The 284,748-nt window shown below is 43.9% G+C and overlaps 16 protein-coding genes and 1 long non-coding RNA gene across 25 annotated transcripts in view; 12 read left to right on the top strand and 5 right to left on the bottom strand.

Moving 5' to 3' along the window:
• kcnj2a (potassium inwardly rectifying channel subfamily J member 2a) overlaps positions 1–4,061 on the top strand; it is a 4,946-nt gene extending 885 nt beyond the window's left edge. Inside the window, exon 2 of the mRNA XM_084567845.1 lies at positions 1,055–4,061. Coding sequence (XP_084423971.1) covers positions 1,278–2,561 — 1,284 coding nt within the window. The 5' untranslated portion in view covers positions 1,055–1,277 and the 3' untranslated portion in view covers positions 2,562–4,061. The remainder of the gene's footprint in view (positions 1–1,054) is intronic.
• A 52,765-nt stretch (positions 4,062–56,826) lies between these two features.
• On the bottom strand, positions 56,827–82,847 carry map2k6 (mitogen-activated protein kinase kinase 6). The gene is made up of 12 exons (XM_084567854.1): positions 82,307–82,847; positions 68,777–68,840; positions 67,998–68,046; positions 67,525–67,638; positions 66,424–66,543; positions 64,530–64,646; positions 64,403–64,454; positions 62,465–62,592; positions 61,034–61,111; positions 59,765–59,904; positions 58,231–58,276; positions 56,827–57,259 (listed from the first exon to the last, which is right to left on the bottom strand). Exons 1-12 carry the CDS (start codon positions 82,395–82,397, stop codon positions 57,182–57,184), a joined length of 1,077 nt encoding a protein of 358 aa, XP_084423980.1. The 5' UTR covers positions 82,398–82,847; the 3' UTR covers positions 56,827–57,181.
• Positions 82,848–84,989: 2,142 nt separating this feature from the next.
• On the bottom strand, positions 84,990–88,391 carry btbd17a (BTB (POZ) domain containing 17a; the record flags this gene model as incomplete). Its single annotated transcript, XM_084568236.1, has 3 exons — positions 88,220–88,391; positions 87,010–87,310; positions 84,990–86,064 (listed from the first exon to the last, which is right to left on the bottom strand). The coding sequence occupies exons 1-3, from the start codon at positions 88,296–88,298 to the stop codon at positions 84,990–84,992; spliced, it is 1,455 nt and encodes a 484-aa protein (XP_084424362.1). The 5' UTR covers positions 88,299–88,391.
• Positions 88,392–101,508: 13,117 nt separating this feature from the next.
• Positions 101,509–105,165, top strand: gpr142 (G protein-coupled receptor 142; the record flags this gene model as incomplete). Its single annotated transcript, XM_084568172.1, has 2 exons — positions 101,509–101,647; positions 103,868–105,165. 2 exons carry the CDS (start codon positions 101,509–101,511, stop codon positions 104,824–104,826), a joined length of 1,098 nt encoding a protein of 365 aa, XP_084424298.1. The 3' UTR covers positions 104,827–105,165.
• Positions 105,166–113,624: 8,459 nt separating this feature from the next.
• On the top strand, positions 113,625–126,269 carry gprc5c (G protein-coupled receptor, class C, group 5, member C). The gene is made up of 5 exons (XM_084567401.1): positions 113,625–113,811; positions 116,582–117,598; positions 122,025–122,125; positions 123,642–123,736; positions 125,438–126,269. The coding sequence occupies exons 2-4, from the start codon at positions 116,608–116,610 to the stop codon at positions 123,714–123,716; spliced, it is 1,167 nt and encodes a 388-aa protein (XP_084423527.1). The 5' UTR covers positions 113,625–113,811; positions 116,582–116,607; the 3' UTR covers positions 123,717–123,736; positions 125,438–126,269.
• Positions 126,270–138,896: 12,627 nt separating this feature from the next.
• oxld1 (oxidoreductase-like domain containing 1) lies at positions 138,897–141,229 on the top strand. The gene is made up of 2 exons (XM_084567921.1): positions 138,897–139,247; positions 140,101–141,229. The coding sequence occupies exons 1-2, from the start codon at positions 139,197–139,199 to the stop codon at positions 140,488–140,490; spliced, it is 441 nt and encodes a 146-aa protein (XP_084424047.1). The 5' UTR covers positions 138,897–139,196; the 3' UTR covers positions 140,491–141,229.
• A 4,205-nt stretch (positions 141,230–145,434) lies between these two features.
• On the top strand, positions 145,435–148,544 carry pde6gb (phosphodiesterase 6G, cGMP-specific, rod, gamma, paralog b). The gene is made up of 4 exons (XM_084567844.1): positions 145,435–145,780; positions 146,694–146,906; positions 146,989–147,029; positions 147,123–148,544. Exons 2-4 carry the CDS (start codon positions 146,761–146,763, stop codon positions 147,197–147,199), a joined length of 264 nt encoding a protein of 87 aa, XP_084423970.1. The 5' UTR covers positions 145,435–145,780; positions 146,694–146,760; the 3' UTR covers positions 147,200–148,544.
• Positions 148,545–149,096: 552 nt separating this feature from the next.
• LOC311504636 (uncharacterized protein) lies at positions 149,097–153,101 on the bottom strand. The gene is made up of 2 exons (XM_084567842.1): positions 152,976–153,101; positions 149,097–150,657 (listed from the first exon to the last, which is right to left on the bottom strand). Exons 1-2 carry the CDS (start codon positions 152,977–152,979, stop codon positions 149,282–149,284), a joined length of 1,380 nt encoding a protein of 459 aa, XP_084423968.1. The 5' UTR covers positions 152,980–153,101; the 3' UTR covers positions 149,097–149,281.
• Positions 153,102–154,065: 964 nt separating this feature from the next.
• LOC311503902 (zinc finger BED domain-containing protein 4-like) lies at positions 154,066–158,137 on the bottom strand. 2 transcript variants are annotated; one of them, XM_084566813.1, is made up of 3 exons: positions 158,106–158,137; positions 154,680–156,690; positions 154,066–154,589 (listed from the first exon to the last, which is right to left on the bottom strand). In XM_084566813.1, exons 1-3 carry the CDS (start codon positions 158,107–158,109, stop codon positions 154,298–154,300), a joined length of 2,307 nt encoding a protein of 768 aa, XP_084422939.1. In that variant the 5' UTR covers positions 158,110–158,137; the 3' UTR covers positions 154,066–154,297. The 2 variants fall into 2 exon arrangements, with proteins under 2 accessions (XP_084422939.1, XP_084422938.1); XM_084566812.1 differs by lacking the exon at positions 158,106–158,137 and having other exon boundaries at positions 154,680–156,720.
• A 959-nt stretch (positions 158,138–159,096) lies between these two features.
• nploc4 (NPL4 homolog, ubiquitin recognition factor) lies at positions 159,097–174,818 on the top strand. Its single transcript, XM_084566962.1, has 17 exons — positions 159,097–159,263; positions 160,000–160,080; positions 161,755–161,864; positions 164,453–164,707; positions 164,794–164,842; positions 164,922–165,016; positions 165,105–165,228; positions 166,406–166,585; positions 166,689–166,775; positions 167,580–167,651; positions 167,743–167,869; positions 170,243–170,403; positions 170,495–170,566; positions 170,661–170,753; positions 170,969–171,085; positions 171,261–171,363; positions 172,248–174,818. The coding sequence occupies exons 1-17, from the start codon at positions 159,249–159,251 to the stop codon at positions 172,406–172,408; spliced, it is 1,902 nt and encodes a 633-aa protein (XP_084423088.1). The 5' UTR covers positions 159,097–159,248; the 3' UTR covers positions 172,409–174,818.
• Positions 174,819–176,199: 1,381 nt separating this feature from the next.
• LOC311504053 (uncharacterized protein) lies at positions 176,200–179,388 on the top strand. The gene is made up of 3 exons (XM_084567006.1): positions 176,200–176,455; positions 178,285–178,414; positions 178,816–179,388. Exons 1-3 carry the CDS (start codon positions 176,350–176,352, stop codon positions 179,063–179,065), a joined length of 486 nt encoding a protein of 161 aa, XP_084423132.1. The 5' UTR covers positions 176,200–176,349; the 3' UTR covers positions 179,066–179,388.
• Positions 179,389–180,241: 853 nt separating this feature from the next.
• rnf213b (ring finger protein 213b) lies at positions 180,242–217,586 on the top strand. 4 transcript variants are annotated; one of them, XM_084567635.1, is made up of 65 exons: positions 180,242–180,302; positions 181,297–181,448; positions 181,537–182,198; positions 182,286–182,444; positions 182,534–182,703; positions 182,792–183,063; positions 183,149–183,396; positions 184,457–184,663; positions 184,746–184,959; positions 185,042–185,097; positions 185,184–185,349; positions 185,432–185,581; positions 186,864–186,962; positions 187,079–187,207; positions 187,508–187,673; positions 187,761–187,928; positions 188,017–188,166; positions 188,246–188,871; positions 189,110–189,269; positions 189,347–189,564; positions 189,652–189,795; positions 189,880–190,032; positions 190,166–191,423; positions 191,927–192,111; positions 192,190–192,342; positions 192,589–196,359; positions 196,446–196,582; positions 196,843–196,941; positions 197,020–197,132; positions 197,230–197,343; positions 197,973–198,022; positions 198,110–198,266; positions 198,358–198,493; positions 198,685–198,873; positions 199,494–199,627; positions 199,713–199,888; positions 202,268–202,471; positions 202,565–202,752; positions 202,843–202,963; positions 203,228–203,328; positions 203,503–203,682; positions 203,805–203,950; positions 204,037–204,136; positions 204,757–204,868; positions 204,974–205,172; positions 205,259–205,446; positions 206,602–206,724; positions 207,373–207,474; positions 207,735–207,977; positions 208,628–208,712; positions 208,784–208,818; positions 208,907–209,010; positions 209,101–209,245; positions 209,695–209,851; positions 209,950–210,044; positions 210,129–210,368; positions 211,944–212,076; positions 212,171–212,254; positions 212,731–212,914; positions 213,408–213,609; positions 214,108–214,185; positions 215,248–215,445; positions 216,094–216,183; positions 216,616–216,794; positions 217,273–217,586. In XM_084567635.1, the coding sequence occupies exons 2-65, from the start codon at positions 181,347–181,349 to the stop codon at positions 217,409–217,411; spliced, it is 15,246 nt and encodes a 5,081-aa protein (XP_084423761.1). In that variant the 5' UTR covers positions 180,242–180,302; positions 181,297–181,346; the 3' UTR covers positions 217,412–217,586. The 4 variants fall into 4 exon arrangements, with proteins under 4 accessions (XP_084423761.1, XP_084423760.1, XP_084423759.1 ...); XM_084567634.1 differs by having other exon boundaries at positions 197,970–198,022; XM_084567633.1 differs by having other exon boundaries at positions 187,508–187,928.
• A 274-nt stretch (positions 217,587–217,860) lies between these two features.
• On the top strand, positions 217,861–234,232 carry cep131 (centrosomal protein 131). 3 transcript variants are annotated; one of them, XM_084567638.1, is made up of 30 exons: positions 217,861–218,006; positions 218,719–218,919; positions 219,056–219,150; positions 220,895–221,006; positions 221,445–221,572; positions 221,954–222,058; positions 222,310–222,480; positions 222,569–222,686; positions 222,801–222,917; positions 223,377–223,569; positions 223,693–223,787; positions 224,017–224,145; positions 224,267–224,459; positions 224,547–224,641; positions 224,752–224,931; positions 225,192–225,383; positions 225,475–225,612; positions 225,722–225,847; positions 226,002–226,118; positions 226,295–226,324; positions 226,705–226,807; positions 227,170–227,371; positions 227,714–227,821; positions 227,997–228,114; positions 228,727–228,801; positions 229,656–229,798; positions 231,390–231,567; positions 231,707–231,903; positions 233,128–233,188; positions 233,751–234,232. In XM_084567638.1, exons 2-30 carry the CDS (start codon positions 218,731–218,733, stop codon positions 233,820–233,822), a joined length of 3,780 nt encoding a protein of 1,259 aa, XP_084423764.1. In that variant the 5' UTR covers positions 217,861–218,006; positions 218,719–218,730; the 3' UTR covers positions 233,823–234,232. The 3 variants fall into 3 exon arrangements, with proteins under 3 accessions (XP_084423764.1, XP_084423763.1, XP_084423762.1); XM_084567637.1 differs by lacking the exon at positions 226,295–226,324 and having other exon boundaries at positions 224,017–224,130; XM_084567636.1 differs by lacking the exon at positions 226,295–226,324.
• Positions 234,233–238,892: 4,660 nt separating this feature from the next.
• On the top strand, positions 238,893–250,572 carry st6galnac (ST6 (alpha-N-acetyl-neuraminyl-2,3-beta-galactosyl-1,3)-N-acetylgalactosaminide alpha-2,6-sialyltransferase). Of its 3 annotated transcripts, none has more exons than XM_084567641.1 (10): positions 238,893–239,583; positions 240,433–240,771; positions 243,515–243,836; positions 246,614–246,779; positions 247,262–247,436; positions 247,553–247,691; positions 247,775–247,878; positions 248,040–248,123; positions 248,553–248,652; positions 248,944–250,572. In XM_084567641.1, exons 2-10 carry the CDS (start codon positions 240,623–240,625, stop codon positions 249,112–249,114), a joined length of 1,410 nt encoding a protein of 469 aa, XP_084423767.1. In that variant the 5' UTR covers positions 238,893–239,583; positions 240,433–240,622; the 3' UTR covers positions 249,115–250,572. The 3 variants fall into 3 exon arrangements, with proteins under 3 accessions (XP_084423767.1, XP_084423765.1, XP_084423766.1); XM_084567639.1 differs by having other exon boundaries at positions 238,893–239,587; XM_084567640.1 differs by having other exon boundaries at positions 238,893–240,066.
• Positions 250,573–252,952: 2,380 nt separating this feature from the next.
• LOC311504253 (uncharacterized protein) lies at positions 252,953–260,659 on the top strand. Its single transcript, XM_084567272.1, has 7 exons — positions 252,953–253,070; positions 253,966–255,584; positions 257,268–257,351; positions 257,483–257,609; positions 257,652–257,789; positions 258,168–258,243; positions 258,331–260,659. Exons 1-7 carry the CDS (start codon positions 253,016–253,018, stop codon positions 259,400–259,402), a joined length of 3,171 nt encoding a protein of 1,056 aa, XP_084423398.1. The 5' UTR covers positions 252,953–253,015; the 3' UTR covers positions 259,403–260,659.
• LOC311504365 (parvalbumin-like EF-hand-containing protein) lies at positions 260,450–261,451 on the bottom strand (the record flags this gene model as incomplete). The annotated part of the gene is made up of 4 exons (XM_084567398.1): positions 260,450–260,493; positions 260,751–260,866; positions 260,977–261,112; positions 261,346–261,451. The coding sequence occupies 4 exons, from the start codon at positions 261,449–261,451 to the stop codon at positions 260,450–260,452; spliced, it is 402 nt and encodes a 133-aa protein (XP_084423524.1).
• Positions 260,750–268,249, top strand: LOC311504366. The gene is made up of 3 exons (XR_014699622.1): positions 260,750–260,868; positions 262,815–262,847; positions 264,790–268,249. It is a non-coding gene; the product is annotated as an uncharacterized lncRNA (long non-coding RNA).
• The last annotated feature ends 16,499 nt before the right edge of the window (positions 268,250–284,748 follow it).

The following is a 284,748-nucleotide window of genomic DNA, read 5'->3' as shown; positions in this document are numbered from 1 at the left end:
TCTAAACACATTGCACGTGAAATGACAAAGTCCTGCAGACGAATTGCATCAGCCGACATCAACGCTCTGCATGTGTGAAACTACACGGTGACTCATATCCACAGGCCGTTGTGTTTTCAAGTGTGGAGAGCTTTCTAGTTTTTCGCCACGAGCCCCGTCCCCGTCTTTAACCCTCAAAGCACAACAGCAGAACGCCGTGGGTCTGCAGCAGGTTGCTAGGACAGCCAAAACTAATGAGAGGTGTTCTGGATGTGCAGGGAGAAGCCTCCCGGGGCGGCCATTATTGCGAGCAGGAGACGAAGTCCCCCGGGGGCCCTGTGAGAGTCAACAAGCTTTGCATCTCTTCTGTGCATCCAACACTTTCCCCTGAAGGTTCTTTAACCGATTAAGACACATGACATCTTCTGTGACCTGTGTTTGTTCTGCACAGATAAAAGCTGACACAAACATCACAGACTCAGAAAACTCAATAAGGTCTTTGTCATCTTGCAGCTAAAATATTTAATTAAGTTTCTGTGATTTTCCTGCATCTTCAAAACTGCCTTTTCACTCTTTGCTGTGTATTATTTAAAAAGACGACAGCGGGGGAAAATGATCTGCACGTCTAATCTTTCTCAGTGTAAACTGTTTACATAATCCATCGGTAGGACAGAACCGGCTACGCATGAGATCCCATAGAAACGCTGCAACGGGCAATCCGTCGAGGAGCGATCAGGTCGGCGCGGCGCGGCCAAGAAAAACAAGTCGATGGGACCTGAGTGTAATTACTGCGCGGCCTCTCTCAGTGAAGGTTGAAATGTTAGCGCGGGGTTAAATATCACTGTTGTTGTTTGTCATAACTGGATGAAATATTGTTGGCACGGGGACACGGGCTCCTCTGACTCAGGGGTAGAAAGTTCTTGGAGGTTTTTCTCAGGCTGCACGCATGTCTGACTTTACAGCGAGAAAGTCATCGGTTCTGACAAGATATTTTATGTTGAGGCGATAAATCATTTTGGATTTACGTTCTAGTTTCTCTAACAGACATTTTCTGTCTCTGTTTTCTTCCGAGCAGATGACGTTGATGAGGTCCAGTCGCCCGATGAAAGAGGAGTGACCGCTTCATCCTCCTCTTGTTTCACTCCATCTAGGGGCCAGCGAGGCCCGCCTCGTTTTGTCACCATTTCCTCTCCGAGCTGGTCCCCAGAAGTGTTTCAAAACTGTTTCTCCAACGCTTCTTCCAGAAACTCAGACTGTTTTCCAAAGCAGAAGCAGCACAGCCCTCCCAGACTGAGGTGATGGGAAGCGTGCGAGCCAGCCGCTACAGCATTGTGTCATCAGAGGAGGACGGCATGAAGCTCGCCACCATGGCAGTGCCCAACGGCTACGGCAGCGGCAAAGGCAAAGTGCACACGAGGCACCAGCCGCAGAGCAGGTTCGTGAAGAAGGACGGCCACTGCAACGTGCAGTTCATCAACGTGAGCGAGAAGGGTCAGCGGTACCTGGCCGACATCTTCACCACGTGCGTGGACATCCGCTGGAGGTGGATGTTCCTCATCTTCTGCCTGGCCTTCCTCCTCTCGTGGCTGTTCTTCGGCTGCATCTTCTGGCTGGTGGCCATCTTTCACGGGGACTTGGAAAGCACCAGCCAGAAGTGCGTCTCCAACGTGAGCAGCTTCACCGCCGCCTTCCTGTTCTCCATCGAGACTCAAACTACCATCGGCTACGGCTACAGATACGTGACGGACGAGTGCCCGGTAGCCGTCTTCATGGTGGTTTTCCAGAGCATCATAGGCTGCATCATCGACGCCTTCATCATCGGCGCCGTCATGGCCAAAATGGCAAAACCCAAGAAAAGGAACGAGACTCTGATTTTCAGCCACAACGCCACGGTGGCCATGAGGGACAACAAGCTCTGCCTGATGTGGCGCGTGGGCAATTTGAGGAAGAGCCACCTGGTGGAGGCGCACGTTCGGGCTCAGCTTCTCAAATCCAGAACGACGGCTGAGGGGGAGTACATCCCCCTAGACCAGATGGACATAGACGTGGGCTTTGACAGCGGCGTCGACCGCATCTTCCTGGTCTCCCCGATCACCATCGTCCACGAGATCGACGAGGACAGCCCCTTCTACGACATGAGCAAGCAGGACCTGGAGAGCTCCGACTTTGAGATCGTGGTCATCCTGGAGGGGATGGTGGAGGCGACGGCGATGACCACGCAGTGCCGCAGCTCCTACGTCGCCGGCGAGGTCCTGTGGGGCCACCGCTTCGAGCCCGTGCTCTTCGAGGAGAAGAACTACTACAAGGTGGACTACTCCCGCTTCCACAAGACGTACGAGGTGCCGAGCACTCCCCTGTGCAGCGCTCGGGACCTCGCAGAGAAAAAGTACATCCTCTCCAACTCCAACTCCTTCTGCTACGAGAACGAGATGGCGCTGGAGAACAAGGAGGACACGGACGAGGGGAATGGGGGCAGCGTGGGGCCCGACGGCACGCAGACGGACAACATCTCAGAGACCGAACACAGCCAGGCGACGGTGCCCCTCGAGCCCCGGCCTCTGAGACGAGAGTCCGAGATATGACTGTCCACGCCTCGCACGAGAGCGTTTCTAAAAACAAAAACCACCTCTCTGCTCGGGAAGGCTCGAGACGCCGAGCCCGGGCCTCGGACAGAGGACAAGCCGAACGGTACTGCTGCTGCTGCGGCGGCAAGAGTCTGTCTGAACTCTGACCGCACACAGCACGACAAAACACAGCACTATGAAGCATGTGCATATTGCAGAATGAATTCTCCACAAAGTCCCTCGTGAATGTGTGCTCAGTGTCTGGTGACTGCAAAGACGAAGTAGGTCGTCGCCGTCACGATGACTTTAAACCTGCAGGCATGTCTCCGTCTCTCTGTCCAGCAAGAATCTTTCTTTTTTTTTTAATGCTGCTAGAAAATAGTGGAAGTTACACAAAAGAAAAAACAAAAAAAAACAAAGAAGCCTGTTTAACTTTGAGCAGAGCACCACAGAGTAAAGGAAGCGGATGTCTGGAACAAAGAAGGTACAAGTATTTGTTCATGAGCTGGCCTCATCGCAGACACGTCTGACAGTGAAAGTTTCTTTATGCAATAAACAGTTCTCTGCAGTAGTTCATCTAACAGACTGGTCAGAGCTGGACAGACTGATAGAAACATGCCTGCCCCTCAGATCAGAGCAGGGTCAGACGGAAAAGCCTTTAATTTAAACTGAGACCTGAGGAGGGAAATCTGAATGTTCTTAAAAAAAAAAGTGCTGCTACGATGTCGCTTCTTCTTCTTCTTCTTCTTCTTCTTCTTTTTACAGTTGATAAAAAAATGCCAAAGAGTATTATTATTATTATTATTATCATGTGTTTCCTTAAATAAAATAAAAACAACTCCTGATTAGATTTGGTACAGAGGAGTAGAGCGTCTAGGGAGTTTTAATACGGTTTGTTTTTCCAGAACGTGTGTACAGTTTTAATTTTTATGTTTTAAATTTTTTTTTTTCTCTCGAGCCACTTCATCAAAACCTTCATCTTGGACAATCAAACACACGAGGACGTATAAATTAATAAGTTAACGACATGTTCTGTAGTGTTTGCTGAACTAAAAACAATTAAAGGGCCAATGATGTCCAGACGGCTCCCGTCTGAGGCGTCGTCTCGAATCAAAGAGTTGATTTGTTTTATTAAAAATACGACTCGTGCTGCCGTCGTCGTTATCAACACTACTTGAGTTTTCATTCTCTCTCACTTTACTTGAGAATGTAAGACTTGAAGAAAGACAGAAAGACAGAAAGCCTCGTTCAAAGCCAGACGTACTGTAACCGCGGCCCGTGAAGGTGTACTGCACATCAGTTTAAATTTATATCCTTTTATTATTATTGTGTTTTTGTTTGTTTTTTGTTAAAAGAGACGGAAGCCGCTCGGCTCCATAGAAACTACACGTGTAAATACCTCCCTCCCTGCTGCAGTTATTTTGTATCAGTCTTCCAAATGTACTGCAAAACCACAGAATGTACAGAGTTTTTGTGTTTTTTGTATTAATATTATTATTGTTATTATTGTACATGATATTATATTGTTCTTTTTTCAATAAAATGTCCGTGGACAATCAGAACCCCGGCCCGCGTCGCTTCAAGATCATTTCTAGCAGTCGATCGGATTAGATGAGACGTGGCCAGTTTATTAGGTACACTAGTGAATGCATTCTGATATAACGTCATGACTTGGGGCGGTGATACGTATTGTAGAACAAGCTGTAATGAAAATCTGCTCAAACTTATTTTACAATTTCTGTTCAAATTTCACTATTGTTTTGGACAGTGACTGTATATTTCATGTTATGTTTCTTAATCTGGTGCGACCTCAGATTATCAACTTCAGACTAAACAAAAACATATTAAAGGTTAAACTGTGGTACTGATTCTATAGGGTTAATGTCACAGACTGGCCAGTTTATTAGGTACACTGGTGAACGCATTCAAATATAACGTCATGACTTAGGGAGGTGATACGTATTGTAGAACAAGCTGTAATGTCTCTCTCACTCACTGGGAGCAAAGAAAGGTACTCTACTATTCAGGAAATACAATTTAAATGTACACTCAGTGGCCAGTTTATTAGGTACACTAGTAGAATGCATTCTAATATAACAGTCCTGCACTAAATCTTATCTTCATGAAGGTTCTGGTTTCTACTGTGTTTTTGTTTGTTTTAATTTAATCCACAGACTCCTTCCTACAAATTGATCCTCCAGTTGAACCATCTCCTGAAGGAGGATTTAAAGCAGGACTGTTCTACTAGAATACGTTCATTTTCACTAGCGTACCTAATGTTTTGGACAGTGACTGTATATTTCATGTTATGCCTCTCAATCTGGTGCGACCTCAGATGATCAACTTCAGACTAAACAAAAACATATTAAAGGTTAAGCTGTGGTACTGATTTTATAGGGTTAATGTCAGATTGATGCAGACTAAACACTCACTGGCCAGTTTATTAGGTACACTGGTGAACGCATTCTAGTATAACGTCATGACCAGGGCAGGAATTTCACGAGGGCCACGGCCTTGTGCCCTTGATGCCCCGCCCGCTCTGCACTAGTCTGCCTCTTTCCTGTTAACACAGCTTTGACGCCTGCGTCTTTTGAGAAAAAAAAAAGCGTGTTTTGATGACGTTCATCATCAGTGGTGGGTTTGATTCGAGCCTGGCATGAACCGCTCAGACGGGCTATAATGACAGTTTGACACCAATCTATCTAGACTTCATCAACCCCCACCCCACCCACCGCACTAACGTTTAGCTATGTGGCTAATGCGTGGTTAGCGTTAGCCTAAAATGCGGCTCAGGAAAGGATGGACTGCACTGTTTTGCTGTTAAACTTCCTTATTTGTTTTGAATAAACGATATAGACGAACCTAAAATACGTTTTGCCGAAGGGGTCGTTTTCTTTTTTCCGGCTAGTTAAACATTAGGGCTACTGCCATAGCTTCTGCTAGCTGACCGTTGGCGTTTTTTTTCTGCTGGCCTGGCAATTGCAGATATATCGCGCTTCAATCCAAAAATAGCGTTTAAAAAGGCAACTGTGGACTTGTAGAGTTGTTTTTTTTTTTTTTGAGAAGAAGTTTCACAACTCATCCGAGTAGCTTCTTTAGTTCTAAGGGACTGGTGGGAAGTCTGAGGTTTAGGAACTTATACTGAAACTATTGTTTGTGTAAACGACCATAAACCGGCTCAGTTTGAATGTTGTCTTTACAAACATACAGACTCTATTTTTAAGGATCTTAAAGAGTTATTTTTATTGATTACATTATGATACTGACTACTCACAGTTTGTGTTACACTGTAAATCCTTGTTTTTACATGAACATAAATTAAAAAACTGCATTGAAATGTCTTCTACAAAGCAGTAGATGTAGGGGAGACACTTGAGATCTGACACCAGAATATTGTCATCAGGATCAGTTTTAATAGAATTACAGTAGCCATATTACCTAATAATACAAACATGTTCATTTCCAGTCATTTGTGCTATGTGCGTGTATGTTTCAGCTGCTGTTGGCGTAACTGACTAATATCTGGGGCCACAGACCAGGAAATAGACTGGACCATCAAAAGATGGTTCCATCTCTCTCCAGGTAGAGATGGTGGCAGACTGAAGAGGATGAAGAGAAAGCAGGAAATGGACAGCACCATATCTTAAACTCGTGCTGAGAGTAGGGAGAATCCAGTTTATCCAGTTTATGGACATTTGTAAAATCATAAATGTACAGTTTTTAAATATGTTAAATGTGCAGGTGTGTGCACTGTGTTGACATGACTAAAAAAAATAAACATTTGCTTATAATACTGTACTTGTTTTTTTAATATATATATTTATATATATCTGAATAAATATGGCACATAAATGAAGTGGCTGAGTTAAGGCTGACATCAGGAACCACTTCTGAAAATAGTTTGGCCCACCTTAGGGCCAGATTAGGGCCAGCTCTGGTTGCAGCTCTGGTTGCAGTTTGGCTGAGTGGTGGCCCTTATGTGGCACACATGTTGGATGCCGGATGTGGGCCACATAAGGGCCGCAGTTCATTCATGCATGTGGGCCAAGTGCAAGTGGGTTGTGTGGGCCACCACTGGGCCAGACCAGTTTTGCTATGGGGGGAGATTTTATCTCAGTGGGTTTTTTCTGGTTAAATAAAAAATGAAGACAGGTAGGCTAACACCGGTGGCTGGCTACGTTACCGTTTACAGTCAAACATTTTGATGCACTGTAGTCTGTAGTAAAATCTGTGCAGTAGTTTTTTGAGGACAGTCTGAAGATGCTCTTGCACATTTTGTGTCAATTGAGCAAAAATTGTGGGTGGAGATTGGTTTAATAAGTTTTATAGTTTTTGAAGTGAGTGATGGACTCACTCACTTCAACTTCAACTAATGTTTTGGACAGTGACTGTATATTTCATGTCATGCCTCTTAATCTGGTGCGACCTCAGATTATCAACTTCAGACTAAATAAAAACATATTAAAGATTAAGCTGTGGTTCTGATTTTATAGGGTTAATGTCACAGATTGACATAGACTAAACACTCACTGGCCAGTTTATTAGGTACACTAGTGAATTCATTGTAATGTAACTAAATCTTCTCTTCATGAAGGTTCTGGCGTTCACTGTTTCAGATAACAGAGAGATGTTGTCATGACTTGGGGAGATGAGACATATTGTTGAACAAGCTTTAATTTAATATTGAACTGACACGTGTTCCTATTATTTTGACATAGTCAGTGGACTAAATAACAGAAACACTTTTAACTAAATCGGGGTGAATCTCCACCTTTATGACTCTGTTTCAACATCAACCGAACATTAGAACAAGTCATGAATTTAGACTAGAATGCATTCACTAGTGTTCCTAATGAAGTGGCAAGTTTACATTGTAGTTATATGTACATCTAGTGACAGGTACAGTTATGGAACATTTTACTATTTTATGCTCTTACTCCACAACATTTATCTCATAATATATTTATTTTAAAGCTCTTAAATATAAAATAAATGATTTATTAACAGTTAGAGATTAACTACATGATTTATATTAAAGTATCTGTTGGTGTGTTAATCCATTAATGATCCAATCAGGAGTTTTAATGTAGAAATCTTTACTTTTATTTAAATAAAGTACATTATCAGTGATTATTTCAGGCCTTTACCTGAGTAAATACTTTAACACACGTCTTTAATCAGTTTCATATTTAATGATGTCTGTTTAAAGTTGTGTTTGAAAGGAAACTCTCTGCACCACTATGATTTCAGCTATGAGTTATTTATAATTTAATTGTATAGTTTACCAAGTGAGCATTTTAATTTGTCAGCATTAGAGACAAAAGAACAAACAAATCATGATTTAATTCAATGAGTTCTTTACTTTTACTTAACAAGATTACAGTATAATATCAGTGATTATTCTTTATGCGACAAGAATGGACAAAGAAAGGACAGAGTTGACTTTGTTATTCCAGGAAGTCCTTTGTTTTCTTAAGACAGAGACGTTAAAGTAGAGTTTTTATGTTTAATAAAACCAGAACTGTGTAAAACCGTCACGAGGTTCAAGAAAATGTCTCAAAACCTAAAGAATATTTCTATTTTTAAATGTATATAAAGCATTTGGTGGATGCAGAATAATAAATACAATAATAACAATAAACTTTAGCTTTGTTCTGCACGTTTTCAGGCCAACGTGATGATTTATTCTACGTGTTTTATGTTTAAAGAAAAGCTGAAATGTTCTGTTACTACTCAGACAGACTTCAGATTTCTAGCAGGACGTGTCCAGTAATAAACGTCCACTATGTCCCAGGTCAGCCCTTGTTATTCTTACTACGGCTCTTTCTGGGTTTGTTGCGGGAAGCAGCGGCAGCAGCAGCAGCAGCAGCAGCAGCAGCAGCAGCAGCGTGGTCGTGTTGGAGGGATGTTGGTGACGCAGTCGAGGCGGCAGCGAGCTGAGACACTAACCAGCTGCCTCGTCCTCTGGCGCAGGACGGATTAACACCTTCTCTCTCCTCCTGTGCTCTCACAGGCTTCTCCCTGTCTTCCATCACGTCCCGTCCTCTGTCTCTGGTCTTTATATAAAACATGGTCCATAAACGAGGCTCGTGCAGGACAGGAACAACACAGCTCATAGAATAATGAATCAATCAGAGCCGGAATAATCGACTCTGCTGAACTTTCCGGCCTCTTTCAGCTCAGGGTGTTTAGCCACACTAGCAGCGTTAGCTCTCAGAGTCTAGGTCACGTATGTCCAAGTTGTCACGGAGACACTGTCCAGACTTTGAGGTGAGTTTTATTCCTCTGACGCCACCGAGGCTGTCATTTCTGGTTTTGAGTTCATGTCTTAAGACGAGACGAGACGAGACGAGACGGGACGGGACGGGTCAAGTCTTGGTCATCTTCTTCTATTGAAACAATTTAGGCTTGGAGATAACAAAACTATTCTTCTCTTCCTTTCATCTGCTTCTTCTTCTTCTCTTTTATCTGCTTCTTCTTCTCTTTTATCTGCATCTGCTTCTTCTTCTTCTCTTCCTTTTATGTGCTTCTGCTTCTTCTTCTTCTTCTCTTCCTTTTATCTGCTTCTTCTTCTTCTTCTCCTCTTGTTATCTTCTTGTTCCTGTCCTCCTCCTTCTTCTTCTTCTTCTTGTCTTCTATTTCCAGTAGATGCGCTGCTCCTCATCAGTAAACTTCTACAGCGGCTGATGTCCTTATGTGAACACGTGTATCTGATCACATCATTCGATTTAGTCTCCATGGAAACGGTTCATCATAGTGTGTTCAGGAGGATCATCAGTTGTTTGTTTCCAGGTGTTGGACTGAGAGTAGAAGCAAAGTGAGGTGGACGCCATCTTCAACCAGCTGAAGCTCCGCCCCGTGATCCAAACACTTCAAACACGTCAGAGGAATAAAACTCACCTCAAAGTCTGGACAGTGTCTCCGTGACAACCTGGACATAGGTGACCTAGACTCAGAGAGCTAACGCTGCTAGTGTGGCTAAACACCCTGAGCTGAAAGAGGCCGGAAAGTTCAGCAGAGTCGATTATTCCGGCTCTGATTGATTCATTATTCTATGAACTGTGTTGTTCCTGTCCTGCACGAGTCCCTAAAACTACATTTAGACTGGACAGCGTTATAAACGATGATTTATATAAAGACCAGAGACAGAGAGGAGGGGACGTGATGGAAGACAGGGAGAAGCCTGGTATTCAATAACACGCAGCATCATGTTCAAAGCCGACTGAGCTCTGACTCCACCCGCTCTTATTAGCGTTGGTCTTCTTCAGCGGTGCAGCCGAGGAATTTTCCAATGAGCTGGACGCACATTTATTTCTTTATTTAAAACGTGCGTGTCTGTGCAGTTAAATAACAGAGCCGACGGAGCTGTACATGCATGTCCCCCCGTCTCTGCTCTCTAAGAACGGTTCAGATGTTTCTTTAGGGGGATTTATTCTGCAGCAAGAGACGTTAAGATGTGCCTTATAAACATACTGTTTATATATAAACAGATGGAATAAAGGGGTCAAACTAGAGGGCTGCAGCTGGCAAAACTTTCCACAACGGGACACGACACCAGGCCCGACCCACAACTAACTATCTGAGGGCTAAAACCTGTTAAGACTTGGTTTTGGTTAAAGGTTACAACAGGTTATAGTTAATATTTGTTTAAGGGGGACAATTCATTCATTTATTCGTTTTTTGTAACGGCTTGTCCTCTGGAGGGTCGTGGATCACCAGAGGATCCATCCACGATCTATAACTGCTTATTCCCTGTCCCAGCTGGAACTAGAACCTAGAACCTTCTCTCTACAAGGTTTAAAGGATGAGGGGAATAAGTAACGTCAAGTTCTTGTGTTTGTGTTTCATTCATCAAACATAAAGCGGTTACAGCATCTGACCCTCAAACTCGTTCAAATGGGAAATGAGAGAAAATGAGTCAGGATCCGAGCTCAGTTACACAACACATGTCGCAGCGCGGCGTCAAAATGAAAAATATACGTCAAGTGGATTATTTGGAAAGCTACCGATGGAAAGAATTCACCTTATTTGTTTATTTCTTTGTGAAGAAAAGAGCTTGGCAGCGGCTGGTCCCTGCAGGGCGTCGCTGGTGGGAAAGCAAGGAGCGACTTTCCGGTCACACCATTTCATATTGCATTTATTTATTAGAATATTAATTTAAAGTTGCGACCAGGAAAGGCACATTGAGGTTACTTCCTGTTCGAGTGGAAGAATAGCGGCTCATTGTTGAGCGCTGTGTGGCAGCTCGTACAGCTCTAGGTGAAGTTTCTATTGTGCGGCTCTGCTCGCTGCCTGTTTATGAAAACAATAAGACTGTGTATCAGGGAGTAAACATCCAAAGGTAAATGTTAGGCCTGTTTCATTATTCCTGAGTAAACGCCTGAGATATCAAGTATCCCAACAGTTTTTCTTTCTTTTTTTAATCACTTATTTATTTGTGTTTTATACGTCACGCTGCACAGCTCACCGGGTAAAAAGCTGCGGCGCTGCAACACAAACACAGCGTGAGCTCCTGGACTATGACCGGAACCCGCGGCTTTTTATCGAAGCTTCTGGGAACCTGGTGTTCAAACGGACTCAGCTCTCGTCCAGACCTGTGATCCTCGCTGTGTTTTGTCTCGGGCCGAAGCAGAGTCTTCCTGCTTCACACGGACCCCCGCCAGGTCAGATGAAACCATCCCCACGCAAAGGTAAGGTGGACGCCTCGGGGCGGACCAGAGGTCACCGTGCAGAGATGGGAATACAACGGCAGACGAGTTACGAAGCTTCAGACGGAGTGGACTTGGTGTTCATGGTGGCAGTTCCTGCACCTGATTCACTAACAATGAAAGTCAGATGCAAAAAAAACTAAGCTGGGACAAAAATAAATCAACCAGATGTGGAGGTGTCTGGTGTGATCAGTTAATAAACATGTAAACTCTTGGTTTCTCTCTAGTTACTGGAATAAATCCATTCTCTCCAAGAACGTCTGTTCCACGTGGAGTAAGAACATCAGGGGAGGAGTTTCAAGTGAGGTAGAAAAACAAGACGAACCAAGCTGGGGTCCGTGTGGACAGAGACGATGGAGACGTGGAGACATCTTGGTCGTCTTCCAAGACTCTACACATTCAGGACTGGAGTCAAAGATTCTCCATTTTCCTCCACTGTGTTCTTCTTCATCTCCTCATTCTTCTCGTCCTTTTATCAAATAACACAAAGGCACCTTCAGTTTCTTGAAGACGTTTCATCCAAGGTCTAAATAGGATCATCTGTGAGTGTCCATCAGAAACTAAGTCTGTTAACGACCTCCAGATACTCACCTGTAGCTGTAGGAATCTGTTTTGAACTTGTCTCCAATGACTGGTTCTCTAATGGACCATGAATGTCCAGAGACTCCAGTCTCAAGGAGAACAAACTTCTTGCAAAGTGACGTCATTTTTTTCTTGCTGCTTGTTCTCGACACATCAACCGGGCAGAACTTTTTTCTTGTCTGGTGTCCGACAGCTATCCTGTGATTGGTCAGACATTGGAAGTAGTGGTGGTAGTAGTAGTAGCGTGGTAAATGCGGAAAAGTGGAAATGCGAGCAGCCACTCTGTTACCTCTCAGATGGTAATCTCTCATGCTGAAAGAACGGTGTGATCCAACGGACATGGTCGACATCCAAAAATGATAAGAAAAGCGTCTCTCGTCGTCCGTCTCCCGCATCTCCCACAATGCAGTGGGAGGGGCCTGTGAGGACTTCTTCGGAGTTTCTCGTGAAGTATAAATGACCTGACCAAAAGGAACTTTGTTCTTGTTCTCATAGCACCAGGAGCGAGAACTAATTTCTCATTTCTCGTGGAATATGGAACAAGCTTCAAGGAGTGAATGAAACTTCTTAGAGACAGATGTTCACATGACGGCCCCCAGGTAAAACTCACCCTTCAGAGCGGTGCTATAGTTTCTGTTGCATAAAAGTTTTTAAAATTCATGTTGAATCATTTCAAACAGCTAACATTAGAGGTACGATTAGTGGATTAGTACTACGCAGTCGATAGCGGTGAATCCACGCAGGCCTGCAGAGAGGAATTTTCCACGTACTCGCCCGCCCAACGCCTCGCCACTTTGCTCTGAAGTCCTGCCAGCTGCGTTCGACCCGTCTCCGATGCCAAACGCCGTCAACGTAAGAGACAAAACCCGTCGTGTCATAATCGTTTTCTCCTGCTCTGCATTCGCTGGAGTTTTATTCTCATCGCTGACATTTCTAGCAGCAAACAACTCGATGTCTTTTAGAGGCCGCTGCCGAGTGGCTGGCATTCTGCAGAGATCTGTTTGCATTGGTGGCATTATTTGGCAAAACCCAGAGCAGTGGGGGGCGGGGGAGGGGGGGTTACAGCCGGTGCTTTGTCTCTGGTCGGTCAAAGCCAATGTCAAAGGGAAGGGAAGAGCGTGAGTCCCCGTGTCCTGATTTCTCCTCACACTAAACTCTTTTCCACTTTCAGACAGTTTAAACAGAAGGGAAGAGGTTAGTAAACAACATGCTGTCACATCCTGAATAATTCATCAGCCTTCCTGATCATTTTCTGCCTCGTTTACTGTCCCTCTTTGAAGGCAAAAATAGATCTCGGTGTGCTGCTGACCAGATGAATCATATCCCAAAAGAGGTGCCTCCATTTCCTGCATCTGTTCGTTCTGAGGCAGCGTCGAGAACTTCACACTTCACACCAAAACCACAACAGGCAGCGCGACAGCCTCAGCTCCTGAATGGCCCAAATTTAAATCATGCAAACTAATAAAACAGATTTTTGCAGAAGCTTGATTTTTCTGGACCAAAAACTTTCCAACCAGAAGAAGAAGTTCCAAGACTTTTGGAGCATCTCCGCCGCCCAGATTAACTCAAGTAAACGTCAGATTAACTTTTGCTCAAATGTTGTTGTTTTTTTCAAAATTTCAACCCGTTTTTTTACATAAAAGAGAAACGAGAAAAAAGGGCGTCATAAATAATCTTCAACTCTTCAAATCTTCAACTGTTTAACAGAAACCACATCCTTCATCCTACTAGTTACAACCTGAACACATGTTAAGCATAATTTAGGGTTCATTCTGGTTAGAGGCGATCCCCTAGGAGGTTGTGCCTGCGTCCGTCGTGACAGGATTAGACCCACGTTTGACCCACAATAGACAGCCCAACCTTGACCTTTCTGGGGCCGTTGGGGAACAGGAGGGAGGTTAACGGGACACTGGGGGGGGGGTGGAGGGGTAATGTTAGCAGCAACCTGAGCCTGGCAGGGGGGCTTTATTCTATGACAGATGGGTTGCCTTCATATTTAGCTCAGAGCGCCGTGCAGGACAGATTAGTCTCTTCACGCATGCTGACAGACGAGGACAATACACGGAACGTATCAAGATGTAAAGTCGGCTGGGAGTTGTGATGAATCCCAGAAGATCTGACGTATTCTAGAGGTCTAGGTTGGATGTACCTCTTGTTTTATTACAGTAGATCCACTGCAAGTGGATTTGCAAAGTCTGCAGGGAAGCAGGAAGAGAACAGGACTAGACAGAGCGTGATGCATTAACTTCAGCTGTCGGTAATGAATTAATTCAAGCGTAAGAGCCATAAAATCCTCAATGATTCAGCGGTGACAACAGAAAAATCCTTGAAACCTTCCACAGCTCAGTCATATTAACGGTCACTGCGGTGGGGGCTGCAACAGAGTCCTCGTCTGGGACCGTTTGTTTTCAAATCCAGTTTGGAAAGATGGAAGATTTAACAGCAACATGCACACAAGATAGGTTTCATGCATAGACAGTATAAAGATGGACGGTGTGACTGCTTCTCATAAGCAAGTAGAGCTCCCCCTGGCGGCTGGCTGTAGTAAAGATCGTAAGCTCCACCCCCTCCATGTTAGTGGGTGAGACTAAAACACTAAAACACACGTCAAATACGATTTTTTAAAAGATTGTTTCTGTCATTTTAGGTAGTTAATATAATGTTGATGCAAGTTCAAGTGGCAATTTTTCGTTTTGTTTTAGTTATTTGACGCTATAGAAACAGGATGTGAGACTCCCGTGGGGCCGTGAGAGTTATAAAAACAAATTTTTAAAAATAAGTACAGTGTATAATCCAACATTTCCTTGTAACTGGTGGAGGTAGAGCAGAGCATAGTACTAATTAAATGAAGACGCGTCTGCTGTGGCAAACTCCGTGTCAGACAAATTAGTTTTTATGCATCAGAAACATAACTTAGAAGAAGAAGCAATGCAAACGTTGCCTTCGGTTGCCTCAGTTTTGGATGTGGAAGGTGCTTGCTCAGGCTTTGGTTTTTTGATTTATGCAGGACTTCTTAACTTTTTTTGGTTTTTCCTCATCTCCTACGCCGACTTGATCACTCTGACTAGGTTCTGAAGCAAAAGCAGTTCGACTTATTGTTATCTAGAACGTTCAGAAGGAGTGGCGTCCAATCTCATACCAGGATCGTCTCCCTTTGTTTCACCTGGGGGAGGAATGCGGCATCGTGGTCCCACAATAACGGTTTCCAGGTCAAAGCGCCACCGTTTGTTCAACAAATTCCAGCTGTGATCCTCCTATTCTCTGCCGATCAAACGCCCATCAGGATGTCAGGTTGGCAAAAGAGCCAAAGAATGCGAGAGATGTGATGCAGCCGGAGTCGTTGGGCCTTTTGTGGCGGATCACAACAGCGTGATCAATGCGCGGTACGGGTTAATAAACTCGGATCTCTGAAAACCACACAAACACAAACACACATGCTCTGTAACAGCCAATTAGGAAGCATTCCCGTCATCATCACCATCATCATTATGAGGCCGAATCGTTTCGTTAATTCAATCTGGCCTCACTTGTTCTTTTTATAGAGCATGACACAGACACAGTGAGCGAGCAACAAATCAAATCAGAGAAGCAGAATCTCCCTCACAGGTCTGCAACACAACAACAACAACAGCAACAACATGCAGGTACGAAAGTGTGCAGCAAACGGCAAAGTCCCACTGGGTCACCTCATTTTACTTCTTAGTCCGACATCTACTGCACCCTAAGGGATTTTAAAGGGAGTCACCATGTCTTTTGTTGTCCTGTATGTAGCTCAGTGCATCCATCGTGACCTGGAGGAACCTGTGTAGGTGCTGCTACAACTCCTTTAAAGAGATAAAAGGAAATGTAAATCCTAAAGGTGCAGGAGAAATCTGTTTAACTACAACTTGCTTAACATTTTATATTTTTATACTTCATCATCATTTGTATTTTATAATTTAAATGTTTTCATGCTGATGTGTTCTTTCTCCTACTGGATGCTGAATTTCCTAGGGAATCAATAATGTTTCTATTGGTTCTTCTGGTGGTGCTTCTTCTTCTGGTTGTGGTTCTTATTCTGGTGTTTCTTACTCTGGTGTTTCTTCTTCTGGTGCTTCTTCTTCCTCTTGTGGTTCTTCTTCTTCTGGTGGTTCTTCTTCTTCTGGTGGTTCTTCTTCTTCTGGTGGTGGCTCTTATTCTGGTGTTTCTTCTTCTTCTTCTGATGTTTCTTCTTCTGGTGCTTCTTCTTCTAGTGATTCTTCTTCCGGTGCTTCTTCTTCTGCTCACGCTGCTTCTTTGGCTTCTTCTGCTTCAGAAGTTCTGATGCTACAGTGATGTGGATTTGGTTTATGGCAGACTTAAAACAAATTACTACAGAACATCAGAGTTGGCTCCTGATTATCAATCCTGATAATCCTGATAATTTAAAAAAAAAATGCCTGGAACTGTGTTGATACTGATCAGGACTTCCCTAGCTGTGAAAGTTATGGACAGTTGTTTCATCACTTGAAAAACACAATGGCCAAATCACAGTTTTGTTTTTTTTTGTTTTTTTATCAACATGGCCACCATGTTGATTCAGGGAGACCATACTCCTGAACGCATCAAGGCAAGACGTCTATTCTCAATTAGAATAGTCACAACTCGTTATATTATCAACCAGTTTTCCAGCTGTGTGGTTCATTACGAATACCATTTCTGTATCAATAATACGGTACACTGACGGTACACCTCCTACAGGAGGTATATCTAAGGTCATTCATGGACCACTGGGAGGGCTTGTGAGTAAAAGAGCTTCCCTGTCTTTTCTCTGTGCTCCTCCTAAATATGGACACTGCCTGTATCCTGTGCAGCAGCTGCTGGCAGCTAAATCATATTGTGTAATGTTTGATGGCTGCAGATCTACTGAAGTCTGGAGTTAGAAGAGGCCTTGGCACAGGCAGCTGTGGCACCGACTGGAACGTGGCTGTTGATCATAGCTTGATGGTTGATGTCAAACACAATAGCAGCTCTGACAGCTCTCAACCTGCTGGGTCCTCTGCGAGGGCTTCATTCCTGACTGTCAGCGGAGTGTATGTTGGACGCAGAGTGGGTTTTATTTTAGTTCCTCCAGCCATCAGTTGCTAGCTACTATGGCTGCACTCAACAGAGTAATGGTTGAGGTTTCTGAATGTGGTAATAGTGCTTAGGCTAACATAACCGCTCTAGAGTACAATGCAAAGAAAGCTTGTCTGCAACATTAAAGGTACTTCTAATAAAGTGTTGAAGAGGAGCTGGCTAAACTGACAGCGTCTTTACAACCCTGACATTTTGGATTGCGACGTCTGAGGTTCTGAGGGGTCAAAAACTGATAATTAAATCTGTTATAAAAACATAATGTCAGTGAATTTTAACCATTTACCTTTTGGATATAAAATGTCATCATTTTATCCTTTTGGTGTTGAGTTAGGCCATCGTGACCTTTGATCTTTGACCACCAAGTTTTAAACCTCCTCCTCCACAAGACCCTCTCCCACGTGGACACTGGTAAGGGAAACTATGTGAGAGTGCTGTTTGTTGACTACAGCTCAGCATTCAATACCATAGTCCCCTCCAGACTGGCTGCTAAGCTGCATGACCTGGGCCTGGACTCCTCCCTGTGCAGGTGGATCTACAGCATCCTGACCGGCAGGCCACAGGTGGTCCGAGTGGGTCACCACACTTCAGCCCCCCTGACTCTCAACACTGGATCCCCCCAGGGCTGTGTGCTCAGCCCTCTGCTGTACTCGCTGTACACACATGACTGCGAGGCCACTTCAGACTCCAACATCATCATTAAGTTTGCTGACGACACCGCTGATGTAGGACTAATCTCCCACAACGACGAGACAGCCTACAGGAGGGAGGTGTCCCACCTGGAGGACTGGTGCAGGGAGAACCACCTCCTGCTGAACGTCAGCAAAACAAAGGAACTGATAGTGGACTTCAGCAGGAAACAGCAGAGGGTCTTCCATCCACTCACTATCTGTGGCTCTGAGGTGGAAAGAGTGGACACTTTCAGATACCTGGGAGTGACCATCTCACAGGACCTGTCATGGACTCACCATCTGAACACCATCGTGAAGAAGGCCAGACAGCGTCTCTACCTCCTCAGACGCCTCAGAGACTTTAAGCTCCCTCTCAAGGTGCTCAGAAACTTTTACACCTGCACCATCGAGAGCATCTTGTGTGGGAGCATCACCACCTGGATGGGAAATTGTACCAGGCAGGACTTCCTGGCCCTCAAGAGGGTCGTCCATTCAGCAGAGCGGACCATCAGAACCCCCCTCCCCAACCTGCAGGACATCTACACCAAACGTTGCAGGTTAAGGGCCACAAAGATCCTGAAACAGTCCAGTCACCCCGGACACTCTCTCTTCTCTCTACTGCCATCAGGCCGGCGTTTCCGATGCCTGAGGACAAAGACTGAGAGGCTGAAGAAGAGTTTCTATCCCCATGCCATCCGCCTGCTCAACTCTGAGCCTTAAATGGACTTAAAATATCACTGCACTTTATTCATGTAGCTGCTAAATATTTAATATTTAATACTGTAAATTATGTACATATACAACTACCCCCCCACCTCCCAAGTTTACCAGTCTATATTTTTATTCAGTCGATATTTTTATTTTTATTCTCACTTTTTTTATTTAATTTTTTTTATATTCTATTTCTCTATCGGTGTACATTACACTTATATCGCTTACCTTGTGTGCAACTACTGTTTACTGTAGTAACTACTGTTTACTGTAGTACTTATATATTTTTTTACTACTGGCTGCAGGTACAACAGTACATTTCACTGTGCATTGTACTATGTATAACTGTGCATGTGACAAATAAAACCTATCTATCTATCTATCTATCTATCTGATTGAACGTTTGTGTCAAATATGTAGATATTTCATCAAGGTCAAGCTAATCCAGCCGACCCTGCGCTGTGTCTGGCAGTATGTTCACAGTTTATCTGATGCCATTTTGGATGGCGACGTTGGTGGCACTGAGAGATCAAAAACAGATACTATAATTGAACCTGCTCCAAAAACTTCAATGACGCACAAATGTTTCTGTGGTGGTAAGTAAACATGAGGTCATATTTATTTTTAAGCATTTAAACATTTAGGACAATGAATCCAGACTTGGTGTAGAAACTCCTTAAGGCTTGTTGACAAGTGATATATTTGAGGATGATCCTGATTGGCACAGCCGTAACTCCACTCAGATATGACTCAGTTGTTATCCAACGTCTTTGACCAGGAGGCCGGAGCGTCGAGCTGTCAGACTTTCCACGAGGCTCGGAGTCGCATCACACCGTCACATGCCAGCCGGCTGCCTCGTATCATCACGTTTCACGCTTTTACACCAGCTCCATCTTCACGCTGTGGTTTCAGTAATGAGATGGATTACTGTTGTATCCTCCCACAATCTACCGACTGTTTACTCAAGGTTTTACAGCTGATAGGTGACTCTTCCTCTTCTGGGAGGGGGGGTCAAGGGCAGGGCGAGGTGTTTCACTGTGACCAGAGGATGCATCCGTCATGGTGTCTAGTTAACGTCACGGTAACGGCCTTACTTCAATCCTTTGCTGAGCTAAAAATATGTTTTTACAAGATCTAGGTTATGATGAGTCTGCAGAGTTACAAGCTCAGCTCATCTAGTTCTTATGGGTTTAACCCCAAAGGAGAAGGGGCGGCTTTTCGCTTCGCGTGCTGCTGTTTAAGATTTAAATTGCTATTATGGGAACAAAAATGCAACAAGCTCAAGTGTATCGTCAGGCACTGGGATATTGCCAGATCCCAGGGGTTTAGTTGTGAATCTCTTGTGTTTTGTGTGTCAAAGAATGCGTGCAGTTGCGTTCTTTGACTTTACAATGGTACAATAATACATAGACACAGTATACAGTGCTGCTTAAACATTTTTTCGCCCTTCAGAATTTTCTACATTTCTCCAAAGAAATGACTCATCAACAGAATTTCACACAAGTCCTGAAAGTAGACAAAGTGAATCCAATCAAACACATGAAACAGAAATTTTATACCTGTGCATTTATTTATTCTGTGATTTACAGAAGTAAATGAAGCCTTGTTTCCAGTATCTGCTGTGACCTCCTTGTCACTAAATGTTTCTGGTAACTGCTGATCAGTGGTCTACAGCAGCTTGGAGGAATTTTAGCCCATTCCTCAGAACAGAACCACTTCAGCTCTGAGATGTTGGTGGGTTTCCTCACATCAACTGCTTGCTTCAGGTCCTTCCACAACATTTCTATTGGATTAAGGTCAGGACTTTGACTTGGCCGTTCCTAAACATTCATCTTGTTCTTCTTTAACCGTTCTTTTGTAGAACCACTTGTGTTCTTGGTTCTCGTTGTCTTGCTGCATGACCCAGTTTCTCTTCACATTCAGCTCATGGACAGATGTCCTGACATTTTCTTTTAGCGTTCACTGGTAGAATTCAGAATTCATTGGTCCATCAATGATGACAAGCCGTCCTGGTCCAGATGCAGCAGAACAGGCCCAAACCAGGACATTAGCACCCCCATGTTTGATGGAGGGATGAGGTTCTGATGCTGGAATGATGCAGTGTTGTTTCATCTCATTTAAACCAAACTATTCTACTTTGGTCTCATCTGTCCACTAAACATTGTCCCAGTAGTCTTCTGTCTGGTCCAGAGCTTTGTTGTAAATTGATTCCCTTTGACTTTTAGACATACGGTCAGAACAAACAAAGCTATAGGAACATGAACGTTATTATTTTTTGACATATTACAGTTTAAATGATGAGTTGGATGTGCTGTGATAATCACTAGCTGCAGCGCTAGACTCTAAAACGTGTCATTGTGTGGAAGTTTAATTAAAAACGAGCTTTCCTGTGACAACAAATCATGCGTTAGAAGTACAATCACCGCTACAGCAGGTGAGCTAAGTCAACAATTAGCATTGACAGCAATAACTCTGGGGTTACGTGTACAGTGCTGTTCATTTTAATTTAGTCAGGAGGGCTGATGGCTTCGTTAGCATGGTGATTTTATCGCACAGGATGCAAGATACACAAAGACATTGTCAATGATTAAATGGACACCACAGAAGCTCGGGACAAGGCTGCATCGCCGTGTGCGCCAGATATCTGCAGACAAACAGAGACGGGGATTACCTATTCAGAGTGAGGGAGGGGGGGGTTATTCAATGGTCGGTGCGGTTAATCGGGGACTGGGGCAGTGAGGAGAGAAAACAACAGCTGTGGGCAGGAAAGTATTGTTTTACAGAGTGAGCCTTTCACTGGCAGAAGTCTGGCAAACACTTCACATTTCTCACCTTTTTCTGAGAGCAGCAGCATCCGGGATACATCTCTCTGACCTAAAAACTTTACAGTTAGGACGAACCATCCAACCGGACATGGTCAAATGGGTCTTTAAAGGGCCACTTCACCCAAACATGCACTTAATTACAAAGAGTTCAAACACCGATTTCCATGAGCTCCAGAAAACCTTGGATGTTGTCGTAATCGCTAAAGCCAGACCAACTTCCACACCCACAAATGTTTTGGCAGAGAGTAACTTCACCCAAAAATACACTCGGCCCGTGACGTACGCAGCTCTAGACATCGTTTTGGAAATATATTTGTGCACAACTCAGCATCGACACTAGCCTGGAAGCCGGAATGACTTCCACCGGACCACCAATGATTTGTGGCAGAAAGTTTGGTCTGGAGTCTCTCCACTCAGACAAAGATCTGCTAGGCCAATCAAATCGTTTGGGCGGGGCTTAATATGGACGTGGTGATGGACAGAAGCGTAATAGTGACGCAGTTATACATGTGATCTGAGCGCTGTGGAGGTGAATTTGATAAATAGCTCTGATTGGTTGAAGGGTTCGAATTAACTAGCCCTCTTAAGAAGTTGGTGCATCTTCAGATTTTTAGCACCAACTTTTTTGCGTGACCTTGCAACTGATTAATCATTAAGTTGAAATCTCAAAATCTAATTAGATAAAACTAAATTTATGAAATTCTCTTCTTCCAAACTGAGAGAACAAATAAAACATGTTGTTAAGTTCGTGTAATAGCTGCTCGGGATCACTGCAGCAAACCTTGCAGTGAGTTTGCACAGAGCACATCATGCGTTTTCTTTTTTTCCTTTATGTCCATACACCAGAGATGTGGCTCCCTCCCCACAGCGCCCAGTTGTTGCCATGGGCACACTCAGCCTGGAGTGGGAGGATGCTGACAACCGACGACATCAGCTCTGAGTTTACACCCCAGAGAGAAAGCCAGACGACCAAGGAGCAGATAAAAGCAGTCGGGTTGAAAAGGAGCACAATCAAAGAATTCATACGGCAAAAATACCTGGCTGCTTCGTGAGCTGAGCGGCTGTAAATTGTGTGGTCGACCGTTGGGTTTGGACGCTGCAGTTTGACGCAAGCTGTCAAAAAGATTTAGCTTCCACAAGGCGTAAATAGTTAGAGTGACTCTTTGTTTCATATTAAAAGAATGTAGAGGACAGAAATGAGCTGTACAAACCTTGATTCTCAGCCTCATCGCTGTGCCAGGACTGGCCCGCTGCCTGACGGGATTATGTCATCACAGCTGATTTCCTCTGATCAACGCTGCAGATCAAAAGATCTCTCCAGCATTTCACCAAAGGGCTTAAAATTTATGACTTTCTGGGGTTTATTTGGATTCATTTTCTCCAGAAAAAAACAAATCTTGGTGAACAGGCCTTCTTCCTATGCCAATTTTTGTTCAAGAGAAATGGTAAATTAGTCATTTAAAGCCAAAAATACCAAACATTTGACTGTTCAAGTCTCTCAGGTGGAAGGACTCATCAGGTTTTTCTGGTTTATACGATAATAAAGTGGAAAACTTTGGTTCTGAAGTGTTGGTTTCCGAGTCTAGTAACACTCCATCTGGATTTCATTATGAGGCTTGTTTCAACCAATCAGAGCCATTTTGTTTTCAACTAATTCAGCTCCACAGTGCCGTTACTCTTCTGGCCATCACTACAGTAAGTCCCACCCCAACAATCTGATTTGCTCTTCACAACCATCAGGTAAACATTTTACTAGCATGACATTAGCATGCTAACAATTAAAATGCTAACTACAGTGAATATAGCAGTTTACGGGAGGGGGAAGTTGATCTGGCTTCCAGGCTAATGTACTGTAGTTTACTTTCATGTATGGTTGCAGACACACTGATCAGCCATAACATTATGACCACCTTCTTAATATTGTGTGGGTGATCAGAGAATGGACATGGGCTTTCTGAGGGTGTCCTGTGATGTCTGATCAACAGGATGTTGTTAGTGGGGGGGTCTTTGACAGGAGGGGCCTCTGTGGATCATCCCACAGTTACTTGATCAGTTTGGGATCTAGTGAATCTGGAGGCCAGGTCAACACCTTGTGCTGTTCTTCATGTTTTTTTTTTTTTAGTTTTTCCTGAAGTGTTTTTGTGTGTGTGTCTGTGTCAGGCTGCATCCTGCTGGGGATGGCTGCTGCCATCAAGGAGTGTCATTGCTATGGGGTGGGGGTGCCTGGTCTGGTCTAGGTGGGTGCTACATGTCTAAGTAACATCCACACCAATGAATGCCAGGTCCAGAAGTTTCCCAGCAGAACACTGAACTGTCACAAGATGGTTTAAATGTTATTTACTTCTCCTGCCAGTGGTTTTAATGTTATGGCTGATCAATGCATGTCAAAGCCTAATAAAACCAACGCATATGTCAAAGGCTGAGTGTATTTTGGATGAAGTGACCCTCAGAGCAGTTTCCTAACAGAGAGACTCCACACCTTCTTTTTTGCCACAGAAAAATTGTGGGAGTTGAAGTCGGTTTGGTTTCCAGGTTAAAGATTTCCAAGACATCCAAGGAGTTTCTGGAGTTTATTGTTGTCTGATTTTCTAATAATTTTCTGTTGTGTAAACCCAAACATTTAATCATCAGAAAAAAACTCCAACTACCTCCCTTCACTCACAGTTTTTCAGCTCAGTTAACGATTACATCTTTTGACCACAAATGGCCGTTTCTCTTCAAATCCGCAATCTGTTAATTTATACAACTCAGCGTAGCTCATTGTGCTCTCTCTCTTGTCAATAATCTTAATAATAGCTTAAGTGGTCAAGCTTCCACTGTTCTTGGCCTAATTTAGTCCTGACAGCACCACGGCAACCGACAAAGAGCCTTTATGTACTGAGTCACTGTCAAAGAGAAGCTTCTTTAAAGCCTCAGTAGCCATTAATTCGTTTGAATCCTTTGAAAGAAATTGGGTCACGCTAACTGTTTTATAATAATTTTTATTTTATTTTTTTACCAGCAAACATTTTTGTTACTTTCACAATAAATCTGGCATAATTATAGCCAAGGCGTTTAATCAGTGTTGCACGTGATGAAACAGATCCTTTAAAATAAATTAAAGTTTGAGATTTGGGTTTAAATGATTCCTTTGAAAATTAACTCAGAACTGAACTAAAGTCTCTGATGTTTCATCAGTCGTCCATCCACCCCAACCTCCACCTGAGTGGACTTGAGGCTCTTTAACAACACATACTGGTGTTAAAGGTTCTGATAATGAAGTTTTCTTTTTAATATTTTAAACAATAACTTGTTATTGCAAACATCAAATAGGTTTTACATATTACTAATAAAAATGCTAATATTTTATTTTTTCTTTCAGGAAGTGCATTTTCTAAGCCTCCCGTTTATACAGCTGCTTGTTTTAAAGTCACGATATTAATTAACATTTCTTAATTCGTCTTAATGCAAGAGAAAATTATTTATGCAAATGTAACAGTATGTTTAGCAGCTTTTATTTTTATTTTATTATATTGATTCTTAAATTTGATTTAAAAAGACAGATTTTTTTATAGAATAGAGACAACAACACTTCTTCTCTTTCTAACATTATTATCGTTAAACAGCAGTGGGCCCAGTGTGGAGCCTTGTGGCACACCCGCTGAATCCGCACTGAAATATGATGTTTTGGTGTTTGTTATGACATTTACCACAAACGTTGTCATTCTCACACAAATGATTGACAAGTTAAAATCTTATTTTTGAGTCTGAACTTTACACAAACACGTCTGCTCAAATTACTTCAGGAGAAATGTTGCTGAACGGCAGCAATTTTCAAACATGGGCACAACTATGAAGAAGCTAATAATTGCTTTGTGAATTAGAAGATTATAACGTAGCATCCAAAAAGTATTTTTGCACATGAAAACGGAGAAATGCAGAATCTGAACTCTGTCCACTTAATGCATTTCTAATATCAATCATGTGCAAAATTGTTCAAAAATCAACAAGCTCCTCCACTTTATACATATTTTACCTCACATTTTGAATACCAACATGACAGAAACTCCTAAAATAAAGTGTTACATAACAGGTAAACACAGAGTTGGCTTTATACAATCCCAGTCTTTTTATCTATTTATCTTATAAATGTATCTTGGGTGAATTAGAGGTTTAATCACACCTATTTTCCAAGTAGTAGGTGATTAACCTCCTCTCTGCACGGTTGAAAGAAACCTGATGTTTATGACAGCAGCCTTCAAGTTTGGTTAATGCCAGGAACTTTTCCTGCCGGAGGACAACAGGTTTCAGGGACCCTGCTGTCCCCTCGGATCAAATGGGCTGTGCATACAACGGTGATCGGGATGTCCATGTACACCTCCGCTAAACCATTCACCATAACAGGCCAGGGGTGATTAATGCTGACAAGCCCTGGCTTTTTATGGATGCTAATGGAGCCATGTGTGTTTGCCCCCGTCACCCGGACCGATGCCCCTGCTGTTGCCTCGACCTGAGTCCTTAGTCACAGAGTCGTCGTCTTGCAGCTCTCGCCTCTCCATGGAAACCAGGGGAGTGTGGATCAGGTAAACACATCTTCAGCATTCTTGTTAGGTTTTAACCACATTCTCTCTGCTTTGCTGTACTTTCCTCCAGAGTGGATGATGCACCGTTTGAGCGGATTAAAACATATCAGAATGCACCGCTAAGATCCAGCCATGAAGCACAGGATGTATGAGGTTAATGCCATTTCAGGCAAACTAGAGTCCAAAATTCTTGCTGCTTGTGGTTTGCTGCTTTGCTTGCTCAAAAAACACAAACCACAAATTTTGTAAGTCAGTGTCATCATGCTACAACGTCCAATACTTCCTTAAACAATGCAGAACAGAGTGAAGCTTTATTTGAGGAAATACTGTCATTGAACGTTACTGTAAATATTTTCTCAATGTTGACTGTTATGTAATGAAAGTCAATTTGACAGGATGCATGCATTGCAGTAGTACTCTAGTAGTATTTCAGGACTGACATGTCACGGTAGTAAGGACATCATCTTTAGTGAAGTATTTCTACACACATGATGAAACGCTGGTAGTTTGCTGCAATGACCCACAGGATTCCTCACATGTCTTGTAGGAGGCGGCCATGTTGTTATTGTCATGTGATTGGCGACATGATGCTTAAAGAGGCATGGCACAGCAGAGCCAATCAGGGAGCTGTAGCAGTGAAAAGACAAAATATCTTTGGAGACGTGAAGTTTGGCTCATCTCAACTTTCAGGGGAAGACCAATGGGAGCAACAGATACGACAGTAGATTGACGTGATGCAGACACAGAGTTCCCTCAACATTTTACCTGAAGGAAACGCAGATTTCTTGTTTGAATCGTGTAATTATTTAATTTCGCTTTTCCCTAACCAATCGAGTAGCCACCCTGTGTGCTTCCTGCTCATGAAGAAACATAGCTTGGCATAGCTTAGAGTCAAAATTGTCTCTATGTCTTAAAAGATTATTAATGAACACATATTTTGTTTGTTTAGTAGCAAAAATTCCATATAAAAGAAACTATTTGTTGATTTTTAACGTTTAAAAGTACAGAAAGACCTTTCAAACCATTAAAGGTAAGAAGCAGATATCAATCTTTGGTCGGATCATAACCTACGTGGAGGGAAAATGGTTGGACCAAACTTCAGTCTTTGGGTGATATCAAGTCTCTTTATTTAATTTAGTCTCAGGTTGATTAATCCAAATGATCAAATTAAAGGAGGAAGGATAGCGTGGAGGTTTGTCTCAACATCTAATCAGGATGGCGGGTATTAGGAGGGGCCCACGATGCATCCTGAGATAAGGAAGGGAAGAGAGGGGAGCTCAGTCATCAATATCTGTGTTTTTCCAGGAGACACCATCAGAGATAACTTCGTGGGTACAAATGACGCCCGGTGACTGGCTCAGAGTTACGTTGTGAAATGAAACTGGTTTCTGTACTTTGTGTCCTTGTTATGAAAGATGACAAAGAAACGGTTGCTTAAAAACAAACTTCCTGCAGCAGCTGTTTCATAACCTGCTCTTTAATAATTAATCATTACTCAGGAAAACATCACAAATCCACTGTTAACGGCTGAAGAAGTGAAGAAAACCTCTAGGAAAGTGTATAATAAGCCAATTTACGTTTTGGCTCATATCTTGAGAACCGTGTGCCCTGGAAACAAAATTCTTTCTCCCTCTGATTCCTTACATAACCTTGGTTCTAATGGACTAGGCCACTCCCATTTCTGCCTGCCATGTTTTTCCGCCATTTTGAAAAAACTCAAACTCAAAGCAAAATAAACTCCTCCTAGCCCGTTCATCAAATTCTCACCGAAATTTGACAGTAATCATCTGCGGATGACTCCTTACAAGCCCATCAAGCTTTGTGCAAAAAACGGTCTATAGGGGGCGCAACTGGTGATGTGTAAATATTTGAGTTCTATCTCCTAGTCAGTTGGCAGACCCAGCTTTCCCCTAGTCACACTTGACCTTTAGCCTGCTTTAGCCTATGACTCCCTCTAGTGGCAGACTGAGGCAATGGCATCGGTAGAAGACTGCGTATAAGCCCACCAAATTTCGTTGCTTCTGACCCGCCAGACTCTCATTCACTTTTCAGCAAAAGGATTCCTTAGCAGACACTTTGCCTTCTTTCAGGCCGTGTCCGACCCACTTATGCCTCTGCATCCCGGACGACTTCGCCAAGGCATGGACCCCTTTATGATCGCTTGCGATCATCTGGTTATTATTATTATTATTATTATTATTAAAAATACAGTAGTTATCTAGATTAGTAGATACTTTCCAACCTTTGCTGGTGTGCTCAGCATTTTCACTTTCTTGGTTTAATGTGCTACTATGCTAACGTTTACAGATAAACACTAAAAACCAGGTACAGGTGAGGCTAAAGTGAATGACATTAATACATTAATTAAAGACATAAGAAAAAAAATGGTTCCAACATGTTGATTCATTGATTACAGAAAGAATTCAGACTCTAACCTGATGATCAATCAATAGTTTTAAATATTCTTCAAGCCATACTTTCAACTTTTGCTGGTTACATTTTATTAAATGTGATGATTTTAGCCAATATGTTTAGCCAGTTCAATAGTGTGCTACTATGCTAACACTTGCAGATTAACACTGAAGAACCAAGTACAGCTGAAGCAAAAAATAATAACTGATAATTAAATCTGCAGAAATGTACATACTAATTTGGTAATTGTAGTTTAATACATGTTCTTATTTTTCAAGCAATATTTTCAAACATTCGCCAGATGTGATTATCATTATATTACTGATTATTTTTGTCAATTCTGATTATAAACACATCAAATTAACTTTTAAATTGCATCTTTTACTATAAACTAAATCAGAAAACCCAGAAAGAAACAATCAAAAATATGTCTAGAAAATAATTTGAGATTCTTTCCACTAATCAGCTTCCAAATATGACAAACATGTGATTAAATATGAGATCAGAGCAGGTTAAATATGAGGAGGAAAAATGAGAACTGCTCAACCATCCACCAGTGACTAAAGTGACTAATAAATACCTCCACAAATGTTGAGTGCTAAATCCCAAAGCCACATGGTAGAAATAATCTCATCTGCTTTTGTTCCTTGTGGTGTTTTTGGAGATTAGCCAGCGGGCCTCTATCAGCGCTTCCACACAGACCTGTTGTACTTTTCCACTCGTCCCTCGGATCAGAGGGTAACCTGGGATACACACTCCAGAAACCACATTACCCTGCGGACGCTTAGAAGCAAGAGCCGATGCTAAAATATATCACATGTTGCACATATTCAGAGAGCAGAACGGACCTCAGGTTTAAAATAAAAGTAAAAATCATGTAAAATAAACTAAAACAGTATAAGCAAAAAGTTTACAAAATTAGCATATGAACTAAATATATATTAAAATTTCCTACGGGATTAATAAAGCATCTATCTACTCAGTAAGCCGGATAAAAACTAGCCTCCAACATACTAACTGGCTAATGGAAGTATAAATGGGCAAATTAGCCAGAGTCATTAGTACCAGGCTGCAAACATGTTTATTTCTACTAAAGATGCATGAACCCTCCAGGTTTCCTGAAGAGACGTTTTGAAGCTCAGTGTGATATTTCAGGTCGTCGCCATCTTGTCTGACTCTGCCTAACTTACGGCTAATTTATATCAAAGACGTGAAACTGGGGGAAAAATAATGTGCCACAAACTTCTGGAACCAATGACAACATTAGTTTAATTTCAAATAAAATTGTTTTGAAGCTCAAATATCTCTAAATTAATGGATATTTAATCGGTAATGATACCAGAATTATTAATGAGTAAATGTGCTCAGTGTTCCGTGCACATTTTACTGATTTTTTTCTATTTTTTTAATTAATATAACCAATATTTATTTCATTCCAGAGGAAAGGAAGGTGATTTGTTCTGCTTTTATCTGTGTGGTGTACTACTATTCAGGTTCAGTATTCCTAAATTACTGGAACCACACTTTATGTATAGAAATGAGTCTATATAAGGCAGGGGTGTCAAACTCATTTTAGCTAGGTGGGGGGGCACATACAGCCCAGTTTGATCTCTAGTAAGATGACAGCACATATTTTCCCCCCAGTTTCACGTCTTTGATATAAATTAGCCGTGAGTTAGGCGGAGTCAGACAAGATGGTGACGACCTGAAATATCACACGGAGCTTCAAAAACATTCTTCAGGAAACCTGGAGGGTTTGTGCATCTTTAGTGGAAATAAACATGTTTGCAGCCTGGTACTAATGACTTCATTCTTACATTAGCCAGTTGTAAATAGCATGTTGGAGGCTAGTTTTTATCCGGCTAACTGAGTGAACAGCCTGCAGACCTGAGGGCTGCAGAGAATGTTGAGATTTTTAAAAGCAAACTCAAGACCTTCCTTTCCAGTCTGGCTTTTAATTGAATCCTAACTATTTATTTATTGACTATTTAAAACTTTGATCTCTTTTATTGTTTTGGTAGTTGGCATTTTTATTCTGTTATTAACGTAATTTTATCACTTTCTCTCTTGTTTGCCTCTGGTGTTTAATCTCAGCGTTACCACACTTCTTGCTCTTGTTTTAATTAATATTTGGGGAGCTGTTGAGTAGTGGCTGGTTAGAGGTGCAGCCCAGGTTCGTTTCCCGTCGTGTCCATGGCTGAGGTGCCCTGAGCATCTAACCCCCAAATTGCTCCCTGGGTGCAGTCCTTAGAGGCTGCAGCCCACTGCTCCAACTGTACACACTACTGTGAACAAAAGCATTAAGGGATGGCAGTTATTTTCATTAAAACTCTGATTGCCGCCTTCTGTGTAATTTCCTGATCTAAGGTTTTTTCAGACAGACCCTGTGATCGGCATCGACCGATAGCGTTTTTTTTTTTGATTAAACGATTGGTGCTTTGCTGCAGATACCCTGATGGGAGCAGCCTCTAGCATGTGGGAAAGTTAAAGTTCTTCTGGTTTACGCAGCAGATTTAAAACAGGATTAGCTTCAGGGGATCAGCGGGGGGCTGAATCGTTGTCTCCCAGTAGTTCACCTGTATCACTCTCAGCTTTTGCTGGATTTCTGCTCGGTCATGGAAACAGGAGCGCGACCGGGACAATTACAGGAAAACTGGTGGGGTGGAGGGGGTGGAGGGGGCACGCAGCCTCGCTAACCTCCACATAGAAACGCCTCTATTACCAGAGGATGAAACCCTTATTTTCAGAGCCCTCTTTGATGGGGTGTCGGGTTGCAGTGCAGTTGTCCTGCCCTTCCTCCTCCTCCTCCTCCTCCTCCTGCAACAGCAGCGGCCCAAATGCTCCCAGCTCTTCTGGAATCCGTGGATGTCACTGGAAACGGGTCAGCCGAGTCTAAAAGCGGACGCAGGCCCTCCAACAGTTATTGTCCCCCGTCCGTCACACCCTTTTTCCCCCCCTCCCACACGCACACACACACACAGCTGTTTCACACGAGGAAAATGACAGCTGGCTGCGGGGAACGTCCACATTACCGAGGTCAGGGTGGCGAGGAAGCACAGTGCACTGTGGGAAATCCCAGGGCGGGAGGTTCTGGAAGCCGACAGTGGCCTGAAGCGCCTGTCAGATATTTAAACATTAAAGATGAACGATTTTTGTTTCCCTTTCGATTTCTGGCTTCTCGACACAGTTCTGGACAATTTGGTTGCACTGCAGCGTCTAGAACAGGGGTGTCAAACGTACGGCTCGGGGGGGGGGGGCAAAACCGGCCCTCCAGAGGGGTTCAGTCTGGTCCCACGGGATGAATTTGATTACAATTATTATTCTTAAGAAATTTAGCTGAGAATAAAATGTCTAAAAAGAAAGTTCATGAAATGCATTTGTTTTTGATTGCACAATAAAAACGGGAAAAATTTTTGGATCTGTCGTTGTTTATAGGTTATTATTCTATCATGTTACTGGCTCAGCCCCCTTGGGATCTAATTGGGTTGTACGTGACCCCCTTAACTAAAATGAGTTTGACCCACTGGTCTGGGATGTCGTGCATATTTCAAGTTCTTAACAATAATATCATCTTCCTGTCTTTGTTTAATCAGATTTTAAGACGTTATTTTCATTCCATTCTAAGATCCACATGTTTCGATTAAAACACAAATTAAAAGCATGTATAAAGTGATTTGGGTGGGAGAATGAGATTTTTGCAACCCCTTGATGAGAACTGCACCAAAAGTTTTTAGAAATACCACAAAGCACATACATTCTACAAAGGTTTTAGTAAAAACAGAGCCGGGCCCACTCTCTATTTAAACATTTGGAGAACTGAAGAACCCAAAGTGTTCCGCATTGTTTTATTTTTTTTTTTTTAAATCTTGAACAGGAATCTGGCTGCAAAATACTACTAATTCCACCACAAGAGGCAATGTACACACAATTCAACCTTTGGACATTTTATTTTCCTTGTATATCATCGTATTCTACTATTGTGCACATTATAGAATCCATAAAAATATTGCCTCTGTACGCAGTTGTGTGTTCATAACATTGGGCTGCAATTAATGATTATATTTAAGTGTTTAGTCTGGCCACAGTTCATGAGACATAACACAAACTCACTCTACCGACCGGAGCAGCAACTAAAAATGACATAAATAAGACAAAAGCAGCGATGAAAGTGACTCTTTTTTCCTGCCGCCCCTTTAACCTTGTCTGGCTCTGGACGTTATCCTTTACTTTTAGTTGCTCTCACCCTCCACGGGGGCCTTGGATATTTCCACTGTGGACAGCTGTGATCTAAATATACAGCGGGACTTCCTAACTTCAGGAAAAAGATAGAAGGAAGGGCCGGAGTCAGATCCTCCTGCAAGTTTCCTGTAAGAGCGTCTCTCAGCGAGCAAAGAAAAACACGCGGTAAACACAGCGGCGAGGTGCAGACCAGGGGGGTATTCCAGAAAGCAGGTTTAACAAACACTGAGATAAAACTTAACCTCTGGGTTGTCTGAACCTGAGGCGACTAAACCCGAGCTGTCGGTTCCAAAACACCGGTTAGCAATCAGTTCAATCAACCCCGGATTGTTTAACCCAGAGTTGTGCGCGATCACGGCGAAGTTATAAAGGCATCATCTATTGAGAGTCGAAACCATGAGTAAAAATGGCAAAGCGCAGAGCAGCCTATTTTTCTGAAGCGGAGCAGCAAGTTCTGCTCGAGGCGTACGAGGAGGAAAGAGCGATAATCACGAAAAAAGCAATACTTGCGCGTCTGCCAAGGAACGAGATCTTGCTTGGCAGAGAATTGCCGACCGCGTAAATGCGTAAGTTTAGTAGGATATAGCACACTAATGTGTCAGAAGCACAATAATTCAGTAGATATTAGGCTACATATTAACTGCTTTGTATGAGACTTTCTTATACTATAGACTACCTTGTCATATATTGTATTATTTTTAATTAGGTGTAACCCGACCGCCCTCAAGAGAACGTGGCCGCAGGTCAAAACAAAATATAAAAACATTGTCCAAGTTGGTAAGATATATCTGGGTGCATCATCTTAGACATCACTTATCCAGTATTATATTCTTGAATTGCCATATTGCAACAAGTTACGTTCATTTCAAAGCCAATAGGAAGAAAGCAGAGGAGAGGAAGACCAGTTCTGGGCCAGCGGTGCCCCCCCCCCCCGTGGAGGAGTTGGCGATCAGTATCAATGGAGGGCGTCCGATGATGGAGGGGATGATCCTGGGGGCACGTCATCGTAGCCTTCAACCTCCCAGGAGGAGCAAAATGAACAAGTGCAATGTATTTACCCTAATAGGCCCACGCCTAAATCACTTATGTCTAATTTGTGTAGCCTTGCATGTTCGAAAATGACCAATTTATAGCCAATATAACCGTTCATATAAATAATAGGAGGATGAAGAGACATTATCAGCAGTCACGGAGGAATCAAATTAAAGATCGAGGTAAAGAAATGGGCTGTGCAGAGACTAGAGCATAGTTGCTTCATGTTTTCTGTCAGTGCATGAGAACACTGGATCAGAACATTTGCTCTATAATGAAGTGTTTTCTCTTTTCAGGCCATGAAACACGCAATGGGCAAATAAATGTGTGAAACAGTCTTACGTGCATTTATTTTATTTTTTTGGTTGAAGTGATTGTGACAGATTTCATCACGCATTCTTTGACCATCTCTGATGTCAAGTTGCTGAATGTGTTCCTATCTGCTCCTCAATAGCAGGAACTAATTCATTGCGCAACGTTGCAATGTTGTGCAATAGGCTATCGCACGCGCAACAATTACGATGAGCGAATCCACGATGCGTAACGTTCGAAATGTGGGGATGGAGAATGTTGTTTAAATAAATTAAAGATTCCGCAGAAAAACAGTAGTGCTCTGGCAAAAACTCATCAGGAAAAGAAAGGATATTAAGTCGTGGTCTTATACCCTCTCACGGTGAATAGCCCGAATGATTTGTGCTTCAATGTCAATTGGATCTTCCTCAAAAGGAAACGTCATTGTGTGACAAGTGTGGAAACAGCGGTCTGGCTGAACGTGCACTTAAATACCCGAACATAACCTGAACAAAACCTACCCCTACCAGGTTAAGTTCAGAGCCTATGTTACCATAGTTACTTACATAGCCTGATCATTTTTGAGCGTTCTGGAACCGAAATCCCAGGTTTACCGCTAACTCTGGGTTTACATACCCAGAGTTAGCGGTAAACCTGCTTTCTGGAATACCCCCCTGGAGGTCAGGCAGGTTTGTTTTCGTGTTTGATTGGAAATCCTCCGGTTTTGATCTGCAAGGCGTGTTCGACACGCCGAGCTGCTGCAGAGTCACAGAGGACAAACATATGCGGCGCGTATGTGTGTTCATGTTATAGAAGCTGAATCGACTGCTTCAGAGCTGCAGCTCAAATAGATTGTCAACTTCCAGAAGTTTCTGCAGGGATCATATTATCGAATTTTAATTAATATATCTGGAGGCAAAATGTTTGTTCACACATAAAAAATACTGATATCATGATGAGTCACCAGTTTGAATTCTGTTTTTTTTTTTTTTTTTAAACCCTCAAAAATACCTAAATAAAAACACTTACTTAAGATTATTACTTTTGCAGATTATTTTTCAATGTTTTAATATTAAATTTAGTGTTTTTATCAGGGACACAGTCACTTACTCATTTCACCGCTGCTGTATTTTTCCCTGAAACACTTGAACATCCTGGAAATACGCTGCTCTCTACTTGAGACCTGTTCAATTACTGATATTTTTTTTAATTATATTTTTTAAATGAATTAGTGGACTACTGTCTCCTGTCTCCACGGGTTCTTTTTATTATTGTACTTTATAGTTTGCTGTATGTGATCCTGTATTCTGCACACTGGTTCAGCTTCACAATTTATTAGACTAATTTATACAGACTATTTGCACCATTACTAATAGTGCAGAGTATTTTATTTTCATTACTGCAATATTGTATGTTTTAAGGTATCTTATTTGCATGCACCTTTTAATATAAAAACTTCAAAGGACTGAAGTTGTTCTGTGTAAAAGCTGCAGCACTGACCTCCGACTCTTGGAGCCCTGGTTCTCAGGCCTAAGAGCACATTCAATCAGATGCTGCAGATAAACTCCATTGTGTCGTGCGGGGACCTTGCAGCGCTGGAGACCTTGCGATAAAGGTCGACTTTCCCTGTGAGCCGGCCGCCGTTCACGGGTCTGCAGCGCTGCAGGGCCGCCACCGCCGCGGACCGTGGGAGAGCTGATGCAGGCCGGCGTCCGGCCTGAGCCGAGCGGCCGGCTGCTTGTAAACAGCTCCTCCACTGTGTCACACCGACTCCAGCAGCAGCTGGTTCCGCCTATTGTTCCCCGCTCCCAGAGAAAGCGTCACAGGCCGCACGGCGACACCTCTCAAGGGTGTCCCCACAGCGACCCGGAGCGCCTCTTTCACACTATTCATCTCAATCTGTCAGGAAAGAGGAGGCTGAAACACACAAGAGGTGGTGCACTCATCTGGTGTCCTGCAGGTAGAAACGCTGCCAGAGCAAACCAGCCCTCAGTCAGAGGTTGAGGGTTTAAACACAGACTTTATGAAACCAACACCAGGACAATTAGTTAATTAATATGTTTATTTCATTATTTAGCCTCAGCTTTATTTCCTGTGTTGATCGTTAAGGTCACCTTTTGTACACGTTTACCTCATCACAGCATCAGGATGGTTTATGTTTGTTGTTTTTAAACAGACGTACTCTCGTTTATTTTAACACAGTGAGACATGTACTAGAAATAAGAGAAGAATAAGGAGGAGGTGGTGAAGAACAAGAAGGAGGAGGAGGAGGAGGAGGAGGAGGAGGCGTGGTGAAGAAGAACAAGAAGGTGAAGAAGAAGATGAAGGAGAGGGTGGTGAAGAAGAAGAAAAAAAGAAGAAGGAGGAGGAGGAGGCGTGGTGAAGAAGGAGAAGGAGAAGAAGATGATGAAGGAGAAGATGAAGGAGAGGGTGGTAAAGAAGAAGAAGGTGGAGAAGAATAAGAAGGAGAAGAAGAAGATGGAGAATAAGATAAAGGAGAAGGTGAAGAAGAAGAAGGTGAAGAAGAAGGTGAAGAAGATGATGAAGGAGAAGAAGATAAAGGAGAGGGCGGTGAAGAAGAAGAAGAAAAAGGACGGGGTGGCGAAGAAGGTGAAGAAGGAGAAGGTGAAGAAGATGATGAAGGACAAGGTGAAGGAGATGGTGATGAAGAAGGTGGAGAAGATGAAGAAGAATAAGAAGGAGAAGAAGAAGATGGAGAATAAGATAAAGGAGAAGGTGAAGGAGGAGGAGACTAAGAGGATAAAAGGAGGTGTAGAGTAAGAAGGACTAAAACAAGAACAAAAATGAGGAGGAGAACAAGAATGAGAAAAATAAGGAGAATAATGAAATAAAAAGAGGAGAAGAAGAATAAAGAGAAGGAGGGGAAAAATAAGAAAGAGGAGAATAAAGAGATAAAAGGAGGAGAAAAAGATGGAGGAGGAAGAGAAAATAAAAGGAAGGAGAGGAGGAGAATGAGAGTAGGGCTGATCCTGTTTTTCTTCCTCCATGTTTCTGTCCCTACTGGAAACCCCTCAACCTGATGATGATTAGTAAAGGTTACCATGGTTACCACCACCTCCACCTCCACCTCCACCTCTACTCCTCATCCATCCATCACAGGCCGTCTGGTCTGATTCAGGAGGTTTTTATTGTGATTCGGTCCAAACACATTTTACTGACTCAGCAGCTTCCAGCTCCTCATGATCCCTCCAGCGACTGACGGGACATCCTCTTTTATTTACCAACCAGCGACTGACGGGACATCCTCTCTTATTTACCAACCAGCGACTGACGGGACATCCTCTCTTATTTACCAACCAGCGACTGACGGGACATCCTCTCTGATTTACCAACCAGCGACTGACGGGACATCCTCTCTGATTTACCAACCAGCGACTGACGGGACATCCTCTCTTATTTACCAACCAGCGACTGACGGGACATCCTCTCTGATTTACCAACCAGTGACTGACGGGACATCCTCTCTTATTTACCAACCAGTGACTGACGGGACATCCTCTCTGATTTACCAACCAGCGACTGACGGGACATCCTCTCTGATTTACCAACCAGTGACTAACGTGACCTTTTCTAAATATTCACCAACGACTAATAACGCACGACACCCTGCACGTGTCTGTGGAAAACACTGATGCGTAATGAGAGGTGCAAATATTTCACTATTCCCATCTGAGGTCTTTAATGGGATTCAGGAAGGAAACAGCTCCAGTAACCCAAGCCTGGCTATCTCTGGCACGTTTTAAGAAGGACTATTTTAGAGTCGACCCTTTGACTAACAATATATACCTGTCACGAAGCCGGCAACAGCTGCCTGGCCGCAGAGCTTACACAAACAAGCAGAGGTCAGCTATGAATCATGGGAGTTAAGAGGGCTGCTGGCGGCTTTCTGGGAAGCTGCAGATGAATGAAACGACTTCTTCTTCTGATTTAAACGGAGTAAGAAGAGAGTTGACGTCTGTCAGTCGTCTGTGGGAGAATTACCACAGAGGAAGAACGTTGACGTGACCTGAGGAGAGTCCAGCTGTAGCTCAGCAACGACTCTTCAGAGCTGAGAATAAAATGATGCTTCAGATGCAACACAAACATCACGTCCCTCAGACTGAGACCATCAGTCTTAAAGAGTCCAGCTGTTTCCTGCTCCGTTCATTTCTACAGGATATAAAACATTCACGGGTTTAGAATAAAGAACGGATGATGTCGACTGTTGATGTTGCTGGTTTGTCTCTAGTTGTTGGAATAAATCCATCCTCTCTGAACACGTCTGCTCCACGTGGAGTAAAGACATCAGGTGAGGAGGAGGAGGAGGAGGAGGAGGGACAGAGAAGATGAACCAAGATGGAGTCCATGTGGACAGAGACGATGGAGAAGTGGAGACAACTTGGTCGTCTCCTAAGACTCTACACATACAGGACTGGAGGAGGACATGGAGGAGGAGGACATGGAGGAGAAACACTATCCTTGTTCTCCATTCCTCCTTTTTATTCTTATTTTCCTCCTCCTCCTTCTTCTTCTTCTTCTTCTTCTTCTTCTTCACCAACTTCTTCTTCACCAGCTTCTTCTTCACCAGCTTCTTCTTCTTCTCCTTCACCACCTTCTTCACCTTCTTCTTCTTCACCTCCTTCACCTTCTTCTTGTTCTTGTTCTTCACCTCCTTCACCTTCTTCTTCTTCTTCTTCTTCTTCACCTCCTTCACCTTCTTCTTCTTCTTCACCTCCTTCACCTTCTTCACCTTCTTCTTCATCACCTTCACGTTCTTGTTCTTCACCTTTTTGTATTTTTTCTTCTTCTTCACCTCCTTCACCTTCTTCTTGTTCTTCTTCATCTCCTTCTTCTTCTTCTTCTTTTTCTTCTTCTTGATCTTCTTCTCCTCCTCCTTCTTCTTGTTGTTCTTCACCTCCTCCTCGTTCTTCACCTTCACCTTCTCCTTCTTCTTCACTTCCTCCTCTTCCACCTCCTTCTTGATCATGTTGATCTTCTTTTTCTACTTCTTGATCTTCTTCTTCTTCTTCTTCTTCTTCACCTCCTCACCATCAGAACCTCTTCTTCAATAAACTTCTACAGTGATTGATGCTTTGATGTGAACACATTTACCTGAGCACATCATTTTATCTGGTCTCCATGGAAACGCAGCGGTGATTAAATCAGGTGTCCGTCCTTCACAGTTTAACGCTGAAACAAATAATTCCATATAAAAACAATTCTGATGAATTTGACGTGATGCAGTCCGCCTGATTTAGAGGTGATTAATGTTTTTAGTCGGTAAATTATCCAACAAGTGGAAACAGTCACATTTTACCAGAACCCACGTCTTTAAATGTTTTGTCAGACGAACAGATGCCGGACTGTTCAACACGGAGGAATGTGTCCAGCGCTTGATAAATTATGTTAATTTATTTTTTTAAAGTAATCGTCTCAGAGAAAAAAAACGAAAAAAAGAATAGGTTCCATCCAAGTCAGAGAAACTGATCTTTGCCAGCTGTGCAAATGTTTGCCTGTTTGCACGAACTCTGAATTCTAATTGTCAGTTTATATTAACATCTTTCAGTCACAGTTTTGGGCCCTAATCACCTCATAACTAGATTTATTTATCTAAAGTCTAAGTAAGGGGCATTAAAAGAACTATTCTGAAGTAAAATATGAATTATAAACTCAAGAAACCCACAATTTGGGTCTCTTTAATGCAGCTGATTTGAATGAACCTCTGTGACGTGAAAACCAGCCGTCTGCGGTGGATTGAAACCATCAGTCATGATTAAACGTGCCTCTCCTCAGCTGCTATTTGCAGGGATGCAGATAAAGACACCGAGACAGATGCAGCGACCCTGGCGGATGGTGATCAGTAAATCTAAATTTACCCCCTTCTGATTTAACGAGGGGAAACACGCCGCAATCAAGGAACACGATCGGCTTTTCAGACGGAAACAATCCGACGAGTCAAAGAAGCGGGAGGAGGGAGGAAAAATACCAGATCTGTTGTCTGTTTTTATCCAGTCAGACACTTTGATGTTTCAATTCTACCCCGAGACTCGTCGTGGAGCGCAGCCTTAAATTACCCAGAGGAAGAGTGAGTGGAAAGAGAGGATGGCGGGAGACACACGATACAATGGGAGCACGGTGGGGAGAAACCGAGAGAGGCTGCCAACATTGACGACTGCCTTCCTTCCCATCTTCGGGCACTCTGCACAGTTTACACAACGAGAATCAAATCTTAGCTCTGCTTGTTTAAGTTCTCTGGCTGGTTTTAGTAGTTTGGTCAAATACACTTTTCTGATAGAATTACTTAGGGATGTCCCAATCAAGATTTTTTTTGTCCTTGCGCGATCCTAAATGTCCTAGAGTTGGTCTCCTAGCTTCCTAAAGTCTGTCCTTGTCTTCCTTGTCTTCTCCTAGAGTGGACTGGATTCAGTCCAGTAAATCTTTCAGTCAAAGTTAATGTAGTGTGGAGAGGGTAGCTGGTACCTTGTGTTCTCTACTCCAGAAATGTTCTGGTCATCCAACGCTGCCATAAACTCCCTAACCCTCTCTGGAAGATGTTTCTCCTTGACGCTGTCTCCAGGAAACTTTTCTCTTCTTTTAAACGTTCAGTGTTTAACCTGCACCGCGGATTCTGTTTAGTCATTTTACTGTTTGTAGTATTGAATGATGATCAACTATTACCACTTCAGTTTTTGGCAACATTGACGCCCACCATTAAAACAGAAGAAGAAGGAGAAGACATTTTGATGCTACAGGGGCGTGGTTTTGATCTGCAAAATAAATAACTACAACAGATCAGACTTGGCTGAAGCCTGATGCCAATCCGATCATTTTAAAAATGCCTGGATCGGCCCAGATACTGATTGAGACATCCCCAAAAATTACTGTACTGAACGCTTCAGTGTTCTCAGTGTCTAGTTAGTCCATTAGTTTGAACATTTACAGTAAAAACAGCCATTAAGGCCATAAAAGTCTCCCCTACAAAAAGCAATAATTAAAAAGAAAGAAATATAGAACCAGTAGATTGAAAACAAGGTGCACGAGTCATTCATTCATTCATTCATTATCTGTAAATGCTTGTCCTGCAAAGGGTCGCGGGGTGTGCTGGAGCCTATCCCAGCTGTCATTGGTCTAGAGGTGGGGTCCACCCTGGACAGGTCTCCAGTCTATCACAGGGCTAACACAGAGAGACACTCACACCTACGGCCAATTTAGAATCACCAATGAACCTAACCAGCATGTCTTTGGACGGTGGGAGGAAGCTGGAGAACCTGGAGAGAACCCACGCAGACACAGGGAGAACAGGTGCTGGAGTAATCAGCTAAATAAGCTCATGGAAAGGCTCCTCCAGAAATAAACTGTGCAGTTTTAATCACATGTTAATCATCGCGTATTTGTGAATATTGTATGATCTGCAGGCTCCAATTTAACAAGCTTATAGTGCTAGAGGCCCATGCTGCTGGGGGACTTCCCATCATGCAATGAGCACCTGTCCTCTACGTACTTCTCTCTCGCCATCCATGCATTCAAGTGCTACCAACTGTACAGCGTTCCCTCTGGGTTCTGTGAAGCGTCCCGAGACCATTTGTATCACTACTGACGCCATCTGTGAACAAATCACCTGGAAATCTTTAAAGTTGTGAATATTTTATGTTACATGTTGTTTGTATACAAGGTTTGATTTTGTAAAATAAAAAGCTGGTCCTGTCCCATGTTTGACCCATGCCATCATGCTTCTATATCCAGTCTCTGCCCTTGTAAGGGATTTTAGCACGAGACCAACTCTATAAGTTGTTTACGTTTTAAAGCCTGAGGATGCTACTGGATGCTCCTGACCCACTTCATGGGTCGTTCTGTGTGACCTCCATCTTGTCGCTTGGAGGCCCCTCAGATGCCTTGTTGTTCCCGGGTAGAGTTTCTCATTCAAAACATAGCACGGCCGCATTGTGTCGAATTGTTGGAGGGGCGGAGTTAATCCTCGGTTCCTCCGGCGGCGGCCCTGAACCCTCGCCACGCCTCGTCAGCAGGGCTCAGCGGACGTATCGGGTTGGTCACACATGGCGGTCTGTAAATCGACAGCGTGAAGGTCAGCGCTGATGGAGGCTGTTTACCTGTGACGCAGGCTTGAAGCAGCAGAAATATGTCAGTAGTCCATGTGAGGAAACCCACCAACATCTCAGAACTGAAGTGGTTCTGTTCTGAGGAATGGGCTAAAATTCCTCCAAGCTGCTGTAGACCACTGATCAGCAGTTACCAGAAACATTTAGTTACAAGGAGGTCACAGCAGATACTGGAAACAAGGAAGCACTGACTTTTCCACAGATATGTACAAATCTACCTTGAGTAATTGTGTAAAGAAATCCGCTGATGTTTTGAGTCATTTTAAAAACGTGCCAGAAGCTCCATCAGATCTGAAAGCTGATTAAAAAGCTTTAAAAGCTTTAAAAAGACAGAAGAGCTGGACAAAAGCAAAGAGACGTGAAAGATGAGAAACTAGAGGGAGAAGATACTGTGAGGAACTACAACAAATCTCTGGAAGGAACAACATTAGTTTTAAATGATTTGAAAATATCTCTAAATTAACTGATACTGAATCAGAATCAAATCGATTCGCTCATGTTTAATTATTCCTCTTTTATATTCTGTCTGCAATTATAATGTATATACAGTTTATATTAGCCCATATTTCCATATATTTGCTTATTATTGTTTTTGGTATTATTGCATATAATTGTGCTGCTTTTAATTCAGAGTATTTTAATAGTTTTTCTAATAGTAGACCTTTTAGAGGTTTGGACTGTGGTCATTTAATTTGATCAATTAATCCAATAATTAACTGACTGATTCTTTATCAACTTTATATAGAAAATAATTTATCATTAGTTAGCAGTAACGTGTAAACCTTAGACACATTCATGCTTTAAGTTACGAGTAGTTCCTCCATCACAAGCAACAACTCACACCAAACACTACAATCTGGGCAAAATACACAAACATAAATATATTCATGCTTCTAGTATAAAGCATTAAAATAAATCAGGTGGGACGAGCTCGGCCAAAATGAGGAACTAATGAATAATCAAGTTATTGTTCAGATGAAACCGGCTTCTTAAACACACAAACTGAACACTGACAAAAGCTAAAACATCACCATGTTTAGCATTAGCATTAGCATTAGCAGCAGCATCTTACCTGGTAGAAGTGAAGCAGCTGTTGAAATATCCACAAAAAAATATCAACAGACGGGCGACACCGTCCTCAACAGCAACAGGAAGCTCCAAACGCCATCAATTCCTCCTTAAACATACCTGATAAACTGCTAGCTTCTTGTTTAAAGGCTACATGGCATTAAGCAGGCCTACCTGAGGGGGCGGGGCCAGTGGGCGGGGCCAGTGGGCTGTTTAAATTGCCCACCTGACTCCAAAGGGTGCGTTGGATTTGTGCAGCAGCGAATGCAAAACTCCAGTTTCCTCGGTTTACAACTAACTCATCGTTTTTTTTAAATATGGTTATTAGTTTAAACATTTGCCTGAATAAAAAAATGTTTTCAACAGTTTATAATATTTTAAAAATCTAAACAAACAGTCCAAAATGAATATTCAGTTTATCTGCAGAATCTCTGAGCTTGACCTCGTCCAGAATGTGAGGGAACCCTGAGGTAAATCAAATCATTGTTGATCTCTGTGGAGGAGATTGAGGAAATACTAAATGTTGTGGTGATGTTGTTTCCTTTAATTGTTCCACATCATGACTGTGTTCAGCTCACGTTGGACAATCTAGGATTTAATGTCTTCTGCTTGATTTCAGCAGTAAAGCAGCACGAGGTGGAGGTGGAGTGAGGTGACCTGAGGTTTAAGTTGCTGTTATTTACATGTGTGTGAACAAGTGAGACAGAGTGATGGGGGGGTGGGGGGGCAGAGCAGAGGGTGGACCTGGTATCTGGTATGTGTTGTGTTCAGGGTGGTAGATGACACCAGAGGTGAGAGCGCCACTAGATTCCTAATAACAGCTGAGCCTGTCAGAGCCAATCGGCCAAACAAAAGCCAGAGGGGTTTCAAGCTTTCAAGGGACGGTGCACATGTTTGGCACCGGGGCGCATCACGTAGGCCCCGACAGAGGCAACTACACCCACACCGGGCCACACGGGTGGGGACAGGCAAGAATGGACATGCCGAGGACAGTATAGACATATCATGTTAATAGATGGATACCTGCTAGAAAGCGTCTCTTTGTAGAGTTTTTACTTCATTTACTGGTTGTTTTTAGGCAGCTTTTTATCATTGTGTCTCTTTGTATTTGGTTTGTGTCTCTTTGTAGTCTGTTTGTGTCTCTTTGTATTTGGTTTGTGTCTCTTTGTATTTGGTTTGTGTCTCTTTGTAGTCTGTTTGTGTCTCTTTGTAGTTGGTTTGTCTCTTTGTAGACAGTTTGTGTCTCTTTGTAGTTGGTTTGTGTCTCTTTGTAGTCTGTTTGTGTCTCTTTGTATTTGGTTTGTGTCTCTTTGTAGTCTGTTTGTGTCTCTTTGTAGTTGGTTTGTGTCTCTTTGTAGTCTGTTTGTGTCTCTTTGTATTTGGTTTGTGTCTCTTTGTAGTCTGTTTGTGTCTCTTTGTAGTTGGTTTGTCTCTTTGTAGACAGTTTGTGTCTCTTTGTAGTCTGTTTGTGTCTCTTTGTAGTTGGTTTGTGTCTCTTTGTAGATAGTTTGTGTCTCTTTGTAGTCAGTTTGTGTCAGGACAACACAGAGACGCAGAGTGACTATAGAGATGTTCATGTGAGGCTGTGCTGCCATACGTCATGAATCTCTTGACGTCCTGTGAATACGTCCACAGTGTCTGATTAATTTATTTATTGTGTGTCCGCTGAGAGACGTTCTTTAAAGTTTAATCTTTCAGGTCCTGAGCTGAACGCTGCACCATCTGATGAGATTCATTCAGCAGCAGCACAGATCCAGGAGGATAACACCCTGCTCTTATTATCTCCATTCTGATGAGCCTCGTCAGATCAGTGTCGGCTTCAGGTACGTCGCTGGGGCCGGCGGTGAGCCAGGTACCAGGCTTTGTCAACTCCTGCTGCATCACAGACTTGACTCAGCTGATTTCATAATGTGCAGGGTTTTAATAAGCAGCTCCTCTGTGGAATGAAAAACACGAACGCACCTCTGCAGGAGCTCAGCGTATCTTCCTGTGGGCGCCGTGTAGTTTCCACCTGTGTGTTCACATGTCGAGAGCTTTAAGACGTCGGTTCCACTCCGCCTCCCCCCCCGCGCTTGTTTTGCGGCGTCGCGGGCAGCAGCAGGAAGCATTTGTTGTGCACAGGATGAACGCACCGCTCCCACTCGGCTAATAACTTTAACACTTCTTCTTCCCCTTGGCCGCACACAAACGGGACTTCCTCTCTGGCAGTCACTTCCTGTGTGGTTGGCAGGCACGAGGTACACTCTGAGCGTGTGTGGTCAGACCTGGTCTTATGCAAGCCCAGTCTCTCCAGGGACAAGGAAGTCCTGTTTGGCTTTTTCCATCTGAAATTTAGAGATTTTAAACACGAGGTCAGCAATGAATCAACAATGTATTATCACTGAGCAGATTCTAAGACACAAAGAATCACCTCAACTGTGTTTGTTAGAATTGTTAGACTTGTATTAGGAAGTTTGTGGCCTAACAGTTATATCAAATGATGATATTTGACGACTTTTCCTTGCAGATTATACGGTTAAATTTAGTGAATGTGCATCTGTTTTGATCAATGTAACATCAAAAGGACACAAAGTGACAATAGAGAGACACAAAGAGACACAACGTGTGACTACAAAGAGACATAAAGTGAGATGGTGCGTTCACTGCCCTCTGATCCGTCCTAATAATCTGAATAACATCCTGTAGCGTGCGCAGGTTAGAGGTCGTGAAGAAGAACATACGTGAGGTTTCTCCTAAAGTGAGTGAAGTTGCAAGGTTTTTACAAAATCCGGTTTTAAAGCTCACCTTTAACTGGAATTCAGAGCTCTGCATCGAACAAGACCTGGATCACGTATCGCTGTGACAGGTTTCCTTTCAAACGACTTCGTGTTTTAAACTTCCACTTAATCACTGCTTTTACTTTTAATATAAAACCTAAAGGAAGGAAGAAGGGAACACGTCTGCAGCAGGAAGCGTGAGTCACAGCGCTGCCATATTCGGGGATTTTTATTATTATTTTTTTTTTTTATTTTAGGGGCTTCCCTCTCTTTCAGAACTTCCCAAAAGAGAAACAACGTTTCACAGTCAGCAGTTATATTTCATGATTAGAGGAGGCCGGTGACGTGTTATCAGCCGGATCCGATAAGCTCCACCAGATTTGAATAAAAAGGATGAATGAATGTGTCAGCGGGGAAATGACTTCAATGCAGTCGAGGGGAGGGAGGAGGAAGCGTCCCTCCCCCCAGTCTCACCCAGGCCGTCCTCACCCCAGCCTCACTCTGACTGATTCATCTCTCTCCCAGTTTCTTCCGAGAGAAGCAGGAAAAGCAGCATAAACACTTCTGGGATGGGGGGGGGGGGGGGGCGGGGGGCTGCAGGATGTTGTTTGAGTTTAAGATCCTGTTTTCCCAAGCTGCTACGCTAACGCAGGTGCACAAGCTGACGTCGCTGGCATCGTCCCTTTGTGATCACTTTGTGTCTCTTTGTGTTGACTTTATCACTTTCTGTCTTTGTAGTCTCATTGTGTGTCTTTGTAGTCGTTCTGTGTCTCTTTGTGGTTGTTTTGTCACATTTTGTGTCTCTTGACCAGATCAGCGATGCCAAATCTAGACATCCATCGGCCCGTCAGGTTGCAGGGCTTGAGGCCTGAATTCTCACAGAGGAAAGAAATCAAAGGTTGACCTGAGGCTTCGCTGAGTCGCATTCAGAGTCTGAGGCTCGGTCACGGCCGACCGGACCTGACAGGATATAACGGCTGTTTTCTTTTATTTATTTTATTCTTACATAGAAGCATAAACATTTAATGAACTTTAAAATATTTTCCCTAGAGTCTCAGAGCTGAACCCAAACCTCATATCCCCCCGTCCTGAAGAAAAAAAAAAAAAGCTGAGGGGCTGTGTTTCATTATAAATCATTTTTTAAGTGCTCAGAAGAGTTTCCATGACATCATGAGCTGTTGGTATGGGAAGCTGGTCGCTTATAGCCAGAAATTCAAACCAGGGCAGCAGCAGCAGCAGCAGAGTGGTCCTGATGAACGCTGTATGAGGGTTCTGAAGAGTTTTGAAAGTGGCGTTTTATTTCATTCAGGTTGGTTTAAGGATTGAAGTCTTAAGCGAGCAGATGCAGTTTATATAAGTAGTATATATGTAGTGCCCCCTACTGGGCCCTCGCAGACTGGACTGGGACGGCCCAAAGACTGTATAAAAAAGTGGACGCCATGACAGCTCCTTTAGAGTGAAGCCAAAGCATGTGGAGCTCCCCCTGGTGGCTGGCTGCAGTATAGGTCATATACCCCCCCACCCCCATGTTAGTGGATGGGACTTGGGCCGAACTAAAACACAATCTGTCGTTTTAGGTAGTTGATATAATGGTGACGAGGGTTCAAGAGTCCATTTATCTACTGGAAAGGAAGTCAGAGCAGCAGGAATGCTTGTTCGGTTAACTGGTGATTCTAAACTGGTTGTAGGTGTTTCTGACTGACAACAAGTACAGCGTGTACTCCACCTCCCCTGTTACACTTCTGTGCATCACCACATAAAGCCCCGCCCACATGTTCTGATTGGTCCAGGAGATCTGTGCAGGATCACAATCAGTTCCCAACAGAGAGACTCCAGAGTTGGTTTGGTTTCCAGGTTAGCCCTGAAGTGTTTGGTGGGTGACATTCGGTTTGTGTACTTCCAGTTTTGCAAACTTACGTTGTCGTACAGAAACTCTAGCTCTTTAGTTCCACCAGAAATGTTTTGTCAGAGCACTCATTCGCTAGCATGTTATAGCTAGCATACTATAGCTAGCATGTCCATCTTCAGCATGAATCTGTAAATGTTGTGTGGAGTCACAGAGAGAAAACTGTTTGTGTATTGCTGTTAAAACTGAGCAGTGAAACTGGAAACCATCAGGGGGTGTTAAAGACGGACTCTGGCACCTCTCGGACTCTGACCCTGATTTACAGAGAGGCGGGTAAACAGTAAACATAAACGTGTCACATGTCGGAGTCTGTTTGACTTTCTACGAACGGCGGATGAGGTTTTCTCCAAACTGAAGGCTGAACTCTGACCCGTCGGCTCCGAGAGATGGTCGTAAAAGGAAGGAAGACGTTGTGTTGTGTCACTAAAAATACCAAACTTTAAAGGGATGTGCGTCGCAGGTAGTTTGCTTTGTTGCGGGACTCCTCGTCCAATCAGCTCCCTCCGCTCGGCCTCTCTGTTTGTCAGGGTGTGCAGGAGATTCAGTGTTTTTACTTTATTTTATTTTTTGCAGCCCATATCCTGGTACTGTACATACAGGGAAGTTCATCGAGTCCGTTTCCCAGACCTCGCAGCAGCAAAACGCAACATGACTCCTCTCTGGCCTCCGAAGGGGAGTTTACCTCCAGAACACATCAGTCAAAGGCCGAGGTGGTAAAGAGAAAGAAGATCTAATGAGTGGAAACGTAGATCGAATCTTCACACAGCTCCATTTAATGAAGGGTTCTTTAGTGGTTGATGTCAACAACAAACAAAACTGACTTTTAAAAGCATTGAAATGAGTGAGTGAAATCAAAGATACGTCCGTTCTCTTGATTTATAAATCAAAGTTCGCAGAATAAAGAAAGTGTTGCACTGGGTTGGTGGTCCGTGCATTGTGGTGGTATTTTTAATTAATGGTATTTTTCAAGTTTGCTTTTTTGATTTTTTTAAAAATGTAGTCTATAACGGTTCTTCTTCACTGTCGTCCTCTTCTTCACGTACAAAAACTTCCGGTTTAATATGAATCAAATAACGACTGTTTTCTCTTTTAGTTCTCTTTCGGTTTTCTTTTCTCATATATTACAGGACGAGAGGTGAATGGTCAGCACATTTCTTAGTTTGCTTTTAAAACCAGTAACGTTATTTATTATTAATTTAAAATAATAATAATAATTATTATTATTATTATTCTGTCTAGTCTAAAATGAAAAAGAGAATTTTTTCTTTCTTCTAGCCTGATATGGGGAAGATCCACATTGGTGTTCTGTGGTGTCCACTTTCAAAACTCCTGCATGCAGCGTCATAGACTTTATGTGACAGTTCCTGAAAACTGAAGCCCAATATGGCGGAAACAGGCGCAGCCATCTTGCTCTGGTGACGTCATTTGGAGTCAGTCTGGTTTCAGATGTACGAGGAGGTGTTGACATGTTGTCCATCTTTACATTCAGCCTACAGTTAGCATCGTTACCTGAAAAGAAAAGATGGGTGAACCCTCCGTGACGTCAAGCGAAGGTTTCCTTTAGAGTAGATCTGAAGTCGTCTCCATCTTGGCTCCTGAGTCCAAATAACTCAAAAATGGTCAAAGAGGTGGAGCGGAAGTGGAGCTGAGGCGAAAGACAGCTAGCAACCTGCGAGGACACCCACCTGTCACTCAAACCAATTATTTATATCTTTAAGACTTTTTGTAGTCATTTTGTCTTTGCAGCTGTTCTGTCTCTCTTTGTGGTTGTTTTGTCACATTTTGTGTCTTTGTTGCCATTTTGTGTCTCTTTGTGGTTGTTTTGTCACATTTTGTGTCTCTCTGTAGTCATTTTGTGTGTCTTTGTGGTTGTTTTGTCACATTTTGTGTCTTTGTAGCCATTTTGTGTCTCTTTGTAGTCATTTTGTGTCTCTTTGCGGTTGTTTTGTCACATTTTGTGTCTTCTGATCAGATCAACGATGCCAAAACCAGATATCCATCGGCCCGTCAGGTTGCAGGGCTTGAGGCTTGAACTCTCACAGAGGAAATAAATCAAAGGTTGACCTGAGGCTTTCCTGAGTTGCATTTAGAGTCTGAAGCTTTTTTTTTTTTCTTACAAAGAATCACAAACATTTAACAACTTTAAAATATTTTCCCTTGAGTCTCAGAGCTGAACCCGAACCTCATGTCCGACATTTGAAACCAGACTGACTCCAAATGACGTCACCAGAGCAAGATGGCTGCACCTGTTTCTGCCACATTGGGCTTCACTTTTCAGGAACTGTCACAAACAGTCTATGATGCTAAAGAAATTCCCCACGTACAGTTGTCATGGTTGGAGAAATTCACTGTTTAATTAAAGCGGATTAAATTAAAAATTTTTTTTAATTTTTTTAATTTTTATTGACTCACTTTTGGAGCTAGCATCTAGTGGCCATTAGAGGAACTGCAATTTTTGGCTTCACTTTCCAGCGCTGTGATTTTCTTAGCAAACAAACATGTCAGTCAAAGCATTTCTGTTAAAACAAATTTCAGCTCAAACACATTTTCTGAAGCAACAGAGAAGACTCAAGAGCGTGTTGTGTAAAAATACCTCTTTTTTTTATTGAATTTCCGTCATTACAATTGCACACAATCAGTTTTGAGCAATCTAAAATATTCATAGAAATTCATTGAGCTCTAAATGAACAGTCATCAGTCTTTAGCAGAGGCTTTAAGATAACGTGTAAATATGCTGAGAACTTCACTTCCCATGGGGCACGGTGCTGTAGCCATGGTAACCCTCCCCACGGAGAAAACAACAAAACAAAAACAAAAAAAACAAAAAAAACACCCACAACCGTCAGCGACGTGAAAAAGGCCCTCTTCCACGTACAGTAGCATCTCTGGATTACTCTGAATAAAACAAACACACACATCTGACCAAGAGCAACACAACACGGCAACATCAGGCGTCACGTACAGCTGTGCACCAGCGGTTTACCACCTGCCACAGAGAAACACAAAGCTTCACAAGTCGTGTTGTAGCGTTCGATAAAACGACAGATTTACACTGAATCGTCTGCAAAGGGCCGGGGGAATCCTTTCTGACTGCTTTAATTCATCTGCTGACACATTTTCGAGAAGGAAGGTGAGCAAAATTTCCTTCCAACCCTTCCCGACCTTCAACCTCAACAACAATAATAATAAATGTGCTTCCGGTAAAAGCCGGTGGTCTACATCATCCAGAATACGTGCCTGTTGCCGGGTGCTCAGATAAACTCAAGAGGTTAAGAGAGGAGTTTGTGATGGGATGTGAGAATAATCACCCACTAAGGACAGTTTCCACTCGGACGTCCTGCCCCGACGTTTACTCAGCAGGTGATATACACGCCACAAATAGACAAGGCGAGGCAGGAATACACACATGCAAGCAGACATACGTGAGACGACGACAAAAAAAACTAAGAAAAAGTACTTTTCATGATGCAGATTTCTGAGCATGTATCTGCCGTCACGTCCCAAGAGAGGAACAGCGGGGTAAAGATAGCGCTGCCGTCTGTCCTGAACGCTGACTGGGAAATACAAACATGTGACCCCGACTAGACTCTTTTCTGCTGAAAACTGAGCATGACTCAACTGTGACCAGAAATGTCAGAAGCAGTGGAGTTACCAGGTACTTAAAGTGTTAATTCCGGTCTGCTTTAAACCTTTTAACGTGTCTCTTGTGTCTCTAGGGGCCACGCTAACTTTACCTCGGTTGTAGAGATTCAGAGAAATGAGAAAAGGATCGTAAAAAGTTTAGAAAATCAAACCCACGTGTGTAAACAAACTCAGGACAATTAGCTAGCATTCTCGGATGTGTAGATCTCAAATGAAGTGAACATAACGGCCGTTAGCACTCAAAAGTAATTTTAAACAATTCATGGTGAAATCAGTTTTGTGTTGTTGTTTTTTTTGCAAAGCTGCAGGAAGCTAAATTTTTTTTTAGGATGCTGTTTGGTTGAAGAGCACAAGCTAGTCCTTAAATTTGCCCCTAAACATTCACACTAAGTGCCAGCGTCTTTCCAGGTTAGATGCATTTAGACGAGTCGGACGAATCTGACGTAAAAAGCTGCTGTTGATTAAACATTATAAAAGAGAAAGATCGATTCAGCATCTTTAAACTATTTAAATCAGTCTAAACTGTAGCTGTAACTTAAATCTGTAAAAGGAAACATGGACAAAGCGACAGTTTGATTCGAGTCGACTGGTTCTACTTTTTTAAAGGCACGCTGTGGAGTTTTTGACCACTAGTAGCGCTGTTGAGTCATCTTCTTTTAGTTTTACATGATTCCTTTGATTAATGTGCACAAACACAGAGCGAAGTGAAGATGTAGACTTCCTTTTAACTGCTGTTAGTGAAACTGAACACAATAAAAACAACAAATCCCGGCTATGATTTGACAATTTTCAGCATCACAGTTTTTATTTATGCTATAAGTCAGAACCTTTGATCTCCGAACCGTCTCGTTAAAGTTGAAACGACAACCACACAGACTGCAGCCTTTCATAGACTAAATGTTTCCTTACAGTAACACGCTCAATGGTGAATATGTGATATGACTCCCCGGTACAGTGCAAAACATCACAGCAACATGCAGTGTCGGCGGGTCCACTACAGGAACCGAAACAGTGTTTAAGCATCATTCACAACGACGGAGAAGTGTTTAAATGAATCGTCAGGCACTTTAAAAAAAAAAAAAAAAACACTACACACTCTACACCTAACCCGCTGATATCAGTTCATGCATGAGAGGATGAATCAAAGACCCCATTCAGACCTCACATTAACATCTGACCTGGGTTAATCCAATCACACCTGTCCACCTGTGTTCACACCTGGTCTTGATTAAAATGTGTCTCCACATGCGTCCCCAGCCAGCACTTCAGATCTGATCTGTTTGTCTGTCTGTAAATAAGCAGCGCAATCATGTGGTCAGAAGGATATTGTACCAGAGGAAAGGAAACTAGGAAAGAAGGGAGGAAGGAAGGAGGGATGGAAGGCAGGAAGGAAAGGGAAGGAAGAAGGGAGGGAGGGAGGGAAATAGGGCGGGAAATAAAGATGGAAGGAAGGAAGTGATCATTCCTAATAGTGATTGAATGAATGAGTTAAACTCCTCTTCCTCAGATCAGCCCTGTTGAGTAGGTGGTCTTTAATGTGACCCAGGACTCATTGTGTGTTCACACTACCAAAGGAAGGAGGTCACATGTGTCCCAGACCACCTCCACATGTGGACTGACACCAGATCAGTGTTCACACCTGGACCTGTTTAACCTGGACACTAGAGACCAGATCAGTGTTCACACCTGGACCTGTTTAACCTGGACACTAGAGACCAGATCAGTGTTCACACCTGGACCTGTTTAACCTGGACACTAGAGACCAGATCAGTGTTCACACCTGGACCTGTTTAACCTGGACTCTAGAGACCAGATCAGTGTTCACACCTGGACCTGTTTAACCTGGACTCTAGAGACCAGATCAGTGTTCACACCTGGACACTTGCAATCAGATTCTCCAGGTTGGATGTTAACACAAGGTGTGAATGAGTCCAAAACACTCCCCAACCCCCCGAGCCTGGCTCCCTTCGTCACATTTGATAAATTAGTGACAAAAAGTGTAGGTCTTGCTGATTACATCACGCTCTATATCACAATTAGAGTTCTCAGAAGCGTACTTCAACCTTTGGTACAGAGATGTACTGATGAGCCTTAATGTCCTCACCAACCCTTCACTACAAAGACAGAGTTGGCACAGTGGTAAAATGTGATGTAAGAATACAACATCCACCGCATGTCATCTGCTGCGGTGAAACCCTTCGTAACCCTTGATGACAGTTTAGTACAGAACACAAACAGAGGAGGAAGCTTCGCGGGCCGGGCGTTAGGAGGCGTTATCTAAGCCAAAGGCTGCAGGGGGGGCCACGGGGGGCGGCAGGTGACGCGGTGAAGGGTGAAAGGAAAGTTGTTAATCTGCCACAAAACAGGAAACTTCTTGATTAAATGACTGTTCTGGTCTGAGGGCGGCGGGGTTTGTGTTTTGAAAAGCGGCAATACGTCAACGTCTGAATGTTACAAGAGAATGAAAAGTCTGTTAAAGGTTCAATCTGTCTGTTTATTAGGGCGACGTTTACTGGAGGTTTGAAGCCACAAAACACTAATGAACCAAGGTTGAGTAGAGTCTTGATTTTCTGCAGCAGGTCTCAGGTCTGTACTTTTATAGATTCAATACTAGATTAGACCCAAACATGTTCTCACAGGTGAGAAGAAGAACATTTTTGTCACTAGTTATTAGCTATATGTTTTGAATATTCTCTCTCCAGTTGCTTGTTAATTGATCGTTGATTAGTATTTGCGTTCTTGTAACAGGTCTAATTAGTTTCATGTAGTTTGTAGTGAAAGTGTGAGGATGAACCCTAACTCTAACCCAACAAAGAACCTCCGGCAACAAAGGTCAATAGTGGCGTCACTGTCTGGACAAATAAGTTGCACATGAAAGCACCACAGAGACTACAGGCAACGACCAGCAGGTACATACGCTCTGCTCCAGTAGGTGACAGCAGTTTGTATGCATCATTCAAAAAAGGAAACGGGAAGAGCTACTGTTAGCGGGGGGGGGGGGAGCTCGTTGTACAGAGCTGGCCTCTCCTAAATCATGCTGATCAGTTGAACGACACTTTATTCGTTCTAGATCAACATGTTTGTTAACGATGTCCCGACACTGGAAAAGAGTCGACCTTCGGCTTGGTGTTTCGTGGCCCTTGGGTTGGAAGTTAAACAGAATTAACTGGCCGCACATTCAACACATTCATTCATTCATTTTCACAGAGAGACAGACAACCATTCACACTCACACCTACGGCCAATTTAGAATCACCAATGAACCTAACCAGCATGTCTTTGGACGGTGGGAGGAAGCTGGAGAACCTGGAGAGAACCCACGCAGACACAGGGAGAACAGGCAAACTCCACACAGTTAGGAACCAGTCGGCCCATGGATTAGAACCCAGAACCTTCTGTGTTGCTCCGCATATCACAAGCCTTAGTATATTAATATGTTGTGATTTTGTTGTATTGGTTCACTGCTTTGAATCAAAGCTGCTACCATGATGCAACTAGCAGATGAACGTGAATACATTTTCCTTCAGGGTGTTGAGGAGACCAATATGTGAGTTCTGCTGCCCCCAAGTGGCCAAAACAAATGTCTCCAAGTTTAAACAATTTGAGCCTTTAAGTGACTTTTAACTCGACCTCAACAAAACCTGACTGACGTCTGTCAACGCAGCAAGAAAATATTTGAAGGCAAGAGGAGGATGAGGATGAAATAAAACCGTTTCAAGTTTCCTATTGTGACATTAGAGTCATTCTTGCATAACAAACCAAAAGCGTAAGCTGGGCCTCAACACTACCTGCCACCACGAGAGAGGACAAAAAAAAAAAAACGACTGAGACGAGAAGAAAAACACAAAGAGATGAGAGCAGACAGGAAGTGGAGCGGCGATGCCATGCAGCGCGTGAAGAGGGAGGGAGCTGATCCCTGCATCATCCTTATTACAGCACATTACGTTCCTTTTCTATATAGAGGCACATAGAAGGCAAGGTACAGTTTAAAAGCATTTACGTGTCTGAGCCAAGAAGAACACGACAAACACACAAACACACGAGAGAAAAGTCTCTTAATGGATCGGTCAAGTTTCCAGAGGGAAAACAGCAGTCGTAATAAATAAGAGAAACTGCGGCAAATATGTCTGGAGGGGGGAGGGGGGTAAAACCTGGACCTGAATAATAACAACAATAATTAATATAATATTAATAAGAATAGTAATAATATCCAGTTCTTCTCGTGTTGAACGTGGAGTGAAGAGGGTTGTGATTGGCTCAGTACAGACGACAAGGAGGAAATGGGCAATCTTCTCCCGCAACAAATGTCAACACACAAACACACGTCACTTAAAAATGGCGGTCGGCACGGCTGCATGCGAATCACACTTTAGTCTCTTTCCTGTGAGCAAACTCGCTCCTCTGAATGATGAGCGTTTGCACTGGCAGGACGGCGAGCTGCAACGTAAATCAGGCAACTAGCGAGGATACGACAACGTTTGGGTTTCTCTGAGCTCAGACTGTCAGACAGAACGATTCTCAGCCTCAAGAGTCTGACGGGAAAAAGTGTGTTTGACTTTCACAAGAGAAAATGATTCATGAGCTGCATGAAGACTGGAGGTTGCTTCATCAACAGAAGGTGGCGCCAAATTCTCCAGCTGATGCCATAAAAAAAACAAAAAAAAAACGCTGCAGACGTAGAAGAAGAAGAAGAAGTCAAATCCATTAACTGTGTGTGAAGATGTAAAGATGGCATCCATAAGTTTCCTGAAGCTCAGTGTGGTGTCTCCTTGTCTAACTCCAGCTAACTCATAGGTAATTTAAAGAAAGAGGCGGAGCTTGAGCTTGCAACTTGATGTAACTCAAAGAAGCCACGCCCTTAATTATTGTTAGCTTTGATACAATGAGTTAAAAAAAAATGGAGGATTTAGCTCTAGAGGCCAAAACTGTTTTTGTACCAGGCTGTAAACATGTTTATTTCTGCTGTAAAGTTGAACATATTAATGTCGCTTATAGCGCTTTTGGAGCTAGCAGACATTAGCGTGAACGCCTTTGTATAAGGTAGAAAACAGTTTCTGCGTGAATCGAGGAAATCAAGTGAGTCCGACCCGTTTTTTTTTTGTTTTTTTTCTTTTTTCAGATCTGAACACAATGTGCAGATGCATGTGTTCGATCTGAAGACACGGTTGCAGCTCCAACCACCTGAAATGCCAATAAATTCAGAGCGCCACTTCAGGGACAACGAGACTGTAGTGGATTCAAACTGCACCACGAACCGAGGAGCCCTCCGAACACACACTTCATGCACCTGCACACACACACACACACACACACACACAGGCAGCCACGAGCCCAAAACCTGTAGTAGACCTGTAATCAGGGGAAAGCAGTTGAAGTGCAGTACCTATTCGCGGCCACTAGGAGCACTGAAGTCAACCACGGGACCCCACAGAGCTGCTCCTCGCCGCCACGGAGCCGCTTAAATCCAGAAACATATTCTGTACATGCAGTCAATTAATAATCTGATGCAACACTTGCTTTGAGTATGCAAACATTTAGATTATACACAGATAGCATTATATCATTCATCTTCTTTTTATATATATATATATATATATATATATATATTTATATATATTTATATATTTTGCACCTCTTTTCACTTCGGCAAAAAAATATATCAAAAAAAAAATAAAAAAAAAGAAAAGCTCGACTCACTGTCTAACAAAGTAGTAGGTGGTGCACCGAGGTGGAGCAGATCTAATCGGAGAGGGACTTTTTTTTTTTTTGCATACAGACATCTTTCAGTGATTCCAGGTTAGTCCTCCACCGCCGCCGCCGCCGCCGCCGACGTGGACGTGGAGGACAGGTGGAGGGATTAACTCCTCGCTCTGCTTCGTCCGCTGCTCCTCCGTCCGTCTGCCTCTGGAGGGAGGAGGGTGATAGGCGAGGTGGTGGTGGGGAGGTGGGGGCTGTGGTTGGTGCTTGCTTGACGTTTGTTGGGACTTTTTCTTTCCTCCTCCCTCCTGCGCAGCCGTGGAGCTCAGTCCCCCAGGATGACTTTCACAAAGCTAGCCACATCGGTTTCTTTGGCCTCGTGGGAGGTGAAGAAGGGATGTTGCTGAGGAGGAAACAGAGTCAGAAATACTTTGAACATCAGTCCAACAACTCTGCTTTACCTGCTGTACGTGACCTCACTTGCCAAAACATTAGGTACACTAGTGAAAGGGAAGGTGTTCTAATAGAACAGTCCTGCTCTGATGTTGAGTTGATGCTGAAGCAGAGTCAGAAAGGTGGTGATTCACCTGGAGGATCATTTTTAGAGGATGGACTGAATTAAAGGTCTTTCATCTTAGCCCTCTGACTACAACGTCAAAATATTAGGGACACGTGCCAGTTCAATTGTTCTACAAGATGAAAACACAGTTGAATCAACGTCTCTCTGAGTTGTTTTACACCAGAACCTTCATGAAGATTAAGATTCAGTGCAGGACTCTTATATTAGAATGTATTCACTAGTGTACCTAATGAACTGGCAGCTGGGTGTATATTTATTCGCTTCTATAATTTAAATAATAATAATATATTTTGAATTTGAGATGTCAGAGTCCAGGACCTGCAGAGGGTTCCTCCACCCTTCCTACATCGAAGCGGGACGACTACAAACACGACACGGATGTTCATTCGTTCATTCATTCATTCATTCATTCATTCATTTATTCATTCGCTTGTCCTGTGAAGGGTCAGGGTGGGGGGGCTGGAGCCTATCCAAGCTGTCCTGGGCCGAGAGGCGGGGTCCACCCTGGACAGGTCTCCAGTCTATCACAGAGCTACCACACGGATGTTTTTACTTTTATTTAGCTTCTTCTAAACGTCTCCTCTGGTCAGTTCAGTCTCTCTGTTTTCATCCAATGAAACCGTGGCCTGGTCTACTCAGATGTGAGGTGGGGGTGTGGGGGGGGGGGGGTAACGTTAGTCTGAGTGCGCCCTCCGGTGTCTGATTCACAGCATTACAAGGTGCCTGCAGGTGATTCATGTTTCCACAGCAGGACTGCAACAACAACACGACGGCGGCGGTAGGAAGACACTCACCATGAGTTCTGTGTACGTTGGCCGCTCTTTGGAAACTTTCTTTAAGCTGCAGGAGCAAAGAGAGAAAACAAAACCCACAAATGTAAGTCAGCACTGGAACCACGGCGAGCACTGACCTTGACTCACACGTCAGAAACACGTCTGTGATTCGGTTTAGTTTCTCAGGAACGAGATCACAGGAAGTTAAATTCAAATAAATAAATAAAAAAAAATAAAAAAAGGCAGCCGAGCATCATGAGTCAGAGACACAGACAAAGCACTCACGTCAGAGCATCTGCCAGTAAAAGAGAGCTACGAATATATTCAGAATAGAGGACACGCATCAAGAATACGTCAGGTTAGAGAGGGAAAATAATTTAATGAATGAATAGAAAACATCTGAAAACGCTGACAACCGTTCCAGGAGAATTTTTCAGCCTTGACTAGTCCTGCAGAAGGAGGAGTGTCCGTAAACATCTATTTAACCCTGTGAAGCCTGACGCATGAAATAATGAAGAATAATTAAAAATAACTGAATAAAAATAATAATTATGTTTTAAAGCTATTTTAATAATAATTACTTTTAATAATAGTATTAATAAATAAATAAATACTACAATTTATATGAAATTACAAAGCTTACAGGACGTTTAAGTAAAAATAGTTTGATAACCATTTCAAATTTTTAATTTTTATAACAAAAACTCATATTTCAGACTTTTTGTTGGTTTGGTTTTATTTTTTAACTCCGAACAGGATCATTTTTATGACCAAGTTATTTTACCTACTGATTCCTACTGTTTCTGTCCTTGTTCAGACAAAGATGGACCGTTTGACTACTGTCTGTGTGTCTGAATTTCTTCTCTTAACTGGTAAATATAGATTATATATTAAATATATTATAGGTTTTGATTATGTCATTTAATTGCATCAGTAACTTTTGAGGAGGACAAAAGACAAAAATGACCAAAAATCACATGTAAATATCTAAAAATTCAACTAATATAGAATAATTAATTCATAATTTAAATCGTCATTTTAGTCTGTTAAATAATTAAAATTTAATTTATTTTAATTAGAACAAAAAGTCATTGCGTCAGGTATAATACAGGACAGCGACGACTGACGTAAAAAAGTGATTTTTTTTAAATCAAACAGCAACAAGAATATAAATAATAATCTTAACCTTTTCAAAAATTAGCATTAACATTGATATGGGAAAAAAAACTAGAAAGTTCGTGAAGCCATTGTGGAAATGGCTGCCAAAAGCTTCTGACTGCAGAGCCTGGATAAATCCACCAGGGGGCAGATGACGGGCTTTAAATCATCCAGAACAGGTTGTTTTAGGGAAGTATTGATTATATGAGTTAGTTAAAACAGTTTGAAGCTTCAGTTCAAACCTGGATAAATAATTTACAGCTAAAAACCAGGAAGTCATTTTCAAAAAATAAAGTTTCCATGAAATTAGTTTTAACAAGTAAAACAACGCGACGCTAAGCCGTAGCGTCACGCCACGTGTTCCGATATATTCCATCCTGCAGACGACCAGACGTACCACTGAGAGGTGAAGTCCACAAACTCTGGGGAGAACTGGTCGGCAGGAAGCTGGGGCGAAGGTTCTTCCACCACCTGCTTCAGCTGCTGGAAGGGCGTCCCCCACGAGTCGTACGGGAAGCGCAGGATGGCGAGCTCGATCTGAGGGAAGAAGAAGAGAGACGGTCGACAAGAAGCCAGACGTCACAACATCAACTGAGTCTGGAAACGTTCAGGTTTGAATCTAAGTTGGTTCTCACAACTACTGGAAATGTAAGAGAAGAAGAAGAAGAAGGTGGAGGAGGAAAAAAGGAGGAGAAAGAGGAAGAGAAAAAGATGTATTAAGAAGACAAAGGAGTAAAAGATGGAGGATGAGGAAAAGGAGTACGAGAAGAAGCACGAGGAGAAAGTAGGAGAGATGAAGAGGGGAAAAAAAGACAAAGAAGAAAAAATGAGAAACAGGAGGAGGAAGAGGAGGATGAGAAGGATGAGGATAATGTGGGAGGAATTAAGAGGATGAAAAGAAGAAGAGAGAAGAGGAGGAGGAGGGAAGAAGTAGGAGAAAAGTGAGGAGGACAAGAAGGAGGATGAGGAAAAAAGAGAACGAGGAGGATGAGAAGAAGGGGGTGGACAAAAATGAGCAAGAGAGAATGATGTTGAAGTAGAAGAAGAAGAAGAAGAAGAGGAAGGAGGGGAGAATAACTGAGAAAAAGAAGGAAGAGGCGGATAAGAAGAAGCAGGAGGAGAAAACAAGATGGATGAAGAAGATGAAGAATAAGGAGGGAAGAAGGAGGATGAGGAGAAGAGGATGGTGAACAGAGGAGAAGAAGGACAGGAAGCTGAAGAAAAAGGATGGAAATAAGGAGAAGACAACAGAGTATAAAGAGTAGAAGAAGAAGGAAACATTCCCCCCAGACGTCTACATCTGATCCATCAGTCTGATCTGAGTCAGGATCTGACATTAGGAAGTTTTATTCTGATTACTTGAACTGGAGCATAGGTTTAATCATTGTTGACGTATTTTCTCTTTCCTCAGGTGTCTCCTACCGTCCTCTGACACTAATCAACCTGAACTCATCCACTGACTCAGACTCTCATCAAACATGAACGACGGAGACGATGGAGACGATGGAGGTCAAACTCTGAATCCTCTCTGGTCTGAACCGGAAAACTATGAATATTTAACAAGTCTCTGTCTGGAGACGCTTTCCTTTTCAGTTTCACCCTCCAGATATTTTCCATTTATTGTGCGATGATGGATTTTTAAATGGTTAAGTCTGGGCCCACTTACCATGGTGATTCCTAAACTCCAGATGTCTGACTTGACGTTGTAGCCTTTCTGGTTGGTCTCAGGGTTGATCCTCTCCGGCTGTGGGACAGAACATTCAGAGGACGAGGTTGTCAAGGACGACCAGATCGCTCAGCTGTCATCTTAAAGTTGTTGTACACACAGAGCGCACTCACCTGGCCCTAAGAGCCACTCGACCAATCAGCAGCCGAGCGGTTAAAAAGTAGCCGGCTCATTAAGTGTGCGGCTAATAAAACGGCTTTTAGTGCTCAGAGCTCGGTCATTTCCTACCTTGATATCTTGTTCTAGAGTTTATTATTAATTCTTTACATTATTTAGAGACACAAAAATAAAACTTTCTATTGTAATCTAAATTGGCAGAGCTACTGTTAGCTAGGAGGTTAAAAAGAGCTACTGTTAGCTAGGAGGTTAAAAAGAGCTACTGTTAGCTAGGAGGCTAGGAAGCTATTGGGAATTATTATTAACTGGGAAGTTAGGAAGCTAGGAAGATTTACTATTATCTGGAAGGCTGGGAGGTGCTACTATTAGCTGGGAGGCTAGAAAGTACTACTATTAGCTGGGAGGCTAGGAGGTGCTACTATTAGCTGGGAGGCTAGGAAGCTAGGAGGTGCTACTATTAGCTGTGAGGCTAGGAAGAGCTACTATTAGCTGTGAGGCTAGAAGGTGCTACTATTAGCTGGGAGGCTAGGAGGAGCTACTATTAGCTGGGAGGCTAGGAGGTGCTACTATTAGCTGGGAGGCTAGGAAGCTAGGAGGTGCTACTATTAGCTGGGAGGTTAGGAGGAGCTACTATTAGCTGGGAGGCTAGGAGGAGCTACTATTAGCTGGGAGGCTAGGAGGTGCTACTATTAGCTGGGAGGCTAGGAAGCTAGGAGGTGCTACTATTAGCTGGGAGGTTAGGAGGTGCTACTATTAGCTGGGAGGCTAGGAGGAGCTACTATTAGCTGGGAGGCTAGGAGGAGCTACTATTAGCTGGGAGGCTAGGAGGAGCTACTATTAGCTGTGAGGCTAGAAGGTGCTACTATTAGCTGTGAGGCTAGGAGGAGCTACTATTAGCTGTGAGGCTAGAAGGTGCTACTATTAGCTGTGAGGCTAGGAGGAGCTACTATTAGCTGTGAGGCTAGGAGGAGCTACTATTAGCTGTGAGGCTAGGAGGAGCTACAAACCCTTGTACAGAGCTAGCCTCTTATTGTATAACACATATATATAGGTCTCAGGTGAATGTGTCAGTCGATTTGATTCTTTACAGTATTAAAACTTTTACAGCGTAATCTAAAGCAGTGTTTACAGCAGGAGCTCTGACTTTGTTTTAAATTCAGTTTCATTTCTGTAGATTCAATAGACTTAATAAGCTTCATCTTCAAATATTAACAGATTCCACTTATCAGAAACCAAGGTTTAAACTCAGCTCACCGCCATGTAAGGTTTGCAGCCGGCGTCCATGGTCTTAGCCACGGAGTCGACCAGGTATCCGCTGATGCCGAAGTCGCACATCTTGACCTGACCCTGAGTGTTGATCAGCACGTTGGAGGGCTTCACATCTGGAGAGGAGACGCAGGAAAGAGGAGTGAATTCAGAGAGAGGTCGGTCGGTTGGTGCTGCGGTCGACGGCAGTGATTTCTGTAACGGCTACACCAGACTCTGGCTACACCAGACTCTGACTCAGCAGGACTAGAGCCGTGGTCACCGAGGTTTGACACAGGAAGTCAAATAAATCACCAACACCTGGTTTCAGCTGATCTTCATGTACAGAGAATAAATAACGTTTCAACTGATCTGGTTCATCCTCTCTGATCACGTCTGCTCCACCTGGAGTAAAGACATCAGGTGAGGAGGAGGAGGAGGAGGAGGAGGAGGAGGAGGAGGGACATAGAAAGTAGATGAACCAAGATGGAGTCCATGTGGACAGAGACGATGGAGACGTGGAGACATCTTGGTTGTCTTCTCTAGACATTCAGGACTGGAGGAGGACATGGAGATGGAATCATCATCTTCCTCCTTCTACATGTCCTCCTCATTGTTATTCTCCTCCTCCTCTTCATCCTTTCTTCTTCTTCTCCTCATCTACCACCATCTTATTTTGCCAATCCTATCTCCTCTTTCTCCTCCTTTACTTTCTTCTTCTCCGCCTTTTTCACTCACCCCTCTATATTCTTATTCTCCACCCCATTTGTCTCCTCCTCCTCTTTTTCATCCTCCTCCTTTCTTATTTGGCTTGTCCTCTCATATCCTCCTTCTCTTCATCCCTTTGTTCACCTTCATATTTTGCTCATCCTCCTATCTCCTCCTTCTTCATATTTTATTTCTTCTTCTCCTCCTCTTCCTCCATCTCATTTTGCCAATCCTGTCTGCTCCTCTTTCTACTTCTTTTTCTTCTCCTCCTCCTTCTTTCACCTGTCCTCCTATATCCTCCACCTTCTCTTCATCCATCTCCTTCTCCCCTCTTTATTCCTCATCTTTCCCCAGCTTATTTTACTCGTCCCCCTCTGTCTTCTCTTCCTCCTCCTTTTCTTCTCCTCTTCATCCTCCACCTTCATATTTTGCTTATCCTCCTACTGCCACCTTCTTCTTCCCCTGTTCTTTTATCTCCTCCTCTTCCTCCTCTTCATGCCTTTCTTCTTGTTCTCCCCCTTCACTTTCATATTTTGCTCCTCCATTCTCCTCCTACCTCCTCCTTCTTCACCCTTTTCTTCTCCTCATGTTCCTCCATCATATGTTGCCAATCCTTTCATCTTCTCTTCCTCCACCTTAGTTTAGTTGTCCCATCACCTCCGTCTCCTTTTCTTCCTCCTCCTCTGTCCTCACCCGTCACCTTGTTGTCCTCCTTCTCTTCATCCTCCTCCTCTTTATTCATATTCTCCTCATCTTCCTCCTTCTTATTTTGCTTGCTCTTATCTCTTCCTTCTCCTTTCTGCCTCTTTTTCTTCTCCTCCTCCTTTCTCCTGTTCTTTCTTATTTTGCTTGTCCTCCTATATCCTCCTTCTTCTCCACCTTCTCTTCGTCCATCTCCTTCTCCCCCGTCTTATTCTCCTCCTCATCTTTCCCCAGCTTATTTTGCCAGTCCCCCAATCTCCTCCTCCCCCTCCTTCTTTTTCTTCTCCTCTTCATCCTCCACATTCACATTTTGCTTGTCCTCCTATCTCCACCTTCTTCTTCCCTTTTTCTTTCTCCTCCTCCTCCTCCTTCTTCTCCTCATTGATTAAAGACACACTGATCCATGTAAACTCATCGTCCTCCACCAGAGAACAGATCCACTCTCCTCAGTGATTCAGCGTTAATGTCTCTTCAGTCAGATCTGGAGGAAGCAGCTCTGACACCGAGGCGTTAATGGGTTTCCACTCAGGCTCTTACCTCTGTGGATGACTTGCAGATTGCTGTGCAGATGCTCCAGAGCTTTTACTATCTGCAACAACAAAGAGCATCAGTCAGACCTGACCTGTCGTCAAGACGACACAGGAAGCGTAGCCGGCCAACCCACCGACACGGCGATCTTTCCCAGGATGTCCTCAGGGATGGTCAGGCCCTTCTCGATCACCTGCTTGTAGAACTTGTCCAGGGACGTGTCCATCAGCTCCATGCAGATCCAGACGTCGCCCTGGCAACGAGACAAGAGCAGGGCAAACATGAAATAAAAATAAATAAAAACAGCAGGAAGAACTAAGCAGCCGGACGGATTCCAAACAGACAGGAAGTGTTTTTCAGTCGCGGCGAGGAAATCCTGAACATCCACTCACGGCTGCAGGAAGTTTTTTTGTTTCTGGAAGTCTCCAGAGGTGTTTCTCCTCACGCATTTCTTATCGGTGCTTCTGACTCTGATATTATAACGACTATATTATAAAGTCTGATTACTTTCATCACATTTTCATTTATTATTATTTTGTGCTACAGTTCTCAGAATCGATTCATTCAACTTTGTGGACATGATGTAAACAAGTAGAATCTGGTTTGGACTGACGAGGGTTTTTTTAAGGCTCTTCATGTTCTCACAGAAGAAGCTTGTCTGATGAACTTTCAGTCTATGAGCTTAAAAAACGTCTCGAGATGCAGCTTTAGTTTTTTTTAAGAACCAGGATTCTGATTAGAAGCATTTTAAATGGTTCTGTTTCCTGAATATATGTTGTTGTTTTTTGGCCACTGTCCTCTATTTATTATGTCTTCGATAACTTTTATTGATTATTAATTTCACACCAGCTGTGTTTGAGCTGTTTTACCTGAGTTTTTAGGTCCAATTTATTTATTTACATTTAACTCTTTCCATTTCTTACACATATATTTTTATAAATGCACCTTAAACTGCTCAAACTTTGCTTCACTGCAACCATCGCTTCATTTTTCCTCATTTAATATTTATTTCCCTTTGCACTGCTCTCTTCATGCAGACAATCATTTATGAAGAACTGCACGATTATAATCACAGCGTTAAGTGCATTAACGTACATATCGTTAATGCACATTAATGCACGTTAATGCTGGGATTATGAAGCTCGGCCCGACCCGTAGTTACAGCAAACAGAAAAAGAAACAGGTCTTTTGTTCTGTCTGATGATTCTTTTGACTCTTCTTTAAAGTTATTTACATTCACTGTGGATATTCATTAATACACAGGATTAGATGTTACAATCCCTTGTGCCAGAATCACATTCAGAGGCCCTGTCCAACTGAGAAACCCTAATAAACCTACAGTCATGTGATATGATGATTAACCTACAATCTAAATGAACTAAGTAAATGCTGCTGGCTTGTATGGCCCGCTCAGCAGCAGACGCTAACTCAAACCTTGTGAAATATAAGCCAACCAAATGCCGCTGGCTAGCTTAGCCTACAATCTAAATAAACTAACCTAACGCTGCTGGCTTGTAGGCCCACAGAGCAGCAGAGGATAATTCAAACATTGTGAAACATAAGCTAACCTAACGCTGCTGGCTTGTATGGCCTGCTCAGCAGCTAACCATAGCTACCAAGCAACATGAAGACATCAGGAACCTGGCCTAAACAACAGCAGTATGCAGCATGTCATTGGGGTTTTCAAGTGGGCACCTCCCTTGAAAGGGAATATGAACTAGATTATGTCTTGTTGGCCAATCACACAGCTGATACAGAGATCCGTCCTCTTCCTCCTCCTCACCAATGTCAGACCAGGCTGGACAGTTTAGATGCAACACAGTTTTAGAGCATGCATTTGTCATTGCAATAATACTAACATTTGCATAAAACATGCAGGTTTGACGTCTCCAGCGTGTGATTAATCGTTTATTTACCACAGACAATCATGCAGTTAATCCCAATTAGATGTTTTAACCCCAGTGAGTACACCACCACCACCACCACCACCACCACCAACCACTACTGAGTGAGTGTTAACGTGCAGCTACCTCTCTGAATAACGCTCCGTAGAAGGTGACGGTGTAGAAACAGTCCACCGTCCTCATGGAGATGTCCAGGTCCATCAGCAGCCTCTTCTGCTCCTGAGTGTTGACTGTGGCCCGAATCCGCTGAGAGGAAGAAAAAGACAACACCATCATCTTCAACTCTGTTTCCTCCTCATGCTTGATCTTTCAGAGGTTAATTAACCTCCATTTAAAGCTTTATCTTGTCTGAGTATCGCTACTGATTTACTGAATAGATTCATTCAGAAAAATAACTTAAAAACTTAAACTACTGTCCTCATTGGTTCCAGAGGTTCGTGGCGTCTCCTCCATCTTCTCCCTCTGGTTTCCTCATCTTTTAACGTGTCTTTGATTTCGTCCAATCTCTTCTCTGTCTTTTTAAATCCTGACACTGCTCTCAGAGTTTATTGGATTGTTGGCAAGACTCAGCTAATGACAGTAAAAGCTGATTTTCATGCAGATACAGACATTTTTATGAGTCTGATTATGTAGTTTTATTTTTATTTTGTGTTACCGTCGCCTTATTTTTCACATGCAGGTTCAGTAGAATCTGGTTTGGACTGATGATCTTTTGTGTTTTCAAGGCTCTTTAAGGTCTTTAAGGAAAACTTTTACAGATGCAGCTTCAGTTGTTTATTTTTTTCTTGCTCAAAGCCGTAAAGGCTTTTTAAAATCACCTGTTTGTTGATGTGAATTCAATTCGAAATAATTCTGCAAACAAATCTGGTTGGGTCTGACGAAGGATCAAGGTTGGCAATGCTTAAAGAAATATTTTTCAACCAGGAGGTATTCTTAAGGTCTTGTCAGATACGTTTCCGGTCTATGATTCAGCTTCTCCGTCATCTCTTTGGTTCAGAAACCTTCTGTGATGCAGCTTTTTGTTTTTATGCTTGTAACCGTAAAGATAATAGACGTAAACACAGCTCCTGTTGTGTTCTGGATCTTCCACACACATGGATTTGTAACGAGAGGATGCATTAAACAGCGTAAACGATACGGGGTGTGCCACGTCAAGACTCATTTGAATCGGCGGATCTGTTTTTTTAAACCCAGCCCTACTCACTGCTGAATCATCACTTCACTCACCTTCACAGCCATGATCAGACCGCTGGGGACGTGCCTCATCTTGTCCACCACGCCGTACGCTCCGCGGCCGAGCTCGCACATCTGCTCCAGGTCATCGGCCTTCACCTCGAAATTCTGCACAACAAGGAGACGCCACTCGTGAATCTCTGCGCACAGCTGCCCTGCAGAGTTTTTAACATTACTCTCTTTGACTTGAGGAACCAACTGGAGCAGAGAGAGATCAGGCGCCTCTGCCAATGGAAAATTCCGCTTATTTGATGAGTTTAAAATAAATATTTTTACGGCCTGAAGGGCAATAAAAAGCGTTCCAGTCTCCTCACAATCAGAAGTGTTCAATTCGGCTGTAATGTTCAGCCGGGCGTACGCAGCCTTTATGAAGCCAACCTGCACACGCCCATCAAATCACACACAAATAAATAAATGGATAAATAAATAATAGAGCTGAGGAAAAAAAATGTAAAGAATGAAATCACCTTCTCTCCGACTGTTACACTAGCTTTTGAATCCAAATCTCTGGGGGGTCTGAAACACACAAAGAAGTTTTATTACATACAAACAGATTAAAGAGGATAAAAACTATTACTGTGAACCAGATGTGGTAAAAGACACAGAGCAATTTAAATAATTATCTTTTTATCCGCATGCATAATTAAAAATAGATTAACTTCCCATTAGTGACGTGCAAATACGATCTGACATTATTCTTATAAAATAAAAAATATTTGATATAAAATACAGAAAACATAAATAATATTATATTTATTTAAAAGAATTAATAAAAAATTGAATATTAAAACTAATTTTAAAAATCAATGAATAGATTATTAATTAATTTAAAAAATGAAAAGGAGACAAAATATATGCGATAACATTACTATAACTATACATATATATATATAATTATATTTAATTATTATTATATTATAAATATAATTTATATAAATATTAAATCAATTCTAATAAAATAAGAAAATAATTGAAATAACTAAAATAAATACAAACTAATAGAATAATTAAAAGCAATAAAATGATATATAAACAAATGATAATGCGTAAGGTTTTAAGAGCACTGAGACCTGAATGTGAGTGAGGGCTCAGGTACGATGATATTACTGAGAACAAACTTCCTCCTCGTGTCCCCATGGTATAATTTCACATATTCACCATTCAGTTTAAATTTGGTTTAACGATCAGTAAAATAAAATGATGTATCAGCTCAGATAATGTGAGAGCATGAGAAAAATAAACTTACACGGCGGCGGGAGTGGGCTGCTCAAACACCTCCTTGGAGAGCTTGAGCACCGGCTTCCTCCTACCTGAAAACGACAAACATTTATGTTGATTAACTTTCTGATATAATTATGATTTAACAGTTCAGGGATTATTCTCTCTTCTGATAATGACACTTTGACTTGATAGAAAACTTGATAATTCAACACAAAATGGTCTAGGTGGAAACAAGCCCTATGGAAATGTATAAAGAAATATAATGCCTTGATTGTCTATTAAACTTAAAAAATAGACAATCAAGATAAAAAAAAAAAAAATCAGATATAATGGCCGCAGCCACTGAAAGCAGATTTTATACTCAGCTGACAACAAATCAAATGATTTGTAAAGGATCAGTAACTTAATTGGCTATTATTAAATGATTTATCTGTAAATAACTCCGAATCGTCTGCAGAACCCACAATCTTCAGATCTCCAGCTTTACCCCCTAAAAATCTGAAAAGAAGCTGGAACCACAGACATTTTTGGTTTAATCCATTATGTGTCGGAGCTCTCTGTATCTGTCCAAACTTGTGCAATAGTGAAGTGAAGCGAAGTGAAGCAGCAGACTGATGAGACTCCAGAGGACGGTTTCACTGGCGGCAAAGAATACCACAAGATGAAAGCATACTCAGCTTCTTAAGATAGCTCAGGATGAGAGATCAGTTGATCGTCCTGCACAACCTTTTACTGTTTTTACTTTAAGCAACAGCAGAGCGTACGATTACAGGACCGCAGAGGGTATCTGTAACATCGGTCAAACGTTCAAGGTGGCTAATGTGCGCTGGATAACTCACTGCAGATATCCTTCAGATTAAATTGTTAAAATCCTGACTATCTGCAGCCATCAGACGCTGTAAAACTCCCACTGATGCAAAATGACTCAAACATCCTGCAGCCATCGCTCCTTGGCTGTTCCTGCCAGCGTCAGGTCACAGAAAAACGATGCTTGACGTTTTCTTGTTTCCGTCTGAGCTGCGGCTTCATCTCCTCACTGATACTCACGGTTTGGATCCAGTGAGTGACTCCAGATCCTGAGTGAATGTAACAGAGAGCGACAAGTAGAAGAGGAAGACGAGGTCTGGCAGCCCAGGTGTGCTCGCCCAGGTGTGCTACACTGACGGTTTAACAGCCGGACGCCTCGTTAATGTCAGAGAGGTCTGCAGGTAACTGGCTCAAACCTCCACAGACTGGATGGACCCAGTCAGTCTGCACATGGACGCTTAAAAACGTGAGCCTCACAAAACACTGTGACTGCCTACATTAAGCTTCTGCTTTAGTGAAAAAATATATTTAAAATTGATGACACTGCAACTTTGCACAGATAAATAAAGAAAAAACTACAAAGGTAAATGATAAAAAGACAACTAACTACAAAACATAGGTCAAATAAACACATCTAACTACAAACTCAGAGACAGGTAGCTAACTGCACATATAACTAAACAGATAAAGTCAAAGAAAGATCAGTAGCGCTAAGAGGCAGCTAACTACACAGCTACAGTCAAAAAAAAAAAGGCAGCTAACAGACGGCTAACTATGGAGTTACAGTCAAAGAACAACAGCTAACAGTTAACAGAAAGCTAACTGCTACCTGTGGAGTTCAAGTCAGACAAAGACAGCTAACTGCACAGCTAACAGAAAGCTAACTGTGCAGCTAACAGACAGCTAACTGCACAGCTAACAGAAAGCTAACTGTGCAGCTAACAGACAGCTAACTGCACAGCTAACAGAAAGCTAACTGTACAGTTGTGTCAAAGAAAGTCAGCTAACAATACAGCTAAAAGAAGTCAAAGAAAGACAGCTACCGACACAGCTAAGTAAGAAGCTAAGGTCAAAGGCCGCTGATTGCACAGCTAACAGCTAACAAGACAGCCATTGTCACAACTACAAATTCAAAAAAAGACAGCTAACTACACAGCTAACGGACAGCTAACTGTACAGTTGTGTCAAAGACAGACAGCTAACAGACAGCTACCTGTGAAGTTAAAGTCAAAGAAAGACAGCTAACAATACAGCTAACAGGCAGCTAACTACACAGGTACAGTCAAAAAAAAAAAAAAAAGGCAGTTAACAGACGGCTAACTATGGAGTTACAGTTAAAGAACAACAGCTAACAGTTAACAGAAAGCTAACTGCACCATTGTGTCCAGAGCTAACAGCTACCTGTGAAGTTCAAGTCAAAGAAAGACAGCTAACTGCACAGCTAACAGAAAGCTAACTGTACAGTTGCGCCAAAGAAAGTCAGCTAACAATACAGCTAACAGGCAGCTACCTGTGAAGTTAAAGTCAAAGAAAGACAGCTACCGACACAGCTAAGTAAGAAGCTATGGTCAAAGGCCGCTGATTGCACAGCTAACAGCTAACAAGACAGCCATTGTCACAACTACAAATTCAAAAAAAGACAGCTAACTACACAGCTAACGGACAGCTATTTGCACAGGCTAAAGTCAAAAGAAAACAGCTAACTACAAAATAGGAGAAATGCAGCTAACAGGCAGCTAAAGTCATAAAATCAAGGGAAAGCTAGCTGCTAAGATAGCAGCACCTAACCTTCGCTAAAACAAAAGCTAATTTAAGTTAGCTAGTCGGCGCATGTAAATGAATAATGTGCATTTTAATAAGCTTTCATTCCAGGTTGTTAATCCACACAGTTAAACAAGGCAACGGAATAAAAAGTGCTAATCTACTGCTAGCAGCTAGTTTAGCAAATCTCAGTTAATGACCTTTACATCATATAGAGCTGTATTTAACTGTAAATGAGTGTGTTGTTGATTTATTGTGATTATTTACTAGTTTCTTGATTTTATGGCTAATATATATTATTAATAATAACATTTTATACACTACTACTTGTAGTATTTATGTGGTGTCTTATTCTTTTTTAATCACTTGTGTGTTTTGTCCTTTGGACTGTGTGCTTGCTGCACTGCAATTTTCCAAACTGTGAGATAAATAAAAGATTATCTTATCTTATCAATTGCAAAAATAAATATAATGTCACTAATAACAGCGGTGACGTTTGTTGGTTAATGACATTATGAAGACCTGGCTGATATGGAGTGAATCTGCTCTGTTGTAGTTTTTCCAGCACATGCAGGTGAGGTGTAGCTGCAGGAGGACGAGCAGCCATGTTGGATCTGTATCAGCTTGTTTACTATCCAGTGGAAACATGTGTGACGCTGTGAGCAGCTGATGCATGCTTTGCCGTAACATTTAAGGTAACCACGGCGTCCACACCCTCCGATGACATAACGTGCTATTAAAAGAATAACCCAAGGTGTGTCCCTTCAAGAGACGTGGAGCAGCGCCAGGGGAATAACTAGAATTTTTTACATTGCTCTCAGAGGAGAATGTACAAACAGAACCGGACGGATCTGTGATTCAGAAACCTTTCCTGAAGGCTGATCACATGCGCACACACACACACACACACAAACACCGGCGTGTCCTGGTTTGTCCAAACAGCGCAGGGTGTGACGCTGCTCTGCTATGCGTCCCTCCACTAGTGGCCTCTTGCTGCCGGGCCTCCTGGTCTCCACTTTCCAAAGCAGCTTTGTTGCACTAAAATGTCACTTTGAGCCCCTCCTACATGCATTTACACAGACAACAATAGTAACTGGAAACCAGCACCGTGCTAACAACTCACACTGGAAACCACAAAACACTCAGAGAAGCAACACCTGCACAGAGTCTGCACGCTGCTTCATCCAAGCTGCTTTAATAGTGGACGGTGCTTTTTTTTTTATTAACGTGGAGGCTGACTCACGGCATCCGTGGTTATTTTGGAAACCACTTCATTCTTGTCCTGGAATTGTAGGAAATGTTTTAAATGAGTCAAAACCTAGTAATAGATCAGCTCAGAGGTGCATGTGGTTAGACACCCACTTGCCAGTTTATTAGGTACACTGGTGCATGCATTTTAATGCAGCAGTCCTGCACAAAACACATTCTGGTGTTCAGCATTAGTTTCAAATTCAAGCGTGTTTTCATTGCCGAGGCTGTGTTCCTAATATTTTGGCAACTCCATTTTAGTCAGTGGGCTTGGCTAAACAGCAGAAACACTCATGTATTTAATGAAAACAGTTTTAAAAAGGATCTCTGGATGATTTCTTGTCTTCACAGTAATCGTGAGTCTAATCATTTATATCTGCAGCTTATCTGCATGAAATGATCCATCCCTATCACTTTAACATCGGCCCTGCTCTGTGCACAGCTAACTGCTAACAGTCAGCATTCAACAAGAGGACAAATGTATTTAGGGAAGCTAGCATGATCTGGTAAAAAAAAAAATATTCAGTAGTAGCGGGAACGCAGAAACCAAAACACAGCTGCTAACCTGCCACAATCACTCAGAGAGAAAACCTCCAGCTCCTGCTGTTACAGCAACTGTGAGCAAAAACAAACAGTGAGGGCTGAGAGGACGTGGATCACTTCATCCCAACGAGCAGACACGGTTTAATCAGGTCTTGGACGAGATTTGTAATTAATATATTTAGGAAATAAAAGTGCCAAAAGAAATAAAATGTAAAACTGACAGGAGGAGGAAAATATGCAAAACAAGAAACAGAAGGAAATATTAAGCCTTCAAAGACTCAAGACATCATTAAGCTGATTATTCCACAGTCTGAGGGCGCAAAAAAATCATTGATGTTATTCTGATTAAGTCCATTTATAGTGCTTTAATAAAAGTGATCAAAATAACCTAAAACTAAAATGTAATATAACACGAAGCATGAATGGGTAGCATGAAAACAAGCAGCAAAAAAAAACAAACATGCACAAGTTTGTTCCACTGGAAGAAGAGATGACCCGAATCTACGTTAGAACGAATTTCCTAGAAGCAGTGAAAGTCTCCAACCTGCTCCAGCTGAACTTTAGAGATTTGGTTTGACTTCAAGTTTACACGAGGAATGACCAGAGAAACCATGTTGACTGAATTAGTGTTCTCTGATTGAAGAGTTTTTTTAAAAGTTTTTAAAAGACATGCTCAAAAGCTGACACAAAGGAATTAGATATGATGCAGACATTTTTTAAATGATCGGTATCTGGATTCAGTCAAGTCTAATCTTTCGTAGTCATTTAGTTTAGGTCTGGCACAAACCAAAACCACATCCCTGTACCATCGAAATTTCTTCTTCTTCTGTTTTAGTTGTGGTCGGCTAGCGTCAGAAGAACCAGAATCCTGTGACAAACCATGTCTGCTGAGTCAGACGTTAGTCAGTAACTAGTGTAATGTGGATGTGTGGTGAGGTGGTAGTAGTTGATCATCTAAACAGAATCCATGGAGTCCACTCAGTCAAAGGCTGCACCCAAACAACAAACACTGAACGTTTAAAAGAAGAGAAAAGTTTCCTGGAGACAGCGTCAAGGAGAAACATCTTCCAGAGAGGGTTAGGGAGTTTATGGCAGCGTTGGACGACCAGAACATTTCTGGAGTAGAGAACACAAGGTACCAGCTACCCTCTCCACACTACATTAACTTTGACTGAAAGATTTATTGGACTGAATCCAGTCCACTCTAGGAGAAGACAAGGAAGACAAGGACAGACTTTAGGAAGCTACAGGAGACCAACTCTAGGACATTTAGGATCAGAAAGGGACTCAATATTAAAAGATCGAGAATCACTTGATTGTCACGGGAGGACTTTCTTCAACTTGCTTTTTTTGTATGTTTAAATTAAAATTAAATGAATAAAGTAATATAATAATAAATTTAATATTCTCTCATTAGAAATCTACAGAGACAGGTTTCGCATGTCTAGTCTGGCAAGATTTCTAACGCATGGTGAGATTCATCCACTTGCGATGGTGATCCAACTCTGAGAGTCCTAAAAGCCAATTGGATTTTAAGTATGACGACAGAGAAGAGCGGCACAAATGCAACGACACGTGAAAGATGAGAAACTAGAGGGAAAGGATGGAGGAGACGCCACAAATCTCAGGAACCAACAACTACAGTTTAGAAATCAGTAGCGACCCCAGTCCGTTCACTGCATTTAACCCGTGACCTCCGATTCAACCTCTGTGGCTGAACTAACAACAAGTTCCACATGTAGAGCAGGACTCTTCTTCACGCTCGTATGCATTAACCAGACCTGGAAGTTTGTCAGATGATTGACCTCAAACAATGTCAGAACAAAAGCCACACTGTGCGATCACAGCGAAGCGACAGCGGCCTTTTTCCTCCTCCTGCTGACTGACCGAGCAACGCTTCTGCCTCCAAGCTGCTCTGAGATCATGAGACAAGAGGCGGCATGCTCCTCAAAGATTCATTCTCCAAACCTCTGCACACCTGCCCCAACACAAGATTCGACTGTAAAAAAAAAAAAAAAAAAAAAGGCTGCATGTACGAGATACGCAGCGGATCCAAACCTGAAACGACAAGAAGAGAGGAGCCAAAGAAGCTGAGAGGAGGTGGTGGGGGTCGGAGGGGCACGGGATTATGTAATCTCCATGGCTGGAAGGAATAAGCATGAGCTCTGCTTTGTATAATAATGTGAGGCAATGATAGAGGAAGTGTTCAGGCAGCGCCAGAAAATGTCACCATGACCAGCTCCTAGTTCACAAATAAAGCGATTCACTCGTCGTCCGTCTTTTTGTACCCGACAGTTGTTCTCTAGTGGACGTTTCAGGATCTGGTTGCCTAGGTAACCCTCTTGTATATGAGTGACACAAACTAAAAAATATTGCTAGTGTAGGAATGGAGGTTGAAAACGCTGTCGCTCCATCTGGGTTCACGTGACTCTAGTCTGGAAGCCAGACCGACTTCCCCTCCTACAATCTTTTTGTGGTGGAACATTGTCCTGGAGTGTCTCCGTTGGGAACGGACTCTGCTCCTGCACAGATCTGCCGGGCCAATCAGATTATTTGGGTGGGGCTTCATGTGATGATGGACAGAAGAGTAACATTAAGACAACCCATTAATATGTCGCCAAAAAGTCATGATCAGTTGCCCTAGCTTTGCACGACACTAGCCTGGAAGTCAGACTTACTTTGAAGCCTACGAATTTACTGCAACGGAAAGTTGGTCCAGAGTCTTTCCTACTGTTGACAAGAAAGACCAAAAACCAGCAACTAAATGTGGGGATTGATAATTACATAAAACAGCTGGATACTGGAGACCAAGTTTCCTCGCCTACAATATTTTGTGGAGTCTCTCCATTGGGAACCAATTCTCAAATCACATCATTGAACAAGAATGCATTAATCGCTTAACGTCTCACACTTCATGGCTCTGATTGGTTGTAGGACTATCCAGTTTCTATACCAGTCCGCTCCACGTCTTTGACCAGCTTTGAATTAACTGGGAGTTAGATGAAGTCAGGCACTGCCAAGGCTGACACACATTAAGCTTCAGAACTTCTTTGGGAACCATATGGGTACGGAAGGGTTGTACATCTTTAAATGTACAATCATTGGTTAAATTATAACATTATGTGCAGCAGATTTTGTTCTATAGATAAAAGTCTTCATGTTAAAATCCATAAATTCATATTTTTCTGGTTTGAAGTATCGCAGCTGAACAAATTCCTGAAATTCCACAACTGCATAGACTCAATATTTTCCTAAGGGCCATGAACAAATCAGGAGGTGACCGGTCTTTCAAGTTCATCTGCTTCATTTTATGGCATATTGAAACCGGTTGGTATTTCTGAGGTTTTGGTGCCAGCTACCAGATTTCTAATCAATGCAACTGCAAGTTGGAAGTGTAAAGAACACACACATGTATAGTACTACACTCTGCTTCAAGTAGATCAGGAAACATGGCGTGTAATCTAAAAATACCCCGACTGTCTCCAGATTACGTTGCATAACTCTACTGCACGATTCCTTCTTTAATTCTTGCCGAGCTCAGAATCAAACTTGCACAATGTGGTAGGGCAGCGTGGGTTAATTCAAAGCAGCCGTACATATAATTCCCAGTGATTTGCAGCACATGAGCTTTCAAGCATGCGGTGAGATGCCAGAGGGAGGCCACGGGAGACCGGGCGCCTGTGCCGGGACACTCCTTGTTCCCAGCGAAACCAGTAGAGAGAACAAGGAAGGTGAGTTTACTGACTGTGATTACAGTTTCCTCAAGTGAGAACAGAACAGCTGAGGGACACAATGCTGCCAGTTTCTGCCACACCCAGTACGAATGTGCAATCTGCCTCGTCATGCATGCACGTCAGTTAGGAGTGATAAAAGAGAAAATAAATGCTGACAGGAAGGTTTGCAGGGAAGTCAGCGTTGCAGAACGAGAGAGTGCAAGCAGAAAGGCTCGGTGTGGGAGGGCAGGCGGTGGCCGGCCTGCGGGATAATGAGCCCGGATGACGGGGAACGCGCCGTGCCAGCTGCTAACCCACACATGCACTCCGGCTGGAATTCCAACAATCCCAAGAGTTCCTCAGTGGAATTCCACAGAGCCAGAGGAAGACAGATCAATCAGAGAGAGAGGGAGGCAGCCAACCGCAAACAGTGACACAAGGAAGGACAAGGAGAGACAGGAGAGGGGAGGGAGGAAGGGCAGTAACGGGTGCTGGTAGGAGAGAGGCATTTGAAAATAACTCCAGCCAGAGTCCTCGGCTGTTTGCCCCCTCTGAGTGAGATACTCCACACTTCCAAAGATGGCAGGTCCTTTAGGTGACAGCTGTTGGACGCTCCTTTGGGAACCATGCCGTCACCAGCTCACGCTACACTTCCTGTGCAGGGTGTCGTCTTCAGGTTGTCCCACCATGACTGCACAGGCTCAACACAGGCTGTACCTGAAGGCCTGGACGAAACCCGGGGCGGCAGGTCCTGCACAGTCATCAGCTTTGTTTCATAACATGTGCAAACTGGTTGGTTTGCAGAAAATGAGAGCTAATGTGAACGTCAGCATGAATGCTCAACAGATTCCTGAGAATGTTGCATTACCTCAACCTCAACTCATACAGTAATATTCTGACCTCTACATATATAGTTGTTTGCCTTTATTTTAACTGGAGACAGTATACAACTCATTAAAACACAATCAACACCTCCCTGGAAGAAAGACACATTTCAAATGTGATCTGACAACACATCTCAGAGTCAGAACCGGTTTTCAGCGTCCCTAAGACTGTGTTTGTTGTCCATCTTGCAGAAGCACAACTGATATACTGGTAGGTGACAAGAACATGCAGAAGTTATGCACGGCCCAAACTTGAAGTCCTGGCGCAGCTTCAGGTCGCCTCAGAGAATGAATGCTACTGAACAAATTCCAGAGACCACGAGTGAACAGACTTAGTATGTTCCTCAAGGCCTTGCAAGTTAATCTGCTTCAGTTCATTCAAACCAACATGTTTGAATATGGTTCAGACCTCACATGAGCATTCGTCCCAGGCACTCTGATCACAAGTGTCCAGGTTAAACAGGTCCAGGTGTGAACACTGATCTGGTCTCTAGAGTCCAGGTTAAACAGGTCCAGGTGTGAACACTGATCTGGTCTCTAGAGTCCAGGTTAAACAGGTCCAGGTGTGAACACTGATCTGGTTTCTAGAGTCCAGGTTAAACAGGTCCAGGTGTGAACACTGATCTGGTCTCAGTCCACATGTGGAGGTGGTCTGGGACACATGTGACCTCCTTCCTTTGGTAGTGTGAACACACAATGAGTCCTGGGTTTCCAACATCTGGATCATGTCTCCAAGTCAACAAGCAGCTGTTGATGGTTCTGATCCAGCGGTAGGTAGAGATCCATTAGAGACAGCAGCTGGTACAATATTCTACTGACCACATGATGGCGCTGAAGAGATCAGATCTCAAGTGCTGGCTGGGGACGCATGTGGAGACACATTTCTATTAAGACCAGGTGTCAATACAGGGACTTAAAGATGGATGGCTGCGTTCGTTCCAACATCTCCCCAGAGTCCCTGGACTAAAGACATATTTCCACAGTAGTCCGACAACACATCTTGGAGTAAGAACGTTTTCTGAAACCATAACCCATCACTAAATCTCAATTGATTTGCTGACAGGTGATGAGAACATTCAGAAACGAGCCAAACTCTAAATCACGTTGCTGCTTTACAGACAGTAGATAGTTTCCTCAAGTCAATGTCATGCTGCGTTACATAAATTCAGACGTCATTTTCAACCTTGTGCTCTTCATCACTTTATCGTAAAACAGCCAACAAACATTTCTGCAGCAATCCTGACTCGACTCAGACCTGACGAACGTCATAATGCACAAGGTTAATCCTCAAGTGAGAAAAAAGGCGTTGAGAGAGTTTCGTAGCCTTCAACTAAAAAAGACTGAGTCACTGACGCACAATGAAATGAAGATTCAAAGACTCAAAGAGTTTCAGTGTCATGTCCACAGCGTAGCAACATATTTCCCAGTACAATAAAATTCTTCTTTTGCCTTCCCCCTAAATGCCTAACAATATAAAAAATCTAATATAAAGTTATATTTATATATTTAAATATCCAAAAAAAGGTTTATAAAAGTCAGCTGGAGTTTTCTGAGAAGACGTTTCACCACTCATTCGAGTAGCTTCTTCAGTTCTAGGGGACTGGTGGGAAGTTGAGGTTTAAATAGGAACTCCTCCTGAAACTTGCTCGCTGTTATATATTTAAACAATGCAGACACACATCATAAAAACAAACAGATATAGACATCTGTGTCAAGTTTTAGACAACATCTGCTTCCACAGATGTAGGAGATTCAGACGCTGTGAAGATGTGTGATGATTTGCTGCTGTTCTCTATTTAACATTGTTTTTATTTGACTGTCCTTGATTTTTAAGGCACTTTGAGCAAATAAATAATAACATTTCTCCATTTTCTGACTTTCTATTAATTAAACAAAGAGATTAGTTTGTCTTGTAGATAATTGTAGATAAGAATCTTGCAGATTTTCTGTATTTCTGTGTTTAATTGGGCGTTGAGATGTTTTGTTGATTCTTCCTACACTCTCAACCCAAGATAAATCACCGTTTTCCTTTCCCATTGCTGCTAAGGTGCTAATTGGAGCTGGTGATGGGTTATTTTATTCAACACAAGTTGAAAACAATCGCCTGGAGAGAAAAAAAAAGGTGTAAAAACTGCTGAATGCTGGGTAATGTCAGCACCATCAGACTCCTCTTATACAATTAGAGCAGCTTGAAAATTCAAGCAGGAGAGAAAAAATTTAAAAAAAGCTGCCAGTGCAATAATCACTTTCCTGCGTCTCCATCTAAACGTGGAGCGTTGACGAATAATTAAATGATTTTTAAGCCGACGTTCAGTCACCCGTCCTCCTGCTGCTGCTGCTAATGCTCAGTGTTTGACAGAGATGACGTGAAGGCAACAGGACCACGTTTCAGCGTCAATCTTCATCCATTTTTCAGACAACCTCTAAATTTAGCTGCACTGGTGGGTAAAAACATGCAACACATCCACAGAGCACATTAAGATCCAGTCCCAATACATGCATCCACCATCATCCACTATCCTGCATTGCAAGGCTGCTGTGTTACTGTGCAACACCACCCCCCACCCCTCTCCTTCACCCTCATCCTCATCACATCTCAGCAGCGAAATCTGGAAACCTGCTGCCATCGCGACCACGAGACGAGACCTGGATTTATGTCTCTCTCTCTCTCTCTCGTTTCCAGCACCACGCTCTCACAGGAACATCTCGCTGCTCTCAGTGCAGCAACGCCGGGTTAAAAAGGAATGATTTGTTGTCTGGATGTAGACTATCATCTGAACAATGCTCTCAACAACTCCGCTGGGTTTTTGCGGGCCAACAATCAGCTCGTCCAGACTGCAAATTTAGTATCTGTGCAGCTGGGAGGGCCGCTGTAACGCTGCTGTCAGCCACCGCAGCCGACCGGCACTCAGGGAGGACTCTCACCAGGCTTCTGGGCCAAATGAGAGTCGAAGGAAACCAGCAGCATGAAGCAGCACAAAGATCTGGTGCTTATTTTTAGCTTACTCCAACAGATTTCCTTAAAAAATTCAAAGATAAGAGGCTGCTGCAGACAGCTCAGCAGTGACCTGGTTCCTCTGAGGATGGAAGCTTCCAGGGTTCAGGTCTAATCTGAGCTTTGTCTCTAAAATAATGTGTGAGAGTGTTTCCAGCTTGTTCCTAAATCTGGATCATGTCTCCAAGTCAACAAGCAGCTGTTCATGGTTCTGAAACAGCGGTAGGTGGAGATCCATTAGAGACAGCAGCTGTTATTTATGAAGTTGCACAAACGCTCGATGCTTATTTTTAAGCTTAGTCCAACTGAGTTCCTTAAAAAAAAATCCACAGACATAAACTGATTTGCGCAATCTGCGTTTGAACCTCAACATTTTCTTCTCCAATCACAAGATTCAGTCGCTCTAAACTACAAATAAATGTGCAAAGTTAAAGTACATATTAGGCCTTTTATTTAACATCATTACAGCTGCAACTGAGTGCAGATTTCTCCTTTATATATATATATATATCATAAAGCAGATCTACTGAGGGTCGGTGCTCTCACAGCTGCAGATGAGCAGATTCAGCCTTAAGGTGGCCGACGTGAAGTCACAAACTTAACCGACTCTTCTTCTGTGTTCAGTTTTCTGCAGAAAACAACGTCAGTGGACGACAACAGAAACCCACTTCTGCTCAGGAAAGTCCCAAAGCGACTCATTCATGTAGCAAGCAAATCAAAACCTACTCATCGGAAGGTGAAGCTCCTGTTTTGTGTAGGTGGACACTTGACTGCAGCAGATAAACAGGCTCTCTGCTACCTGCTCACCTCCTCTCTGTGCGTGCTATGTGTGTTATGCATGTTGTGCAATGAACCAGCCTCACTTTGGACTTCTTGGAAAAGACAGAGCAGGGGAGGAAAAAGGCCCGAGCTGCTTTTCGCTGCAGCTGTTTTTCCCCTGCACGGCTGCGTTCACTGGTGATCTTAAAGAGCTGCAGGGAGTCGCTGCACTGCTCGGCCTGCTGCTGCTGCTGCTGCTGCGGCTGCTGCTGCAGGGTGGTAAAGTCGGGGTCAAAGGTGAGAAGCTGCACATCAGTGGACACCCAGAGGTTTGACACACGGGAGCAGCAGCTGACACAATCTGCTGCTGCTCCTGAACGCACCACCACCTTAAAGCTATTATTAGCTTTTCATTTTCTCCCCGTTCAGCAGAAACAAACCTGCAGCCAGTGAACACTCTTTGACAGCTGCAGCCGTGAACGCGTTCACCATTTACCTTGAGCCGCGTGCACGGGGGCCCGTGCATCAACTGAGTTGCAGAGTTTCTAATAAAGAGTTGCAGTGTCCTTGTCTATCTCGTGACTGTTAAAAGGCGCCCCTGTGCTCGCCATCCGCGCTAATAGCGAGAGAGAGAGGGCGCACACGCAGCATCGTCTTACCAGGAACTGTGCAAAGGGGAAGATCTTCAAACAGGAAATGCAACTGACCCTCCTAAAGCCGTCTAACTTTAAAATGCACCGGCCGTGCTCGAGCTGCAGCGGTGCATGGTGCAAACCGTGCAGCCGTGATTGCACGTCGGTGTTTTTTTTGTTTTTTTTTGCACGGATCGGGGTTCGTGTTCTTACCTCCCTTCGGCTGAGACATTTCCCCTTTGCTTTGATGAGGGGGAGGGGAAGCACAAAAGACTTTGCCTTCTTTCTCGCTCCCTCCCTCCATCGCCCTCGCCGTGGAGCGTCAAGCGGCTCGCTCTTGCAAAACAAAGATGCAAAATACAAGCCTCGATCCTCATGCACTTGGAGCCGTTTCGGGTCCGCGGCGTGCGTGTCCGTGCACAGAGCTCCGGTCCGGATGCACGAGCCCCGCAGGCGTCGGGAAAACGGGTAATTTCTGCAATCGCGCTGCAAAGAATCCTCCGCAGCACTTACATGATGGGCCAAAGGCTGGCAGCTGAAAGCTCCTAACTTGGATCAGTGTGAGCCCTGCGAGAGAGAACGTTCTTCCTGCTTGGGGCGCAGAGCACTATGGGAAGTGTAGTCCCGCAGGCACCGCGGCGTTTAGCTGCAGCTTAAAGCTGCTGCTGCTGCTGCTGCACGTTTATAAAGAGAAGAAAAGAAATGCTGCGTTTATCTGACAGATGTATTTATTCAAAACATTAAATCACCCCCGAAGTATTGTTTGATTCATTCTTATAAACTAGAAAATAGAACAGAAATACCAACAATTAATTTATTGTCCATTTATCAAGACATTTAGAAATAAAAAAAAGTCTTTATATCTTTATATTTATATCATCATATGCATGAGTCAGCGAAATTGCAAGGCATCCGTCACAGCAGTGTGTTTAACAAGAATAAAACACATTAAAATAAAAAATAGAAATACTCTAATACATGCACTCACAAACAGTCCCATTCCCAGCCCGAGCAAGACCATAATAAATATTAAATATACTGCACCAGAATTTTAAATTTAAGTTTACCCAATTAATCTGTGTGTCTAAATAAAAAGATGAACGGTTGTTGTTTTTTTTTTTCAAATGTGAAATACCTCATTCATCATAGTTTATTATCCCTAATTCTTAGTGAAGATTGAGCCCTGTGGGTTTAAGCCTTTGGAATATATATGAATGAATAAATGGACCTGTTCATTTTCGACATTTGTTCATAAAAATTACTCAAAGAATCAGCGGATTTTCAGACAAGTCAACAAAGATAGAACCCAAACAAACAAATGAAAGAGAAATATTAGACGTGTGTGTTTGTTTATTTAGTAAAATGAGCCAATATTACATATCAGAGAGGTGAACCTTGAGGATTCCAGGTTCATGTCCAGCTCCTCTAAAGTGAAGCCAAAGCAAGTAGAGCTCCCCCTGGTGTCTGGCTGCAGTATAGGTCATATAAGCTCCACCCCCTCCATGTTAGTGGGCGGGACTTGGGCCAAACTAAAACACTATAATACATGTCAACGTATTTTTTTAAAGGATAGTTTCTGTCATTTTAGGTAGTTAATATAATGTTGATGAATGTTCAAGTGTCAGTTTTTTTGGATAAGTTTTGTTTTAGTTATTTGACGCTATAGAAACAGGATGTGACATAATGGTGACCATGTTTAATATATTATACATAATACTAAGATTTGTTTGCAAAAGCATTTTGGAAATGGCTGCCAAAAGCCTGTAATTGGCTGCAGAGCACAGATTAATCAACCAGGGGGAAGTATTAATTATGTGGTGCACAGGTCTCATAAACTCATGGATCAAATATATTTGAAATTTGTAAATTAATTTTTGTGTGCGATGGTGAAACAAAAACAGAACAATATGCAGTTTTCTTAAAAATCTTTATTATCAGGTTGATTAATGAGGCAACGAAAGGTAACAACATCGATCACGTCACTGAACTAACTAACTGAGGAGCGTACAAATACAGGCTTTTAAATAAATGAAAGTAAAAGAAGAATGTAAAAAGTTCAGAGGGACAAACACTTGGTGCCCAGTGAGCACTGATTTGATGAAACACTGATCGAACCTGAACGTCAGCCTACAACCAATCAGATCAGTGTTGACTGGGTGATGAGTGACAGCTGTGACCTCTTGAGTGTAAACGGGTTAAATAGCACCAATATTAAAGAATGAAACAGGAGCAGAACCTCGAGAATAAAGAACGAGGCGGGTGATGTTCTGCTTTTTTCTCACTGTCGACGATGAAGATGAAAACCAGCGACGTGTTAATTTTCTAAAACAGTTGAACATTGTTGATTTTGAGCCTGGAAGTCAGATCAACTGCGTCTAATTTCTAGTTTGTGGTGGAAAGTTTATCTGGAGTCTGTCCATTGGGAACTGATTCTGCTCCTGCAAAGATCTGCCGGGCCAATCAGATTGTTTGGGGGCGGGGCTTAATGTGGCGATGGACAGAAGAGTCGTCATACACGACAAATTAAATCAGTTTACAACAAAATGTCTCTGATTGACTGGAGGACTGTCCAATTACGTGCAGAAGTTCTGCAGGTTTTTCGTGCTACTACTCCACACTTTTTAGCAACTGTTGCTCAAAATTTGTTGAGGACTATTTTCAGAGGTGAAATAATCCACCTTGGGATTCGTTGACAGTGAGAAAAATTCAGAGCAGAACCACACATTCCCTCTAAGAGACGTTTCTTCAGGGTTTTACATGAGTCAGGCTCTGGTTGTTAGTTGCCCAATGAGAACAGCAGCTGTTTGAGACCAGCGTCACACCGAGGAGGATTCAGACCCACGTCCCCACCTGGGACACGAGTGAGGGTTGGTGCGTGCAGCGAGGTGAGGTCAGGTCAGTTCTTGGCGGTTATGAGGGTTTGGTACAGAGGCTTCACCACAATATGGAGGAAGAGGGAGCTGTCGATGAGGTACTCAGACGTTCGGCGGTACAGGTCGGCTTCCTCCAGGAAGTTCCCGTTCTCCTCCGTGCTCTGGTGGAAGTTGTAGACGTGCTTCACCACCAGCCTCCCCCGCTGCTGGGTCATCACCAGCACCGTCTTCTGGAAGTTCACCCCGGCGAAGTCGGCACTGGACGTGGCGGGTGTGATGATGATGCGGGGGCGCCCCCCTTCCACGCGGGTCGGCTGCATGGCGCCCGTCTCCGTGTACATCGGCCTCATGCTGAGGGGTAACCAGCGGGGGGAGAACAGGGCGTTCCACGTCACCCGCTTGCTGGCGTCGTGGCTGCTGGGTCCCAGCTGCGTCTGGAAGCTGGTGCTGCGGTCGTCCCGCGTCGGGTTGTTGATGATCCAGGGCGCCCCCCACGCCAGGGACAGGTAGTTCCTGGGCACGAAGAGGCTGCAGTTCACGTCGAAATGTTTGGCCATCTGCAGCGGCGAGGCCGAGTGGAACTGGTACGACATGTAGAGCAGGTCACGTACCGACTCCTGGTAGCGAGCCAGGACTGAGGACTGGGTCTGCAGGCGGAACAGCTCCCGTGGAGGCATCATGGCGTAACGCACGGCTCTCAGAGCGTTCTCCGCCGTCAAACCGTCAGGCTCGTTCTGGATAATCCACGCCTCCAGCCCCGCGAAGAGCTCCATCTCACTCTGCAAGACGAGATCCGAGCGCTGCAGCAGGGACATGAGCAGCTGGCTGCTGATGGTCACCCACTCTTTGCTCTGCAGCACCGACGACAAGTTCCAGGACAGGTACTGAAGACAGCTGTCCCTCAGAGTCACGTCCCCGGCCTGCAGGGCGTACTCGTACCAGCCCGCCACGTGGCCTGAAGGGGAGTCCCTGGCCAGATTCTGGGTCATGTACTGGGTGATGCCCTGCTGGAGAACCAGCACCTGGTACTTGGTGGCCAGCTTGTGTAGAGGTGTAGCCTGGTCCAGACGCAGAGAAATCTCTCCACAGTAAAGATACCTGCACGGAGAGGAGAAGTTGGAAAAAAGTCACTTCCTGTGAAACAACAACAAACATCTCAGCCTGAAGCCATTTTCAGGTCCTGGTCCTGGCTCCTTTTGTGTCTGGATTAGGGTCAGTACCTCTTAGCTTCACATCCTGACAAATCTACTAAAAACCTTCTGGAGCTTCGGCCCAGGTTTGGACTCATCAATGACAAAGAGCTGCAGCAACTTTAGACATTTGGAAACGTTTGGGAAATTAAAGCTCCTGGAGACTTTGGTGGAAACACACCTTCTGTCTTAATGAACGAGGCCCAGTTTAGGTTTTGATGGACCTCTTACTGCAGCTGCAACTCAGCAGTTCGAGCATTTACTCTGTGACTAAGACGATGACGAGCTAAAACTATAAAGAAATGTTAACGAGATGAGATTAGAGACCTGTGTCTACACATTAGGTCTCTTCTAAGTACTTTAAAAGTTACTGTTTAGCTCTACATGAAGTTATTGCCTTCTGACTTTTACTGACACGTATTTAAACAGTGAACAGTAGAGTGGATGATGGATTAGCATTTAGCGTTGAGCTAAAACTGTCCATAAATGTAGTTCGTGGAATGAATCCTTCCTCTTTTCTCTGTAACGTCTGATCCAACCTCATAAATGATCAAGGGCAGCACAGCAGCTGAGATCTGCTAAGAGATCAGTGTTGATACCTGAAGATAGAAGCTTCATTAAACTATTAATGTTGTCAGTGTCAGTTTAACTAAATGTAATAATTAAAAGTTGACTAAAATGTGACTAAATCAAAAATGGCCGTCAACATTAACGCCTGTAGTTTCTCTCTGACGTGGAGATGCAGTTGCAGGGTTCACCCCTCTAGAGGGCGATGTGGCTGTTGCTGTGGGCTCTGGGGTTTATTTCCCCCTGACACTGGGGGCAGATCAGATCAGATCAGCTCTGGTCTCACCTGACGAACTTGTCAAACACAGCAGCGCAGTCGGAGCTCTCCCTCAGGACCACGGTGCTGCTGTTACGGCTCAGCAGCAACTCCTCGAACACGGGGCTCTGCAGGGAGAGCACCAGGGAGTGAGCCTGGATCACCTTCACCTCGTCGGCGCTGGGCGTCTCCACCCGCAGAGACACGTCGCTGGCGTTGCCCTGAACCAGCAGGGCCTCCAGACGCTGCACCAGGACCAGGGAGTGGCTGATGGCGTCCACATCTCCGCTGCCTCCTCCTCCTCCATCCTGGGCCCCGTCCACTTTCACGCCTGGTTCGAGGCAGCAGGGAGATAGAGATGTGTGTTCATACTGTAAATGCAGCTCAATGAATTAAAACAGTGTCATGTGAGTGTGCACTGGGGCAGATAGTGGGGCAGTATCATCCAGATCCATGGCATTGATCAGTCCAGCTGCAGCGTCTGGATAATGAGGGATTGTGGGTCATGTTTAATTAAAGCTTTGTCTCGGCCGGGGCACCTCCTCCTCGCCTCCACCCCTCCTCCACCAGACTGTACGGTTTCTGTAGCTGCTGGGATGTGAGCCCTGATTCATATGAGCAGAAGTCTGCTTCCTCTTTCGGATTCTCACTAAATATATGACACTTCCTTCCCCCCACCCACTCAGGACGCGAACAGAGCGCAGCGGGAACTTTTGCTTTTACTTAAATCAGAGTCAATCAAACTATACAGAAAATAAAAAGAACGTGAAATCTATTTTTTTGTTGCACGTTTGCAGATTTTCAGTCTAGGTCGACTTTTAAATGAAGATTTCCTAGGGAGAGTACACAAATTATTTGTACTTAAATAATCCATGAACTCCTGTCTGTGCTTAGAAAGAAACTGAAGTCATTCACAGGATAAAATCTCAATAAGCTTCTATGAAAAGACATGGCGACTTAAATCTGCAAAAAGCTTTGATAGGAATCATCGTATAGACATAAATAATTAAACACATTTCAAGTAAATAGGTTGAACTGAAACAGAAGGACTTGACCTTGACCTTTCAGTCAAGAAAAAGGGCAAAACTCTCCTTTTTTGTACCTTCCTCTCGTATTAATAATTTCCACACAGTCTCTAATCGTATTAACTCACTCACACCACATCAAATACAACATTTCCTCTCGCTTCGACTCAAGATCATCCGGCGTAGTGATCTGTTATCTGTGATCTTTATCTTACCTGCAGCAGCGGCGTGCAGACGAAGGCAGACGGCCACGAGCAGCACCCCTGCCCGGACACGAGCGACCTGTTTCACCATCTTCTCTCGGAGCCTGTCCTCTCTGTCTCTGGACCTCTTGCTTCCTGCCTTCCGTCCCAGTCGGCTGTGGAGGACGTAGGGGGGCTCAGGGTCTGAATGTGGGACACGTCTGACCCACCGCCATCGATCGGTGGGTGGAAACAAGCCAGGGTCGTTTCCACGTCAACCGCTTTGATCACGACTTTCCTATCCTTGGGTATATCGGCGCGACATTGATCCGATGGGTGGGGGGGGGGGCTCAGACAGCTGAGACGGGAGGGGGATGGACGGCAGCTGGATCTGATCCCAGGCCTGCAGGAGAGATAAAGTTGACACAGGTCATTGTGTCAACTTAAACATTTAGTTACAAGGAGGTCACAGCAGATACTGGAAACAAGGAGGCACTGACTTTTACACCACACAGACATGAACTAATTATTAATTTTCTTGAATAAACAAATACAAAAGTATAATATTTTTGTTTCATTTGTTTGACTGGGTTCTCTTTGTCTACTTTTGAGTCATTTTTATGAAGAAATGTAGAAAATTCTGACAAATACTCAACTAAGCAGAACTGTATCTGCATCAACGCCTTCTGAAACTAACTTAAACTACTGACACAGTTTTCTTTTCATGCTTCACATAATATGAGTTTCCTGACGTCTAATAACCTCCGGTATAGTTTATTGTTTGAGTTTCTGTCATCACTCCTGATCTCTTCAGACCGGGTTCAGTTATGTGTGTCAGTGTGTTCACCCAGTTCAGACTCGAGTCGCGTGACACAAGGACACAAACAATTAATACGGAGCTTCAGGCTACGGCAGCTTCATCAGGACGGAGAGTACGTTGAACGAGTTCAGTGAGAAACCATCAGTGACTCTGGAATACACTCAGTAATGAACTCAAACCAAAACTTATCTTCATGTTTATTTTCATGTTTATTCTTGTGTTTACCATTTGTTTAATTCATATGATTATTTTTTACTGTATGTTTACCTGAAGTCTGAAAGTAGCATTGTGCTGTTTCATTTATAGCTGAATTTTTTATATTTTTATAATCACCGCGTGCCCTTTTTAGTTTAAAATCTAGATTTCTTAAATATCTGAAGCTGTCTGATAAATGTAGAGGAGAAAAAAAAAGTACCTTTACCTCTAGCGGAGTAGAAAGATGTTTTTTTTTTAGTCCATTCTCCATATTTCCAGGACACACAGAAGAATTGAAAAGCCGTTTCTTTCTTTCTCACTTTAAAACAAACACTCTAGAAAAATTAAATATATAAAATCAAACTTTGTACAACAGTGCAACATGGGAGCAGCTTGTTGAGTTGTGCATGGACAGTAGTGCAAATGATACATTAAGGACAGGACAATAGACAATTAGGAGAATAATACAGTCACATAAAGTACCTATAAACTGTACTTAAGTACAACACTTGACTGAAAGTACTTTTCCACCACGACCTTCAGAGTCTGCCTGTACTGACCTGTTGTCTCCACTAGAGGTCAGACTGGCTGCAGCTCCAGGATCCCTGAGGACTGATGAGCTTCACGGAGACCGGACCAGGACTTTATCAGGACAGTCTGATATGTTGTAGTGTAGAAACCGACACAGTGTGAAAATTAACGATTAATTTACTATAATCTGTCCTGCACCTTACTGAACCATATTGCACAACTGTTGCTGCTACTTAATTGCTGTATGTCCTGAAAATATAGAGAATTCACATTAAATCTTGAATCTTGAAAATGATAACGATATGAGCCTGGACTCCTCTAGAGCCTTGAAGGTGTGGCGCTGTGGTATCCGTCTCCAAGACGTCAGCAGCAGATCCTTTAAGAGGCGGAGGCCTCCATCGATCGGAACAGATTCTGGACTGTACTGAGATCTGGTTGAATCTGGAGGCCAAGTCAACACCTTGAACTCCAACCATTCCTGAAGCAGGGAGCATCATCCTGCTGAAAGAGGCCATCAGGGCATCCTGTCTCCATGAAAGGATGGACATGGTCTGCAGCGATGCAAGTGCTATGAGTCAAAGGAACATCCACATGAATAGAACTTGTCTTCTACCTATAATACATCCTGGTGCCATGTGTTCCCCGAGTAAATGACCAGAACCACCTTCTCCCATGTCTGCTTGGTCCAGTTCTGATGATCAACCAGGGTCAGCATGGACACCGTGATGGAGGAAACACAAGGACAACAGAACAAGATTTATTGCCATTATTGATCCGTAGATTACGTCCTGTCGTCTTTCATAACGTCTCATGTGAACATCACAAAATGATGCTCAGTGACTTAAACTGAAGAGGACTCTCTTATCATTGGCGTTTATTCATTAACTGCATCATTCTCAGTTTGTTTCTGTGATTTTTCTTGTGAGAGCCAACGAGGTGCAAGTACCACTAGATGTTCTACGTCCATGTTTATTGGGATTTGCACCATTTACAATAAAAAATCATAAATATAAATTATTTGTGCTGCCTTACAGTCATTATTTGTAATATTCTTGAGCCTGACCGTCTGCATGGATGCGTTTAGATCTGACTGTGTAATCACATGAACTTAAATAATGATTCTGCCCTTAAATTCTTTGTTTGCTTTGCTTCTAAATGTCAAATGCAGGTCTTTATTAAATAACTAAAGCAGCATCGGTGCCAGATAAGAGTCACTGCTTTCTTATGAACAAATAACACAGAGATGGAATATCAGCTGGGGTTGGACAAAGACTTACTGCTTCAATAGAGCAGCTCTGTGATGTGGTTTAACATATTTATTACACACATGAAGCAGGAAAAAAATAATAATAGTGAAATATAAATAGATTTGGAGCAGGATTGTTCTGAGCATGAAGTCAGGCTGTGTCTGAGTGGAGATAAGATGGCGTTTATCTGGAGAGCTGCTCATGTTACAGACGCTCGGAGTCTTGTTGCCTGAAAACTGCACAGAGCGACAGTTTGGAAAGCTGAGGTTAGAGGAGGCGTCCAGGCTGAGGTGACCCGTGAGACAAGCTCAGCCTCAGCATCGGTTTAATCTCTCCAGCTCCGTTAGCGGTGCTCGCTATTTCTTCCTTTTTGTCCTTCAGCAGCTGCATATGTTTTGTTGTTTTGTGTTTTTTCCAGGTGGTGCATGTGTGCAGATTAAGGCTGACTGTAAATCTGAACTGCCAATAGACTCTGCAGGCGTGAAATTAGCTCCGTGAGTTTATGCAACCTCTGCAGAGGAGATGTTTGAGATATTTGGGACCGACCAAAACGAGAAGCATCTAAGACATTTTTTAAGTTGCAAAAGAACTCCATATCTATCAAGGAGCATTATCAGTAACTGAATAAATAATAATATGATTAACCAGATGTTATTTTTTTTCTTGTAATTACGCAAATAATGCCTCAGCTCCACTCACACTCCACATTGATTTAGGCGTCAAATTGACTACGAATCAATACGTCAACTAGCGCCGTAGCCTGACGTGCACCTCCCCACAAGAGCTGTGATTGGTCCGCTTGGTAGTAGTATGTCTGCGCTTTAGTATTTGCTGCTTCTCCATCTCTGCAGATTTGCGCCAGTGTAGGCTACGTACGTAGGTTACAGCTACATCTATGTCCCGCAGTACCTTCAAGGAGCCTCTAGGAGGAATCAGTCACAGCCAAGATGGAGACGACTGGAGACGCCACACTGAGCTTCAAAACGTCTGGAAACATCCATCCATCTTCATTTGCAGTCTGAGCTTCATTAACTCAGCCAACTGGTTAGCCCTGCATGCTACCATTAGCACTTTGTATAACATTAAAAAGAAAAATATTTAGCTAATGCTATGCTAACTATTGTCCTTGGACGTAATGATGCTTTGAAGCAGGTAACTGGTTAGCTGGACTAGCATTAGCTTGTACTGTAGCCCTGTCAGCTAATATAAAACATTTAGCTAATGCTATGCTAACTATTGTCTTTGGATATAATGATGCTTTGAAGCAGGTAACTGGTTAGCTGGACTAGCATTAGCTTGTACTGTAACCCTGTCAGCTAATATAAAACATTTAGCTAATGCTTTGCTAACTATTGTCCTTGGACGTAATGATGCTTTGAAGCAGGTAACTGGTTAGCTGGAATAGCATTAGCTCGTACTGTAACCCTGTCGGCTAATATAAAACATTTAGCTAATGCTATGCTAACTATTGTCTTTGGACATAACACTTCTTTACATCTGATAACCAGGAATACCAGCTAGCATGTTTGGAAACTCTAGAGCAGGAAGTATCTCGCTAACGACATGCTAACATTGCCATAGCCAGACGTACGTTTATTTAAAAGACTTTTAGATTTTTTTATGGAACATCATGAAAGTAAAATATTTTGTCAGAACAGAACATTTCTTGGTTTCGTAGGTTGATTCTTGTCCATAAAAGGATAATTTGATGTCTGCTGATCCACCATAAAGCAGAAATGTATCCCCACTGCGCCGTTGAGTCGTGTCTGTGCATAACAATCAGCTGCAAAGTTCATTATTTGCTTGACTCACCTCCTGCTGCAGAGCACGGTCAGAGGTCCAACACTGTATGTCAGATAAACACTCAATGAGATGCAGCTGCATGGTGAGGGCGGCCATATTGGGCCAAAGCGAGCTCACATACGGATCAGGTTCGCATGTGGTTTGTCAACACATTTAAGATGAATTAGTTCTTCCGATCAGTTCGTTTAACGCTCTGCTTGCTTTGGAGCTTCGCTATCGTTCAGAGATTTGAAGTTGCGAGACGTTGATTAATCTAAATTAAACTCATATTTGTCTTGTTCAAAACAACCGGGCGGCTTCCAGGTCTGCTAATTCCTCTGATATCCTCACTCATAATTGAGTTAGTTTGACCTGATGTTAAGAATACATGTATGAAGTTAGAAAGCTGCTACTGCTGGGTGTCATCGTTAGCTCTCCTGTGATGAAGGCAGCATCACTCCCATTAATAAATGCTGAGCGTCTAATATCTGCTTTTTTTAGAACCTTTCAAGAAGCTTTTAAATCAATCTTAATCTAAACCTGTTTATTTATTATTACATTACCAAAATCTAAGATAATTCTACAATAAAAGCCAAACATCCATTCTCTAGAGACTCTTAAATACACAGCTCAGAGTCTCATCAGTCCAAGGTCAACACAAACGTTCAAGCTTAAGATTCTGAGACCAAAGCGTCTCTCAGCAACAGTTATTAGCCTGCATCCTAACTTTATACAACACATTAATATTTGTTATCCATGCTAGCAGTGTAGCTCCAAGCTAATGTCGGGCTGCTAAATGTTCTACTCGATGAATTGGCAGCAGATTTTGTAAAGACATTCATGACTCCCAGACAATTAATCCTACTGACTTAGTGATCCTTTGACTTTTCTTGGATCACCAGCAACTAGTGAATAGAGTCTGATTGTTGATCCAAAGTTTGGTTCAGATACTCATGTCCTATGACTTTGTAGCACTTATTTCCTCACGGCCAGAAGGTTCTGGGTTCTAATCCATGTGTGTAGTCTGCATGTTCTCCCTGTGTCTGCGTGGGTTCTCTCCAGGTTCTCCAGCTTCCTCCCACCGTCCAAAGACATGCTGGTTAGGTTCATTGGTGATTCTAAATTGGCCGTAGGTGTTGTATAAATAATTGTTTTACTTGGTGAGAATCTGAAAGAAACCAAAGAGACCAAACTGTCTTTATGAGTTTTAGTCTTCGCACAAAGAGGGTGAGTGCAACAAGTTCCCTTTTATAGTATAGAGTGCATGAGTTTCGACAGGGATGAATCAAAGCGGTTAATTCCAGTTCTGTGGTTGGACATAGACGGTGCAGGCGCCTTTAAAACACTGAACAGAGACCACTTATAAAACAAAAAAATAATCTATAATAAATTTGTCCCAAACATTTTTATTAATGAATAAATACAAAACTATCTCCTTTTATCTTTGGGTTCAGTGCTAATTAGCAAACATTAGCATGCTACCGTGGTCGCAGAACACTATAAGACGAGCTAGCTGCAAGTTAGCCTTGCTCATATCAGCATTTAAGCCAAATACAGAACACTGGACTAAATGACTGCGTTAATAAAAGTTGCTCCTCATTAGCCCTTACCCTGCTGACAAACTCCCTGTGGAACATGGTGTAATTATTTATATCTGTATCATAGCTAAAACTAGAGATTAATTAGAGAAGAAGGGAGCGTCTACGTAGATGGACGACGCATCTCCAACTAGAACTACACGTTGCCATATTTTACTGGAACCAGCCACCAGGGGGCGATGCTGATATTTTTGCTTCGTTCGTGTCGTCCGTCATGATTTACGTCGTGTCTACAGCTACAGGATAAAATTTTTTTCTAATAAAGTATTTGAAAATAATCCTGCAATTTGGGAAACTGACATTTTTTCTACTGATATTGATGAACACATCACACGTTAGTCTGACAGCTTTAAATGTTTTTATTGTCACGTTTCCAATTCCAAAAAAAAGTCCCCATTAGATCCCATTTTGTGTTCCCGTGCCGTTTTCCTTCATTTTTTCCCTCTGATCTGTTTCCTCCCTCGTTTACAGACCCCTCCCTCACCCTCTTTTTTTTTTTTTTTTTACTCCTCTCAGCCTCCTTTCTCCCCTCTCCCCTCTGTTCATTCGTTGCAGTGATGTCCCGTCTGCCTGGACTCCACTTCTTCTCCTCCTCCTCGTCTCCTCAGCGGGTGTCCAGCAGGGACTCTGTCGGAGCCTCCGGGGCCGGCGGCCGGGCGGCGGAGCGGCTGTGACGCAGGTGGAGAGTCGCTCTGCAAACTGGATGAGAAGGTAAGACTGAGACCCACCATACAAGGACAAACAAAGAAAACTCTCCGTGCTCTGTTTCTGAACACGTTAACGGGTGAAATGTTTCTGCTTCTCGTGCAATCAGGGCTGATACACATCACTGATGCTGGATCAGGATCTCATTATAAAAGTTATTTAAGGAAGCAGGTCTGGATTGTCTCATGTCCTAATGTTTCACAATTGACTTTGTGATGACCTGAAGTGTTTTCTTGTTATTCCACTCCTCCTGAATTTTCTAAGGGACGGGCATTTGTCTTCATCATTTCTGTAATTTCTTCTGCCAGAATGCACTTCTGGAGTCAGTCTTCCTAACTACTCCGACCATGGGTCAAGATTTTGGCCTCAGGGATAAACTCTGAACAGCAGCTCCTCTCACGAGCTGCAGGATGAAGAGATTTTGTTCCACTGTTGCCTGTCAGCTTCAGACTTTCCGGGAATCCTCTCACTTTCCTCATAAACATCAAAACGCCTCCGTCTTGCCGTCACATGAAACCATAATATGTTTGCTGTGCAGCTACGCCTGGTAGCACCTCTTTGTCTCTCAGAGCTGTTGTTTCAGGTGCACCGTGGCTTGATGAATAATTAAGCAGAGCGCAGATAATGTTCATTTCAGCTTCCTGGGCACTGTAACCCCTGCAGAGCTGCATCCTACAGCCTCCAGCTGCATGTGGACCCTGGGAAAACTGTCCACAAAAACAAACAAGAAAGGTCTTAATCAGAAACATGCCTCTGATCTGCAGCGACTCTGCTGCCTCGTCATCACATCAATATGTCTCATTTCCCCTGGGTAGCAGCATAACTGCCTCAGAGATGGATTTAATAAAACCCCCCTGAGGTGAGAACAGCTTCATTTTCAGCTCAAGGTCTGAAGATTTGAGCGACTGTACGGGGGATGTCTCAGGTGGAGAGAAGAAGAAGTCTTGGGGATTTAAGACGTTCATCTTGCTGTAAAAGATGTCCCAGGACATTGATTGTCCAGAGTAATTACTGGTCCCTTGTGGCATGTTTTGCCGGCAACCTCACGACCGTCTCGTTCGTAACGATCATCTTTCTCTCTGCTGGTCCTGAGCGAGAACAGATGAGGACACAGATAGTGTGAGTAGATGAGTAGAGTTGACCTTGCAGGTCTACAGGAAACACTTTACCTTGGTTTTATTTAGCGCTGATGCACAACTTCAACCGTCACAGTTTTCTATTTTATTCATTCATTGCAGTAATAGATTTAAGAATATAAAATAAACCTGTTGCAATTCTAAAAGTATATTTTCCATCTTAAATGTGGATAAAATGGAAATAAATAAATTGAAATTACACAGATGAGATTAAGGTGTCTGAAGGGAATTTTAATCCAGATGAATCCAGAATACAGACACAAATACACTGACATGTTAGGTCTTTGTTTTAGCAAAGATGCAAGAAATTAGCCTGGAAGCTAGAGCAACTTCATCACCTGCAGATTTATTTATGGCAGAAAGTTGTTGTGGAGTCTCTCTGTTGGGAACTGATTCTGCTCCTGCAAAGATCTGATGGACCAATCAGATCGTTTAATGTGGTGATGGACAGAAGAGGAGCGGTAGTCATATACGTCATCTGAGCGCTGTGGAGTTTAATTAGTTTACAGATAAATGTCTCTGATTGGTTGAAGGATGATCCAGTTGATGCAGAGGTATTTTTTATCTCGATAAGAACTGAGTCTGGCTATGTCAGGCTAACAAAACAATCTCATATTTGCTGTTTTTCTTCTGTTAACCAGTTTTATTAAATTAAATCCATATTTGTTTTGGACGGTCCAGATAACAGAAGCAAAGAGTTGAGGGCATGAATGTACCCGCCTGCCTGCCTCCCACGGGAGCTGAGCACCTATTAATACTGAATAGGACATCCTATCTGTGCACGCGGGATCTTGTTCCACAACAAGGATTGGAACATGAGAATGTTTTTATTGATAACAAAAAGGTAGTTGAAAAGTTGACTCACTTCATCCTGCAGACGTCAAAGCTCTCATGAAGGATGAGGATTTCAGAATTTGTGAAAGTTCATTCTGGAGCTTTGAAGCAGCCTTGACACCTGATCTACTCAGCAGCTTTGGATCGTAACCTCTAGATTATAAATCCTTATCTGCAGGTTTTCCTACTTGTCAGATGATTTTGTGAGCGTTTTATTTGTATTAAACACAATGTTTAGGCCAACATCGAGAAAAGGTCGTTGCAGTTCAGTGGAAAATCTGCAGAGGAAGCTTATGAGCTTTGATCCAAAGCTTGGAGAAAACCAACCATCCATCCATTTTTGTAAACTTATCTGACATCAGGTTGTCGTAACTAATCAGGGAACTCCAGACGTCTCTTCTCTCAGCAACACATTCCATCACTTCCTTGCAGGCCAGATGAGATATGTCGTCCCACTGGTCGAAGTAATGAGTGAGAAGTTTCATTGATTGAAACATCCCATCATTCTTTTAAAACATGGTGTGTGAAGCAGCTTTTAAAGTCTGCGGAGCTTTAGAAACTTAAAAAGAACCTTCAGTTTCTTGCAAAGTTTCTCCAGATTAGTCCCTGATATTAAACCTTTTCCAGGTGGAAATACGCCTGGTTCTTTATTTGTGCCGATAATTCAGGAAATGCTCCTCCTCAGTCAGAAGTTGTTGTCACGAATTGCCCTCTGGACAAATATCAGTATCTTTCTACATGAGAGAAATTGTGAAGACAGGCATGAGTAAGCAGCAGTAATTGTCATACTGACCTGCTCCTTCACTACACAGTTAATTACACCGTTGATCGAGATGATTGCTTTTCAATCCAGGTCTTTCTGCTAGTTTATTGTGCTTAGGTTTGAATTAAAGCATCCAAGCACTCAGCTATTCGATGCTTGTCAATTTTACGATCACATTCCTGCTCCAGGCCATAAAAAGTGCCAGTCATATAGTACACATGCACGACCCTGCCGCATAAATAGCCTTTACAATGGCAGTAATTAAATATGACCAACTGCCGGTGGTGGTGATTGCAGCGCTCACATCATCAGGGCACTTCTGTGAATAGAGTGATCGTGGCTCCATGATGATGTTTACGTTGGCTGAGCTTCTGCAAATGGTTCGTCACTGAAAGCTGCAGAGATAACAGGACCCAAATATGGCCTCATGGATGAGTGGAGTAAATTAGGAGAGCAGGCAGACGAGGAAAAACAGGATAGATGTCATCCAGGTGAAAAGGTTAAATTAGGGAGACAGGAGCATAATGGCTGATGTGTGGAGGCTGGAGGTTAACGGGGTCGTTGCTGTTCGTCCATCTGTTGTTGTGAAGCTGCAGTTTAATCGACTGAATCCAAACTCAGCGGATTTACAGAATTTTTGCTTCCGCTGTTTATTTCAAATACAGTTTATGCAGCAACGTAAAGCGGCTCATCGTCTGCAAATGATGATCGGTAATCAGATCTGACTGATAAACAGATGCATGTTATACATCGGTCTATAATTCTTCTCTGATGTCATGCAGATTTTCCTGCAGCTACATAAACAACATCATTTGGATAAATATATTAATCTGATCCTTTAGGCAATTTGGACTCTGCAACAGTTATTGACAGCCGTTTTGATAATTGTTTAAATAAATTTTAGAGAAACTTCACAGTTAAAGATTATCTGGTTGCAGCTTCTCAAATGTAAGAATTTGCTGCTTTTCATCATCTGACACCACTTTTCAGTTTAAAGAGAACTAAACAAGACGTTTGCAGATATAAAATTAGCTTATAGGAAATTCTAATGTAGATTTTTTGTGTGTGTAGCACCATGTTTCCCTCCTTCATAACGTCCTCTGCCAAACATAACCGTAACTTAAATCTGTTTCTGTGTTACTCGCTGCAACATTAAATCACATGAAAAGACCAAGAAACAACAATGCATCACTCTGTCTCTCAGCGCTGTCTGACAACACGACGGTCCATGGCTCTCAGCCCATACGCCGCTGCGTCCAACTCAAGTCGTAAATCTTCAAACGAAAACATATATTTTTCCTGTAAATTTCTTTTACAAAACAACTGAAGTTTTAGTCAAACAGGAGCTTCTTCTGTCGGGGACTATTTTGTACAGCGGATTAATCCACACATGCCGCTCTAGTGAGGGAAATAAACTCCAGTGTGTGTTGATGGTGATAAAGGAGCAGCGTGGTGTACTGATGTGGAATAAATAATGTTTCTGATGCACTGAATACTTGTTAGTAGTATCATCTCAATTAATGCACGCATTGCTTTCTGGATTATTCTAAGCATGCAGCTTTGTTACCCTTAGCAAAACGTAGTATACTTGAAGTTCATTTTATTTAGTATACGTGAGTATAAGCATAAGTATAGTAAGTATACTACAGACCATGTACTTGTAGTGTACTAGAAAGTACACTAATTTAATACTTCTTCCGGCTAAATTGGAATGTTTAAAGTATACTTTAAGTATACTTTTCTAAACTAAAATGTGGACTAGAAGTATACCTAGTACACTAGTAGTATATAGATTAGTGGACTTGTTGTATACTTGAAAGTACTTTTGTAAACTTAAAATGACGTTATAAAGTATACTTAAAGTATACTTTTATAAACTTAAAACTGTTACAATTTAGTCCGAAGAAGTATTAAATTAGTATACTTTCTGGTACACTACAAGTACATGGTCTGTAGTATACTTGCTATACGTATACTTATACTCAAGCATACTTAATAAAATGAACTTCAAGTATACTACTTTTTGCTAAGGATATACTTGTTCTTGTTGTATATTAAGTTGTGCAATGTTGTTTTAGGGCGTTGGAGGATTGAGATTGTGTATAAAATTATTTTATTATCAGCTCTAGCACTTTATTCACGTAACATTTCACATTCAGTAGTGATATATGGCCCCTTTAGTCCTTTTGGTTTCATTTCATTGTTTATAGTTGTAACCCGCACATCATCCACAGCCCGGAGAGTCTTGAGAAGGCCACCAAACAAGAAATCAAAATAACAGTTGCATCAGTTATGTTTTCAGATTCACTCTTTCAGTCCACACTAACTAAAAAAATAAATCACTTCTGATTATTATGACCAAATGCTCAGTTCAACTGCAACAGTGGCGTCTCAGAAAAGAGGAGGTCAAGGTGGCTGGATGGGTGAACAAAACATTGGCCCTTAACACAAGAGATTTCCTATTTCAAACCAAAAGTCATCGTTTCTTTTAAATATTACACTTTCAGGTCCTTCATTTTCACCCAAACTCCAAAGATATTTCCCTAAACTTAACCAATCTGTTTTTGTCTCTTCTAAACAGCCTCTGTGCTTCTGCATTAGATCTACGCCATAGCCTGATATGCGGCCTCCGCAAAAACTACACAACAGACCACAACAGCTATGAAATTTATTCGCTCGTCTCTCGGCAGCCGGACGAGTTTAGAATATTCTCCATCCTTCTTCCTCCTACAAACCGTCCACTGAGATGTCCTCTGTCTTTTCTTGTTGCAGTGGTTTCAGTCAAAGTAACAGTTTTTTTTTTGCTATAGTTTGAAATGTAAATGTTTACACCAGCGTAGGACACTCTGCAGTAGGCTCTGTATAGATCTGTAGCAGAGGTATAAACCTGAGTTTTAGCAGCAACCTCAACTTTGAGTCCTGAAAACATCTCTCTGATGCTTGCTTTAACGCCTTTATCTCTACAACCCTTAACCTAAACAAACATCCCCAAATTCTCTCGGTAACGAATTCTCAACAAATACGACACAAACCGAACAACCGTAGATGCTTGGATCCTAAAGGTTTGGGAGAATTTTGACACAAGTTTCTATGGCCCTGTTCAGACCTCACATCAACATCTGATCTCACCTGTCCAGCTTTAAGTTCCTGTGTTCACACCTGGTATTAAAACGATTCTCCACATTCGTCCCCAGCCGGCACTTGAGATCTGATCTCAGTTTTTCTGTACGTAAATAACCACCGACTCATTTGTCTCAAAGTAAAATATACTTAACTCCACGTGGCTCCATATACATCAACATGATCACCTTAATAACTAACAACACAAGGCAAGTGGTCTTTAATGTGACCCAGGACTCATTGTGTGTTCACACTACCAACGGAAGGAGGTCACATGTGTCCCAGACCACCTCCAAATGTGGACTGACACCAGATCAGTCCTGTATCTTAAGGTGGACAGCGAAAAACAGCAAGAGCTTCATCCACCGAATCACAATAGATCACAGAGGCCTCCTCATTGTCACGCTCAGTGCACTTTAAAAATAGTGGTTGGTTTTATTTTGATAACAGATGGTTCAGGTACAAGGACATTCAGTGTGGAAAGGTTTAGGTTAGTTCAGAGTGTAAATATTTGAGACCACATCGAAAAAGTAAACTGGATATATGTTTTCTCTTCATTCTTCTTTCATTTTTATGCTCCAGGTGAAGGTCATGATCAGCTGGACCAATGTGACAGCGTCCGGCCACGAGGAGCTGGGCCTGACACCTGAGGAGCTGCAGAAATCCAAATGTGTCCTGGGCTTCATCCCGGTCATCTACTACAGCATCCTGCTCTGCGTGGGAGTACCAGGTACACTGAACCGGTCCACATTCAGTACACGAACTGCTTACCTGATAGACGGCCCAAAGTTTCTCCACACTAAAAATGTTTTTTTGTGGCTGCATAAAGTTGTTCTGCAGTCTCTCCGTTGATTCTGCTCCTGCAAAGATCTGCCAGCCAATCAGAAAGTGTGGGCGGGGCTTAATGTGGTGATGGACAGAAGAGTAACAGTAGTCATCTGATTTAGTTTCAATGTCTCTGATTGGTTGCAGGTTTAGGGTTAGGGTTTCTCTGTATAAATCAAGACGTTACCAGACTCATACTCTGATAAGAACTGAGTCTGACTGCGCCAGGCTAAGGATGAGGCTGTTCAGAATATCAACAATTTGCTCAGAAATATCAATATAAATTGAAATACAATGACTAAATTACAACATATTAACTCAACATCCTCCTCCACCACTTTGGAAAATATCAACAAACTCATCACGAGTCACCGTAAGCCTGAATTTGTTTACAACAACGTGGCTCTGATTGGTTGAAGGACTAATTAACTGATGCAGAGCTATTTTTTCTCCCCGTTGGTTGAAACATGTCTCATAATGAAATCTAAATGGCATGTTACTAGACTCATGTTCTAATAAGAAGTGAGTCTGGATACTGCAGGCGAGGGAACTGAATAAGTCTGAAGAAATCAATAGAGAAGTGAGTTAGAGGTACATTACTAGTGCTTCAATGGACCAGCGAGTTAATATGCTGCCGCTGATGCATCCCTCACAGCTTATGATAATCACTTTGTCTGAGTGTATGAGGATTCATCCATCATCTTCCCGTCTTCCTCTCTGCATCACATTTAACACCTCACCAGTCCAGGACGTGGAAAAGACTTAATGTGCTGCAGTGTTGTCATTACTCTGCTTCTCTCTGTGACAACTTGGTATTGATCCGGCAGAGATTTAGACGTAGTGGTGGTCAAAACAAGCTAATGCATCACCGCAGCGTTCAGATGACCTCTGGGTCGCGTCACGTAATTGCCCCCTAAGGGAAATAAATGTAAAGGCCACAAGGCCAGAGTCAACAGCTGTATGCGTGATGGGGTCGGAGATGTAAGTACAGTGGAAATATCTCAGTGCAGACGAGATGTCTGAAATGAAACAGAAACAGAGGAGGTTGTGTGTTAGATGTGTTGCACGGAGACAAATAAAATCAATGGTGTGTAACTTATACTTCTGTGGATCCAGTGTTCTTATATAAAGGAAGAGAACAGAAAGTACAGAAACAGTAGACCGATGAAAACGATTTTGACTTTAAGCCAAACATGTACGCTCACTTGTCAGTTCAACACGAGTCAGTGCATTTTAATACAACAGGCCTGAAGTAAACCCTGTCTTCATGAAGGTTCTGGTGTTCAGCTTTAGTTTCAAATAACTGAGAGAGATGTTGATTCAACTGTGTTTTACTATGTTGTACCGACACATGTTCCTATTATTTTGACAGCCCCATTGCAGTCAGTGAGTCACTCCCAATCTAGTTCAACAGCACCACAAACTACACCCTCCAAAATAATCATCCAGGTGAATCACCACCTTTCTGACGCTGTTTCTACATCAACTGAATATTAAAGCGGTCATAACGGAGGATTTTTTGTAGGACTGTTATATTAAAATATTTCAGTATCCAGGAGCATCGTTACACAGAGACAGGAGGAATTACAGTCAGCAAAAAGGGTAGTGAGGTGGAATGTATTAGGTATTTATAAAACATATATAGGAGTTTCTGTGTTAGACTGTATTGGTTTCACTAGCGTACCTAATAAACTGGCAAGTGGGTGTATAGTTTATGCACCTTTACTGTGTGATATAAAAAAACAGGGCTCTAATATTATAATGCATTAATTTTCATTAGTGTACCTAATAAACTGGCAAGGGAGCGTAAATAAGATATGTTTTAAAATATGTGTTCTTGTGTTACTTACGTTGTGAGGACCTGACTCTGTGTGGGGACAAATGAGTCCTCGTTATTTAAATGTATTTTTTAAGGTCATTCCTTTCACTGACAGTCATGAAAGGTGATTTAATGCAGGATTGTTATATTAAAATCTATTTCACTAGCGTACCTAATGAACAGGCTTGTGAGTATATGTCAAAATAACTTAAATGAACCCTAAAACATCTTGCTAATGCTAATGCTGCATCTCTGTTTGGATTCTTTAGTTTAAATCAGCTAAGTCTGCTTCTTTGTTTCTGTCAGTGAACATCCTCACCGCCGTGGCCTTGTCCAGACTGGCGTGCCGCACCAAGAAGGCTCTATACTACTACCTTCTGGCCGTGACGGGCTCCGACATCCTCTCCCAGCTCTTCATCATCTTCGTCGGCTTCCTGCTGGAGACGGCGGTTTTCCACCGCGATGTCCCCACGCTCCTGCTGCACTCAGTCAGCGCCGCCGAGTTCGCCGCCAACCACGCCTCCATCTGGTCCACGGTCCCGCTCACCGTGGACCGCTACGTAGCGCTGTGCCACCCCCTCCTCCACCGGCAGATCAGCTACCCGGCGCGAGCCAGGCGGATCATCGCGGTGGTGCTGTCGCTGTCGCTCGTGTCGGGCGTTCCTTTCTTCTGGTGGTCCGACATGTGGAGGAACAGCCACCCGCCCACGGCGCTGGACACCGTCCTCATATGGACCCACGTGACCATCATCTACTTCCTGCCATGTAGCATCTTCTTAGTGCTGAACTCTTTGATTATCCACACGCTGAGGATGAGGAAGAGGCAGCAGTGCAGCCAGGAGGAGCGAGGGCCGAAGTCGGCTCCTCCGCGGCGGCTGGGGAAAACCACGGCCATGCTGCTGGCCATCACCTCCGTGTTCTCTGTCCTGTGGGCCCCCAGAACTGTCGTTGTCATCTACCACCTGTACGTGTCCTCCGTTCACCGGGACTGGCGCGTCCACCTGGCCTACGACCTGTCCAACATGCTGGCCATGCTCAACACGGCTGTCAACTTCTTCCTCTACTGTTTTGTCAGTAAACCGTTCCGCAGCGCCGTGAGGGACGTCGTGCTGCTCAGAGGGGGGCCCCTGTACCCTCGCCGCGCTCTGCCCCAACAACTGGCCCCTGCCAACGCCTCCATCTCCTCTCTGTACAGTGGGAACCACAAGCGCTCGCAGCGGGAGACCACCCCCTTGTCACCTCGCCGGGCCCGAAAGCCCTCGTGACCCCTTCTTCTCTGTCCAGAAGGCGCCGTCATCCCATGGTCCCGTGGCACTTCTGGCCCCAGAGACGCGCAGTGTGTTCCAGCTATGACCATGGACAGCGGCCAGTCCGCCCCGGAGCTCTCTCCAAGGGCCTGAAATAAACTTCACTCACAAGAAGTATGTTTTATTTTGTTTTTTGTCTCGTAACATGTGATCTGCTGTTATTTGTCCGTGTAAATCAGATAAGACAGCGGCATATTTATTTTTCTGGAGAAGAATGTGACAAAATAAAAGAAGGTATTTTATTCTTTTCCATAAATGGCAAAAATGTGACAGGATCTTTTTTTGAGATTTGATATAGTGTTTGTTTTCATTGTGATTGATTGTAGTTAGATCCACAGTGGGTGCACAGATGGAGATACAGCAAGAGGATTAGTTGCATGCTACTAATTAATTAAGTAATTAATTAATCTACCCTGTTCTTTCTGTGAAGTCTGGTGGCGTTGTGTTCACTCTAGAAGCAGCAAACAGGGAGGAAGAAGAGTCTGAATTTGTAATTGCTGCATTTTCAGCAGTAGTGTAAAGATGCTGAAGGCCTGAAAGGACAGTCCACCCCGCTGAGCAAAGCCAGTCGAGCAAAGAAATCGTACTTCGTTTCTACGGCGCGCTCCCAGGCACCGAAACCCTCAGCTGCTAAGGTCATTGTTTATTTTTCACGAAATGCAACTCGATGGAGCCTTAAATGAAAGCTCGCTGTTAAAGCGGCGGGAGTGAAGACCCCGCTCTTCAAACAGAACCCTCCGCTGTATCGCCAACCAGCGCGGCCTCAGCTCTGGCTAAACAAACCCCAGATTAGCCGGATGGTCTGCACAAACACACACACACAACACAAGACTCAGACGGAGGTACACACTCTCACGCATGCACGGACATGAGCACGAACACAGCCGTCAGCTAGTACATTTCCACTGAGGCCTGAACCGGTGAAATTAAAATTTACTGCACCAGCCGCAACTGCACTTAAACTCACTCGCTGCTAATGCACATATACGTGTGATTTCAGATTTTAGATTCACTGGAAAAAGTGAGCCTTGCTGTCAGTGTGATGTTTCAGGCATGTTCTGTTAAGAAAGACGGACATTGAGTTATTATCTTTCTGTTAAATGCACTGACATCTATAGTTTAAATAATCCTACAGCCTCATCTGATGAAGTTGAGACACAGAACTGGCATCCAACAACCAAATATGATTTAATTTTCTGTGCCGTCAACCACAAAATATGAACAGATGATGTATATTATTGCATCTGTCAGGTTGTTCTTATTTATAATCAGCTCTTAACCTTTAATTTGCTTTGATGCTTCAAAACTCTGAGTAAGATTTATTTGATTATATAAGTTTTAAAAGGTTTTGCAATTTATCAAAGTCAAAGAAAAGCCAGTGCCTGGTTTAACTACGCTTAAAACGGAGGATGCGTTTCAAAACAGGTTCAGTTATAATAGTAATAATGCTGTCTCCGATCCATAGAACACATTTTGGTTTCACTTCAACAAACGATTCTTAGCTGTGTTTAAGATTATTAGGAAAAAAGAATCACAGAGAATGGAGTCAACTGTGTTTTTATTATATCTGTTCTGAAGCTAAACTAAATGTAATGGCGTGGTTTGCCTTTAACGTCTGAAAACGTTCAGTTTTGTTTGGTTATGGAGTCCTTCACAAACATAATATTTGAAACATCTTCAGGAAAAGTAAAAAAAAAAGTTTCCTTTGTTTTTGTCGTGTGGCCAAATCATGTGATTGAGAACGTATAAGGCAGTGGTTCCCAAAGTGAGGGGCGCGCCCCCTAGGGGGGTTGCAGAGCCATTGCAGGGGGGGCGCAGGGCGCGGATCGTATTAGAGGGTGACAATTTTTCAGGACTCCCGCGAGTCACAGTATTCCCGTGGGAGTCCCGCGGTACGGGAGTCAATTTCACTGTTGGTAACGTGATAAGGACGGGATAAAGCAAATAATGAACGGGAGCAGGCGGGACCGGGATGGAGCCGGAGATTAAATTAAAAAATGACGCTGCAATGCGGTGATTGCGCCCAACTTTAGACAACAACATAGGGAGCGGGACGGGATTTAGGAGTCTTTCTCTTGGGATTTTGCGGGACAGGATTTTTGGGGGCAGTCACGTGATCGGGACATGACGAGAGTATTTTTTTGGGCTCGGGATGGGATGGGAGCGATGAGATGCACAAGTTTTTGACGGCTCCCACGCAAACGCAAACCTGTTACACTGAACATATTACACAGTAAAGTTTACTTTTATTTGTTCAAAAAAGTTTTTTTGAAGATTATCTTATGTACCAAAGGGGGTCCCCAGCAGAAAACGTTTGGGAACCACTGGTATAAGGAAATAACCGACAATCTTTTATTTTTTTTGTTCCTGAAAAAAAAAAGAAAAAAGGAGACCAGGTGTGACCCTCAGTTTCAAGAGTATAAGTTGAGGGCTTTGTACGTCCTCCATCCATCCCAACATCCTCCTGCCTACATTAATACGATTCACAAATGGGACTCTTCAGTATTTAAAAACAAAACTTATGAACTTAACTCACCAGATTGGTGTTATGTACATAAATGTAACTAGCGTGAAGGAAAGTTGAAATAGCAAAGTTTGCAACTTGCTGGTAAAAAAAAGTTGCACATTTAGTATTTAAATTGATCCTAATCCTGATTGTTTTTTGTTTTGTTTTCAGGAGCTAAAAGATGAATGAATATTAGCAATTGTGACTATTTTTTCTAACATGTCATGTCTTTTAGCTCGTTCCATAAAAATAGCTTTAATATTTGAGATGAGTGGAATGCTTTGTACACGCTCCATCCACCCCAACATCCTCCTGCTGACTCACTAATAAATTTCACTAATGTGGGAATTCATTATTTCAAAACAAAGTGTAGAAAAATTGGTTGAGTGTGAAAAAGTGGTGCATTTATCATCTAAACAGACTGTCTTTTTTATATTTTTTGTATATTTGAAACATGTTTAACAAAAAACAAAAACATGTCATGTCTGATAGCTTGTTCCACAAAAGAAACGTCACTGTATATACATCTTTATCTACATTTACTCCCCCTGGCCACCCAGTCATGTTTAAAGTTTCCAGTACAAGCCACCTGCCTGCCGTTCTTCCTCAGCCCTCGTTGTGTTTGTGGTCACAGTTTGAGACGCCGAGTTAGTTCTCTCTCACGAGTCCCCGTGTCCTTCTGCTCATGTCGGGCCCCCGAGGTCGGGCCCTCGCTGAGTTCTGAGAGCTCGTACGCAGCCGTTTCTTTGAAGATGTCTCCTGCTGCCTGACAATAACAGAGGGGGTTGAGAGAGTGTGAAGAGGTGGCGACTTTACTCTGGAGAGGATGGCGGGAGACGGGGACATGAATGAAAGCCATGATTTGATGCTGAGATGTCAGAGCAGGCTTGTGTGGATGGGGGTATTGGGCGGTGAGGAGGGGGTGAGGACATGATCAGATAAACCACACGTCCTCCGTCTGCCTCCCACCTGTCCTTTGTGCCTGTTCAAACACCTGGTCATGTCCCCTGACTCGGCTCCTACTCAGCACTTCCTGTTGCTCAGCAGGTGTCGCAAGGCATCACATGAATAAGTCCTGTCAGATGCACTTAGATCGGAAGCTTAAACTTGATGGACGGTGACTTGAAATCCTCCAGATTTACTTAAGATATTTCAGAGATGGCTTCAAAGTTGCATTTTTAATTGCTAATAGTAGTCTCCGTTGGGAATTGACTATGCTGTTGCAAAGACCCAATAGAATCGTTTGGACAAGGTTTTATGTGGTGAAAACAAAACAGCTGCTGTCGAAGAATCTCTGCTCTGATTCTGATAAGAGCTGAGTCTGGTAGTAGCTGCTATATCAGCATAACTAAAGTTACTGATAAAAGTGAGGTGAACCTGTGATTAATGTGTAATGACTGTTCTCCTGCATGTCGACCTGTTGTTGTTTACATTGTTCAAACATTGTTTTTACATTATCTGTTGTCAATTTAAATGTATCTGTAACACCAAGAAGAGGTTTATATGAAGAACTAATAAATGTTTAACACAGCACTAAAGCGGTTTCTTCTATATTATCAGTCTGGGAACTTTATCTATAAATAAAGTTCAGAGCAGAGATGTTTGGGCTGATGATGGTCAGCAGATGAATGACCTCTGTGAACACATTCAAGGGAAGTGGATTCAGATTTTACATAAATGAACCTCCTGAGCTACCTCCAAAGACAGGACCAAGTGTGCAGGAATTACCTTGGGTGTTCAAATAATCAAACAGCTGTTAAAAGAACCCAAAATGTAACTACTTTAAATACATAGTTTTATTTGAATGGAAAAGTTAAGACTATATGTTGCAGGTAAGGTTCAGGTTTATGGAATCTTCTGGACAGATTTCTTAAAGGACCACTGTGTTGAATTAAGTGCCACCTACTGGTTAGATTGGATACTGCAACTGTTATGCAGCTCGGCTGGCCTTGCAGTAATGAAATAAAAACTTCATTATTTATTTCTGTAATTCTGTCGTCAGTCACCACTTTATGCTGTAGCCCCCTTGAGCCAGGTTGCAACACAACTGACTGAAAATTGCTCCTGAGCTTAAAACTTTCCCAGTGTGTCCTAGCTTCCTACCCTCACAGCTAGTGATGGTCCTGAAGGAGTCTCATCGTTGTATTGAAACACTGAGCCAAAGTATGGTTTGGTCACGTGACTAGCGACGTATGAACCACTTTACTGCTTCATTCGTCATCGAAACTCTGTCACTGGCTTTATTATTTCACTTTAAACCATATAACGATGAAGTGTAGTCAGAATGTGCATGACAACTCAAATCCCATACAAGCATGAACCAATAAATGACACGTCTCGATTGCATTATATTTTATTGTCCTCTAGATGTCCTAATCGAGCACTGTCTCATTGAAGCCTCGAGTAATGAACCATTTTTTGAATCAAAGTGTCGAAGCTTCAACAAAACCTCGACTGACTGTCATTACACACAGACATTAATAGCTCTTCCATATCCTCTCTTTAGACTGTGTGTCTTTTTCTTACATTTCAAGTGTGATTTTCTATTGAACTATAAACTCCAGAGATTAATTTGTCCTCGTACAAAACAAACTCTGCCAGTGTCTCTCTGGAGGATTTGGGTCAATGCGATAGATGAAAGGGTCAATACTAAAACCAACAAGACCACCACAGGTGAGATAGTGTGAGATGAGTTCAGGAATGAGATGCCGAGGAAGGGGATTAGAGGTCATGTGTTTCTGATCTATAACTGGAAGTAAACCATTGAGGGCCAGACGGATGGAAGTGAAGAGAGAGGAACTCATCTGGTGTAAGAGCCGTCAGGTTCCAGGGCCAGGTGGAGGACTTAATTACAGAGAATGTAAAGCTAAGAGCTCGACCTGCCATCGCTGAGGGCCAGATGGAGGAGCTGAGAAGAGAGAATGAAAGTCCAAACAGAGAGGCTGTCTGCTCTGTGGAGATGAGCTGGTGACCTTGATGAGGCAAATGAAGCAGGAAAAAGCAGCTCTTGAGCAACAAGTGTGAATCTCAGCGTCGACTGGTCATTTAATCATTGACTGAAACCTCTCAGACACAAAATCTACCTGTATGTCAGCACTTACGACCTGGATTCAAGAGAGTGGATTACTACATCACATCCACTAGCGTTTATTTATACAGCTACATCATAACCACACTGTTTACAGAGAAAATTTCAGGCGTTTTACTCTCCAGTTGCCTTGTTTCTACAGTAGCTTCATTTGTAGATATTAATATTAATATGAAAACACGCTGAGATATGGTTAAAATGATAACAATAAAATGATAATAATATATATAAATAATAAGTATAAAAACATCAAAATGAAATACTCTAGATGTATTTTAGTATTTTATGCCCATTTAGCCAAAATGTGCCTCAAATTTTAATTCAACTTTAAACTTTAAAATTTAAAATTTAAAATTTTACTTAAGGATTTAGACTGGAATGTGTTGGTACAGCGCCACCTGTTGCCACTTGAAGCTGCATACTATCTATATTTACATTGGGCCATATGTATGGGAATTATTTGACTGTAAAAGAAATAAATAATATTTTTCAAGTGGGTGGAAATATTTTATTTAGAGAAAACTGTGTCAAAATGATTAAAAAAGGTACAGCTGTTAGAGGCCTCATGGGGGCGCTGTTGGTTAGAGATGAAAATAAAAGATTTGTTCTGTACTTCACTGTGGGCAGACCTTTCAACGTATTGTCACTCACATTGAGTATGTGATGCAATAATTGTAGTAAACCGTGTGGAGAATCTATCTGTATTAATTTTTTATTGGCACATAAAGGTTCCTGTACAGACAGCCCGTATAATGTTTAAACATAACATTAATCTTTATTTATTAATTGCTTGCAAATCTACACACATATATAATCTAATTTTTTATCTTTTTTATCTTTTTCTCTCAACCTGTCACTGAAATCAAAAATTTCAATTTCCTTAACGTGCTGTGTTAGTGACATTTTTATCTCATATCTGTAACATCTGTAATTGACTTGCGACAGTAACTCAAGATTTCCAGTTGTTATCTCATCATCTTGACCATGATGTATGTACCCTGTTGCGTTTAAGTACCAGTCAGGAAACATGATGCTTCATTATGTGTCAGTTTGTGGAGAAGTGATTGGTTAAACATGATGAGGATGAGTGAAATCCATTGATGCAGATTGGAGATGAGTTTGCTGCCCCCTTTGGGCCAACAGAAGTATTGGAGCAAACATGATTTAATTACTTTTTCTTATTCTAATTCACTGCTTTGGTTTACTGTGACATGTCATAGTGTCAGAAAATTTATCACATTACAGTTTAAGTATTTTAATGTTTAATTTGTATTATTTTATAAAATAAAAGTGACACAAATTCCTGAGGAAGTTCGACATGTCGCCTAAGATCCTCTGCAACTTCTACAGCTGCATCATTCAGAGCATCTTGACCAGCTACATCACCGTGTGGTATGGCAGCATTACAGCCATGGCCTGAAAACACCTGCAGAGAGTGATGAAGACTGCTGAGAGGATCACCAGGACTCCACTGAACCTCTCTGCATCTACAAGCATAGAGTCCATCACTAAGGACCCCACCCACCCCCAACACAGACTGTTCACTCTCCTACCCTCAGGACGGAGGTACGGGAGTGTGAAATATAGGACCTGAAGACTGAAGAAGTCCTTCTTCCCCACTGCCTTCAGACTCCTCAACAGCTGACAGGAGTCTAGAATCATGTCATATAATGCACTGTTCACTTTTCAGCTCTTGTTTACATTTTTCAGTTCATTGTTTACACATCGATATTTGCACTAGTTATCTTATATATTTATAATATATGTATCTCTATATTCTATTTCTAAGATTTTTTTAATATTAGTCATTTGGGTGGACGGCAAAAGAAGAATTTCATTATACAGGGAAACATGTTTCTACACTGTGCACATCACAGTAAACTCTTTGAGTCTTGAATCTTGAAATGAAATATTCCTCACTAAGCAAACACCTTGTCTCACCATCACAGTGGTAATTTTATCATTTAATTTTACGTTTATGTATTTATGCATTTTTTCTAAATTTTTTATATTGAGGATGTGAACACCTCCTACACAGAGGTGTTACTGTCATCTGTGACCTGCTGCTGGATTCAACACTTCTACCACCAGATGTCTCTACACACCACACATGTCTAAATAGTTTGTTTGTGCTTTAACCAGTCAACTTAAAGTATATTAAATTAATAATATCCAGTAGATAAAATAAATGTAGGGTCTAATGTATTTAACACATGATTAGAGCAGTGTAGGGTGCAGCTACATGAAATGTGTTTATAATATTGTAATCCTGTTTATGGTTGCAGCATTTTTTAGCAGACAGAGCATTGAAGGTCTCTATTAAAGTTATAGCCATCGCCACTAATGGAAATTTACAAATTTACAAGGGTTTAATATTTCTTTACAAAAACAGAAATAATGCTAAATAAAATCAAATAATTGAATGATATGGGTAACAAAATTATTTAACAGTGTAAGAAATTTGGTTTAAAAAACAATTCATGCATCTCTCTTTGTGGTTAATAAATACACTCACTTGCCAGTTTATTAGGTACACTAGTGAATGCATTCTAATGAAACCGTCCTGCACTAAGTCTTATCTTCATGAAGGTTCTGGTATTCAGCGTTAGTATCAGATAAGTAAGAGAGCTGATGACTCAACTGGCTTTACATTTTGGGATTTTATTATTGTAGTCAGTGGGCTAGGCTAAATAACATAAACACTTTTAATTAAATCCAACTTAACAGCGCCACAAACTACATCCTCCACAATGACAGTCATGAAGGAGGCTTTAGATCAGAACGCATCCACTAGTGTACCTAATAAACTGGCCAGTGGGTGTTTGTTTCATGCACCTTTCCTGGATGGACAGTTATGCTAGAATGCATTCATTTTCGCTAGTGTACCTAAAAAACTGGCCAGTGATGGCGAATAAAGCGTGTTTTAAAGTGGGCGTGTCCTTGTAACTCTTACGTTGTGGGGACCTGCCTCTGTTTTGGGGACAAAGACGAGTCCCCGTTATTTAAATGTGATGTTTACGGACATGTTCAGGGTTTATACTCATTCCTCCCGGAAGTGTGTGTGCGTGTTTGTGTTTGTGTGTGTGTGTGAAAGAGAGAGTGAGTGAAAGAGAGAGAGAGAGAGAGAGCATCACAGCGGTCACATCGTGGTGAACTAAGCTCCAGAAAGGATCGTTAGAGTTTTATTCTCCGCTGCGTTTGAAGCTCCTGGTGCGGGATCAGTGTGCGGGATCAGTGTGAAGGCTTACGTCTCTCCGTCTACGGGACTCGTTTTTGTCCACCTGAGCGGTGCGTTCTCAGGTGAAGATCCTCGAGCCGCTCCCAGGTGAAGTCTCCTCACCACCATCAGGTACTTCAACACCTCACCTTAATGCACATGGTTACTTCACGTCCTAGCGCTTTGCTGTGTAATTTAGAGTTCTAAAGCAGATTTATGGATGTTTTTTGTTTTGTTTTTCTGTCTGACGGACAAACCAAGCTTTATTTATGGAAGCCCATTTGTGCCAGTAAAAAATTACAGAAGTTACTCACAACACACAATAAAAATCAACAAAAAGCAATATTAATGCTTTTTAAAGCACTATTTTGAGAAAGGAATTAAATATTTTGAACCATCATTTCATCATTATGCCTTGTTGTCTTAGAACATGTCAAAATGTTAAACCAATGAGTCAAAACTTTGACCTAAAATTCTGTCATTGTGTAAATGTATTAACCGAAATAGTTTGAATTATTGTGGTATAATAATGACTTTTGGGGGGGTTAAGGTGACAATATTGTCTTTGAGTGTTAAAATTCACTTTTTATGTCAAAATTTCAACTTTTTATCTCCATGTGTTAATGTTTTAAACTAAAAGTTTGGCTAATTGCATCACAGTAATGACTCATAAAGCAGTTCAGGGATTGTTAAGATGAAGTTTTGATTTGGAGGGTTAAAATTCACATTTCTTTTTCACACAACTTTTTTCCTCATTGATTTGATGTACTGAGGGAATGATTTAAGTTATTGTGTCATAATAATGTCTTTTATCCCAACGTTTGGTTTGTAAAGCGTCAATTTTTTTATTTGAGGGTTAAAATTCACAGTTTTTTATTTCAAAAGTTTTAATGTTTTAAGCTAAAAACTTTGGGTTATTGTGTCTCAATAATGATATATAAAAGATTTTAGGGATTGTTGAGATGACAGTTTTGACTTTAAGGGTTACAAGTCACACTTTTAACTTAAATCTGTTATATCTATGTTCTATCTTATTGTTTCATTGGTTTATTATGCCATAAATTTGACTCTTTGTGTTAAAATTCTGCCTTTATAGTTCAACTTTCTTTTGACCCGACATTTATGAATTTCATGTTATTATGTCACAGGCTGGACAATTTGGACTTTGGATCAAGTCAAATGTTTGAATTACATCATAACTTTTACTTGTTGATTCAACATTTGACATTCATATTAATATGAACCACATTTTTGTCATTATTTTGTTCTTTACTGGTAGAAAAGGCTCGAACAGATCTGTTGTTTGAAACAGTGATACAGGACAAATAAAATAACACAATTTGTGTTATGACTGCATGATTTTTCAAACTAAAAGCCTAATCTGACACTTTTCTGAGAGTTTTTGGGAAGTTAGAACTACATTTGCAGCCTGCAGATGGGCCTGTGTTTTGTACAGAAGCTAGAAAATAATAATGCTGAAGAAATAATCATGAAAACATTATTGATCTGTTGATATGAACAACTCAGTGGCAGGCTAAACAGGGAGGGTCAGGGCAAAAATGTGCTGCCACTGACCTCAGAGTCGAGGACCTTATGGAGCGTCCCCCTTCAGAGTGAGGATTTGTTGAGTTTTATTGTCATTTTACTGATTTCTTTTGGTTTTAAAAACATTTTTTAAGAGTTGGAGGTTATTTCTGCACAACTTTGGCTGAGAAAAAGTTTGGTTTTCACCAAAACTTCACCTTCACTTCAGCTCAGAGTCCTTGGTCTAATCTTGATTTGTTTCAGGTTCATTAGTAGTGGAGTATGTAAGATATTTGGAAAAGCCTGAGTGAGACTTTTTTTTATTATACTGGAATGAAAATCAACCTTGTGTTTCTATCTTGAGCATTCAGAAACCGCCATCATTGGTCTTCTCTATGGCAACGGCTGTAAAAGAAACACAAGACATCTTGAAATGAATGCTGAAGGAGCTTTTAGTGATTAGCAGTCACACCCTAAGATGAAAGCAAACATGTTTGTGAAGGTTTTCCGTCATCCAGGTCGTGGTTTAGCCAGAAAACAAAAGCTGGAAAAAAGATAACTGGACTTGTAGAATTTCTTGAAGACGTTTCATCCAAGTAGCTTCTGAGATCTGATGACGATACTTGTATGTAACATCTTCAAGAAACTCTACAAGTCCAGTTGTCCTTGTTTTTTTTGTTAGTGTAGTTTCTTTTGTTTTTAGCTTTTTATTTTGTATAGACATATTAGAGAAGCTGAAAAGGACGGCCTCTTTGTTCCAGAAAGATCTGTGTGGTGATTGAGTAACAGAGTTCAGAAAGACTGAGCGTCCGCCAGCACACGTCTATTGATTTGTCTCTGAGACTGTCCTCAGTTCGGTGTAATTGGATCTAATGGGGACAAAGAGAAACAGTCAGTCACAGCAGAAAGACAAGACTGGGCTGTGGAGATGATTGTTCTCAAAGCAGATTTTATATTGTTCAGTTAAAAAAAAATATATGTTTTAAAGGTTGTGATTTGCCTGAGAACTTTAGGTTTGAAGCACTCTTACCTCATTGATCTGTGAATCATAATGTACAGAAACAGTATTTGTTGACAGATCTTGTTAATGATTAACATCAGAGTTGGGAAAAAGAGGAGTGTTTGACATTCCTCTGGTATTTTTGGTAGTTGAATGCAGTTTTCTGCGTCGTTCTTTCTATTACTGTACATGCTTCAAAAGTAATCATTACATGTATTTTTGTCTGTGTGTGTGTAGACTCATGCAAGTGCAATATTTGCTCGATTGGGTGTAGGCCATATTATTCTGATGCAGCCTTGGTGACGTATTTTGAGTCTTTGTTAATATCTGCCCACATCAGATTGTTCTCATACGCTCTCTGTTTGTCTGTGTGAACAGGTGCTGCCAGAGTCCCAGGACAACTCATGGCTGCCAACGGGACCCCTCAGGGCTGCGGCCCTCAAGTGGACTCTCTCTATTACAATCTGTGTGACCTCAGCACTGTGTGGGGCGTTGTGGTGGAGGCCTTTGCGGCGGCTGGCATCGTCATCTCCTTCGTACTCCTCATCTCACTACTGGCCAGCATACCCTTCATCAAAGACAAGAAGCACAAGAGTTCGATTGGGCTCCATGTCGGCTTCCTGGTCTTCACCACCGGCCTCTTTTGCCTGACGTTCGCCTTCATCGTGGGCAAGGATTTCTCCACCTGCGCCTCGCGACGGTTTCTCTTTGGGGTGCTGTTCGGTGGCTGCTTCGCCTGCCTCCTGATGCAGAGCGTGAGGCTGAACATCCTGTCCCGGCAGATGAGTGGGCCCAGCGCTTGGGCCTTGTGTCTGGGGGCGGTGGGGTTGTGGCTTGTGGAGGTGGTCATCAACACAGAGTGGCTGATCATTACGATTGTGCGCTTCCCTCTAGGGCCACTAAACGCCACGGCTGAGACTAGCAGGGCCACAGCTACGCCCTGCAACATCGCCAACCTGGACTTTGTCATGGCGCTGATCTACGTCATGACCCTGATCCTGGCTGTGGTGGTGGCGAGCCTGTCCATCATGGCTGGCAAAGACTCGCAGTGGAAGAAGCACGGCGCCTTCATCCTCTTGACAAGCTTCTTCTCTGTGTGCATTTGGGTGGCGTGGATTGTCATGTATGTGTACGGGAATGTGCGGACCGGTGGGCCGACATGGGATGACCCCACATTGGCCATCGCTCTGGTGGCAAACGCCTGGGTGTTCATCATCATGTACACCATTCCTGAAATCTGCTCTTTGACCACCGCTGCCTCCGAGAGCCAGCCGGACTTTGACGACGACCTGTACCCGAGCGGAGGAGTCGGCTATGAGACGATCTTGAAGGAACAGAGTGCCCAGAACATGTACGTGGAAAACAAGGCTTTCTCCATGGACGAGCCGAGCCAAGGTATGTGACCGATATCTTCTCTGATTTGAATTAATGCTTGAAACAAGCCCTTGAAAAAGTTTGTAGGTTCAAGTATAATGATAGATTCCAGTGTAGGTACTGTTTGGGCTCAGTCTGGAAGGAAGAGGTGTTAGTGACTCCCTTTTAAAGTCTGGTATTTTCTGAGTCAGTGAGTTAGAACATGCTATGTAAACTATGTGCCACGGTTTCTTGATGGAGTTTTGCCACCTATCTAGTATTCTTTAGCGTGTAATGCTAATCATGTCCGTCACCTATTCAAAATGATTGTTTCTTGATAACATATTTCAGGTATTCTTTGCATAAAAATCTTTTCCACAATTGCAGGACTAGAACTAGAATGTCGGATAAACTTTACTTAAGTTGTTTGTTTTCGTCATTTGTTTTTAAAGCATAGCTTAAAGAATCCAGCCAGAATTTTATTATTTGACAGATAGATCTGCGCATAAGTCATAGTTTCCTACATTCTTCATTGTTAAAAGAGTCACAGTTTGCCGCTTTTATGGCGTTGAACCGTTTAGGCTTTTGTACTTCACGGCACTTTCCCATGGGGAGATGAAGCATTGCAACTATACGGTCAATGATTGCAACAACGAATGCCTCTCATAAGGTGTGTCCAGTCAATTCACTTGGCTGCCGATGGGGGAAATTGCTCCGGAAAACAGCTGAGGGATGTCCACGTGTTTTTCAAAATTCTCTATGCATTAGAGGATGTTATTCAAATTAGCCCGGGTTGTATCTTTTTCCAGCAGTGCACAAAATAAGGAAACCCAGGTTAATTTGAATAACATCCTCTAGTGCAGGTGAGTATCGGGTCATTAACCAACCAAAATTGTAGCTGTGTAGTTGTAGATGCGCACCACCCACAGTTGTTCCAATACAAAAACCTAAGCTCCTTATACTATCCAAGTCTGGTTCTAAAATGTGTAATAGACTGACAACCAGATGAGAGACGCTCAATAAAAGTAATCTGGACGACTGAGGCTCCAAATGGTTTCTAGAGGATCTGTCAACATTTATGGTAAAGAAAATTCAACAAAACACCTTCATAAACCTTTAAACCACCACAGCATAGTCCACTTTATCACTGGTGAGCCATATGTTCTGTTATAAATGGTTAAAAATACACTGAACATAAAAGGAACTAGAGGTTGGGAAATTGATTGATTGATGTTAGTTATTACCCTCTATGAAAGCTATAAAACATCTGAAAGCTACCTTTCCGCAGCAGTGATGATAATTTCCCATCCATCATTTCCTCTGATATGACTTGGACATTACGCAAAGCTCCATATTCTCCTTTGGCCAGAAGCAATTTCACTCCCACTGTTTCTTCTAAAGCAAATATTTGCCCCAGGTCGACATATTTGAAGGGTTTATTTGTGAGCAAACTGAAAATAGAAAGGGGTGAAGTACATTTACTTAGCATTTAGTCACACAGATACCTCCCTGATATGAAAAGACTAATACACCCTGCTTACCAGAGTTTACAGAAAGACGTTGCACAGGCGAGCGAATGTTTCAAGCGCCCAACAACATCCGAATGGACCAAATAGGCTGCAAAATGTGCTCAGAGAGTTGTTTTCAGTCTAAATGATGACCACACTGAATCTGATATGTTGCAGTTTAAGACCTGAGCTGAGTTGGACAGATCAGAGCAGTAAATCCTTCAGTCTGTAGTCTCACAGCTCGCTGCACATAGCCAGGACTTAATGGTGGACGATCATGAAGGTGTGGAGGATGGCATTATGTCCTAGTAGGTTACTGGGTGTTTTTATGAAGGTGGTCAGTCCCTGCAAAGCTTTAGAGTTTGAGATTAAAATAAAATGAGACGAAAGTACACGCAAAGTATGCAGAAAGTGCACAGTTAGGTCAGAAAGTATCCCCAGAGGGAGATTCTAGGAAAGGGCCGTTCAAGCATTCAGTGTTTGCTTTCAGTCTGACTGAAAACAAACGTTCAAAGTAACTTGTGAAAAACAAGTTTGCTAAGAAAGCTGCAGGGAACTCAGACTTTTTGCTGTTGTGTGACTTTACAACAAACAGGTAGAGTGTTCAAAACCTTAACGAGCCACCACATCCACACAAATGGGATGTTTTTGTCGTCTGTACATTAATAAAGCCTAATATTATTCTTGTTTCAGCTCTTGATTGCCAGTTCATTAGGTACACTATTGAATATGTTTCTTATATAAACAGTCCTGCACTAAATGCAGGCTGTTGGGGACATGACAAGGTGGGTGGGTACATATTGTAGAACAAGCTGTAAAGTCAAAGAAAAATCTCTGGGAAAAGGTTAAATAAACTCCTCATTATTGAGGAAACACAATTTAACTGTATACTCCCTTGCCACTTTATTGTACAATAGCGTACAATAGCAAATACATCTAACATAACAGTCCTGCATTAAATATCATCTTCATGAAGGTTCTGGTATTCAGCGTTGGTTTCAAATAATTACAAGAGCTGATGACTCAACTGGGTTTGGGATTTTATTCATTGTAGTCATTGGGCTAGGCTAAGTGACATAAACTGTTTTAATTCAATCCAGATTAACAGCACCTCAAACTACACCCTCCAACATGATCATCCATGTGAATCACCACCTTTCTGACCCTGTTTCTACATCAACTGAACATTAGAACAGTCATGAAGGAGGATTTAGTGCAGAATGGTTATATTAGAATTAACAATGTCCTGACAGGTCTGCTACAAACCAAAACCACATCCTTGTAGCGTCCCCCCAGGACATTTTCTTCCTCTTCTTCAAAGCTTCCAAAAATACCAGAAGAAGAACCAGAATCCTTTATCTAACCATGTCATTCATCTTGTGTAACTGCTTGTCCTGTGAAGGGTCGTGGGGCGGGGCTGGAGCCTATCCCAGCTGTCATCGGGCGAGAGTGCGGGGTACACCCTGGACACGTCTCCAGTTTATCGCAGGGCTTTGTCTAATCATGTTGGCTGTGTAAAATGAAGTGAGTCAGACAGCAGTTAATAACTAGTGTAATGTGGATGTTTGGTGAGAAAGTAATACTTGATCATCATTCAGTACTACCAAAAAAAAAAAAACAATAAAATGACTAAACAGAATGCATGGAGTCCACTCAGTCAAAGGCTGCACCCAAACAACAACAACAACAAACACTGAATGTTTAAAAGAAGAGAAAAGTTTCCTGGAGACAGCGTCACGGAGAAACATCTTCCAGAGAGGGTTAGGGAGTTTATGGCAGCATTGGATGACCAGTATATTGAGGAACTGGTTAGAGGAGGAATCAAACGCACGACTCAGAACTCAGGTGGCAGATAGAAAGTCTTTACTTCCAAAAAGTAAGCAAATACAAAAAAGTAACAGGGAGAAAAAGTTATCAAGCACACAAAGAAAATACTCAAACAGACATGGGGTACGATGACGAACTGGCAAAGGAGGAAGGAAAAACAGACTAAATAGAAGGGGAATAATGAGGCACAGGTGGGACACATCAGGGCAGGGCAAACAATCAGGGGCAGCAACCACATGGGGGAAGTGAAGACATCTGAAAAGATTTTAAATGAAGAGTTGGTAAAAACAACATAAAGCAAAAACATGAACAAACCCATAAACTGTTAAACATGATTAGATTCCACAGAGCTAGATGTGACAAGCAGAACATTTCTGGAGTAGAGAACACAAGGTACCAGCTACCCTCTCCACACTACATTAACTTTGACAGAAAGATTTATTGGACTGAATCCAGTCGACTCTAGGAGAAGACAAGGAAGACAAGGACAGACTTTAGGAAGCTACAGGAGACCAACTATAGGAGAAGGCAAGGAAAATGAGGAAAGACTTTAGGACGCTACATGGGTGGAACTTTTTGTTTATTTAAGATGGGATCAGCTGATAATCAATCCCTACTTTAAATGGACTATTGTACCTGTAAACAAATGGGTGTATATTCCATGCATATGATGTAAAACTGCTGTGAGCTGAATTTATGACACAGATTAATGACTTCAGTCTAACCTTTGCCCTTGTGTTGTGAGCTATGATTGAAACGTCAGGACCAGTCGTTGAGCTCCAGAACAAATCCAATCAGAGTCCAGTCAGTGTTTGTGCTCCATCTGAATCATTCCTGTTAATGAGTGTCTAACTGCATCCCTAACTGCTGTATCACGGCAAACACTCAGATTCCCACCAGTAACATCACGCCCTGTGTTTGCACTCGTCCCCACGGAGACCGTTGTGTGGCAACGGTTTCATCCGGGGGAAAATATTTGGCGTTAGGGGCCAGAAAGTGTGACACAAGTCATCTCTCCAGCTGCTTTACTCAAGATGGAGGATGACATTACTCAACAGACCTGAGAGATATCTCACAGAGGGATTAAATATGGTGAAATGTAAAACATTTGTCCTGTTTTCTGTCCATCACAGCGCCCAAGCCTGTGTCTCCGTACAGCGGCTACACGGGTCAGATGCGTGGCAGCGTCTACCAGCCTACAGAGATCGCTCTCATCACCAAAGCGGTGGGAAATGTGAGTATAAACGTGGTTTGTTTAGGCATTTGAATATGATATAAAAGTCGGAGAGCTTCCTAGAAGACTCACATACACATTTCCTACTGTAGGCAAATTATTATGGAAATGAGAACCGTTTGGAAGCAAAGAAATATAAACTCTGACTGTGGCTGCAGATGTTCAGCAATATGAAAACAAACAAGCTGAGATAAGGAGCAAATTAAATTTATGGTTGTTTAAAATGGAATTCATGCAGGCAACGTGCCATATAAGAATAAATTTGTTGCACATTAACTTCTTCCTAGGTCTCATTCTCAGGCTCCTGCTCGAAATGACCAAAATAAATGAAGTATATCTCAGCAGCTACAGGGTTTATATGTATAGATTTTTTAAGATGACACTTGTAGCCTTACGTCAGAGGTGTAAGGATCAGTTTACATGTTACTGGTTCAGAGTGAATGAAGCTGGAACACAGCATAAATATAATTTAATTTCCTTCACACTTTTTAGGGTGAGCTCAACACACTGCAACTCAAGAAAACACATGCAAATAGAGGAAACATCCTCTTCAGTTTGACAACACGTGCACAAACAACAATTTGGGGACCCCCAAAAACTGATGATCCTGCCGGGACGCACTTGCTGTTCCAAAGTTTTTGGAGTTGTTGGCATTTGCCTTTCCTTTTTAGCAGCTCGTCAATTCAAATAATCTGACGGCATACACAATTTTATAATATTTAATTATTTATTCAAAGAATTACAAGAAATAAATAGTTTACTTAGATGTAGAACTCAGATGTAGTTGATTTAAAATAATTAACCCCATGCACAAAAAAACAGACATTTGCACTGACACTGCTTGCAGCACCTTTCTGTATTTGCTTAAGTTGCAGTGCACTGAGCTCTTTTAGGGTGATGCAGTATCATCCCAAAACCCCTAGACAACAAAAACCCGTGAAGAAGCATCGGCTAAATGTTTCGGTGTTTATCAGAAGCTTCCCTATGTCAGTCTGCTACATGTGTAGGTAGGATGCTATGTCTTCCACAGAGTTTGTTTCAAGCAACAAACATTGAAAATGTGGCTCTAAGGTTCTTCAGGCAAAGATCAAATGTGTCAGTATTAAATAAGGCCTGATTGCTTTTGTATATTTGGACCTGGTTTTGAATTTCGATTGCAGATATGAAGACGTAGAGATGTGGAAAGGAAATAAGAATAGATCTGGACGTAGAAGTGCAGTCTGCTAATGCTAACATTGTTCAATCCTGTTCTTAATATAAAAACTACAATACCTAATGAGATATCTGTTTATGTTACGTGTATATATCAGCACGGTTGTTATTTCAAAGGACAATGACAACTGTCATCAACCAAAAAGCAGGAAGTCAACATCCGTGTGGAATAATTCACAAATTGTTTAGTGAAAAGACAAAACCAGAGCTCTTAAAAGCAGAAGAGGAAATGTTTCTAAGAAGTGATCAGAACTGAGACCTCATGGATGTTTTTTGTCTTGGCCTCGTGTTGTACTCCACGCAGCGCCAGCCGGTCATGCCCCAGGACATGACCATTCCCAGAGCGTCCACCGGCTCTTCAGCTCTCCACACCCACTGAACACACACTCAGAGTCGAACGTAGGTCAACCCCCACTCCTCCTCTCTTCCCGACTCGACGGCTCTCCTTCTTCACTGTCCACCGTCGTCCTCGTTATCACTCTCTTGCCTCCAGATGCTTCTCTGTTTCCTGCCTCTGTGCATGTCTCGACCTCTCGGCTACTGCTGTAGCCATAGCAACTTCCTTCTACAGGTTGACTATGAATCACTTCTTTGTCTGCCGTTCACTCTCTCAAGGCCTTGTGTCTTACTCCTCTTCTGTGCAATACGCTAGTTGGACTGGGTGATTTATTTCTCTTGCTAAAATGCAAGAAACGGTGAAAAGGGTTTGACTTGTGCTCTTTCCATATTCTGTAAGTCTTCCTGCCTCAAGGCTTTTAATGTGGTTCTGAAAGGTTTGCAGCTCTCATTCATGGAGGAAGGCAGCACTGGATTCTCAGATGTTTTAATTGACTCCAACTGACTTTTCTACAGCCCACAGTGTCTGTATATTCTCATTCATTCAGATTAATTTGCTTATCTATCACCAAACGCACCTGGTTATTAGCTTAGTTACTGCTAGTAACAAGTTTTAAGATAGAACTACAACAATATTTCTAAACTGAGCAGAAACCTCAGTGGCTGAAATATGAAGCTAGTGCCAAAAATTGCAGTTCCACCATTGTCCACTAGAGTCTGGCTCCAAAAGTGAGTCAATCCCCATAGATCTCCAGGTTAAAATTTTTACAGCTGAAATAAACATGTTTACAGCCTTTTGCATAAAACAGTTTCGATCTCTAGAGCTAATTTTCTCATTCGTGGTTAATTTTTATAGAATTAACCTGTTTTCATTATATCAAGGATTTAAATTAAGAGGCGGATGTCCTCACAGGTTGCTTAGCCTCAGCTCCATTCATGCTGCATTCTGAAATTACTTAGGAGCTGGGTAAAGTTAAACAAGATGGTGGCGTCTGAAGGCACCACACTGAGCTTCAAAACCGTCCTCATGGAGGGTTTGTCCGTCTTTCCAAAAAACAAGCTGAAACATTGGCAACTGGACTTGTTGGGTTCCTTGAAGACGTTTCATCCAACCAGCTTCTTCAGTTCTCAAAAACATCCACTGAATAAGCCAATTTAAGAAACCCAACAAGACCAGTTGCCCTTGCTCAGACAGGAGTTAAGTCGAGTCAGACACTCCCGAGATGGCGACAGCTAGAGACGCCACACTTCAAAACCGTCCTCCTTTAGTGTTTGACCCTCTTTGTACAGGCAGTGGTACGAACTTACAGCTTATTTTCACAAAAAACAGTTTGAAACTGGACGTCTTGAGGACATTTAATAGAAGTAGCTCCTTCAGTGGATGTTTCAACTGAAGAAGCTACTTGGATTAAACACATAAAAAGACACCTGACAAGTCCAGTTTCAGTTTTGTTTTATTGGATGACTGAGAACCGTCACAGACACTGAGCTTATTCAATACTAGCATGATTTACTGCTCACATTTGTCATTTGTGGCTTTTAGCAGAAGTTGCACATCTGACATAAATAGCACCATTGTGCTTACAGAGTTTGAATGAGAAAAGTTCTTACTGACAATTCAGTGTTTTTTTAATCCAAAATGACTATATCCTCCTCTCCTGAGCAAGTAGCAGTCTTTCATGTCCACATTTCCAACTTTCAGATTGTATTTAATGCTTTTTAAAAAATTCTTAAATTCAACAACTCTCTTTTTTTCTCACATAGGGTCATGGTCTGCACAGGACAAACACCCAGTGGTGAACACGCTTTGACTCTCAGCCCCCCAAGTCAAAATAACTTCAGTTCATGTCTTGTCATCTGCACTTGCTGACTGTGTATGTTTGCTGTTATTCGCGGTTCTCTAAGCTGGCTCTGAGGGGAACCTTCAGCCTCAACATGTGGAGGTGGCCGCTCGGTCATCCTGCTGATGAATAACAGATAAACCTTCCATTGACCGACTCTCCGTGTGGTATCAGACAGTGATGCGCTTCATTTGGAAGTCAAAGCGTGGGGATGAAGCTTGGCTTTACTGCAGAACAAAGACTTTTTTATTTTTGCAATGGTTGCCATTTGCTGACAGTAAACCGTGAGCTCTCTGCTGGACCTCCATTGGACAGATGAAGAGTGCTGACGACACAAAACAATGGAAGAAAAAATCCTTCCTAATATTGGGACTGACCTGATACGTTTCAGTTGTACCACACTATCACAAATAATGCATTCAGTTAAGATTAAAAAATATTGTTTAATTATTGGAGTCATTGTATATTATATTCTTGTGAATATTGTTAATAACCACAAACCATAAAATTGAGCTTCTGGTATTGAATTAATGTGAACATAGTACGCTGTCACTGTGTCCTAATCTGCATGGAAGTATTGTGTGAATGGTTATATTTAATATTTAAAGCACTACTGTGTGCTATTCAATTATTTTAAATAATTTCTAACAATCATGGGAATAGCTGAAATCCTGTCTGTTTCACTCACTTAATGATGCACATCTTAATTCCTCATAGGTTTCTTTTATAAGTATTTCTGAAATACAGAACTTGGTACCCCAGTTTTGTGTCTGTTTTTTTTTTTTGTTTGTTTGTTTTGTTTTGGGGTTTTTTGCAGATTATTACCAATTTCCAACTTGTTATGGCTTCAAGACTAGAGCTGTAGCTGAATGCTAACAAAATAATGAAAGGTCAAAATCAGTATCTATTGACCATCCAGCTCGCTATACAGTGTGTTACTCAAACACACACAGAGAGATGACAAGGGTCGAAGTGTATGGGATGAAAAGGGGTAGAGGGGAAGGGATGAAAAAGGATGAAAATGTGTTGAGTTGTGGGATGAAACGAGATGAAAAGGGTAGAGGGGATGGGATGAAGAGGGATGAAAATGTATTGAGTTGCGGGATGAAACGAGATGAAAAGGGTAGAGGGGATGGGATGAAGAGGGTTGAAAATGTGTTGAACTGTGGGATGAAATGAGATGAAAAGGGTAGAGGGGATGGGATGAAAAGGGGTAGAAGGGAAGGGATGAAAAGGGATGAAAATGTGTTGAGTTGTGGGATGAAACGAGATGAAAAGGGTAGAGGAGATGGGATGAAGAGGGATGAAAATGTGTTGAGTTGTGGGATGAAACAAGATGAAATGGGGATAGGGGATGGGATGAAAAGGGGTGGTTCCCTGGTTTCTGCAATGAAAGGTGGAAGAGGAAGAAACAAAAAGAGAGGGATGGGGAGAATGGTAGTTGAGAACAGAGACAAACGGAGAGAGAGGCAGTGGGTTAGGACACACCTTTATAGGTAAACGTGGGAAATAGAATGATAAGGGGTGTGGTCTAGTTCCCCAACTTAAGTTATAATAACTTAATTTAATGTTTGCTAACGTAACACTAACTGATACGCTAAATGATTTAAAATTCAGTTTAGTCTATAATATCTGATGGCTTGAAAAGGTGAAAAACTGGTTTCTATTTTTTTTTTTTGTCAGGTGACAGTTAGAAAATTAACAAAATGCAGAATTTCATCTGTAGAAAGGCCCAAAAGAATCTCTGCATGAGAAAACATATTGTTGGACCAGTTGCATGACTGTTGAAACACACTCCGTCATGTATTTTGCATAGAATCAAATAAAATTTTACAACATACGCATTCATGACGTAATGCCGTGTGGTCGGGACGTGAGAGAAAATAACAGCAGGAGGTCAAATTCAATCATGTTCATCAAGCGTTCTGATCGATCCCAACATCCGGCGGCGGAATTCATGAAGGTCATGAGAGGAAATAATTGATCATGGTTTCAGTTATCTATTTCCCACGAGATCAAATCATGTCCAGCTTCTCTATGCTGCGCTATATTTAAATCACTGAACATCCACTAAAAACAACACTAAAAGAGAATAATAGAGAACAGGGAACGTTTATTTAAACAGGAAAGATATTTCCATGAGGCATGTGCTGGTTCTTTGCCATCAAATAGACTCACTAGATGTCTGCTTGAGAAGAGTCCAATGTCATTTCAGCTGTTAATGTGCTAAATGTTCTCTGAGTTCAGCTCCATAACTTTTTGGCCTTTCAAAGTGTTGCTCATTGAGGAGCACACCAACTTCCCTGCTGGCTTGTATTCACATTAATATTCAAATTCAACTGCTTTGGATGCACGGACAAGCAGAACAATTAACACATTGAGAAATAACTTTGGGATACTTTCACTAATGTGAATTTCTTGGCTGCGTACGGTTTCATTTTGAAATCCTACAAAACAGCCAAGCGTAGCAAAGCTGCAGAGTCTGAGAGTGACCGCTGAAGTGCTGCTCATGCTTACGTGACATTGTTTAACATCCAGGTGTGCACACATACGTGAGCCAAACATCATAATTTATTCAAAGCAGTGTTCTCAAATGAACTACAATAACATTACTGTGCAGACTCACCATAATTCATTTAAATCATTCCAGCATTTAAAGGGGCATTGCTATAAACACTCACTAGTGAAAACAGTCCTGTTATTAATCTTAGCTCCATAAAAGTTCTGGTGTTGAGTTTTAGTTTCAAATAACTGAAAGAGGTGTTGTTGTGACTTGGGGAGATGATGCATATTTTAGAATAAACTGTAAAGAAAAATCTAAATAAAGACCGGCCATTACTTGCCAGTTCATTAGGTACACTAGTGAAAACATTCTAATATAATTATGATATAATTAAATATAACAGTTCTGCACTAATCTTATTTACATGAAGGTTCTGGTATTTAGCATGAGTTAGCATGTTGATTAAACTGTGTTTTCATTTTGGTGAACTATTGAATTGACACATGTTCCTGTTATTTTGACGTTGTAGTCAGTGGGCTAGGGTAATGGAACCACCACCATTTTGACGCTGTTTCTATATCGGCTGAACATTAGAACAGGCATGGAGGAGGATTTAAAGCGCGGTTATATTATATTAGAATATATTTGTCCTACCTAGTGTACCTAATATACTGGCAAATAGGTGTATATTTCATGCATCTTTCCAGAGTGACATAAAATGGGCAGGACTGTTATATTAGAATGCATTTGTGTTCACTAGTGTACCTAATGAACTGGCAAAGGAGCAAAAATATTAAAGTGTATGTGTCTGTATTACTTACGTTGTGGGGACCTGACTCTGTTTGGGGGACATAGGTGAGTCCTTCTTATTTAAATGCGTTTTTTTATGTTCAGTTTACATTAAGTTCAGTGACAGTCATGAAGATAAGATAAGGTTGTTATATTAGATGTATTTCACAAGTGTACCTAATGAACTGGCAAAAGTGCATATTTAAAGTTATTAAGGCTACCGTTGGTTAAAACACTATTCGTGGCTCATTCTGAGAGTTTCCCCACAGGTCTTGAATACCTCCTCCGTGCTCATATTTCACTCGTCTTTATTAAAGCAGCTCCGACCGCCCGCTGCTGTGGTCAAGAGGCTGAGCTGTGATTTATGACCGAGCCAACTGCTGTGGCCTGATAACCTCCAAGTGTCCTCAGGAGGTGATGCTACGTCTATTTCAGGCTCAGCGGCCCTCGCCTCTCACGTCTGTTTTTATCAGTGACGTGTTGTTATGAGAAAATAAATCTTTAAAAAACATGGTACAGCTGCAGACCAGATAAGACACGTGACAAGACTGATGGTGGAATATGCAACAATAAACTTTCTCTGGTCCACCTCTTTTGTAATAATGTTGAATTACGACAACACTGAGCTCCCTACAGGACTCGGGCTCTGTTCACGTTACGATTACACAACGACTTCGTCATGATTCTCTTAGAAAATACTGAAAATATCTTACAATGGATGACACGATGAGTGTAAATTTAGACTATAATGATGGAATTAGATAGATAAGGATAGACAGCAGAGACAGCAGCCTGTCACTGAACCAGCTGCTCTGTCTGACTATGGTGTCCTGTGGAGTGTGGTGGACATTGTTCATGATGGACCAGAGTTCTTTCAAGGTCCTTCCATCAACCACTGATGTCAGGGACTCCAGACTCCAGCTCTGTCCCTACCACAGAGTCCTCCTTCTAGATCAGCTTGTCCAGCCGTGAGGTGTCCTTCTTCTTAGTGCTGCCTTAACTCAATTGTGCAGTAACGACTGGAAAATGATCATTTTATATTTGCTAATTTGCTAAACTGTAAACTTCAGACCGCTGGTGTTAGTTCTCGTGGTTCAACAGTTGTTTTGCTCAATACGTTTTTTTAAAAAGGATGGAGATGACAGTAAAATTATTCCTAAGTCATGACCCTTGTGTCCATTTCTTACCTGGTGAAGGTTTCTGGTTCACATGATGTTCAGGATGTCTTCAGTTTGTCCCCAGGGCCAAAAAACAGTATTTAAGTCCAATATTTTGCTTCGTTACTCTTGGCTTTGTTGTTTGTGTTTAATATTTAATTACCTAAGATTTAAACATTTGTTTTGCTCCCTGCAAATATTATTTTTTTTCCCAGCGGGCAGAGGAAGCCTCCGGGCCTAAAAGAAAACTTTAAACTGAGACTCACTGCTGGATAACAGGTAAAACAAAAAAAAGTAGGCCGACTCTTCCTTTGAGGTTTATAGTCAAACATGAACGGACAGAGCTGCCTCGGCTAGTAGAACATGTTTTATTGCAATTATAGCTTTAGTTGAAGCAAGAGTGAAGTTATTGGATACGTTCTCAACACTCAAACTCAAACAACACATAAAAACTAGAATATATATAATTGCTTAGACTACAAATCTGTTTTTGGACATGTCCTTGAATCCAGATTGAGTCCTGATTCCTGACAGCATATTAAACACTTGAAATTTGATTTTTGGATCAAAATGTAATCAAGTTTGGAGAAACTCTGACAAGTTCTGTTCTTTAAGTAAATCCTAAAAAACTCTACCCGCCTCCAGACATCACATCACTACAGCAACACATTAAGTAAGGGAGTTGACGCACAGGAGCAGATTAGAACCTGTGTACGTATGCTGCATTGGTTTGATGGCTAAATAGGCTTCAGGTGTACAGGCTGATTGCAGAGCAGGAAGTGATTGCTGCCGCGGCCAGAATCTCACCAGAGCCATGACACAAACCGTCAGACACAAGCAGAAGGACAACCAGAAAATCACTGCTTATGTGGAGTGTGACTTTATATTTGAAGGTCTTTTGTCTCGTGGGTTTGTTTCGATCGTGTTCTGGGAGGTTTGAATTCTGTGGAAACCTCCTTGATGTGAAAGAGATGTGAACAATTTGAGATTTATCGCAGTAAAGCATTAAAACTGGTTCAGTAAAGACAGTGGAGAGGTGACCAGAAATGACGGAAATCTTATTTTTGTAGAGCAGCAGTTTATAAACAAAGCTTTGAATGGTGGTGTAGTAGATGTATATAGTGGCATAGAAACCTCAGATGTACTTGTATGTATATGTATATCCTTTCTACATTTCTGCATAAAAATTACTCAAAACACCAACAGATTTTCACACAAGTCCTGAAAGTAGACAAAGAGAACCCAATAAAACACATGAAACAGAAATATTATGCTTGTGCATTTATATATTCAAGAGTGAGTTGTGAAATGCATGTGAGGCATTGTTTTCAGCTTCTGCTCTGACCTCCTTGTGCAGCAATAACATCAACTAAACATGCTTTGAGTCATTTATGCAGAAATGTGACAAAGCAATGATATAAAAAGTGTGAGAATATTGAATAACAGACTGTAAGTTGTGTACAGCTTTAAAATGGAAAGTGCTTTTTGTTATTTTCCGCCACTACGTTGTTTATCTCTGCACCGACTGATAGACTCTGCATAGTTGGCAGCAACACCAGAGCCCAGAGCTCTGGAACTTCAAAACACTTCTGTCCCTCCAAAAGTGAGCAGATACCCCCTCCACCTCGTCCAGACCCTGCAGGCTTTGCCCCCATGGCGGGGCAGAGATACACATTTACAAGCCTCACGTTTCCATTAAAACTACGACTCCGGAGATTAACCTTTACATCCTGCTTCTCCACTGGAAACATACGGAAACAAACGATGCATTCAGGAACCTTCCCTTCCTCTACCTTCACCTGACCTCTGCAGCAAACTAGAGAATGATTGACTGTACTCAGGTAAACAGTCAGGTAGAAAGGTCAGTCTGGATCCTCATATTCAAGCTGAATTATCCACAAGGTCAAGTGTTTGGTTTCTCTGAAGTCAAACATTTACAGGATAATCAAAGAAAATAAGTAGATTACTAGTTTAATCTCAGTAGGTCATAACCGCCACTGTCTTTGTGGAATTTTTCAAATTTCCAGTTGTTTGGGTTGTTGCAAAAATCACATGTGCTGTATAGACTCTAATCAGCCATAAAATTATGACCACCTGCAGCCAGTAAGAGAAAATCGGCCAGACCAACTTCCACCACCTATAAAATGTTTTGTGGCAGGAAGTTGGTCTGGAGTCTCTCCGTTGGGAACTGATTCTGCTCCAGCAAAGATCTGCTGGGCCAATCAGATAGTGTCGTGTTACTTTGAAGAAATCTGCTTTCACTTTGATGGTTAATAGGTATTTTTTGTATGGTTCCATTTCTAAAAGCAATAAAAGTGTAAAATAAAGTAGAGTTTATTCCTCTGTGGGACATAGACGCTGTGACCTACATACGTAGCCACACCGGTGCGAGTTGTTTCTACTTGTGTACTCGTCAGTATGGTTCGCTCTGTAACAACTCCACCCAAACACTAGGTGGCGCTGTGTCTTTTTTGCCACTCTGGTTAATTTTTGTTTCTACTTCCTGCTTCACTTTCAGCAATGGCGACTAAAACCATCGCCAAAATTTCACCGAAGACGAGTCGTACAAATGTTTGAACCTCCTCAGTTAACCTTTCCTCCATGTGTTCCATCTTTATTGATCCAAAACAAACAATTTGAAAATTGCAGAGATGGAGAAGCAGCCGGAAATATTAAAGCAGAAACACGCTACTACCAAGATGACCAATCACAGCCAGTTACATTTCTGAGGAGGTGTTAGGGTCTACAGAGGGTCTGGGCTGTTGTCATAGCTACGACGTCAAATTGACGTTGAAGTCTAAGCCGTCTATAAAACTATACACTTGATGCAACAAAGATTTTAAATAAAACATTTCTCTGTAAGCGTTCTTCATTTAATCAGAAGAAATGTTTTCACGTATCTTCTTGTTTCGTTTCTCAGAAGTTATTATTGCGCTCGTATTTTGTACCTGGAACAGTCCCCAGCTCGTTTGGTCTTAATTAGACACTTCCACTGATGACTTGTCCTTGTTTGCCTCGTTACGCTCTCGTCCTCTGAGGACGAAGCCTTCCTGGGGTTGTGAAGGTCATGATCTGCTGCTGAGGCTGTGAGAACAGAAAGTCTTCAGGGACTTTTTAGGTGTGAGACAAACGTGATCTGCTTGTTCCTAGCAGCACAAACTCTGTCAGGTGGATTCAGGGTCCGGTAAATCAAAGATCATTCAGATGTTTGTCACAGTTCTTTTTATTTTTTTAATCATCTGTGTGTCAGTTTAAATATTTGACTGAGAATCTCAAACAGGAACATGAAACTGATTTGTGTTATCGTTCATTTATTTCATCTGGTCTCATGTGGACTGATATAAAGTAGTAGAAGTAGAGCGTTGCCATGGATACGGTGAGGGAGCGCTCTGTGCTGCAACCTGAAGTTTGTCAAACTGGGTACTATCAGTTTTCTTTTTGCAGTAACACCGCACGTATTTATCCTCTTATTTTTATCCTTGTTGCATTCTTTTTTTTTTTAGATTTTAGATTTCTGACAATTACACAAATCAAACTACCTGTTATTTGTCCTGTAGCATTATCACACAGAGACTTGTGTGACAGAGAGAGACAGAGACAGAGAAAAAAGAATAAGAGTCATGAAAAAATGGTGAAACATAAATATAAGAGTATACTGAGGTAGAATGTATAAGGTATACATAAAATAAAGCAATACATGTGGATATTTATTACATACACTTTAGTTCCTTTCCACAGAGGGACATTCAGATGCACTTAACCTTTGAAAGCACTTTTATTTTTTATCTAAAACGCCTCCATGAAGAGTTTTAACAAGGCAGACACAGGGAGAACATGAAAACTCCACACAGAAAGGAACCAGTCGGCTGTGGATTAGAACCAAGAACCTTCTGGCTGTGAAGCATCAGTGCTAACAACCACACCACCGTACTGCCCCACACTGAGTCAAATAAACGTCTGTGAGCTACTTTAAACATCAACCATGTGGCATGATAACCAGGTGATCACTGTTATTCACTTCACAGGTCATAATGTTATGGCTGATTGGATTTCGTTTGTTTATCTACACCGGTCACTAACTGATTTCTCATGAACATCTAGATCACGTCCCATAAACGTCTTCTGGCCCCTGATGACGAGTCATTCGAGGTGTGTCACTGACTTGTCATTTCGTGGCTGAGTGTGAACAGTGTGTTCTTTGTGCGCTCGGGACAAAGCCGGCGCTGTGAGTCAGCCAGGAGTTACCTTGACGAAGGACACCTGAGCACCGAAACACCTCCCTGCTTCCTTTTTAACGCAGCCTGAGCCCATCCCCGCAGATTTACAAACAGAAAAACAGACGCTCAGTTATCAGAACGCTTCACTGTTTACGTTCCGGTCGGAGGCGTCGCATGAAGAGGAGGCAGAGAAATAGAAACAACTTTTCCACTTTTCTGCCCGTTTTACAGGGAAGCTGTTTGACCACAGTGTTGACACAGCTGCAGCATGAAAACACGTCTCCATCCAGACACCTCTGCTGTATCACAGCTGCTTTACATGAGGCCTGATAGCTCAACCCTGAAACAGGAAAAACATGTGATTTGTCTCATACGCTGAGGTCAGAAGATACACAAATGACCGCTAACGCTAGCGGTGCACGTCTCAGATTCTGATCTTTGGTTTATGTTGCATGTGTGGAAAATCTTTCCCACATATAGAGGGACGGCGCAGAGCTGTTGAATGTTCGACAAGTGGTTAGAAAAGCTGCCAGGCCTTTTGTGCACGCGGGCTTTGACAGGATTATGAGCGATGAAGCTAATCCTGCAGAAAGCCTGCGACCAGAGCAGAGCTGTGTTGTTTATGTCGCAGCATTTTCATCTCACTGCATCTGCATCAGAAATTATTTACAAAGCAATACAAATATCGCACTCATCTTTCTGTTCATTTTTAAGTTTTCAACTGTAAATGTCTGAGAGGGAGAAAACTCCTCCAGGAGTTCCCATAAAGCCCCTGGGAGTCTTCAGGCTGCACTTCAGGTCGTGTGAAACTTTTCAAACGTATAAAACTGATTCTAAAATAGTCTCCCTCCCCCTGGGTGTCTTTTCTTTAAGTATTTGTCATGTGCCTGACTTAATCTATGTTTCCATCAGTCTGTAAGCTCAGGGGCCCCCAGGAAACGCCTGGCGGAGGTGAAACAGGGCTCCAGGCTTCTCAAAGGAAAAGGTGCTGAGAGAAACCTAATCCAGGAGCCGACCTCAGGTGGTGCTGCTGGTGTTTGTAGGGGTGGGGGTGTTGGTGGTAAGAAAACTGACCCATTGTTGGCCTCCTCACATACCTGGAATAGCTCAGAGATTCTTACATGCTGAATCTGAACCCACCAGCTCGTCATTAGTTTGATTCAATGTATGATGCTAATTTCTGTCTGTGATTATTAATTACTCTCAGTCAGTGGTAGAGGTCATGTTGTGTCACGTTCAGGTTTTCTGTCAAATTAAATTTATTTGTTTTAATAAACAATAGTCTTGTACTAGCTACTGCTAATTTAACTATTTGCTACAGCTAATAAATCTGCTAACTGCTTTCCATAGGCTATGGCTAGCTGCACGCCCAGCTTCTTTCTAAGGCTAAATGTATTATTAGCCACTGCTAACACTACTACTACCTACTGCTGACTACACTACTCCACTGCTAATACTAACTACTGCTAATTATATTATAAGTTACTGCTTATTATACTACTTTCAACTGTTAACTGTGATAGCTACAGATCATTGTACTGCTAACTTTCTGTGAACTGTACTGCTAACTACTGCTAACTGTATTATTCGCTACTGCTAACTGTACTACTCTATTACTGACTACACTAACTGTTAGCTATAGGCTACCATTAACCACTGCTAACTATACATAAAGTAACTGCGAACTAAACTCCTAACTGTAGCCTACTCTACTGCTAACTATACTACTAACTGTAGCCTACTCTACTACTAACTAAACTGCTAACTATACTACTAACTGTGGCCTACTCTACTGCTAATTGTACTACTAACTGTAGCCTACTCTACTGCTAACTGTACTGCTAACTGTAGCCTACTCTACTGCTAACTATACTACTAATTGTAGCCTACTCTACTGCTAACTATACTGCTAACTGTAGCCTACTCTACTGCTAATTGTACTACTAACTGTAGCCTACTCTACTGCTAACTATACTGCTAACTGTAGCCTACTCTACTGCTAACTATACTGCTAACTGTAGCCTACTCTACTGCTAACTGTACTGCTAACTGTAGCCTACTCTACTGCTAACTATACTGCTAACTGTAGCCTACTCTACTGCTAACTGTACTGCTAACTGTAGCCTACTCTACTGCTAACTGTACTGCTAACTGTAGCCTTCTCTACTGCTAACTATACTGCTAACTGTAGCCTACTCTACTGATAACTATACTGCTAACTGTAGCCTACTCTACTGCTAACTGTACTGCTAACTGTACCCTTCTCTACTGCTAACTATACTACTAACTGTAGCCTACTCTACTGCTAACTGTACTGCTAACTGTAGCCTCCTCTACTGCTAACTATACTACTAACTGTAGCCTACTCTACTGCCAACTATACTGCTAACTGTACCCTTCTCTACTGCTAACTATACTACTAACTGTAGCCTACTCTACTGCCAACTATACTGCTAACTGTACCCTTCTCTACTGCTAACTATACTACTAACTGTAGCCTACTCTACTGATAACTATACTGCTAACTGTAGCCTACTCTACTGCTAACTATACTGCTAACTGTAGCCTACTCTACTGCTAACTGTACTGCTAACTGTAGCCTACTCTACTGCCAACTATACTGCTAACTGTAGCCTACTCTACTGCTAACTATACTGCTAACTGTAGCCTACTCTACTGCCAACTGTACTGCTAACTGTAGCCTACTCTACTGCTAACTGTACTGCTAACTGTAGCCTTCTCTACTGCTAACTATACTGCTAACTGTAGCCTTCTACTCTACTGCTAACTAAGCTGCTAAATCTATCTATCTATCTATCTATCTATCTACATTATGAAGTCACTGAATGAACAGATTTAAATCTCTTCTGTTCTTTTTGTATTTATGTTGAAATATGATCCATCATTCTGACCTTGTTATAACAAACCACTGTATATAAAAGCCATTGTCATTTGGCCGACTCACAGTTAAACTATCTGCCCTGTAAAGCCTTATTGTTACTGTTCAGTGATTGTTTGCTGCCTTTAAAGAGCGGCCGTCTGAATAAAGGTCTGTGTGCAGCGAGGCCTGGGGAGCGCCTCTCCTTGGGACTGCCACGGGGGAGACAACATGCTCCACCACACACCTGGTATCTCCTGCCAGGCCGAGCAGCTGCTGCGTTTCCACACCACGTTACCATGGACGAGGTCTGCAAACACTGAGGTCTGTGGGGACGTCGGACTCACGCATTCAGCTCCTCATGCATCAGCTAGTGGGCCCGATACTTAAGAAAGCTGCAGCGTGATTAGAGCACACAAAGAAGAACGACTTGAGAAGAGGGTTTACGTTCACACATGAGCATAAAGGAGCCGTTTCACTCACCAAATCTGCTTTACTGCTCTTATAATACTCTGTGAGACATACTTCAACCATGTCTGGGTCAGAAACACATTAGGTAACATACACAGTTTTAGGTAACAAAGCCTCGTGTCTACCTCAACATTTAGAAACCAGTCCTCTTCTATCTAATTTAATGCCTTAAAATGTTTTAACTTCTACCATATTTTGCATGTTTAAGACTCTTTGAGTTCAAGTTTGATTGTTCTGTTCTCTTAACCGCTGCAGGATGGTAATGATTTCACTCCTTGCTCACATTTTCATATCACAAGTTACATTTTTCTGGGCTGGGACTGATAATGATAATGTCACAAGGCTAATGTCAAAGTGAAGTTATGAGGTAATGACCAAACCTTTGTTAGGATTGTGTGAAGTTTACAGTCATCAGATGATTCAAGCTCACACCTCCGTCCTCTGCAGCACCTCTGGGACTTTATTCATCCATTCACTTTAAAAGGCAGTTAGCAAAATGTCCGCTAAAGGGCGATCATTTCTGTGTGTACTTTCAGTCAGATTAAAAATAAACTAATTATTCAGCTAATAAAATAATTAAACTAATAAATCATATCTGCTGTTATTGGATTGTTTTGACTTGAATCAATATTAACTTTGTGGACGTTGATTTTGGCTGTACCTACGTTCAGCTGAGTTACCTGCAGTATTGTGAGCAGGTGCTCTAAAGCAAACGTATCTCAGACTGAAGGGCTGCTTGGCCTCAGGCTGTTTTGTGAATATGACCCCTGACCTTAACCTCAAAACATGGCACCACCAGAAAATCTCTCCCCTGCCCTGTCTTTAAATGAAAATAGATTGGAGACAGTGTGCACAATGCATGTGAAGGAAATTGCAAACACAGACCAGGTAGGCCCTCGATGAAGTGTTGATCTTTGCAGAATGGAAATTGTTTGCTCACTCGCTCGCTCGCTCGCTTGATGACTGGGCATTGTGTTTAGCCAGCTCGGTGCAATTACCTGGGCTGTTAAGTGTTGCATGGAAATGATAGAAAACAAACATGGAGCTGAGTTACAGTGGCTTCCTTTGTGTCCACAGTGTGTTATACATTAAAGGAAATATTCAAAGTGTAAGAGCTAATATTCTGTAGCCAAATCGCCCCTGTCAGGGATATATTATTGTACATAATTTGCATTTTATTAGAGCATCTCAACATTTTTAGCTCTTAGCACTGGAGTAAATGCACTTAGTTGTGAGTTATGAGGATAAATTGCATTAATTCCATGATTATACATAATAATGTTCAGTCACAGTGTCTTAAATATACAGTTATTCTTCTTTAATGTCTGTATTCGTGAGCTCACGTTTCCATTACCTCTTTACATTGAATTAGATAAATGTACACTGCTGACACCTAGCGGTCAGAGGTGGAACATGCAACTTCATGTGGCCGCGCCCACAAACTAAAATGGTGCCATTTGATTGGTTACTTTATTTCCTCTCAAGCCAATCAACGTCTCTGTTTACAACGACGCACAAAGGTCAAAGTTGACGTGACGCAACTGGTCTGTAAGTCAAGCCACGGCTGGATTTAAGTAAAACAGAAGAGGAAGAAACTAGATGAAACCTTTTGTTTAGATGAAATGAGTTTTGCGGACACATAAACACGCGCCTCGTTGGCTCCGACGATGCTGCGTCTGGCCGTAAATGCCGCGAGATCGTCCGTAACCTTACGGAAGGTCGGTAGCTAAAGCTAACGGGTGTTAAGCTAACGGTCGAGGAGCTAGCTTGATCGAACTTAGCAGCAATGTTATTAATATTTAAAGAGAATACCCTGCGCTATTAATGGTGTTTTAATAGCGAAAAGTGTCTTTTATGTTTTATTATTTTAACAGAATATAAATATATTCTTTATAAAATAAATATGGAGGAAAGACAGGGAGCAGCTAAATCAGTAGCTACGAAAACTCAACGTAATGATAAACTAAAATGATTAGATTCTTAATAATGAACTAATTCTTCATGATGTGGTTGATACTGAACAATATAACACTGTAGGTTTTTATTCCATACAACAGCATATATGTCTGTACATGGCACTGGGTTCTGTTAGAAGAACATTTTAAAAGAAAAGTCACAACACAGGCTAGAAATACACTCAGTTGCCAAAACATTAGGTACACTAGTGAATGCTTCCTAATCTAAATCCTCCCTAATGACTGCTGTAATGATCAGATGATGTCAGATGAGTGAGAAAGGTGGTGATTCACCTGGAGGATCAGTTTGGAGGATGGAGATTGTGGTGCTGTTAAACTAAAACTGTTTCTGTTATTACAATGTCAAAATAATAGGAACACGAGAAAGTTCAACAGCTTACAGTTGAATAGTTGAATCAGCATCTCTCTGTTATTTTAAACTAATGCTGAACACCTGAACCTCCAGGAAGTTTAAGATTTAGAGCAGAACTCTGATATTAGAAAGTTTCCACTAGTGTACCTAATGAATTGGCGAGTGAGTCAAGATGTTGACAACTGTGCTGATAAGCTTCTGATGTTTTTTAATATAATATACTATAATGGTATTGTTTTTCAGCTGTGCCTCCTCTCGCTGTCACACATGAGACCACGTCTCTTCTGCCGTCGTCCTCAGCGGTCGTGGACGAGTCGTCTCCTCGTTCGCCGCCTCTCGGCCGGTCACGACTCGCCGTCTCCTCCCGCGCCGACCGACTCCTCTGAGGGCGCCGACGCCCAGCAGAGCCAGGAGCCCTCGCCGTGGTCCCCCGATCAGGGTCCCCCGCCCTCTCCCACCCACTGCTGCATGAGCGGCTGCCACAACTGTGTCTGGATCGAACACGCGGAGCGGCTGCTGGAGTACTACCACGACGGAGGCGACCAGGCGCTTGCCGCTATCGAGGAGAACGTCCTGGATGAGAATCTTAAAACCTACCTGAAGATGGAGATCAGACTCATAAAGAAGACGTGACGAGATGCGTTCTGAGCACTTTATCACACATTCACCAGTTGTACCTCCTTATTTCAACTCCTTGCTGCTGTGGGTCACGCTGTTAACGCGTGGAGAGTGTTTCAGGAAACTGACGCGAGCTGCCAGATGTGCAGGTCGATTCTCAGACATGTACGCCGCTGTGTTCCTCGTTAACGTCTGAATTCATTCTGACTTTGTGAAGTTTGTAAATTAGACGTTGGATCAATGTTTTTAATTTCACTTCACTCCTGCCCCTGACTAGGTTTAATCTCAGACGTAGCGTTACACTCATGTGGTGCAGCAGGTATTTGTTCTATGAATAAGATATATTACAGCCGGCCGTCTCCTACAGGACCAGATGTACGTCCAGATGCTGCAACCAGATGTTTCTTTTCTTTAGTAATCTGCACTCATCCTTCAGTTTCTTTTACAGCACATTTGCACATTTGAAGTTTGAACTGAAGCATCAAACGCACAATTACTACACTGATCAGCTCAGTTACTATATTTAAAAGTATATTTAAATGATATATATTGGCCTTCAGTCCAGGCTGAGCAGGATGTCTTGGATTTAAGTTTTTAATTAACACTTTTACTTGTGTTTTATTTGATGCTTTATTGCTTATTTATATTGCTCTGCTTGTTCTGCACTTTGTTTTTAAATGTGCTCTAGAAAGAAACTTTGACTTGATTTAAATGATGTGCTTGAAATATTTAAATAAATGTTCTTTCTATTTGATTTAAACAACTTTGTTTTCCTGTCGTTAACTTATTTTCTGAAAACCAGTGAAACAATGAAACGAGTCAAAACTAGATGAAAGTATTTAAAATGTCAAAATGAAATAAAAACAAATGAAATCCGTTGAGTTGCCACTAGATGGCGCTACTCACATTAAATAAAACCTTTAACTGCTCATGCTCCATGTGTCCTCTCACTGTTTTTACTTTTTACTAAATTAATAATCTAACAAATATATTCAGACAAAGTAATTTAAGAACTACATCTGTCTGCCTTTAAGAGGTGACACACATTTATAGTTTTTATTGTGTATAGTTTTTAAGCTGCTTCAAACAGACCACCTCTAAAGCTGTTTTATTGCATCATGGGAAGATTTTTATGAAAGTAAAAGTTCAGAGTCAGGTCCAGGTCATGGTTGGTCCCAAAAGTTGGAACAAAGGCAGCTGGAGTTGTTGAAGATGTTTCATCCAGGTCTTAGACCAGTGGAGGCTCTGATGTCAGACTCCTTTACCCCCCCCCCCAGTAAAGACCTGACGGATCCTGTCAGAGAAGACTCAGAGCACGTTCAGTCCCACCTCAACCATGACGTCCGTCAGCCGGCCGCCTGCAGCCTCCTGGCCGCCTACAGCCTCCTGGCCGCCTGCAGCCTCCCTGGCTCTGAGGTGACCCTGATCTCTCTCCCTGAGTCAGCACTAGTCTGGTTTTAGTGATGAGTCCTGATTACTGCGGGGGCCGCGCTGCAGCAGCACAGTTATGCTTTGATCTGGGTTATGCAGCTGATTACAAAAGAGGCGTTTCACTGAACCCGGTGACTGACGCCATGGAAACGCCGCAAGGCAGATTTACTGTCTTTGTCACTTTGTGTCATGGCACCGGTGTAAAACGTGGACTAGTGATCCACAGAACATTTAGTTTTAATCTCTTTTATTATTTGGGTCTTTACTTTTTGTATTTGCATTAAAATAATAAATAAAAGTCTTTCTCTGCTAGTTTCTGATCTGTTGAGCTGTGTGTTTCTGAGAATTGTTCTTGGCACCGTATAAAGAAAACTGATTTAATGTAGGACTGTACAGTGGTGTGGTGGTTAGCACTGACGCCTCACAGCCAGAAGGTTCTGGGTTCTAATCCATGTGTGTGTAGTTTGCATGTTCTCCCTGTGTCTGCGTGGGTTCTCTCCAGGTTCTCCAGCTTCCTCCCACCATCCAAAGACATGCTGGTTAGGTTCATTGGTGATTCTAAATTGGCCGTAGGTGTGAGTGTCTCTCTGTGTTAGACCTGTGATAGACTGGAGACCTGTCCAGGGTGGACCCCCCCTCTAGACTAATGACATGGGATAGGACCCCCCCCCCCCCCCCCCCCATATTTGACCCATGATAGAGACTGTCCACATCTCTTTAAAGTTTTACATTTTATATCTTTATTAATCTTATAAATGGAGGAAACCTGTCTACATCCTCTCTGGTAACAGTAACATACATTATAGTTTGACATTCAACCTCTTCTCATAGTTTTATTTTTCAAATTACCTGATATTTGTTCATATGCCACAGTTAAAGTTTATTTAAATTCACATTATAACATTACATTAAGCATGTGAACAATAAATAAGACCTGGGAAGTCTGAGGTAACGTTGATGTTGTGTCCACAGGTTGGATGATGATCACCTGCTCTCTCTCTCTCTCTCTCTCTCTCTCTCTCTCTCTCTCTCTCTCTCTCTCTGTCTCATTATCAGGACGGAGGATTGGAGGGTTTTTCTGGAGGCAGATGGTGAGACCATTGCGTAACAGGGAGGGCGTCGGGCTCTTCAGGAAGCTTCCCGCCGCATCCATAATCTGCATCAACACATTCCAGGTGGTGTTTTCTCTCTCTCCTCCAGTCGCTGGTTTAATCAGACCCCCGGAGAAAAGGACTCCAGGTTTCTGGAGACGTTTCTGGAAGAGTCTCATCACAAATGTTATGAAATGAAATGAAATAAGAACTCTGCAGAAGTTTCCTCCAAAGTCAAAAACATCAGATTCTGCAGACTTCTGGTGTGTAGTTTATTTCAGTGAGAATGAAACAGAACTAACAAACAATATCACACAAACACAACTCTTTTATCAGGCATTGACAGGCACGTCTGCAACAAAGAGGTTCATTAACCATGATTCTGTAAAGGTAATATAAGACTTTATTAAACGTTAAAGAGGAGATTGTATGATCAGAAGCTGGTGCCACTCTGCAAAAACAAATAAACGTTGCACTGAAAATCTGAGTTTTATCTGGATGATTAACATTTCATTGAAAATGCTGTTTAAGTAAAAGTGTACTTGGGTAAATATATATGTAGAGTATTTAAATTAAAGGACTCATATCCGGTTCCATATGACATCATTACACTGTGGCTGAAGTGACTTCATAAGAAGATCTGGTCTCGTCTTTGAAAATCCTCAGATCCGATCAGAACCAGCTCAGGTTCTACGTTCTGTGGATCAGGACGTTATTAAACCTGCAGCAGGAATGAAGCAGAACAGTCTTGAACATCCACTTTAATCACAGCATCACCAGGAACAGCCTCTCAGGTTAAGACAAGCTATCAGCTCATGGGGTGTAATCCTCATCCAGTCCTGCACGTGTGAGATAAACATTAGAAAGCCACGACTGAAGAAGAAGAAAAAAAACACCTTAAAATAAATAAGAAGAGACGTGGAGTTGAATTAGTTTCAAACTAAATGTTTCTGATGGGTTGGAGGACTGTCAGATTACTGACTGTCCTGTGTCCTCTGAAGTCTGTACTTCAGAGCTGAACTTGCAGTTTTTTTGTCAGCTGTTGTGGAGCCTGTTTCCCACATGGTGATGGAGTATCAAGCACTCTGGATGGTGGAACAGTAGAAGTTCACCAGCAAGTGTGGTCATGGTTGCAAAGAGGCTTTGTTTTATTCTACACTGCCTGGCCAAAAAAAAAAAAAAGTCTCCACCTGGATTTAACTAATCAAATAGGTAGGAGCCTCCTATTGGATAATTACTGCATGGGTGATTATCTTTCAGCTGACAACAAGTTATTTAAGCCCAACTGATGCAATGAGTAGCTTCTCATTTCTTAAACAACCATGTCTAAAGACACATCCTGTGGTCGTGGAGAAGATGTTAGTCTGTTTGAGAAGGGTCAAATCATTGGCATGCATCAAGCAGAGAAAACATCTAAGGAGATTGTAGAAACTACTAAAACTGGGTTCAGAACTGTCCAAGGCATTATTAAAAACTGGAAGGATAGTGGAGAACCATCGTCTTCCAGGAAGAAATGTGGTCAGAAAAAAATCCTGATTGATGGTGATCTGTGGTCACTTAAACGTTTGGTGAAATCAAATGGAAGAAAGCCAACAGTAGAACTCAGGGCTATGTTTAATAGTGAAAGTAAGAACATTTCCACACGTACAATGTGAAGGGAACTCAAGGGATTGGGACTGAACAGCTGTGTAGCCTTAAGAAAACCACTAATCAGTGAGGCTAACTGGAAATAAAGGCTTCAGTTTGCTAGGGAGCATAAAGATTGGACTCTGGAGCAATGGAAGAAGGTCATGTGGTCTGATGAGTCCAGATTTACCCTGTTCCAGAGTGATGGGGGCATCAGGGTAAGAAGAGAGGCAGATGAAGTGATGCACCCATCATGCCTAGTGTCTACTGTACAAGCCTGTGGGGGCAGTGCTATGATCTGGGGTTGCTGCAGTTGCTCAGGTCTAGGTTCAGCAACATTATGTGTCCAAAGAATGAGGTCAGCTGACTACCTGAATATACTGAATGACCAGGTTATTCCATCAATGGATCATATTCCAAGATGACAATGCCAGGATTCATGGGGCTCAGATTGTGAAAGAGTGGTTCAGGGAGCATGAGACATCATGTTCACACATGGATTGGCCACCACAGAGTCCAGACCTGAACCCCATTGAGAATCTTTGGGATGTGCTGGAGAAGGCTTTGTGCAGTGGTCAGACTCTCCCATCATCAATACAAGATCTTGGTGAGAAATGAATGCAACACTGGATGGAAATAAATCTGGAGACATTGGAGAAGATTATAGAAACAATGATACAGAGAATGTGTGCTGTAATCAAAGATAAAGGCGGTCCAACCAGATATTAGAGTGTGGGACCTTTTATTTGGCCAGGCAGTGTGTATGGCCTCCTGGAGGAACCTTGTTGAGGGGATACGTTTCTCTGGATCTCCACTGGTCTTGTAGTGGAAGTGCAGAGCTGCACGGATGTCCAACTTTTATGTCAGATTATATGTCTGGTATGTAAGAGATTAATCCTTCAACATTTCAAGAAGCTGCAGATAAACGTAGAATCTACTCGGTTGCTTTATCTGAACCTGAACATGTAAAGTGTTGACAGAGGAGCAGGGAGGCGGCGCCTTCCTAATCTCCTGCAGGACTCCTGCGGCATATAAGAGGGGCCCTAAGCCCCGGCTGGCCCTCACAGCAAGCCTAGCATAGAAGTCCACTCATCTGCTAGACGGACCAGTGCTGCGTTCACACCCGCTCGTCTGGCTGTTCTTCACCCAATCAGCCGGTGAGTAGACCGACATCAGCACCATCACACCAACCAGAGCTGTGGAGCTGGAGTCTAAGGACGATACCATCACTGCTTCTTTAGCTGCAGGAACTTCTCAAATGATTTGACCCGAAAAGTTTAGATATAATGAGACTAAACATGAGAAAATCAGGTTTTATTAGGTTGGGTCTTGGGTTTTATGGTCTCTGTTAGGATCTAGAAAGTGGTGCATCTGTTGGAACTAACATCTGCAGATATCCTCATACTTGTGTTTTGATTCAGCAGCTTGATTTGCTTCGTGATTATGATACGATACGAGTCTGTGCACCAACATGTAAACCAGTAACTCTTGTCTTCAAGAAATGCTGTGTGTCATTTTCTACTCAAATGTTGCCTTAAATCAGGAAATACTGGATCAAAAAATCTCTTTCTGGAGTATTGGTCGGTTTTATATTGATATAAAACGACTTCACGGTTTTTATACACTTTGTTTTTATCTTGTCTTAAGTTGACACAGTCACAGTGGTTGTGGTTGAGGCCGTCATTGTCCTGGGACACTCTGAGCGGATTGATCATTTAGACCCTCGGTGCGTAGCTCAGCGTTTCTGCCGTGTCGTCCTTGCTCTAACGAGATTATCGGCGTGAATTGATTGATTGAAACTGAGAGGGGGGAGCTCTTATTAACTCGACCCGGGGATTATGGGGGAAATTGGGTCATCCTCTCAGGACAGGCTGCAGCGGTGGAGTTCACCTCGGGGCGTTCAATTACAGAGAAATATAGGAGCGTAAATCCTGGCCGGTGCTCCAAACGTCAGTAAGAGGATTACAGGCTGTAATGTCAAACAGAGGTGACGGGAGCTTCATGCAAACCAAATTAACGGTTGAGCAGAGAGTGTCAGATAAAAACCATGTGTTTTATTCCCAAATGCAGATTTCACCACGACGACCACACTCCAGAGAGGTGTTCTTAAAGCCAACGCTCTGCACACTCGCTCAACATGAACCTTGAGCCGCCCAAACCCGAGATCAAGTCGGCCACCCGTGTCACCGGAGGCCCCGCCACCCCACGCAAGGGGCCCCCCAAGTTCAAGCAGAGGCAGACACGTCAGTTCAAGAGCAAGCCCCCGAAGAAAGGAATCCAGGGGTACGCCTCCAACGATGCATCTTTTCTTTTGGAGCAGCTGTAAGTGTTCTGGTGTGTAATGGTGTGTTTCTTTTCTCTGCAGCTTTGGTGACGACATCCCCGGCATGGAGGGCTTAGGCACAGGTGAGCTCACGTTTCTCAGCTTTAAGATATTCGACCGGCGTGGCGGCTGAACAACGGAGGACAACTTTAACACCCTCTGGTCTTCTTTTGCAGACATCACCGTCATTTGCCCATGGGAGGCCTTCAATCACCTGGAGCTGCACGAGCTGGCCCAGTACGGCATCATCTGAGCCTCGCTCCTGCATCTCCCCTCCGAGGATTTAAAGGCGACGCCCATGCTGCTCTTCAAACCATCTGCCTCAGGCTTCACGTGGAACTACTCCGAACAAACTGTAACAAACACTAAAAAATGGAAAAAGAGAAAAAGAAATCTACAAAAAAAAAACAACAACAACCTTCTGTTTCTCTCTCTCTGGACTTTGATTCTGATTCTGCAGCTCACTCACACAAACATCTGCTCGTACTTAGGATCCGACTTCCCTGAGTAGATCTGCTCCGTCGCTCCCTATAAAAAAAAAAAAAAGGAAAAGCCCTGCCGCTCTTCTTTCTTCTGCTCTGTCCTCTGTTTTCTTCTTCTTCTCCTCCTCCTCTGTTCTCTTCACGAAACAAAACAAGAAACGTACGCAAGCAAGGCAGCCTCAAATTGAGTTTAAGTGACAAACCCGTGGAGCGGGTGGGTTCCCACTTCACGTGCTTCGGCGCATCCTGACGCCATCTTGGAGGCCTCTCCATCCACGCCGAACGAGTAAAAAAAAAAACCAGCCTGAATTCTGTAGAGAGCCGACACCAGCTTGCCACTGCTGAGCGTAACCTTTCAGTGGGGATAGATCAGACGTCCCTCCCTTCTTTTCCCTCTGTACTGACATCTTGGGCCATTTTAAAGTTTTCTACCGTCATAAAATGTGGAGTAAGAAACAAAACAACCACTTTCAAATCGGCTCAGCAGATAAATAATCTCCAGTCATGCTTCTTTCAACATTAGCGTCTCTTCTTATTTGTATATTTGATGTACATGTGTTGTGTGTTTATTGCCGTTTCTTTCTCAAGCGCGACACTCTTGTACCCTGTGTGTTTATATTTGTCTTTTTAAGCCGATCTTCAGCTCTCATTTGTCTCGGTAGGCTAGGACAACTTGTCCCTCACTGTCTTTCATCTGTTTTATTTCTCATCTTCACTGCCCTCCTCCTCTTCATCGTCGTCACCTCCACGGTTAAAACCTGGGACATTTCATATCCTTCGCCGTAGTCGAGAAGAGCTAATAACTCGGCCCCCGACGATTTAGAGGAAGTCGTAGTCTTGAAAGATGGCGGAGGGACGAGTAGGGGTTGGATGTTTCAGCGCCGCGGCCACATCTGCATCTGCACAGATGTGTGATGGAGCTTTGTCCTCTCTACAGGACGAGGGAAAAAAACAAATAAAGCATAAAAAGAGGAAAATAAATATGGAGACTTGTTTCTTCTGATCAAATCCATCCTTGGCGTCGGTACGGCTTCAGTAGCTCTTACATACATCAAAACTTTCCAGTTCACGTGTCATTCATAGCCTGTTTTATTTAACATTTACTGGAATACAGACCCATTCCATGATGCTGCCGCCACCATGCTTCACTGCAGAGAGACTATTAGTGAGTAATGGCCAGAGCAGTGTTAAGAATTCAACCCAAAGAGTTCAATATTTGACTCACTGCACCAGAATCAGAAAGATTTAAAAGCAGTTGAAGATGGTTGCCCAAAAAGTTGCACTTGAAAGCACCATAAAGATCCAACGACCAGCTGCTACACAAGCTCTGCACCTGAGAGGAAATAACTCTTCATACCAGCAGGTGGCAGTAGTATTCATCATTCTAAAGAGGAAACAGGAAGAGCTACTATTAGCAGGGAGGCTAGGAAGCTAGGAGGAGCTACAATTAGCTGCTAACTGCTAGCACCACCTTAAATGCTGTATTCATCAAATGGGAGAAAAATCATGATAATCCCAGATACAACTGTTTAAACTCATTGAGCACATTATTTGTTAAACACCTGTGAAATCAATAGCTAGTTGACTTTTTACAACATTTATGTATGTAAACTAGGAAGACTCTTGTATTGAGTTGTAATAGATGGTACAGCTGTTCCTACTACAAAGCTCTGTGAGGTATATTCCAGTCAGAGAAGTTCTCGTGGCAGCAGATCTTGAGATTTAAAAAAAACTTTATTTGTCTCCAGGGGGCAATTTAATATCTAGGTTCAAAGTAAGCACAACAATTATAATATCAAAATGAATCACAATAAAACAGGACAATAAAAGAACATCCTGCAGCCGTCTGGTTTCTAGTCTGTGTGGAGTTTCATGTGTGCCTTCAGATGTTCCTTTTGGTTGAATTTCTTCCCACAGTCGTCACAGCCGAATGGTTTCTCTTCTGCGTGGACTCGAGCATGTCTCTGTAGAGTCCCCTGTCGAGAAAATTTTGCGCCACAAACACTACATCCAAACGGTTTCTCTCCTGTGTGAAGTGTCATGTGTGCGTCAAGATGCGTCTTTCGCTTAAACGCTTTACCACAGTCGTCACAAGAAAACGGTCTCTTTCCTGTGTCGACGCTGGGAACTCCTTTATGACGTGCCATGTGTCTCTTCAGGTGTGAGTTTCGGCTAAACTTTTTCCCACAGTCATCACAAGAAAACATTTTTTCTCCATCATGGAGTCTGACATGTCTCTGCAGGCTGCTCTGTTGGCTAAATCTAGCACCACAATCACCACAACCAAATGGTTTGGCCCCTGTGTGGGTAACCATGTGTGCATGTAGATCAGCCTTAAGTCTAAAGCTTCTATCACAGCGACTGCAGCTGAACGGTTTGTTTCCCGTGTGAATCGTCATGTGTGCATTCAGAATTGACTGTTGGTTAAATCTCTTTCCACACTCACTGCAGCAGTACGGTCTCTCTCCCGTATGCGTTGCCTTGTGTACCTTCAGATTGTACGGAGCGCGGAATCTTTTACCACAGTCATCACAACTATACGGTTTCTCTCCTGTGTGAGATGCTATGTGTGAGACAAGGTGTTTCTTTTGCTTATAACTTCTACCACAATCATCACAATGAAATGGCCTCTCTTCCGTGTGAACTCCCGTCTGTGCGTCTACATTTTGCTTCAAACGTTTCTTACTAATCAAACTGTTAGAAGACTTTTTTCTTGAGTGACGTGTCATTCTGGTGTCCTTCCACTCATCATCGCCGTCTTCATTTTCAGATCCAGAATCTGACAAAGCTTTGTCCCAGTCATCATCATCATCAGTGACCTCAGAGTCAGAAGAGTCTGAAGCCTTTCTATCGGTATCTGCTTGTAAATTCAGGCTTGGATCTGGTTTCATTTCTGATTCTGGTCCTCCACAGTCGTCTTCATCTCTTTCTGTTTTTATCCGTTCGTCTGAGCAGCTGGTTGGAGGCTCTGCCTCGCTTTTGACTTCAGTTTGGCTTTGATGAAGGTGTAAAAACTGAGGTTTCTCGTCATCATCTTCACTCTTCATGTGAAAAGCAGCCTCCTCCTCCTCCTCCTCCTCCTTCAGCCCATGAAGATGCTCTCCTTCCTGACTGGTCCAGAGTTCCTCCTCTTCCTCCTTTATGTGGAGGGGTTTTTGGTCCTGCTGTTCTAGACTGGGGCTAAATCCAGGGAGAACCTCTTCCTTAATCACCAACAGCTGCTGGACATCTGCAGGAAACAGTGAAACACGCATGAACATTATAGATAACTGTGACTTTATGACTTTATGACTGGTGTAACTACAGGATGTTTAAAAGATATTAACAAAGAATAAAAGTAAAACATACAATCTATCTCCAGTGTACCTGATACAGGTGTGTGATAAGAGTAGAAGCCAGAGAAGAAAGGCTGAACAGAGCCTTTATATGACCTGATGACCTCAGAGGTCACATGCCACAGTCAGCCAGTGAGAACTGCTGGATCAGGTTTCACACCTGGAGGATTGTGGGACTTAGAGTTCTGGGCCCGTATTCCTAAAGATTCTTAGCGCTAAGAGTTGCTCCTAGTGGCCAAATTCTAAGAAAATTCTTAGAATCGTGACGTTTCCCTCTCAAAGTTAGGAGTAGCTCCTAGTAAAGATAAAAGCTATTCCTAAAGAATCTTAGCTCTTAAGAGTGCTCCTAAGGTGAGATCTGCTAAGAGCAGGGAGGAGGACTTTTAGGAGCCTTAGGAATTTCTTAAGCAGAGGAGAAAATGGCTGAAAGAAGAGACAGGAGAGATATTCTCCAAACACTGAATGACAATCAAGCTTGTTACAATCGCAATACAGTGGTCCCTCGTTTATCGCGGGAGTTACGTTCTAAAAATAACCCGTGATAGGCGAAATCCGCGAAGTAGTCAGTTTTATTTTTTACAATGATTATAAATGTTTTACGGTTGCAAAACCCCTCACTACACAGTTTATACACTTTTCTCAATAACTTACAAACATACCGCATTTCAGTCACACTGCCAGCGATCAAAGATACTGTATATGTAAATGTGTCAAGCTGAACGCATTCTGTAGGTTACTGTACAAGAGACACCGTACGGAGGAGATTGATAGACAATGGGCTACAGTCCCTTAGCCAATCAGGACGCAAAAAACAATGCACTGTAAAAAATAAAGAAAGAAAAAAAAAAGTAAAAACATGCAAAATTGCACTAAAAAAATCCGCGAGGCCGCGAAAGGTGAACCGCGTTATAGCGAGGGACTACTGTATCACCGGAAATAAAGTCATCACAACACTGAGGTATTTAGCAACAGGAAAAATGCAAAAATGCAACAATGCAGCAGTGATGACTTGGAGCCAAATCTACTCTAAACACTTTTATTCTCATTGACCAGTTGATCCAGAACAAACACTGTTCCTCTGTCCAGTTGGGTTTCCTACTTCATTTCTTCTCCATTGCAGTTCGGTTTTTGGAAGATTTGAACACCAACCAACACTGCTTCTTCTAGGCCGGTTAGCAATCACAGAAACTGATGAAAGCTGAGCCATTTTACTCTTGTTAATACCAAATAGGTGAAGTGCAAAATGTTACCAGTGTGGTAAATGAATGAAAGCAAATAAATAGAACTATCAGCATGTGAATACTGTGGTAGTGGCCTGAGTTTAATCACACATTTTATAGGATACTTTTTAAAGTATAGCGTACTATTTATTTATTTTTATGTAAAGTATTATTTATAATTACACAGTCTTCATAGAGATTAGATTCTGTTATTAAGTCTATTCATTTGACATCCATTCTAGGCCAATTATCACCAAAAGTGTATTTTTATCTAGCTTTTAGGATCAACCAATCACACGTCTTGAAATGATGACTCATACCTAGCAACGGGGTCAACCACACCTCCTCACTAAGATAAGAGTTTCTGTCCATTCCTTGATCAGAGTTCTCTAAGAATTTTCTGGAATCAGTCCTAAGCTAAGACTCCTAGCTAGGAACGTTTAGGCTAAGATAGGAGCTCTCTTAGAGGATTCTTAGAATCTTTAGGAATACGGGCCCTGGTGCTTTCCTTTGTCTCCAAGACAAAGAAGTATTACTAGAGCAGTACTACTAAACTCTGATTCTGATGAGAACTAATCCTGGCTACACCAGACTGGATGTTCCTGATAAATCTTTACAAATATACACCTGGAAGAAATGAAATATCACATGTTTATCTTTTTAGATATCTTAAAGTTAGTTTGACTCATAGAATCAATCTTCCAGCTGTCCTGAAACACAGTCTCCACTGTGTGTTACTGTGGATGTGTTTCATTAAGACTGTTTTAGTAAAAATACAGTTTTAATTAAAAGGGAGAAATGTTAATATGGATTTAAACAGTTCAGCTCCTTTGGATATGAAGTGTTATGGTACACGTGTAGCTCAGTGTTCATGTTAAACCGTGTGAACTAAAGCAGGAGTTAGTGTTTTCATTGTTTCTTATCGTTTAAACTCTGACGCAGATAAACGATGACTTTGTTCCTTGAAACACTGAAAGAATAAAAGCACCTACCCATCTGAGAGCTTTCTTCCTGGTAGTCTGCCCGCGTCCTTCACGACCTGAAAACAAACAGGAACTCACTGATCAACCACGACTCCCCTCTGGAGCAGGAAGGACTTCTTCTTCTATGGTTTTAATGGCGGTTACCCAACTGTCTTAAAGGTGCATTACCGCCACCTACTGGACTGTAGTGTAGCGCAGGTCATTTAGAAACTTGTGGTCTAACCAGCCTCTTACTCACATACAGGTAGATTCATTCATTCATTCATTCATTCATCTTCTTATCCTCTGGGCTATTGTTTATTTTGTATCTATTATTTTGTATCTATCTATATTCCAGAGACATATTTACATATTTATTATAGTGACTCACTTATTTATTTATTCACTTATTATAAAAAAATAAAAATAAAAAATAAATAAAAGTAATAATTAAAAAAAAAAATAAAAAAGAAAAACTTCTACCTCTCCAGGTCACTTTATACTTTTAACACAGTTTATAGTTGTATAAAACATTTTTATTTCTAGTCACTTTCTATTTTTTATAGTTTTTGTAATGTATGTTCAACGTATGTTACTGCTACTGGATGCTTGAATTTCCCTCAGGATCAATAAAGTATCTATCTATCTATATTCTGATTTATTTACAGATTTATCATATATATATATATCTATATATAAATAGACAGAGGAAGTGAGGCAACCAGGAAGTGGTCGGACCTCAGAGCCAAAGAGCAAGAGGCCGAAAAGATGAAGACTGCCTCCTGATACAGGATCTGATTGGTTAATGAGTGAGAGGGCAGCAAAGCATGAGAGCCAGGATGGGGCGTCTCATCCTGCTACATTCAGGTGGTAGCTTCTTTCAAACTGTTTCCCACAGTCATCACAAACAAACATAGAGTCTGACATGTCTCTGCAGGCTGCTCTGTTGGATAAATGTTAGGGCGGCAACGAAACGAAAATTCTTGGCTGAAACTGAAAACCGAAACATGATTACGGCAGTTATTAGTGAGTTGATAGCTGTGACTGTGTAAGGACCTCACTAAAGTCAAGGCATTGCATAAATTAATGTTAATGTTTCAAAGAATAAATCAATTACAAAATCATGAAAATATTTACTCAGCACATTACAACAAAGCACAATATAAAACATGTTCTCTCATAAAAACAAAGTGCATTTAGAAACGTTCTCAGCAGGACTTCTACAACAAAGTGCATTCAGTGCAGCAACACATTCTCTGTGCATGTAGCCCGTACGTTAACCGCCGGCCTCCAACAACAACATGTGCAACAAGAATTGCAGATGTGCAAAGTGGAAAACAAACATTTAAACACTAGACAAGGCCGTTGTACTTCTTGAGGTAGAGCGGCAGGTTTTTCTTGATGAAGAGCAGCTTCTCTGCTTCGTCACACTGAAGTCCGTTCCTCGTCTCAGCCGCTGCACTGAACGCTCCCTCGCCGCCGGTGCTCGTGCACGGAGCAGACAAGTACTTGCGTGCCATCTTGGCCAGGTCAGGGAAGCGGCCTTGGTTGTTTCTCCAGTAGGCGAGAGGGTCGTCACTTCTGGGGATGGGGACTTCAGACAGGTAACCGTTTAACTGTTGAACGGTTGAGCTTGTCGTCATCCTGACATTTGAGAAAGATTTGAGAGATTTTATTTAAAAAGCAGAACGATAAAATCATCTGAAAGTCACACGTCAGAACAGAATACCCTACCTGTTATTATATGAGGCACTCTCTTGTAGAATCTCACTGAACATATCAGACAACAACGGAGCATGCCCTTCATCTGGAGCAGAGAGATGAGTCATTTTCGTTGCGCTCTCCTCTCCTTCTCCGTCTCCAAGCGGATTCTCTGCATCCATCGCGGCCTGGATCATTTCTCGTGCGCGCTGCTTTACCCCCACCTCCAAGTAATGATCTTTATAGCGCGGATCAAGTACAGTCGCGATGAAGTGCAGAGGATCCGAACAGATATCAGCAAAACGTGTGCCGACAGACTCTAACAGTGTACCTTTCATTGTCTTCACCTCGTGGTCCGTGTCAACCTCTTTGCTCAGGAGACGCTTGAGTGCTGCGATTAAAGGAATCACGTCTGCTGCAGATGCATCAGAGGAGCTGATCTCTTTAGTTAGCTGCTCAAAGGGGGCAAGGAGAGAGAGAACGTTCTCTACTAGGAGCCACTGGTGTGAGGTGAATGTCGCGGGGAGCTCGTGATCTGCGCCGTACGCAGCCAACGCTTGCTTCTGCGCAAAGAGGCTTTCCAGCATGTGATACGTGCTGTTCCATCGCGTACTCACGTCCAGCTGGAACCGCTTTATTGGCGCTCCAAACTGATCTTGCATAGACTGCAAGCGGGAACAGGCCAGCTGAGAATGGTTAAAGTGGCCAACGATTCTTCTGCCTATATCCAGCACGTGTTTCACGGCGCTCTGAGACAACACTCCCTCGTTCACAGCCAGATGTAGCGTGTGGGCCATGCACCGCATTCCTTTCAGCTGGCTTTCTTCTATCGCCTTTGCCATATTTCTTGCACTGTCACTGACTACGGCGTGCACTTTGCATCGGTCGATATGCCAGGCGTCGAACACGTTGGTGAATGCGTCAGAAATGGCTGCTGCTGTGTGCGACCCTTCAAACTCTTGTGAATGGAGCAGAATCTTTTGCAGCTGGAAATCAGCGTCGATCCACTGAGCGGTTAACCTGAGCACACTGGCGAGGCCGACGTCTGAGCTCCACACGTCTGTCGTGAAACTGATCGCTGGAACATCTGCAGCTAAAAGCTTGTGGACGTGAGCTGCGACAACGTTAAAGAGCTCAGGTAAACACACGTGTGAGAGATGTCGTGTGCTCGGCGTGGCGTAACGGGGCTCGATGTGCTCGAGCAGCCGACGGAATCCCACATCTTCTACCACAGAGAGCGGCTGATCATCTAAGGCGATGAACTCCATGATTTTTCGCGTGATGCCCTTTGCCTTGGCACCGTCACTGGGAAGCTTCCTCGTCTTTTCAGAAACGTCCACCACAGGCGGAGTGGGCGTGCTCGGAGGGACTTTCCTCTTCTGTGCTGCGTTCCTCACATATTTAGCGTAGTGATCAGGATGTCTGGATTTCAGGTGATAAATTAAACCCGACGTGGAGAAACTCTTCGCACATGCACCCCCTCTTGAAACTTCAGCATAACACGTTTTGCAAATGGCTATCCGTGGGTCGTTCTCAGACACGATGAAGTACGTCCACACTGCAGACATGTTGGCCCTTCCAGGTATGCCCGTGCTGGACGCGTTCTTTCCTTGCATCATCATAACATCCTGTGTGGGCCGCGTTGTTTCGGCCATAAAAGCCACAAACGCACTTTTGGGCCATTTTCGGCTGAAAATCTTTGGTGGACGAATATTCGGTGCGTCTCGACTAAATGTCCCGACTGTTTTTATCCGTTTGTCTGAGCAGCTGGTTGGAGGCTCTGTCTCGCTTATGACTTCAGTTTGGCTTTGATGAAGGTGTAAAAACTGAGGTTTCTCGTCATCATCTTCACTCTTCATGTGAAAAGCAGCCTCCTCCTCCTCCTCCTCCTCCTCCTTCAGCCCATGAAGATGCTCTCCTTCCTGACTGGTCCAGAGTTCCTCCTCTTCCTCCTTTATGTGGAGGGGTTTTTGGTCCTGCTGTTCTAGACTGGGGCTAAATCCAGGGAGAACCTCTTCCTTAATCACCAACAGCTGCTGGACATCTGCAGGAAACAGAGAAACATGCATGAACATTATAGATAACTGTGACGGGATGTTACAGACATGAGAAATTAATCTGTCATTTCTGTTAATTAATTACCGTATTTTTCGGACTATAAATCGCACTTTTTTCATGGTTTGGCTGGCCCTGCGACTTATACTCAGGTGCGACTTATACATTAAAATATATAATTTCACGTGTTCGTTATTTTCACACTGACAGCCGCGAGAGGGCACTCTACGCTTGTCTGCCAGTATCTGCTACTTCTTTTACTCCTGTGTAATAGCGGCAGTGCGCCGTCTACCTCCGAAGTTCGCAGAGTTGCTTAGAAGTGACACAGAGGATGAAGAATTCAATGGATTTAGTGATTTGGAGTGAGATCGAGAGTTTGGTAAACTTGTTATGTTATGTTGTTTATGCTATAGTTATCTGAATAGCTGTTAACATACCAGACACCTATTCAGCCCGTTGTTCTATTGTTAGTACTATAACTTGCCTTTCAAGATGAAATGTGTTCTTGGTCTCCGATTTTATCAAATAAATTTCCCCCAAAAATGCGACTTATATATGTTTTTTTCTTCTTCATTATGCATTTTTTAGCTGGTGCGACTTATACTCCGGAGCGACTTATAGTCCGGAAAATACGGTATATAATGTTTCTGTATTTGGATAGCGGACACGATCATGAGTAACTGTATTAGTGGCTTTTGGTGGTAAGTGACAGGATGTGCATCATTTAATCTCAACAAATCTAAATTAAATGGCCAACTAACAAACTAAACCATTCATTCATGTAGATTAAGATGTGTGTTTAATTTAGAGACACTAAAGGACTGTGATCTTAATTTATAACTGACATCTGGGTCAAGCATCCGTTAGATGACGTCTGTTTAGCCACTCACAACTTGTGACATGTTTGCTTCAAATATCAGATGTTTATATTTTTAGTGGGGATGCACCGAAAATGTTCAGCCGAAAACCGAAAATTGCTGCGATTGTTGCTTGCATGTGTTGTTTCAGCGATAAAAGTCCGAAATTTTTTGGCCGAAAAACACTTACGGCCGAAAATGTATGACCGAAACAACATGGCCGAAACAGGATGTTGTGATGACGCAATCAACAACCACAGCAGTTTGTTTCCGCAGATGTTTCATTAAGTCTATTTCAGTAAAAATACAGTTTTAAAAGGGAGAAATGTTGATATGGATTTAAACAGTTAAGATAATTTGGACGTGAACTCTTGTCGTACACGTGCGCTTCCGTACCTGTGCGAACAGCGCATGCGTTAAAAGTATTGGCGGCACCGTGTGATCTAAAGCAGGAGTTAGTGTTTTCATCGTTTCTTATCGTTTAAACTCTGACGCAGATAAACGATGACTTTGTTCCTTGAAACACTAAAAGAATAAAAGCACCTACCCATTTTATAGCTTTCTTCCGGGTAGTCTGCCCGCGTCCTTTACGATCGATCTAAAAATAAACAGGAACCTGCAGGAACTCAGGGCTTCTTCTTCTTCTTTGGTTTTAATGGCGGTTGCCCAACTGTCTTAAAGGTGCATTACCGCCACCTACTGGACTGTAGTGTACAGTCAATGGGTCTAACCAGCCTCTTATTTACATACAGGTATATTTATTTATTCATTTAGTAACTCATTTATATATCTCTGTTTAGATATATTTAAATATTCATGTTTTATTTTATTTTTTATATTTATTCAATTATTTGGCATGGTGACTCACTTATATATTAACAACATATTCAGATTTATTTAAATGTTTATCATATTTATTTATTTCAAATTAGATTTTATTGTTATTTTATTCTATTATTTGGTATATATCTATCTATCTACCTTGTATATATCTGCTCTTATCCTTTATCTTTCAGTTTTATTTTATCTATCTATCTATCTATCTATCTATCTATCTATCTATCTATTCCAGAGACACATCTATTTAGGTATTTAATATAGTGACTCACTTATATATCTATATTCCGATTTATTTATTGTATGTATTTATTTTAGCTTTTATTTCACAGCCACATTTATTCTTGTATTTATTTAGTATTTTAATTTACTAATTTATTTATTTAATTCACAGACATATACAGGCATATGCAGTGTTTTTCTGCTGAGAAGGTTCTCGGTCATCCAGATTATGGTATATTTTGGATATTTATAAATATTTTAATCTATAGGATATTCTTTACCAACTATAACTGGTGTCTATATTGTCTTTGTCAGGGCGGATTTTTCCACATTAACACATGTTTCTGAAAATCAAAACGACGGACTGGAAACGACGAGACGTCTCTGCAGAGGCGTCGCTGCGATAAAAGCGGAACCTCTCCGTCTTATCGTTCTTGTTTCTGGTCGCGGTCGCTCCGGCGTGGGACCGGTGGGGGAAACCAGTCGGACACTAATGTCTGCAACACCCGGTGTTTGAGTTGTGGGATGGAGTTTCGCTGACAGTCAAACAGTAACGCTGCGTGATTTTTGTATTCAGTGTGTTTGTCTGCCAACACAACGATATCTACCAGGAGCGCTCACACCGAACAACATGGCGGATACTATTGTGAGTACAACGGCAGGTCGTAGTGATGCTAGTGAGGGGGGGTCGACGCGGCTAACCTTAGCTAGCTGCTTAGCCCAAGTCCGGAGTGATGAGGCAGCAGAATTAGCTTAGTAAGTTAGCTAACGTTAGCTAGCTCTCATTCGCGAAGAGTGAGCGGGGCCTGTGTTGCTAACCGGGAGCTAGCATTAGCTCCGCGGCTAGCTGACGGCATCCGAAAATAATCATGATTGTTGACTAACAGAAGAGCTCAAATTCAGGAATATAAATGTCAGGAATATTCTTTAGCATGTCCCACTCGTTAGCCTAGCATTAGCACGGATATGCCCGGTGAACGCAGTGGAAGCTAGCATGTTGTTTATTCAGGAAGAAAAGTGGTATTTTGTTGACTGTGAATGTGATTAAAGGCTCAATGGTTCAGTTTCTAGAGCAGCTTCGTGCTGCAGCGTTAAAGCGGCTTCACGTAAAGTAGAAGCTCAGAGGCTAACGTTACTTTTCTGCACTGTCATCGTTGTGTTAATGTCCTGACACTGACACCACTGTGAACAGGGGGGAGGAAAGGGGGGGAGGAAAGGGGGGGAGTAGCGTCCTTGTTTTGACTGACAGGCGGTGGGAAGTGATTCTGAAATGTTCTACCTGGTTCATGTTGGCTTTGTTTAGGTCTACCTGTTTTCGGGGGGTTAACCTGACCCAGGTAGCTCAGTGAAGCTTCATGTATGTGTTTGTTTGTGTTGTTCAGATCATCAGGGTACAGTCCCCAGACGGGATGAAGAAAATCCCTGCCACCAAGAGGGAGACTGCTGCTGCTTTCCTGAAAAAGGTATCGTGTTCTGAAATGCACACACGGCTGTGTCGGGGGGTGGAACGGCCTCTTCTGATCACTGTTCACGCACGACACTCGATGTTCTCGCAGGTTAAATGCGTGTTGTGTATCTGCAGCGGTGCAGACGTGGTACTTGTTTCTGTTCCGTGGGTTTTTGCTCATGCCTTCTCATTTATTATAATGTAGGAAGAACCAGAGCAGACTGGTGCAACACAGAGATTGAACACACATACCTTTATACCAAAATTTTTTATTTTTTCAAATAGCGTGCCCAGATTGATGCAGTTTTAATGTGCAATTAACACACTGTTGCTCTGTTGTTATGACCCTGGTGCACTTCCTCAGTTTGGGTAATCAGGAAGTGAGCAAACACCTAAGTGACGTCTGTGGAAAGCAAGCAGAATCTAAAGTGCGGTCTAGGTAAATAGTTCTATCAGGCAGGGAGGTCAGTAACATGTGGCATCAAAACTGCCTGAAGAAGACGAACAACGAAGCAGGTTGATAAATAAACGATAAGATCAGCTTCAGAGCTCTGCCAGATGCTTCTCCTGACAAAACTAAATTATCTGCTTCCACTGGTGACGTGAACTCGAGCAGAGACGCACGCACAGCAATAGTCAGGACGGTCATTGTTTTGATTTGTTAATAAGAGTAGTAAAAGCCTTTAAGTCTCATTTAGAGCAGATAAAATCATTGTCAGATTAATCGCATGTTAACTCTGGAAGTCATGATTAGTTGCGGTCACATATTTTAATCCAGTGACGCCCCCCTGTTTCATCTGACCTATTCATACGCAAGCTCTTAAAATAATGACAGAGGCATTTAAAGTGATGGCCGTGAAACACCTAAAATAGAAGCAGAGGGCTGGTAACAGCGGAGCGTTGCCGCAGCAGCACCTCATCAAAAATGGATGTGCCTGTGTTGAGGAAGGATGGTGTAGCCTGCAGATCAATGGAAGGAGGAGGAGAAGGAGCCAGCGATGGGTGGAACCGAAAACCACGGGGGGGGGGGGAGGCGAGAGGGGCAGAGGGGCAGGAGGAGCCCCGCGGGTTATATTTCTGCAGCTGAGACCGAATAAAAGAAGCTGAAGGTGATGTTGTGTCTGGGACGGCAAATCTCTCCGTCAGCCTTCGGAGACGTCTCAGTGTTGGTTCACGTGACCTGAGGGAATAAAACAAGCATGAAGTAATAACAAACCCACAGAGGTGATGGTTTCCCAGCGTCAGTAACGGTTTTAAAATCCTCCTGTTCCAACGTGAGCATTAATTAATCAAACATCAGCTAATGGTCGTTGAATGGAGTTAATCCGAACTGATGAAATCCAGTAAAAGCACCAGAATCAGGCAGCGTCTCCGCCACATACGTGCTGTGATGCTACTGTCGGCTGCTCAGGCTGCTCTTAATCACTTGGCCCGGCCACATCATAAGAAGTGTGTTCCCACAAGCCGAGTTTCTCTCGTGCCAAGAGGCTCTTTGCTAATCTGCTTTGAGTGACTGGCGTAGTTGGGAGGGAGGAGAGCTTTCACAGGACCACATGTGACGTGAACCACTTCCAGGTTGAGATTCCTAGGAAGAACAAACGGCCAGACTAATTTAACGCCCAACGCCTTTTGAAGTCGACACCGTTCGACAATGTGACACAGTCTTTGTGCTGCTGTTTGTCTCCTGCAGGTGGGCAAAGAGTTTGGGTTCAACTCCAACGGGTTCTCCGTGTACGTGAACCGCGACAAGACTGGAGAGGTTGTTTCCCAGAACAAAGCCCTGAGCATGCTGAAGATCAAGTGAGTAAGACACAGATTCAGTGTCGGTGAACATATATGTTCATTTAGCTCCGTCCAGAATGATGTTACAGAGTGTTTTATGAAGGAAAACCTGCAAAAAATACCTCAGACTATAAATAAAATAAAATAAAACAACAATAAGTTACACACAGAAGGATGGAAAGCAAAGTGGGAATAGGAAACTAAAACCAAACGACACATAACTTAGAAATACCTGACATCATGTGTGGCTGTCGTAGCTCATCAGAACCGTTTTTACAACCGTTGCTGTCAACTCTTATTAGATAAAAGTGTCTTTAACCCTTTTCTCACAGGACTAGTTTTACCTGGGGACCTCCAGTGATGTGTAATAACGTCAGAGGTCGTCTGTGATCTTAATCCTGTGTGACTCTCCCATGTCTTCACCCAAGAGTTTTAAAGGCTGTGTTATGAATCAAAGTTTGGACAGATGTTACGGTGCAAAGCCAAGATGTCGCAGCGTAGCATTCACAAGAAAAAGCCCCAAACCATCAGAAAGAAGTAAACAGATGAAGGATGATGAGATGTGTGAGATATTATTAATCTGCTGAGTAACTAAAGCTGTCAAACAGTGTGGAGATATAAGATTAACTCTGACATGCAGTGGAGTGAAAGCAGGAGAGATGTCGTAACCAGTCAGTAAATCAGAGTAAAGGCAGGAGTTTATTTATCCAGTGAGAAACATGAAACACAGATGGAAGTAATTTCTAAATCACATGGCGTCCTCCAGTAAAACTAATCCCACGTGAACAGATCTGATCGATGTTTAAATACCGTGTCAATTACAGAAAGTGATGAGTGAAACTGAGGGGTTTCTCCCCGGTCCCACGCTGTACTGTACTCCCCAAGAGGACTGTAGTCTGGGAGCTGCTCCCCTCTCCTCTCGTTTTTCTCCCCTCTTCCTCCCCCCACTATTACCTCACACTAGGGCTGAACGATTTGGGAAAATAGTCTAATTGCGATTTTTTTATTGTTTATTTTATCCTCTTTTTTTTCCCCAACAAAACATAATGAATGATTTAAATATGAACAACACAATATTAGATACATTTAGTGTAAAATGTTCTTTCCCATAGGCTGGGCCTATTTGTTAGAATTAAATTAAAAGATGTATGACTTGAAATAAATTACATTTTTATTTAACTGCTCATTACAGAAACATCTACATGTGCATTTAAAGGGAAACTACTGTTTTTTACAACCTGGACCTGATTTCTAGCATAAAATACCATCATTTATTCACCAATATCACTTTTGTTTCATTTGCACTTGTTCAGGAGATAATTAGATCAGCGTATATCCATAGCGGGAGTGGTCAGGGCATCGAAACGTAGCTTCTAAATAACATGATCTGCAGAGAAACTTGTTCATTCCACCAATACTTTGTTATGATATGCTAGTGCTATTCCCCGTAGATTGACCTACAGACTCCGGATGATGTCTTCTAACCTCTGAGCGGCGCGTGCACCCGCTACGGTCGGCTTGTTTACCAGTAATCTGCTGCTGCTACGGTTCGTCCACAACCTCAGAGTCGGACAAATATTCAAACATGTTGCAAAAAACTAGCAGCAGCAAATTACAGGTAAACCAGCTGACCGTAGCGAGTGCACGCGCCGCTCAGAGACATCGTCCAGGTCAGAAGCTTTTCGTCCGCGTCGCTCGCGTCACGTGACCACCTTGTCATCGCGCAAGTTCCGATTAGAAAATCGCGTTTCATCATATCGCGATATAAACGCAAATGCAATTAATCGTTCAGCCCTACCTCACACTCATCCTGTATGTCTGTCTTACTGTATGTATTGTCTGTATATGTACGGACGGGTTGAGTGCTGTAGTTTCGCTGTACTTGTTATAGTGACAATAAAGTTCATTCCCATTTATCAGGAAAAACCTTTAATTAGTTTGTGTGAGTTAAGAACTAGTCGCACGGGAATATTGGCGCTCAGGGACGCTGTGTGATTTAGAAACTACCCTCAGTGTTTCACACGGGATGATCAGCCTCTGGGTTTTACTGAGGATACGAACATTCAGATTCAGAGTAATAATAAAATGTCTATTTAAAAATAAAACATGAGACGTGATAAAATGTGCTGCCACTAAGGCGTCCATCCATTTCTCTCTTCTGATGGTTTTCAGCTTGTTTTTTCTGTGCATGGGTCTCCATGCTGTGCAGAGACATCTTTTATTTTGTGTCCACAGCCGTCATGATCCTCGTGATCAAGTCTTTATTTAGATAAAAGAGAAAGTACAACTTATAAACAACTGTTATTAACACTCACACAGAAACACATCTGCACTCACATATTTTTAGAGTTTTAAGGCTAAGGCTTGAAGAACACTACATCAAAACTATTTCAAGAAATGTGTTGTCCCGCTGCTGCCAGGTCAGGCAGTGCAGAGGTCACCATCTTAGAACTGTTTGGCTGCAGTGAGACCAGCCTATAGAATACGTCTCTGTTGCAGGGACCTCACGAATATATTAGTAATGTGTGACTAAAGCTTTAAAAGGGAATAAAGTGAGTTCTTTCTACAAACCATTTTAAATCTGGTTCTCTCTCTTTTGTTTGCAGGCATGGGGACATGTTGTTTCTGTTCCCTTCAGCATCCTCCACCTCCTCTGGGGAGGTGATGGACACGGCCACCCCGCACACATCTTCGTCGCTACCATCCGTCTCGTCGTCGTCGTCGTCATCTTCTTCTTCGTCGTCCTTTTCGTCCGCCATGATCCCTCGGTCCTTCTCGGCGCCCCAGGTCCAGGAGGACGAGATCGATCAGTATCTGGCCAAGCAGGACGGAAAGATCTACCGGAACAAAGATCCTCAGCTGTAAGAGGGAGAGCGGCTGCACGCATGCAGAGTAAATGCAGATGTTGTTGCTAACTGTTCCTCCTGTTCTCTCTCTCTGGTTCCAGATGTCGCCATAGTGCCCTCGGAAAATGTGTGCACTGTGTACCGTTAGAGGTAAGAGACGTTTAGACACTTCTCAGGTTATTAATTCTCACACAGAGTTTATTTAACGTGCGGCTTCTTTCTCTTCCAGCCTTTTGACGAAGACTACCTGAATCACCTCGACCCACCAGTGAAGCACATGTCATTCCACGCATACCTTCGCAAGCTGACCGGTGGAGCTGACAAGTGAGGAGCTGATTTAAATTATTATATATTTTATTTTTTGCTGGTGATCCTCGTGACAGAATCAGAACGGTGCTTTGATCTCCTGCAGGGGCAAGTTTGCAGCTCTGGAGAACATCAGCTGTAAGATAAAGTCGGGCTGCGAGGGCCACCCTCCCTGGCCAGAGGGCATCTGCACCAAGTGCCAGCCCAGCGCCATCACTCTCAACAGACAGGTAGGTCGACTGAGCCGGTCCTGGAAGACGTCATCGGAGTAAAACTACTAATGTGGAAATACTCCAGTAAACGTCTGGCATGAAGGATCCACACATAAGGCCTTTTCCTCCTCGTCCGTCTCTTTGTAGTACCTCTCTAGTGGATGTTTTGGACTCTGGTTGCCTAGGTAACCCTTTGTTTCTCAGTCAAACAAGCGGAGCATAAATGTATTGGTGGCGTATGAACGGAGCAAGATCTTCTTCTGTTCACGGCCTTTTCCTCAAGTAGCTGATTAATCCCTTGGTGAAGCATTTAATTATTATTATTATTATTATTATTATTAATTAACTAATTAGTCTGTTAAACTTAAAACATAATCATTTTATCTTGATGTCTTTAGTCCAGGTCGTTTATTTTCACCACCACGGTGAGGTGAGGTGAGGGAGAGCGCTTCGAAAGCCGCTGGATTTTCTCTCATTTCTAGCATCTGTTTAATTTCGTAGATTTTACTGGATTAAAATAATCCCAATTCCCCAATTTTCTGCACTTCTGGCACCAGAAGCAAAGCATCGATGAACTGGAACTGGATTTGAAGCTTTGAAGTGTCATGTCTCACTGCACGAGACACAGAGTTCCTGAGTAAATTCAGTTTTGATTCACAAGTTGGTATAGATTCATTCAGATATATTTTAGTTGAAAGTAAAACTAATGTTTTCTCAGGTTTGAGACATTTCTGGAATCTCCTCCATCTTCTCCTTCTTTGCTTTTGTCCACACTTTTTTTTAAATCCATGAAGCTCTCAGACCTGCAGGTTAATAAAATCTCTTATGATCTTATCCCAGCTACTAAAAACATTTCCTGAGGTTTATTTTTCAGTCTGTAATGACGCTAATATTAGATTTAGCCTGTGCATGAATACTGCACATAAGCTGTTGAGACGTGGCTTCCTCTGGACAAATGTGTGTACGATTAAATAAAGTATTAGCTAATTTAGTTCATGTTCCGTCTGGTGTAGTTTCCTCCAGGTTTTGATCATCTCTCATGTTGTCTCTGTCAGGTTAAACTCAGTGTGTCTGGTTTGGGAGGAGGCGGCGGCATGAGACCATGACGGAGTAAATTAGACCCCGGCGGGCCGCCGTAGTGTTGACATTGTGTGGGAAACCCTGCAGTACACGTGTTGTTCTCTCCTTCTCCCAGAAATACAGACACGTGGACAACATCATGTTTGAGAACCACACCACTGCCGACCGGTTCCTGGACTTCTGGAGGAAGACGGGCAGTCAGAGGATGGGCTACCTGTACGGCAGGTACACCGAACACACAGACATCCCTCTGGGCATCCGAGCTGAGGTGGCCGCCATCTACGAGCCCCCACAGGTGAGAGAGTCCCCTCTGAATATGCCACCGCCTGCTTGTGCTCGGGCTCATTTACATGTCTTTGTTCGCCTACTTTAAATGTGGTTTGATAATCTTCTTTCAGAACGCCACTCAGAACAGCCTGGAACTGGTGGAGGATCCCAAAGCTGCAGCCGTGGACGAAATTGCTGCCAAACTGGGGCTGTGCAAGGTTGGGTTTCTTTTATCGTCGGCTTCTTGTCTTTCTTTCAGGTTTTCACACTGACGAACTTCAGGCAAACTAGGATAGATTCGTGTAATGTGCTGTACAGCTGCTGTGTATCTCATAATGAGGCGGCTGAATTAGAGTCGGGTATCGCTACAGAGTTCCTGATTGGATTAGAGATATTTGCAGTCTTCTTCCTCTAGCGTCTCATCTTTCATGCGTCTTTGCTTTGGTCCATCTCTTCTCTGACGTCAGACTTTTTAAATCCAGTCAGCTTTCAGTCCTGACGGTGCTCTCAGAGTTGGAGCTTCCTGTCATGTTTTTAGATCACCTAATCTCAAGACCTCTGATGAGAGGATGCAGGAAGTGGCGCATATTTATAAAAAACGATTTGAGGATTGTATGAATCTATATCAGATGGTCGATTTGAAGCTTTACTACCCTGTGGCTCAGTAGGACAGATTAATAAAGGAGGTAAATTAGTCTTTAACAGCCACCCAGAAGATTAAATGTTTTGGAGACGAGCTAAAGTAGTGACAGCTGGCTATGTTGGGGGAAAAAATTACATTTCCACCATCCTGAGACATCCTGAAGTCTAAATTGTGCTGCAGCGGGCTCTTCATTAGTCTGTGGCTAATTATTAGCATCATTCAGGGACATTTAGAAAGAGACAGGAATATAAACTGAATGTAAATAGCATCTGGAGCGGATTCCTGTAAGGAATGGTGGATTTAAAGAAGATATTTAGTTTTGTTTACTTGGAGATTGTTGAACTTTGTAGTAATTGAACATTTCCTGTTTGTTTTGTAGGTGGGCTGGATCTTCACCGATCTGCTCTCTGAGGACACGAGGATAGGGACCGTCCGCTACACGAGAAACCAGGTAAGGAGAACAGCTGACTCTGGGCTGACGTGTTCGTCAGAGTAATGCCCCCCGTCCCTCCGTGTGTCTCAAATGTCGTTGTCTCCGTCAGGACTCACATTACCTGAGTGCAGAGGAGTGCATCACAGCGGGACACTTCCAGAACAAATATTCAAACCCCTGCAGACTTTCTCGAGACGGACACTTTGGATCTAAGTTTGTGACGGTGGTCGCAACAGGTATGTTTTAAATGTTTTTATCTATGTATACGAAGCTGAAAGTGATTCCTTTTGATGGTTAAAACTCTTGGACATTGGCGAGTGGTATTTAAGTTTTCAGTAATAAAACACGAGCTAACTAAACTAGCTAGGAAGTGCTAATATTAGCTGTGAAGCAGAGAAGAGCTACTGTTAGCTTGGAGGCTAGGAAGAGCTACTATTAGCTGGGAGGCTAGGAAGAGCTACTATTAGCTGGGAGGCTAGGAAGAGCTACTATTAGCTGGGAGGCTAGGAAGAGCTACTGTTAGCTTGGAGGCTAGGAAGAGAGGCTATTAGCTTGGAGGCTAGGAAGAGCTACTATTAGCTTGGAGGCTAGGAAGAGCTACTGTTAGCTTGGAGGCTAGGAAGAGCTACTGTTAGCTTGGAGGCTAGGAAGAGCTACTGTTAGCTTGGAGGGTAGGAAGAGCTACTATTAGCTTGGAGGATAGGAAGAGCTACTGTTAGCTGGGAGGGTAGGAAGAGCTACTATTAGCTGGGAGGCTAGGAGGCGCTAATATTACCTGGGAGGCTAGGAGGCGCTAATATTACCTGGGAGGCTAGGAGGAGCTACTATTAGCTGGGAGGCTAGGAGGCGCTAATATTACCTGGGAGGCTAGGAGGAGCTACTATTAGCTGGGAGGCTAGGAGGAGCTACTATTAGCTGGGAGGCTAGGAGGCGCTACTATTACCTGGGAGGCTAGGAGGAGCTACTATTCTGTAGAGACGGAGTAATGTAACGTTTCCATTTCATTTCATCGCTACACATTCGTTCTACAGCAGTAAGAAGAACCCTGGGTTCTAAGTTCATAAGTGGTTCTCTTAGCTGAGGCCGGTGGATCAGTGTAACACAGACCAGACTTTCTGTTCTGGTCTGTTGAGTTGAAGCCAAAGTGTTTTCACCTTCCTCCTTCACATGATCAAGACGTCCTCGTTGTTCCACGAAAGCTCAAACTGAAGCAGTGAGCTCATCGCCGTCCGTCGTTCCTATGAATGAGTCCCAGGCAGCCAAAGTCCACGTCATGGCTACGCATCTTTTGCCAACCATCTGTTAAACTTTACGTTTGCAAATGGGCTGCATGTGTAACACTGAAAAATACGCTGTTATCAGGTTGGCTTTGCTTGTGACAGACTGTAGAAAGCTGATTTGGCTTCATGGGAAGTTAAATATTGTTTTCCAACCAATTCCCCTTGTGGATCAATCAAGTTTAAGTCTTGTTGTTTATAGTTGGTCAACTCAAATGAACTGGGATTGTTTTTCTAATAGATGTTTTATTTTTGGTTCCTCCGGGAGATCATTGGACGTTCAGCTTAGCGAAGAGAAACAGGAAGTTATGAAAGTAAACAAAACGACAAAGGCTGGTTGCATTTTTCATCTTCATCTCATGTGAACGTTTAAATCCACAATTATTTTCTCAACATGATAAACTGTGGATCAGCTGATCATCGTGATTCAGGAGAAGTTTGTAGCGCCTCCTAGCCTCCCAGCTAATAGCAGCTCTTCCTAGCCTCCAAGCTAATAGCAGCTCTTCTTAGCCTCCAAGCTAATAGTAGCTCCTCCTAGCCTCCCCGCTAATAGCAGCTCTTCCTAGCCTCCAAGCTAATAGCAGCTCTTCCTAGCCTCCCAGCTAATAGTAGCTCCTCCTAGCCTCCCAGCTAATAGCAGCTCTTCCTAGCCTCCAAGCTAATAGCAGCTCTTCCTAGCCTCCAAGCTAATAGCAGCTCTCCCTAGCCTCCAAGCTAACAGTAGCTCTTCCTAGCCTCCCAACTAATAGCAGCTCTTCCTAGCCTCCCAGCTAATAGCAGCTCCTCCTAACCTCCCAGCTAATAGCAGCTCCTCCTAACCTCCCAGCTAATAGTAGCTCCTCCTAGCCTCCCAGCTAATAGCAGCTCTTCCTAGCCTCCAAGCTAATAGCAGCTCTTCCTAGCCTCCAAGCTAATAGCAGCTCTTCCTAGCCTCCAAGCTAACAGTAGCTCTTCCTAGCCTCCCAACTAATAGCAGCTCTTCCTAGCCTCCCAACTAATAGCAGCTCTTCCTAGCTTCCCAGCTAATAGCGGCTCTTCCTAGCCTCCCAGCTAATAGCGGCTCTTCCTAGCCTCCCAGCCAACAGCAGCTCTTCCTAGCCTCCCAGCTAATATTATCTCTACTGCCACCTGCTGGAGTGGAGATGTATTTTCTCCAGAGCGGAACCAGCTGGTTCCAAACTTCAGTCTTCGTGGTGCGTTCAAGTGCATCTTTTTGGTCCAGACACAGGAGACATCACAGTTGCTGGTAGTTCTTTGGAGACGGTGTAGTGTGTCCCTACCTAAAGAGACAAACAGAACCACGGATCAGTGCGTCTGTGTCTCTGTGTGCAGGTGGTCCAGATAACCAGGTACACTTTGAAGGGTACCAGGTGTCCAATCAGTGCATGGCTCTGGTGAGGGACGACTGCCTACTGCCCTGCAAAGACGCTCCAGAGCTGGGCTTCGCTAAAGAGTCCTGCCCTGAGCAGTACGTACCAGACGTCTTCTACAAGGTGAGACTGTTTCTGAGGATTCACAGCCACCGCTTGTTTCTTCCAGATTTTAGATTTGATCATAATCTGATTTTATTTCTTCATCCAACAGGACAAAGACAAATTTGGAAATGATGTCACGTTTCTAGCCCGGCCTCTTCCTGTCGAGTACCTTATCATAGATGTAAGATATTATAAGTTATATGTGTGTATATGTGTTTGTGGTGTTTTTTTACATCACCGGTAAGCACTATCTTTTTAAAATATTTCTTCTACAGATAACTACAACGTTCCCAAAGGACCCCCAGTACACGTTTTCCTCCACACAACGCTTCCCCATCGAAAACCGTGAAATCCTGGGAGAGACGCAAGTAAGTACCGTCTGTTTATTAGTTTATATGTGAAGGTGCTCCCATCAATCAGCCACGCATCATTACTGGTTATTCCACATTAATAGTGTGAACTCTCCAGGCCTATTCAGTAAATCGTAGCGCCCCCCAGCCTTAGTAATCATGTCTCTGTAGATAAACGTGTTGATGACCTCCAGAGCTCTGAGGAAACTCAACATCTTGTTTCTGTTTTGCAGGATTTTCACAGTTTAGCCACGTACCTGTCCCAGTGCACCTCCACGTCATTCCTGGACATCGTGTCAGACTTCCATCTGCTCCTCTTCCTCGTCACCAACGAAGTCATGCCTCTGGGAGTAAGTGGACACCAACTTCAAAGCGTATTGAAGAAAGTGTGTCAGAACGTGGCGGCTCATTCCTCTCTGGTCTAGAAGTGGTTCCTCCTTCCAGGAGACGGGTCGTGCCACCGTGACGGTCGGAGTTTTCCTCACGTCGGTGGATAAATCAGAGTTCTTGTGTTTGTGTTTGCAGGACAGCATCGGGCTGCTCCTGGACGCGGTGAAGACTTCTAACGAGGACCTGGCTCAGACCTGGAAGAAGTCTGAGCAGTGGGCCACCATCGAGCAGCTGTGCAGTAAGTCTCCTAGAGTTTACACCTGATCTGCTTTACTCTGTGGGCTAAGCACTGTCAGAATGATTCTTTTATTATTTAAAATAAAATACATAAACCTCCCAGCTAATAGTAGCTCCTCCTAGCCTCTCAGCTAATAGTGGCTCTTCCTAGCTTCCTAGCCTCCCAGCTAATAGTAGCTCTTACTAGCCTCCCAGCTAATAGTAGCTCTTCCTAGCCTCCCAGCTAATAGTGGCTCTTCCTAGTTTACTAGCCTCGCAGCTAATAGTAGCTCTTCCTAGCTTCCTAGCCTCCCAGCTAATAGTAGCTCTTCCTAGCTTACTAGCCTCCCAGCTAATAGTGGCTCTTCATAGCCTCACAGCTAATAGTAGCTCTTCCTAGCTTACTAGCCTCCCAGCTAATAGTAGCTCTTCCTAGCTTCCTAGCCTCACAGCTAATAGTAGCTCTTCCTAGCTTCCCAGCTAATAGTGGCTCTTCCTAGTTTACTAGCCTCCCAGCTAATAGTAGCTCTTCCTAGCTTCCCAGCTAATAGTAGCTCTTCCTAGCCTCCCAGCTAATAGTGGCTCTTCCTAGCTTACTAGCCTCCCAGCTAATAGTGGCTCTTCCTAGCCTCCCAGCTAATAGTGGCTCTTCCTAGCCTCACAGCTAATAGCGGCTCTTCCTAGCCTCCCAGCTAATAGCGGCTCTTCCTAGCCTCCCAGCTAATAGCGGCTCTTCCTAGCTTCCCAGCTAATAGCAGCTCTTCATAGCCTGCCAGCTAATAGCAGCTCTTCCTAGCATCCCAGCTAATAATAGCTCTTCCTGTTTGGGGGTTCTTTCTAAATCACATGACGTCCCCTGGTGATAAATGTCCTGCCTCTCAGTGACGTCATCTCCTGTCCTTCCAGGTACCGTGGGGGGGCAGCCCTCCAGCTCTCTGGGTTACGGGGCCATGGGCGGCCCCTCGGCCCCCGCCTCCTCCTCAGCCATGTGGTCCTGCCTCCACTGCACCTTCATGAACCAGCCCGGCACGGAGCACTGTGAAATGTGCAGCCTGCCCCGCAGTTAAGACTCCCTCCCCATCCTCCACCCCCTCTTGTTTCTCCACGCCCTGCCCCGATCAGCCACTGCACCGCGGTGGCGTCAGGGGGCGGGGCCCAGCTGCCAGATTCAGATGTTCTCTTTGTTTTCCTCCGCCCTCTGTCCTCCCGCCCCCGCCCCCCCCGGCACCTCGCAAAGTGCTGCGGCGCTCGGAGGGATGCGCTCGTTTACATCAAATTAAAATAAAGTTAACCAGACTGATTTTGTTTTTTTGCGTCCTTCCACGCGGCGGCTCCTGTGAGAGGCGGGGTACGATTTTAGGTAAAGCACTTTTTTGGCCCCTAACCCCCAGAAATAATACACCCCCCACCACCACGTCCCAAAAATAAATCCTGCTGTGACTCAGGACAACAGCAAAGACTCATAAAGTGTCTGGATGTTTTCTCACATCAGTGCCCCTCTCGCTCTCACGACGTCTTCTGGAAAATCTTGCCGTGTATAAAAACATCAGAGGAAAGATGCTGTTATTTAATTAAGTTTCTTCTTTTTTTTATTTTTATTATTATCAGATTGTAGCGTGAACCTTAAAGTTTTGAATCCTCAGCGTGGACTCTGCTCAGTCAGGTTTTTTCTAGGTCTCTTTGACAACGCCCCCTTAAAAGAGTACAATCACGGGTCAGAGCTCGGACCTGAAGACGCTCCGGAGCGGGTTCCACTTTTGGTAGAGTTTATATTTTCAGTATTAAATTACAATTTAAAAAAATCCCAGCCCTGGAAGAAGGCCGGCGTCCGCTGACGTTAGAACAGATTCCTGAACATCTCCCGCTGGTTTGTTGGATTTGTAGCGTTTGGCGGTTTGAACTCGAGCAGGCACAATATGTAGCTTACCTTCATCCTCTTCATCATCACTGACTCGCAGAGCGTTAGCCGTGAGGTGCTTTAGAAACAACTGGTGCTCGCCACTCTCACCTCCCCGTGGTTCTTCTTCTTCTTCTGTTTTCTTGCACAGAGCCCAAAGCCTAACCGACGTTCCTCCGCTAATGGAGTGACCCCTGCAGGTTTTCAGCCTTTAAAGACTCCGAGGGGTCGTAGGTCATACGTTTGTCTCTGCTGGTGTAGATCTCCTCAGATCTCTTTCTTTCTTTCACGGCAGATGCCACAGCTAGAAGAACACAGGTGTTTTAATCCTTCCAGGTGTGTTTACCTGCTGATTAAAAAGCCTGACATGAATCAGATTTAGTTTCTGTGTCTCGGAGCATTAAACTCTCATCCAGCTGTAGCTCAGTTGAGTCATTTCTGACCCTTTAACACATTCAGTCTGCAGAGGTTAAAACACTGGGACCAAAACCTGTGAGCTCATTATTTTTTATTTTATTATTTTTTGTTATCAACATCTGGCAACGAGTTCTCCTCCAACAAAATCCAGCTGTGTCCTTCTTAAAGAAAGTATTTGACCAGAATCACCTCTGGAGGAGTTAAAGCTAACGTAAACGTGAAACCTTCCCGACGGATCCAGAATCTCTCGACACATAATCTCCACTTAATCTTAATTTCCCTCATATTCGTGCTCTGTAATCTGAGATCTCTCTTTTAATCTGCTGCGACGATCCAAACCTAGTTGGAAGTTGACGGGGAGGAAACGGGCCTTTATATTTTTTTTGTTGCTATTTATGAGACGTTTGCTTGACGCTAATTCCATCGATGAAGTGAGAAAATATTTTTAGTTGTAGATTCATTTGCCTGGTTTAAAACAAAACAATGAAGCAAACAGGAAGCGGTGGGTTTGGTTGTTGCCCCCTGGTGTGGATTTGCAGAGAGTGATTGATGTCAACGCTAACGGACACTGACCTTTATTTTTTCTTTTGTATTGATCCGAGGGGCCGTTTGCTGAGCGAGCATGCTCTTTGGACTTAACTTTCCGCCGAGCTAAACGGAGGACCCTGAACGTTGTTGTTGACCTGGATTTGAAACAAAACAATAAAAAAAATCAACAGAGAAAAGAAACGTGACGATGATGTGTTTGATTTCATTTCTGCTTAGATTCAGCGTTTATCTAGTTAGAAAAATAAATGAACGCAGATAATCATGATCCCCAGAAGATGAATCCTAATGGCTTTAGACTTGAGAATCATGTTGTGTAATATCTCAACATCATTATTTAAATGCTTCTGGTCTGCTACGCCAACTGTGGGTCAAAGTTTAGACTCCTCTTGTGTAATATCTCAACATCCAGCAATCAAGAGTTGGCAAGTAACAAACTGAAAGCGCCAAGACATTTGGGGCAATTCATCATGTTCCCCAGAGGATAAATCTTAATTACTTTAACAACCCTACATGTTTTTCTGTAGCACCACCAGCAGGTCAAAAGTAAGACTCAGTCTGGGTAATATCTCAACACCTAGTTATCAAGCATTGAGAATTAACAATACATTTGGACGAGAGAAATGTTTTCCCCAGAGGATAAATCCTAATTACTTAAAAGTATCTGCTGCACCAACTGAACGTTAAAGTTTAGACTCATCTCGTGTAATATCTCAAAATCTATCAATCAAGTATTGTGAGTTAACAAACTTGTTGTACCACGTTGGTGCAAATAACCATGCTCCCCAGAGGATGAAGCCTAATGACTCTGATGAATGATCCTAGGAAGGGTCCTTAGCGCTACCCACAGGTCTACGTTCAGATTCATTTAGTGTCGTCAAGTACCAAGCTTAAAGTGCTAAGAAATTTTGTCTGAATAATCGTGCTCTCCAGAGGAAGAATCCTGATGACGTTAAAGCTCCTGGGTTGTCATCTACTGCACGGACGGCTTGTTTATAAAATCTCAACATCTATCCATCGGACTGACATTAAATTTGCAGCCTTCATTCATGTTCCCCTGAGGATGAATTGTAATTCTTCTCTAGAACCATCAACCGTCAAGTCAGAATTTTAAGTAGCAATTAATGAACTGTTAGCAAACCTGATTCAACGCGCGGCCGGTAAACGTTTGGCCTCGTGACACTGATATTCATGCGTTTATTCATGTTCTCCTCAGGATGAATCACTTTACAGATCTAGCGCCACCATCAGCTCAGAGTTTTAATTCATGCAGCGCTTTGGTTTATGACCCAGTACCTGCAAAACTAATGACTAGCTCCCACCAGCATGAGCTGTACTTGGTGCTAATTAGCAAGTGCTGTTAGGCATGTTAGCATTTAGCTTACACAGTATTACACAGTATAAAAAACCTTTCTCAGCTGCAAAATGAATGAACAACAAACTTATCGGTCAGAAGTATGTGGACACAGGTCTGGATGAAGCACCAAGCTTTTCACAAACTGAAACCCTGACCTGGATCCCCCAACATCTGTAGTCCACCTTGAGATCTGATCTGTTCAGGATGATAAATCTGAAATCTGAAACTTGAGATGTTCAGTCACACATCACTGAACAATGACTAAAGATTGCCAGGAGTTGATATGACCGAATGTTTGCAGACACACGGACGTCATGTCATGTTTAGAAGATTGACTCAGGGTAACTTTGGGTGAGTTCCTGTCATATAAGTTGGTGTTTAAGTTTCCAGGATGAGTGCAGAGAGAATATCTGCTGTAATGAGTTTACAGGGTCTCAGAGTGGTCTCTCTCTGTGGGACTGCACATGGACAACAGATGAAGAGCAGGAATGTAAAAGCCAGTCTTGACCCTGAAGCCCGAGCTCTGGTCGCTCCCCCCTTCCTGGCCATTTAATCTTCATTAAAAACCGACAGCTCGACTCATTTTTCTCGTCGTTTCCACGCCCTCCGAGTCAAGGAAGATGAAAAACAGAAGGATGTAAAAGGACAAGGTTTCAGTTAAATCCTCATATCTGAGTGTGAAGGCAGCGGAGGCTGAAGAACCCTCCCTCTGTTCCAGATTAAAAGCAAGAGGCAGACTCTCACTGCTGGTACGATTATAATCTTGGAGACGAATAGTGTGTGTCTTCAGGATGAGGACGGCTGCTGCAGCTTTGCTCGTCGTGACCGTGGCGCTGAGTGTCGCTCAGAAACAGAAGGTCAACCCAGAGAGACCAGAGTGGGACGACAAGAATGAAGGTAGAGACTTTATAGGTGTTGTGTTGACTGACTGGTCCATTAGACAACCAGTAAATTACCTCTAATTCACATCTGGATTGATTTCTTCACTCTTATGCAGTTGCCTAGTCTGGTAACATCTGGATTATAAACTAGTCAAATAGGTAGGAGCCTCCTATTGGATAATTACTGCATGGGTGATTATCTTTCAGCTGACAACAAGTTATTTAAGCCCAACTGATGCAATGAGTAGCTTCTCATTTCTTCAACAACCATGTCTAAAGACATCCTGTGGTCGTCTGTTTGAGAAGGGTCAAATCATTGGCATGCATCAAGCAGAGAAAACATCTAAGGAGATTGTAGAAACTACTAAAACTGGGTTAAGAACTGTCCAAGGCATTATTAAAAACTGGAAGGATAGTGGAGAAGCATCTTAAGCCCTATTCGCAAGGGACTACTTTTACCTGGGGACGTCATGTGATTGAGAAACGTCCCCCCTAGGTCTGTGTTACATATGGCACATTCGCACGGGATAAACAAACTCTGTGTTTTACTCTAATTTATCATCCATAGTTATGTCTGTGCTACTTTCCGCTTCTTTCCACTGCAGGTCAGAGGACATTTTACACTTTTTGACAGATTTAGTTACTTTGCGAATTCTAATTGATAATAAAAAAATATATTTTTAAAAATAAAACATGATGAGACTATTGACCCATTGGAAAGAAATTACCAACAACCTTTCTCCCGCTGTCTAGACTTTGATTTACAGAACATCCTTCATAATTCTTAAATGACGAGAGGCAGAAAAAAGCTGCGAATCAAACTAAAGTCTTGAAAAAGTAAAAACACACCCCAAAATCACAGAGATGCCGATTCGCACTGGATTAGTATTATCACAGGACCTCTGAAGGTAATTTGCGGTGTAATTTTTACTTTACAAATTACGGACATGGTCGATTCGCACGGGATTAAGATCACAGACGACCTCTGATATTATTACAAATTACCGGAGGTCCCCGGGTAAAACTAGTCCCGTGCAAACAGGGCTTTAGAGGAAGAAATGTGGTCAGAAAAAATCCTGATTGATGGTGATCAGTGGTCACTTAAACATTTGGTGAAATCAAATGGAAGAAAACCAACAGTAGAACTCAGGGCTATGTTTAATAGTGAAAGTAAGAACATTTCCACACGTACAATGTGAAGGGAACTCAAGGGATTGGGACTGAACAGCTGAGTAGCCTTAAGAAAACCACTAATCAGTGAGGCTAACTGGAAAAAAGAGGCTTCAATTTGCTAGGGAGCATAAAGATTGGACTCTGGAGCAATGGAAGGAGGTCATGTGGTCTGATGAGTCCAGATTTACCCTGTTCCAGAGTGATGGGGGCATCAGGGTAAGAAGAGAGGCAGATGAAGTGATGCACCCATCATGCCTAGTGTCTACTGTACAAGCCTGTGGGGGCAGTGCTATGATCTGGGGTTGCTGCAGTTGCTCAGGTCTAGGTTCAGCAACATTATGTGAATGTTGAATGAGGTCAGCTGACTACCTGAATATACTGAATGACCAGGTTATTCCATCAATGGATCATATTCCAAGATGACAATGCCAGGATTCATGGGGCTCAGATTGTGAAAGAGTGGTTCAGGGAGCATGAGACATCATGTTCACACATGGATTGGCCACCACAGAGTCCAGACCTGAACCCCATTGAGAATCTTTGGGATGTACCTCTGCATTGACTGTATAGTCCTCCAACCAATCAACCAATCAGAGACATTTAAACTAATTGAACTCCATCACCACTGACAGACCACCACTGATAGAATAACTATATTTTCCTTTCCTGCAGAAGAGAAGGTGAACGCCAGAGGATGTGCCAACCTCACGCTGGTTTTAGACAACTGGAAGTATGCCATCATGACGCAGGTCAAAGATCTGCTGCTGCATGACCACAACACCGTGCTGCCCGACTACGGACGGTCAGGAAGAGTTTCATGAACAGTTCTGGCCTCCGGCGTTTTAAGATCTAACTTTTGATTTGAGCAGATTTACGTCTGAAAGAAGCTGACGTGTCCTTTATACGTCCATGACTGAGACAAAACGATAAAAGACATCGAGACTAGAGTCAGTGATGAGCGTCTTTGTTACGACGCAGCTCAAGGGCAGCAACATAAAGAGGAGGTAGACGACAAAATAAAGAATCAATGCTTGAGGTTGAGTTATCTTCTGAGGCCTGATCATATATTGTTGTAAATCTGCTCAAATCACAGCCGAGGCTTCACATTTTATTTGTCATCTTCCTTATTTGACCTTAAATCTCTCCTGGTTTGGACTTGACCTCTCCTCCCTTTAACCAACGAGTGTCTCTGCGTCTCCTCAGGATCCAGCCGCTGTCGGACGCTGTCAGAGACCTCTACAAGGAGTTCAACGGCCTGAAGGAGCTTCTGGCCAAGCTCACCGTCAACTTTGCATTAGTGGAGACCCTCGTGGACAAAATGCAGTCAGGACGGAAACCCACAGTGTCCCGACGCAAACTCAAACCCCCGGGGGCGACGGGTCAACCTCAGGGGAGGAGGAGGAGCAGGGTCATAATTCGAAAAGTCCTGAGACCTGTCACCTCGCGGACCTGAGAAGGTCCCAGATACAGCAGGGAGCTCTTTGTGTCATGAATCAAAGATGAAGCTTTGTGTTATTCTCACTGTTCAGTGACATTCAAGAAAAACTCCTGTACCTAATAAAGTGGCCACTGAGTGTAATAAAGAGTTTCTTAAATCCGAAGTGATGACTTTCTCTCTGCTCTGAGGAGTTGTAGTCATTCACTGTACTCGTCTTCACCACCAGGAGGCTCAGTAGAAGATGTTTTACTGTGTTTTTATTATTCTGAGTTCAGTCCAGAGATTTGTGCAATAAATTATAAAATCTGTGGATGAATCTGCCTTCACACTTCAAATACAGCTGGATCTTTAATGGTTGTTTTATTTTGTGTTGTAGTCCAGAAATAAAACGTGTATCTGACATGGTTTGGTCTGTTTCTTCAAAATAAAAGCCCCTTGATATAAAACATTTTCTTTCCTTTTTTAAGCTTTTACTTTGGAAATAAACTAAACTTAACTAATAAAACTAAAAAAAGCTAAAATTAAGCTAAAATTAAAACAAATAAAAATAAAATAAAACTAGACTAAACTAAAACGAAATCACCCAGGAAAGCAAACATTATTTCTAACCAACTTAACCAAAGAATAATAATGTGGGACATGCTGTTTATCTGTGATTTCGTCAAATAAAACATTTAACATTAAGTTTCGTTTCAGATCAGATGAACTAATCATTTTCTAAGAACATCCCTCTTAACCCTCTTCTCTGGGAAAATCTAGTCAAAGTTATTTCCAAACTATTTGCCATCGTATAACACACACACACACAGAAATTAACTAATTTTATATTTGTAAATGGGTAAAACCAAGCCTCTAAGTTTCTTCTTTACTACTATCGAAACTAAACGTGAACGCAGCGTAAGTTTCTTGTTTGATTCCATGAAACAGAAACGAAACTGAAAACTGAGCGTTTTCATTTTAGGGACCGTCTCAAAATGACTTCCTTAATAAAAACAGACCATCCTATAAAACGGCACATTCACTGAATATTTATTCATCGGAATCGACCATTATTACATTTAGTTATATTTCACTAATTTACAGTTAGGTTATTGATAATAACCGGGAGTTAAAGACAGATAACCGCTTACTCAATAGTGTATTAATTATCAGACGGTCCCTGAGGTTTACAGTGGGCGGTTACAGCAGGGAGCCTGATCAACATTAGTTTGACAGATTTGATCCTGAACGAGAGAATCAGACAGTCACCAAGGTAAGAAGAAAGAGCATGAAACTAAATAAAACTTAGTATTAAATCATCTTATGCGTGTTTATATTTAGTAAATATTGTTAAAACATACGCAAATAACACGATGGTCATTCAGCTTTTAATCGTTTTATGATCTTTAATTTGAGTCAAGCTAGCTTAAAAGAGTTAGCTTAAATGAGCTTGTTTTTGTTTCTGTCGTCTTTTTATCTCCTTTAATGTCTCGGTAACAGTAGAATCAGGTGTATTGTTGGTACTTTATGGTAGTTTGGAGTGAAAAGACTAATTAACGAGCTCATTATTAAAGTGATTGATCCATTAAATGTTCCAAACTGAGCTGCTTCCAGCTGTTAAACTGTTTCTACCTGTTCAGATATTTATGATTGTAAATAGTCTGGAGTTTATGGGAGACTTTAAATTCATTTCTGGCAATTTAAAGATTTTAATTTGATAAATTAGTTGCAGCAGAGGTTCATAATCTATGAAGTTATTTATGACTGTAGACATGGTCTCAGAGGATGAAAACAAAAACACTTTTTAGTTTTTATTTATTTATTTTTCTGCCAAGAGAAATGCAACACTTACTAAAATAAATAAATAAAATAAAATAATTTTATATATTTTATACTAATATAAATTATATACATTATATTATGTACAATTATTATTATTGTCATTATTATTATTATTATTATTATTATTTATATGATTATTATTATATTTTCTTTTTTCATTGGTGTAATATAATATAATATGTCCTTTTTTATTTTATTATTTATTTATTTTTTTAAATAATTTACTGTTTTTACTCTGTAATAAAATAAAAATGCAAAGACTCCTGTCAACCCTCATCTGTGGAAGAATCTAAAAAATAAATTCTAAATTATCTTGAGCGGTGCATTCATTTGCCCACCGCCTTACTGACTGTAAAGCAACAGACCTAACTGGAATAGTGAGTTTCCCAGAGGCTGTAAATGCATCTCACTGTTGTTGTGTTTAGATAAAGATTGCAGGAGACCAGGGACTCTCCGGAGAAAGTTGTCCCTACAGATGGAGGACGGAGCAGGAGGCCTCCACAGCTCCTCTGGATCACAGGCGAAAGCCAAGGACACAGAGGATGTTGCGACCAAAAGACCACGGAATAAAAATATGGTAGATATGTGCAGTTATAAGAACAACTTTCTGTCTGGTATTGCAGTATTTGAGTCGTCACGTTGTTAATGTTTTGTTTTGTTTGCAGGAGGAAGGTGCAGGAAACCGCAGCAAGAAAGACAAAGAGAAAGAGAAGAGGAAAAGGAGAAACCAAAGAAGAAAAAAGGGCGTCTCAAAAGTAAAAGAAGATGTCCAGAGAGAGGACACAGAAAAAGACAAGATGGAGGTTGCGGAGACTAAAAGCAGCCAGACTCAGGCCAGTGTGTCTCAGCAGGTCGATCTCCAGACTGAAGGCCGCTTTCAAAAAGAAGCAGACCGAGCTGAACCACACCGGAGAGCGGCCAAGATGGTGCAGGCTCAGACTCAAACAAGGAAACACGAAAGCAAAGACAAATTCACACAGACTAGAATTAGCCAGAGTGACCAGGAAACACAGACAGACTTCCAGGAGCCGAAACAAGACGACACGAACAATGAGAAGACAAAAGACGACAGCGCTGTTCAGACTCCGTTAGAGCCAAATGAAAATCCAGACAAAGACGAGGCAGCACCAGCATCAGCCAAGGAACAAAAACCTGAGAGAGAGTCGAAGCCTAAAGAGGAGAAACCTTCTGCTGGAGCCGCCGGTGATGCCGCAGCATCTCAGTCAGAAACAGCTGCCAAACCGTCGTCCTACGCCAAAGCTGTGTCAGGACAGAGGGGGAACGTGGCTGCATCAAAAGCGTCTGATAAAACTTCCCCAAGCACACGGTGAGACATCAACAGCTTAGTCCAGCACTGGGAGTCTGAACCTGACGCGTTAACGTGATTTATTTATTTATTTTTTTATCTCCACAGCGATCGAAGCCCAGTGAGAGCTCCACCTGCTGCTCCCATGTTCACCTTTCACATCTACGCTGTGCTGGACAAGAAGTTTAAATTCAACCAAGAACTTGACACCCTTGTGCTGTTTCATAATGAGAAAGAATATACCCCCCTTCAAATGACACATTTTGTGTGAGTAGTGATTATTTTTGTATAATCTGCAGTCTTATCGTTGTTTTGAAGCTCTGACTCTCTGTATTTGCTGAATATTCTACGTTTAGTGGACTGAAGCATGGAGGCTATCTGGTGGAAGCAAGTCTCTCCATTGAAGAACAGTTCCTGAGGAGAGGCAACTGGATCACTTATTGGTACGGTGTAAAGCAGCGGCAGAAAGAAATATCGGGAACCGCAACAAGACATGTTCAAATACCATCCGACCCAAACATTAAAGGTAACGTTGTCTGTAGCTTGGCAGTCCTCCACTTTGGTTTCAGTTGTTCCACGTTAACTGATCACGTACCTGCACGTGTTTTATCTAGAGCTGCATCTTTACGAAGGATTCATTTGGCGTTATGATGAGCCAGGTTGGTTCCAAGGTAGGTTCTGGAAGAAACCAAACGGTGTGGAGATTTCAGACACCTGGCAGACCTCAGCTACAACTCTGCTGGACAGAATCTTCCAGAAATGGACTCCATCAGACAAGCAGAGCACTCAAAGGCTGTGTCGAGACTTGATGCATTTCTCTATGAGCCTCGGTTCTGCTCATACAAGGATTCAATACCTAGACAATTCACATCCTCCACCAGTCACGGTTTGTACAGTGTGAAGAGTGCATATCAGCTCATGCTTTTAATACCCACAATGTACCACCAGTGACCAAATGTTTGTATTTACAGACCTGGGAGCTGATTTCAGAGAATCTGGTGCAGATTTTAAATGGAGAGCCAGAGGAGAAAATCCCAGAGAGCTGCAGGAGCATGAATCCTCTCATTCTGGGCCTTTCTATTTTCATGATTACCAGAAGTTTTGAAATCAACCTGGGAGTTAAAGGTTGGGCTCAGCTATGTCTCCTAGTGTCCTCAGAGACTGCGATGGACAAGACAAACCTGGAAGAGTTGTGCTCTTCTTTTGAAAATCCACAATAGTAAGTTTTAAATCAGTAGAAAGTAATGTGATGATTTTAAAACTGTTCCTTTTGGTGTCCTTAACAGTTGTCATGGACAGCTTGAATATATTGTACACTATATAGTACTCTTTGGGTGGAAAGTCCTTCTTTCTTATAGTGTGGCATCTCCGGTCGTCACCATCTTGGCAGAACCTGATTCCATCTGTCTCTCAGCTGATTCAAAAACGGTCAAAGAGGTGTAGCACTAGTGGAGCTGATGCTAAAGGCACCCACCTGTCAATCAAAGTAGCCACGCCCTCAATTATAACATTTAAACAGATAATTCTTAAAAAAACGTATCCACCGTACGGTTGTCATGAAATGAGAAATTTGCTCTAGAGACCAAAGCTGTGAACATGCTTATTCATGTTTCTGATGTAAAGTTGGACATTTTAGGATGGAGGTCAATAGGGATTGACTCGCTTTTGGAATTCATCCTCTAGTGGACAATTGTGGAACTGTAGTTTTTGGCTTGGCTTCATTTTTCAGCCATGGTTGTAGCTGGTTTAGCATTTGATTAAAACCTTGAGAAAAGTGATTGATAGTATGATAAAAATAAGTTGTAACTTGTGTTTAAATTAATTTTTTTTCTCTTTTAGCTACGATTCTGCTAACTTTAGCTTGCGATTAGCTAAGCGCGGATGTCATAGTTTTGCTTCGGACTTTTATACAACTAATACAGCTCATGAATAGCTACTCCTGTATTAGCCGGCCAAGTTTGAACAACTTGTAAACATTTGTTTTTAGCTAGCTAGCTAGCATTTACAAGATCCAGCTGCTTTATGCTAGCATTGAAAGACATAGACATTTATGTTTTTATATCAAAAAATAAATCTGAAGGCAGCTTTTTGAAGACAATTTAAAAAACTTGTTTTTTAAAAAACTTTTAACACAAGCTAAACTGCAGCTAGCATTTATTTAACAGGTTTTATTCGACAAAACAACGTGTGTGTACTTGTAAAAATTTAATTAAAGGAATTATACCTTCCAGAAACATTATAGAAGACATGATCTGACTGATCTGGTTTCTTCCCCCCAGTACCGTGTTGGCTTTGATGAACGTCTGCGCCCAGTACACCGTGTCTGAGCTCGTCCTGCTCGTTCCTCTACTCTTCAGACTCAGACAACCAGGAGCTGATGCAGCAAAAGTGGGTCCAGCTGTTGAGGAAGAGAACTGGTCAGGACTTAATGGCGTCAATTTCACCAGATTCAGAGAAACTATACGGTCCTATTCTGACAAAAGAAAGTGAGTCCATCTCTAAACCACTTTAACTTTATTTATTTTTCTTAAATAGACATTAAAAAGTAGTTTTTGTTTGTTGTTGCAGGAGGATGCTCAACTTGATTGAGAAACATTCATTAATGGCTAAAGACAGTCCTCTGCTCCTGATAAGCTGGTTAGCTCTGGCCACATTTGAGGATCTCCCTGAATTTTCAGAAAAAACAGGGATTCACTCAGAACACCTGATCCAGAGTCTGATGTATAGACTGCGAAGATGTACGGAGACAAAGGACCTCAATAGATCGGAGGAGAACGCGAAGGTAGACCAATCAAGAAATTATAATATTTATCTTGTCTTTAAAATGGTCCTTTCTTGATGATGTCTCTTCTTCCTTCTTTCAGCTTGCTCAAAAAGCCTTAACCTACATACTGCTGAAGGTAGACAAAGAGAAGGACAGGTAATAACATCTCATCTACACAGGCCTCGTCTTCCACTCGTACCTTGAGTCATTTACTCCCTGTAACTTCAGCTTTGTGTCCACAGAATGACTGAGTCTGGAAACATCAAGCCGGCGTTCTTCAGCAGCATCAATGTGGTGAAGAGCACCTGCAGTATTGTGCGTCTTGTCCCGGGGTACCAGGCGGTGGTCCTGTCCTACCAGCTGGTGTTGAAGTTGTCAGAGATTTTGGAATCGAAACTAAGAAAAGAGGTAATAATCTGTTTTATTGTGTCGCTTTGCTCCCACAGGATGGACTGCTAACCATAAATACAAATCATTCTGTGTCTTTCAGTCCAAAGAAGATGAGTTTGAGACCATAAAGCAGAAGCTCTTTGAGGAACTGGTTGGCATGCAACAGAGAATCAACAAGTTCAGAGATGATCTGCTGGAAAAACCTCTACTGACTTCATCAAAATCACTCACCTACCCAAAGGAAATTGAGGTACACAGAAGACACAGTTCACTGTAATATGTTTATTGATGTCTGTGAAGGTTCTCAGTCATCCAGGTCATCGTATACCCCCCAAAAAAACAAGCTGAAACACAAACACCAAACATTTCATTCAAATCTTCAGTTTTAGAAGACCGATGTGGAGTTAGGGTTTAAATAACAGGTTCAAAACAGTCTCGTCATTAACAGACTCAAGTCATGTGAGTTTCTGATGGGCAACACAGTGTTTCCAACCCTGTCTTAAACTGTCTTAAAACCTTAACTATGATGCAATCCCACCATTAATAACTATTCATACAGTATATGAAATGTATGCACGTACAATAAGAGCATGTGTTTTGTATCAGTCCGTCTTTACCGCAATGACTCGTATATCAGACTTTGCGGCAAACAGCAGCCTGTGCAGTTCATCTACATGTGTAATAAACAAAGGGCTGTGGTGTTCTATGGACAACTCAACTCAACTTTATTTATAAAGCATTTTGAAAACAACCACAGCTGAAACAAAGTGTTGCACGCAGGTAAGACAAACTATTAAAAACAGTAAAACAATGAAAACAATAAAAAACAATAAAAACCCTAAAAGCACTAAACAAAAGCACAAAAACATGGTCTCATGCTGGGTTGAAAGCCAGATGTATGTAAGATTAAATAAAGTATCAGCGAATTTTAACAAATTCTTAGTCAACAGTTGACTTTCAATCTAGCTTTGCTAGCTCGCGCTTGTAAAGTTTAGCTAGTTCTTGAGTTGTATCTTCCAGGTTTTGACCAACTCTTTGAAAATCATTTTAAATATCCATGGTCTATGAAACCAAGAGCACAAACACTGGATTTTAAACGGTGGTGGTAACGTAAATTTTTATTAGTGAACAACACAAATACCTTCACATGCTACGTGAGTCCTGTACGTTGTCTGAGCCGTACGGGATGCTGCTTTGGGAGAGGAGAGAGCGATATCACAAAATAATAAAACACAACACAAGCACAATGTTGTTTGAGATGTGAAAAAAATATTTCCCATTGAGACCATGGCAGAGTAAATCAGACCCTGCTGGGCTGCCATAGTGTTAACGTTGTATGGGAAACCCCTGGGCAACACCTACTGATGTTCCTGTTTAAACCCAAACTCATATTTGATTTAACTTCATTTCACTGAAAACCTTGAACCAATGAAAATACAGAATAATAACAAATATTCTCAGTATGTTCTGTAATCATTTATTTTTTTCATACTATATTGCCTCTTGTAATAACATCTGTGTTGAATTATCAGATGTGGGATGCGCTGCTGAAGGTGGATTGCTCTTTTGAGGACGTTTCCTCCCGCTGGATGGAAAGCCTGAAAAAAGACCTGAAGAAGAGAATTTCCGAGGTCAGTAAATATGCATTAATCAGTGTCAGATCAGCTTTATTTGACTTGTTTTAATGACGTTGGAGGCACAGGAGGTTGATGTTCACATCCCATTTGGGTTTTTTTTTAATTTACAGTCAAGCGATGAGGACAAAGTCCTGGTCTGCTGTCTTGAGTCGTCCGTGGCAGCTATAACGAAAAGCCACAAGGTTGTTCAGACATGTTTCGATGAGCTGTGTCTCTCTGCGATCAAGAAAATCTGCCAGGTATGGATCACACGTTCTGATTCAATTTTCTAAAGCTGCATTGGTTCGAATTTGAAATAGAAACTCATCATGATGTCACTTCCTTATATGACCTGTACTACAGCCTCCAGCCACCAGGGGGAGCTCCACATGCTTTGGCTTCACTTTAGAGGAGCTGTCATGGCGTCCACTTTTTTACAGTCTATGATCCAATGTCTGATTCTGATCTTGAATTAGTTTCGACTGTTTGTGTAGTTACTGTGCTACTGTGCCCACATAATAACCAATCAAGTGAAAGGTTTGTATTTACTCTGTGTTTAGGCGGGGAAGGAGGGAGACCTGATGCAAAGTCTCAGCTCTAAGAGGAAAGATCTTCCTGTTGCCATCGTGTCGGCCGTTGTGGTCGAGTCAGCAGCACGTTTCAGAGACAACATGGTGGAGCAGCTTCTCAGTCCACAGTCTGCTGTGAACCACTTACTGTCTCACGGTACGCCATTTAATCACTCGTTAATATCGTTTTATTTCATCTTTTCTAACTGCTGTTTAATAACCGCTGTGTTATCGTTTTGTCCAGGTGATTGGAAGTCGATCCGGGTGGATGACGCTGCGGGGCAGGTGGTCCACAGCTCTGTGGAGGGGGTACGGTCTCTGGTGGAGTCTTTGCTACAAGGACACATCCCGCTGGGTCACCTTCAGACGTGCCTGAAACACAAAGAGCAGTTTAAGAAACTCTACCAGCAGTGTAGGAACCTCCACAGGCTTCAACGTCACAGCCTTTCATTACATTAAGATGGAGTCAATTAATCATAGCTGCGTTGTGTCTCCCACAGACAAGAAAAACACCAAATCTGAGACGGTGTCCGTCACTGCAGAAGACGTTTTGGCTCAGAGAGAGAAGGATGTGAAGGCTTTCATGGAGCGGAAAGAGCAGATGGATAGACTGATTAAGATGATAGCAAAGGTTACAGAAAGCATCACAGGTATCTGTCTATCTGTCTATCCACCCATCCACCCATCCATCTATCTTTTTCTGCACTGACATATATTTTTTTGGACCAGTTCCTGAGTTGGTGACTCTGGAGGAGCAGCACGGTGCAGATCTCCAGACTGTGAGTCTGAACCGACTGGTGAAGGTTCAGATCTTTGATGCTGAGAAGAAGACGAAGGTGACGGGTCCTCCTCCCGTCCTCTGGTACCAGACCGGCATGAATGTCTTAAAAATGGCCGGAGAGATGCACAAACTGCGCCACAGCAACCTCATTCTATCCTCCTGGGTGAAGGGAGCGGCATCCTTGGCATCAGAAAGGCATCCCTCCCCAGCGCCGGTCGTTGTGAACCTAACACAAATCTACGACCACATCTGGATCCCCCTGATGGAGGAGTTCTCTGAGCTCTACGTCAGCATCGCAGAAGCAAGCATCACACTGAAGCAGCTCGATCGGGTTTTGGAGGAGTCTGGTGACAACGGGAAGCTGATGAAGAAGGAGCTGGATCTGATGTCTGAGATGTTTTCTGTGGCGGGAGCGTTTAGAGCCGAGAAGAACTGGGTGGAGCGGAGACTAGGTCAGATCCAGAAGTATCGACAGCTGTACGAGGCAGCGGCTGCAGCCAGCGCCGTGCTGAAGATTGCTGAGAAAATGAATCTCTCTGGAGACTTTTCTCAAATTGAAACCCTCAGTCAGCTGGTAAAGTCTCATAACCTGACATTAAACTTTATTGTCATTGTACATAAGTACAACTATATTATACATCTTGGCAGTCCATAAGATAAAAAACATTAAAGATTCACATTCACACAGTCATGATTATCCACAGTCATGATGTGATAATAACTACTATGATGCTTCTCCAGCTAGCTTCATGGAGCTTCAGAAGTCTACCAGGGAGCTCGTGCTTAAACTTATATCTTTGACTATTTAACAGGAGGAAGACACCTTTAAGCAGCGGGCCCTGGTGTCTCTCAGCGATGACCTGTTTAATGCCCGACAGCAGCTCTCCACGGTCACCAAGCAGCAAACGGCCTGTCTGGAGCAGTTCCTGGCGAGCCAGACCCTCGTCCGTTGGGTCAAAGAGAACCTCAAGAGTAAAGACGGCCGCATGAAAAACATCACTTTTTATTTCTGCCGCTTGCCTGCTCACGTTTCTCTGTCCCATCTACAGATATGAGTGATGTGAAGGTTTACGTGGAGCTGGCCTCCATATCTGCCGGGGAGAATGACACGGAGATCGACCAGGTGGCTGGCTTCCACGATGCAGTGATGGGCTACGCCCCTCTGTTCTACTCCCTCCCCCCTAAGGCTGGCTTTGAGGAGTTCATGAAGTCTGCTCAGCAGGTGTGGGAAGCCCAGAATAGAGATGAGAAGCTCCCTGACAAACTGGTGTGTACATCTCCTCCCTTGTGTTTATTCATAAAACTCTGTTTGTGTGGTAAAAGCTACAACGACACCGCTGGGTTTGTTTTCCAGAGTGAGTCTACTCGGTTGCTGACCTGGCTGACGGCGCTGAAGGAGACACACGGCTCTGTGGAGCAGTCCTCCCTCTCCTTGGCTTCTTCTATTAACGCTGATGGAGTTTATCTCGTAGGATGGTCTGATGAAAACACAGAGAAGGCAAGTAGTCTTCAAAACAAGACAAAACATGGCTGGCTGAATTCAGATAAATCGTTTAAGACGTTTCCTCTCTGGTGATTTCAGAGATGTCTGCAAAACATGGTACAAGTCACAGTGAAGAGAGGCCAAGAGCTGAAGAGCTACAAGCTTGAGGAGCTGCTGGAGCTGCAAAACAAACTCATGCTCATGTCGTCCAAAGGGGAGCGCGGCCGGGAACAAGTCCAGAGGTTCACAGAGGTCAGTGGCTTTTATTACACATAAAGAATACAATTTGGAAATAGTATAAAGTTTTGTTGAAGATTTCAACTTTAACCCGATCTAGTTCAACATTTATTCTCTTCTCACATCCTTGTATCCACTTGCCCTGCAGGTCTTTGAGGGCGTTCAGAGACTGGGCACTATCCTTGTTCAGATGCAAACATCCGGCAACATGCTCTTCAGGGACTGGCGCGCTGAGATCCAGTGCTGCCCTCAACAGCAACCGTGCATCACAGTCACCTTCCAGTCCCTGAAGGCCAAACAGATCTCGTACCACGGTGAGGTGACAGAGCAGCTGGGAAAGCTGGCCCACTCCATGGACGTCTGCCAGAAAGATTGGCACTCCTTCGTCAGCGAGATGCGCTCCAGCTTCAGCTTGCTCAACCACTACACCTCGGAGCAGATGGTGTACCTGTGTCACTGGGTACACAGAGTCTGTCAACGGCAAGTGTCGGTTCCTCAACAGTTGTGGCACTTACTTTTTCCCATCAAGCCTCAGTGCACGCTAACTGATGTCAGAGTCGCTTACGTCAATGCAGCAGAGTATGAAAATCAGTATAACGAACCATCTACGGACTCTGAAGAGGACATTGAAGAGGACATTGAAGAGGACATTGAAGAGGACATTGAAGAGGCTCGTGATTTGATGGAGTTTTCCTCAGATGATGACAATGTCATGGAATGTGATCGCCCCGGCGAGGACGATCTTGAGAACCTCTGGAAGCAATTCAAGAGGCACATGCCACAGTACCTCAGTGAATCCCTCGACATCTTAACTCTGGCCCACTTCCTCTTGTGTCTCTCTGAAATGAACCAGCAACACATGATCAGAAACCTCCCGCCAGTTCTCCAGGAAGGAAAGCCCAATCTTGTCCTTTGTCCTACTGCGGAGGTTTACACCACCACCCTGTCGTTTTACATTCAGAGTCCAGAGCAGCCTCTGCCGTCTGCTGACGAGGTTCTAGTCTGCAGAGAGAAAACCACAGAGGAGGAGGTGGAGATCTTCCTCCGCAGAGCTCTCGGCCAAGGCTCCGGACAAACCTGTCAGAAGATATACTCTCTGGTTAACCCGGGGCTGCTGGGATATGATGTCAGTGTGGCTTTAGGGGATCGTTTTGATGCTCTTGAGAGGAGCGCTGGACCTTGTTATCGTTTAGTAGTAGTCAGTCCAGTTGAGCACCAGCACAGATATGTGCCCTCTTTCTTCAGCAGTCACAAAGTACAGGCTGGAGTGGGTGTAACAGCAGATACTGCTCGGAAATATCTACATCACCACTTCACACGAAACACCCTCCAGCAAGACCCCGTCTCACTAGTTTCTCCTGATCGGCTCTCAGTGTGGATAGTGTCATCTGAACGGCCTGCAGTTGGTAAGGATAGCCCCTCATCCACATCCGTTTATAGAAATGTATAGAATTAGCTTGTTATGTTATGTCCCTTTGCACATTTGTAAAATGACTAATGTTAATGAAGCTGTATCATTCTTATTCTAACAAAAACACGCACAGATCGTTTACAAAGTGGGTGTTGGGTAGGGATGTCCTGATCTGCATTTATAAAACGATCCAATTGGTATCAGACTTCAGCCACACCTGAGCGTTTGTAGTTATTCATTTTAGGTCTGCCTTGAACCAAAACTAAATCCTTGTAGCTTCAAAATGTTGTCTTCCTCTTCGTTGGCTAGCGTCAAAGCTGGAAAAATGAAGTCAGTCAAACAGCAATTTATAAATTTAATCAAGACCAGATCAGGACTTGGCTCGGCCGATACTGATTATTAAAAGTTTGGTATCGGTCTGGGACATACCTCGTTTTTGGTGTATATTAAAATTATTTTATACAATAATTTTCTGCACATCTTTCTTTCTACTATTAGGAAAATCTCTTTATGTGGACCGTTTGTTTGAGAAGTTCCAGCAGACATCTCCCAGGGCTAAACACATCAGGATCAGACTGATTGAGCCATGTGTTGACATAGACTCATTGATCAAGAGTCTGTCAGACAGACTGGCTCCCTTGAGAGAACAGGACCCAGTCCTACTGCACATAGACCCTGCAGGGGTAAGAATGCACTCATGTATACCTGCAGGTATCTTTGTCCTTTTCTTGGTTTTACTTTATATTGTTGGTATCTACCAGGTGTTTTCAGGTCTGGAGGAGCTCCTGTTCCATTTGTTAGTTCTGGGCTGTTTGAGCGACAGCCATGGCATGCTGTGGAGAAGGAACGTAGCTCACCTGATCACTGTCGAAGTCCTGAAAACTTACGCATCCCCTCAAACCCAGACAAAGGAGGTAAACATATATATTTTAGATCTTAATGTTTTTCAGAATCGGAATCAACTGAAACTGACTGAACTGTTTCATCTGTGCTAACATGGAGGCGTTGTAGACCTGAAATCTCATAAATCTTTGAATTCACTACCCTAAATATTTCCCTAATTTGCAAGCAGTACATAAATTATGTTTAAAGAAGTGATTTATCTCTTTGTAAAGGCAAACTCACAAATGATTCAATAAATACTCTATGTGTTCACACAGATGAGGCTCGGACTTCTTGACATTCTGCCCACCATTCACTGTAGACCTCCGAAAGAGGTGACGCAGCTGTTGGGCAGACCAAGGGGATCAACACAAAAGACCTTTGATCCACTCATGGACGAGCAGGAGTTTCACAGTGAGGGAATTCAAAGACCCTACCAGTACTTGCAGCGCTACCGCTTGAATCATGACCTGGATCATTTTAAATACCAGGAAGGATCTGTAGAAGGCAATCCTGCTGATTGTCTCAATCACATCCTGACGTATTGTGGAATGCAAGATCCATCCTGGGGTGAGCTCAAGAACTTCTCCTGGTTCCTGAACGTGCAGCTGAAGGACTGTGAGAACTCTGTTTTCTGTCATCGAGATTTTCTTGCTGACCAGCTGCCGGGTTTCAAAAACTTCATTGTGAAGTTCATGATTTCGATGGCAAGAGATTTTGCCTCGCCTTCTCTGAACACATCTGACGAAAGTCCCATGCTGCATATTGAGAACAATCAGGAGGGTGACCTTCTTGCCCGTCTGACGATTCGGAAGCGCTGGGAAAATGAGTCTCATCCCTACATTTTCTTTAACGCAGACCATTCCTCGATGTCTTTCCTCGGCTTCAATGTGCAAATTTCGAGACGCAACACACTCGATGCAGTGGATCCTCAGAGCAAAAAGGTCCTGATACAGCAGGTTATGACACACGAACTTTTTCAAGGTTTGCAACGGCAAATGATTTCCCTCACTGGGGACTTTGATGAGTTACCCCGGCAAGACAAAATCAAAAGGATTTCATGTGTTGTTGGTGCAAAGAAAGGAATCATGTCCAGAGGATTTGATCCAGACCCAACATACGAGCTCACCGCTGACAATGTGATGAAGATGCTAGCCATACACATGAGATTTCGGTGTGGAATTCCAGTTGTCATCATGGGGGAGACTGGCTGTGGGAAAACCAGATTAGTCCGTTTCCTTTGTACTCTGCAGCGGGAGGAGAAGCCAGCAGAGAACATGGTGCTGGTCAAGGTTCATGGAGGAACTAATGCAGAAATGATCTATAGAAAGGTGAGGGAGGCTGAGACACTCGCTCACGAGAACCGTAGACTGCACAAGCTTGACACCATTTTGTTCTTTGATGAAGCCAACACCACAGAGGCTATTTTTGCCATCAAGGAAATCTTGTGTGATCGAACGATGAAAGGGGAACCTCTCGAGGCCGACAGTGGCTTAAAAATAATAGCTGCCTGCAATCCTTACAGGAAGCACTCACCTGAAATGGTGGAACGTTTGGAACGGGCAGGATTAGGATACAGAGTGAAGGCGGATGAAACCCAAGACCGACTTGGAAAAGTCCCTCTGAGGCGGCTGGTGTACAGAGTCCACCCTCTGCCTCCAAGCATGGCGTCTTTGGTGTGGGACTTTGGTCAACTGAGTGATGCAACTGAGCTTTCCTACATCAAACAGATTGTCCAGAAGAATGTTGCAGACCATCGGTTGCCTGTGGCCTGCGCGGATGTCATTTCAAACGTTTTGGCAGCCTCCCAGAAATACATGCGAACTCGGAAAAATGAGTGCAGTTTCGTGAGTCTCAGAGACGTAGAGAGGTCAATGAAAGTGCTAGTTTGGTTTTACCAGCATAGCATGTTCTTTTTCAAGAACTACACTCGTCTCAGTGAGGACTATAGAACACTGAAGTGCCTGATTCTGGCTGTTGGGGTGTGTTACTACCCATCTCTGGTGGACAAAGAGGAGTACCTGGAGGAAATTTGTGAGCACTTTCCAAGACCTCTCTACTATTCAGATGCGTTGCAGAAAGAGATTTCATCCTGTCAAGACTTCTTCCTTGAGAACATAAACACAAGAGAGACCATAGCCAAAAATGTCGCACTCAAAGAGAATGTGTTTCTCATGGTTGTTTGCATAGAGCTCAGGATCCCACTCTTTCTGGTTGGCAAACCAGGCAGCTCTAAGTCACTTGCTAAAACCGTGGTTGCTGATGCCATGCAGGGCCAGAACTCCCACTATGAACTGTTCAAGAAGCTCAAGCAAGTCCATATGGTCTCCTTCCAGTGCAGTCCTCACTCAAGTCCAGAGGGCATCATTGGGACGTTCAGGAACTGTGCCCGTTTCCAAAAGGACAAAAACATGGATGAGTATGTGTCAGTGGTGGTGCTTGATGAGATAGGACTTGCAGAAGATTCTCCTCAGATGCCACTAAAAACCCTTCACCCTCTTTTGGAGGATGGTTGCATCGACAATGACAAGCCAGATCCACACATGAAGGTTGGCTTTGTTGGCATCTCCAACTGGGCTCTGGACCCAGCAAAGATGAATAGAGGGATATTTGTGTCCAGATGGGATCCAAGTGAGGATGAGCTGGTGGAAACTGCCAGGGGAATTTGTTCATCCTCCAACTCAGTTCTCCTGAAAATCATACACCTCTTCCCATCTTTGGCAAAGGCCTTCTTGAGAATCTGTGAGGTGACCTCAAAGAATCAGTTCTTTGGTTTGAGGGATTATTACAGCCTTGTCAAAATGCTCTTTGCTGCTGTCAAATCCACACAACAAGAGCCTGATGGTGAACAGCTGGTAGAGGCTGTCTTGCGTAACTTCAGCGGACAGCCCGAGGGGTTTGACCCTGTCAGATTTTTCGGGGATGTTCTTCAAGAACTTACAACAGTTCCCAGACCAAGCACCTTGCAAATGGTGAAAAAGAATCTTGATCCTGGCTCCAGCGAGGAGTGCCGTTACCTCCTTCTGCTGACCACCAACAACGCAGCCCTTCATATCCTTCAACGACAGGTCTTTGCCAAAGAAAACTATTCACCACCGCCTGAAATCATTTTTGGCTCAGGATTCCCAAAGGACCAGGAATATGCCCAAATCTGCCGCAATGTGAACCGAGTGAAAACATGCATGGAGACGGGACGTACTGTCATCCTCCTCAACATGCAAAATCTTTATGAAAGCCTGTATGATGCCCTGAACCAGTACTATGTCTACCTCAGTAAGCAGCAGTACGTTGATCTGGGTCTTGGCTCCCACAGAGTCAAATGTCGCGTTCACACAAACTTCAGACTGGTGGTAGTAGAGGACCAGAAGAAGGTCTACGAGCACTTTCCTGTTCCCCTCATCAACAGGCTGGAAAAACACAGGGTGGATAGGAGCACTGATCTGGAAACATGGCAACGCAGCGTTCTCGACAAACTGAAGGAGTGGGTGATGGAATTCTCCGGCGAAGCCACGTGGGGGTTCAAGCTGTGTGACATTTTTGTTGGCTTCCATGATGATGCCTGTGCCAGTGCTTTGCTGCAAGCATTAGAAAAGAGAGTACAAAAGGTTGCAGACAGTCCAGTAGGACACCAGGACGAATCAGACAAAACGCTCAATGCAACGACGGAAAAAGAGGTGACTGAGATAGAGGACGATCAGTTGGAAGATGTGATGGATGTAGATGTTGCTGAAAAAGATCAGAGAGCTGATGTCGATGAATCCACTGAGATATGTGATGACAGCACACCAATGGCAGAAAGTGAAGAGAGGATGGAGACAGAAAACAGTGTTACAGAAAACAAGGAAGAAGAAGTCTTGGACCTGGCCAAATGTCTCTTGTTGAACTGCGCCACACCTGATGCCGTGGTGAGGCTCAAGTATTCAGGTTTAGCGAAACAGGAGAAGGATAAACTCCAGAAGCTGTACTTCCAGAAACAGCGTCACCACTCACTCCGAGACTTTCTGGAAGATTGCCTGAATGGGCGTGATGCGTCCAGCAAGTTTCTGGAGGTAAGGCTCTAAGCACTGCTCTGATTATTTCATCCCAAACATAATACATTTGTTGACAGCACTGCCTGCTTTGTGGTTTTGCATAGATTACTACATTCTCGAGCTTGTTAACCAGATCCGATGTCAGGGTTGTAGCCCACGCTCTAGGACTGCATACGGACCGAATCCTCCTGCTGTCACTGCACCAGTTTGACACTGAAGTCTCCTTCTGCAATAAAATACGGTACTCATTATTTAGATAACAACAGCATGGCTGCTTTGTGTTTGCTTTTAACCCTCTAATGTGACCATCTAAACATTCAGCTCCCTTGTCTCTGGCAGACTACGGACGCTGCCGATGAGAGATTAGTTTTATAGCAAATTGATTGTAAAATCAAATTGCTTAATCCACTTAGAAGTGTATTTACCGTACACAGGTATGCCAATGAGTTTTCAGAACAATATATTTTATGGTTAATCTTCTTTCTCTTCCATGTTTATCAGGGGATTCCTTCAAGATGCCGGCAACTCCCTTCACATCCTCTTCATCCAGATGGATCTTGAGGAATCCCACTGCAGTGATGAGCTCATAGCGTCAGCAAAGTATGGTTCAAAGTCTGGTATTTTACATGGAAATGAATGGATATTGCAAACATTACAGATGTGTTTCTTTGCTAACAGATATTGCACCATGAATTATTTGACATCACTGGAGGACCAGACCTGTTGGGTGATTTTCACTGTGAAGGTTTCTAGGATCTCAAGCCGCTCCCAGTACATCGGTTTCCAGGGAGGTGAGGAACAAAAGGAATATGGTTATTATCGCGGTGCAGTTATTTGTTTGCAGCATTATCCAGGATTAAAGCCATGTTTTGTCTTTTGCGTCAAAAGGAGTCTGGCACTCGGTTCACATTGATGACCTGAGGGATTCAGAGGACATGAGCCTGAACCTGTTGGTTTTCTGTGGAACCCGCATTAGCAGCCTGCTCAGACCTGCACAATCAGGTAAAAAGAGGCAATGTCTGTACTTTAACAGAGGTATTAAAAATGGGAAGTAGAGACCACTGCCCTACAAAAGCAGATAGAGTTCAAGAAATATGTCCTGAAGTTTTCGCTCCACCAAACCAAGGGCCAGCCATTTTCTGGTATCAGGCCCTAGTCTTCCAATGTTGGACTTCTGTCGACAGCTTTTCAGCCAAATCATTGTGTTAGGTCTCCTCTCTGATTGGTTGATCTGCTTAGAGAAAGAGAAAGCTCTAAGGTCACACGGAAGACTAGTCAACCAGACCAGTTATCCATCTTCATCTTGTCTGAACAGTGAAATCCAAAAATATTTCTGTAATCTAGAATGAAAAAATGATAAAGATGGAAGATGGAAGGCTATCTTCCTAATCTCCCAGCTAACAGTAGCTCCTCCTAGATTCCTAGCTGCCCAGCTAATAGCAGCTCCTCCTGGCTTCCCAGCTAAAGTTATTGATGCACTGCACCTTTAGTCTCAAAATCTCTTTGTTTTGTTTTCACAAAAATTACAAATTTCTTTAGCATCTTAATATAAATCTCACCTTCAGCTCTTAGTTCAGTGTTTTGCTGCAGATTTTTAATGTCAAACTAACCTTACGTTTAATCTTCAGCAGAAAACACTGAAGACGGAGAAACAGTGAGAAGAAATGACGTTGACAGAAATGTGAGTTTAACAATCAACACGCGTTTTCTTTTGTTTACATGTGATAATGTAGAACAGTTTAAAAGAAACCGTTGTAACTGTGTACAGGCAGAGAGAGCCCACCTCCACAGCTTGTCCTTAGTGAGGTCTTGCATCCAGAAAGCAGTGGGTTTGCTGAGGGACCCCAACAATGTGACATCAAGAAGCATGCAGAGGATGCACATCCTTCTGTCTCTTCTAGGGACCCGTCCAAACAACACAGGAGGTAAACAGAGGTGTTTGTTGATCAGTAACACACAGTCTCCTCTGCGTTCTGTCTTCAGCTGTGTCTGATAAAACTATGATCTTTCTTAAAGCTCACTTTCAGAGGGTGTTGTTGAGTCGACTGGTCGAGGCTTTGGAACAGGGAGAAGAGATGCATGCTGACCCTAAAGAGTGGGTGAGCTTAGAGGCCAAGAAACACCAGGCTCTACAAGAAGGAGGGACTCTGAGGTAAAGCTTGATTCTCAAATAACAGATCATTAGCTCAGGTAACAGTAATTGTTTTGATCTTGCAGCATAAGTCCTCAGTTTCAGTAAATTCAGACCATGGCCGGACAGACGAAGACATTTGAAGAAGCAATGATAGACATTATATACACAAAACAACTAATGGACTCGACTGTCTTGTCTTTGTGTGGCAGACACACTCTGTGGCGCTGCCTACAGTCCACCGTGACGCCGGTCTTGGCCAACATGCTGGAGGTTATGGACAGGTATGCGAATCTGGACATGCTCTCTGATGACAGGCTGAGCCAGAGACTGATACAGCTGTGGTTGGACATCCTGGAGGACTCCAAGGTCTTAGACCTAACACCTCCTCAAAAGCCAAGGTACTGAGGATTTTTCCTCTTCTCTGATGTTTACAGAATATTATGTTACTGCTTGTTGTCAAAGTTGTTTAAGTTGTGGATTACAAAAAAAAATTGTTGTCTAATTTCTCTTAGACATGACATTGGAAGCTTTCTGGTTTCCGTTTGTAGTCCGAATAGTTTTGAACAGTCACATTTGAGAAGGTTTTGACACTCTACTGTCCACAGGACGGCTACCGTCAACTGTCTCAGATCAGATGAGACAAACGCCCCTTATCCAATTACATCAATCAATCACATACATTTTGAAAGACAGTACAAAGAGATTGTGTATTTTGAATATTCAAATAATGAATATCAAATAATATTCTAGTCTCGTCTCTGTAACGTTCCCTCACAGTTTTAGTTCGTCCACGTCTCGTCTTAGTCCCAGAATAAATGGATGATGACAAATACATTTCGTCATCATCTTCGTTAATGAGATCAACACTGTTCTGTTGAATCGTCTCTCGTCTCCAGCTCTGGTCACGCGACTGAAACTTAGACCAGATTCTTGGCACCTGCTGAAAACGCTGGAAGTCCTGAAACACATATTACTTATTGGTGTAATTTAAATGTTTTGATGATGATTGTGTTTCCAGTGAGTCAGACCAGGAGGTGCTCGTTCAACACCACTTCGCGTTGGACGGTGAGGAACAGCCCTGCTCAGCCCCGTTCAGCTGGCTCATCACCGTGCACCTCGACAGCCTGTGGGAAGAGTCTGAATTCATGCCAGGTTAACCACCAAGACATGCAAACTCACACACCGACCGTGATCTATCCATATACTGTGGATTAAAGAAATAATCTGTTCTCTTCAGTAACAAAAGAGGACGGCACAGAGAGGGTTCTCCAGTTTGTGAAGACCTTCAACAACAGCCGGCTGGGCGGTCACCTCCAGAAACTCTCAGAGGAGGAGCTGTCAGAGTACAGCCGCCACTACCTGCAAGACTTCCTGCTGCTTTCTTTGAAGATCAAGACAAAGGATGAGCTCAAGGTATAGGCTTCATGAGTCAGTCACACATTTAGGCATGATATAAGTCACAAATAGTCTTGACTTTTATGAGGAGCTTGACTTGGTTAAAAACTAACGAGACTTGACATCAGACCAGGATGCAGCGTACTCGCCTCTCGTCCTGCAGCTTTCACCAGATTATACTCACATCTGTAATTTGATGTCGCCACAAATAAAACCTCCTGTGTTTAGTGGAGATTTATTTTTTGCTTAGTTATGAAAGAGACTTTCTTCAAACTAATGTTGTTATTAGCTTTGTTTTGCTTTTTTATTTTCAAATCCAAAAACCACACAAAAAAGACCTTTGTTTTATTCTGTAGTCTAAAACGAAATAGAGAAAGACATCACTGGTCCAGAAAATAGTCTCCATGGTGACCACTGGTCCAGGAAGTAGTCTCCATGGTGACCATTGGTCCGGGTCTCTCTGGTCCAGGAAGTAGTCTCCATGGTGACCATTGGTCCGGGTCTCTCTGGTCCAGGAAGTAGTCTCCATGGTGACCATTGGTCCAGAAAGTAGTCTCCATGGTGACCACTGGTCCAGGTCTCTCTGGTCCAGGAAGTAGTCTCCATGGTGACCATTGGTCCGGGTCTCTCTGGTCCAGAAAGTAGTCTCCATGGTGACCACTGGTCCAGGTCTCTCTGGTCTAGGAAGTAGTCTCCATGGTGACCACTGGTCCAGGTCTGTCTGGTCCAGGAAGTAGTCTCCATGGTGACCATTGGTCCAGGTCTCTCTGGTCCAGGAAGTAGTCTCCATGGTGACCACTGGTCCAGAAAGTAGTCTCCATGGTGACCACTGGTCCAGGTCTCTCTGGTCCAGGAAGTAGTCTCCATGGTGACCATTGGTCCGGGTCTCTCTGGTCCAGGAAGTAGTCTCCATGGTGACCATTGGTCCAGGTCGCTCTGGTCCAGGAAGTAGTCTCCATGGTGACCACTGGTCCAGAAAGTAGTCTCCATGGTGACCACTGGTCCAGGTCTCTCTGGTCTAGGAAGTAGTCTCCATGGTGACCACTGGTCCAGGTCTCTCTGGTCCAGGAAGTAGTCTCTATGGTGACCATTGGTCCAGGTCTCTCTGGTTCAGGAAGTAGTCTCCATGGTGACCACTGGTCCAGGTCTCTCTGGTTCAGGAAGTAGTCTCCATGGTGACCACTGGTCCAGAAAGTAGTCTCCATGGTGACCACTGGTCCAGGTCTCTCTGGTCTAGGAAGTAGTCTCCATGGTGACCACTGGTCCAGGTCTCTCTGGTCCAGGAAGTAGTCTCCATGGTGACCACTGGTCCAGAAAGTAGTCTCCATGGTGACCACTGGTCCAGGTCTCTCTGGTCTAGGAAGTAGTCTCTATGGTGACCATTGGTCCAGGTCTCTCTGGTTCAGGAAGTAGTCTCCATGGTGACCACTGGTCCAGGTCTCTCTGGTTCAGGAAGTAGTCTCCATGGTGACCACTGGTCCAGAAAGTAGTCTCCATGGTGACCACTGGCCCAGGTCTCTCTGATCTAGGAAGTAGTCTCCATGGTGACCACTGGTCCAGGTCTCTCTGGTCCAGGAAGTAGTCTCCATGGTGACCATTGGTCCAGAAAGTAGTCTCCATGGTGACCACTGGTCCAGGTCTCTCTGGTCTAGGAAGTAGTCTCCATGGTGACCACTGGTCCAGGTCTCTCTGGTCCAGGTAGTAGTCTCCATGGTGACCACTGGTCCAGGTCTCTCTGGTCCAGGTAGTAGTCTCCATGGTGACCACTGGTCCAGGTCTCTCTGGTCCAGGTAGTAGTCTCCATGGTGACCACTGGTCCAGGGATGGATCATTGTGTTCAGCACTAAATAAACCTGGTGCTTCTCCAGACTCCTACTCCTTCTTCTCCTTCTTCTTCTTCTTCCTCCTCCTCTCTTCTTCTTCACCTACAAAAACATCCAAAAAAGGTTCAAAAATAATAGTAGTAATTTTTGGATGTACCATGACCTGGATGACTGAGAACCTTCACAGACATACTCTGGTTCCTCCTTTACTTCCCTTCCTGGTTTCTTTTTTTCCATAGATTTGAGAACAAAATGTTTTGTTTTGGCTTTTTAAGTTGAAAATCAAATCATTTATATATTTTTCATTTTAGAGCCTTAAACCAAACTTGAACTACCAGAAAGTTCACAGACCTCATTGGTTCCAGAGTTTTGTTTTATTTCCACAATATTTCACCTCCAACATTCAAACTGTTGCCACACATCTTTGTGGTTTCAGGCCTGAGTTGAAGTTTCTATCAAGTTTTGGATCTGTTAATGTCATGTACTTAAAAATAGATACAAGAATTGTGTGTTCTATTTTCAAAGGAACATCGATTTGTTTTAAACCCTGCCCTAACGCTGCTCGTATATGCAGGTGTTCTCCAGAGCCTTGCTGGGATGCATATCTGAGCTCCAGACATCCGTGGGCGCCCCTCCCTCCCTCTCTCCTGTCTGGATAGTGGCAGCTGCGAAACATCTTGCCCCCAGACTGGACACTCTCAGCCACATATTTCAGCTGCAGCCCAAGCTGGCCCCAGACGTCTTTCAGCGGGCGTCACAGAGCGAGACGCAGGATATGGTGAGACATCCTCATCATCTGTGACTCCTTATTTATTTGCTGCAGCGTGAAGCCTCTCACAACGTCTGCGTGATGTCTTTTATTTTTTTGCAGGTGGAGGATATTGTAGCTCTTGGTATTTGTGTTGAGCAGACCAAACTTCAGACTCTGACCTCGCTGGACGAGTGTGAGTTGTTTGTGAGCAGAGTGGAGTCACTGCAGCCCTGTTTAGACAGAGCGTTCAGTCAGAAGTACAGCGCCCTCTGCAGCCCTGGATGTCTGCAACATCTGGACTCCATCAGGTGAGTCTGGAAAGCTGGAAATTTAAAATAACAATGGTAGCAAATTCACAGTTTCTTTGGTTTTACTCTTAATCTCATTTATACTTTCAGGTCGCTGTGGCATGGGATGCTGGTGGTCGCATCTTTCATCCAGAACGTTGTTTTTAAAGTTGGACAGGATGACCAGAAATTAAAAGATCTGGCTCTGAAACACTCCGACCTGCACCTGAACGTACGTAAAAATGGTTTTAGCCTCAGTTTGTATCCTGAAAGTTTCTCACACATTTTAAATGTTGGTGCTTTGTCAGAGGTTCATGCATTTTGGTTTTGCATTATCAAGATTGCTTTTAAAACCACAAACGAACACATACCAACAAGTACACAGACCTTCAGAGATGGCCTCTATTGTAAAATCCTAACTAAAAGCAACTTTTCAACAACAACTACATCAGACAAAACATTATTTATATCACTAAATGTTTTCTCTTCTTTCCAGCTGATGCAGGAGTCGCCTGATGTCAGAAGCCAGGAGACGCTGCAGCAGCTGATCCGAATCCTCAACTCTTTCCACGACGAGTGTATCAGCAGAGACCTGAGGTCAGACTCATTTATATTTAGGTCTCATTCAGGCCAGTCGTTTTAGTTCAGGGGTCACATAGAGCCCAGTTTGATCTCTAGAGGTCCGGACCGGTAACATAAAAGAATAATATGAAGTCCTTTTGTTTTTGGTGCAAAGAAGAATTTCAATTTGTGTGATTTCTTTCTTTAAAGGTTTGGCTTTATTTGCCCTGTTTGCCTGTCGGAGTTTGTGGATCCGTGCGTTCTGCCCTGCCAGCACGTCATCTGTCTGCCGTGTCTCCGACGCTGCCTTCAGCATAACACCCGCTCGTGCCCTAAATGCAGGAATGACCTGCCCCCCGACTTCAACCCGACCATTTCTCCTGTCGTCAAGTGAGTCAGAGAAAATAATTCAACATTTATTCTGGAATAAAGGAACAGATGAAACTTTCATGACTTCTCAGATGAGGGCCTTGGTATCTTTTGACTCCAGCCTTTTTCTCTCCATACCTCAGGGCAGCCCTCCAGCAGCAGTCGGCCGTCAGACGCTGCTGTAACTCCTTCTTCCTGGAGGTGGTGTCCAGGTTCTGTCTGTCGGAGAACCACCGGCCCGGAGAGGGCGTGGTGGAGCTGCTCTTCTCGTTGCTCGTCTCCGCTAACGGTCAGTCACAGAATAAGTCGGCGATATTAAATAATCTTTGACGCAGCGACTGATGAGATGTTATTCGTTCTTTGCGTGTGGTGCAGGAGACGTGTACAGGACCAGAGAGCTCACGCCCTTCCTGGAGTGCATGGATAACAGTCCGGTGGTCCGATCGGTGCTGCCCAAGCTGCTGCTGCAGTACAGGTGAGGGGGGACATTTATTTACATTTAAATGATTGATTTGGAAGTGCTCAGGGACTATAACACAAGGCGCGTTCTTCAACCTGCTCATGTTTGACAGTTTAAAGTCAATGAGAGGAGGTATTTTCATAGTAGGAGAAATTAATTGTAAATGCAGTACATATAAAAAACGCAGCTTGCAATTGCAGATTTAATGGATTTTAATGGATTTTAATGGGAGTTGTTTTTTAAATCTGACACTACAAAAACAAAAAAATCCATCAAAATCAATGTTGCTGCTAATCATTGACATATCCAAGGCTCTAATAATAATAATCCCCCCAAGAAAAATCCACTTTGCATTTAGATTATTGACAATATTTCAGTTATGTGTTTTTTTATGAAAAATGTGTGATACCATCACAAACACTGGAAAATAAAGGTCTAAAAATGTGAAATGAATCAAACATTTGGTGTTTATGATCAGGATTGAAGTAGATTAAGAGATTTATGTAAAGAAAAGTAGAAAAAAATGATTAACATATGCTGAGACTTCTTTAACTTCACAGTTAGTTTAGTTCGTCAACGTCTCGTCTCAGTCACTGATATGAACACAGGATGGTTAACTGTAGTGTGTCTGTCAGTTTCGACCAGGCGAAGGCTCACATTCAGACCTACCTGAAGAATCTGGAGGAGAAAGTTCTGGAAAGAGAAGACCACACTGAACTCTACCTGCTGTTTGTCAACTGCTTCCAGGTAGAAAACAGTTTCTCCTTTAGCGCTTTAGATCATTGCCTCGGCAGAAAGTCTATAGATCATAGTGATTTGTTGTTTTATTTTATTGCTGCTCTCTCGCACCAGGACTCTCTTTTGTGCTCGAAAGCAAAAGACGTGGAGAAGCAGAGAGAAGAGCAAGAAGAAATCCGATTCCTGAGCAGGATCGCCAGGAAACAGACTCCAGACAGACAAGAGGACCCGTCAGAGTTCCTGCTCAACTTAGCCAGGCTGAGGATGTGTCTGAGCACTGCTGCCCAGCGGCTGGAGAGAGCCACAGCTCCAGGTGACTGGTTGTTGTTTTTGTTCACGTTTAGTGTCTGAGAATTACAGGTGAAATAAGTGACCTTTTATTTCTGTCTGCTTTTAAAGGTGAAGGGATAGCATCTGATCCGTACCTGCAGCAGGTGAAGGCCGTGTGTGAGTACAGTGATAACGACTGGTTCAGGGTTTACCTGCTCAGAGCCCTTGACAGATGCTCAAGTATTGACTGTATACTGACCCTGATGAACAGTCCGGCCTGGAGATGGGTCTTCCCTCCGGAGCTGATTCGACTTCAGGTAAAACCCAAACCATAAATGTTGAGACTTAACAGGAAACCACTGAAACAACCTCCAGGCTCTTAGAGTCTTTGAAAATGTCTGAGATTGTCTTAAAGTTAGCCAGCTCACACTAGGCCAACAGACTTGTAGAGTTTCTTGAAGACACTTCATCCAGGTAGCTTCTTCAGTTCTAAAGGACTGGTGGTGAACTGGGGCCTAGAACCCACAGATGTTCCTGTTTAAACCCAAATCACCACCAGTCACCACCCAAACAAGTAAAGACTTGGTCAAAAGGCAACATCAGTTACACTGGCATCCAAAAGAGTCACAACTAGGACGTCCCGATCAAGTTCTTTCGACCTCCGATCTGATAAAGATCTGATCCTAAACGTCCCAGAGTTGGTCTCCTGTAGCGTCCTAAAGTCTGTCCTTGTCTTCCTTGTCTTCTCCTAGAGTTGGTCTCCTGTAGCTTCCTAAAGTCTGTCCTTGTCTTCCTTGTCTTCTCCTAGAGTTGGTCTCCTGTAGCTTCCTAAAGTCTGTCCTTGTCTTCCTTGTCTTCTCCTAGAGTTGGTCTCCTGTAACTTCCTAAAGTCTGTCCTTGTCTTCCTTGTCTTCTCCTAGAGTTGGTCTCCTGTAACTTCCTAAAGTCTGTCCTTGTCTTCCTTGTCTTCTCCTAGAGTTGGTCTCCTGTAGCTTCCTAAAGTCTGTCCTTGTCTTCCTTGTCTTCTCCTAGAGTTGGTCTCCTGTAGCTTCCTAAAGTCTGTCCTTGTCTTCCTTGTCTTCTCCTAGAGTTGGTCTCCTGTAGCTTCCTAAAGTCTGTCCTTGTCTTCCTTGTCTTCTCCTAGAGTTGGTCTCCTGTAGCGTCCTAAAGTCTGTCCTTGTCTTCCTTGTCTTCTCCTAGAGTGGACTGGATTCAGTCCAATAAATCTTTCAGTCAAAGTTAATGTAGTGTGGAGAGGGTAGCTGGTACCTTGTGTTCTCTACTCCAGAAATGTTCTGGTCATCCAACGCTGCCATAAACTCCCTAACCCTCTCTGGAAGATGTTTCTCCTTGACGCTGTCTCCAGGAAACTTTTCTCTTCTTTTAAACGTTCAGTGTTTGTTGTTGTTGTTTGGATCTGAAACTTTCCCTAAACTTTTTCTAAAATGCTCTTTATTGTTTTTTTCTCAAAGAGGATGACTCCAGCTAACGTGGACCAGTTCCTCTGCTGTGGGACACCTTACAGAACCATGAGAGACATGGTGCGCCAGGTTCTGCTAGAGAACAAGTCCGACACCTTTGTGACAGAGCTAAAGGTGAGAGAGAGTCCAGAGGTAACAGGAAGTCTACAGAGTCTCTATAAGACATTACAATGAATCTTCCAGTGGTTTTTCTAACCACTATATTAACATTTAATAAAAGTATTATACCTTTATGTAACTGTAAGCACTTATAAGGACATCCTTTGTGTTTGTTTGTTTGTTTTATGTTTCATCAGCTCCAGCTCTCAGCTTCTAACTATTATAAATGCTTCCCCTTTAAAACAGTAATAAAACATGATGATGATATGATGATATTTCACTTTACTCAGCTTGTTGAAAGGACCGATCTGTTTTATTCAAAGACTGTATAAAGTTGGATGGAGGAACAGCTCCTCAAAAGTGAAGCCAAAGCAAGTAGAGCTCCCCCTGCAGTATAGATCATAAGCTCCGCCTCCTCCATGTTAGTGGGCGGGACTTGGGCCAAACTAAAACACTAAAATACATGTAATTTCAAGGATAGTTTCAGTCATTTTAGGTATTTAATATAATGTTGATGAAGTTTTACTGATCAGACTCTGGATCCAAGCTCACAAGATGGCGCCGCCTGTATCCCCGGGAACATAGAGTCCATATTTATATACAGACTATGGTTTTATTCGTTTTATTTCTTTCTATAATACTCGTCTCTCTCTTTCTCTGTAGAAGCTGACTGGTCCTCAGTTCAGCCTGGTTGCCTTGGCCTTGTTCAGACAAGTCACCTGTCGCTTCAGGTCCCGTGATCAAGTCATTCATCCCACCTCAGAGGTCTGTGTACACAACGTCCACTGTTACTGATGATACAGATGTTACCCTGTAGGTGCTGAGTCTGTTCTGATTGATGTGACCATTAAATTTATATGTAATTAAATTAAGATATTACAGTGTGTAGGATTTGCCTCTAGAAACTAGAAAAGATTCATTTCAGGCAGATTGACCGTTAAAATACAAACCATGAGGAGTTAGTTCAGGTCCTTGTTTAAACATGATCATTAAATTAATACTAAAGCCTCTGTTTGAATTTGCAGGAGACGTCAACACTCAAAGATCTCCTCAGAAACATCAGATCCGTGGAGTTCAGGGAGTTCTGCTCCTCACTTCTATCCAATCAGATTGGCGGACCGTCCAGGCGGTTCCGCATCAGCCCGGATCTGTCGGCTCAGAGGATAACCCTCCTGGAGCTGCTGGTCCATCTGACCTCGGTGCTGCTCAGTGAAAACTCTCCCCTGGCTCCTCTTCATCAGATAGCCTTCCAGCCTGAGAATGTCACAGTAAGACCTTTTTCTGTTTCTGTCTTTCACATTTTTCCCTTCACGCTGTCTCTTAAAGGAGCCCTCCGCTAATTCTTCTGCTTCAATGACCGTTTACATGTCATGGGAAGTAACTCTCAAACTGTGAACAGTGGTATAGTGTCCTCTGTGGCTCTGGATGACAACAGAACCTCAATTATTCTTCTTCTTCACCTTCTCCTCTTGGAATTTCTGGTCATTGTGACGCTACAAGCATATTACTGCCCTCTGCAGGGTAAAATTATTTATTACGACCGTACTTCAAGTTCTGCTTTCTTTCCACAATGTTATCGCTACACAACGTTGTGGGCCAAGGTCATAACAACAGAAAGGAATTTCATTTTAACAAGCCTAGCAGAAATAAATTAAAAAAGCTAAGTATGATGATTTTAGGGTCCGTGCATTATTCAAGAAATGAAAACTGGAAAAACAACAATGTATTGTTTGATTTTGGAACAAAACAACAAATAAATAAACCTGTCTTTTATTTTGTGATCTAATTTTAGGATACCATTTAAGACAACGATGTTTTCACTCTGAGAGTTCACCAGACACAATGCTTCCAAGCTTTTAGTTTCTTTAGTTGAAGGGTGAGTGTTTAGGATTTAACTCCTCTTATCTTTTCCTCCAAGAACTCCTTCCTGCCAACAATGGCAGACGATCACACAAACGAAGCCAGACAGTGGCTGAGCAAAGAGCAGAAACTGAAGATGTACAGTAAGTATCTTACATTATGAAACTCATTTTTAACAGTTCTTTAAAAGTGACGTCTGTTTTATGATTTTTAGCCTGCGCCAACGGACACATGTGCTTTGTGGGAGAGGTATGGAGTATTTTCTTAACATCAAGCATTGAGAATAAATAATAATAAAAGAAAAAACATTAATTAAAACATATATGTTGTCCCTTAGTGTGGAAGACCTGTTATTATATCAAAATGTCCTGACTGTGGTCTTCCAATTGGTGGAGAAAAACACAATCCAGTCCAAGGCTTTACTCCACAAACACAGCAGAGGTATTACCTTGTTCCACTAAGCAGCTTTGTGATATTTCTTAGAGATGCTTGTGTTTAACTTATTATCTGCATGTTTGTGTAAAACCTCAGAGATCAGACTCGGACAGGACACGTTCTGGGAGAAGCTCATCGGAGGTCTGAAGCCCCTGAAAGACAGATGACTTTAGCTCAGTCGTGCATCCTGCGGCTGCTGACACACCTGGCCATGCTTCAGGGCGCCACAAGAAACCAGAGGGTGAGACTTCACCTGAATCTGAGCTCAGTGTCTGTTATGATGTGTAGCAAGGAGGTAAGGGCCCAAATGTAGACACAGGAGGAGGCAGGAAAAGGAAGCAAAAGAACTGAACTCTCAAGGAAAGCCCAAATTACAGTCCATATAATAGTAATCACCAAAGAAAACAGAATAAATCAACGGTCCAAACACGAGGAACACTGGAGACAAAATACTTGAGATGAGGAAATACAGTACGGGAACATAGAGAAGCAAACTGACAAAGGGAAATGCATCACTATGTATTCACACACTGACACTAATGAGGCACAGGTGAGACTGAGGGCGGAGCATAAAAGGAGAAACCAAACAATCAATCAGTGGCGGGAAAACACATGAAGTAAAGCAAGAAAATTAAACAGGATCATAGAAAATGTACTAAAGTATTCTTTTTGCTTTTTTTGTTGTTGTAGGGAGTTGGCAACATGATCCACCCCAGTCCAAATGATGTCTTCAACTTCCTGTGGACTCACCTTGAAAAGGACATGACGGAGCTGGGGAAGACTTTGAGTCAGAACATGGACAACACCGCGGTTACAGTTCATCTGATTCTGACCAGATCCACCAAAGGTCAGTCAGCTGTAGCTTTTATCCTTCTGCTTCCACATGTCAGGTAAAAAAACAAACAAAAAAACCTGTGATATTAACTTTGCTCAACGCTGATGAAGGTTCCCGCGGTGCAAGACATGATCTTTCCTCCAAACAAGGACGACGGCAGTTTGAGAAGCAAGTCTGTGATTCTGCCATCAACCCCGTGATCAAAGTAAGGAGTTCGGTTAAAATCAGTGCAAGCTTTAACCGGAAAGAAGACAATTTGACAAGTCTTGTTTCCTCTGTCTGCTTTCAGGACCTGCAGAAGCATCTGAGTGAAGCTCAGGAGAGAATCAGTGATGATGATGGAGCCGTTGGAAGCCCCATCAGGACTCTCCTCTTCAAGGACCCTGGGAAGATGTTGTCCCTCCCCTCCAACTGCCCCACACATCACTCATCCTTCTGGTCTCTGCCCAAGACAATGACCGTGGAGCGTTTGACTCAGTATGTGGGAGAACGTGACTCCGTACCCCTGCTCAGCTTGTTCCTCAAGAAGGTATCAATCATTTTATAATCCGATCAGCTGGTACAAGTGAACGCACCACAAAGACTGAAATTAGCGAACAGCTGCTACCTACGCCCTGCTTTTGGGACGCTAGGAAGAGCTACTATTAGCTGAGAGGCTAGGAAGAGCTACTATTAGGTGGGATGCTAAGAAGTGCTACTATTAGCTGAGAGGCTAGGAAGAGCTACTGTTAGCTGAGAGGTTAGGAAGAGCTACTATTAGCTGGGAGGCTAGGAAGAGCTACTATTAGATGGGAGGCTAGGAAGAGCTACTATTAGCTGGGACGCTATGAAGAGCTACTATTGGCTGGGAAGCTAGGAAGAGCCACTATTAGCTGGGAGGCTAGGAAGAGCTACTGTTAGCTAGGAGGTTAGGAAGAGCTACTATTAGCTGAGAGGCTAGGAAGAGCTACTATTAGCTGGAAGGCTAGGAAGAGCTACTGTTAGCTGGGAGGCTAGGAAGAGCTACTATTAGCTGAGAGGCTAGGAAGAGCTACTGTTAGCTGGAAGGCTAGGAAGAGCTACTGTTAGTTGGGAGGCTAGGAAGAGCTACTATTAGCTGGGACGCTATGAAGAGCTACTATTAGGTGGGAGGTTATGAAGAGTTGCTTTTAGCTGTTACTCTAGCAAGAGCTACTGTTAGCTGGGAAGCTAGGAACCGCTACTATTAGCTGGGATTCTAGGAAGAGCTACTATTGGCTGGGAAGCTAGGAAGAGCCACTATTAGCTGGGAGGCTAGGAAGAGCTACTGTTAGCTAGGAGGTTAGGAAGAGCTACTATTAGCTGAGAGGCTAGGAAGAGCTACTGTTAGCTGGAAGGCTAGGAAGAGCTACTATTAGCTAGGAGGTTAGGAAGAGCTACTATTAGCTGGGATGCTAGGAAGAGCTACTATTAGCTGGGATGTTAGGAAGAGCTACTATTAGCTGAGAGGCTAGGAAGAGCTACTATTAGCTGAGAGGCTAGGAAGAGCTACTATTAGCTGAGAGGCTAGGAAGAGCTACTATTAGCTGGGAAGCTAGGAAAAGCTACTATTAGCTAGGAAGCTAAGGAGAGCTACTATTAGCTGGGAAGCTAAGGAAAGCTACTATTAGCTAGGAAGCTAAGGAGAGCTACTATTAGCTGGGATGCTTATAAAGAGCTACTATTCTGGTTCTCTAAGACCCCATTAAGACCTTGCATAAAAATAATAATAATTTAATAATATTAATTTAAAATAATATTTAAATCAACATTATAAAGTGACGTAAAGACATAAAGAAACAGGTGTATAAAACAAGGTTAATAAAAACAACTAAGAAAATAAAAGATACAAAAATTCAGTTCAAACCAGGAAAGTCTCTGATTAACATCGGTCCTGGTCAAACTGACTGGACGTGTTCAGAGACATAATCTAATATAATCTTCCTTACTGAACTTTCACGGAGCTTCTTTAGTAAAAAGAGAAAGGAGGAGGGACCCCTTGTTGTCTCTGAGTCTGTGGAGTCAGTGAATATGAAGGTTTCCATGTCTTAGTGTCAAGTTGTGTTCTTATCTCCTGACCTGACGAGTGTGTGTGTGTTTGACCCAGATACCGTGCGTGAGGCAGTTGCATCAACTTCCTGAGCTGTCAGCTTTACAGTCGGACCTGCTCAGGGTGTTTCCTCTGAAGTCAGACTCTACGCCTCAGACCATAGCTCAGATGTTAGAGCAGATACCAGCAGGTATGTCAACATCTCACCTTCACACCGAACGCACACGAGCAGCTGAAACAAAACACACAGACTCACAGAGTCTCTTCTGTCTCGTCGTCTTTAGGTTACCAGAAGAAGATGCTGGTGGAAAGAGTTGAGAGGTTCTTCGAGGTGTGGAACGGCCTCAGAAAAGAGGTGGAAAACAACTGTAAGCATGAGTCTGCCAACATTTAACTGACTCAGTAACCTGTGGAGACCTCGGTCTTATCAGAGAGTAGATCATAAACTACTGGCTGCTGATTGAATGATGGAAACTGTAAAGATACTACTGCCTCTAATACCTCTACTGCCTCTACTACCTCTACTGCCCTTACAGCTTCTGTCATGAGGCATATTTCTTAACTAGAAAAAGACATAAAATATAAACAATTGAGACTTTATTAAATCTTAGCACGCTATACAATAGAAACATGGTCTTAAAAGAGATTTAAAAGAAGAACAACATTTATTTATGAGTCTTCATCCTAAATGGTTCTTGTTCATTCGTTCATTCAAGAAATGCTTCTCTGTTCCCACAGATCTAATTATGGAGCACATTAGGTCAATTAACTGCTGACAGAAATGTCTGATTGGGAATAAAAATTATCCTTACCCCTGTGTGTTCGTGTACATATGTATTTACAGCTGCAGATCTGGGCGTGGATGTGAACCTGTGTGACGTGGAGGTGACAGTCGAGAGCTCTGGGGAGTATCTGACGCCGAGTCGCCACGGGCCGGGGTCGTGTCTCCTAACGCTCGTCAACTTCCTGTCGGAGACTCACAACAGTTTGGTGAGAGAAGCCAGGAGAGTGAGCCGCCACGAGGACAGGTGAGGGGCCTCTTTGGGCAGTTTGTGTTGATTTAAGGCCATGATCTAGAGGGGGGGTCCACCCTGGACAGGTCTCCAGTCTATCCCAGCTGTCATTGGTCTAGAGGGGGGGTCCACCCTGGACAGGTCTCCAGTCTATCCCAGCTGTCATTGGTCTAGAGGGGGGGTCCACCCTGGACAGGTCTCCAGTCTATCACAGGGCTAACACAGAGAGACACTCACACCTACGGCCAGTTTAGAATCACCAATGAACCTAACCTTTTTCTTATTTTAACCGATATTTGATTCCAGCTGCAACAACAATATTTCCTGACTTATTTAAAGTGACTTCTTTTTATATTTCTGGGAAACAATCTGAACAGTTACAGTCAAATACAACAAAGCACACGTAGTCGATACAGACTGACTGCGTTCAAGGTCTGCTCGCTCAGATCTTCTGGACCGTCGTGTTTATGGATTATTATCTCTTGATTCTGCTGTTTTCTGTCCTCAGCGAGTACAGCGTTCCTTTAGAGAGGATATCAGAGACCCAGCTGACTCTCTGCCACCCAGAGAGGGAGCTGCTGCCGCTGGTTTTAGCAAACTGCCACTACACCTTGAAGAAGGGCGGGGAGACGGACAGCAGCTACGACCTGGCGGCCATCCAGACCCAGCTGGTCCGCCGCTTCCTGGCCGGGAAACCACTGATCCAGGCGGTAAAGATCTGAACTAATCACACAGCTGCATGCTGATGTTTCTAAGCTGAAACAAAGACAACTGATCTGATCTGAACAGAGGAGGTTCGTCCACTTATCTGAGGGAATACCAGACGTCCCTCTCTCCCCACCAGCTCACTCCAGCTCTTCCCAGGCCAGTCGAGACATATAATCCCTCCAGTGTAATTCTGGGTCTACCCGGGGGGGGGGGTCTCCTCCAGGCTGGCGCCCAGGAGGCATCCTCACCAGATGCCCGAACCACTCAGCTTTATGGGACAGTCTTAACATCCGTCCCCGTCCCCCTCGTTCAAACCTTCAGTCTAGAGTCTCTGGACGTTAACAGTTTTAGGTGGACACCACCCACAGATGTTCCTCTTAAAACCCTAAAGAGGGAACACAACAAGTCCAGTTGTCTTTGTTCCAGCTTTATTTTTTTGGGAGGGTGGGGGGGTAACAATCTGCTGACCAACACTCTCTGTCCTCTCTGATCTGCACCAGGACACCTCGAGGTACCTGAACAGACACCTGCAGGACTTCTCTGTGGTTCTAGACGAGGTCCGAGGAAAGATTCAGCAGGTAAAACCAAAATGTGATTTACAGCATCTGGAACCGACTAAAGCCAGATAAAGAAGATCACGTTAGTTTAACCCGTAGGACGTCATGGTCCTTCCTTCACGGTCTGTCCATTTATTTTTGGTATTTCAAGTTTGCTTTTAAAACCAGAAACAAAAACTGGAAAAACAACTGATATTAGATTTAGATTTTTAAATCCAAAAAGGAATTCTTTCTCCTCCTTCTTCTCCTACCCGTCATCCTCCTCCTCCTCCTTCTTCTCCTTCCAATTCTTCTTCTTCTCCTCCTTCTTCTTCTCCTCCTCCTCCTCCTCCTCCTCCTCGTCCTTCTACCCGTCATCCTCCTCCTCCTCCTTCTTCTTCTTCTCCTCCTTCTTCTTCTCCTCCTCCTTCTTCTTCTCCTCCTTCTTATTCTCCTCCTCCTCCTCCTCCTTCTTCTTCTCCTCCTTCTTCTTCTCCTCCTTCTTATTCTCCTCTTCCTCCTCCTCCTCCTTCTTCTTCTCCTCCTTCTTATTCTCCTCTTCCTCCTCCTCCTCCTTCTTCTTCTCCTCCTTCTTATTCTCCTCTTCCTCCTCCTCCTCCTTCTTCTTCTCCTCCTTCTTATTCTCCTCTTCCTTCTTATTCTCCTCCTCCTCCTCCTTCTTATTCTTCTCCTTCTTATTCTCCTCTTCCTCCTCCTCCTTCTACCCGTCATCCTCATCCTCCTCCTTCTTCTTCTTCTCCTCCTTCTTCTTCTTCTCCTCATCCTCCTCCTTCTTCTTCTCCTCCTCCTTCTTCTTCTCCTCCTCCTCCTCCTCCTTCTCCTTCTCCTCCTTCTTATTCTCCTCCTCCTTCTTATTCTCCTCCTCATCCTTCTCCTTCTTCTCCTGCTTCTTCTTTTTCTTCTTCTTCTCTAAAGGACTAAAGGTTAATTTACGTGATTACTAAATCAAATAAACTGTTATTCATTTATACTATAATTATTGAGTCTTAAACCAAACTTGAAATACCATAATCTACACAGACCCCTTCGTGCTCCTCCTCCTCCTCCTCCTCTCCTCCTCCTGACCATCTCTCTGTGTTGCAGGAGCCTCTGAAGGGCTCGGTGAGCAGTGCCATGAAGACCGTGCTGCGTTCTTACACCGACGTCTGCGACGCCGTGTTCGTGGTGGAGATCGGCCTCCGATTTCTCGGCAAGACGGGCGGAGAAGGGCAGACGCAGCTTCTGTCCTTCCTCAGTGACTCGCTGCAGATGGGCGCCCAGATCTCAAGCACCGTGGCAAAGGTACCAGAGCCTCAGACGTGTGTGTTACTACGCTGCTGTTTAACCCAGACATGTAGCACCCACCTAGACCAGACCAGGCACCCCCACCCCACCTAGACCAGACCAGGCACCCCCACCCCATAGCAATGACACTCCTTGATGGCAGCAGCCATCCCCAGCAGGATGCAGCCTGACACAGACACACACACGAAAACACTTTAGGAACAACTAAAAAAAAAAAGGTTTTGATATAAATATTCTTATACAGAAAGTGAGTTTGGTGATTGTTGCAAGATCTGTATTAACAAATTAAATGAGCGTATTAATTTTCTTCTGGTAACGTCGTTATAACGGCAGACATGGTGTTTTATGAGGTGTTGATTATCCTAATAATGAAATTTTTATTAAACAGTTTCCACTTCTTAGACTAAAAGTGTTTTATGACAAGTTTTGCCAGTTAAATTGTATTTAAATGGCATAATAATATTAATAATAATGTAAAATGAACAGTACAGACTCTGGTGTTCACTGTGCTGCATGATTCAGGAGTCAGACAGAAAATACAACATGTGATTAGGTGGTAATCATCTGTCCTCAGCTAAAATGTTCAGTTTAAATTTGTATTTTTTTGTATTTAATGAAATATTATAAACTACTGTTTGATTTCAGAGTCTTGGGGAGAGCAAACTGGAACACAGCATATACACCTGGCAGCTCCTGACTTGTTGGAAGTCTGAGCTTATGCTGAACAGGAAGCAAGTAAGTATTAATAAAAATTCCAGGAAGTGACCGGATAAAAAAAATTCAGTTATAACACAGAGGAGTCCGGTTTCTCACACACTGTGCCAGCGCCTTTTAAAGAATAAACAAGTCCGTGAGAGAAAATCCACCCACGGTGACCACATGATTTGTTTTTTTCGAGTCCGTACTTTCACTCGTGACCTCTGCTGGCTGCCAGTCCTGACCCCAAACCAAAGCACAGAGTTAAGTTCTCCCGGCTGTAATCCGTTGGAAGTGTGCCGTCTGACACGCCAGGCGCCCACAGTTTGACCCCAATAAAAACCGAGCGTGAAGAATTCTTCACTCAAGTTTTTGGGAGCCTGGTTTTTGGAAAACACTCAAAAAGAAAAAAAAAAATCAGGTTCAGAAGTGCAGAATGTATATAAACTCCAGTTCATTGTCTGCTTTCAGGACCCGTTTCAGAAGCTGCCCTCAGAGTTCCAGAAGAAGCTGTCGGACGAAGAGAGGAAAGAGCTGAAGGCTTTCCTGACGGTAACAGATGTGGACACTTTCTGTTTGGAGCTGCATGAAATTCTGCTGCTGAAGACGAACACCGCGGTGCCCGACCAGGGTTACCAACCACACTGGGAGTAAGCACAGCCCTTTTACATTCACCCCTCTGCAGTGAAAACTAATTCACCATTTGTTAGTTTAGTTTTTGTGGGAGGTAACAAACCAAAAGGTAAAAACAATCATCACAAAACATTTGCATTATTGACGTTTATTCCCCAGTTTAGCCAGAGTGTGCCTGTTGTCACTTCAGACTCCACCCTAGTCTACAGGAATGCATTGACTCTTGACAGCTTTAATCAGAGTAAAGTGTGGAGGTCTCACCCGGCACGCTCCCCCTGGGATCTGGAGCCTTTTGACTTCCAGGAGCAGAGCGTGACCCCTCCAGGCAGCCATCTGTCAGGGGAAAGCAGCTTAACTTGTATCCCCTCTGCCACAGGTCACTGCTATTGAAGCAGCAGCTGGGCAGGGATGTGAATAGGAATGCGTGTAGGGGAAACAATGGATAACAGTGCTAACAGTTGTTTTCTTCTTGCCCTGCCTCCCTGCTGTCTGCAGCATCAGATCCACCTTGGAGATCCATTTGGACGTGAAGAACCTTCCACCTCTGCTGGAGCTGGACTCTTTGCCAGAGGAGATCACTGTGGGACACGGAGCTGACGTGTGGAGGGCAGCTGTAGAGTTTAAAAGAAGATAGATTATGTCTTAAATCTGATATATCTGCATCTAGACTGTGAGACATTCCATGTTTTAGAACAGATTGTCATCAAATGTGCCTTTCTGATGTGTAAATATCACAAATGATGACAGTTTTTAGACTAAATTGTATTATGTGCAATCTGTTTAAGAAGGAATAATAAATAAATGAGTAAATAAACATATTTTTTCTTCTTTCTGTGTGTTTTCCATCACTGACAACACTAAAAAAATGTCACTTCACCATCACGCCTCCCTTTTGCAAAGTCAACCAAACCGTGGGTGGAGACACGCCCCTTAGGAGCAGCCCCGTAGATCGACAGCTCCCCTCAGCCAATCAGGCGCCCGCGTAAAGAGACGCTGGTTTGATTCCACCAATCAGAGACGTCGAGGGGGGGCGGAGACTAATCAGTGTTGTTACCACAGAGATGATGTTACGCGTTATTTGGATTCCCGTTGTATGTTGAGAGCCAGCGGAGGACTTTCACTGGTTATCAGAGGACTGTGTTACGAGGGGGAGAACAAATAGATAAATAAAAACACAACCTAGAACGTGTACTACATCCTTTCAGCTATGGGAACATCCAGCTTTTGAGGTAAGTAGTTAAAACCTTTTTTTTTTCTCAGCACCAACGGTTATTTTCAGAGAAACTGTTAGCTAGAAATGCTCAGACCAGGTTCCATTTAAAAAACAGCCGTTTTTAATTCTGTGTTACATAATCTGTAATAACGGTTAAAAATAACCGTTAGCGATGCCTTGGGAAGTTTAATAATAAATCATGCTGTTGTTCTGTTGCTCCTAATTTTCATTATTTGCGAAAAAAGTAAGTCTTTGCCAAGTTTTGGGGCCAAAATGAACCGTTAGTGACGACTGTTAGCTTAGTTTAAGGCTACAAACTGCTAGCTTCTAAGTATTAATATGCTTTGTTTTGCTCGTGTATTATGCTTGTTTATTATGATGGGAGGATGCTAGCTAGCAGAGCTAACACACACACACCTGCCAAGTGGTAATGTGTAAACACTAGGCTCACACTTAGCAACAGCAGGCTACTGTAGCTTTAATTTACAGCATCACTAGCTTGATTTGTTGCTTACTTTATTGTATTTAAAACGCAGAACACTAGTTTGTGCATCTCCCAGCTGCTGTATAAAGACTAGAGTGGTTTTGTTGTTGGTTACCGTGGGAGACTAAAAACAGTCAGGGGAAAGTGGCAGTAATTTCCTCTGTTGTTGTGGTTGTGGTTGAGCTGAGCTCCCGGGGCGTGTGTGGTTCACTGTGTCTTCTGTGTCTGTTTGTTTTGCTTGCAGCTTTTCTGGAGGATGCATACCACACGCAGCCCGTCCTCCATCCCCGCGGGCGTGTCAGGTGATGCCCTGGACCTCAGCCTGACGGGCTCCCAGCTGTCCATGTCCAGACGACCCCGGGGTGGTGGCTCGCCGGGGAAGTACTTCTCCCGCTCCGTGTCCGTGTCCGTGGCGAGTGACAGCCGAGGGAAGCGCAACACGCTGGTAACCATGCAACCATGCACAGCTGCCGATTTGTTTGTGACTTTTGTATAATCGAGTCAAGATGCACACCGGAGAGCAAATCAGAGTTCTCCACGTGTGCACGGGGGTCTGATTATAATTCGTCTTACGTCCACAGAGCGACGCGGGCTTCGGCAGCTCCCGCTCCATCAAGAACCTGAGGCGGTCCAACAGCACCACTCAGGTCAACCAGGCGGCCAACATCAGTCTGAGGTGCAAACACACGTCCACCAAGACACACAAGACAAAACATGAAACTCAGGTCTAACTCATTTTAGTTCAGGGGACCACATTCAGCCCTGATTTGATCTCAAGGGATAGGCTCCAGCCCCCCCCCCCCCCCACAACCCTTTACAGGATTACAGAAGATGAATGAATGAAGAAAAATAAGTCCAGTTTAAATTCTGTCTGCTGCTCTGACTAAACAGTTCACAAATCAGGAATAGAAATAGAGAAGAAATGCAGTTAAAGTTCTTCTTTGTCATTTTTGCCCTCAGCAGGTCGTCCTGTGTGTTTCATTCTCCTGGTCTTCCTCAGTCCTTATCACTGACATTGACACACTAACTTGTATATAGCACAGTATGTGCTGATGCATGTACTCTGCAGAGCCTCGGGTAAAATCTGCCGCTCCGTGACCTTTACAGCAACGCACACGCTTCTGAAATATGAAGGACGTGTTTTTGTAAGTGACAGGAAAGAATGTGGCCATTTCAGATAAAGTGTGTTAGCCTGTCTGAAGCTCTCTCTCTCTCTCTCTCTCTCTCTCTCTCTCTCTCTCTCTCTCTCTCTCTCTCTCTCTCTCTCTCTCTCTCTCTCTCTCTCTCTCTCTCTCTCTCTCTCTGCGTGGAGCCTTTGCTCTTTAAACCAGAGGGTCTCTCCTCAGCGAGCAACAGCTGGCAGCCCCGAAGCTCCAGCAGCAGCTCGGACAATGGGAATGGTGGCGCGCCGGCTCCCGCGTGATAAAAGTGGAGGGAAGCTGGGTGGCTGCTGCCGGGGTCGTGGGTTGCAGGGACTTTCTTTGTCCCCCTTTTTTAGAGGGGAGGGCCGGGACCTTCGGGGTCAGGTTACCCCCTCCAACAGGAGCCGGTGAAAGAAAAAGTGTGTGTGCACGCTCTGGTTCTATTGTCCGGCAGCTGCTGCCCTCCACCCCTCCCCTCCCTCCCCTCCCCTCCCCTCCCCTCCCTCCCCTCCCTCCCTGCCTGTGAGGATGCAGAGCTGAGGGGTTTTAAATTTAAAGAGATTCTAAATGCCCCTCGTCCTCTGAGTCTCTGGAGTCTTTTAGGTTTTGTCATGGGGTCACTCAGCGCCCCTCTCCCCCTCCTCTGCTTCCACCCCACTGTGCATCACTCACTTGTAAAGCAGAAAGTAGAGGAATGTGCAGCTTGAATAGTGTTGTCAGATTGCTTTTCAGTGGGCCAGCTGGCTTCACCCCCCCCCCCCCCCTTCATTTATAAACCTACACAGACAGTAACACCCTGCTCAGCTCAGACACCAGCAGAGGCCCGGGCAGACAGGAGGTCACCCTACATCTGTGTGTGTCGGGATGTGAGGCTATTTGGAGGCTGGACGACGTCGGGACCGACATGTGCACACATTTACACGGAGTTCCCCCCCGACACACGCTCAGCTGCTGCAGACTGGATTCCAGAGCTTGGGATGAAACCCCCTCTCTGCAGCTGTTATTACAACATTTAATCACGAGAGGTGCCACCAAAAGCCACCGCCCCAGGTCCTGCTGTGTGTTGAGGTGTTTAATTGCGCGCTGTGACCTGGTTGCATCAAAATTAAACTTTAACGCATTCATTCACAGATTTAAAAGCTCCTTCTTGGTTTGTCGTGTCAACCTTTTAGTTCATTTGACCAAAATATGTTTCCTCATTCTCTCCCAGAACAGTCTGTCCACGTAAATACTTTGGGTTTTCATCAGATAACATCCTGTGGTTTGTGTGCTCCTCAGTCAGGACCAGAGCGAGGACTACTTGGCCCTGTTTGACAGCGGCTCGGACGGACGCAAGAAGCTGGCGAGCCTCAGCAAGACCTCGCCGGACAGAACCACGTGGAACATCCTGGTACTTCCCGTCAAACACACGCCGTTATTTTAATAAACAGACAATAAGAAAGACAAAGTACAAAGGATCAGACTGAACAGAAGCAGTGCTGGGTATCACCACTGATTGGATTCAGTTCATTTAGAGATGTTTCACTTTGGGATCAGCTGGTTTCAGAGAGTTGTTTTATTTCCACAGTATTTTCTCGTGGTTTCTCATCTCTCACGTGTTCATGTTTTCGTCTTCAGCTCTTCTCAGACTCTGAGCTTCTCTCACGTTTTGGATTTTTCTCACACATGGAGTTAAATTGTTGCACAACTTCAATCTTGCAAGACTAGTCATGTGAAACCAGTTCTCTCCAGTTTCTGCAGGGAATTCCATATGTCTAAATAAACAATGAGGGATTTGTTGAGCTGATATCAAATGAAGATTGATCTTAAAGTGTTCCCTCTTCTGCAGGACGACCAGCCCAGAGCCTACCCCGTGCACTCCAGCGCCCGCAGCACCGGCAGCGTGGACTCCCCCACCGGCCAGAAGAGACGAGAGCCCGGCATCGCTCTGGCCGCCACCTTCACCGCCAACAACAGGTGGGCAGCGTCTCTCACACACAAACAGCAGTCCAGGTGTCTGCTTGCACCGCTGCATTCTGGGTTTCTGGCCGCTCCTCGGGTTTCGTACTCGTCGATCGCGGCGGCTGATACGGCCTCCAGGAATTCCACCCACACACTCGAGAGCTTGTCTTCCATGAAAGCAGTCGGAGGAGAAAACCTGTGTGGGAGTGTGAGTTTGTGATACGGTGAGAATGTGTGTCAGAGCATGTACGGTGTCAGTTACCATGGAGCCTGGAGGAGGGCGACGCGGGGCAGTTCTCAGCGCCTGACACAGATGCCAGTGTGTGGGTTCTACCCTCTCTGTGAGTCACATCTGTCCCCTGGAGACTCTCATTGTCCTGTCTTTGTGTTGCCCAGGAGCAACAAGGGAGCTGTGGGCAACTCCGTCACCACCATCCTGCACAACAACTACTCTGAGAAGCCGCTGACACCTAAGAGCTCCAACCAGAAGCCAACCTTCAAGTACGTCCTGAAATAAAAAACTGACTGTGACCTGGGTTCAGGGGTTCGTGGTTTAATTATGTCACAGTTTGAGCTCTCAGAAAAATTCCAGTGGTTTCTGAAGCTGAGATGTTACAGTTTACAGCCAATACGATGTCATTACAGCAAATCTAAGCTCCCACACGGTTATTACTCTGTTACAACGTGGAGTAAAGTTCCAGGTAAACACTTTGAGGCTTCAGGTTTCTCTGAACTTGATATTTTTCTTTCAGTAACATCCTGAAGGCCACAGCGAACGACGAGGTGTCCCTGGAGAACGGCTCCCTCACTAAGTCCCAGAAGAATTTCTGCTCGCCCTCCAACAACAGATCCCCGGTGTCGGCCCAGCGCGGCAGTCCCGTCCTGTCCCGGAGGAGGGAGGTCACGGAGGAGGAGGCTGAAAGGTCAGACCCACTGAACCGGGTTTTCTGCTGCGTGAGGTTCTGTCGTTGTTGCTCCGTGTCTCACAGCAGTTCTCTTGTGTATCTGAAGGTTTATTCAGCAGGTGAACCAGGCGGCTGTCACTATTCAGCGCTGGTACAGACGCCACGCCGACAGACGACACGCCAGCCAGGCAGAGCTCAGACGCATCCTCGCCACTAAAAGAAAGGTAGCGCTCTGCAACCAGGCCGCTCTGCTCCTTATGTCGCTTTGTCCTCTACTTAAGTGGTTTTATCTTTGTCTTTCCCCTGCTTTGACTCTGTCTGTGTCTTTCTCTTCGTAGGAATGGGACGAGAGACCGGAGGAGGACAGCCGGCTGGAGCAGCAGAGGAAGAAGGACGAAGACAGGAAACGGATTCGAGAGGAGAAGGCTCGTCTCGCCCGCCTCGCTGCCATCCAGGTGCCAACCTCTGACTGAACCACTGATCATTTATATTCATGACGTTAGGAGACTTGCAGAGACAGATTTTCATGAAGTAAATGTCCAAACTGAAGCAGCAGAAACTCAGAGAGATGGATGAACTTCCTGCACTTCCTCAGAAGCATCATGGTTTAAACGTCCACATCTTTAGGATCGTCTTCTTTATCCAGTTTAGTCTCTGTAATAATTGATGGTCGAGTAGAGCTGCTCCACAAGAAAGAACGACTCATTTCAAGCTAAAACGGTTTAACTGAAGGTTTTAGAGGCTTTTTGGAGCCCGGTCAAGTTTGTGATATTTGTGTGATTCTGTTTATACCTTAAACATAAAACGTCAGCAAACGCTAACATATAAACATTTGGATCAAGCCTGTGTCCTGATGATGTCCCTCCCTCATGGTCCCTGACAGTCCTTTGTCTCCCTCTGCTGGCGTCGTACAGGAGCTGCAGCAGAAGAGAGCTCAGCGGGCTGCAGAGATGCACCAAGCAGCCGAGGCAGAGCCCGAGAACCTGAGGCCGAGCGGCGTGGCGGGGCGCAAGAAGCCGCCCAGGATTTCACAAACCAACAAAAGTCCAGCTTCACCGAGCAACAACAGCCCGATGTCCCCCACAGACGTCAAGACTAAGAACACAGGTCTGTCTGTCTCCGCTCCTTAAACTTCACATACATCGTCCTTCCTGGTCTCATTATATGATTCAGTAAACATAACCAGTGCAGGTTGAGGTAACAGTATTGATCACTTCTGTGTTTCAACAGACTCCAACTTAAACGTCGTGGCCGACATTAGTGAGCTGAGCTTCAGAGCCGTGTCTCCAGCGTTGTCCAGTCACAGAGGCTCTCAGTGTTCCCAGGTAAACTCCTCCTCACCTTTTCTTTCTTCACAGCCTTGATCTCCAGGTACACATGTCCCGATCTGTGTCAGGCTTCAGCTGAGCCAGATCTTCTGTAGTTATTTATTTTGGTGATGGTTGGCTAGAAGAAGAAGAATCCTGTGAGAAGACAAGGAAGACGAAGAAGAAAACGCTGTCTGTTCTTTCTTGTGATATTTCCAAACACGTTTTTTTGTTTTTTTTGTTATAGGAGCAGGGTGACCGAGCAGAGGAAGGTGTTTCTGTGGAGCAGCAGCAGCAGGAGAGCGACAGGAAACTGCTCCGTAAAGAGAAAGCTCGCCTGGCCCGCCTCGCCGCCGCCCAGGTCAGCACATCTAACGTATGTAAACTCAAACGCAGCGTCTAGTTAATGTTCCTGAGTTTAAATGGAAGCATTCCCTGGATTATAACCGTCCTAAAGTCTTGCTCGTCCTTTGTCTCCCCCCGGTGGTGTGGTATAGGGGCTGCAGCAGAAGGGAGCTCAGGCTGCTGCAGAGATGCACCAAGCAGCCGAGGCAGAGCTGGACAACCTGAGGCCGGCCGGCGTGGCGGGGCGTAAGAAGCCGCCCAGGATTTCTCCAAGCAACAAAAGTCCAGCCTCACCGAGCAACAACAGCCCGATGTCACCTACAGACATCAAGACTAAGAACACAGGTCAGTCCTGAGTGTCTCTGTCCTTAATCATAAAGTTTACTGAACAGAAGAAGCTTTATTGAAGACTAAATCTTTTTTTCCCCACAGACTCCAATCTGAATGTAGTGGCTGATTTTGGAGAGCTCAGCTTCAGAGCAGTTTCTCCAGCTGTGTCCCATCGTAGAGGCTCCCAGTGTTCACAGGTGACCGGCTGAACATTTCCCTCCATCTGATTTACTCGTTCCTCCTCAGCTGCAAAAAGTTTGTAGCGCGTCTTCAGCCTGGTAACCGTTTGAACCCGTTTGCTCTCCAGGAAATCCTGCAGAGGTCGGTGAGCGTGGAGGACCAGCGTCAGGGGGCGTCGTCCAGCAGGGCTCAGTCTAAAACCACCCTCAACGAGCTGCTGGACACCCTGAAGCTGCTGGAGGAGGAGCCGGAGAGGCTGTCGGAGCCAAAGTGCTACCGCAAAGAGAAGTACGCCTGGATAGACGAGGTCAGTGTCTGCTGTGTCTCCCTGCTGTGTAGTATTCATGTGGGTTGTTATGGTAACGAGGCCAAGCGAGCCTGGAGGGGACGATGCTGACTGGACGCTGACCGCTTGAAAAGCCTTTAGGAATCTAACTTTAGGACATTTAACATCAGATCTGTGTCACATCGGGGGTAAAACTACTCAACAGGGACGTTCCTAGTTGCAGCGTTATCTTTGGAAGCTACAGTTTGAGGAACAAACTAGAATCTGCTCCTCGTTTAAAGGACGGAGACTCCAACTCTCTGACCACCGACAACCTGGAGCGTCACGGCCAGCTCAGCCGCCACCCGGCTCTGCCAGACGGGGGCGCCCTGCTCTCCGAGGCCAAGCTGCAGAGCATCATGAGCTTCCTGGACGAGATGGAGAAGTCTGAGCAGGAGAGGCCGCGGTCCGTCACCTCGGGATCACACAGAGAGGTCAGGGCCCGACACAGACTCCTTTATTTTAGATACACATCTTCTAAACGTGGACACTTTCTCACGCTGAAAGCTTCCTGTGCGTTTCCAGGCCGTGCTGTCAGAGGAGGAGCTGACCGGTGTCGAGCAGGCGTCGGCCACCGCCGCTGAACTCACCGGCTCCATGATGAGAATTAAGATGGAGCTGGAGGAGAAGAAACGAACCGTCAACATGCTGCAGACGGCACTGGTGGGGGCTCACACGTCACTGGACTCCTTAAAGTAGAGACATGTTTCTGTCCCTGTTTCCTGGCGTGGACGGCGGCGGCTCAGCTCTGTGTTTGTCGTCTTTGTCTCAGGCCCAGCAGAGGGAGCTGACCGTCAGACACGTGAAGGAGACCGAGAAGGAGCTGAGCAGGAACTTCCAGCTCCAGAAGGAACAATATGAAGCCACCATCCAGAGACACCTCACCTTCATCGACCAGGTAGGAAACCTGAGGAACCTGAGGAACCTGAGGAACCAAACCTCTTACTAAAGCAGTGGGACCTCTAGTGGACACATTAGGGATAGCATTAGGAGCCTGTAGCGGGGCCGGTATGTCTGACACTCCTGCTCTAGAGTGTGTTCTCCGTCTGCAGCTCATCAATGATAAAAAGGCTCTGAGTGAGCGCTGTGAGGGCGTGGTGGGGGAGCTGAAGCAGGTGGACCAGAAGTACACCAAGAAGATCGCACAGATGCAGGAGCAGCATGACATGGTGAGAGAGGTCCAGCTCCTGTTGTTTCGTTCAGCTCCTGCTTCTCTGCGTCTGCTCTGCGTCCGGTCTGACCGTCTCTCAGCTTTCCTCGCGGTGCTGCTTTTGTTTAACTGCCCTTCTCTCCTCCCCCCTCCCTTCTCTCTCTCGTCTCCGTCTCACTGCGTCCTCGTCTGTAGGTGTGGCAAATTCTCGGTCCGTTGTGCGAGGTAACTTTTTTTCCTCCTCTTACTCTGTCATCTCTGACCCCCCCCCAAATCCTTCCATTGATTTCTCATTTCATTTTCTGTCCCACACGTCCTCTCATGGACAGTCTGTCTGCATGTGAGTCTCCTCGGTTTATTTTTATTCATCTCCACTTTCAGATCAATCTTAAATCTTCTCTGTTAGTTTGTTAGGTCCTCTAACATCAGTGCCAGCTCTCCTCTTCCTCTCATTATCTGCACAGAGTCTCACCGTCCTGTAAACCGTGACCTACAGTCGTTCCCTTTTTGTTTAATAAGCCGGACACTGAACTACTGGTGTATTAAACGTCCTCCTCAGTTCACTGGGGTCCCATAGTTTACCCGCTCCCTTCCTGCCTCCACAGGAGATCAAGAAGTTAAAAGACCTGATGAGCGCCACAGAGAAGATCCGCCGGGAGAAATGGATTGACGAGAAAACCAAGAAGATCAAAGAGATCACCGTCAAAGGTAGTTTAGAGTCTGGAGGGGTTAAAGGGTTAAAAGCTCCTTCTATCAGGGACATGGATGATTCACTTTGGGCTGCTGGTTGGATGATACAGGTATTTAGTGACGTCTCTTCTTTATGGTGTTAGTTTTACAGTGAAGCCCTCATTAGACTCTTATCAAACATTTACAAAATCAGAAAAAGAGAAATATCCTGGAATCTACAACACGTTGACACGTTGCCTCAGCTTCTGTTCAGAGCTCACATCGACTCATTGGCTCCGATGCACCTGTGTTCACACCTGGTACTAAAATCCTTAACCCAGCAGGGGTTAGACGGGAGACGATATTTACTTCTCTCTCTGCCCGCTCCCTGGCTGGCTCAGGTCTGGAGCCCGAGATCCAGAAGCTGATCTCCAAACACAAACAGGAGCTGAAGAAGCTGCGGACGCTCCACGAGGCGGAGCTGCTGCAGGCGGACGACCGGGCGGCCCAGCGATACGTCCGCCAGTGTGAGGAGCTCCGGCAGCAGCTGGAGAAGGAGAAGGAGGAGCAGTGCCAGAGAGAGAGGGAGCTCGCTAAACAGAGGTAGAGGCGCCGTGGCTCAGAATTACCCACGCTTGAATGTCTCATGGTTTATAAATACAGTGCATGATAGGGGCTGAGTGTCTGAGCTACAACTCTGTCCGTCAGGCCTGAAAAGTAAATTAAAAGTATGACGACAGAGAAGATCTGGACCAAAACAAAGACACGTGAAAGATGAGAAACTAGAAAATGAAACTCTCTCTGGACAGTTTAATCAGCAGCCAACTATTCTGCAGAGTCACACTGGTACAGTTACTGAGTGTACCAGATGTTAGCAGCTGTTTGTTAACTGCTCCTCTCCCTCTGTGTCAGTGTGCAGTAACAACTACTGTCTCTGTCTGCCAGGTATGAGAAGCAGCTTCAGGAGGAGGAGCTGTCCCTGCAGCAGCAGAGGAGGCGTCTCTACAAGGAGGTGGCAGACGAGAAGGAGAGGCTGGCTCAACTGGCTTCAAGGTGAGGTCAAAGGTCACACCAGACCTCCCAACAAACTGTAGCACTGAAACCAACAGAAGCTCAGTTAGACGCCTTTAATAGTAATAAATAAAAAGCAGCCTGTCATACTCTGATTGATCCACACTGACTGCACATCGTCGTAGGTCTCATTGTGATTCTTCTTTTCAAACCGCAGGCAGCGCGCCGAGCTGGAGGATCTGCGTCGGCAGCTGGAGGAGAACAGTTCTCTGGCTGGACGGGCCCTCAGAGAGGAGCTGGACAAGACCAGAGAGGAGCAGGAGAGGAGACACCAGGTGATGAACACGGCACAGCTTCCTCTGCTCATCGATCACGGTTACAAACCAAACGATAATGAGACAAACAATTAGCAGACTAACACATTTAAATGATTCTAAGCAGCCTGGTTAGTTAGTTACCTGTCTGTGTGACTGGTTTGTTGTAGGAGCTGAGTTTCTCTCTGTGTTTGGGGAGAAGTCCCAACACGGTGCTGTTGTTATAAGAGGTAGCAACGTTTCTGTTGAATCAGACCATGTCTAGATAAAAAGCTCCTGTTTTTTTATTTCACTGAAGGGAATTAAAAGCTTAAGAGCTCAGAATGAAAAGGCTACATCCTCAATAAGCAGGAAAAAAAACACAGCAGGTGTTTAAAGTACGTAGTTTATTTAGCGTTTTCCACTCGTGCACTTCTATAGTTATCACCCTGAGCAGCTGCACACGAGAACACAGATGTTCAAAACATCAGCAGACATTAAAACACACTGAAACCAGCGCTGTTTGTTCAGGAATCAATCAAACAGAACCAGATTAAGGTCTCTTATAATTCTCAGCCCGACGCCGCTGCCTGTTATCAACATCAGAGGAAAGGCAGGGCTGCAGCTCACCCTGAATTGTGTCTGTGCAACCAGGTGGAGATGAAGGCGTTACAGGAACGCATGGACGTTGAAAAACAGACGTGGGAAGGGAACTACAAGAAGAAAGAGGTTTGTTGACACGCCGCCGTGAGTCTGTGCTGTACCTGGTCCCCCCCCCCGACCCCGCTCCCTCATGTGTTCAACCCACAGAACACTCAGTACATATCAGGTATTGTACTGTAGACACGCAGGAATCTGGCTCACCCACTCAGTTGTGTTTGCAGGTGTGTGTGAGGTCTCTGCTGGTCTTTGTGCGGTTGGCAGAAATACAAAAGAACAGAACAGAACAGAACAGAACAGGCCTCAGTGTTTCTGCTATAAATAGTATTTTTCCAGAGTGTGTTGTAACTCAGGCAGGTGTCAAGTTCCCAGCTCTCTGGAACGAACCTGTAGCTCCAACCATCTGTGTAGATGATGCTGAGGAAGAACAGGGACGCAGAAACTTTGACCTGGATGTGCACCACTCAGCCACAACATTATGACCACTGACAGGACAACCATCTTGTGACAGTTCAATGTTCTGCTGGGAAACTTCTGGACCTGGCATTCATTGGTGTGGATGTTACTTAGACATGTAGCACCCACCTAGACCAGACCAGGCACCCCCACCCCATAGTAATGACACTCCTTGATGGCAGCAGCCATCCCCAGCAGGATGCAGCCTGACACACACACACACAAAAACACTTTAGGAACAACTAAAAAAAAAAACATGAAGAACAGCACAAGGTGTTGACCTGGCCTCCAAATTCACTAGATCCCAAACTGATCAAGTATCTGTGGGATGATCCACAGAGGCCCCTCCCCTCAAAGGCCCATGTCCATTCTCTGCTGAGTCGCCACAAGGGAGATCAATATTAAGAAGGTGGTCATAATGTTATGCTATGATCGGTGTATGTGACTGACAGCTCGTGTGTCCACAGGAAGCGTGGCTGCTGAGCCGCGAGCGCGAGCTGAAAGAAGAACTGCGGCGAGAACGCGACAAAGAGATAGAGCTCGCCATCTGGACGCTGGAGGAGGAGACCAGCAAAGACAAAGAGGAGTGTGAGAGGGCAGCGGACAACAGGTGTGTGTGTGTGTGTGTGTGTGTGTGTGTGTGTGTGTGTGTGTGTGTGTGTGTGTGTGTCCCTAATTATGAGGTTGTATAATATACAGCATAATTAAGAAAGTGTGACGCCCTCTTTGTTTGGCGCGTAGAACAGTTCAGTGAAGAAATTCATAAAACTTTTATTACTAATTAAAAATGTCCAATAATCCTTGTGAACATTAATGAGTCACGAGTCAGTGGAGCAGTTTAAACTCTGGCTGTCTCTGTTTACGGGGACGTAACCTTCTTATTTAAATAACCTTTATTAAGTGGTCAAACAAAGTGAGTGGGGGCTCAGTGCTTCTGTACAGTGGTCTGGTCAGTAGAATATCGTTAAGTTCTTTATTTTAGAGACAATGCTCAGATTAGACCTGAACCCTGGAAGCTTCATCCTCAGAGGAACCAGGTCTCTGCTGAGCTGTAAGGTCTGATTCATGTGATCATCTCTACTAGTGGATGAATGAAGGAGTTAAACTCCTCTTCCTCAGATCAGCCCTGTTGAGTAGGTGGTCTTTAATGTGACCCAGGACTCATTGTGTGTTCACACTACACATGTGGACTGACACCAGATCAGTGTTCACACCTGGACCTGTTTAACCTGGACTCTAGAGACCAGATCAGTGTTCACACCTGGACCTGTTTAACCTGGACTCTAGAGACCAGATCAGTGTTCACACCTGGACCTGTTTAACCTGAACTCTAGAGACCAGATCAGCGTTCACACCTGGACCTGTGTAACCTGGACTCTAGAGACCAGATCAGCGTTAACACCTGGACCTGTTTAACCTGGACTCTAGAGACCAGATCAGTGTTCACACCTGGACCTGTTCAACCTGGACTCTAGAGACCAGATGACTCAGGTCAACCAGGTCTGAACAGGACTCATAACGATCACAAAGTGATTCTAAAGTGATCCTTACTAACATGCTAATGATAAAACATCACGTGTAATTTAATGTTTTCTGTTTTTTAATACTGATTCGTCGACATCAGTGAATCCTGTACTCTGCCTGTAAAACAGTGCACTGTCTGTTCTCACCTTGTTAATTGTTAATCGCAGGGAAAAACACCGACAGCTGCAGAATCAGGGTCCAGTGTCCTGAAGTCACCACTGGACCCACAGCTCATTTCCTCATTTCCATCAGCAGTCCCTAGATTAGATCAGTAAACAGTCATTAAAATACATTTTACTGTTTATGCTTGGTGCCATGTTTGTACAATAAAATCAGTGTCCAGCAGCCAGCAACAAACAGAGAGACTAGTTTAAAACATATTTAATATGAGCTCTTATACGCCAGTAATGACAGGTTGATGGTTGTAGTTCTGCATAGACTTTAACTGAACACCAGAGGCCTTTAATTGAAATTGTCTGTGTGATTGACGCATTGCAGCGTCTCATTCTGGGGTATTTCTGGTGGTTAAATGCAGGGTGTTGTAGTCCACATATAAACATATTGAAAATATATCTTTTTCTTTTGCCAGTCCTGTCTGGACAATATTTACACTTAAACAACAGCTTGACCAGTTGTCACCAAGCGTCCAGACTAACTGGTGATGCTGCTGTTTCCAGGGTGAAGCGTGTGAGGGAGAAGTACGAGGCCGAGCTGACGGAGCTGGAGCGCTCTGAGAAAGCAGCCGTGGAGAAACAACAGGAGCTGAGGAAGCAGCAGATGGAGTCGGAGGGAGAGCTGATTAGACTTCAGGCCGTGGTCCGACAGAAAGAGCAGGAGATAGAGGACGTCACTCAGGTGAGGAGCACACACCTGTCATTCAGACTCCCCTCTGTTCATCTGGAACCATTAAACTGTCCCAGGCCTCCTTTCATCAGCACGGTGTTTTTAAAAGGAGGAAAACTGGATATCTGAGTTGTCTGACTTCTCTGCTCAGACCAGGGACAAGCTGGCTGAAGAGCGTCGCAGCCTGGCCGAGGTGATAAGGCAGGAGTTTGCAGACCGGCTGGTGATGACGGAGGAGGAGAACCGCAGGATGAAGGTGGAGGTGTCGGAGGTCAGAGCGAGGCTTCGGCTGGAGGTGGAGAGGGTCACCCGGGAGAAGGAGGAGGAGCTGGCTGAAGTCCACCAACGGTAAGGTGTACGGGAGCCACCAGATGAGATGTTCTACACGATGTGTCCATCCACACAGGACCAAAGCTGCTCTGTGTGGATGGATTCAGGTCAGAACCCTTCAAACATTTAAGAAGTATTGATGGAGGACATCTGACTCCTTGCACATCCACTCTGTCGGAGGTGTAAAAAGGAACGTTGGCTCACATTTAAACGCGTGTGGACAGACTTAATAAAAGCCAGAAACCTTAGCAGGTCCTCAGCAGGTCCTCAGCGGTCCTCAGCGGTCTGCTGGGCGTCTGCCAGGTTGTGAAAGTAGAGAAACTTGATGAGGGTGGAGGGTCGGAGCAGATCTGATGACGATCTGATTAATGTCAACACAAACTGAACATGTTCACGTCCATTAACCAAAAGTTAATGAACATCTAGAGACCAAAACTGTTTCCTCACCAGGATGTTAACAAACTGTTTGTGTTGTGAAGTCGGACATGTCAACATAGAGGTCTACAGGGACTGACTCACTGTCTAACCAGCATTAACCGACATTAGAGGAAGTTCCCTCTTCATTTTTCAGCCGTGGAGGTTACTGCTCGGTTCAGATGAAATGTCATGTTGAAACAGGAAGAGGTCAAATTTAGCGTCACAAGTATGAAAACAAAATCTGACTGTCAGCAGGAACCAACCAAGAGAAATCTGTCTCTTCTCAGTCTCAAACACTAACAGTTCAAATCTTATTTAACTTTGCTAATAAAGCTGGAGGCTGTAGCTTTAAGTAAACATCCCTTAAAAACAAGTAAACAGTCTTGTTTTTGTTGGTGGGACTTTTATTCAGCCGTAAATAAATCAACATTTTCCTTCCAGCTGCAGGGCGGAGTTAGTGGAATCAAGTCAGACTAATGAAGTGTCAGCAGTGTGTCTCACTCATGTCAGAAGAAGAACACAGTATTTGTTAGAAAGATTTATTCCTTTTAGGTTTGAAGTTTGTCTATGATTTATTAAAGGAAGTCAGCAGATAAATGTTCCTCTTCTTTCTTTTCTTTGTTTAAAAATTCCTCCCTAAGACATGAGCAGACAGACATTAGACAGAATACATGGACAGTCCACATGTGATGATGTCAGTCCAACCACTGGTACGAAAATGCATCTGTGACAGTGAAGAATCTGTCTCAGCAGGTTGTAAACCTTTCAGACTGGAAGTGAAAGCAGCAGAAACCTTTTTAACGTCCTCTCGTCTGTGATTCCCAGAGTGAAGTCGGCCATCTTGAAGAAGGAAGAAACGGTCAATAATCTGCGGAAGCAGCACGAGGTGAGAAAGTCTAGATCTGTTTCATTAACATCCAGTCTGGTCTCACCTGGTCTCACCTGGTCTCACCTGTCCCTCTACCTGGTCTTAATCTAAATGTGTCTCCACATGTGTCCCCAGCCAGCACTTGAGATCTGATCTCAGTTTGTGTGTCTGTAAATCAGCAGCGCCATCATGTGGTCAGTAGAATATTGTAGCAGCTGCTGTCTCTAATGGATCTCTACCTACCGCTGGATCAGAACCATCAACAGCTGCTGGTTGACTTGGAGACATGATCCAGATGTTGGAACAAGATGGAAAGACTCTCACATGATAAGATCTGATTTATTTATGATGGTAGTTATTTTAGAGAAGGAAGGAAGGAGAAGTTTCCTCCTCTTCCTCAGATCAGCCCTGTTGAGTAGGTGGTCTTTAATGTGTCCCAGACCACCTCCACATGTGGACTGACACCAGATCAGTGTGTCCTGGGTGTGTTCGTACCTTCAACAACAATAAGAAAGCCGTGTTGGGAGAGATGATTGACAGCTTGTGTAAACATTGTCCTCTGTCCTCTGTCCTCTGATAGGCTGCTCTGAAGAGGGCGGATCACCTGGAGGCCTTGTGGGAGCAGCAGAGGAAGCAGCTGTTGGAGAAGTGACTGACGGGAAGGCCAGGCTTCATCGCTCCTCTTCCTCTCTGAGCTCCAACCTCCACATGAGCTGCTTCTTCTTTTCCTCTGTGGACGTTGTTCCCTCCAGCAAGACTGAACCTGTGGAACCTGAAGGTTGAACAAGTGAATGAACCCTGTCCTACCTCACTTGGAAAATACAAATGGGCAATGCACTGAGAGACCCCCCCCCACACCCACCCCGGACATGAAGGAACGTGTTGTGTTGGGAGTCGCCTCATTTAAAAGCCACAGACCAGGTGGCACCAGATGAAGGACTACAAATGGACTTCCCATCCTTCTTCTTCTTCTCTTTCTAGAGGAGGGTTGTAATGTTGTGTGTGACTGTTGCCCCTCTTCCCCCCTGCAGTCTGTGGGAGCAGGAATGTGTCCATGCCCCCCCCCCCCCCCCCCCCCCCCCCCCAAATAACACTTCCAGATGTTCCTGAAAGCAGCCCAGGCCTGCTCTGGTGTGAAGTGGGACACGGTGGGGGTTGTTCTTTCCAGAGGACCGTTAGCAGACCGTCCATTAACATCTGTCCCGGATAAATCCATACACAGCTTTCCAGCTTAAAGTCACGTGGAGCCAGCACCGAGAGATGATGTCATCCTCATTTAGATTTATTTCTTATTTATCTTAAAATCTTATTTGTAATAGTTGTTGTGAATGAATGAGTTAAACTCCTCTTCCTCAGATCAGCCCTGTTGAGTAGGTGGTCTTTAATGTGACCCAGGACTCATTGTGTGTTCACACTACCAAAGGAAGGAGGTCACATGTGTCCCAGACCACCTCCACATGTGGACTGACACCAGATCAGTGTTCACACCTGGACCTGTTTAACCTGGACTCTAGAGACCAGATCAGTGTTCACACCTGGACCTGTTTAAACCTGGACTCTAGAGACCAGATCAGTGTTCACACCTGGACCTGTTTAACCTGGACTCTAGAGACCAGATCAGTGTTCACACCTGGACTCTAGAGACCAGACCAGGACGGATGTTACTGTGAGGCCTGAACGGAGCTTCAGAGCTGAAGCATGATCTCCTGCCTGAAACAAGCCAGCCTTGTTGCCCTTTTATTTGTTGAGTCATGGGTTTTGTCCCAGTGCCCCCCTCCTCCCCCCTCCTCCCCCCTCCTCCCCCCTACTCCCCCCTCCAGGCTTGTGCTAATTACAGGATCTATATCCTCCCCCTCACTGCAGCCCTGTGACCAGCTCTGAGCAGCTTGTTTCATGTCTGGAACCAAACTCTGGACCTTAACACAGCGGTTAGAACACTAGAGTCAGAGAGCATGTAGAACGTGTCTAGAAGGAGCGACGGGACGAGTTGGAAAGAAGAACGAGTGGAGGGAAATGGGATGATGGCACGCTTGAGGTCGGATGATTACAGAGTGGCTTTGAAAGTATCTGAATGTAGGGAAGAGAAAGAAGAGGAGAGACGTAGAAAGGTGGAGGAATGAACATGGGAAATGTTTATAGGATTAGGAGGCAGAGCTGGGACGGGGCGGGGTGGGGCAGAGCAGAGCGGGGTGGGGTGGGGGATTGGTCGGGTTTGAGGGGGCACGAGTCGTGTGACCAGAGGCACATTTAAAGCCTATGGGTCTCTGTGGGCCGGATTCAGAGGCTGCACTGTGACAAAACTCATCGAACTCAACAGGATGCCTTCTCCTTCAGGAGCACTTCTTCATTTTTCTAATTTCTTAGAATGATCGAGGACACGTCGAAGCCCCTCACTCAGGTTTCAGTCAGAGCAGGTCTGTGCTTTAACTCTGAACCTGGAAGTAAGACCTGTTATTAAGGTTATGTAGCTTCACTGGGACGTGACGGCCTCCTAATTAAACAAGATAATATTTATTCTTTAGTTCCTCCTTTATTTATTTAACACGACCTTCCTAGTGTTAGGTCAATCATGTGAAGTCTTTTCTCTCCAGACTTTATACCTGTGCCATTGTTAGATGGACTAAATACAGTACGTCAGGTTCTTCTGACAGCGAGGGTAGACTAGCTGAGCTTTAGTGGATCCTCACAGAACAGGGACAAGATAAAAGTCCAGCTTGGACTCAGCTGCAGCGTGTCCCGGTCCTCGGTTTGGAGACCTCGGGGCAGTTTGCTGTCCGCCTGCCGCCGCTCTGCTGCTGTTGGCACGAGAGACGGGGCCGCTGGCCTCGGAGCCGACGGGACGGCGATGTGAGCTGGCATTCCTCACGTCCTGCAAGTGCCAATGAGGCTTTCCTTTGTGTGTCTGTGCGCCACCATTCCTCCCATTGTGGCCTGAAATGACCCACACATTCACTTCAACTGTACGCGCATCATTCCAGCTGTCATCGGTTCACTTGGTCCTTGAACGCAACGTTTTCCTGTTCTGTTTTAGTTTATTTTTTTTATTTTTTTTATTATTGTTGCTTATGGTTGATGGTTCAAACAACTGTGAACGGGATGGAGACTGATCCGTCGGCTAAAAGAATAAAAAGCAACGACTGTTTGGAAGACGCCTGGTCCTGGTCTCTGTTCACTGAGGGAAGACAACTGTTTGTTTCTGTCCTCTGCATCCCTTCATCCCCTCATCCCTTCATCCCCTCATCCCTTCATCCCCTCATCCCCTCATCCCTTCATCCCTTCATACTCTCATCCCTTCATCCCTTCATCCCCTCATCCCCTCATCCCTTCATCCCCTCACCCCTTCATCCCCTCACCCTTCATCCCCTCATCCCTTCATCCCTTCATCCCCTCATCCCTTCATACTCTCATCCCTTCATCCCTTCATCCCCTCACCCCTTCATCCCCTCACCCCCCTCATCCCTTCATCCCCTCATCCCCTCACCCCCTCACCCCCTCATCCCTTCATCCCCTCATCCCTTCATCCCCTCATCCCCTCATCCCTTCATCCCCTCATCCCCTCATCCCTTCACCCCCTCATCCCTTCATCCCCTCATCCCCTCATCCCCTCATCCCTTCATCCCCTCATACTCACATCCCTTCATCCCCTCACCCCTTCATCCCCTCACCCTTCACCCCCTCACCCCTTCATCCCTTCATCCCCTCATCCCTTCATCCCCTCATCCCTTTATCCCTTCATCCCCTCATCCCTTCACCCCTTCATCCCCTCATCCCCTCATCCCTTCATCCCTTCATCCCCTCATCCCTTCACCCCTTCATCCCCTCATCCCTTCATCCCCTCATCCCCTCATCCCCTCATCCCTTCATCCCCTCATCCCTTCATCCCCTCATCCCCTCATCCCCTCATCCCTTCATCCCTTCATACTCTCATCCCTTCATCCCTTCATCCCCTCATCCCCTCATCCCTTCATCCCCTCACCCCTTCATCCCCTCACCCTTCATCCCCTCATCCCTTCATCCCTTCATCCCCTCATCCCCTCATCCCTTCATACTCTCATCCCTTCATCCCTTCATCCCCTCACCCCTTCATCCCCTCACCCCCCTCATCCCTTCATCCCCTCATCCCCTCACCCCCTCACCCCCTCATCCCTTCATCCCCTCATCCCTTCATCCCCTCATCCCTTCATCCCCTCATCCCCTCATCCCTTCACCCCCTCATCCCTTCATCCCCTCATCCCCTCATCCCCTCATACTCACATCCCTTCATCCCCTCACCCCTTCATCCCCTCACCCTTCACCCCCTCACCCCTTCATCCCTTCATCCCCTCATCCCTTCATCCCCTCATCCCTTTATCCCTTCATCCCCTCATCCCTTCACCCCTTCATCCCCTCATCCCCTCATCCCTTCATCCCTTCATCCCCTCATCCCTTCACCCCTTCATCCCCTCATCCCTTCATCCCCTCATCCCCTCATCCCTTCATCCCCTCATCCCTTCACCCCCTCATCCCTTCATCCCCTCATCCCCTCATCCCCTCATCCCTTCATCCCCTCATACTCACATCCCTTCATCCCCTCACCCCTTCATCCCCTCACCCTTCACCCCCTCACCCCTTCATCCCTTCATCCCCTCATCCCTTCATCCCCTCATCCCTTTATCCCTTTATCCCTTCATCCCCTCATCCCTTCACCCCTTCATCCCCTCATCCCCTCATCCCCTCATCCCCTCATCCCTTCACCCCTTCATCCCCTCATCCCTTCATCCCCTCATCCCCTCATCCCCTCATCCCTTCATCCCCTCATCCCTTCACCCCTTCATCCCTTCATCCCCTCATCCCTTCATCCCCTCATCCCCTCATCCCTTCATCCCTTCATCCCCTCATCCCCTCATCCCTTCATCCCCTCATCCCCTCATCCCTTCATCCCTCGCTCTCTCTCTCTCAGACCGTAACTCTTCAACCACGTCTCAACTAACTGGAATCCAGATCTTGAGCCAAACCAGAAATGATTTAACGACTCTTTCTAAACATTTAATTGCAAAGATTTTAATTCCTGAAATGTTTGTGGAGCTGGTTCTCAGAAAGAGAAGTTTGACCACAACGTTTCCTAATGAAGTGCTCCTCCTCCTCTGAGCTGCTACCATGGTGATTATACACCGATCAGGGATAACATTATGACCTAATATTGTGAACGGTATGGTGTCTCTGACCGCCTCCACCTGACTCCACCCAACTACCGGATGATTCAAAAATGGTCACAGAGGTGGAGGCGTGGGTGGAGCTGAGGACACCTGTGAGGTCACCCACCTGTCACTCAAAGCAGCCACGCCCCCTAATTCTAGGAACCATTTAAAGTCAGGCGACTTCTGTAAAAACTGTCCCGTGCCCCAGACTGTAAACATGTTTATTTCTGCTTTTAAGTTGGAAGTTACTCTTCAGTTATACACCGATCAGCCATAACATTATGACCACCTTCCTACTATTGTGTAGGTGACTCATCAGAGAATGGACATTGGGGGGGGGGGCTTTGAGGGGAGGGGCCTCTGGATCATCCCACAGATACTTGATCAGTTTGGGATCTAGTGAATTTAGAGGCCAGGTCAACACCTTGTGCTGTTCTTCATGTTTTTTTTTTAGTTGTTCCTAAAGTGTTTTTGTGTGTGAGTCTGTGTCAGGCTGCTGCCAGGCACCCCCACCCCATGGTGGGGGTGCCTGGCAGCAGCCATCCCCAGCAGGATGGCAGTGTCTGGTCTAGGTGGGTGCTACATGTCTAAGTAACATCCACACCAGTGAATGCCAGGTCCAGAAGTTTCCCAGCAGAACATTGAACTATCACAAGATGTTATTCACTTCTCTGGTCATAATGTTGTGGCTGATCGGTGCACATCTGGAACAATGTCCAGAGCCGACCCACTTCTTCCTCCTCTTTCACCCTCCAGCACTTCCTCCTAGTGACCGGTGGTGTGCACTGAATCGTGTCTCTCCCCTCGCGATGAGTTTCCTTTCTTCTCTCAGAGGAAACCCCCAGAGCGCCGCGACGTCTGCTGACTCTCTCTCGGCTCGGAGGCCCCGTCCTGAGCGAGTGAGTTCAGCCGGCGTGTCCCTGCATGTGGACCTACGTTAACATGTGTGTGTGTCGCTGGGCCGCTGTGGTTCAGGGTCTCCACACATTGTGAACATTTCAGAGCTGCCTGCTCATGTCTAACTAACTTTACTGCTGCCCCACCGTTCACACACCCGCCCCCTCCTCATGCTGTGGAGTGGAAGCAGAGAGGGGTGGAGGGGGTTGACCGATTGCCAGCAGCTGTTGCTCATTTCACAATGGTCCCGCCCATACAGTGCCGAGGCTGGCAGTGCAGAGCTACACACTAGATGAGCAGCAGCAGCTTGAAGGAGGAGGAGGACGCTGAGGATCTCCGGTCGGTGAGACGAGCTTTGTTTGGCTTCAGCTTCACATTCAGAGAGATTTCTGCCTCTGTTAGACGAGACACCAGAGCAGCAGCAGTATTACTAGTCCCCTGAGTGAAGGAAGAAGGACTGACTCATGGTTTCTCACAGTCTAATGCATGTGGTGTTCTCGTGTTCTGCTCTGACTCTTTGTCAGACGCCTTAAAGATGTTTATTTGTTCAAGTAGGAAACGGCTGAGGAGTTTCAGAGACGTGGAGTTTATCAGTGGATCAGAGCAACACATTCTTTCCATTCCCCTTTTAGCCTGAGCCCAGAGGACCTTCTCTCCCCGGCCTGGGAGGCTGTGTCACTCAGACCGTCGGCCGAGCCGTTATGTTTGTCATTTTCCGGGTCTGAGGATCGACGGGAGTTTAGAGAACAGCTCCAGACTTGACTTCAGAGCAGATCTCAGCGGCTGGCCTCAGGCTGAGTTTATTGCATGACTTACAGATAGGTGAGAGTTGGAGAGAGGGCTGGTGCTCAGAGCGTACGCTAATGGCTTCGAGTCGTGGGAAGATCAGTGGAGAAGTTGAGTGGAGCACAGCAATCAGACAGATTAGAAGAAGTTTCCTGTAGAGTTTGTGGCTTCCTGTGTTGCTCAGGCTTTCTCTGCTGAGCTCAGTGTGTCGTGTTTGTCGAGAGAAAACAATGAGAGGAGGGAAATAAAAGGCAGGATGTAAAAGGATATGAATATCGTGACCCTGCCTTGTGTTCAGGGGCATGACTTTCATTAAAAAGGGATTATTCTGCGCTCTGAAGATAAGGTTTCCCTCCTGAGTCTCTGCCATCGCTCCAACTCTCCATCTCCCTCCCTCTGTAGTTGTGTTGAGAGGAGCCCAGAGAGGAGCCCAGAGAGGAGCCCGGATCCTGTTAATTAAACCCCGCGCCATCACAATCAACGCTCCACCTGAGCGGGACGGCCGCCGCCTCCTCATGCCCCTGCAGACGGAGCGCAGGGCTAGGCGAGCACACGCAGCCTGCCGGAGGGACTCGCTCTCACCGTGACGGGGATGGCGCTGGCGAGGAGGCTGCTGGTCGGCGTGCTGGCCATCATCTTCGTGCTGGGCGCCTACGTCGTGTGTCTGAACCTGGAGTGGCCCCTGTCCTGCTCCAACGACCCTCTGCGGTGTTTCCGTGGCTTCGTGCACAACATTAACAGGTGAGCGCACACGGTTAAACTTCAGACTTTTGTTTATGGTTTCACCTGCTGAGATTCAAGAAAGAACATTCAGTATTTAATTAGGTTGAAATCTGCTTTAGGGCAAACTGATCAAGGATGCAGCATAAATAAGAACACATCTAAGATCAATAACATGCTGCTGAATTATTAGAAATGTAAATTAAAGTTGCAGAAACACTTCTTTCTTCCAGATCACACCCTAACACGTCATATGTCACTTCTATGTTTGGTGGATGTTTTCTTCCTGTTGAAGTGTTTGTTCACCCAAGTATCACCTAAAGAGCGACGTTCTCCTCCAGAACCTCTTCTCTTTACCTCGTTCCACTCGAAACACGCTGCACGTTCAGAAGCGTTCGTCCTCGACATCTGTAGAACATCAGGAGAGCGGCAGATAAAAGTCAACAGACGGTCTGCACGCGTGACGAGGAAACATGAGCCACGTCTAGTAATAAAACCTCATATACACAAAAATGAAGCTTCCCATAATGCACCTCAGTGGCCTCTCCTCTGCGTTCACGTCGTACTAAATTATCAGGATGCTCAAGGTTTAAAGGCGCTGGAGTCATTTTGAGCTGCATAAACCTTAAAATGTCCAGAGCGTTAACATCCTGTCAGACTTCACTCTCCTCCTCTCTTGACCTGAACTTGACTTAAATGAAGCTCAGGTCGATTTGCTGCTAATGATTTGTGTTTTTATCTTGACTCACGGAACAAAGGAGTCTAAAGATGACTAGTGTGACTGATTAATCCCCAGACATCTATGAACAGACCATGAGGCTCTTTAACTTCTACTTGACATTAGGCGACTTCATTTCCCAGCATCCAGGGGAGGATTCAAGTCGTAGCCGTGAACCAGGACGGGGTTGAAGGGTTAAACTCTTAGATCATGAGTGGTATGAAGAGTTTTGTGTAACCAGCACTTATCCCCCCCCCCCGCCCCCCACTTGTATCATTGTGGTTTCAACAAAGGAGCCACACAGCGCTCGGGCTGCACTAATGAAAAAAATCCCCCGGAGTTATTCCACTGGAGGTGGTCTCTCTCTCTCTCCCTCTCTCTCTCTCTCTCTCTCTCCCTCTCTCTCTCTCCCTCTCCGTCCCACACACGTATGTGAAATGTAAGCTGTGTCGGGACGGGCGGCGCTCCAGCGGCTCCATCTACTGATGCATTAAGTGGAGGGGGGAGAAACGGGAGGGCGGCCGTTTCTCTGAGGTTTGTTTCAGACACTAAATGTCACGTTTGGAGCTCGCAGGCTTTTCCTCCTGAACGCTGCCCTGGAATCTGAATACCGGCCAAAAAAACAAACACCACGTTAGAAAAGGAAATAGAGTAGGTCCTCTGGAGTGTCAGCTTTGTCTCTGACATCATTTAGTGTCTCCTATGGGTCGTTGTGTCTCTCTAGTTGTTTTGTGTCTTTGTATTTTCACCTCGTCATCTAACGGGTCTGGTGTCTCTGAACATTTTGAGTGTCTTTGTGGACAGTTTTGGTCTCTCTGTGGTCATTATGTAAAGATAAAGAGCGTCTTGGTGATTGTTTTGTACTTTTTTTAAAAATTATTTTTACTCTGAAACTAGAAACCGAGCCCTTCCTGTTGAAGCAGCAGCAGCAGCAGCAGCAGCAGCAGCAGCTCTTTGTCTGGTCAGGTCGTGTGTTTCAGGGTACTTCCTGAACTGACGTCCTCTCTCTACATTTGCTCTTTATTGTGAGCTGGTAACTGAGTTTTAACGGTTCGCTGACCGCACATCAGCAGCTCGCTCGGTGTCGGAGCACAGCTTCCTTATCGCTGTGCAAACATTCAGTTTGCATATCTCTTAACGTCTCAGCTCAGAGACGGGACACACAAATGGGAAGTGAAATCATAAGTGAAAGTGTTATGGTGTTTGTAAATCATTTTAATGTCTGATCCAGTTTAGTCGGTTTAGCTTCATCCTCCATCTAATGAGACTAAACCAACAGTTTTTATGGACAATAAGGAGCCTGAGAACAGTCACCTGGTGTCACCTGAAGGTTGATGAGCAGACGTCCACTGAGCTCATGTTTTATTTGTCAAACAGAAGGTGACAGCTTAGACTCCTCCAGCTTTAACTTTTATTAGATTTACATTCAGAGCTGATGAAACTAACCGTTGAGCTCTTCAGTTTCATCCTGAATCAGTTTATTTATTAGTTACGCTCCCATCTCTCCGACACAGTCACACAGAATGATTGTGTTCCAGTTATAAACTTTATTAAAGGCTGTTTAAACCTTCACTACTTTACTCCTACAAGTGTTTAATGTTTATACCGCTGGCATCTGGTTCACACTGCGTCTGAACACATGCCTGTTTTATTCCCTGTCAGTGTAAAAAGACAAACTGGGTTAATTTGGCACCGACACAGACGGAGCCGGTTTGTTTTATTTCACATTTCATGCTCCGTTCTTGTTGTTGTGCAGCAGTGACACATGAAGACGGAGCAGCGGGAGATGATGATGGTTCAGAGGGAACGTTTCCTGCATGCAGGCCTCTAATGGACTTAATAAAATGTTCCAGGAGCTAATTCCAGAGTTTCCTTTTCAGTCACACCAGACAGAAACATTTTAAAATGATTCATTATCAGGAAGCTTTCCGTCTTCATGTAGTTTAGTTTGACTTCTCATTTCCCTGAGTCTCACACGGAGACATTCATGGAAGTAAAGTCTCAAACTTATTTTTGTCCCTAAATGTTGTCCTGTCTCGTCCACAGCCCTCCTGACAGAAAGACCAGCTCAGTCCAGTGGACCCAGCCTCCCCCGACCTCCCCCCCACCCCGGGACCGAGTCTCCCAGCCCCCAGCTTTAAAGACTCAAACAGCCCCCACCACGAAGCCTCGAGAGACGCCACCAAACAGAGTCTTGGAAGCCTCCGAGTCCAGATCCAGGTCTGATGCTGCAGATAAAGTGGCCACAGCCCCGCCCACTCACGCAGCCCCGCCCACTCACGCAGCCCCGCCCATCCAGGCAGCCGCGCCCACAGAGCCCCCCTTCATCGGAGACACGTACATGAGTGAAGACGTCCGTCCACAAACGGTGAGTCAGGCTGAAAATGAAAGGTTATCAAAGAAGTGAAGTCTGAAATAACATTTAGACTCAGGTGATGAAGTTTCAGAGTAAGGTGACGGTTACAGGATGTCGTTGTTTAATCTCAGCCAGAGTCAGAAAACGGTTTAGGGTTAACCAGGATGAAAAGGTAGCCAAATAAGTTGACATGTCCTCAGTCTGTTTTCTTTTTGGTTTCACTGAACCACAGAGCAGCTTCAGAGACCCACCAAACGTCCCAGGATCTTTTTTAGTTCCAGTAACACTCATCCAAGTCGTGGTCTAGCCACAAAACAAAGCCGGATCAAAGGCAACAGGACTTGTTGGGTTTCTTCAAGATGTTTCATCCAAGTAGCTTCTTCAGTTCTTACGCGAAACGTCAAGAGATCCAGCAGCTGCCTTCTGTCTCGGCTCGTCTGTTTTGACCAACCAGTCAGATTTGTCTCCTCCACCGTGACAATCAATGAGCCAGAGCTTCTCTTTCTCATGTCGCATGTTTCATCTTGTTGTTTTGCGTCAAAGCTCAGTGAAGGAATCAACTCGTTTGAAGTGGTAGGTTCTTAGTGCTCAGGACTAGTCTGGTTCCTCTGGTAGAAAGACAGTCTGAGGAAAATCTGAAAACTAATCTGCGGGTGATGTTAATCAGAACAACTTCCTCCAGCTACAGGAGACTCTGGTCTTGTGAAACCTAAACTCTCCACTAGTCATTTAAAGCTGAACCACAAGTTGCGTCACCGTATTTATTTTTTGGATAAACCATGACCTTATTATTATAAGACATAACAGGGGTCATATGGACAGTTTTCTTTTGAATTTCTGCCACAATAGCAATAAAAAAGGTATAAAAATAGACAACTCTACTATTGTGCACGTTATAAAATCCATAAAACCATTGACATTTACAGCTGAGCACTTCAAGGAAACGTCTTCTAGAAACACAACAAGTCCAGATTACCTTGTTTTTTTGGATGAACCATGACCCAGAGGACCGAGAACCTTCAGGAAAGGCAGAATAAATTAAATCATTTATCAGAATAAAAACTTATTTTATGGTAGAACTTCCCACCTCTTTATGTTTTGTGATATTAGTTGGACACAAGTAGTTTGAAAACGTCCCTGCATGCTCTGAAAAATCTATATTTTTTTTCAATTTAGATATTTTTTTTTATTCTAGATTCTTAAAGATTAAAGGATAACGTGAATTATATTCTGTTTTATTTTCACTGTAAGAAATAAAGATGACCCTGCGTCAGCGTCTGTGGCAGCAGACCGGTTCAGATCAGAACTAGTTCATAGTAACAGCTGGTCGCCGTCATTTTTAGAAAACTCAAACAAGAAGAAGCTTGAGTGAGAGTTTGTTTGGGACCATTTCTCTGCAGTGGGTTAAAACAAACTGTTCAGGATTAATGACGTTCATGACGGAGGAACACTGATGAGTTTTAATGGCGACACTGGCAGAAAGAAGAGAGACTGTAGACGTGGGAGGCGAGGGGAGGCAGCAGGTATTAAACATGTGTCACCTGCTCTGGTTTATCATCTGCAGACCATGAGGCTGTCACACACGTCTGGTTTTCGTCAGACTCCAGACTCACCGCTCAGAGAGCTCAGTCTTTCCGTTAGTGAATGTTTAATGGAAAACCGTCTGCAGAGACAAATATCAGAGGACGAATTATTCCTCCACGTCTTTGAACGCCTCACGCTGAGAGACATCCTGAGTTTAATGCAATAATAAGCCCATGTGGTGAATCACGGTCTTTTTCCTGCTGCACTCTCTGCAAATAAGGAGCTTTTATTTGTGGAGAAATTAGTCAAAATTACATTAAGAGGCACTTAATGGTAGAGGGTAATGGAACAAGGTTGGATTAAAGAAAACAAAGCCCTGTGAAATCCTGATTTTTAAAGATATGCTGTTGAGTAAAGACCATCTGTAGCTCTGGGCTGCTGGAGCAGACTAAATACATTTAACTAGATAAAGCTGGTGATCTGGAGAAACCTTCAGAGATAGAACTAAGACAGCTGGGCTGGTTGGGTTCTCACAGGTGTTCCATCCTGGGCTGGTTGGGTTCTCACAGGTGTTTCATCCTGGGCTGGTTGGGTTCTCACAGGTGTTTCATCCTGGGCTGGTTGGGTTCTCACAGGTGTTCCATCCTGGGCTGGTTGGGTTCTCACAGGTGTTCCATCCTGGGCTGGTGTTCCATCCTGGTAGATTCTTCTGTTCTAATGACCGATGAGAAGCAGGAGGTTTATAGAGAATGTCTGTGGGTGTTGACAACTGAGATCTGAGCTCCTCTACTACTTCTTCTTCTTCTACTTCTTCTACTTCTTATTCTTCTTCTGCTTCTTGTACTTCTCCTTCTTCTGCTTCTTGTACTTCTTGTTCTTCTTCTGCTTCTTCTACTTCTTTTACCTCTTCTTTTACTTGCACTTCTTCTTCTTCTACTTATTCCACTACTTGTACTTCTTGTTCTTGTACTTCTTGTTCTTTTTCTACTTTTTCTTCTTCTACTTCTACTTCTGCTACTTCTACTACTTCTTCTTCTACTTCTACATGTGTTTAATGTTTACCTTTAATAATTTCTCAAACCTCCACCCCTCGTCGTTGGCGCTGGTCTTTATAAACACCAGATAATCACCCCGGCCGTGGACATGGAGGTTCAGACTGATGTTGTTATTTCCTGCCGAGTGGAACTAAAGCCTCAGAATGGATGTTACTCAGGAAACGATACTTGTGTTGATAACGCCTCCGCTGCCTTATCTGCCTCCCACAGACCTGCCCTGACGGCATCCGAGGTCGGGTCAGAGCCAGTGAATTTAGTGGGCGGTTCCTGGAGGCCGTCCCAGTCCTGCAGTGGGCCAAACATGTGACTCCTGAGCAGCACCACCGTCTGAGCCGCTACCCTGGAGCCCACGGCTGGGGAGGCATCGATTACAAGAGTGAGCTTCATCATCATCATTATTGTTATTATTTTATATTGTTTTCCTTTTTCCCAGTTCATTTACTTTTTGTTTTACATTTATTTTCTAATTTATTTTCCAAACTCATTTTAGTTCGGGGCCACAAACTGCCCAGTCTGGTCTCAAGGGGCGAGACCAGTAATAATAATAACCTAGCATAGCGGTTATATTCACTGAAGTAATGCAGTCTTCTATGTAATTGTTCACATTTTGCAAATTCATGCTGCGGCCCAGATTAGACACTCTGGTGGGCCGCTTTTGGCCCATGGGCCATATGTTTGACACCTGTGTCTTAGACTCTTCAGGTGTTTAGATTTTTATTCATCATGAACAGAAAACGGTTCCAGACCTCGAGCCACAGATCCTTAATATCAGCGTCGTAGAGCAGGTCTGGACATCTGCTTCTAGTGTGAGTCAACGATTAACTTCTGAATGAATCTGGACGTTTTCTTTGTCTTCAGCGCTCCAGGACACCCTGTCTGTCCTCAACTCGTCTGCTAACTGGCAGATGTTGGACGACTGGAAGCGTCAAAGCAACGGATCCAAGTGCAGCCGCTGTGCTGTGGTGGGAAACGGAGGAATACTGAAGGACTCCAAGAAAGGGAGGGAGATCGACGGACATCACTACGTCTTCAGGTAGATCCTGACTCTGGATTGTAAAGTGTCTCTCTGTGTTAGCCCTGTGACAGACTGGAGACCTGTTGTGTTGTTGTGGACTAACAACTCTTCACGTGTCTCTGGTTTACGTCCAGGACCAACGGTGCGATCCTGAAGGGCTTCGAGCAGGACGTGGGCACCCGGACGACTCACTACACCTTCTCCACCAACACGCTGATGAACTCCATGAGGAGCTACGCGGGCGCCGGGTACCGAGGACCCCCCGTGTCCAACGTGAGGACGGCAGCATCGGCTGTTTTAATTCTCTCACGTCTCCAGTTTATCATCTGACAAACAGACGTTCTTCTCCTCAACAGGAAACCAGATACGTCTTCCTGCCGGATCACGACCGGGATTACCTGCTGATGAAGGCGGCGGCGACACACACCGCGGTGGAGAGGGGGCCGGAGCGCTCCAAAGAGTAAGAGACGCCTCAGTGGAGGTTTAGGGTCGTTAGACGGTGGTTTGATCTCTTCCTGTAAAACATTAAGCCTCACAGTGACGCCTCATATCCACCACTACACCATCTACCCTCATCTGTTGTGATTGTTTGTCCGTAGTGACGTTGTGTTTCCTCCTCAGTCCACTGAAGGTCTTTGGAAAGGACGTGTCGGCACAAAACCTGAAGATGTACCACCCTGATTTCGTCCGTTACCTCAGAAACAGGTGAGCGTCTGGTTTGACTGGTTTATTTCAACACGTACGGCTCCTCTGGTAGATCCCAGCGTTCCAGGACATGCTTCTTTTCTTCTTCTGTCTTCACATTGAACTCATGAAAGTCGTCAACACAAAATGTTTTGTTTGGCACGTCAGCTGTGAGTCACGAGGCACCGAGGCTAATGGTTAATGTAGGAAAGACGCAACGAGAGGCTGCTTTCTTCTAACACTTTTACCCCCTGGAAGACAACATAACCCACTAAAGGACAATGTGTCCCCTTTAAAGACCTCCTAGTATCAGGTTTATTGTCATCTCTGGCTCTAGTCAGAGTGAGCTACTGCTGCTGCTGCTGAGGGAAGTTCCCACACAGCGACAGACGTTTAGTCTCCGTGTCCCTGAACGCACCACGGCCTCATTAATGTTTATTTTTATTTCAGATTTCTTCGATCGAACGCTCTGAAAACCAAATATAAGGACATCTACCGTCCGTCCACGGGGGCCGTGATGCTGCTGGCCGCCCTGCACACCTGTGACCAGGTAGGACCCCCCGACTCTCTGCTTTTCATTCCTGTCAGCTGTTTGTTTGTCGTGGGACAGGCTCCGGGGCTTTGCTGTGATTTGAGTTATCAGATCTGCCACCGATGCCCTCACCTCACCTCACCTCACCCAGTCAGCGGCTCCTGTCATCGCTGTCAAAACCTGTTCCTCCTGGAATGAAAATAAGCTTCAAGTCAAAACATGAAGAGCTGTGACTGGAGCTCTGCTTCCACACGTCAGAGGTTTTTCTGTTTAACGGCGGTTTGTGTGTTTTTTCTTTTTGTTGTTCAGGTGAGCGCGTACGGCTTCATGACCCCAGACTTTAAGAACTACTCAGACCACTACTACGACAGCAGCTACCGGCCCGTCGGCTTCTTCATCAACCACGACCTGCGCATGGAGATGAACCTGTGGCAGCAGCTGCACCAGGCGGGCCTCATCCAGCTCTACACCCGCCACTGAACCGGGGGGGTCTGAGACGGGACGAGACTCTGCCCGTCCCGTCTCAGAATGACTCCACAGGACGAGCAAAAGACGTTTTCTTTTCATGAAGGAGACGAGGATTCTGTTATTTAAATGACGGCTGCTGTGATTGGTTGAGGACGGATGGTTCTTATTTATCAGACTGTTTAAATCTTTAGACAGAAATCTAAACGAGGCTTAGTGTGGAGTTTAATCTGGTCAGAGTTGGATGAATCACCGACGGCCGTGGTTCACATCTAAAGACCCAACCGCTCTTTGCTAGCACAGCCATCTAGAGCTTGTTAGCATGCTAACGGTAGCAGCTTTAGTCAGAGTCCGCTCAAATCTCCCAGTTGGAGAAAACTCCTTAAATGTACCAAACAGCTGACGACAGCCAGCGTCTCCTAGTGCCTCCAGACCTGGTTCAAACCCTCAACGTATCACTAGATCAGGTCTGTGATCGTTCTCCAGAGACACCAACATGTCCAACATGAACCCATCGTTCAGAATGAGACGTGGATTTGTCCGTCAGCTGTTAAAGAGGATGAAGGTGAAGCTCTGGAATCTTTAACCAGGAGTCTGAGGAGGAAGATGATGGTTTTAACAACCGTAAAGTTATCTGGGGTAAAACCAGAAAGGAGAAACCGTACAAATTCCTCCAGATACAATAAAACAGCAGATGTAGCCGCGTCTGATTCTTTAACCACATCCTCCTTCCTCCTCACCAGTGCCTTAGTTCTTCTGTTAATGACGGAGTCAGAGACGCAGTGAGGGAGAGACTCACGATACTTTGGGTCAGACGGTTCAGACGGTTCAGAGGGAAGAGGGGCCACAATAACAGATCTAGAATTCTCACCTCTTCCAAATAATTATTATTATTTTTTGTGTGTGTCGTTAAAACCTGCGAAGCCTTGAAAGTTAAACTTCTACCAAATATCGCCTGCAAGTCACCGCTAAGCCGTGTTTACTGGGAGGACTTTAGATCAGACTGACAGAGGGACAAGACGTTTGCTTCAAATGTCCCGTCTGATCAGAGCCCTGCAGGCAGCGGCCGTGGTCTCCTCTGATGTCTCCTCTCTGGAGTTTAATTATTAAGGGACTTAACTTATTTGTTCATGTGTGACTGCAGCGTGACTACGGGAACACTGTGGAGCTCCACTGGACTGTCAGTGCCTTGTTAATGTGAATCAGTGATTTAAAACGGATGCATTTCTGCTTCTCAGCTTTTACTGCAGCTCTGAGACGGAAGGACGATTAAAGAAACCAAAAACACGTCGTCACAAATCAGGGAGTGAACTGTGTTTATACTATTTAACCTGACGTACGTCTTCAAACGGATCCAATCATGAAACACTGACTCGTCTGTTTTCTAACGGTAGTGGAGGAAGAGGAGACGATGCAACTGTTGATTCTGACTTTTTTCTTGTTAATTTCTGTATAAAAGAAGCTGTGATTGAATCTCAGTGTGATTGTGATTTATTTCCTTTGCTCTGACTTTATTTTTACAGGTTCTGTGTAAATGTAGGATTGAGAGGAAAGGAACAAAGAACATGACGACTGTTTAACAAAAACATGTCATTTGTCTGCAGCGAGGCGTTCAGTCCAACACGTCTGACCTCAAGGTCCTTTAAACAGACATCAGTAACTGTCTCATAAAACCTCTTTCTTTCTTTCTGTTCGTACCAAATCACATCGTTTTTCAGGAGCTTGATGATCCTGTGAGATAAAGATACACATGAATATATGAATATCTACGAGGAGGTTTAAATGTCCATGAATTCCAGCCGACAAACGGACGGGATCACGGGTCAGTGATTAGTTTGAGAAGGCAGCGAGCCACAGAGAAAACATTCTTACAGTTCTGAGGTTAGAGACGTTCCATCGGTATGCAGGGCCTCTCTGTCTCTGCTTTTTAAACACAGATGAACCACGGGGCCTCTGGTTTCTTCTCCGTCTCTGAGAGGCAGGGAGGGAGCCACGGAGCCAGATGTGGTCGGGGGGGGGCTGCATCAGGGCGTTAGCAGAGCCACGAGTCAGGCTTCACAGCTCAGCGAAGACGTCATGATTATAAACATCAGCCAACGACAGCAAGACGAGACCTTCAATGACTCAGGAAATGTGGAGTGAAGGGTTTCTGTCTCTGCCACAACATTATGACCACCGACAGGAGAAGTGAATAACATTTAAACCATCTTGTGACAGTTCAGTGTTCTGCTGGGAAACTTCTGGACCTGGCATTCATTGGTGTGGATGTTACTTAGACATGTAGCACCCACCTAGACCAGACCAGGCACCCCCACCCCATAGCAATGACACTCCTTGATGGCAGCAGCCATCCCCAGCAGGATGCAGCCTGACACAGACACACACACAAAAACACTTTAGGAACAACTAAAAAAAACATGAAGAACAGCACAAGGTGTTGACCTGGCCTCCAAATTCACTAGATCCCAAACTGATCAAGTATCTGTGGGACGATCCACAGAGGCCCCTCCCCTCAAAGGCCCCCACTAACAACAGGACACCCTCAGAAGGCCCATGTTAGGCCTCTGATGAGTCACCTACACAAAATTAGGAAGGTGGTCATAATGTTATGGCTGATCAGTATATAACTGAAGAGTAACTTCCAACTTAAAAGCAGAAATAAACATGTTTACAGTCTGGTACACGGAAGAAGTTTTACAGAAGTCACCTGACTTTAAATGATTCCTAGAATTAGGGGGCGTGGCTCCTTTGAGTGACAGGTGGGTGTCCTCACAGGTGTCCCTTAGCTCCACCCACGCCTCCACCTCTGTGACCATTTTTCAATTCAATTTTTCAATGTGTGATAAAAGGAAGGTTGGAGATTGGTCTATAGTTGGCTAAAATATCTGGATCTAGAGTGGCTTTCTTGAGTAAGGGCTTAATTACAGCAATCTTAAAAGACTGAGGCACATATCCTGTTAATAAAGATAAATTTATCTGGTTCAATATGGAGGTGTTAATTAATGGAAAAACTTCTTTGAGCAATTTAGTTGGGATTGGATCTAGAAGACAGGTTGATGGTTTAGATGCTGTAATTGTTGAAGAGAGCTCAAGAAGATCTACTGGGGAGAAGGATTCCAGATATTGATAAGGTCTTACAAAAGTTTCTAATGTCGCTGTACTTGCATCTTTAACAGCTGTTGGAAGGATGCCTTGAATATTTTCTCTAATGCCAACAATTTTATTAGTAAAGAAGCTCATGAAGTCATTACTACTGAGGGCTAAAGGAATAGATGGCTCAACAGAGCTGTGGCATTTTTGAATGATCTGGTAGTTGGGTGGAGTCAGGTGGAGGCGGTCAGAGACACCATACCGTTATTTAGAAATCTAATAGATGAAGTTTCACATGGTTCATCTATTGTTTGTTTGTTTTTTAAAATAAAAAACTTCTTGCCAGATTCTTAAATATTTTTTTTCACATGATTAATTAATAAATTATATTCCTGTTAAACGTCCAGACATAAAACACCACAAACACGTCTTTAAGACTCCGTGAGCACATCTCAGTGTTTATCTGATTGTTGGCCGCTGACACACAAACAGGAAGTAGTCGCGGAGGCTGCGGTTGCCATGGTGACGCGGACTCAAGGTGTCCGTGTCGCTGCCTGTTGAGAACACGTCAGTCAGTGTGTTTTCCTCCAGAATGAGTCCAGAGAGTGTTTCTCTGTCAGAGTCTGTGTCCAGCTCCTAGAAAACATCCACGGATCAGATGTGACAGAATGTAACCGGCACCGAGCGCGAGGCCCCCGGAGAACCGTCGGTAACGAGCCTCTCCGGTGTGTTTATTTACAAAGACACGAGCGTGGACGCCATGAACCGAGTGGATCGTCTCCACCAGCTCCACACTGGAAGTCTGAGTCTGGAGGAGAAGCTGGAGATGAAACGGCTCGGTGTCCATCAGCCGCAGGAGGTTGTTAGAAACCAGACCCCTGGTAAGAAGAGGCTCAGGCTCAGTGTGGCTAACGGCTAACGGCTAACGGCTAACGGCTAACGGCTAACGGATAACGGATAACGGATAACGGATAACATGTTGTAGCGGAGGCTGAAAAAAGAAAAACACAAAATAATCAGCTACTTATTCTGTCAATATAAAACGACCTGCTTAATTAAAATATGTAATTAATAACTCGATGTCAAACAATTAAAGGAATCAACTAATTGGCGGAAGGCGGAACCAAACAGCGGTGGGACGGTGCAGCAGCCGGACGGTTTATAGCGCGCACACGAATGAGAAATCTTCTTCAGTGTCGATTTAAGATCCAAAAAGCGCAGTTTGAGTTAAAATAAGTAATAAATACTTCGCTGTACAAGGACAGGCTCCAGTATTTTGTGAATATTTCACATATGAGTATTAGAATAGATTAGAATATTAGAAAGTTAGAGCTCAACCTCTGAGACCAGAGGATTCACTTCTACTATATGTTAATAAAAACATACAGAGGTGAGAAATACTGCATCACGCCTGGTCCCTGGTCTGTGCTACATATAACTATAAGTACTAGTACTGCAACTACTGCTGCACGACTTCACTACAACATATTCTCTCTCACGTCTGTTTCTGAACAAGTGGTTTTACTGTAAAGGTCAAAACAAAACCGTACCGCTGTGGAATATAGGAAAAAAAACAGGTTTTATATTACTTTTATACTTTAAACATGAAACCTGCTGCTCATTAGAAACATATCTACACAGGTTCCTTTTGTCATAATAAGAAAATATCACATCTATCTATCATCATTTGAACAAAACATGTTTTAATGAAAAATGACGAAGGAATATGCTGCGTGTGAAGTCAGTGTTGTCCTCTAATATTTGTGCGTATTTCAGTGTTACCTGCAGACGTCCAGCAGCTGATTGTGATTAAAGAAGAGTTTCCCTGGAGTGGACTGGAAGACCAGGAACCAGAACTCCTCCACATAAAGGAGGAACAGGAGGAACCGTTGACCAGTCAGGAGGGAGAGCAGCTTAGTGGGCCGGAGGAGGAGGAGGAGGAGGAGGAGGAGGACGACGTCACCAGGTTACCATTCACTGCTGCTCCTGTGAAGAGTGAAGATGATGAAGAGGAACCTCAGTCCTCACGGCTTCAACAAACTGAAGACAAGAGAGAGACAGAGACTCCAACCAGCAGCTCAGATAAAGACATGAAAACAGAAACCGATGAAGAGGACGTCGGAGAACCAGAACCAGCCAGGAACCCAGATCTAAAGAGTCATTTACAACCAAACACTGATGAAAAGGCTTCAGACTCTTCTCACACTGATCTCAGTAATGATGATGATGAAGATGATGATGACTGGCAGGAGCCGTTGTCAGATTCTGCCCCTGAAACTGAAGACGGTGACGGTAACGGGAAGGGAACCAGAGCATCGGAGTCTGAGTTTGGTAGCGATGTTGGTGATGAACGGCTTCCAAAAAAGGGAAATCTGAAGAGAGACAGGAACATTCAGACCGGAGACTGTGGTGTGTGTGGTAAAATATTCACGAGACAAGGAGATCTGAAGAGACACATGAGGGTCCACACAGGAGAGACACCATTCAGCTGTTGTGTCTGTGGGAAACAGTTTAAACAACAGGGAGTTCTGACGAGTCACATGAGGATTCACACGGGAGAGAAACCATTCGGTTGCGACGTCTGTGGAAAAAGATTCATACATCAGTCCAATCTGAAGTCACACACCAGAGTCCACACGGGAGAGAAGCCGTTCGCTTGTGGTGTTTGTGGTAAAAGATTTACTGAGCAGGGAAGTTTAAAGAGACACAAAGGACTCCACACAGGAGAGAAACCGTTTGAATGCGGCTTTTGTGGTAAAAAATTCAGTCGGAAGACACATTTCGAGACACACATGACGGTCCACACGGGGGAGAAACCGTTCGAATGTGGTTTCTGTGGGAAGAAGTTTAGCCAGAAAACTCATTATAAGATACATGTGAGAGTTCACACGGGAGAGAAACCCTTTAGCTGTGATGCTTGTGGAAAAACATTTGGACTTCAGTATAATCTCAAAAGGCACATGAGAGTCCACACCGGAGAGAAACCCTTTGACTGTGACGTGTGTGGGGAACGGTTTACGGAGCAGGGAAGTCTGAAGCGACACAGCGGAGTTCACACAGGAGAGAAACCATTCAGCTGTGACGACTGTGGTAAAACGTTTAGTCGCAGTACGCATCTTAAAAGACACGTAAGAGTGCACACGGGGGAGAGACCCTTTGGTTGTGACATCTGCGGGGAAAGGTTTACTGAGCAGGGCGTACTGAAGGGTCACATGAGGGTCCACACGGGAGAGAAACCGTTTGGTTGCGACGTCTGTGGGAAAACGTTTAGACATCATTACACGTTAAAAAGACACACAAGTGTCCACACCGGGGAGAAACCGTTTTCCTGCGGAGTTTGTGGTGAAAGATTTACTCGACAAGGAAATCTGAAGAGACACATGAGAGTCCACAAATAACAGACTCTGTGTGACTGAGGGAGCTGTTGTCAAACGTTTATTACATAAGCTTGTTGGTGAGATACACATCCACCCTCTGTCTTTGTCTTCATTTTATGTCGTTAGATTTTTTCTTGTGAGGATATAAAATGTGTTTTAAAACAAACTTTCCTGCCTATTTATTTTGTCTTTGTGTGACTTTGCTATAAAACTGTTTGCAAAGATTCTTCTTCATTCACGTTGGTGGAAATCTGGACGTACTAAGTCAAAATGTGTATGATTTACACAAGTAAGATTACCAGGAATAAACATTCATGTCGTGTTTATGCATCATTCTCAACCAACTGTCGACAAGCTGTGATAATATTAGTTATAATAATAATATTCTTCTCCACTCGTGCTCTTGATCCTCAGCTGATGTTGTTTCATGTCTCTCTGTCCTAAAATTAATTAATTAAAAATGAATCATGCTGATTTTCAACCACATGTTTATTTATACATATTAGTGACATAGTGTGAACTTTCAGGGTCCCGCCTTCAAAATCTGTTATTCCAGAAACGAGTGTCGCTGGTTCTCAGAAGAACTAAAAGCTGTTCTATGTTATTAATCGTTTACTGATTAGACACATGGGTTCCTCTGTCTGAGCTCAAGGTTTCTTCCTGTTAAAGGGAGTTTTTCCTGCCACCTTCACCTTCATGCTGCTCTGGGTGTTTCAGACCAGATGTTGTAAAGCGTTTTTAGACAATGTGTGTTGTTGTTATTGACGCTATAGAAATAAAACTGAATTGAATTATTAGTGTAAACGTTTTACAGTTTATTCTCACTTTGGATACGTATGAATGTTTTTATAAAGATGTCAGTTTGTTTGATGGATGATAAAAAAGGAAGAATCATGAAGGATATCTTGACTCCACAGTAGACTCATCCAGGTTCCTAGGGTCCACAGTCTAACGGGACCTGAAGTGGACCTCTCATATAGACTCCGTTTACTTTCTGCGTCAGCTCAGGAAGTTCAACCTGCCTCAGGAGCTGCTGATCATCTTCTACACCGCAATAGTCCAGTCTGTCCTGACCACGTCCATCACAGTCTGGTTTGGATCCGCCACCAGACATGACAGGGACAGACTGCAGAGAACAGTCAGGTCTGCAGAGAGGATCATTGGTACTGACCTTCCCTCCATCCAGGACCTGTACCGGTCCAGGGTCAGGAAGCGGGCCACACCCAGACCCCTCACACCCCGATACCAACCTGTTTAGACTCCTCCCCTCAGGCCGTCGTTACAGAGCACTGTACGCCAAAACCACCTGTTACAAAGACAGTTTCTTCCCCCGGGCTGTCGCTCTGATGAACTCTGAGCAGTCACAGAGTGTCAGACCATTTATATGAACAATAAACTATAACTCTGCATTAATTGTATATAGTCACTGTACAAAACCCTGGATCATTGTATATATCTGCTCTTATCCTATATTTTATGTGTACAGATTGAGTTTTATTTTTATTTTATTTTATTTTTATTTCACTTATTTAAGTTGTTTCTGTACTAGAGAGAAAAGTTGCCGGAGTCAAATTCCTTGTATGTGTTCATACCATTAAAGCTGATTCTGATTCTGATTCTGAAATTGTGTCATGTCCCTTTAAGAAGCGCTGCGTCGCTTAGTTACTACGTCATCAGACAGCGCTTTGTTTACTTCCGTAGTGGAGCAGTGACGTAGTGGACAGACTGAATCCCCGTGTTCCTGGTCCAGGGTTGACGGTGAGTGAGCTGCTCACCTGGACTCAGGTAAACGACCCCGGAACCGACAGCTCAGACCAGCTCAGGACCTCGGACCTGCGGTTGCCATGGTGACGCGGACTCAAGGTGTCCGTGTCGCTGCCTGTTGAGAACACGTCCGTCAGTGTGTTTTCCTCCAGAATGAGTCCAGAGAGTGTTTCTCTGTCAGAGTCTGTGTCCAGCTCCTAGAAAACATCCACGGATCAGATGTGACAGAATGTAACCGGCACCGAGCGCTGGTCGGCGGCGTGAGGCCCCCGGAGAACCGTCGGTAACGAGCCTCTCCGGTGTGTTTATTTATAAATAAAGACACGAGCGTGGACGCCATGAACCGAGTGGATCGTCTCCACCAGCTCCACACTGGAAGTCTGAGTCTGGAGGAGAAGCTGGAGATGAAACGGCTCGGTGTCCATCAGCCGCAGGAGGTTGTTAGAAACCAGACCCCTGGTAAGAAGAGGCTCAGGCTCAGTGTGGCTAACGGCTAACGGATAACGGATAACGGATAACGGATAACGGATAACGGATAACGGATAACGGATAACATGTTTCTTAGAATATAAGAGTCTAAAAAATAATTTCAGGAAACATGTTTTGATCCCAGGTGCAGATGTTCAGCAGCTGTTCCATTAAGACGTGTGATGTTCCTGTGTCGTTACGTTAAGGTTTTAATTGTAGTTTATTGTGATGCTACTTGATCTGAGCTGCTCATCTTCATGGTTTGGGTCCATGACCTGTTCTACTGAAGCGTGGACAGTTTAAATATATTCACTGTCTCAGGTGTCCGTCTGTCCATCATGAACCTCTGTGTTTCTGTTTCACCTGCAGATGTCCGTCAGCTGATCGTGATTAAAGAAGAGTTTCCATGGAGTCCCAGTCTGGAAGACCAGGACCCGGAGCTCCTGTATGTAAAGGAGGAACAGGAGGAACTCTGGACCAGTCGGGAAGAAGAGCTGCTTGACGGGCTGGAGGAGGAGGAGGAGGAGGAGGAGGAGGAGGAGGAGGAGGATGTCAAGAGCTTCCCATTCACTGTTGTTCATGTGAAGAGTGAAGATGACGAAGAGAAGCCTCAGTCCTCACAGCTTCACATACCAAACTGGAGCCAGACTGACAGAGAGGTGGATCCCCCAGAACCAGCCAGGAACCCGGATCCAAACGCTCACTTTCAAGCAAATACTGATCCCGAGACTCCAGACTCTTCTGACACGGACGTCAGTCATGATGAATGGCAGGAGCCTCTGTCAGATTCTGGACTTGACGCTGAGAACGCAGACCAGGGCTGGAAGGAGATCAGGGCATCGGAGTCAGGTGTAAAAACAGACGAGGGGAGTAACAGCGTCAAAAAGACCTTCAGCTGCTCTGAGTGTGGTAAACTGTTCCTCTATAAGCAGTCCCTTCAGAGACACAGAAAACATAACTCATGTTCTAGACAGAATCAGACGGTGGATTCAGAAACGGGAGTCAGCGCAGCAGAGAAATCATTTAGTTGTGACATTTGTGGTAAAAGACTCAAGTATCAGCACAATCTAACGACACACATGAGAGTCCACACGGGGGAGAAGTCCTTCGGCTGCGATGTTTGTGGACAAAGATTTAGACATCAGCAAAATCTGAAGACCCACATTAGGATCCACACAGGAGAGAAACCGTACGTTTGTGATATCTGCGGCAAACGAGCCAGGAACCAGTACAACCTTAAGACGCACATGAGAGTTCACACGGGAGAGAAACCGTACGCTTGTGACGCCTGCGGGAAGAGATTTAACCGGAAGGCGCTTCTCAGGACACACATCACCGTCCACACAGAGGAGAAACCGTTCGCCTGTGACGACTGCGGGAAGAGATTTAAACGGAAGACGCATCTCGCCACGCACGCGACGATCCACACGGGAGAGAAACCGTTCGCCTGTGACGACTGCGGGAAGAGATTTAAACGGAGGACGCACCTGATGACGCACGTCACCATTCACACGGGAGAGAAACCGTTTTGTTGCGCTGTCTGTGGTCAGGAGTTTACACAACCGGGGAGTTTGAACAGACACATGAGATTCCACGCCGTGTAGAGGCTTGATTTTATTTGGAGGGGTCCTTTAAGTTGTTGGAGCAGAGACCTTTAAATATATCGGAGATGTGACTGATGTGGTTCATAACCTGGACGATGAGCCCTTTACCTTTTATTTTCTGGTTGTTTTGACTTTGTTTGAATGTGACGACTCTCTGCTGCAGCTGCACGTGTGACCGATGGTTAACTGACACGTAGCACTCAACCAGTCACAAAGCTGAATTCAGAGTTGACAGAAGTCGACCACAGAATGAACCTGTTTTGTATTTTGTCCTCACCGTGTTAGAGTGACGTTCTTCCCCCTCAATTCCATTATTTAAGCAAATTATATATGAACTAATATATGTGTTATTAATATGAGGCAGACACATGGTGGTGCTTTGAGCTCCCACTACTTCCTGTTTACATCTAGTCTAGTTTACCTGCTTCCTGTAGGACGTACGGTACTTATCCAGTTATTGCACTTTAAGTTCACGCGTCAGTCGTGATGGTTACAGCCTGAAGGCGACAGTGTGACTTTGTTTTTGTTGTTTTTTTTTATTGTTATTGTTAATTTACTTTAATTATGAAGCAGAGAAGCTGATATCTGATCACGCTTATGAAATGTGAAAGAATGTTTTATGAATTTAACCTGAATTTAATTTTATGAGATGAGTCCAAGTTTCTGTTTGATGAGATAAAAACAAAAAGCAGATTAAAGCTGATCTGTTGGAAGGAGCACGTGTTTATGAATTAACTTCTCCACAAGAAAATAGTTTGCATGTGAACAGAAGATGATTTATGATACTACAAATTATAATCTACAGTATTAAGTACTTATATTGATGTCAGTTAATATCTAAACACAACATTTTAATCCTCACTACTTTGTTATTTTCCCGTCCTCTCCATCTCACTCAGCCCAAAGACTCTTTCTCAGCATCTATCATAACAGCCGTCGTCTCAGTTCATTAGTTCGGGATCCACAGAAGAAGCGAGCGTCCTTCTTCCTCTCCTCGCTCTCCTCCCTTTTTACAGTCTAGTGACGCTGATGTTGACCTCATGACCTCTACTTCCTGGGTTTCTTCTCCATCTTCACCATGTCTGAGAACTCTGCGAGGCCACAAGGAAGAAACATGCACAAATTAACGTGAGTGACAAAAGGCTGCGTTTTCTAATTTCTCTTTTTACATCGTCTTCTAAAACGTTTGCACCATAATTCTTCCAGTAGCAACACGTCCTGCTCATACTGCATCATCCTGAGCTCCTCCACCGTCATCACAGCTGTCAGAGCAGAGTGACGACAGGTGACGGGACGAACCCTGAGGAGGGTACTCCTATCAAACATAACATCTGAGCCGTGTCTTCACCTCTGTAGTCGATGCGTCCGTCTCCGTCTGTGTCTGCAGCCTGGATCACGGCGTCTGCTTCCTCATCAGAGAGAGGAGCCGACGGGGTTGTAGTCGGTACGGTGGACAGGATGTACCTGTGAGTAGTCAGGTAGTTAGTTAATCTAAGCATCCAGCCGAAGGAAATTAGAGGCGAACGTCATAATTGTGTCAAGTTTGTGAACTTTCAGCAGCGACGGGCTCGTACTTGATCTCGTTCCACTCTATGTAGCCGCTGCCGTCTTTGTCCAGCGTCGCGAAGGCCGTCTTCATGGCCTCCTCTCTTTCCTCTGATGTCTTAAACTGCCTCATGTAGTCCAGGAACCTGCTGTAGTTGAAGTTTCCTGCCCCAGAGGATCAGAAACGGTGACCTCAGACCCTGTGGTCAGAGCTCAGGTTGCTCATGAATCATCTTCATGACTCACACGCAGCGGTAGAGTTTCACTTCAGAGTGCATCACATTCATTTACCCTTAATCCTCCCATAAGCTTTTTTGTCTCCATGGAAACAGATTCATGTCCCTATGAGATGAGTAAAACAACCACACACACACACACACACACACACAGATCATCACCCTGTGTCCTCATCTCCCGGGGCATGCGGTCGATGTCCTGCTCCGTGAGGGCAGCACCCATGGCCACGGCCACCTTCTTCACCTGCGGCCCAAAGTCGTCCTCCATATTTTGCAGGCGCGTCCCGAGCGTGGGTGGGGGGGGGGGGGGGATCTGGAACAGAGCGGACAGCGTGTGAAGTGATGAACCTGCAGATTATCAGCTGAGTCTGCAGGTTCACCTCGGCTCGGACCTGTCCACCCTGCAGAGGATTGTTTCTGTCTAGTCTGCGCCGTCATCGCTTTAGGCCTCGGCGCTCTGATGAATGATGGGACAGGTACAGCTAGAGACGAGCGTGGGGCCTGGATATTACCAGACACTGAACGTGTGATGATGTTTTTTGTCTTTCTGCTGCCCTCAAGTGGTGAGAAATATTATTTATTACAAGTTTAACAACGTTTCTTCATGTGTTTTCTGTCAGAGGGAGAAGATTTCATTCATTCATTCATCTTGTGTAACCTTTTGTCCTGTTCAGGGTCATGGGGGGTCTGCTGGAGCCTATCCCAGCTGTCATTGGTCTAGAGGGGGGGTCCACCCTGGACAGGTCTCCAGTCTATCCCAGCTGTCATTGGTCTAGAGGGGGGGTCCACCCTGGACAGGTCTCCAGTCTATCACAGGGCTAACACAGAGAGACACTCACACCTACGGCCAATTTAGAATCACCAATGAACCTAACCAGCATGTCTTTGGACGGTGGGAGGAAGCTGGAGAACCTGGAGAGAACCCACGCAGACACAGGGAGAACATGCAGACTACACACAGAAAGGAACCAGTCGGCCTGGATTAGAACCCAGAACCTTCTGGCTGGGAGGCACTCCCCCGCCCTGACCATCTAGAGCCGGGTTCTTCAACGTTTTCCAGACCAAGGGCCCCAAACTGATGGAGAGACGGAGCGGGAACCCCCCTACCTATGTATATGTGTATTTAAAGACATTTAAATTTCCCCCTAGGGGTCCCGGACCCCCTGTTGAAGACCTCTGCTCTAGAGGACAAGAGGTTACAGAAGATGAATGGATGTTTTAGTGCAGAGAAGAATGAGTAAATTAGGAGATAAGAGCCTCCAACGGCTCAAACCTGACAGGAGCAAGAGATAAGAGATAAGAGTTTACATTTAATAAACTATTCTTTAAAAATAAAGAATAATAATAAGTGTAATTTGGACACACTGCTGTCTGCTGTTTAGTCCTGTCTCTCAGTCTTGTGTTCTGTCCACTTCTCAGACTAAAACAAATTAGGAACAGCAGCTATATTAATTAAAACTTTGGTTGCCGTCTTCTTTGTAATTTTCGCATTTTGCAAATTCACGCTGCAGCCCAGACTAGGTCATATGTTTGACTCCTGTGTCTGTGTCCTTCCTCTATCAACATGTCCATCTGTGACCGTCCTCATGTCCTAATTCCTTTTGTCTCTAACGATTTGATTCTTGTCACAGGTCACGAGAGTCAAAGGACTGAAGCTGAGACAGGTTTGTGATTTACACTTGATGTCTTTGTTTTCCAGCTCATTAAATCTAAAAACATTCTGGTTCCTCTACAGTATCTTTCCACTGTGGTTTTTAGTCTTAACCAGAGGAGACGATGCTCTGCCTTTATCAGACACACAGCTGCTCATTAATCATCACTGACATCACTCCATGATTAGTCACAGCTGGTTTACTCATGCTGATATTCTGACCCGTCTCTTAATAATAACATGTGACCTCAGAGGACTCGTCCTTTCAGACACATGTCAGCGTCTGACTGTATCGTGGCGGTGGAGCATCACGCAGCGTTAAGCAGACTATTGCTGCTCTTCCTCGCCTCATTTCATCACTCCTCTCCCTCTCAGATCCTTCGCCATCATTTGCACTTCAAGAAACTCTGGTATCAAGATGAAGAAGAGCTGTTTCCTTCAGCGGCCCGGAGGTCACAAAGTCACGGCATAAATCAAATCAAAGCGTTGTGAAGAGAAGAAGCCGTCTGACAAATTAACACCATGACGGGAAAAAAAGAGAGAGAGAACGACGGACGGATTGGAAATCATTACCAGTCACACACCAGCCTCAAGGTCTGCTCCGTTTACTGACTCCAGCTCACCAGCTTCAGGGTTTCCTGGTACGTCTGACCCTCCCCCTCCACGAGTCTCTTATATACGGGAAGGATGGAGCCCCCAGTGGCCTTGCACCTGTCCACCCCCCCTCCCTCCCCGACCCCAGCGGAGCCATTCTCCATTAAAGCCTTGGCTCCTTCTGCTGCAGACATGTCTCCAGATGCACTGGGACCAGACCCTCATGAGGTCTGCTGACGGGGGTTGAGCTGGAGGACAGGATTCACAGTGAAGCTCCTGCAGCCAAAACTTTTCTCATTCAAGTCTTGTTCGCGTCAGTGCAGCAAGATTTCATAAATAAGTAACGACGGTGCAGCAACGCCTTAACAACCACCTCGGCAACAGATAGCTCTCTCTCTATTTTTATTTATTTTTTCTTCAAGGTTTCTACAGTTGAGTCAGTTCAGTACGAGCTCTCTGGTTCTTTACTCAGCGTTCACTGTCACATAAATGTTTGATGAAGTTTGAGTTAAAAACCCTGATCCTCAGAGTCTGACACAAAGATTTAACTGACACCAAATAGTTGATTTTAATCTTACCTTTATAGAGACCACCTGACTAGTATTATGCAGGACTCATCAGAGAATGGACATGGGCCTTCTGAGGGTGTCCTGTGATAGTGGGGGGGCCTTTTTATTTATATTTATTTATAACCTTTATTTAACCAGATAAAAAACCCATTGAGATCAAGACCTCTTTCACAAGGGTGACCTGGCCAAGAAAGGCAGCAGCACACGTCATGGTAATCAGGACAGACAAACAACAATAACAAACAACCAGTAAAAGATGAAACATGAAAATATAAAAAATTTAAGATGCCCCCCTTTGAGGGGAGGGGCCTCTGTGGATCGTCCCACAGATACTTGATCAATTTGGGATCTAGTGAATTTGGAGGCCAGGTCAACACCTTGTGCTGTTCTTGTGTTTGTGTCTGTGTCAGGCTGCGTCCTGCTGGGGATGGCTGCTGCCAGGCACCCCCACCCTATTGCTATGGGGTGGGGGTGCTTGGCAGCAGCCATCCCCAGCAGGATGGCAGTGTCTGGTCTAGTCCCATGAGTCTGGATAAAACTAACGATGGCATCAGCTGCAGTCTGAGTTTGGGGTTGAGCAAAAATATGAAGTTGTACCTTCTAAGCTTTAGTGTTTATTTAAAGATATCGCTCTGAATGAACACAGCCTGGATCTCATGTGATGGTATTTATCATTTCTAACGTGTTGACTATTCATCCTGTCATGTCTGGACAGATGTGGTGCTATTTTCAGGACATGCTATGCTACACACAGACGTAATCTTCTACCATGTGTTTATGTTTGACTCGTAGTAAACCGTCCTTAACGCCTCGCACCGCAGACGACCGTCTCCTAACATCTGCTGCAGCCTTTCGAAGGAGGCGACGACGCGGAGACTGAGAACCTCGACTGTTCATCACGTCTCTGAGCAGAATGAATCGCGTTGGAGCGACGGGCCCGGCTCCCTGCAGGTAATCAGGTGCATCGCTGCACGCTCCCGAACAAGAGCTACAGGCCAGAGGGATGGAAGCACAGCTCCACAGTTATATAAGGCAGCTGTGTGCTAACGTGAGCTCTAAATAAAGTATGAGCGCTGAAACACTTCTGGGTTGCTGCGTGTTCATGAGTGATCAGCTCAGAGGCCTCCGCTGCAGCTCAACCTGCCAAGCTTTCATATTTATTTTAAGAATCTCTGTTAAAATGTTTGTGTGCAGACGTGTTCCCTGGAGACTCTTATCTGCTGAAGCTCAGCGTGGAGGAACCCGGAGTACGAGTCCTGCAGCGTATCGATCCAGAGGAGCTGAAGTCAAGCCTGAGCACATCTCCACAGCGTCTGACCACTGCTGTAATCTGTAAAGCTTCAGCACAGACTGAAAAATAGTTCAAATATTGGATAGAGCACACCTCAGCGGTTTGCAGACATCCAGTGAACGTGGTTGTTTTCTGCAGCTGTTTGGGAACTGATGGAAATGAACTCTACAGCTGTAGTTTAAAGTATTTATTTAGTTCTGTTTTTAATTGGCACACTTGTTCTAAGACTGTGTGCTTATTTATCTGAGACGTCCTTCTGGAAATAGATGTTAGGCTCACATCTGACTCTTTAGAGCTGAGATCTGGTCAGAAATATTCATTCATTTCCTGTAACCACTTGTCCACTTGGTCTATCACAGGGCTAACACAGAGAGACACTCACACCTACGGCCAATTTAGAATCACCAATGAACCTAACCAGCATGTCTTTGGACGGTGGGAGGAAGCTGGAGAACCTGGAGAGAACCCACGCAGACACAGGGAGAACATGCAGACTACACACAGAAAGGAACCAGTCGACCTGGATTAGAACCCAGAACCTTCTGGTGGCTGTGAGGCCTCAGTGCTAACCACCCAGAGTAAACACACCACCTGTTTGACCCCCTTCTCCTCAGGGAGGTGATACTTGCACCACCTAAACTATTGGACATATACGTTTTAGTGATCCAGCCCAGTAATGAACACACGTTTATGTTCAAGATAAGGCAGCTGGACTAGTAGAGGATTTTTTCTTGACTCATCTGAGTAGCTTCTTCAGGTCTAAAGGAGAACTGGTGGAGAGTTGAGGTTTAAATAGGAAACGTGTGGGTGTAGCCCATCAGAAAACGACCAGGAACTGATACGACTAGTGTCTGTTAACAGCTAGAGATGGAGAATCTGATCGGATGACCCTTCTTAAAGGCTTTTTGGAGATCTGGACCCTGAACAAACTGTGCATTATATCTATTATGGTCTTTAGTTTGTCCTGTGATGGCGTATGTACACAACAACAACAGAACCTCTGGATTATGAAGGAGGGAAACGTTTCTGTCTCTACTGGTGAGGTGGTTTTCATAGTTTGGTCTATGAGCCATGAGCCGGAGAATCAGCGTGTCTGGGTTTCAAACATCTCGTGGCTGAACGCATCATTTATTTGCTTCTGTGGATTTCACTCACACTTAAGTTCACCAGAGAGATGAAGCCTGGCTGGAGGAGCGGTGAGGTTTCATTGATGCTGTAGTTTAAGAGAATCTTTATCTTTAACTTCAAATAAGTCAGAATCTGAATCAGTAAATGCTCGTATGTGTGTGACCTTTAAGACCAGCTGACCCGTGTTGTCGGGTTTCCTTACGATGAAGCCTCAGAGTAAAGCTCCTCTCCTGGTATTGATCTAAAAGTTCTGTATTCTTTCTTTGCAGCTCAGACTGATAACAGAGCGACGGCTGCTCTTCACTGCAGGAGCAAATTAAAGACCCAAACCTCTCCGTCCCCGTCAGTCCCACCGAATAATCTTTCAGAAAAGCGTAATTAATCCCGTTAAGATCCCTGAATTTGGTGCTGAAGGACTCGTCCAATGAGTCTAATTGAAACTGACTCCATGAAGACGTATTCAGCTGAGGCGTCACATTTAGCAGACACACATTAGCGCGGTGGATTAGCACCACAGAGTTCTGCAGACAACCTCCTAATGATGTGTGAACACGTGGAGCTGTGTCCCGTTACAGGCCGGCGTGAATGTTTTAAATCTTAGAGGAACAGAACGAGGAACAAGAGGCTCCAACGACTCAAACCTGACGGGAGCAACATCAACGTCTCAACTGATGCAAGGATTAGTTGACAGGGTGTGAGGGACGTGGAGGGAGGACGGTCCTCAGGGAGCGAGGACGGTCCTCAGGGAGCGAGGCCCCTCCTGGTTCCTCTAGTGAAAGATGGAAGAGGGAGAAAAGACTTGGATGAGGAGGGAGGGGTTGAGAGGTAGAGGGCTACACCTTTATAGGTAAGGCAAGAAATATAATGACGTGAGGTGTGGTCTAGTTCCTGGAGCGTATTCCTAAAGATTCAAAGAGTTGGTCCTAGTGGCCAAACTCTAAGAAAATAAGAATCATGAGTCAAAGTTCAGAGTAGATCCTGGTTCAGATAAAAGGTATTCCTAAAGAACCTCAGCTCTTCAGAGAGCTCCTAAGGTCAGATCTGTTTGGAGGAGGCTTGTAGTGTGACACTGGAGCCAAATCTACACTTTTATTCTCATCGACCAGTTGATCCAGAAGCAAACACTGTTCCTCTGTCCAGTTGGGCTTCCTACTTATTTTCTTCTCATCCAAACGTTCAAACCAAGAGACTGAGGGATAAGTAGAATGAGGAGGTTATTTGTTTTCCTTCAGACTTCCAGGAGGTGACTGTTTTCCAGAGGTTTTCATGTTTCATATCTTTAAGAGATAAACTGAAAGCTTCACAGTGGATGAGAACAACTCTGATTTGTTGTAAATTGTTAACGTTGGAGGAAGCAGCCCTCCTTTGGTTCATGTTACCGGAGCTCTGAAGATGAAACAGTTGGGTCTTGATTCACCAGATGAACATTCTGCTGTTTCCAGAGGAATCCCAGCGAGGCAGATGTTGTTTCTCTCTCTCCCTGCAGACTGTGTTACTGTACGGCTGTGACTTCATCACTCTGTCTTTCCCGTGGACGTTGTGTCTGCACACAGGACTCAGGAGGAACTGCAACACCCACACAGACGCACTCAAACAAACATTTAGACTTCCTAATTACTCTCCCTGTCTGTCTGTCCTCTAATTGTTTGCTCAGACAGGAGGAAGATTCATGAATGGACCGTCCCGACCCAGCTCAGCTCTGTCCTCTGTGTCGAGGTCTCTCCTCCTCCTCTGCAGACGGATCGTCGCTGGATCTTGGCATCCAGTGAGCACGGCTATTACAAAGTGCTTCATCTTAATTGTGGCTCAGCACAGCGGCCTCTCTCCAGCCTCTAATATTCATCAGATATCGAGTTAGCGTCTGAAAACAGGACAGAGAGTGTGCGTTTAGCATTGTGTTTAATTTGAATAATTAATGTCCACTTGTTTCCACTGAGATCAACAGAGAACTTTGTATTCCAGCACCGTTCCACCAAATGAGGCAGAAATCTTTCCCCTCTGTGATTTATATTTACATGAATCTGCACAAGAAGACATAGAAACGGAGGAATTACAGATATGAAAGATATTAAAGTTATGTCAGGGACTCCAGCTCTGTCCCTACCACAGAGTCCTCCTTCTGGATCAGCTTGTCCAGCTGTGAGGTGTCCTCCTTCTTAGTGCTGCCTCCCCAGGACACCACAGCGTAGAAGAGGACACTGGCAACGATAGTCTGGTAGAACATGTCCAGCAGCTTCTTAGCCAGCACAGATGATAGAGTTAAAAGACAAAAGGGCAACAGATGAGACATGGTTCTCATCATCATCATCAGTCCTTTATCCACACCTCCTCAGATGTGGCTGATTGGGGCAGTTAAGCCCATCAACCACCCAAAGACATTTGCCCTGCCGCTGCAGAGTGAGGGAAGCTTTCAAAACATAGTCTGTATATAAACATGGACACCACGTCTCCTCTTCCTCTCATTGGTCAAACTGACTCTATGTTCCCGGGGATACGGGCGGCGCCATCTTGTGAGTTTGGATCCAGAGTCTGATCAGTACGGTCTGAGGGCGGAGCCACGTGGAGCCGTGATATTGATGCCCCGCCCACACTTCCTCCAGACTCACTCATGTTTTAGTTTCATTAATACTACGCTCTGCTCGACCTCCACCTGTTACAAGGACATGATGGATTATACTTCTCATGGTCCCACAGGACGGCTTTACGAGTGGTTGGCATGGCAACTGGTAGTCACTATTATCCTGTTCTATAACGTCAAATAACTAAAACTAAACTTATCAAAAAAACTGACACTTGAACATTCATCAACTTTATATTAACTACCTAAAATGTATTTGACGTGTATTTTAGTGTTTTAGTTTGGCCCAAGCCCCGCCCACTAACATGGAGGGGGTGGAGCTTATGACCTATACTGCAGCCAGCCACCAGGGGGAGCTCTACTTGGTTTGGCTTCACTTTAGAGGAGCTGTTCCTCCGTCTATCTTTATACAGTCTATGGTTTAAATGGATGTAGATACGATGTCAGTCTTTGTAGCTGCATCTTTAATGTCAGTCTCTGGAATCATTAAACACTGCGACTGTTTTCAGACTGAAGTTGTTTTATTATCAGATTCATCCGACAGTCGATACAATAAAAGCCCATTTCTGATTGACTGTGAAACCATTGGAGTGATAATCGCTCCGGGCAGAGCCAGAGCTCTGAGGTCTCACAGTGAAACCAGAGAGGTTCAGCTGTCCCGGTGCAGACTGACCAAGGCTCCAGAGGGAGCTGTTTAAACTGGGCCCAAAGCCTCCCCCCCCAGCCTGGGGGAGAGCTTTGGACTGTGGGGTGAGGATGGACATGGATGGGCTGGTAGGCTTTTTAAATTCCTCCAGAGTAATTAGTTTTTTTCTTCCTCCCCACTCAGCTCGGTCTGATGCTCTGGATGTAATTAGTTCACAAACTAAACTAAAATAAACTCCAGTCAGAAACCGTAGCTCACATGAATCCTGTCTCCTCTGATGTACGATGTGAAGCGAGTGGAAAGCTCCGTCTCCTCCTCTGGCGTCTCACACCATCACTTATCCTCTCCTTTCTGTTGCCAGGGAAACCGCAGACATGCAACACAGTGTCTCCGAGAGGACGAGGTGACGTGATGAGGATACAGGAGGAGTCAGACATATAGATCTTCATCATCCATCATCATCTCCTCCTCGGGTTCCTTCACTCTCACAGAGTTTGTAATTCAGGCTGGTGACGAATGATGAGAAAACAAACGCTCCCTGAATCACTTCCACAGACGCCAGATGAACACATGAACCCCTCATCATCATCATGGTCTTCATCCCTCCTGAGTTTCAGAAGAGGACATTTTGTTGTAGATCTTCCTCTTCCTCATTTGTTCTCGCCCCTTTAAACCGTTTTATAAAAACCCGTCCTTTTATAAAACAGACGATTCTCTGATCAATAGTCCAGAGAGGACAGCGGGTTCTTACCAGTCCTTTTCTGACTCAGTGTGATTTTTCTTTGTGATGGCAGGGACAACTTCAGGTAAATGGATTTGACCTGGACAAGGACCAGAGCCTGAAGCTGAGAGGACTCTATTGTGTTGGTCGGATGAGGAGGAGGAGGAGGAGGAGGAATGAAGGTTAGTCATTTCATCTCAGAATCAAGCTGAAAGGAAACAGTTTAAATGTTAAGGAACAGATGATCAGACTCGATAAAAGCTTGTTGTACTTGGATGTGCAGGTTATTTTGATCTTAACATCCTGTCACACGGCCCACCCGTCATCTTTAGGCGTTACAGATATTTTAAATCAGATCACATTTGAGCATCAAACAGCATTTACATAAAAACACAGTAGAAAGTAATGAAATCTAAATCGTTGACCTGAATACATATCGGAGACTTTTCTGCAAGTTTATTGAAGCTTGAACACAAACTACCGTCGGCCGTAGACGACGTCAACACAAACTCTCAGCTCAACCATAACTTCCATCTCTCTCATGGTGCATTCACTGACATCAAGGACAAAAAAACTCACTCTACAACCACAGCAACAACGTCAACTAATAGAACACGACAGAACACACGTAAGATTATCAATACTGCAGATATGTTTAGCCTTTAGCACCGTTAACAGTCCTCCACAGCGTGTTGTTAGATGGGATAGTGTAGCAGCTAAAGGTCTAATAACTTTATCAGATAGTTGATGTGCAGCCTCCTTCTCTCTGTTACCACAGGACGTTTGGTGAAGTTGTTAACTGACTGCTGTCCAGAGGATTTGGACTGTTACTCTGCTAGCGTTAGCATTAGCATGTCTTTTTTGCTGTAGTACTTTAGTTGTATTTCAGGACTGACATGTCACGGTAGTATGGGCTTCATCTTTAGTGAAGTATTTCCACACACTTGATGAACCACTGGGCTCCTCACCTGTCTTCTAGGTTGTTATTGTCACATGATCAGTGACTTCCTGCTTAAAGCGTGAAGGCGACTAGTCGGTGCAACCCCTAGTAGAGAGCAAAGAGTCTGAAGGGCACAAAACTGATGAAAATCCGTTCAGTGGGTTTAGTTTAAAAGCTTTTCAGTTTCTCTTCTTGTACTAAAGCAACGTTTCATTAGATGCTGCTTCTTCTCTGCTCGGTTGTGGATTTTTAAAACGTATTTTAAAGTGTACGAGGTGGTTAAAATCTACAGAGACAAACAAACCACAACCTTTTTTATGACTTTGATGCTTGGGCTCATTTTGCAGCTACTACTTCAGTAGAACTGTGAATGAAGGGAGTTATCTGAGGCAGTGGAACATTTATTCTAATAAAGCGTCTCAGTGCTTCCGTGGACACGAGGACAGACTCAGACTGGGAGGTAATCAGATTAGTCAGGAAACACTAGTAACGGACCGGGATGCAAAGTTTCTGACTCAACATTTGTAAAGATGCATTTCACTTCACTCAGACTTCTCACTCACTGAATTGTATTTTTATTTGTGCAAATGAATAATATATTACACAACTATTCACCCACACAACAAAGAGCAAAGAGTGCACAACAACGACGATGGAGACCAGAACAGCTTTGTGCTCAGATATTCCTCAGCAGCTCAGTCTGTGACTCGGCGTGGGTGAAAGATTACATTCACAGAGAGGTGGGGAGGTAAAGTTGACTCCCTCCCCTGCTCAGCATCAGGAGTCCAATCTGATGGCGAGAGGGGAGGACGGAGAGCAGGAGGAAGAGGCGGATTGGGAGAGGATGAGTGCTGTCGGGTGGGGGAGGGGGCCTCATCTAACATGTATGAACAGTAGGATTAGAGTGAGGAGAGCCAAGTCCTGCTGCTGCTGTGCCTTTCCCCGGTGTTACATCACAGTCTGGTCATGGGAGAGTTCTATATTTATATTTACATCTATATATACATCTGTCTTCTTATCTAACTGATGAGCAGCCTCCAGGTTCTGGATAGAGAACTGTTCCTTTGGTTTCCAGTGTGCTGCTCCACATCCTCTCACCCTATCCAGAGTACAGTATATTTCAGTCAGCTGAACCTGCTCAGGCAGCACAGTAGCCTATCCACCGCCTCTGAAGCCCCCCTCCTCCTCCCCCCTCCTCCCTCCCTTCCTCCCCCCCTGCAGACAGGGCGCAAAAACGCTCCATAAATTCTATTTGTGCGCATTACTGAGGAAGATGGCGCTCTGGCTGTCAGCAGCTCGGACAGCTCCGGCGGCTCTGACCCAAACCTGAGCGACCCATCGCTTTCTTTTTATGGATTTGCATTTAAGTGTCACGTGTGCGGTGTGATCTGCTCGGTCGGATGATGTGACTGCGTCCAGGTGTCGCTGGAAGCTGCGCGCTGCTGATCCCTGCAGCCAAATAAATAAAGGACAATTAAAAAAACACCCAACTCTTGAATCAGGACTCTGTCTCCTCCTCTGCAGCGACGATCTAGATCCAGGAGTTCAGGAGGAGAATTAAGAAGAGACTCGGCCTCACAGTCAGCATCAGCATCTGTCCTACCCTCACAGATACGAGGGGGAATGGAAGGAGCAGCTGTGAAATGAGCCGGGGCCGGTTCGGAGAGGAGAAATGAAACCTTGCTGAAGAAGCAGAGCTGCACCAGCCCGAGCCCCGCGGTTTTCTCTCTCGGTTCTGTGTCACCGGTCGTGAAGATGCTGCTGCTGCTGCTGCCGGTGGCGGTGATGTCTTCGGTTGTTTTCAGCCCCGGATCTGCCCTCAGCTCCCATTTCAGCTCAGGTGAGACGACATTCCGCTGTGAGCCGCCTCTCTGCTGCTATCTGTGGTTTCTGCTCGTTGTTTGTTAAAAACCCACTTGTTCACTTGGGTTGTGTAAGACTGTAGGAATGATGTAATCCCTCTCATCTCCATTTTCTGATTGTGTGTGACTGCATGTGTGTGTTTAGTTGTGGGCTGAAGAGGAAAAGCCAAAGGAAAGAACTGGATTTCTCTCTTTTATTTATTTATTTGTCCAGCTGGGAGACACAGGGCTCTGATTTAATATTTGCTCAGATCCAGAGATGAGGTCAGGTAGGTGAGCAGTTCAAAGGTAGAGTGTGGAGAAAGGTGGAAAGAAATCAGATGCACAGAGAGATGGACAGAGACGGGACGAATCAGATGAGACATAAAACAGCATCTATAAAATGCTCTGGGGGGTTCAGGCTCTGGATCCTGTCCAGTTGTGTCCTCAGAGAGAGGAGGTGAGGAGCCGTGCGGCCGTGACCTCCTCCCTCAGCGGTGAGGAGGCACTGTGGGAGCAGAGGAGCTGGACTGAGGTCCTCCTCTGATTGGAGGACGCAGGAGGAGGTGATGTCCGGTGTTAGTGTGGATGGAGACGGTGCCGGTCACTTCACGGTGGAATAATCACTGTCTGTTGTTGTTTTTGTTATTTTTATGATGCAGCTACTGGCCCTGTCGTTCAGGTGGTTTCTATGGCAACCGAAAGGTGCAGCAGTCTGTCCTGTTTGTTTCCAACGGTGGATGAGAAATGGATTCACCCCCACGGTGCCGAAGCACTCTTATTTATTTATTTGGTGCTCTTTGGTTTGTTTTCCCACTTCCTTCTCTTGCATCATCGGCCTCATCGGTTTTTCATGACACATTCATTGAACTGCCCGGTCCCCCCTCCTCAGGCTCTGCAGCAGTGGGTTTGCACCTGATGACCAGATGAGAAAACATGGCAACATATTCTCCTTTATTATTATTTTTCCGCTGCAGAGTCTGAACCAGGCTCCGTTTCTGTTCTCTGAGAGACGTTGAGATGAACGTGTCCGCTCAGCAGTTTGATCTCAGCCTCATTCTGAGCTGACTGATGTCCAACATGTGACTGAGGTCCTTTCCCTCTAAAGCAGATTCTAATGATGACGTTAAGGTCACGTTGCTCCGACATGTTGAGGTTAGAAACGGCCGACGGTCGTCATGGAGCTGACCAAGGTGCTGAAATCACAGTTGGGGCTCTAATGTGGATCAATGCTAAAAGAACAGAAACTAATCATGACGTGGATCCTTTTATTTTTAGTTTTTTAATCTAGACGCTTCAGGAAACATGGATGTACAGACTCTCCACATGAATGTCACCTGTCTTTGAGCTGGACTGACTATAAACTCTATGATTAGCTCTCAGGGACGACAGCTAACTGCTAACTGGGTGTAAATGTTTAACATGTTTCATTTTAAACACATTTTCCCCCAAAGCTCTGCACATCTTTCTCATCCAGTTATAGTTGATCAGGCAGCTTTTATTGTTTGGTTGAAGGATTCAGATAAAGTGATCGTGTCCTTCCAGAGACCTGACACGTAGGACCAGTTCATTAAGAGCATACGTGTCAAACATATGGCCCGGGGGCCAAAACCGGCCCACCAGAGGGTCTAATCTGGCCCACGGGATGAATTTGCGAATTGCAAAAATTACATTGAAGACATTAACTGCAGTTTCTCCAGTAAAAGTAAAAGCTATTCCTTGAGTTCACACAGATTTAGTAAGAGCTGTGGACATAACACAACACTGAGACCTAGAACTAAACAGAAATGTCCAGCCGTTAAATGTAAACATGAGGGGAACATTTGGAGTTGTTATTTACAGGTAAATACGCTATCGTGTTACTGGTCTGGCCCCCTTGACATCAAACTGGGCTGTATGTGGCCCCTGAAAATGAGTTTGACACCCCTGATTTAGAGGACTTTAGTTCAGGGGGCCACATACAACACAACAGTATAATAACCTATAAATAACTCCAGATGTTTGCCTTTGATTTAGTGTAAAGAAGAACAAAGTTAACATTTAATGAACAACCTAAAAGCTTCTGGGTCTGAGTGATGAGTTATTTACTGAAACAGCCCAACTCTTAGTGGACAGATTGGACCCTGATTTAGAGCTTTGTCCCCCTGGTCATGTCAAACTAGAAATGAAGTCATTATTAGTCACTGGTTTAGCTGTTTGACTAGAGATGACTCTAATGACTTGATGGATTAAAGGAAACGCTGGGAGGAAAGCACCGGAGTGGCCTGATGGAGAAAACGAAAGAGACAAAGTGAAAGAGAGACGGGTCCTGGACGTCCCTCTCTGCTGCCGCTGCGTAAGTGGGCGGTTCTGAGGATGAGCTCAGCCCCGGCGGAGGCAGGGCTTGGGATCAGTGAGGGTGGTTTTCCTGGCAGCGCTGGCTGGCTGGCTGCGTTCCCAGGCCCCAGGTTATCCATTTCACATTTCTCAGTGGGCTCCTGGCTGCGCATACAGCGGCTCGCTCTAATTATATGGACACAAGGCAGAAGGGGACGCAGGACATGCTGCTGAGCCTGAAAGCCCGGCGGACCGTCCCCTCTCCAGGCTACCGCTAAACTACCAGGTCCAGGCAGGGAGCCGGAGGAGCAGGTAAACCCGGGGGACGGGGACGGGGAGGGAGGGGGCTGTTTGGATTGAAGAGGGTGTGTGTTGATCTTTGGCCTTCACACAGGAGGGGGGAGAAACTAGGCTGCATCCAAAGCACATAGATTAAATTTGATAGCAGAAGGTAAACGCAGTTGATGGTAATGTTTTGGCTCTCGACATAAATGATGTGAAGAGGTGGAGGGCAGAAGGATACGACTATAAACTGAGCAACCTCTAAAAGCTTCCTCCTCTACAGCTGTCCAGCCCTGATCTGAAGCCGTGAAAGCATCGTGTTGAGTTTAAGTCGCGACCGACCGTCCGCCAGCAGCCCTTGTTGTTGTTTTCCTGTTTTCTCTTCCTGCCTCAGAACATCATCACTCCCGTGTCTGAAGGCCCCGAGCGTCTCCAGTGAGGCTGCAGCAGGCGTGTCTCTGATGGCTAATGGCTGTAGCACTCCCAGAGAGCGTCGTCGTGTGTTTGCCTTTAAGAGCTCTAAATGATAATCACCTCTGATTCCATGAAACAGTGTTTTTCTAGAAGGAATCAAAGCGGTTCCACCTCTGCTCCAGTCATGTCCAGCTGCTGTGATGGAAGCGTTGTTAACAGAGACGAACACAGACGCCACATTCATGATCTCATGGCTTTAATGCAACACAAACAATCTGTCTGCAGTATTTCTGGGTGTTAAAGCCTTTATTGAACAACCGGAATCTGAGTTTATGATCTAAGAACAGCGTCCAGTTTTATGTGACGGCTTTAGAACGAGCTCTAGAAGACAAACAGGGAGTCATATAACATTACAGTGACTGCTGATTCATTCAAGTGTCTCTAATTAGTGAAAACATCCTTAAGAAGAGAAATAAATGAATATTTGACATCGACTGAACTTCAAAATTACACATAAGAGCAGGAAATAGAAACATGTGCAGCAAATGAGCAGCCGGAGATAAAGCAGTCGCTGTGTCTTTAAATTCTTTACGGACACATGAGGGGACACTTCAGGAAATAATAATTAGACGTAACCGTTTATTGATTCTTGGGGGAAATTCTCTTTTCGTTTGTCGAGCTGCTCTGGGAGCGGGTCGCCCATAACGGAGCAGCTCGTTTAAGGTTCTTCTTTAAAGACGCTCTGTCTTCTTCCTGCGCCGGCCGACGGTCTGTAAGTGGAGTGGGAGTGATTGAAATCCACGGGAGTGAGTGTGTGTGGGAGGTTTGGACCACCGGCAAACCCAGACCCAGAGCTGAATCCAGCGTTGATTGAAAGTGTCATGAAGCTCAAAGCAGATTGTTTTACATAGTAGAGATGAGACGACCTTCAGGTGGATAGCTGTCAGTACGAGTTGGAGGAAGGCTCAGGCTGTAACACGCTGTCAGGATTAAGGTAACGTGACTAAGCGCGTTTAGATACCTGAGTATTTTCCACTACTTTATACTTTTACACCACCATATTTTCAAGTACCTGAAACTGTGTGGATGTTAACTTGTGATCAGTGCCTCACATGTACTTAGATATTTTTGAAACGAGCTCCTGACCTCTCCCAGTATCACTGTAAAGCACTTTAAGTAGCATATTTACCTTCTATCATACTCGAGCCGCTCTGATGATGCAGGATCTCTGCAGTGTTGTCACTGAGAAAGGTTTTGTTGCCTCCCACTTCCATGTTGCCATGTTGCCCTGTTGCCGGCCTGACTAATGGGATGGATGATGGAGTGTGACACCTGTTTAAATCTCCTCTGTGCTCGGTCTCCGTCTCTGCAGCTCCTGATGAGGGCTGCTACGTTTGACGGTGGACGTCATGTTTGATCAGAGAGACTGTTGTGTTGTTGACTAAGTACATGACAGGTCTAATGGGTTTGTTGTTGTTTGTCTCAGAGCCACTAGAAGCACACATCCTCTGTATCATTGTTTCTAGAATCTTCTCCAATGTCTCCAGATTTATCTCCATCCAGTGTTTCATTCATTTTTCACCAAGATCTTGTATTGATGATGGAGAGTCTGACCACTGCACAAAGCCTTCTCCAGCACATCCCAAAGATTCTCAATGGGGTTCAGGTCTGGACTCTGTGGTGGACAATCCATGTGTGAAAATGATGTCTCATGCTCCCTGAACCACTCTTTCACAATCTGAGCCCCATGAATCCTGACATTGTCATCTTGGAATATGATCCATTGATGGAATAACCTGGTCATTCAGTATATTCAGGTAGTCAGCTGACCTCATTCTTTGGACACATAATGTTGCTGAACCTAGACCTGAGCAACTGCAGCAACCCCAGATCATAGCACTGCCCCCACAGGCTTGTACAGTAGACACTAGGCATGATGGGTGCATCACTTCATCTGCCTCTCTTCTTACCCTGATGCTTCTCCACTATCCTTCCAGTTTTTAATAATGCCTTGGACAGTTCTTAACCCAGTTTTAGTAGTTTCTACAATCTCCTTAGATGTTTTCTCTGCTTGATGCATGCCAATGATTTGACCCTTCTCAAACAGACGACCACAGGATGTGTCTTTAGACATGGTTGTTGAAGAAATGAGAAGCTACTCATTGCATCAGTTGGGCTTAAATAACTTGTTGTCAGCTGAAAGATAATCACCCATGCAGTAATTATCCAATAGGAGGTGAACACCTGTTTGATTAGTTAGATCCAGGTGGTGCAGTTTATATAATATAAGAGTAAAATCTTTCAGCACCACGGACAGCTCCCTCTCTAAAAACCTGTGCTGCAGGTCAGTGAACTAGTTAATGGTCGTATTGATTGTGATTGAATCAACATTATGTAATCTTGCATATTAATATTTCAGGATCATATGTTGTTGATAAAAACACATTAACAGAGTTATAAATGTTAGAGCTGCCTCTCATCTCATCTACTCTGGCTTCAAACCTTCATACTGTCCTCCCGAGTCAAAACAGACTTAACTATAGCACCTAATTCTTCTTGTTTTCAACTAATCACTATATAATTTCACTTCTTTTCAGAATTCATGAGCAGTAGACCTCATTTTTATCAAATTATGTGATATAAAAACATTTGAAGACGGGTCAAATGTGACTCAAAGGACAACGGGAAGGTTAGATCTTAAAACCTAATTCTTGAGGGAGATGTAGTGTCTCTTTTGTCCAAATCAGTCCAAATCTTTTCCTCGTACAGCCTGTTTATTTTTTTTCATAGCTTTTGAAGCCGTCTCCTATCTCCTGACTTTTTCTGGTGCTTTGCTGCGTTTCTTGGCGAGTTATCTCCACCAGCTGTCGACTAGCAGAACAGTGTGAAGACGTTGGGATGAATGTGTTCTTTTTCGTGCAGCTACGTACATTTGTGTCCTCCATCGATGAGCTCGTAGAGCGAGAGTGAAACAAAATGAGATGGAGAGCTCCCTGCAGCGCCGGGGACACGTCAGGGATTCCCATCTGGATAGAAATCCTGCAAAGCTGAAACTTCGTACGAACCTTGATGTGATTGTCTCTGCGATGCTGCCTCACACCAGTGTCACTGTGTGTCAGATAAAATAACACGCATCAAAAGAAGCAGCTAGCGAGCTGTTAATTCCTTTCTGGCGTCGTGTGCCTGTGTGATTGTGAGCGTGCCGTGGGAGTAGCTCCATTTCCTGGTTCCTTTTAACCTCTCGGCTCAGGCATTAATGACAAATCGATTTGCTACGGAGTGAAACACCGTCAGAGAATCATCCAGTTATCATCTCTGCTCTGTTTGCACAAGACAGGCTGATCACTAGACTCCAGGACGGAGCAGAGTCAACACATTCAATCAATACATCACGATATTAATTCATCTGAATCCTGTCTCCGTCCTCTCTGAACTTCTCTGTCACTCTTCTCTCTGTCGTCCTCTTGTTTCTTTCTCTTTTAATCTCTCTCTGCATCCCCTGCATCTCTAAAGTGTCTCTACCTCCCTCTCCCCCTCTCCCTCTCTGGGTTGTGCTATGGAAGCCCTCGCAGTCCCTGCAGGATCACAGCGGGCCGTTGAGCCTGTGATATAGATGGATTCATCATCGGCCACACTTAGCTGGCTGTGAAATGGGAGGAGGGTGACGGGTTTCAGGAGTGACGCCTGATGCAGAGAAACAAGAAGAAGAAGAAGAAGACGAGGGAGTTGTTGTTGTCTGCTTCGAGAGGAAGCAGAACAGCTCTGAAGCTCCTCATACGTCACATACGTCAAATCCAGCAGAAGCATCAATGTCGACCCAATAAAATGAAAGAAATATACACAGATGTAAATATAATTCATGTTACTCACCAGAACTTTAGAAACTATTCAGAGTTCTCCTCAGAGCCTGTCAACCAAGGGTAGCGCTCATCGTTGCTGACCTGGGTCAGGCTAGCTAGCTCCAGGGTTGGGCGGCCTTTCCTCACAATATCCAGCTTTTCCTTCAAAGTCCGCCGTGAAAATGTCTTTCTAAGAAGATCTGCAACCAGATGGATAGCCTCTCCTCCTTCCTCCATGGTGGCTTCAACAAATAGCTATCAACACGTTAACGTTGTGCAGCTAGCAACAGATGAACATGAACCGCTAGCTTAGCTTAAACGGAGCGGCTCTCTGACCGTCCAATCAGAGGACGGTAAAACACTGACGCTACCGTAGGCCACAGAGAAGGACTAAGAATACCAACTAGAAATGTGATTGGTTAAAGGAACAGCGTCATTACAATGTGTTTCAGTTTTAATTGTGAAGGCCCAGCAACATGATGATGAAATATGATTGGATAAAAGCTCTGATGCTAAGATACACTGGCAGAAGTCCGTTTCGGATAAAGTTCAGTCCAGCAGAGAAGGCTTTGGCCTAAACTGTGATGAGAAGCTGCACCCTGGACCTGCCCACGGTCTCTAAATGTAAAAGGCTTCATCCAGTAAGTATCTACAGCAGCGTCCTCTCGGCTGCAGTGAGTGATCTGAGCCTCTTGTCTCTCCGTGTCAGAGTTCTCGTTCCTCTTCAAGTCGTTTTTTGTTGTTGCCTGAGCAGATCCACTTTGACACATGTCCGGTCGGCGTGGCAGCAGCTGACCCGCGAGGTCGGCGCTGCCCCGACCGCCCACGCAGCCTCATGGAGCCGCCGCATGCGTCAGCAGCTACAACACACACACACACACACACACACACAAGGTCCCGCCGTCTCCATGGCAACGCATCTCCCAGGCTCCGTGTTGTCATCCTTCGCAGGCTGATTTTCAGAGCCCGTTTTTCTTTCCCAATCAAGGTCTGAGCAGTGAGGATAAAATCAGTCTCTCTCTTGTGATTCACACGTGAAGACGCCGCACGTGAAGCTGCTGCAGCTGCTTGAGTCTACATGTGATGATGAGGAGCGGCAGTGAGGAGCGGGAGGAAGACGCTCATTCCCTCACGGCTTCATTACAGTCTTCATAAAGCGCTTTAGCTGGTGGCGGTTTCCATACACTAAATTATTTTGTGTTTGTCCAGATTACAGAGTGAGTAAGGAGAAGTGTAAATGAAGAGTGTGTGTGTAGCTGCTGTGTGGGTGGATGTGTGAGCAGAAACTCGTCCTCGGTCACAGATGAGCTCATCCAGTATTTAGAGCGTCGGTCAGGCCGGTCCGGATCGGTGTTCCCTGACCAGAGCCAGGCGAGTCCCACGCAGACACACACTCGGTTTCATTCTACGAGACAACCGTGGCCAGACATAAAGACGAAGGGCTGGTGTAGAGTAGAGGGACAATGTAGAGGCAACACTTTAAATAAGGTACGAAGGCAGGAGTGATGAACTGTTAATGAGTCCTTCCTGAGCAGCATTGATTCAAGTCTACAGAGAAGACGATAACGAGTCACTGTGGACAGAACGAGAGACACAGACTGTGTGGATGCTTCAGGGTTAATCTGGATTAAAGTGAATATTATTATTTCCCAGATATTTGATGAATATCTTCAGCTGATGATTCATTAATGCAGCTTCTCCAGAGTCTCCAGACATCTCCTCACAAACTTCTGCAGAGTCCTCAACTCTGAGTTACTCCGGGAGTGAGGAGCCATCAATTAATCATCAGGTCTTCTTTGATTTTTCGTTGCTCTGTAGCGTGGCGTTATAGCCCGAGTCTGAACCTCAGCGCCCAGCATGTGACTTAACGTCCTGATGAAAGCACAGAGTCTCCCATGTGAAGTCTGCGTAGAAGAATAGAGCTGAAGAAGATGGTGTCCGTGTGAATCAGACATGCCAGCGTTCCTCAGAGCATTCAGCTCTTTTCATGTGCTGCTTATGTAAGAAACCAATTAAGTCCACGGACAGTGAGCTTAAAGAGAACAGACATCCTACATCCATGTTGCTCGTACATTCACACCAGAGTCTCCAGATGAGTATCTCATCTCTGGACAGGTAGCGCTGCGCTCAGGTAGCATTTCTGGCTAAAAGCTCCTCAGACACGTAATGTTCCCGACTATAAAGACATTCACACGCAGCCACACACTGGAGGGATGCAGCCAGATATGTTAAGAGTGTCTCCATGGCAACGCACGACGGGACCCACTTCAGAGAGTGCGCCTGCCCCCCCCCCCCGCCCGCCCCCCATCAACATGAATAACCATGGCGCATCACAAACCTGGCCGGCATCTCTCACCAACAGCTGAGAGGACGGAGCGGCCATCACGCTCCCTGTCTCACGCTGGACGTCTCCGTCCCAGCGTGAGACGGGGAGCGTGCCACCACATTTACAGGAGTCGATGTTTTAACGTCTGATCAACGACGATAAACTGAGACTGACATGAATGATGATAAATGATTTTTGGTCACAAAACCAAACAGAGAGAACAGGAGGTGTTAAAACACGGAGGGGCTTTTTTTATTTTGGTTAAATGTCCTGTAAGGTTCTTTGTTTACCACGGGGGCCACAGATCAGAAAAGGAGAATCTGAATTAGCTTGATGTTGAAGATTTAATTGGACGGTGGCGTGATGCCTCACAGCAGAAAGGTTCTGGGTTCTAATAGTAGCAGCAGTGTAGAACTAATAAGTTATCACTGAAGCTGAATTAGTTCATTTTCAGAGACTAAAACAAAAGCCGGCCACTTCATTAGGTACACTAGTGAAAACAAAATCTTAGTCGGGGCCAATTGATCTACCCCGACTTCACTGAGCTGCAGCAGCCTGACGTCATGGAACAATGGCAGCGTCCAAGGAGATGGACACCATGAAAACGTGATTTACGAGACTGTAAAATGCATTTTTCTTTTTGGTCATGCTAGATATCATCATATTAGGCAAGGCAAGGCAAGGCATTTTTATTTATATAGCGCATTTCATACCAAGAGGCAACTCAATGTGCTTTACATAAAAACAGAACAAATTAGAACACACAGTTAAAAGCAAGAACAAAGAAAAAGAAAAAAGAAAAAAGAAAAAGAAAAGTGTATTATATTATACATATATTAAAACGATTAAGAGGACTTACAGTGTAAATCCAAGATTACGATTTAAAATGATTTAAAAGGGCTCAGCCATATGCACATGAAAAAAGAAATGTTTTTAACCTGGATTTAAAAGTGCTTACAGTTGGGGCTGATTTCAGCTCTGCTGGTAGTTTGTTCCATTTGTGTGCAGCGTAACAGCTAAATGCTGCTTCACCGTGTTTGGTTTTAACTCTGTGCTCCACTATCTGACCTGAGTCAGTCGATCTCAGAGCTCGACTGGGTTTATACATTGCTAACATGTCATTCATGTATTCTGGACCTAAACCATTCAGTGATTTGTAAACCAGTAGCAGAACTTTAAAATCTATTCTGTAGCTGACTGGGAGCCAATGTAAAGACTTAAGAACTGGGGTGATATGCTCTGATTTCTTTGTTCTGGTTAAAACTCGAGCTGCAGCGTTCTGGATGAGCTGCAGCTGTTTGATACTTTTTTGGGGGAGTCCAGTCAGAAGACCGTTACAGTAGTCAAGTCTATTGGAAATGAAAGCATGAATCAGCTTCTCCTGATCTGTTTGCGACATGAAGCCCTTAATTCTGGATATGTTCTTAAGTTGATAAAAGGCTGTTTTGGTGATTGATTTGATATGACTGTTAAAGGTCAGATCTGAGTCTATCAGCACACCAAGGTTTCGGACCTGGTCTTTAGTTTCTAGAGACAGTGACTCAAGGTGTTTACTGACAGTAACCCTCTTCTCTTTATTGCCAAAAACAATGACCTCAGTTTTTTCTTGATTTAACTGCAGGAAGTTTTGGTTCATCCAATTTTTGACTTTCTCTAAACAGTGACACAATGACTCTATTTGACTGCAGTCATCTGGAGACAATGCAAGATATATCTGTGTGTCATCTGCATAACTATGATAGTTGACATTTGAATTCTGGATAATTTGACCCAAAGGCAACATATATAGGCTGAACAGAAGGGGTCCAAGAACTGACCCCTGAGGAACTCCATATGTCATAGCCACTGGATCGGATTTATAGCTTCCAATGGTCACAAAATAACTCCGCTCCTCCAAGTAGGACCTGAACCAATCTAGTACTGTTCCGCTGAGTCCTGCCCAGGTTTCCAACCTGTTCAGCAGTATACTGTGGTCTACAGTGTCGAAAGCAGCACTGAGATCCAACAGGACCAGAACTGACACCTTGCCTGAGTCAGTGTTCAACCTTATATCATTCAACACTCTAATGAGAGCTGTTTCTGTACTGTGGTGAGGTCGAAAGCCTGATTGAAATTTATCAAAGAGTCCACTGGAGTTTAAAAAGTTGCTAAGTTGATTAAAAACCACTTTCTCAATGATCTTGGCTATAAAAGGGAGATTTGAGATAGGTCTGTAGTTGGTTAACATGGAAGCATCCAGCGTTCTCTTTTTTAAGAGTGGTTTGATGGCAGCTACTTTTAGGGCTTTAGGAAACGCGCCTGATTGAAGTGAGCAATTTATTATTTGCTGCAGATCTGTTTGGACAGAGCTTACAATAGTTTTAAAAAAGTCAGATGGCATTGTGTCAAGACAGTATGTCGATGGTTTAAGATGCTGAACTGTGTGCTCT

Source organism: Chelon labrosus, assembly GCF_963514085.1.
Source record: "Chelon labrosus genome assembly, chromosome: 19".
NCBI lineage: Eukaryota > Metazoa > Chordata > Actinopteri > Mugiliformes > Mugilidae > Chelon > Chelon labrosus.
The sequence above is the reverse complement of the archived record's forward strand: the minus strand, read 5'-3'. Positions and strand labels throughout refer to the sequence as shown.

Bases quoted from the DNA above. Each gene is read 5' to 3' on its own strand.
- map2k6 (XM_084567854.1), bottom strand. From the start codon at position 82,397: ATGGAGGGAGGGAGCGAGAAAGAAGGCAAAGTCTTTTGTGCTTCCCCT. The intron at 64,455-64,529 runs GTGGGTTGGCCG...TTGTTGTTGCAG, and splicing joins TGGGAAAGATCGCCGTGTCG to ATAGTAAAAGCTCTGGAGCA. The intron at 59,905-61,033 runs GTAAGTGGGCCC...TTCTTCCCTCAG, and splicing joins GGAGTTTAGGAATCACCATG to ATCGAGCTCGCCATCCTGCG.
- gprc5c (XM_084567401.1), top strand. From the start codon at position 116,608: ATGGCTGCCAACGGGACCCCTCAGGGCTGCGGCCCTCAAGTGGACTCT. The intron at 117,599-122,024 runs GTATGTGACCGA...TGTCCATCACAG, and splicing joins CATGGACGAGCCGAGCCAAG to CGCCCAAGCCTGTGTCTCCG. The intron at 122,126-123,641 runs GTGAGTATAAAC...TACTCCACGCAG, and splicing joins TCACCAAAGCGGTGGGAAAT to CGCCAGCCGGTCATGCCCCA.
- oxld1 (XM_084567921.1), top strand. From the start codon at position 139,197: ATGCTGCGTCTGGCCGTAAATGCCGCGAGATCGTCCGTAACCTTACGG. The intron at 139,248-140,100 runs GTCGGTAGCTAA...ATTGTTTTTCAG, and splicing joins CGTCCGTAACCTTACGGAAG to CTGTGCCTCCTCTCGCTGTC.
- pde6gb (XM_084567844.1), top strand. From the start codon at position 146,761: ATGAACCTTGAGCCGCCCAAACCCGAGATCAAGTCGGCCACCCGTGTC. The intron at 146,907-146,988 runs GTACGCCTCCAA...TTTTCTCTGCAG, and splicing joins CCGAAGAAAGGAATCCAGGG to CTTTGGTGACGACATCCCCG. The intron at 147,030-147,122 runs GTGAGCTCACGT...CTTCTTTTGCAG, and splicing joins CATGGAGGGCTTAGGCACAG to ACATCACCGTCATTTGCCCA.
- LOC311503902 (XM_084566812.1), bottom strand. From the start codon at position 156,715: ATGCATGTTTCTCTGTTTCCTGCAGATGTCCAGCAGCTGTTGGTGATT. The intron at 154,590-154,679 runs GTAGGGTATTCT...CTCAAATGTCAG, and splicing joins AGTGCCTCATATAATAACAG to GATGACGACAAGCTCAACCG.
- nploc4 (XM_084566962.1), top strand. The intron at 166,776-167,579 runs GTTGGGTTTCTT...TTTGTTTTGTAG, and splicing joins CCAAACTGGGGCTGTGCAAG to GTGGGCTGGATCTTCACCGA. The intron at 171,364-172,247 runs GTAAGTCTCCTA...CTGTCCTTCCAG, and splicing joins CACCATCGAGCAGCTGTGCA to GTACCGTGGGGGGGCAGCCC.
- LOC311504053 (XM_084567006.1), top strand. From the start codon at position 176,350: ATGAGGACGGCTGCTGCAGCTTTGCTCGTCGTGACCGTGGCGCTGAGT. The intron at 176,456-178,284 runs GTAGAGACTTTA...CCTTTCCTGCAG, and splicing joins GTGGGACGACAAGAATGAAG to AAGAGAAGGTGAACGCCAGA. The intron at 178,415-178,815 runs GTCAGGAAGAGT...GCGTCTCCTCAG, and splicing joins GTGCTGCCCGACTACGGACG to GATCCAGCCGCTGTCGGACG.
- rnf213b (XM_084567632.1), top strand. From the start codon at position 181,347: ATGGAGGACGGAGCAGGAGGCCTCCACAGCTCCTCTGGATCACAGGCG. The intron at 189,270-189,346 runs GTAAAGACGGCC...TCCCATCTACAG, and splicing joins GGTCAAAGAGAACCTCAAGA to ATATGAGTGATGTGAAGGTT. The intron at 198,267-198,357 runs GTAAACAGAGGT...TCTTTCTTAAAG, and splicing joins CCGTCCAAACAACACAGGAG to CTCACTTTCAGAGGGTGTTG.
- cep131 (XM_084567638.1), top strand. From the start codon at position 218,731: ATGCATACCACACGCAGCCCGTCCTCCATCCCCGCGGGCGTGTCAGGT. The intron at 222,481-222,568 runs GTCAGACCCACT...GTGTATCTGAAG, and splicing joins ACGGAGGAGGAGGCTGAAAG to GTTTATTCAGCAGGTGAACC. The intron at 223,570-223,692 runs GTCTGTCTGTCT...GTGTTTCAACAG, and splicing joins CGTCAAGACTAAGAACACAG to ACTCCAACTTAAACGTCGTG.
- st6galnac (XM_084567641.1), top strand. From the start codon at position 240,623: ATGGCGCTGGCGAGGAGGCTGCTGGTCGGCGTGCTGGCCATCATCTTC. The intron at 247,437-247,552 runs GTAGATCCTGAC...GTTTACGTCCAG, and splicing joins GGACATCACTACGTCTTCAG to GACCAACGGTGCGATCCTGA. The intron at 247,879-248,039 runs GTAAGAGACGCC...TTTCCTCCTCAG, and splicing joins GGGCCGGAGCGCTCCAAAGA to TCCACTGAAGGTCTTTGGAA.
- LOC311504253 (XM_084567272.1), top strand. From the start codon at position 253,016: ATGAAACGGCTCGGTGTCCATCAGCCGCAGGAGGTTGTTAGAAACCAG. The intron at 257,352-257,482 runs GTAAACGACCCC...GTTTTCCTCCAG, and splicing joins AGCTGCTCACCTGGACTCAG to AATGAGTCCAGAGAGTGTTT. The intron at 257,790-258,167 runs GTAAGAAGAGGC...TTTCACCTGCAG, and splicing joins TGTTAGAAACCAGACCCCTG to ATGTCCGTCAGCTGATCGTG.